This window comes from Stegostoma tigrinum, chromosome 23 (assembly GCF_030684315.1).
Source record: "Stegostoma tigrinum isolate sSteTig4 chromosome 23, sSteTig4.hap1, whole genome shotgun sequence".
Taxonomy (NCBI): Eukaryota; Metazoa; Chordata; class Chondrichthyes; order Orectolobiformes; family Stegostomatidae; genus Stegostoma; species Stegostoma tigrinum.
The window spans coordinates 10,660,806-10,949,163 of NC_081376.1; the positions used below are offsets into that span (position 1 = coordinate 10,660,806).

Here is a 288,358-nt window from a genome sequence, read left to right on the forward strand (position 1 = left end):
GTGGGGGAAGGGGTAAAGTGTTTATCAGACAGGAGCTTATCAAAGGAATCCATTGACAAGTTCCCAAAGCAAATAAATCAGCCATTCTTTCATCTTCTTATGTTTTCACGGACATCTTTCTTTGAAAGATTTGGCTAAGCCTCAAGATGTTTTGTCTTCCAGAACCACTGTTGACTGGTATTTCCCAAGAAATGTTAATTTAGTAACAGTATCATTCCATTTGTGTTTTATTTTTCTTGACTGCATGAAATGTGCAGTTTTTTCAAAAAATAATCTTGCCCCTGTTGTTTCAGACATTGGACATTGAAGAATGGAGAGGTATTATATTGCGAGCAGCGACTTACAAATAATTTCTTAGGTTTGAACTACCTCAATAGATGCTAGTAAATTGGACAGCCGTGCACCCTTTCACATTCTGCTTTCAAAGTTTGGATATTTTCAAGCATTTTCCGTTGACCCAGTCCGAATGATTATACCTAAGTCTCCATAAGTGAGGGAACAAAAATGGACATGTCTTTCACTTTGCTGTTGGGAATTCTGGCCTCTGCATTGTCATGAACTTTCCACAGGGCTACGTATCTGCACCCATCTTGTCAATAAGTATGTGACAAATTACTCGCACTTCATTCACTCATCCAATGGATCCACTGCAGCAAGATTTCATTGGCAGCACCTCCCAAACTCATAACCTGCAGTGCCTAAAAGGACAAGGTCAGTGTTAAGCTAGTATCACCTTTAGGTTCTCCTCTAAGTCACATGCATCATCTCAGCTCAGACCACTGCATTGCAATTTCTTCATTGTCCTTCAATTTCTTCATTGTCCTTCAATTTCTTCATTGTCATTGGACCAAAATGAAAGCTGCCACCCAGGTGGATAGAGTTGTTAAGAAGGCGTACGGTGTGTTGGCTTTCATTAATAGAGGGATTGAGTTCAAGAGCCATGAAGTTATGCTCCAGCTATACAAAACCCTGGTTCGGCCACATCTGGAGTAACGTGTGCAGTTCTGGTCGCCTCATTACAGGAAAGATGTGGAGGCACTGAAAAAGGTGCAGAGGAGATTTCCCAGAATGTTGCTTGAAATGGAGGGAAGGTTTACGAGGAAAGCTGGAGAGAGCTTGGGTTTTTCTCTTTAGAATGATGAAGGATGAGAGGTGATTTGATAGAGGTGTACAAAATTATCAGAGGTATAGAGAGAGTGGATAGCCAGAGACTTTTTCCTAGGGTGGAGGTTGATATTACGAGGGGGCAGAGTTTTAAAGTGAGTGGAGATAGATAAAGGGGAAACATCAGAGTAGGTTCTTTACTCAGAGAGTGGTTGGGGCGTGGAATACATTGCCGGAGAGGGTAGTGGAGTAGGCCTCACACTCTGCTACTGCACCCACCTCCCACCAATGCTCATACTTTACCATTCTCATTATTGCCTGCAACAATTAATATGGTACATATGAAGGGCATTTAAGCATCTATTTGATAGGCATATGGATGATAGTTTAAGGTAGGAGAGGAGGTTAGATAGACCTTAGGTTTAGGGTAAAAGTTCAGCACAACATAGTGGGCCAAACAACACACTGGAACAACATTCCCCCACACAGGCTTCAACAGTTCAAGAAGAAGTTTCAAACCTAGCTTCTCAGGGGCAACTACCGAAGAGCAATAAATTCCAGCTTTGCTAGCAACATTAACAGTTACTAAACTGATTTCAGAGTCAGAATATATGATGTTAGGCAGAATCTTCTCAGGCCCTGAATAAAATGGGCGATAGCGAGAAATCTGGGAAACTTACACAAGAAGCTTAGTGAAGTCTTTCTCAACTCTGAGAGTGACAAGTCATTCTTTCCAACTAAATTCTGGATGTCAAGGTTAGATGCTTGCCAGTGAGCAGAGACAGATCTTTTAATGGGGATTAATGCACATTATTACCCTCATTATTTCTTAATCTTGCCTCATTATTAAGCACCATCCTCATCTATCACCTGCTGGATACAGACCATGTGCCAAGAAATCCCAGCATGAGAATCTGAGAGGCTGACATCAGCTCACGGCTTACAATTCCTGAATTACATTTGGACACCGAGCACCAACGTCCATGGGGAAGCAATCACTCACGTCCCAAAATACTGACTAATAAATTTCACAGCAGAGTCCTCTCCTGCCTGAGGCTGAGCAGGTGCCCAGTCTCCAACACACCTCCAAATGCCAGTTGCCTGACATGATTCTCCCTCGATGAGCTCCAGAGAGGAGGCAGTGATGTGTTCACCAGCATGCATCTCCAGTTCCATTCATGGTGTCCATTACTGAGTTGATACAAGGGCAGGGGACAGTCTTCCTGGGCTTCCTATGAGTTCTCTTCCTCAGCAGCAGAGGATGGCATGTCTTGTAAGGTTGGCCTGTTGATGGTGGATACCTTGGGTATATTGCTGGTGCCTGCGGGAGATAATAGAGAGAAAGCATTGCGATCAAAGGCGAAAAGTTTTTAATACGACAGTCACAATGGGTGTAATGGGGGAGTAGCACACCAATGACCATGCTTGTTACTCGGTTGCAGGGATATATCAGTATCCGAACCCTCGTAGGAGAAATCCCGGTCTTCACCAGCAAGGGGAAGCATCCTATCCTTGTAAAGGTTCAGCAAACTGTTTTCTAGAATGAGAGAAAGGGATTGATTGAGCGAGATGGAAGTGGGTGGCACGGCTGTTAGAGCTGGGCAAAGATGGTGAGGTGTCCCAAGTGAATGAGTAGGTAGTGCAGAGGGAATGCCGGGTTCATGATATGAGGGGGTGTTTGGGGTGAGGAGTGAGAGAGGAAAAATGTTGCAGGCAATAGTGAGAATGGTAAAGTATGAGCATTGGTGGGAGGTGGGTGCAGTAGCAGAGTGTGAGGTAAGCAAGGAGCAGATGGTAGCACTTTTCCTGGCACAGTGGAGAGGGTTGTTGATCTTCTTGCTGCAATGCCGAGTGTCAACCTCACTCTGACACCTCCCAACAAACTGGCGAGGGCTGACGTTGTAGCCTCCTTTGCCAGTCCCAGTGCCAGCAGGATACCAGTGCCATGCAGGAGAGGACTCTGTTGTGAAATTTATTAGTCAGTATTTTGGGATGTGAGTGATTGCTGCCCCATGGACATTGGTGCTCAGTGTCCAAATGTAATTCAGGAATTGGAAGCCATGAGCTGATGTCAGCCTCTCAGATTCTCATGTTAGGAATTTTTGGCACATGGTCTCTATGCAGAGGGTAATAGACAAAGACGGTGTTTAAAAATGAGGCAAGATAAAGAAATAATGAGAGTGATAATGGGCATTAATCTCCATTAAAAGTCTTCCTCTGCTCACTCGCAAGTATCTAACCTTGACATCCAGAATTTAATTGCTAGTCCCACCAACCAGGACCCTCAGGTCCCTGTCTGCAGAGCAGAGTACAAAATTCCCCTTCTCAGCCATGCCCAAGTGCGAAAACCTGTAACTGTACAGGTAACAAAGTGTGAAGCTGTGTGAACACAGCAGGCCAAGCAGCATGTCAGGAGCACAAAAGCTGACGTTTTGGGCCTAGACCCTTCATCAGAGAGCCACAAAAGCTGAGTTTCGGGCCTAGACCCTTCATCAGTGAGCCACAAAACTGATGTGTTGGCCGAGACCCTTCATCACAGAACCTGATGTTTCAGGTTTAGACCCTTCAGCAGAGAGCCATTATCACTGTACGGGGTAGCTCTGAACTGCCAGAGCTTGACCAGATGCACCTTGGCCTTTTAAAGGTAGCACCACTGCCAGGGATCTCCTGGCAGTGGTGAGTACTTTTGGCGACAGAGGGTGGAAGACTCAGCCAAGAGAGGTGCTGTAAGAATGCAGTGGGTTGAGGAGAAAACTTGTGAGGCTTCACAGAGAGAAGCCTTCGGTAAAACTTAATGAAAATGATAAAATTCAATGAGATTCATCTCATTGTCCCTGTGCACAGGAGAACCAAGCCAGAGCCAACCAAAAACAAAAACAAAAGCAATAATAATCCAATTCAGGGTCATGGGTTCGAAGTTTAGCGTCCTTCTTCCAATGCCCATTCATCTTGAGCTTTGCTAGAAATGGAATATGGGTCAAGGAGGTGATGATGCCAGTATGTTCTGGGAGGCTGCTGAATACAATTCCCCATTAGGCTGAAGGCTGATCATCACACTGCAAGCATATGTCACAAAGAAGTTATTCTTTTTATTTGCAACTGACGTGTCGCTAGTTAAATTTTGGTTACATGTCTGATTAAAACTCACGGAAGGAGAGGGCTCCAAGTTCGGTCAACCGTTTCGTCCTCATATGACCCTTTTAAAAACCTGTGACATTACAGCGGATACTCGGAATCCTCAGGCATGCCTGCCCCTTATTAAAAATGCATCACTTCACATTCTGCAACAGAATATTTGCTTTGCTCCCACACATGCTGTTATGATGTCATGTTCCCAGAAGAGATGAGTAATTGTGCGATGCTTCATTAAGCGATAACTTCTGTTTTTGTCAAGAATGTGCTCGACAATAAACAGCGTTGTACTGATTAAAACCTCGAGTTCCTATCCAAAAACACACTGGGTGCTGTTGTATTTAAAGAATTAGATGGTGATGCTTGTTTCGACAACTGTTGCCTGTGCTAATGTTAAAGCGACTCCGATTGGGGGTGACGGTGATCTACTGCATTCTATAATTCACAGGAGATGCTCAAATACCGAGTTGGATAATCAGTAGGCTCCAACAACACCATCATATTACCATAGGCAGCTGAACACTCAGTTTCTCCCCAGCACGTCTACAAATGCTCATGGAAAATGTTTCCAACGACTATGGAAACAGTATTACAATGAGCTCCATTCCTGTAACGGATTGTGCAGCTTAATGCAGCTTTAATGCGCTGCTGAGTTTTAACATTAATGGTGATGATTATTGCATTATGGTACGGTCTTATGCTTCAAATCACAGCCGTGAATGAAGGATCATATGGTTAAACTGGTCAGTTTCTTGGACTCGACTATGCTTATGGCAATAAGCGTAAAGAAAAATGCACTTCTCATCAGGTCTCATATGTTTAAATAACAAAATAACAAGGAACGAGATTATAAAAGAGAATGACAAAACGAGCAGTACAAATTGTGCATTTTGCATACTCTTGTCACAGCAATTAATGTCAGGCCATTGCATTTTTCCAAACATACTTCCACCTTTTGAGGTGTCACTGAAAGAAATCGAACATCCTTTATTTCCTCTCTGCGTTTTTGTATCTAAGGTTTCTGATAACTAGCGCATTGCAAGCTGCCACAGAACGTGCTTACCCATATGGAGAGTATATTCTGAGCTAGAGGTGTGTTCCTTTTCAACCTGATGTGTGCGGAAACCCATCACTATAATTAAACAATCCTCTTAGCTAAACTGCTTGGGAAAAAAAACCTCATGCATGTATCCCTTTTGTACTTGACACCGAGTGCACTCCTTCCTCATAAGCCCAAACCACTGAAATGCAGATTATATTCAAGGTGGAAGGACTTGCATTTATGTAGCGCCCTTCCCGGCATTGGAAAGAGCTGCACGAACGATGAGTCCCACAAGGTGCTTTGTTTTGTGAACTTTACTCACAGTTAGAAGGCCACCAGAAGAAGGGCAGGTTGATTTTAATTGATCGGATCAGTTGAATGTTGGCCAGGAGCTGGGAGAATTCCACACTCTACTCCACAAACATGCCATGGAATCTTTGACATCCTTCTGAATGTGTCAACAGAGCTCAGTCCAATCTCTATTTGAGTGACAACACCATTCTCGATTCAAAGCTCACATTTCAGACTCAGATTCAGGAATACACAGAGAATTCTATATGTGCTCCAACTATGAGTACAAAAATATTTACACATTACTTTTCAACTTCCTCATTTCTCCCCTTTATAATCACCTTGCTGGCCAGTCACAACTAATATTCATCAAATGGAGATTTAAAGTCACTAAAAAGACTACAAATCTCAAAGTCGGCAGTTGAGTCCTTCTCAATGATTATAAAAATGTTATAATGTCTCTGAGCTTGTTGTTTTCCTCCATTTAGAGTACAAACACCTTCAGGAGCACAAAAGAAGTTTCTAAACCATGCAGGATGCCCTTCTTCCATTGATCTTTTATCCCACCCCTTCAATCATTTCCTTTTCCATAGATGCACATAGGACCCTGTTGAGCGCTTTATGAAAGATTTCTCCAAGACCCACCCTGCTCTATCAGACCATTATATGTAGAAGCAATATTAGGCCATTTGGCCCATCGACTTTGCTCTGCCATTCGATCAGGACTGATGTATTTTTCAAACCCACTCTCCTGCCTTCTCCCCATAATCCTGATCCCATTACTAATCAAGAATCTATCTGAATGAATGTTGGTCCTGTCCAATTCCAGAATGGGGCCTCATTAACATACAGGGGATCAGGTGGAGGCAGAAAATGCAACCTGGGAATCACAATGATGGTGAGGTCTTTGTTGGTTTATTATTAGGTTTGATGAGAATTTGGATTTATTACTGTCACATGTGCCTACTAACAGTGACAAGTTCTGTTTTGCATGCAGTAGAGGCAGACCATACCATACAAAATGCATAAGGATGACCGAGCAAGGAATACAATGTTATGGCTGTAGAGCGGGCGCACAAAGATCTAGGTCAACATTACATTTGAACTTTGAGAGGTCCTTTCAGAAGTCGAATAACAATCTGATGCCGTAGGAGAATCTCAGGTCGAAGTTTTCATATATTTCACAAGGGGCATCCAATCTTCACTTCAAAACCGGCTTATGATTTGTTTAGGTCTATGCCAAAGGTTAGGTCTCTATCAAAGTGACAGTGGAGCAATCGTCAATGTAGATGCGGTACTGAGGAAACTGAACCCATTTTTAGATCCATCTTTTAGCTTTATCTCCAAGTATAAGTTGGCTCCATGGTGGCACCTACAACCATTGGAGGATCAGAACAGCAAGTCAAATGTTTGTATTTTGGGTGTTTTCACTGAGTTTACATCAATATTTCCCCTTTACTGTCAGATTCAATGGCACAAGTCCGCCCAGTATACTTCTTGTGTACAAATACTCACAACTTTTCTTCTTACAAATCTACTTTTTAACTGGTGCCTGATAGTAATTATTGTTGCATTGTGACATTGTCACAGGACTAGCAATCCAGAAACCAGGCTAACGCTCTGGGGATACCACCATGAATCCCATCATGGCAGATGGTGAAATGTGAATTATGAAAAATCTGAAATTAAAAGCTCTCCTAATGGTGACCATCACTATCCATTGTTGTAAAAAAAAACAAGTTCACTCATGTCCTTTCGGGAAGGAAACTGCTGTCGTGACCTGGTCTGGTTGCACATGTGACTCCAGACACACAGCAAAATGGCTGATCCTTAACTGGCTAGCAAACCCAGGCGGTTCAAGGGTCAACTAGGGATGGATTCAGCCAATGATGCCCAAATCCCACGAACGGATTTTTCTTTAAAAATGAAGTCCTGCCTAACTTTTATAATCTGGAAATCTTCATATACAAGCAGAAATGGCTACCTGCTCATGGGCAACTAGCAAAATGCAATTATTGCTAGTCCAGCCAGTGACCCCATTTCCCAAAAGTGAATTTTAAAAATGTACTTATTCTCTGTTAGACAGGTTTCTGTTACCCAGAATTGTACCTGCTGTTCACCTCTGTGTTCTCTCAAAGATGGTAATGTGCTGCCTAGAATAACCAGCACCTTATAAAATGACAGTGGCTGAGATATGATTACGGTATCCTAGCAACCCCTAGCAACCTAATACGTAATCCCCATGGTCATTCTTCGAACATGAGCCTGTTCATTGGAATGGGTTTACGTGGTCATAAAAAAAACTCCAGAGAGCCCAGTGGCCTCACACAACATTCAAACAATTACTAGCAAGATGGAAATAGGATTGTGAAGCTTGGCTGATCTTTCTCCCCACCAATGGCACCGAGACCATTTGCAATTGCTCTGTTTCTGGCAAAGGTGGCATCAGCCAATTCAACCAAACCATGATACCGTACAGTACATTGATGAAAATCTGAACTGCTTCCAATCATTTCTACGTGCCCCAGCCTCTCAAAAGAGTTTTTCCTCGTTTTCACTTTGCTTGATCTGTCCTGTTACCAAGAGCAGGTTTAGTCCACTGCTTAACCATGTTAGCTTTGCTTGCCTGATTGCATGCTAATCCTTAGGTCAAAACATTGCTTGTTGATGCATCACATTGAGGGTATTACATTTGGGCTAACAATGCCACACTGCAGCCTCACAGTGCCAGGGACCCGAGTTCGATTCTCACCTCGGGTGACTGTCTGTGTGGAGTTTCCACATTCTCCCCGTGTCTGCATGGGTTTCCTCCGGGTGCTCCGGTTTCCTCCCACAGTTCAAAGATGTGCATGCTTGGTGGATCGGCCACGCTAAATTGCCCATAGTGTGCAGGGGTGTGTGGGTTGTAGGGGGATGGGTCTGTGTGTGACTCTTCAAGGGGCGGTGTGGGCTTGTTGGGCTGAAGGGCCTGTTTCCACACTGTAGGGAATCTAATCTAATCTAATCTGAATTGCAATACTGTCATTGCAACTTTGAACTGGGATTCCACCTACCATTTGAGAAGATCCCATGAAAGAATGGCAGAGAGAGCTCTGGAACACAATCACTAGTTAATTATCCTCTGAAAGATAGTGCCTCCAATTGTGCAGTCCTCCTCACTCTCTGAGAATATCAGATTTTTGTGCTCTGGAGCAAGATTTAAACCCCTAACCTTCTGACATGGAAGCAAATGTGCAAACATACATACTTACATTCACCTTTTTGACTCTGAGGTAACTCTGAAACCTGTTGTAAAAAATAAACTGGCAGGATGAGCTATTCCTCATCCTGGAAAATGATTGCCTCTATGCTCAGGGAAGCACAACTGAAATTCATTTGATTAGAATGCCAGCAATTGTGAATTTTGACATATATCCTTCCATTTCATTCTGGGAGACATTGCAAACCAGGCCCTCAATTTATTTTCTCATAAAGACATATCCTGCTCCTCTAGTGCTTCATTGAGTTAATACATTGATCTGTGAGGTACTGAACTGCGCACACAATAATTTGCTTCCCAATCCAAGCTGAATTTATTGGCCTCAGTTAGGGCAGGATAACTGGCCCATGACCTCTGGATGAGAGAGGGGGAAAACAGTCCAGGATTTGCACTTCTCATCACAGATCATTTAGGATTGCACATACTTGTCGATGTTAGGTATGGATAGTTCATTTTGTGCTATGATTTCCCCATTGCTGTCGATTATTATCTCATTTTACACACAGTGAAGGCCAAATAAGTCATCTTATTGGAGTGCACTGTCAGTACAGGTGGAAATAGCTGAGCATCAGTCAGTACCTTCGGGCAAGAGTGAAGAAATGTATATCACACCTCTCACAACCTCAAGATATTCAAAGAACTTTGCAGCTTTCAACTTTGTTTTCAAGGCAGGCACAAAAGAGAACATCGGAAGACACAATTTTAAAATGTTATTAGAACAATTTCCTTCTCAAATAAGTCAAGCAGAATTCACTTTCTGATGTCTGTTTAATGACAGAGCAACCATCTTATCATTTGCTTAGCTAATAGCAGATCCACCCCTTTCAATTACAAGCTTCCATTTGTGAACACACAGCAGTCTGTGTCCAAATGATCTTAATTCATCTTTTGCTGAACTATTAATAGATGGCCTAATGGTCGTGAGCAGGTTTTCTACAGAACTCTGCCAGACTACTTATACTGCAATTTCTGTACAGAACCTCCCACTTGGTCACATTAACAAAATAATTAAAAGTTTACATGTTATTGAGATTTTTAAAAACAGTTTTAAAGACTGCAGTCCCATGAGAATTTTTAGAATTACAGTAATTCATGATATTATGAAAGTTTATATAGTTCATTAACTTGTCAGTCACTGTATTATTCCACAACCAAATAAAAGAATTATAATGTATGTAGGACTAAGTTGAGGAAGAGTGGATGAAGGCTCAGAGGGTGTATCAACCCCAGCATGAACCAGATGGGCCAAATAGCCTGCTATAGACTCTGTAATTTCATCTATGGAACAATATAAAGGAGGCTTCAGTGCAAGCATTCATTAGGTAAGTATTAATTAGGGCTTTCTGGGCTACAGATTTGGGATCATAATGCAGGCCTTATATTATAGGGATAAGTACCTTTGAACTTCCCCAATACTACGTGTGTGGTGTAACTCTACTCTACTTTTCCTAGTAGTACCTGTGTCACGACAATGCCAGCAACAGTCACTGGCAGCATGTTGCAAGTGGCTGCACAGTAACCTCAGCCATTGTATAACAGCATATTATAAGCTTCAAGCTTAAAAATGTAAAGGTTTCACCTTAATAAAAACTACTAAACTGGCTTCCTACTTCACTGTCATTGATGCTAAAATGTTCATTGATTGTCTGAACATCCCTGCCTTATGCCCTTGAGATCTGAGCACATTGATTCACATACTCATTCTGTCTGTCTTCGATACTCAGATTATGACTCATTCTACTACTTCATATTTCAACTTCATTTTCTGTGGCAACCCACAGCATGAGGCAGGTCATCATCACCTTCGTAAAGACAACTAGGGTCAGGCAATAAAGACTTGCCCAGCTGGTGATGCCCACATCCCACAAGCCAATAAAAAAATATAAATTATAGTAAACAAAGAAAAAAGGTTTGAAGTATTTTGTTACAGACATTAGAAAGGAATTCAAACTGCATTCTTTCTTTTATCTCAGCAATATCCTTAGAGACATCAACACTCCAGTGAAGACCTGCTGCCATCTCTACTCCAAGGCTGGCACAGCCACATCCATTCCTTCCTGGAAATTTCTGCAAATTCACTTTTACTTCAGCTGATAACTTTTCCCTGAGATACCTGAACAAGTTGCAATCTGAACTCCCTGTTACCTTTACTTCAGTGCAAACACGAGCTTCCCAAACCCAGGTTCAAGCAGTCTATCTCTGGCATGGATCCATTGATTAGGTGACTTTTACATTTTTATGCCTCTTTATAGTCTGTTGCTGGACAAGAGTGCAGCTTTTTTATCTCTATTTTTAAATTTGCTGAGCTGCTAACTCCCAATTCTTCACTGCAAGGTTGTAAAACACCATTAAAATGCATTCAGACATACATGTCTCTCAATTACCCAGTACCAAGCACACGGAACTCAACTCTAATAAAAAAAATGAGAATAAAATGACGACAACCCTTCTTAACACATAAAATGTAAGTTAAACTTAAAATTATATATGGTTTCCAACATAATAAAAATAATCATTGATGAATTTAAACTTGGTAATCTGGTGCAGTTTTAATCATGCAACTACAAATCACAACATATTTTAATCAGACCAATTCATCCTCCATCTGTGAGTTATCCAATTCTAAATAATTGAAATTACTTTAAAAGTTAATATAGAATCATTAATTAGTTGTATCGGTGTACAATATTCAGTTCCTTTGTAAGTTTAAAAAATACCTTTTAAGGGGCCAACTTCTACTTGGAAAAAGAACATGGTTCTGAAATCTTCCTCAAAGAGACAATTAGCAAAAACACAATCATGAATGATAGCACACAGCCAGTTTTGTTGGTGGAGCCTGTTTCATAATGCATAATCTATGAACCATAATGCTTTTTAAACTAGTGTCATAAATCCCAGAGACTCAATCTTTGTTGGTCATAATTTGCATTTTAAATTGTGGTTTGGCCAATTTCAGGTGAATTACACTGGAAAGAGCAATGACTTGAGCTCAAACCCTATTCTGACAGTCAGTGCAGTACTCAGCTAAGGTCATTATCTCAGGCTAAGCTGAGGGAGTGCTGCAATAAATGGGGTGATGAGACTTTGAATAAAGACCCCATTTTCCTTTTGATTTTTCTATTATGTTGTGGCCCATATATATCCCTCAACCAATGTAGGCAGGTGGGGCTAGTTTAGCTTGGAATGTGGTTGGCACGGACTGGTTGGACTGAAGGGTGTGATTCCACGCTGTACGACGCTGTGACTATGACTCGAAAACCTCAGCAACAAAAAGAAAACCATCTGGTCATCATACTGCTGTTCCTGGGAGCTACTCGTGTTTACACATTACAACAATGGCTACACTTCAAAATTGTTTCATTGGCTGCAAAGCACTTGGGACATCTCAAAGTCATGAAAGGCACTACATAAATGTGCCTGCTTTCTTTTTCCTCTTCCTTTATTCTACCTTCACTTGTATTTTGTTCAATCTTGGTTGTGTCCCATGCTATTGCCCTTGGACCTTCAACTATCTTGCCTGGCTACATCCATTCCAATCATTAAAATGTTGTAGAATTCTCAGAGAGTGGAAGTAGGCCATTCAGCCCATTGAGTCCATGTCATCTGACCCAGACCCCTACCTCTGCATTTCCCATGGCTAACCTACCCATTCCTATACAATTTAGTATGGCCAATCCACCTAAACTGCATATGATTGGACTGTGGCAAGAAATCAGTGCACCTAGCAGAAACCCATAGAGAATATGCAAACTCCACACGGACAGTCACCCGAGGGTGGAATCAAACGCGGGTCCCCAGTGCTATGAGGTAGTAGTGTTAACCACTGAGCCACTATGCCGACTAGGCTGTGCAATATATCATTGGCCTGTCTTTAATGGAAAGGCAAGGCAGTAAGCAGAGATCTGACCTTATACTTCAAGTTCATGCCTACAAACCTTGACAAATTTCATGTGTTTAGTTTGATCAACCATTGCCCCACAACTCAGTCCCTTGGCAATGCTGAGTAGCAAGCTGTGTGACAGCAGCTGTGGTTTTCTCCTCAAACCACTGGTAACCGGTATGTCGAGAAAGTGACACGGGTTACAGTGTTAAAAGCACCACGTTAATACAAATTGTTGCATAGCTCATGATCAAACAGTCTTTGCTAGCTCCTTTAAAAGTTTCTTTTCGGGGATATAAATTAAAGGGAAGGGAACAGAAAATAAGTAAATTTGTACCAATGAAAACTTCTCTGACTGTTGCACAGGAGATTCCTTCACTATCGAAATGTCAGAAATAATTTAGTTTGAATCAGCAATGAAAATTTATCTTTGTATGTATTGAGATTAACTATCAAACTGCATTGAGGGTTGTCTCAAAGCAGCTCTTTGTTAACATTTAGTTGCAGCCATTAGGTTGCTCAGGATTAATTCACAATGTGGATGAATATTCCAAAGACGATGACTAATGCTCAGTACAAGAAATGATAAAAAGGATACTAGCTCTGGGAACCAGATCCTGGAAGGATGCTGTGTGGAGTAGCCAGAAGCATGCAATGGGACATTAAAAAGATTGCTAATGATCTAACCACAGCAATCAACAGCTGCTCTCAACTAGGGGAAGGAATTCGCTTTGAATTGTTATTCTTTCTGAGTAGATGAAATGAAAATTAGTAATATAAATTAAATATGCAGTCATGTTCACTGTTCCGTACCTTGTTTGGAAGTGCAAATCTGATCGGAAACACTGAATAAATCAGATCATTCATGTTCCTGTTTGTAGGAACTGCAAATTCAGTCCAGTCAGCCTAAACGTGGGATTTGTCACTGATGTTGCTCGTTTCAAATACTCGGGCTGCAAAGCCACTGTCAGTGAAGGTTGTGCTAAATCAGCAACGTTAGGCAATAACTGTCCCCAATAATGTTTAACAGCCCTGCATTACCACAAATTGATTTAACTGAATTTGGTCCTCAGCGTTGACACCATGAATCATGCAGCATAGAAGGAGCCATTCTGCCCACTGTGCCTGTGCTGGCTCTTTGAAGCAGCACCTTATCCCATTCCCCTTTGTTCAACCCAGAGCCCCACAATGTATTGTCTTTTACAATTATTTATCCGATTTCCTTTTGAAGGTTACCCTTTTATATGTCAAAAATATTCTTTATTCATAAAAATATCTTTTATACATAATATAGTCACTGAAACACTTCAGTTCTGTACAGTAGCATATGAAGAAACAAACATATTGGAGATTGACTCTATCCAGCAAACAAACCCAAGGTATTTTTTTTACTTGTAAAAGATTATATATACATACATTTGAGGCACTGGGAGGGTCCAAAGACTGACCTAACGCCCATTTAACTTCATTCGGAAGGCCTCAGACAGTGGTCTTTCCCCGCTGCACCTTGGCAGCAGCTGCCCCAAGCTTTAGTATGTCCATCAGCACATAGTCCTGGGCATTGGAATGGACCAGGCTGCAATATTCAGTCGAGGCCAACTGCTCGCTCCGGAAGACCAACAAGTTTCGGGCAGAGCAAAGAGTGTCTTTCACCAAGGTGATGATCCTGCAGGTGCAATCGATGGTTGCCTCAATGTCCATCCCAGGAAACAGCCCGTAGAACACAGAGTTCCACATCACAGAGCTGCTCGGGATAAAGCTCCCACAAAAACCACTGCAATTACCTTCCTTTGCAAAAGCACATTGCAGAAGGAGATGAACACGGCATCTCCAGCTTCTGCAGTTCCCATTATCTCTTGCAGAAGTAGATGTCTGACCTCCCACTGCTACTTTGAGGGCAGTGTGCAATTGTGCAGAGAGTCTAGGCATACATTAAGTGTCTACAATTAGATTGACTTCTGCCACACTTTCAGGCAGTGCATTACAGATCATCGTAACTAACTGCGTGGTAGAAATTTTCCTGATCTCCTTCCATCGGAGCTATTTTTTCTCTAAGCAAATGCCTCACTCAGTTTTACAGTGAGCTAACAGTGAGCCAGTGGGGTTTGCTTAATGGCGAGGTTTCATGTCTTATTCCTGGCCTGCACTGAGTTCTTTAATCTTAGCTGGGCTGGTAGAATAACCCTTGTCATTGGCAGAGTTTTACAAGAATGGTTCCAGGAATGGGGCACTTCAGTTATCAGGGAAGATTGAGAGACTGGGTTCCTTGGTGAAGAGATTCAACAAAAGTTTTCAAAATTGTGAGAGGCCGAGAGAGAGTGGATAGGGAGAAATTGTTCCCACTTGTAAAAGGATCAAGAATCAGAGGGATAACAAAGTGTGAAGCTGGGTGAACACAGCAGGCCAAGCAGCATCTCAGGACCACAAAAGCTGACGTTTCGGGCCGAGACCCTTCATCAGAGAGGGAGATGGGATGAGGGTTCTGGAATAAATAGGGACAGGGGGGAGGCGGGCAGAAGATGGAGAGAAAAGAAGATAGGTAGAGAGGAGAGTGTAGGTGAGGAGGTAGGGAAGGGATAGGTCAGCCCAGGGAAGATGGGCAGGTCAAGGAGGCCTAGAATACACCACCTCCCACCCACCCTCCTGCAAAAATTCCATCCCCTATTCCTAATTCCTCCGCCTCTGCCGCATCTGCTCCCAGGATGAGGCATTCCACTCCCGCACATCCCAGATGTCCATGTTCTTCCAGGACCACAACTTACCCCCCACAGTGGTCGAGAACGCATTTCCCGCAACACATCCCTCACACCCAGCCCCCGCCACAACCGCCCCCAGGGGATCCCCTCGTTCTCATATACCACCCCACCAACCTCCAGATACAACGCATCATCCTCCGACACTTCCGCCATCTACAATCCGACCCCACCACCCAAGACATTTTTCCATCCCCACCCTTGTCTGCCTTCCAGAGAGACCACTCTCTCTGCGACTCCCTTGTCCGCTCCACACTCCCCTCCAACCCCACCACACCCGGCACCTTCCCCCGCAACCGCAGGAAATGCTACACTTGCCCCCACTCCTCCTTCCTCACCCCTATCCCAGGCCCCAAGATGACCTTCCATATCAAGCAGATGTTCACCTGCACATCTGCCAATGTGGTATATTGTATCCATTGTACCCGGTGTGGCTTCCTCTACATTGGGGATACCAATCTGAGGCTTGGGGACCGCTTTGCGGAACACCTTCGCTCGGTTCGCAACAAACAACTGCACCTCCCAGTTGTGAACCATTTTAACTCCCCCTCCCATTCTTTAGATGACATGTCCATCATGGGCCTCCTGCAGTGCCACAAGGATGCCACCCGAAGGTTGCAGGAACAGCAACTCATATTCCACTTGAGAACCCTGCAGCCCAATGGTATCAATGTGGACTTCACCAGCTTCAAAATCTCCCCTCCCCCCACTGCATCCCAAAACCAGCTCAGTTCGTCCCCTCCCCCCACTGCATCCCATAATCAGCCCAGCCTGTCTCCGCTTCCCTAACTTGCTCTTCCTCTCACTCATCCCTTCCTCCCACCTCAAGCCGCACCTCCATTTCCTACCTACCACCTCATCCTGCCTCCTTGACCTGTGTGTCTTTCCTGGACTGACCTATCCCCTCCCTCCCTCCTCACCTACACTCTCCTCTCTACCTATCTTCTTTTCTCTCCATCTTCGGTCCGCCTCCCCCTCTCTCCCTATTTATTCCAGTTCCCACTCCCCAGCCCCCTCTCTGATGAAGGGTCTAGGCCCGAAACGTCAGCTTTTGTGCTCCTGAGATGCTGCTTGGCCTGCTGTGTTCATCCAGCTCCACACTTTGTTATCTTGGATTCTCCAGCATCTGCAGTTCCCATTATCACATCAAGAATCAGAGGGGATACTTCTAAAGTGTTTAGCAAATGTGTGGTAAGGAAAATCATTTTCAAACATAAGCAGTTAAGGTCTAGAATGCACTGCCTGAGAGTGTGGTGGAGGCAGCATCAGGTGAAGTGTTCATGAAGATAGTTGGATACATACGATAAGCAGGGTTGCATGGAAAAGGCAGGAGATTGGCACTAAGTTAACGTGCATGGAGAGCTACGGCAGATAGTCTGCACTGTAACAGTCCTATTGCTGGTGTACGTTTAAAATAAGAAATTGCAGGTAAGCATCAAAGTTCAAGACCCTATGCCTCACGTCAATGAGGTAAATGCAAAATACTTCAGCAAACCTGGGGACTCTCACCCAAATCTAACAACAAAACAACTTTAAAAATATCACCTCTTACTTCCAAATCTCTCCAGGGTCTCCTCCTTACCTACCTGTGTAGCCTCCTCCAGCCCTCTCATATACAGACGTCCCTGCACTCCCCCAATTCTACCTCCTACACGTCCCTGATTTCTGAATCTCTTTGGAGGGTCAGCATGGATCTGATGGACCAAATGGCCTGCTTCAACTCTGTAGGGATTCTATAATTTTTTTAATGATTCTATAACCAAACCATTGGCAGTCATTCAGCAGATTCCAACCCTCATTTCTAGGATTTTCTCCTTTAATCTGAACTCCCCTCACCTCTCTTTCTTCTCTTAAGTCTCTCCTTCCAATTGATCTCTCTGATCAAGCTTTCGGTTGACCGTACTAATAATGTTGTGTAAATATTTGGTCATTTTTGCCTCTGTGAAATGTCATGGACATCGCAAACATGCTGTACAGATGTAATTTGCTAATGTTGTTGAGCAAGGGGCGACAAAAGGGAGACGTTATATGCTCACCGGATGCGGCTAAGCAGTGCATGGAGCCATTATTACTTCTTGCAACATTTTGGTCCGGTTTTAAATTTAGCATAAATTCTATAAAGACTTATAGAAAAGCCTGCCATGTCCAAATTCCTCCTCAACAACCCGGCAGAATGAAGAGGACACCACCAATGAAAGTTTTTGATTCAGATCCTCTCTGACAAGGAGCAGGAACAGCTAGAAATTGTGACCCATATTGATATTAATGACATTGGTAGAAAGATCCTGCAGCCTAAGCTTAAGAGGTTAAGAAGGAAACTAATAAATAAGGCCTCAAGTGAGACTTTCTCTGGATATCGAGTTAATTGAGTGTTTTGAACAGGAGGACAGAGCAGATGTGACACATGGATGGAAAGAAGTTGCGGAAGGGAGGGCTTTAGATTTCTCAGAAATCAGGACTAATTCCGGACAAGGCAGGACCTGTACAGTTCAAAGCAGGTGGCACCACAATTCAATTGGAGCAAACATGTTTGCCCAGCTACTGCTGTAGGAAAGGGCTTACAATAATTAGTCATTGTCTTCAGAATCAGGAATTAGCATTGGGAAGGAAAGACGAGGCAATATAGATTGGAAGCGAAATCAGAAACAACTGGAAAAAGCGAGTTTTGAGAAGATTTGTAGCTCAGGTTGAGGTGCTGAATGTGAGTTTGCTCGCTGAGCTGGAAGGTTAGTTTTCAGACATTTCGTCACCATCCTACGTAACATCATCAGTGAGCCTCCGACCCAAGGAAACCTAACCAGATAAATAGAAAGCGGGACATAACACCAGCGCTTCGTCGGAGGCTCACTGATGATGTTACCTAGAATGGTGACGAAACGTCTGAAAACTAACCTTCCAGCTCAGCGAGCAAACTCACATCCACAACTGGAAAAACTCAACAGGTCTGACAGTATCTGTGGAGAGAGGAACAGAGTTAACACTTGGAGTCCAATTCTGAACAAATGTCATATTGGACCCAAAGTGTTAACTCTGTTTTTTTCCCCACAGATATCGCCAGACCTGCTGGATTTCTCCTGCACTTACTCTTTCTATTTCAGATTTCCATGATCTGCAGAAATATGCTTTTCTTAAAAGACTGGGAGGGCACAATAGAACTGAAGTAAGAAATAAGAAGGGTTATGAGGGTGCCATGATAAAAGGGATTGTAAAAAGGTCTAATTTAGTTTGTCACATATGTATGTGAATGCATGAAATGTGCTAAATAAGGTTGCTGATGCATAGCCACATGGGAATATGATGTGGTGGTATTAAGGGACCTGGCTTGCAAAGGAGCTAGACTGAGTATTAAGTATTCCTGGATTGAAGAAGTTCTACAGATTTTGTCGGCAGTCATAATGCTCCTAAATTTAGATCAAAATCTCTGGGATCAGGTCCCATGGTAAGGTTGTCTGCCCGCAAAAAGTGCATTAGTAATGTGGTTAAACAGGTTGATTGCCAGCCAGTAAATCCTCCCAATGATCCTGATAGCAGGCAGTTACGGTGGGAGGACTTCCTGGTCAGCAACCCTGCAGAAAGGAAAGGCAGTGATAATGGAGACTGCAGATGCTGGAGGATCCAAGATAATGAAAAGTGAGGCTGGATGAACACAGCAGGCCCAGCAGCATCTCAGGAGCACAAAAGCTGGTGTTTCGGGCCTAGACCCTTCATCAGAGAGGGGGATCTACTAACCTCATCCCACCTCCTTGACCTGTCCGTCTTCCCTGGACTGACCTATCCCCTCCCTACCTCCTCACCTATACTCTCCTCTCCACCTATCTTCTTTTCTCTCCATCTTCAGTCCACCTCCCCCTCTCTCCCTATTTATTCCAGAACCCTCACCCCATCCCCCTCGCTGATGAAGGGTCTAGGCCCGAAACATCAGCTTTTGTGCTCCTGAGATGCTGCTGGGCCTGCTGTGTTCATCCAGCCTCACATTTTATTATCTTAGAAAGGAAAGGCAAACTGCTTTTGTACTTCACCAATACGTACAGACTAATGCAATAGAAGTCCCTAGTCCAACCCTTAGAAATCAGAACAGGAGAAATGACAGATAGACAAGATGTTCAGGAAAGATAGGGAAGGAAAGGAAGAGGAAAGACTAGCAGTGTTGAAAAAAAAAGAATGTTACAGTGTCAAAGAGAGGGGATATCCTTGAGAGATCGAGGAAAGAATCTATTTGGTTGGTGCAAAGAAGAAACAGTCATGCCACCCTGACAATACCATGTATGTTCTCTTGGCGACCAGCTAGTGGGAAAGAAGTGCAGGAAGATATTTGCAAGGAAATTACAGAAAAATGATAAAGCCTAACATACTAGGTAATATACAGGATTGGAGAGTTGTGAGCATTACATTCCTGTTCAAAAAATGGTGCAGGAATAGTAGTGCAAATGGTGTAAAAATCAGGAGATAATGGCCTGGTCATGTTATTGCTAGACTATTAATCTAGAGACCCAGGTAATGTCCTGGGAAGCCAGTTTCAATTCCCTTCATGGGAGATGGTGAAATTTGAATTCAATAAAAAAAATCTCTATTTTAGAGTCTAATGATGTTTGTGAAACCATTGTCAATTGTTAGGGAAAAAAATCCATTTGGTTCACTAATGTCCTTTAGGGAAGGAAACTTCTGCTCTTACCTGACCTGGCCTACATGTGACCCCAGACCCACGGCAATGTGGCTAATTTCCAACTGTCCTCTGGGTAATAAGGAATGGTCAATCAATGCTGGCCAGTAATGCCCACATTCTAGGACTGAATAAAAAAAACGCAAAAACCTCATGCCAGTCAGTTTAACCTTGGTATCAGGAAAGTCCTTAGAAACTGTGATATTAACGACCATTTAAACAAATGTGAATTCATGAATGGAGAACAAATCATGCTTGACTAACTTGATTGAATCTTTTAATGAGGTAAGAGAGAGGTTTATGTGGTTAATGAGGTAAATGTGGACTTGCCAATGGAGTTCAATAATGGACACTTAAAAGACTTACTACCAAATGTGAACCACATAAAATAAAAGGGAGAGTGGCACCATGGTGACAAAGTTGGCTGGGTGACAGGAAATGTGGTAGTGATGCACAGTTGTCTTTCAAAACAGAAGGAGGTATACAGTGGTATAAAGGGCTGGTACCAGGACCCTGACTTTTCATGATCTATGTTAAGAGTATAGACTTGTGCGCATAGAATTTAATTTCAAATACAGCAGTTGACATGAAATATTTTGAACTGTCAAGACAGTGACAGATTTCAGAATGACTTCAGCAGACTGATGGAAGAGGCAACAAGTGTGGATTGAGGAAGTGGTTAATAGGACATAAGTGGCCCAAGGTTTTAGGAAAAGATATAAGAATACTGGAAGTTATGATTAGGAATTCTAAAACTTTGGTTGCTCTCAACTAGAATTCATTATTGTCTCCAATTCTGGACACTCCCTTTAGGTAGGATCTAGAGAGTATGTAGATAAGACTAACAAGAATGGTTCCAGAGATGAGAAACTTCAGTTACATGGGCAGGTTAGAGAATGTGGGACTGTTCTCAGAGAAAACGAGAGAAGAATTGACAGAGGCGTTCAAAATTTTGTGAGGACTGTAGACAGTTTAGACAGGGAAAGACTGTTGTTCCTTTCACTGAAAGGGTTAAGAACCAAGAATGTTGGCTTCAGTTGAATGACAAAGGAACAATTGGAGGCATGAGGAAAAATTTAGTTATGCAACACATGGTTACAATCTGGAATGCAGTGCTAGAGGGTGTGTTGGATACTGATGCAATTGAGGCTTCCAAAAGGGAATTGGATGAGCAAATGTAGAGAAAAGATTTGCAGGACCATGGGAATGGTGTGAGAGCAATGGGACCGAGTTGCTCAGGCAAAGACCTGGCATTAGGTTTAGGATTGACATAACAGGCTGAAAGGCCACCGTCTGTGTTGTACCCATTCAAAGTAGATGTAACCTGATGTAAAAGCAAAGTAAGAAAATCTAATTTTGCCCTTTCGGCTTAAAAATGGAAATCAGCATGTCATAGTTGGATTATTTCCTTCAGGGATGGGATGAGTTAGCAAGTTTTTTCATAATTCTTTTAGATCTTGAAACTGCCTTTCGCTCCAACAAAAGCCGATCGAGGAAAAACTATGCTTGCATTTATATAGCTACTTCCACAATTTCATGATATTCCACATGCACTTTGCAGCCACAGCTAAGGAAGCATTGTTTTGATTTCCAGCCGTGAAGTCCAGAGGAAACTCTGCAAACAATATTTGCACAGCAAGGTCCCACAGCAATGTAACAATGACAACAGAATCTGTTCTTGTGATATTGGTTGAGGGATAAATAATGGCCAGGACAATGGAGGGAACTGTACTGCTCTCTTTATGTAACATACCATGGGACCTTTTAAGTTTATTTCAGAAGGCAGACAAGAGGACATGTTGTAAAGCCAAACTAAAAACTGAAAATACTGCATGTCTTGCAGATTTGCCAGAGGAAAAACAGTTAATAGCAGAATTTAATGGCCTCTCCAGGTGTTGTGCTGTAGGGGAGGAGAAGTGGGGGTGGAAGGTAACAGGTGAAGATCCCATTACGTACCCACATTCACGCTGATTAAGGCTGTGGTAGAAAGGGCTATAGATGACTTTTTTAATATAATTAACCTTACTTTTCTATTCAACCTGTTCAGAGATGTTACTACATACCTCTGAAGCAGGTGGAACTTGAACATGGGCCTCTCAGTCCAGGGTTAGGGACCTACCACTGCATTACAAGAGGGTCCTGTGGATGGCCTTCACACCCTTGTAACAACTCAGTACCATAAGTGTGGCATGAAGGGCCTCATCTCAATGTGTTTTAACACTGTGACATGTAAATAGGTACATCCTGTAGGGAATACAATAACTAAACACTGCTGGCAGTCAATAGAGCTGTCAAACACTGAATTACTGGTAGCTGCCAGTGGGTGGGGGTTATGACCCCCCCAACCCTATCATGACTGAGGGTCGCTTAATTTGGAGCAGTTTCTATTAAAGGGTTGACACTGGGCTCATTTCAGCCGTCCCTTTCACAGTGAGTGAGACCCTCTTCACCTCCATTGAATCCAACCGTCTTTCTTTCTCTCTCTCTCTCTTCTCTCTCTGTCTCCAAGATGCTGGCAGATCTGCTGAATTATATCTAGCATTTTCTGTTCCATTATTAAGGCACATGTCTTCTTTGTTTAACATTTCATCCAACAGTCACTTCAATGTGGTAGATATCCCACCATTTCCTCACTATTGTAAATCTGAAGTAAAAGTGGCTCTGCAACACCAAGATTTATGCAATTTGAAATCAGTACCGTCCTCTCGATTATTGGACTTTCCAAAAACAAGGAATAGGGAGATCTGAGTGCTGCCATGCATCAATAATAAGTCAACTTTATGATAGGAGCAGGCCATGAGCATTCTTCCTCAATTACTTTGAGATGAAGGCACTGGCCATTAAATTGGCCATGGCTATGTTTGTATTCCTTTGAGTACTGAAGATTAAAGGACGATTTGAGCTATTTAAGATGATTAAAGCGGTTGATAGGTTTGATACAGGGAACTATTTCCTCTGGTAGGGCGGTTCAGAACAAGGGATTGCAACCTTAAAATTAGAACTAGTCCTTTCGTGGGGAGATGTCAAGAAGCACTAAAAAGGTAGCAGAAATCAGGAACTGTCTCACTCCGAAAACTGATGAGGCTGGAGGCTAATGGAAAACTTCAAAACTAAGATGGATAGCTTTTTGTTGAGTTAAGAGGAGACCAGAAGATAAGTCCATTGTGGGTAAATAGTCTAAAAGTATTATCCAGCTACAATCTAAATGAATGACAAAATAGGCTCAAGGGACTGAATGGCCTCCTCCTTATGTTTTTACTTTCCTAAATTCCTTGCAGGTGCTCTGGCACCATCAGAATTACCTCACATAATAACTGACTACGAGCCAAGTTGACTTCAGAGCCCAGGGCAACCCTGCTTCTGGGCTGCTATTTGATCTCATTGGGTCGCGTTGCAGATAGGGGACACTTTCTGAGATTCCCATTCCTGCTCATTATTCAGTAGCACCTGCTAAAGGTGATAGTGCATTGACATTGAGTGACAGTCAGAGGCAGATGTGTCTGTGATAACCTCTATCATCCCAACCAGACTGCTAGCATTCTCTGTTACAACCTGCCCCTGGAATAATACCGATTTGGTCCTGGTGCTTATAGTGATTATTACCCATTGCACCACATTCCAGCACTGGGCAACCGAGATGGGGAAATATAAGGAAAATAAAACTTTGACCTAACCTGATACTCCTGTCAATCTAATTATTGATCCACGTCAGACTGCTGTTTGAATTGTCGCTTGGTTGCAACTTCCATGCCTGGATGCAGTGAACTACACAGACTGAGAGTTCCAGTATCAGTGTGCATACACAGGTGCACCTGCATATAGCCCTTCATTGTCAGAGGTTACTGGAACTGGGGATAAATGGAAACCATCAGGCTTAAATGGAATGATAGTTTCAAGGCCATTTCATTCATACACTGTAAAGAAAGAATGGTAGAAATGCTCACATTTATATATCAGGTGTCACAGAACATTTGAAAATACTTTAAAGCCCATTTAATAGTGCGGAAGTGGAGTCACTGTTATAATGTGGGAAGATGGCAATCAATTCGGGCACATTATGACTGGGTAATCTGTTTTAATAACGTTGGTTGTTGGGAAAGTATTAGTCAAGGCACCAAGTGAAGTTTCGGCTATGTGCCATGGAATCCTTTACATATATCGGTGATGGCAAATGGGACCTTAGCTAATATCTCATCTGAAAGCCAACACACTGCTACCACTCCGTCAGCACTGCATTGAAACGTCAACCTTAATTACTCACTCAAGGCATTACAGTGGAACTTTAACACACAAGCAATTGGCTCAGGTGCAAGAGTGCTATCAGGTGCACCTACATAAAACTACTTTAGTGATATAATTCATTCTACAATTCCTTAATCATTGTGACTTTGAGCAAGCTTCATCAAGTACAGAATATCCCCAAATTGACCACAAGAAGCCTATATCTCATTATAATAAGCCACAAATTGCCTGGGTATGCCTCTCTGATGAAGGGTCTAGGCCCAAAACGTCAGCTTTTGTGCTCCTGAGATGCTGCTTGGCCTGCTATGTTCATCCAGCCTCACATTTTGTTGTCTTGGATTCTCCAGCATCTGCAGTTCCCATTATCTCTGATATGGTAAATGTTACATTTGTGCTCTTCGCAGATGAATTTCAAGAGAGATTGGTGTATGGGAGCCTAATGCTCTATAGGAACCATGCAATTCCTGCATTGCATGTATTTGACAACAGCATGTACCAAAAGTTTCAAAATGTGCCATTCATTGGCATTCACCTCAAGATTCTTTTCTTAATGTGCTGAGGAATTTATCCAAGTCAAATTCATTATGATTCTGCGACTCATGGGTTTATCCCTGTTACTGCCTATTGTTCGCCTCCATCCATCATATGTACAAGGCGTTGTCTTAATCTCCAACAATCAAAAGATCAACTTTGCACTTTAGGAATTTATAGAAGGCATACTGGTGGTCCCTATTGCCCCTCACCCACCCCACAACTATTTACCTGGTCTTTTGTTTAACAATGAATGGAGCCTGAGTAGCATGACCTGCTGTACCTTCATCAGAGACTGATGACAGACACATAGTACAGTGTCAGGCCACAAAGAAAGCAAAGAGAGAGATAAAAATGAAAATATAAACATTATGAATTTGGTTTCCACCTTATTCCTGCCTTAAGTGCTGTACGTGAAAATCCCTTCAGGATGTTTTGACTCACTTCCACTGAGTCTTCAACCCTCTGCTAAGTCAGCAAAAAGCTGAAGCAGACTCAAGGCTAGGAGTTAACACATCTTGAGGGAATTCTGTCCTCAACACTTTAAATAGAAGTGTGTGCTTCCCCAGTGCTCTCGAACAATGGGAATCGAATTTCCCCTACTTTCTCCTTTCTAGCACCCATTCTCCACTTTAGTTGCTCTGTGTGTGTGTGTGTGTGTGTGTGTGTGTGTGTGTGTGTGTGTGTGTGTGTGCGTGTGTGGTTTTCCTTTTCTCATAGTTATCTTGGGAGCAGTACAAAGAGTTGAAGTGATGATCAGCCCTGAATTCTCATAGACACATGGATGCTTACAGCACAGAAAACAACCATTCAGCCCATCACATCCATGCCAGTCAATATTGATTTGATTACATTAATCCTATTTTTCATCTCTTGGCTCATTGCCCTGAAGGCTATGGTAATGCAAGTGAATATCTAAATACCGCTTTTTCTAATTCATAAGTCTATCTCTCTGTGGTAGCTGCTTTGAGCTGTACATTAGTGATCAACTTGATGTTAAATAAACCCATGCACAATGTAAAATACTTGGAATTCATAACCTTTCAGAGGTAATTAGTTGTATTACCATCTTGATATTTGTTGAACTTGACTGTTGGACGTAATGTATAACACATCTGTTTATGGTCTATTAAAAACGAGTCAAGTGACATTCAGCATACATTTTTTAATATATATTTCCGTGTTTATTACATTTTTTTCAGTAGCAGAAACATTTCTGGCAGAATTTCCCTGTAAACAATTTATTTGACGATATCCCGTTGTACTTAAGTATCAACAGGATGTTTTATTTTAAATGACTGCTCTGTTAAGAGAATGTGGACCCCCTGGTCCTGTCTGAAAGCTTCCACCACGAAATATTGAATTTTCAATAGTAAGGAATAGGGACACGACTCCTTCCCGAGCATAATGTGATTCAGATCTAATTTCTTTCATTTAGTGTTAACGTTGTGGGTTTAGGGAGCAGAGATGCGAAGATTACCAGCAATATATTTTATGATTGTGCGGACAATTCAAAGGCTGTAATTTTTAAAGAGGGTAATTTTTAAAGAATGTGTTCTGGTCATGGTCCCCGCTGACTGATTTTCTTTGAAGGCCAGGAAACTAGAAATGAACCGAACAAGTGTAGTGCCATTTCCCCATTAGTGCACGTACTAGAGTGAAAGCTGCCTGCAATAAAACACAGGCATGGAATTTCCTTGTAATCAACTGTAGATTATTTCTCTGCAAAGCTGCCGTAAATATGTCACAAACACCTTTAATATCCTTCTGTGGCTGCCATACGGCAAGACTGCCGTCTGCTAGCTTGACTAAACAGTACCAAACCAGCAAAAATCATCGGATTATCGCATCCTAACCGGACTCAGTCTGAGAGTGCAAAAAAAAGGATGACGTGGCACCTGGCCGCGTTACATTTCTCTCATTTTTTTTGAGATGTCAGCTATCAGCCTGTTTACAGCATAAGGCTCAAGTCCCACTCCATGTGGACAGGAAAAACGAGGCGGGCTCTCCTCTGCCGAACTGCGGGGGTGCTGCACTCCTAAAGGTGCAGACTTTCAGATGCCAATTTTAAAGCAGGACCTGTTCGCATTCTCAAGTGGTTGCACCATGTATATGTCTAATATTTATCTTTCAATTAACGTCATTAAAAAATGATCTAGCCATTATCACGTTGTTGTTTGAGGGAAGATAATAAAATGTGAGGCTGGATGAACACAGCAGGCCAAGCAGCATCTCAGGAGCACAAAAGCTGACGTTTCGGGCCTGGACCCTTCATCAGAGAGGGGGATGGGGTGAAGGTCTGGAATAAATAGGGAGAGAGGGGGAGGCGGACCGAAGATGGAGAGTAAAGAAGATGGGTGGAGAGAGTATAGGGCTGTGGTACCTGGTTTGCTTCAGGACATGGTCGAGCAGTTTCAAGGCCGAAGAGATTACAAGAGAGTTGCAATGGGAGAGAGTTGTTTGAGGGAGCTCACTTTATACAGATTGGTTGCCGCAGTACATCAGGGACTGCAGTTTAGCAGTACTTCAATAACTGTTGGTCGTGAAATAGGGACTATGATATGTAAATATTTCCTTTATTTTCTCGGGGCTTAGAAAGGGGACTAGAGGCCAGAGTTCCTTCTAATTATTTCCAATAAGGCCATTGCGTGTGGGTTGATTTATATTTACCCCACCCCTTTCACTGATTTACCGCATAGCAAAGCATTTTACAGCCAAGAAAATGCAATTGAGGTGTAGTCAGAGACATAGTAGGAACTGCAGATGCTGGAGAATCTGAGAATACAAGGTGTGGAGCTGGATAAACACAGCAGGCCAAGCAGCATCAGAGGAGCAGGAAAGCTGACGTTTCGGTCCAAGAACATTTCTGAAGATGGTCTAGGCCCGGAACATCATCCTTCCCGCTCCTCTGATGCTGCTTGGCCTGCTGTGTTCAGCCAGCTCTACACCTTGTTATCTGAGGTGTAGCTACTGTTGTTACATAGAAAATGTAACAGTCAGTTTATGGACACCAATGTCCAGCAAACAGCATCTGACAACGGCCAGACAATATGTTTTCACGTGCTGACTGAAGGGTAGATATTGGCAAGAGCACCACTGCTCCTTGTCAAAACATGCCACAAAATGTTGTTGTATCCGCCTGGTAGGGCAAGTGGAGTCTCAGGTTGATGTCTCATCTGAAAGACAGCACATCTGATAATTCTGCACTCCCATCAACATTGGCGTATGTGCTTTCATTTTATGTTTGCATACGAAATCTACAAACCTGTGACTCAGTCCTGAAGAAAGGTCACTGGACCCAAATCATTAACTTTGATTTCTCTCCACAGATGCTGCTGGACCTGCTGAGCTTTTCCAACAATTTCTAATTTCCACAATTCTTTTGTTTTTTTTATTGTGACTCTGAGGTCTATATGTCCATCAAGCCCAGAGACCCTTCACTAGTAAGTTCAACAGTTAACCATTCTAACAAAGTCATGGTTTGAGTTCATACTGGTACTAGACAGTCAGTGCAGGATGGAATCTCAATCCAGTAAATGACTGCACCTTCGACAATGAAGATCAATAAAGGAGCTGAGACTGGCAAAAAAATGTAGTAATTTAAAAAGTGACATTTCATAACTTTTCCCACAATTATTGAGGGAGGGGCAGTTATCTTTATGCACCACACTAAAAGTCATGCATGAACGCAACAAGTATCCCTACAAAGCATGCCCCAAGATTATTGACCACATACAACCTCATTAGTAAGTGACCCTGACTAAAAACAGTAAAAGCTAGAAAGCTGGTATATTTTATGCTACACACGTATAAAAATAGCCTTCCTGCTTAATAAATAATCAATGGATTTTAGGTCTGTAATCAGATTTGTTTTCCAACATTGACTAACTGATCAAGTTTTCCTCTCAAACTTCATGACATCATCTGAATCATGCAACGATATCAGTTACTATATATATTACCCTGCAATTTTATACGACAATTGGCTTGACATCACAGGATTTGAAAACCCCAATCTATTTCCTACTCATTGATTTGACAATAATGTATCTTATCACGTGTCAACCTTGGCTCAGTGGCAGCGTTCTTGCCACTGAGTCAGAAGGTCATGGATCTAAGCCGCACTCCAGAGACTTAACCACATAACTTAGGCTGACACTTCAGTTCAATAATGGGAGAGTGTTGTTCCACTAGAAGTGCTGCTTTTTTAGACAAGATGTCAAATCAAGGCCCCTCTCCCTCAATGAGGGTTGTGGTATGGTGCTGGAATGGTTATGTCAGAGCTCAAACTCCACCAGGAAAATTTTGGAATTTAAATGGGGTTTAAGAGAATCTGGAAAGAAAAAGAAACTGGTTTTATTTGAAATGGTCACAAAGTTGATAGATTATCATTAAAACCAAACGGTTTCATTATTATTCTGACCCAGCCTGGCCTGAATAAGACAACAGATATTGTATGACCCACATTATATAACTCTCCACTCTCTGAAGTAGCAGTCAGTTTGATCAAACTGGTAGCTCAAGAATAAGACTTTATTCAGATTGCTTAGGGACACCCACACTCTGACAATGACTTTTTTAAAAACTAAATCAGAAGAATCCAATGGCACTATTCCAGGAAGAGCAGACGACTAATATTTGTGTCCTGACCAGTGTTTCTTCCCCAACACACATTAACTATAGTAGCTAATTGTGTAATTTGTCAAGTTGCTGTTTGTGTGAGCTTTCTATGTGCAAACTAGTTACTACATTTCCTACATTGCAATGGTCATGACACTTCAAAGGTATTTAATTGCGCTTAAAGCATTCTGAGGTTCTGAAAGATATTGTATTAGTGCAAACCTTTTAATGTCACATTTTGCAGTATTATACATGGTCTTGCAGTTTATGAGGTCAAAGCATGCCAAGCATACTTAACTGAATTTTTATTGTACTGTAGTTAAGCTTATTTTCTTATTGACACCTTTTACGACTGCAAACTTTGAGCATAGATCTACCAGTTTGGTCTTCACTTATGCTGACAGGAATAGGACTTCCACACGGTGGTGGTCTCAGATGGATTAGCACTGTGTCAGCTTTTGTCTTAAACAAGGAACTAGCACAATGAAGCAAAGACCTCTGTACATTGTAACATTGCATGAGTGTCATGGCATCTTGGCCCATCATATTTACTTGCGTAATTACGAGTCTTTGGGTCAACTCCGACATAAACCTCTGCTCGATGTGACTCAACTGTCCTGCTACACACTCTTGAAACTCTGTTACAGATATGATGCTTAGTATCAGGGGATTCTACCTCCTATGCACCCAAAGCTTTTTTTAAGTGTTTGACATGCTTCGTGCTTGTTGCAGTATGGGACAGGTGGGAGCAGGATGTCAACTGAATCAAACCAAGGGACAAAACGTAGGGACTTTAAAAAAAAAACTAGGGTGATAGTGGCTGCTTAGAAACAATGATTAGAGTCAGGAATGAATTCCATTAAACGTATAGTCTCTGTAGCATGAAATAAGTAGCCACATTGTAAGATAAACAGCATTTTTCTCATTAGCCAACAGCTTTAGAACGGCAACAAATAAATACTGACAGGGATGAGGGTGTGATTGCATCATTGCTTTTTTTATTTTCAAAATGTTATCAAAAGTTACTTTAATTTCGCCTTCTTGTCACATTTGATTCTGATCTCATTTTCCTTCATTGCTTTACTTCCCCTGTAATGAAGCATTTGCAAAGTTCCTGTTGTCCTCACCTTTGTTTAATAGGAGTTTGATAATTAAGTTATTCAAATGGGACAATTACCTTGTATAAGATTTTCTTCAAATCAGAGTTTGAAAGAAGGCTGGGAATTAAGTTGTGTTCTTCGCCTCTTGGCTTTGTAATTCAACTTTCTAACAATCAGTGTGAGAACTTTATAGAAAATCAATTTGGCTGATGTAATATGATTACAAACGCGATTTTTTTGTTGTTTGCTGCAAATGACTTTCTTTGCAGTATGGGTTAATTTGGTCCAAAACCTCCTTCTAGCTAAGACAGAACTACAATCAAACCAACCACGCACATACCAGGGTTAGCTGGTATTGTACACAGACCCCGCTTTCATAAGCTAAATCCCATTTGGATGCTGAAGTATTTGCTCATATTAAATTTCACGTAAGTGATATTGCAAGATCCTATGACATTCACATCCCTCAGGGGACCCCTTCAATCACCTCCCCCAGCCTGTTCAACACAACCATTTTGTTTATACATTACTGCCCTTGCATAAAAAATGCTGAATGGAGCTTTTCCTCCCCCTCTCCTTTTATTGACTGCTTGGCTTATTTGCATAAATGCAATTAAATCATTTCCACTGGTCCCCTTTCTGAGCAGAATATAGCTTCTATTGAAAAGTGAATGTGAAAGAAAAAACAAACCAAGCTTTTAACGTGCATTTGATGTGCTTTAGAAAACTCATTTGGGCTAAAGCGGCAGCTTCTGTGATTAGCATTAACCTTACTGCGGTGACGGTTATTACCGAAGGAGGTTACAGAGGGTGGCGCGGGTTAAGTTGTGTTCACATCGACAGTGTCACACTGGCGACTTAACTTGGACTTCAATCACTTTGGCTGAGAGGAGGTCGAGAACTCGATTATCTTTTAACTGTTCGTGACTTTTCTGATCCGGCTGCTACCTTGTGGGTATCTGAGTCTATGTGTGTATGTGTCAGTGAATGTGTGCTTGAGCGTGTGTGTGAATCTCTGTGTTGAGTCCGTGAGTGGGTGGGTCAGTGCCTGAGTAGTTCTGTATGTGAGCCGGAGTGTGTGTGGGTCTGTCTATATGTGTGTCTGTGAATCTGTGTGCATGGGTCTGTGTATAGTGGGTGGGTATGTATGTGTGCATGGATGGGTGAGTCTGTGTGAGTGTGTATGGGTGTCTGTGAGTCTCTAGGTGAAGCTGGGTTATGTATACGTGGATCTGTGTTTGTGTGTGTGTGTGTGTGTGTGTGTGAGTCAGTGGTGTGGGTGTCTATGAGTCTGTGTGTGTGTGTCTTGATGAGTGAGTATGTGTCAGTGAGTCTGTGTGTGGTCGGGAGTGTGTCTGTGTGTATCCGTGAGTCTGTGTGTACACTTTCTCAGGTGATCTCGGAGTTGCATCAGGAAAGCCACCAGTACAAATTTCCCCGGCCACCTCCTCCAGTAACAAGTTGCTTCTTATTGAAGTTCTGCCGGGTTCTCTCTCGAACCCCAACCCTCCTATCACCTCTCGTGTTAAGGTCGGTTCCGTTCATTCAAGTCACAGCAAGGCGAGTGAGCTAGGCCAGGTTAAAAAAAGTCATCGATACCTGGGCAGTGGAGTGAGACTTACATCTAGAAGTCAAATGATTGGAGTAATGTGCAGCCCTGACAATCAATGCTGTATACCATCATTTCGATTTTAATCTATCATGTTTTGCGCCTCTGTTACAGTTGCTTACCTGGCTCGTATATTACTTACAGCAGTTGGGACATCATAATCTCCATGTTGCCTAGCGATAGTGCGTGAGGTTGAAAAGGGGTGATAGCTGTCCCAAATGCTTGTTCGGGCTGCTGAGATTGTACCCCCCACCCCCCCCCCCCCCACCCCCGCTCATTCCTGCGCTACCTGTGCTACTCGACCAAGGTCACCTGAGACCTTTACCGACAGATGTCTCCGCTGGATGTTTTAGGTCTTGCTTGAAAGAGCCGAGAAAACCCAAGGGGTCCCGCCTAGGAGGCATTTAACACCTTATCAAATCCGTCCTCTGTGACTGAATCATAATCAAAATCGCATCGAAGATTGAGGCGCGTCCAAATTGTATTTCAGGGAGCAGTTGAACAAAATGAATAACTGTAAGGTTTTTTTTTATATACAGTATTCCGAAATTAACGAAGAAGTCGGGGACGCTACTGAGGGAGACGCTAACAGCGAAGTCTTCCCGTCTCATTGGCTTTAAAATGACTTTTCGCTGAACTGTGTGTATTCATGTATCCGCTTCGATTCCAGCGGAGCTCCGTGTATTCACACACACACACACACACACACAGACACACACAGACATTGATAATAAAATGTGAGGCTGGATGAACACAGCAGGCCAAGCAGCATCTCAGGAGCACAAAAGCTGACGTTTCGGGCCTAGACCCTTCATCAGAGAGCTGATGAAGGGTCTAGGCCCGAAACGTCAGCTTTTGTGCTCCTGAGATGCTGCTTGGCCTGCTGTGTTCATCCAGCCTCACATTTTATTATCTTGGAATCTCCAGCATCTGCAGTTCCCATTATCTCTCACACACAGACATTGCTCCACTTTCTACCCATTGGAAACAAGTTTACTTGCTCTGTAAATTAAGATGAATAATCCTAACGAGGCACATTTCCACTGAATCCACGCAGTGTCGGCATGCTTTAGTGTTAATCCTTTGCTGCAGATGCTAGTGTGCAGCATTTTCTTCCTCGCCCCGTACCTGACGGCAACAATAAAAATGTTCCCGCACCTCCGCCCCGCTCTCCATACACCTCTTCCCCACCTATTCACACTCAGCCCAGTGACTGTGTTTAACTCAGCGGACTGCGGGTAGTCCTTAGCAAACAGGAGATAGATCGTCCTCGTTTAAGCGAACAAGCGGTAAAAACAAGGCAAACACTGCAGATGCTGGAAATCTACAACAGAAACATTTTCTTTAAAAAAATAAACAGTTCTGATAGTTGTGGAGCGAGAAATTGTTTCTTTCCCCCTTTCACTAAACAGCTGGTTTTGCTTGGAAGAGGACAAGGCACTACGCTGGTCAGATGAACACTAAGAGACCATCCCTTTAACTCAGTTCATTTGTATTTTCGTTCGCAGTTTTTTTTAGAGAGACCAGTACTTCCCGGATAAGCCCACGAAATGTTCTTTCGAAGGTGGGGGTTACAAGGAAATGCGAACTGAAAGTGCTGGAGAAACTCAGCCGGTCTGGCAGCATCGGGGAGAGAAACAGAGATTAACATATCATCTCAGTTCCACTCCACAGACCTGCTGAGTTTCTCCAGTCATTCCTGTTTTTTTAAAAATTTCACATACCCCGCATCCGCAGTGATTTGCGTTTATCTCAAAAGATTTATTCATGTTAGGGTATCATTCATTTCAGCTTCCAACTCCCGCTGATTTTCACTGCCCCCAGAAAACTGGCGCCACAGCCTGTTCAGTGTCAGTTGTGAGTTGGGGAGGGGAGGGCTTGTTCTCCTTTGTAGGAGTTCACGCTCGTGTTTCACTGTTTTCAAGGACTTTTTGCGTGGTGATGGGGAGAGCACAAATTCTCTTCAGCCAAAACTCTCCGGGACTGAAGTATTCTTTTGGACGATTAGGATATTTTACATATAAAGAAAATAAAACTCTGGGGGTTTAAACTATCTGAGACGGTGTATGGGAACTTGCAGTTTCTAGCTGGTGACGATCTGTAGAGCCAACAACTCCCTTTTAAAGTGACTCTGTTAGGACAGCAGTTTTGAAGCGGGGTTTGATCCCAAACAAGGGTCCGGCGTTAGGTGATTATGAGGGTGACTACAATTTCTATTATTTTGTTGCAATGTGTCTTTGTTGCTTCCAGACTGAATGGGAATGTAAGAAAGTGGAACATTTCAGACTAAACTCCCCGATAGAAGACGAATTCGCTCATTATGCTTCAGAAATCTTTAATAATTCCTAATACCTTTTTTAAAAAAAGACTCAATTCGCTTTTCACCCAATGTGTCAAAGCTCTTTACAGTTAGTAAATTTCATGGGAAGTGTACTCACTGTCGTTGTGTAGTTAGCTGCTTAGAACTGGCACTCCAATCAGACAAAGTATTAAAACACTCAGGATTTGGTTACTAACCTACCTTTGAGCATCGCAGCGAGACACATGACATGGCGGAAAACTGTTTTGGAGCCGACAGTCCCTGCATTACGTTCATTCATCTGGCGCTTAAAATCTCGCCGCGTTTCCCGGGGACCATTTTGGCGGTGCAGAGTAACCCCAGTTGCGTCGATTAACGATTGGAGGCGTCTTAATAGTCAGGGCAGTTTCCTTTTTGTTTCCCCAAACCATAAGCTTTTATTCTGCTTATTTTACAGAAGATTTTGCTTGATTTGGTTTTGCAACGTGGCTCAGGGACGGTGCATGCGGATAGCGCACTGAGAGTTTACAGATGTTCATACAGCTGCCATTGTTATGAGTTTACATCGCCAGAGAAACACTGACTATTCTGTAACAGACTGGACGCACGCAGGCTCCGATTTAAAGAGGTTTATTGCAAAAAATGGAAAAAAAAAACACAAATACAGGAGCAAATAAATATTGGTTCATTTTTTATTACAGATTAATCTATACCGCCACAGTCACTCGATGCGTGCTGCTCTCTCTTCCTGGTTGCTGCTGTCTACATCAAGATATTTATTGCAAATTCCCTCATTTGTGATTTTGCGAGGGATTCACTAAACAAAAAGAAGCTGAAACCTTTCATCACTTGCCACAGCCCAAAGCAAACTATCAACATACAATTCGCACCAAAAGTTTGGGTCCATATTTGCTGTTCTTTTATACTTGCAGACAAAACATTCAGTCCTGTCCTCCTGCCCGCCAAACCGATTTTCATTCAGATCAGCCAACTGGTCCCTGGTCTGTCTAGTATAAATGATACCTAGGCTCCTTAGTAAAAGCAGAATTGTTACAATGTGTAAATAATTTTAATGGATAGTGTTGACTTGTAAGTAGAAAATCTGTGATCATACTAAAGACATCTGCAAAACAAATGAATTAATTGTTTTGAAATACTACATTGTTTTAAATGTTAAAATGTGTTTTGTTCAGTATTTCCTGATTTTTGTTCTCGCTTATTTGAAAAGCAGGTGGCGTTTACCCAAACAGTCTGTGATGAAACAACCAGCTCTGTGCCGGGATTCCTCCTCCAGCTTCTGCTTGTCCTATATTGTCTAGGATCCCCTGTGGAGCCAGTGAACAGATGCGCCGAATAGCTCCTCCGGGGAACAGTCAATTATTTAATTATACAAGGCTGCATTCATTAAGGGCGCGGGATCTGTACGCCGGAGTCTGGACAGGACACAAGAGTTCAGCATCAGCTCCTGGGTCGACTGTGTGAGCTGAAGGACTGTCTGTGATAACAAAGGCCCGGTTTACCTTGAACTTCCTCCCCACGCGTTGAGGCACCACCAGGGAGATGAAATCCCCCAACTATGTTAATACTGTTTCTACCGTTCTGCTTCATTCACGCTCTCTGAAACTCACACTGTCACACGCACACAGTACATTCATTACTTAACCCAAGTTTAGATCTTTTTGTCATCATACTTGTACCTTTTACCGGGAATGTTCGTCATCCCAGCGGATCCCTATATTATTACACTAATATATATTACAAGATATATATGTTCAGTCCCTACATAAACCATATTTTAAGTTGCTACAGTTTGACAGTTGTGAGGAGCCTCATTTTCACTTCCACTATTATCGCTACATAAATTTGATATCTGGGTGTCAAACATTAATGCTCGAAGATTTTAAATCTAGTCATCACAAAATGGTCTTTCGAACAGTGCTTGTATTTCCGTCTGTATTCACATATAGATTCGAACATTCAATAAAATGGCAATAAAAACTGATTATAAACATCCCTGTTCATCATCTCAATGAAATCCATGTATATTTTCTCAGTGCCTATAAAGTGAGCTCGGTCATTTTGGGTCTGAAGTAGCGGGACGCTCCACGATGCCAGCCACAAGTTCTCTGTTTGAATAGAAATCGCGGAGCGACAAGCATTTGTCCGTTTAATTCTAGTTGGTCATTGTCACAGAGTGCTCAGTTTCTTCCCCGGTAACACTCATAACTTCCCGGCTCTACATTCTTTAAATTTATACAAGTGAAAGCCATATTTTTGTTTTGTTTGGAGCTCTGAAAAATGAACTGGTGGTATCGCAAACGACATTGCTAGCCAGCGTTTTCCTGCTGGCTGCAAAACGCGGAGTGGAAAAATGACGGGTCAGCCGATTTTAGCACTAAGTGTCTGGTGAAACACTATGTCCCCATTTGGACATTCTTGGGAGTGGATCGGAAAAGGCTGGAAGTATAGCGGAACAGAAAGAAAGAGACACTAAAAATGATAAGCATAAATTACCACATGGCAATAAACCGGGATGTGTGCTCAAGTTTTCAGACGACTCAAATCTACATTTCCTACAACTGAGAACGGGCAGGGACCCTGTGCCTTCACACGGGAAAACATTTGAAGATAGATAAAGCCCTGCAAAATAGAGATGGTTTCAAAAGCGCTCATTTTGTGCAAGGGCTACTCTTCAAACTAACAACAATCAGGCCTAATTTAAAACTAGATTTAATGTCCATTTTTCACGCACTTCAGGAGGCGGATGTTAGTACCTGGAACGAAAACAGAAGTTGCTGGAAAAGCTGAGTAGGTCTGGCAGCGGCAGTGAAGTGAAATCAGAGTGAACATTTCGAATCCGGTGACCCGTCCTCTGATTTTTCTTCACAAGATGCTGCCAGGCCTGCTGAGCTTTTCCAGTAACTTCTGTTTCTGTTCCTGATTTACATCATCCGCAGTTCTTTCGGTTTTTAGCTGGCAAGCGGAAGCCTTCTAATTGCAACCAATGTTTGATAATGTTTCACAAACTGACCGCTAGGTAATGGGACATGTGGGGAGAAGGTAATTGTGGGGGTTGGCGGAGGGGGGGGGGGGGGAGATCGCAGTAAATGGACCATGTAGAAGTGTTTTTCTCTAAAGGGAAACAACGTTTGAGGGAATTTATTGCTGCCGTCAGTGCTTCCCACACGGGGGGATAACCCCAGTCCGTGCTTATTTGAATTACTCCATAGACCCGAAACACTGTTGTAGACGCGGGGCTTGATAGCAATCGCTCCTGCCATCCTATCAGGGGGCCAACACCCCAGCGAACGGAGCACCCTCCTGCTTTGTAATTGCAGTGCCGAATATGTTTGACCGTGTTCTACATCAAGTTGGACAGTCAGGGAAAATTCAGAGCCAGTCAAGGCATCTCCCTCACCGACGCTGTGCTCACTACTCATTTCTGTTTCTGTCGGGTGGTAAAGGGTCATTCCTTTAAGTATTTCGAAAGGGTTTCTGAATCTATTTATCATATTGCAGTCTAACTTACAAACTCGCTTCATGCCTGAATGAAACTATTTTTACGACCTATAGTTATGGATCTAGATCTCAGCTGGAGGCCCCTTCGCTATTTTCATTTTTACTTTCGATTTATTTAGGTCGCGCTGTCACACAAACGCACCAGTCAATACACACGGCCCTTGCACGCTCTCTCATAGCGCCTACCTTTTGCTGGGACGAGTCCCCGTTTACTGCGCTCCCGAGGCAACCACTCGCGCGCTCAAACGGCCTCTTCAGCTCCCAGTTAGAAAATTAAAATTCACCATTTTATTTCGGCGGTCGTCACGTTCCCAATGCCGAAAAGTGCCGCTGTCTTCAGCAGCATTAGTGTGTGGCCTACAGAGGGAAAGAGAGAGAGGTTTTTAACCGCGCGACAGCGGTCACCTCGCTTCTAGTGCTCACACCGAACAGCTACACTCTGTGAGTATTCGCGGATAGAAACGACTGCTTTAATATCGTCACATTCGGATCACTCCCTAAAACAGCTGGCCACAAAAATCTCATATTCTGCAAATGATTCTGGTTTCTGAAAGGTATGAAGGAAGCTGTCAGCGATTTCATAACTCAAATAGACCAGCCTTGTCATACTTATGCAAATTGGGAATCGCAATTATTACAAACGTTATAATGATTTACTGAAAACTGACTCTGATTTTGGGTGTTTATGGAATTCCTCTTCTGAACTGTTTTATTTCGCGAGGTGAAAAGCGTGCAAATAAGAGCGGATCCTAATATAGTGTTTGCTTTCCATTTGGCGCTGAATTCTCAATCACCGCTGGTGAGTGGGTCTGTCGTTCGTCTCTGTGTGTGTGTGTGTGTGTGTGTGTCTGTGTTGGCGGGGGTGGGGGATAGTGCTTCGCCAGATCATGAAGCCCCGCTTCCCATCCTTTCCTCTCCCGCAGGACAGCCAACTCTGCCTCGGCGTCCTTTCTGTTCTCATCTGTCTGCCGTTCCCTCCAGTTGATTAACAAAACGCCCAAACTGGAACTCTATTCCTAATTCCCCAGACGTCAGTGTCAATCAGCTTTGAGATATAAATGTAGCTGCGGGTGACCTCTCCCTCCAGTAAATCCGCGGGGGGAGGGAGAGAGACAGACAGAACTCAGGGTTCAAAGACCGAAAAATATTCTGGTAACATTCTCTCAAGCTGCATTGGGCTAGCCTTTCCCTAGGAATATCACTGAGAAAAAAAACAAAGCAATCTAAAGATATCTATCAATGTGTCTAAACCAGAGAAGTGGCTCAGCGCTGATACAGTATAAAACATCAAACTGGTCCCGTATGTATCTTGAATACAGACAGGCGATCGATTTGATGACGGGGGGTTATAAAGGAACGCGTAGGCTGTCTGCTCAAAGCATATTATAGCTGTTTAATTCGCCCCGACGTCCCCTACTTTATGAAAAAAAGCCAGAAAAAAAACTCCTTTTCCCTTTCCAGTTATGAACAAAGTCGGCACTTACCCTTTTTTTGCCAATAAGAAAAGGAGCGGGGAGCGAGAGGGGCTGGGAGATTAGCTTGATCTGTCTTGCTCGTGTGTTCATGTTGAGATTGAAAAATAAATCTCCACGATGCCCTTGAGAAACGTATCAGCAAATTCTCCATTGCAACGACTCGCTCAAGCTGAAAAACAACAAGCTAGTAACATTGAAGGAATTTGCTTATACAGTACTGTGTAGCCGGCCTATTCAAAGGAGAGGTCATATTTAATCTGACCAGAACACGTTTGATGGCTGCAGACAATAGAAGCAAAATTCCCGGAGCCCCCACCCCCACATACACATTTTCCTTCTCTCTCTCCGCCCTTCCCCCTCCCTACCTTTCAGTGCCAACAAACAAAAGACGACGATATCTTTGTTGAGATAAATAAGATTTCCCAGATGTATTTATATATACACACACAGATATATATATATATATATAAATCTCGCCTTTTGCTAAGTAGGAATCGGTTCGTGTGAAAAAAAAGCTGAAAATATATGACGGTTCAAATCATGTCCTCGACCCTCCTGATCCTTGCTTTCGTGAGGGAGGGTTTGGAGACGGCTGAACAGCGCTCAGAAAATTTCACACAAAACACCCAGTCTCAGGCAATCACCTCCCACTCTTAAAGCGGGGACGCCCAAAACAAATCCGGGGGGTCCCGCTGCTCCACTTTATAATTCTAATCCGCCACCCCCCCACCCCCACATCACCCACCCAACCCCAAATTCTCGCGTCGGTTGACCATAAGTGTCCATTTGCCATCAGATTCGATTCGGCGCTGCCACATTCCCCCACGTTCAGAAATAAATGTTGTGCAATCAAAAATGAAACTTCTGGTTTCTGGCGAGGCAGCCGGTGCAGATGGCGGGGGATGGGAGAGGGGATTATCACTCCGGGTGTCGTGGTGTTCTGAGATTAGATCTTTTTTACCTCCTGCACTGATTTAGCGCAGAAGCGGAACACTGCTGTTGGCGTTATTCCTGGATAAACGAGGGTGGGGCGGATGGGGGTTTAAACAACTGAACCCGAGGGGATTAACGTGGATCAGGAGGGAAGTAACGTGAGGATCGGTCTTGCCTGAAGCGGCAGGCCCTACCAAGCTGTAGGTGTGTGTCCAGACTCTGAAAAACCGCGGAGACTAGAGAGCCCGAGGCCGGGTAAAATGTAGGGAGATATTCAGAGAGGCATCACTCACCAGGTTTGACGACTGGTTCCTCTCAGTTACTCCGTGTGTGTGTGTGTGTGTGTGTGTGTGTGTTGGTGGGGGGGAGGGTGGTGGAGAGAGTGATGGACCAGCTTTAATAAACCAAGGACAAAGAAGGGCCGCTTCCCTCGGGGCCTACCCCCTCCTACATCCTTCCACCCCTCCCCCCCACCACCAACTCCCGCTAAACCCATATTCATTCAGTTATGTTGATTTAGCCAAAAACCCGTCCGCCAAATGATTCCAAACAGCCTCTCTATTACTATGCAACCACGGCCTCCGGCCAGTGCGAGCGGGAGGGGACGGGGGACACGTCTGTTTGTGATTCGTGTCATTTTTCACCTTGTAGTGGGGGGCTGACAATAGAGGATCCACTGAGTTACCAGCCTGTGACAGATTGCCGTCTCTATTCCTGTTTGCTTTTCGGTTTTGCAGTGTCGGTTTGATGGAAACAAGGACACTCGTCAAAGGCGGTTTAGCTCAGAGATCATTCCACATTAGATGCGACAAAAAATACTAGATTGAAGCTAGTCTGCCCGCCTTTGAACAAAGTACGGAGCGTATGGACCACCTGAACCCTCTACATATATTGTATAGAGTGGATATATATATATACCTCCACTGTCAGATAGAAATCCTGACCCCAAAGAATCAGCCATTTGCCTCCTTAGCAATATCAGTCGCTCGGCTGACAATATTAAGCAGAGATTAGTCAGAGGTTTAAGTAATTAGAAATAGTATTTTTTTGCTTTTTGGGGGATTCACATTAAACTGGACAGGGCGAGAAATGAAATTGCAAGAGTTTGAAGATTGAAAGAGAAGGACTGTGATGTATGTGTGTGTGTGTGTAAGAAAAAGCGTCGCTTGAAGGAAAAAGGAATGTTGTTTTCAGAGCGCATTTGCGAAGCCACCCTTCCCCCGGGGGAAGGATGGGTGGGGGTACTTTTGGGGAAGCAGACTGCGTTGATTGGGGTGAAGCGGTGCTCCAGAGCCGCCTGGGAGTGACACCAGAGGTCCCCGGGGCAGAGGGAGGGAGAGAGATAAAGCAGCAGTCCCCTCACCCGGCTCCATTTCTACCGCAGATCCCACTGCTCCGATCTGGAGTTTTGCGTAAGAAAAACCCAAACAAAAACATGAAAGGGGAATTTTCCAAAACAAAAACCCTCACCAGTTTATTCCTTTCTAATCGCGGTTGCGTTTCGCTGTTAAACTTTCCTCTTGCCTGTACATGTGTGCCACGAATTTACAGCGCTCGCGTCCCAGTAAGTAACTCGCTGTTGTTTTGCGATCGTTGTTGCTATGTTTCAGCAATCTGCAGAGAATTGCAGCCAGATATCTGACTGTGTGCAGTCTCCATTCGGCTCGGGTGATCACTGCAGCAGGCTTATTAACTGGCTCAGACTGTATGCGAGAAAGCTCAGAATTTCCAGGTCCGAGGAAACAAACAGTGTTTCTCTTTAAACAAAAAAGACGTTATTTGTGTGTGCTGAAAATACTGCGTGTAAAGCTCCCTGACGCGAAACCTACACGCGTTGTGCAAGCTTTCCTAGTCCATTGCAAATCCAACATCCTTTTTTTTAAACCAAAAAAAAATTCTTGGCGCAGATCGCTTTGTTAGACGTGAGAGTTGGGCTGCCTGTTTCTAACAGTTATGCTTCACCCTCCTCCGCTCCCCCCACCACCCCCCCACCCCCACCCCGCCCCCGTCTAGCTTTTGCTGAGTTTGGAGCTGAGCCAATACTCACTGCAGCTTGACTGTGCTTTGTGAAAAGCTGCAACAAAAGTTACATTCGACGCTCCTTCCTTCAGCTCGGAACAATGTTTAAAGCCGGACAGTTTTCAGAGGGGTGGGGTTGGGGGGTTGCTGTTATAGAAAGCATATATTTGCAGACCGATGCTGACCCTCGATCCCCGCGGTCTGTCATAAAGATTGAAACGGCCGAGTTTGGGGTGAACTATAATGTTGGGCAATGCTCCTTCGGAGAAACAGGGTGTATGTCTTGCAATGTCTCTGCCCAGCCTTTTATTCGCCAATAACTTCCTCTTAAAACAAACTCGTCACAACCTGAGGAAATTTAGCAATCACTTTTTAATTCAAAAGCTTGAACAAAAAAACGGGAGCCGACCCATTCCTCGTAAAGCCTCCCTCAGGCTACGGCGGGGAACACTTTCGGATTTAAAAAAAACTGCCCGGTCCCGGCCAAGAACGATGTGAATATTTGAGTTTAACCCCCCTCTCCAGCTGGTGCAATCTGGACGCATTGAAGTCTGAATGCAGGGAGCAGTTACTAGCGAGGCAAAAAGCTTAGTTGATTTTCAAAATACAGGAAAGTGAATAATGATTTTTTTTAAGCGTTTGCAGCCACTACCCTTCTATATGACCAGTGATCAGCGAATTCACAATTACCACCTTATGTATGAGTCCCTGCTTTTTATTCGCCTGTACAGAGAGAGAGAGAGAGATTTGTTTCTCAACTGCAGGCTGTCAAATTTCAGGTCAGTTTGACAAGTTTAAATCAACCAATCTTAATGGTCGGAGCCTCTGTAATTAGAATGCTTAGAGCTCAAATTAAAACAGCAGCAAGTACAAGGATTTGGTCAGGTCAGTTGGAACAAAGCAGACCCGGGCACAATGTGCTTATTAAGAGTTCAGCATTAACCTATCAAAGATAGTTGCAATGAATTGAAAGCAGCATTCGCTCAGAACAGTATTAACATACTCTGTGCTTTATTAATCGCGTCTAAACTATTGGAAATCGGTCAGGAATTCTAACATTTTCTTTATTAAATAAAGAGTCAAGTTGGCGAAACTTGCTACAAGTTCGTGATGAACATTTCTACTCGTCCCCTCCCAGCTCGGGGAACCAAGTGATGTACACACCTCCTTATTTTGTGATCACTCACAATCCTCCTTCCCCTTCAACTCTTGTCAAATATTCTCCAAGGAGTTTCAAATGAAAAACTCGACCACTTGTGTCCTCTGCCTCTGTCCTTTTGTAATATGGGTCACTGGGTTTGATTCGCGCTCTGGGACAGTCTAAAAGAAATGTTCTAAACGCGGAGCTGAAGGCTAGCTAAGCGTTCCAGATCTTTACCAAGTCCCAGAACGCTTTAAAAGTCAATTTTCGATTTGCCTGACGACTTCATAATCATTAAATTATTCAAAACGCACCTTTTCTTTTCTCACAAACATTTGGCATGATTAAAGCATTAAGCAGAAACACTGCATTCATTCTGTCCCCAATTTCAAATGGGCGTCCCAACTACTGTCAGCTTTTGCGTTATATTAGAACACTGCTACCGTCTAATCAGTATTAGTCTCTACTTGTATGCTCAGTATTAGCGTTTTCATACCATGCAGGCAGATCCTGATCATCCTCGGCCACCAGACATCTTTAAATCCTATTATATCAGAGGTAGTTCTAATAAGGTCCCTAGTCTCGACTAATTATGGAAAGCCTCAATTCTAGCGTCAGTGTTAACAGGGTAGGAGAATCCTGTTTATTCCCACTTTCTGTTGATGAGCGGAGAGAGTTTTATGACGACACTGCAGGATTGATATTCCAAAACAAAAATCTTTGCAATCGGTGTTCGACAGTGGTATTTAATAGGTTACCCTGAAATCTGAAATCGCCAGGTTTCAGGTCAAGACTAATCCCCAATTTTTCTTTTTGCACATTTTTGTATTGTTATTCAGATGAAAGTAGTATACTTAAATAATAAGCCGATTTACCTTCGAATCTGTGCGTCAAAATCAGACTTGATATTTCATATAAGCATTAACAGCATCAATTCCTATTATTTACACAATAACTGTCAATACAATTCTTATTTTACTGGGAATGCTATAGACTTTATGCCCAGCTACTGGTTCAAATCAGGGTAGAGGTTAATCGTATCAGTATCTTCCATAGAAACTGTTTATTTTCCCTTCCGCCTCCCTCACTGTGACAATCTCTGATTACTTTTGCTGTCTAAGTAAATTAGTTATCGACTTAACAAAAAAACCTAAATGTAGAAAATCGACTATATTATGGTCAAAATTGCGACCTGGTTACTTACAGCAGATTTAATAAACGAAATAAAGAGAAAGCAGTGATTGGGTGACAATATGTAGACAATATGTAACAACGACCAGGCAGCAATACTAAGCTCTTTTTGTAAAATATCTACAATTGAATGTGGAGCCCCTCTCCAATAAAAATAATAATATATCGACTCCTAAATGTGTATTTTTTTCTTGCCCTGAATATTTGTTCAGCTGCAAGCCAGTTCAAATAGTGATTACGCGCGCTCAGGGTAACACAAGTTAGGAGTCTATATTTACTGGAACTACGCGGTATCCTTTCCCTTAAATCAAGAGGAAAATATGCAACCATTTTTTAAAAAATCAAAAGAAAGGTTAATTAATCAAATCCACAAGAAACAAAAATATACGCGTTCCACATACTTGCATGGTGACTTGAATTCTGAACACATTCAATTTTCCTTTTATGGGATTAATTTAAATATAGATCGATTTCCGTGACATCAAAAGAGCTAGGATCACCTCGGGTCAGAGATGTCAGTGCTACACTGCCCTTCACTATGTGTTGATATTAAGTACAATTAAATGGATCACCAGGTAACTGGACTTAATGTGGGTAAATTGTACTAGCGCTGGAGGGGCCGAGGAATACGTACAGGATTGTTAAGTTTTTTGAGCCAATGTCACCGTGTCGTAATTACTGACCACATTTGTCTGCAGAGTGAGTTGTGGGCTTTATATTAGGAATCACACTCTCCCCCTTATATACTGTATACATTTTTAAGAAATGGTATGCTGCATTTTGGAGTGTCCTTATGCAGACATCCAGCAGGACTGCGAGGTGGGGGTTGGGATAGACATACCAGACCTAGATGTACTTCAGGAAACGCTACTCTGTTTAGAAGAAAAATGCTGAATTGGTTCTCCCGGAAAGTCGCGAATTTTTTAAAACATATAAAGAGAAAGGTGTTCGAGGCGGTGATTTGCGAACGATACAAGTCTCAAAGACTTAAAACGAATCCTCAGACAAGTAAAGCGAGCAAAAAGAAAGTGACTAAAATCGCCCTTCCTACTTCTGTGCCGTATGATCGAACGTGATCTCTTGCTTTATTCTCTTTTTTCACATTTAGCAGGCCGTTCAATTAATCTGTCTCCCTGCTCTCTTTTTATTCTCCCACTCCGTGAAATACCCAGGGCCGCTTCATACCGTCCCCTGTCTCGTCACATCTCTCTCTCTCTCTGCTTCTCTCTCTGGCTTGCTCCCCCGATTCCATTCTCTCCTCACTCCGTTTTCACTAACCCGACATGATTCATTCTCAGGGATAGCTGATGTCGGGCGGTCATTGCTAAACAGATGAGGCACAGTTTTGTACCAGCATGCAAAGTTCTTTTTATTCTTGATAATAAATCATACGGTCGCAGACAGAGACAGCGTGGAGGAAATAATATACTCAAGAAAATGGGTTTGCTTTTTTTTGTCACGTTGAAACTTTACCACTCCGTTTCAAACTCCTTGCATTATATGTCAGTGTAACGCGGCCTTGGAAGACAATTCTGTTTTAAGATTTTTTTGTGTCGGGGGGCAAATTGTTCGATGATTTCAAGGGAAGATTTTGTTTAAAAGTTGTTTTTGGCATTAGCTGTTTAAGTAAACCGCTGCCTGAGTCGGATCTTTCGTCTATTTTATGGGACGATTCGTTCCTCGGTCTGTCTTCAAGTCTGTGGATGAGTCTGGAGTTCGAGCAAGATACCTCGACGCCTGGGGAATACCTTGTGGCTGCAGTCACTGCCGAATGAGACCGAGTTGCGCCCTTTTCCCGCCAACAAGCGACTCCGTCAATTTCGAGTCAGTTTCAGCATCTCCTATGGCTGCCCTCAGAAACTGAGCGATGTTCTCTTAGCCCCACAGCTGCTGGCTAAAGTGTCAGATAAAAACACACCAACACTAAATCTGGATGAAATGATCACAGGGGCTCGAACCCACTGGGGGACAATCTGCAATTTGTTATATTTCGAGGTGGAAGTCTAGAGACTTTTAAAGTAACAAGGATACAAAAGGAGATCCTGTGCTCTGAATACAAAATGCTTACAGTGAGTGAATAAGGTTTTCGCTTGCATGTTCTAACAAGCCCTATAACTCAAGTCAGGATTTGCACTCGGGGCAGGCACTGTAAAAAGCTGGTGTTGTCCAGCACTCGCTGTCAATTAACAATGATGGGAACCCGGGGGCTCTGAGGGAGCTTGTTTGCTTTCCGATTTCAGAAGCAGGCTCGCGTTTCCCATGATGGAGCGGACCATGTGGCGTGAAATCTGCTTTTAGCCAGGTCGCCCTGATCAGGCTGCACTGCAGATCCTTGGGCGCTTGTGTTCAACCTTAGAGAGCATCGCCCCCCACCCCTCCACCCCACTATCCTGTCAGCTCAACTTTAAAACAAAATGTTTCCGAATCTGTCCATCCCCGGCTGTCGAGAACGATGCTTCTCTTGAGTCGAAGTTGATTTATGATCCTTCAACAGAGAGGGGGAGAAAGGTGCGCTCGGGGCACGACAGCTGCTTCGTCGCTATCTCAACTCGGAGAAAGAAAGTCAACGTGTAGACGAGGAAAAGAGGCTTCGGACCCCAACACTGGTAACTTGCAACAACCTGATCTCACTCTTTTAGACTTATCATTAGAGAATCTGATGGGGCTGTGTGTGTCATTGTATGGCGGTGAATATAGTGGAATTGGATTTATTTATCTAACGAGGAGTTGTTGGGTGACCTGTGTCAGCGATAGGCCCACAGGATTGAGAATTCAAAGGTTTGTACTAAATCCAGCTGCAATGCCCTAGCAGGCCCTGGGATTCAGGAGGGGTGTGCAGGATCCCTGCAAGCCTGTTGCTTATATCTCGAGTCTCGCTCTCTGACTAATGCCGCAGTCCGTTTCTTTTTATTAGAACATGGTGTTTGCGTTCGGATGAGTTACCGAGGCGCTCAAATACCAACCCCACCCCCCACCCCCACTATCTCTCTCCACAAACCCAATCAGGCCGGATTGGGGGAAATTCCACCCAGATCTCCGATTCGCTCTCAGTTTGTCGTTTTTATGCAAGCGTTAAAATGAAATGCGGATGCTAAGCTGTTTGCAGATTCCTGTGGGCATTGAATTCTGTAAAGGGCTTCATCATTGTATAGAAATGTCATTAAAAGTTGTGAGAGGAAGGGAAAATTCCATGAAGAAAATGACAGCGTTCTACATGGAGAAACTTACGATATATTTGCTCTGAGTGGCTTTAATAGGACACATAGTTTATGTTATTGGCAATCAGAACCCGACCATTCTGAGTAACGTGATGTACAGTATATGGGACAGTTGGTAGAATTTGTGCTGAGGGTGTTTTAAGAAACTTTGTATAAACTCGCTTGTATAAAAGCATTTGTGAGAATACGGGGGCAATGTGTTTCGAAAAAGTCAGTTTAAGATTTTTTTTCTTTTTGGCACATTGCTGGCTCGCAAAAAAAACCCCGAGGAAGCTAGCTTCATACTTTAGCCAATGACTGTGAAACACGACTACCGATTTTTGCAGTGAATTCACACATTGATCCCGGGGCTGTTGCCCAGTTCCTGCAAAGTCCAGTTTAATGTCGTGGCGGAAATGAACGTTCTCATCCCGAAGAGACCCTGTTTAGCTTTATTCTCTTGATGATGCTCCCACCCCCACCTACCTTTTTTGCACAAAAAAAGGTTCTGCAAATCCGGATTTAAATTGGAATTATGCAAATAATTGCCTGCTCTATGCCAAAGACAATTCGCTGCACAAACACAGAAAGCGGCCCACATGCAGCTATCAGCGAGGTATTTTCTTTACTAAAAGAAGTGGCTAAATACTGGCTCCTCTCGGCCCCTGACTTAATGGTGCTCAGGCGACAGAGGGATATAAAGCAGCATGAATTTTTCTGGCTTATTGTTTATCTGACTTCACTAGCACGGCCCTAAACACAAAGGTGATCCAACAAAGCAGACTAGCAGCCGTGACTTGTACACGGTTTTGGAAATGACTGATGGGCTCAATTTCCTCAATGCTGCCGTAAGGCGGAGAGACACTGATCTTGGCTCCACTCTACTGCCAGAATTGTAGTGCTACTGACTAAAGAACGATGCAACTCTAGCCCCACTTTTGATATCTGCGCCCGCTTCAGAACGCTAAACCGCTTTGGGTCAGAATTCCCTTGGAGACACTACTACATCGGCGGACCTTCTAAGATCTACCTGTATTTATAATGAATGAATTATGTCATTGTAACTGGAGGCGGGGGGGTGGGGGGGCAAGTGTACTCCAAGTTTACATTTCCCTTCCAAATATAGTTCGCCATCTTTTTATTAAACGGTTGAAAATGCGTTTTTGGAAAATAAGGTCTCATCGCATGACCAACCTTGCAATCGAGATGCTGAATGCAATTCTGTATTTTTTAATGTAGCTTTCAGGCTGTCAGAGATAAGGTAGCATATATCAGCAAAGGGCTTCCCTATAAAACTGGCTTGAGTGTTAAGGACGTGCGGAGCGCAATTTCCGTGTAAATATTCTACAGTAAGAACACTGGAGAGACTCAGCAGGTCTGGCAGCCTCTGTGGAGAAAAGAGTCAACGTTTGGAGTCCGGTTCGATTTCTTCAGCTCTGATTCTGAAAAAGAGTTATGTCAAGGCTCGAAACATGACGGCTTCTCTCCCCCCAGATACTGCTGAGTTTCTCCAGCCTTCTTTTCTGTTTGTTTCAGATTTTCAGCAATCCGCGGTATTTTGGTTTGATTCGAGTGATTTCTATATAGCTTTACTGCAGGCAAGGGGCGCAGGTATGTTTAAAGCGTCTTTCGAGAGAAGAGGCGATGGATGTGCTGTTGGAACCAGGACAAATCTGCAAATGGGGAATGTTTGCCATTTTTACTGTGGTCAGGGGAGATCCTGTCTTCCTGCCCATTCTCTCGCCCGGGGAAACAGATAGAACACGGCAGGGAGCACAGCCACGTGTTTTTTTTTGTATAGCTCAAGACAGCGGCATCCTGGAAGACTCAGTGGGCTACGTTAGCGCACATTTCTGTAAACAGACACAAGCGGTTTAAAGGTGCATCTGGTCTGTAGCCCAGAGCTGGGACCAGCAACAGTTGAGGAAAAGTTTGTTTAATCTGTATGTCTAGCCTGGCCACCTCTTCCGAGGTTACAGCAAAACGCCTAGACCGAGAGAATTGTGTCAAAGGCTGATCTGTTGACCGTTGGATCATTTCATTATCTCCGAGTTTCGTTTTGTTGCTTTCAAAAAAAAGGACAGCTGAAAACACGCCTCGTTTTGTCAATCCCTCTACCCCCCACCGTAGTTAAATGTGAAAGGACATACAGTACACAATGACATCCATATCTGCAGATACCAAAACCAGTTCTCTCCGGTTGCTCTGCAGGCTGGAGATAGGAGATTTCTGAGGATCGCTGTGCACAAGTATATGTGCAAGCCTACGCCCACCCCCCCCAACCCCCCTTCAGTTGGGCGACAAAAGTTTGTCAAAAGTGCCAAACAAGACTGTTCTGCAAATCCCGGGCTGCCACATTGCAAGGATATGCGGAGTTTGGTGATGAATGGGGAACGACATTAAATCGCGTCGGGTTAGATTTATCTTAGCAACCAAACACGCACGTTCTATTTATAATTCATGTTTTTTTAAATTTAGCTGCCGGCGTCCCTCTCCCCAAAATGCTGAAAGACGCAAGGAGGCGGTCAGTGTGTTAATTCAGATCGATTGTATAGGTCCCAGACGGTGATAAATAGGTGGCTTAAAAAGAAACAGCAACGCCCTGATATAATTTACTGTGGTCAGCTCAGTGAGATTTATTGTCACAGACGCAGCTCCGATCACGGGCTTCGTGATGAACTGTTTGCATTGCAAATATCCGGGAAAATTAACTGATGGAAATCAATGAGCGGAGCGCACACAAAGAGAAAACATTACTTTTACCTCAGCCAATATACACAGTGCAGAGCAGTCATTATCAACTGCATTCCAAGGTTCCTGAATGTATGTCCACAGAGTTCCCCCACCCCCTTCCCCCGCGCTCTCTCACACCGACACAATTGCAGTGCATCTCAGCGCAAAGTTCACGGGGAATTTGCTTCTGATCTACCCGTTTCATAATTAAAAAAAAACAATTTCTGAATTAAACGGCTGCCTTTTGCAAGCAGAAATGCAAACTCCAGTACGAAGTAGCTCACTGGCAGTGTGTGCCTACTGCAGATCCTTATTCTAAATCCTTTTGCAGACCTGGCCAACTCTATAGTCCCTGTAGATTACAATCAGAGACATTAGCAAACGCTATGCTGATTGACACATGGGGGACCTTTTGTTGAACACCAAGGACGGTGAGCTTCTTTGAAATACTCTTTGATCTTTGAAAGTCTAACCACATCCATTTTCGCCTCCATTTTCAGGTTTAAATACCGAGGCACAGATTGCACTCAACGTGTCGTTCTCCCCGGGTGACACGGTTTACTTTTTAGGCGCTACTAAACGAGCGTCTCCAATTCAGATTCGAGGTACTCGATTGAATCAGTTGAGAGTGGGGGAGGGGCGTGGTGTCTTCACTTACTGCGATTTTCAACAGCACCAATTTAAATCTCTTATACCTTCCTCCCGAAATTTAAAAAAGATACGGCACTGGAGTTGTGAACTTGTCCTTCAGAACCACCGCATTTTCTGCAAATTATTTACGTTTTGAGCAGCAAAGGAAAACAAAAAAGAGAGAGGTTTCATGAGACCATCTTTTTTGAATAAAGCAAATATCTTTGGTGGAAGAAAAATACAACGCAGGAACCCCTGGCAAAACCGCTGCAAAAATACAACGCCCCCACACCAAATAAAACATAGGACACTGCAATAAACAGACTGATTCCCAATGAAATGTTTTCCATAGTTCTTAATAACTGCAGCCAATGTCTTTGGACAATATAGTGGGCTTCAGTTCATCTCCTTGTGGATAATATCCTGAGTTACTGGTTATGTTTGCCCGAGGTTTTTTTTCCCAAAACAAACGCCCATATGACCTTCACATTAGAGTGCAAGTCCACATTACTTCATCTGCACACTTGCCCTGACTCATTGCAAGGACTGTAGTAAAGTTTGAAAATCACTTGATTTTTTTTCCAGGGGTGCGGAGGGAAGCAGTAGTGTTACGTCACGCCATGATTTTAATGCAATTTGTCCAAGTAAAAATGTTACCTACTTTGTGACCGTTTCAACTCCGATTTTAAAACTGCAATGTTGGTTTTGCATCGTCAGCCTTGCCGTTTCCATGTGAAGTGGAGAGGAATTGTGGCGGGGCGGTGGGGGGTGAGAGCATCAATCCAATCGTTGATGATCTACACCCGGTCTTTCGGGGACTACCACACTGTCTTACAGTGGCATGCTCAAAGGGACGCCAGTTACATTGGTGACTTCAATACCTACTTTGTCCGTGAAAATCTCACGGTGATAGTTAGCCAACTTATGACCAACGCCTGGCAATGACATCAATAAATAGACTTCGACCGACGGAGTAAAGTGTCCCCCCCCCCCCCCGAACAAGAATAATCGACACTTAAGCTTTTCATAGTGGGAACCAGACCTGAGCGAGACCCTTTACGAACGCGAAGCTAGCTTTGGAACCGCACAGGGAGGGAGGCCTTTGGCATGGGGGAGGGAAGAATAGAGCTCCTCTTGTAACTGCTGACCCTTCACTCGCCTCCTGGGAAACCTCCATTTTTAAAAAATCTAACGCTTCAAACAGCCGCGTTGCAATCTGAAAAAAATACAAAATCCCCTCAAACAGCACTAATCCCCTTTAAAAAAAGTGTTTTTCCAATATCTCCGCCCCCAAGTAAATCACTAAATTTTGACTTTGGGCGCAGTCTGTTTTCCAGCACTTTCTATCCTCTCAACCTTATGTTATGCGGAATCATTGCCAAGCAACGATTTCAAACTGCAAGCAGGGCGTGTTTTTCTTTGGGGGGTACTCACACGCACACACAAAAACAGTCTATATCGAAAAGCCAAAGCTATTTGTGGTATGCGACACGTACGTATAAGGAATGTATTGTGTAAACTAGGAGGTGGGGGAGAAAGTCTACGAGCTGGGATTTTTCCACCCCCCCCTCCCCAAAAAAGATGTGAGTCGCTTGCAAACGCCAGCTCCCTGCCACGTGCTGTTAATATCAACCAGGGAATGTATTTGGTAACGGACTGTAGCTCGCTGGTAAATACTACTCGGCACGGCGTTTAGCAAATCACATTTTTTCAAAAAAAGTCAAGGGCGAACTCCAAACTAAATCGCTGCCTGATAAACATACAGGACAATAAATATAGTGAGGTAACCTTGCAGTTTGCCCTTCATTCCTCAACATGGCTCCCACCTGACTGACCAAATAATCTCACTGCATTCAACCGGACGGCTCTTGCACTACTTGATAGCTGCACACAGGATACACTGAAGTTTTCAAATAATACATTCCCAACCGAATCTCTTGTCGACTGAAAGCAACCGCTGTCCCCAAAGACGCGTGCACGTTACTAACCAGGCGATTTATGATTGTACATACCTAATCAGATTACAGCTTCTGTTGCATCCGCGTGTTTAAAACAATGACTCACACAGACTGTGGAGAAAAAAAGGAACAAGACGGTGGGGGGGGGGGTGGGGGCAGGGTGAGAGAGAAATCACACGGCGTGCTAAACGTAACCAATTGGTTTTAGTATCCTTGGCGCACACACACACACACACGAACTGCATTTAATTACAAGCGGGTTCCTAGTATTTTTAAAAAAAACACCTTTTTTCCCCATTACGAGTGGGCGGGTGAAGGGGGGGACAATTTGGAAGGGAACTGTCACTCATTCCTGTTGCATTGATCATTCAAGTCTTCTGCTTTCGCCAGTCACCCCGTTTTAATTGTCCCTCCCCAGTCCCCCAATCTCTCTCTCTCTCTGGGTGTCTCTAGGCTGTTGTCCCTCTCTCGCTTTCTTTCTCAGTCCTGTCGCCAATTTGAGACAAACAGAATGTTGACGACGCGTCCAGAAGTTGCTTTTTCTCTCTCTGGCGAGGCGCGATCGTGCCTGGGAGATATTCAGATGAGTTCTTTCCACACACACATTCAGACGGCGGTTCCCCTGGCGCTGGGGGAGCTCATTACTATTTTAGTCCCTCTCCTTGTGTTGTGGAACTGGGGCAACTTGAAACCGCAGGAGGATGGCGGTGGATGGGGGTGGGGGCTGGGGATGAGCATGGGACAAAACACACGGCCCAGGCATTGTGGATGGGGGGAGCTTGAAACCTCTCGCCAGCTTCTGATTACTATTTTGATCATTCACCAGAGGAGTGAGGGGGGAGCCTGGAAACGGTGCCACTTGGAGCCCTATTGTAATCGTTCACTGGCGGACAAAGGATCGCCTTGAAACCTCCTGCACGCTCTAATTGGTTTTTCGGGGACGTCGCGAGAGGGGGAGCTGGTTCCGGGCCAATCAGAGGCGTGTTTACAAGAGATGATGGACAGATGTTCCAGCCAATGGCAGGCGTATTGACACGGGCTGATTGACAAGGGGGCAGGCGTAGGACAAACAATGTGGATTTCATTGCAAAAAGAGAGTTTGGGAGACTGGCAGGAATTGAAAGAGGGTTTTTTTTGTATGTTGTGTATTTTGTTTTCTGCATGGCGATCCCACAATCTCCTTTCACCTAAAACTTGGACTTAAAACAAAACTGGGGGTGGGGTGGGGGACTTCTGCTTAGCAGTCTGCATCGTCCAAAGACGTGAGTAAAGTTTTACGTCTCTGCTTCCCCTCCTTTCTCTAAACTATTGCACAGTCAAGCGTGTTTGTAAAGATGTGAAGTAATGGGAAGGCGCGCAAACCATTATTCCAGGCATTCGCACAAGTTTTGATTGGGAACTCAGATTCACTTGGACCCTAGGCGTTTCTGGAACAGAGGTCGGATTGTTTGTTTGATGTCTGGCGTTAAACTCGTGCTGTTTTCCTTTCCCGCTTAAGTAACGCCGAGTGAGACCATCGGAGCAAATGTGCCATTCTTGTAGAAATAAGTCCGACGTTTTCGCTGAAGGCAAGTGAAATGTAGTCAAACGTGGAAGCGTAGCAAGGCTCGGAGTTATCTGAAAGTAAAATAAGTTCTATTTTATCAAAAGTGGAGAGGGGGTGTTGGCTGGTGGTTGCAGTTGATGTTAAGCTTTGATCAACTGACTGTGTTTAATTAAAATCAGGATTTAAACCATGCCATGAAGTACAGACTAAAGCTGGGAAACTAAAGCCAGCTTCCTAAAGGATTCAGTTGGCGGAGAGTTCTCCATACCTTTTTTTAAAAAAGAAACCACTCATATCCAAACATGGTTTTGGTTAATGTGTCTGCTTCTAGCTTTTTTTTGCGGGGTAGGGAGAAGAATAACTTTCTCGGCTAACCTTCGAGTTGCAGGCATTTTACTGCCTTCGACATCTGTGTGTTTCTGCACCGTACATCGGGCGACATCAGTCATTTGTAAGTGAACTTGGGATTTTTAGAAACTCACATTGGAAACGCAGCAATGCGCTTTGAGAAGGGAACACAGTCAATCGGGGACGAGACGTGGGAATTGGAGTTGTTGAGCTCAACGACGAGGGGATAAATGTTATTTATTTTTGAAATGAGCTGTCTTACAAACAACTGCAGTGAGCAGATACATAATCTCTCTAGAGCTACGCTGTTTCTGCATTTACCTGTTAGTGACATTTTTAAAAAAGTTAACATGTGAAGCCTAAATTTGTTAAAAATGTTTCAAAAACATGTGCAAGGCTATCATTTTGAATGATTACCTTTAGCTGCTGAATGTGATTACTTCTGGTTTTTATGTGGAGAACAGCTTGTGTTTACTCGGATTTTTTTTCTACACGACCATCAATAGCAGTCAGATATACCGACACTCGAAGCATTTATTCGGGGGCTATAAAGTTAAAATAAAGGCGGGACGATTAGTCGCAGCAAAAAAAATCATTTCTCTGTTTTCTTTAATGCTGGAGACTGGGGGGTGCGTTCTGGGGGGAGTAGCGAACACGATACAATTTCCTACAGAAGCATTTTAAAAGCGATTCATGTTGGGGTTGTACAGTGAGAGGTGAAGCTGGGTTTCGTTTCGAGAACAAAATAGATGTTTGCACCAAGAGGAGGCCTTTGGACAGACCGTGTGGTAGCAACGTGAGGCTAAATTTAAATTTCAGTTAATTCTTGAGAGAGAAGATCGACAAAGGGGCAATGTTTTGTGCTAGTTTCTGTCCTTAAACTAATAACAGCGATGCTTTCTTATGAATCAGAGTTGAGTGGCCGTTCGCGGTGAAGAGTTAGTATTTTTACTGAGTAATATTTCGGCTCTCTTTCTGTACAGATGCCGTTCAAAATGCCTCGGATGAATCCTGACCACGCGCTTGGAGAGCCTGGCGCTGTAGCCTGAATTTTAACGTTGGAGGGGGGGACGGTTAGTTCCGAAACCAAGTTTGGGGAGGATTCCGATTATGGATGGCAGAGACTTTGGCCTCCACCGTACAGTCCACGTCCCGTCGCCCTTGCTTACCGGCCTGGGTATGGAGGCTCCCAGGGTGGGCGCTCAGGCCGGCAGAATCGGCCCGTCCGCCGGCCACATGAGCTCGGCGCTCGGCACTCACCTGCCGCCGGCCAAGTACCTCTCGTCCCCGGTCTCAGTGCACGGCCATTCGGGTAAGACAGCCGTTACCAATTCTCTCTTCATCGTACTGCTAGACTTTCTTTTTTTTTGGTTTTTCTCTATCTCTTAAAATCGATTTGTTGTTGGAAATCTGTTTGTAACCCAATGATTTTTCAAAACCACGAGAGTTTGCGAAGTGCAATGTAGCCTATCTAACTGGGGGGAGGGGGAGAACTGGCAAGAGTAGAGGATTGTATGGGTTCTAAAAGTTTGCTGGAAAGTTCAGCAAACTACAATGCTTTTATATGCAATGAGCCCGGTTGGTATGTAGACTGTGTTAATACTGAAACCAAATAATCTTTAACAATGAAACTGAGGGTCGGTTAAACTTCCATTATCCAAGTCTTGTTGAGTGTAATCCGCTGTTTCTGATTCTCCCTGTCTCAAATGTTACGAACATCCCGAGTTGATTTTTCCCCCTCCCAACATGGCTCGGAGTTTCTGGTGGCTATGTAGAAGCGACACAAAGCGGAAAACACCCCGCTCCCTCGCTCTTCTGTTTCCTTTATTATGAGCCGAGAGGTTTTCAGGTAATACTGTGCCTGACGTTAGTGGGAAGCTTCAGGTCAAAGGAGCGGTGGGCGATGAACCTTAAGCTCCATTCAGCAGCGGCCGCACAGACACACACAGGGTGGGTGTTTATGAACAGCTTTTTGGGGACTGTTGTCTCTGCAGGATTTTATTTTAAAGGACCCAACCTCTTGAACAGGCGAGAAGTGGGGTGTCCCCTTGTTCCTATATTTAAAGTACTACTGGCTAGGAAGTGGCACTGAGCGTTTTATTCCTGAGGCGGTGACTAGTTCTCTCTCACTACCCTCAGTGCGTATGATCTGGCTCGTGTTCTTCTTTCTATCACACGCACGAAAAATGCATTTTGAAAGCGCAGAGAGAAAACCAGCAGGGGAAAATAGTTTTTAAAAAAGTATATTGCCGCTGACAGAGACAGTTTCAGTCAGATACAGCAGTTACAGGAGGGAGGAACTTGAACGCAATGTCGTTAGTAAATTCAAGTAAATATCCCGTCGGTTTTCTACTTGTGTGAATTGTCCCTTACAACGCTGGTCTTTTCGTATGTAAATCTGCTCGCATTCACGGCTAATAAATGCAAGCAGCATTCTCAACACTGCAGGCAGCGATGTTCGTCCTGAGTTTCGTCTGGTATTCGTGCATGGCAGGGTTAGGGTGTTGAGAGTGGGCGCCCTGGGTTTGAGGAAACGGAGATAACAAGGTGTGGAGCTGGATGAACACAGCAGGCCAAGCAGCATTAGAGGAGCAGGAAAGCTGACGTTTCGGGTCTAGACCCTTCATCAGAAATTTGCAACAGCATTGCAGAGACTGCAAATGTCAGTGAAACCGGGCACAGTGTACGAACCGAAATCCCTGACATTGCAAAGCAGAGTAAAAGCCGTCGGTTGTGGAGGTTCGGTTTGGGCGAGGGGTGTTTGAGATAAGGGTGCACTCCAGCTATGGTGAAATGAATTGTAAACCTTTCTGAAGATACTGGGCCTCACTGCCTCCCCCACCGCACGTCCGATATTCACACTTGTTCGTGTTAATTACAATAGTGCAGATTCACCTTTGTAGGAACATCGATGAAAAAAATAACCCCAGCGTCAACCCGCATTGCCTGGAGGCACCTCTATACTATATACAGCAACATGCCTGGTCGGCAATTTCGAGCTTCACAGCATCAGAGACATAAACGCCTTGAAAGTGAATGCTTGCTTAATGTATTTTAGGATCAGGCCCAGCTTCACTTCTGCCCATTTTGCTGAGCTGACACCGTCCCATTTTCGGACTCTCTCGCTCGAGCACTTTTTCAAGTAGTCGCTGGCGCTCCTGAGCTGTGTTCAAAGTTGCAGCCCTGCCTCTGTGTTTGTGGCCCGATCTGTTCGAACAGATTGTCAGCCGTTTACAGCTCCTTCTGTGGCGTTAGGTTAATAAACACACATACACACACAAAAAGGATCGGGTTTTAGCTAGCGGCCCTCGCTTCACTGCGTTTTGCTCTGACCCAGTTGTATGTATTTGCCTTCTGCAGTGTTGCCTGAGTGTTGGGTTTTCACTTCAAACCCCACAGGCCAAGCCTAAAGCTTTTGCATTTGCAGGTTCCCTGATTAACAACTTTCCCCAAAGTGCTTCTCATTCGAAAGGTGGCCGTATGAAAAAAGCTGCTGAACGCCTCGCGTTGGAGTCTCCTGTTTAACGGGGTTGGTTTTTTTTGGAGGGGCGCGGAATTTCGGCTGTTTAGTTTGAGCCAACCTGAGGTTCGCTGATGTGTGTGAGAGATACAGTAGGAGTTGAGATTTCAAACTCTGTGTTGTTCATAGCCAGAGCTGAAACCTTTCTGAACCTTCACTGCTTAAATTTACTCAAAATGTTAAAACAGGTTAGTTATTCAGTAAAGCTTACTGAAAGATAGCGACTACTAGTTAGTGTTTTAACATTAAGTGTACATTTGGAATATTAGTTGCCTTATAGAAATGCAAGGGAGACCGATGTATACTGTGTTTTTAAAAGAAACATACAGTTTGATTTTCAAGCTTTGATGGTTACTACGAACAGCTTTTGTTATCCATATGCTCCATCGCATTACCTTAATGGATTTTTAAATATTAAATTTTGGGCAGCGGTTTTAAGTTACAATTAAAGACTTCGGCAGATTTGCCTTGTGAAGGTGGTTGGGCGTTGAAATTAGAAAAAAAAAGAGAACTCGCTCGTATTTCTTGTCAACAGCACCAGCTGAGGGAGGACAGACTTGTAGCGCTAACTCCCAGCTCACAAACAGTGATTGATTCGCTCCAAATATACGTGGGGGTGATCCGTGAAATAACTGAATCAGTGGACTAAGACTTATTAACGGGACCTGCTGTGTACAACGAAACAGAAGGGGTCCAACCCCACTTAGGAGATTGCGGGAAATGTGAGAGTTTCATGTGAATCACTTTGGTGGGTCCTTTGATTGTGTTTCTAGGGCGTTGAGAACATTGAAACTTAAATTCGGCTGCAGCCGGTTTCGAAGAAAGTGTCGTCATTTTTTGCTTTGAAAGGGACATTTTAACGTTCAGGAGAGGCTAACTCAGGGGACGGAGTAGGTCGCCCCTGGAAATCTTGATGTTATATCGCTCACATTCTCCTACCCCTCTCCCTCGCTAGTGGCCTTGAACACCCTAGTATTTATAACACAGTCTTCAGTCAAACATTCACAGTGGCCTTTCATCTGAACCAACACAGCCTTGACGAGGAAGGGGAGTTGGTATCAAAGCCCGTTGCTTAGGACTATTTTGGCTTTCGTGTTCAGCGTTCGGCTCTAGTCCTGTTTAAAAACAAACATTAACCCGTGTCCCTTTGACCAGTTCCATTTCTCCTCCTGAACACCGGGAGACTATAATCTGATCATCCCGTGTTTAAACCCTCCGTCTGGGACATTATAGAGAGCCTGTTGTATGTTTGGCTGGAGTAGGACAGCAGGGGAGTGTATCCGGGCTGTGGTGCCGGCGTTTTGGGGTGAAATGTTCGACCAAAGCTGCGACTCTATGCGTGAATACAAGCAGTAGTTTACGATCTGTCAGAGGGACTGATTGAAGAGAGGCCGGGGCGGCTGCTGCTCACACACTCTCTGCTTTCTCCCAGACCAGGGCACCCTTTAATACGGTCGCAATTTGTAATTGTAACTGCTCGGGACACGTTAACGAGAGCGGGGTGTTGGGGGGTGGGTTTGTAAACGGGGCGACCTCCCACCACCCCCAACACACACACGCACACACACACAAACAGAGCCATACACACACATAAGGAACTCTCCTCTCGCTTGCTTCAACGGAGCGGCGTGCGACTGGCTTGTCTGTGCTTTATCCGGACACCGACAGTGTGTCGCGACTTCGATCACCGTCTTCAACTCAGCACGGACTGTTCCTTTGCCTGAAAGGGAAAAAAAATACACATTGGGAGGATGGAGTGGGGTGGGGTGGGGGGTTGGTAGTGGTGTTTGAGGTCAGAGAAATGAGTTAGAATGACTGCAGATGATAGTTCGAACTATGGTTTAACGCTAGGTTTAACCCTGTGCGAGTCATCAAACTGGAAAAGATATGCTTAATTAGAAAAGGTAGAGATTGATTGATAGAGACGGAGAGAGAGATGGACATACAGAGGTAGAAACAGAGATAGACAGTAGATAGATAGATGTCTCATTGCCTTCTGAGCTCTAAACTTCAAAGTTTCTGCCGTATTGAACAAATATTTTGGCGAGTTGCGGGCGGTTTGACTCTCGGATACCGTGTCGATCCCCCGAATATCCCAATCAGCAACTTCATGAGGCCGAAAGGCTCTGCCGGGGTCTTCGGTGATGGTTTGGGGTGAAGCCGGGCAGTCGCCTCAGAGTAAACACAGTCCTTGGAGTGGGGTTTCCTGTGTGTGTGTGTGTGTGTGTGTGTGTGTGTGTGTGTGTGTGTGTGTGTGTGTGTAACCCGGGCAGAGAGTCTCTCGGCCTCCCAACTTTGGGGGGGGACAAGTACGAATGACCCACAAGGAGGGAGTTGGGAGACTTTGTGAGGAGAGCTATGACCCGATTCTGAGCAGCGTGTCGTGGGTAGGAGTGGAATCCTCAACACGCACAAGAAAACACAAAACGGCTGTTTCAGGTTGTAAAGCGACCTGGAAACCCAGACACTAAGCAGGCGGCTCCGCTCTCTCTCAGAACTGAACGCCAGCCTCTCTTGCCCTCCAGTATCCGACTCCCAACAATCTGAACGTGCGTGCTTTCTGTTGCAGTATCAATACACCGACATTAAGTTGTTTTAATTTAAAAGAATCCACGTTTACATTTATTCTCCTTCCTTCGCCTGGAGATTCAGTCTAGACTTTTACTCAGACGGTCAGTAAGTAGATGTAATAATGGCTTTGAGAAACAGCCCCCACCCGGTTAATGAGTCCCCCATTCACTAGAATAAATTCTAACAAAGAGAGACTGGCACAGGAATACTGGCATGTGTTGGATGACCCATCCTCAAATTTACGCTAAACTGAACCCTTTGGCAGATTATAATTGAACGCCAATTGCTTGCCTCAAAATAATCTGTAAAATACTTCCTTTTGTTTACTCCAAGTCTGTATTTTGCGGGGGAGAGTGTAACGTGTTGGTTCAACCTAAATAATCCAGACTAAGGTATTCTGCACCCCCTTTCCCAAAAGGCCCGTTTTATTTTTGCCTGCTTGTGACGGGTGTGTGTGTGCATGTGACACTTGCACAGAAAAGTTTCTTTTCGCCCTGGAGGTTTTGTTTTAAACGTATAAAATAGGTACACCGTCAGTAACCCATCCAGAATAAAACCCCGAGAATTTGTCAATTTCTCCCCCCCTGTGTGTTTCCCTTAAGTGCCTCACTGCCCGTGAACCGTGCTCATTTCTAGTTGGGGGTGGCAGACTCTGCAGGTGACAGCTCTTTCAGAGAGGAGTCTAAGGGAGACTTTGGTGTCAACTACAGTTGCAGAACCCCCAAAAAATTGTTAAGATCTAAATTAGACTTTCTTTTTAGATTCCTTCGGAAAGGTTGAGCAACGCAAGTGAAGCAAGATAAAAGAAAGATTTGCCTTCCTCGGCTGGTTTCCCAAGTTTGGGAGAGCGATAAAGCCGGATGATTGTAGTCCTGGGAGGCCTCGGGGCGTGTGGGGGGGGGGGGGGGGGAGGCGGTGGTGGGAGGACGGCACTGACTTGGTTTTAAGATCCATGGGGCACGGGAAGAAAGGGAAAATAAAACACCCAGAACAAATCCCAGCATTTAGCTCACTCAGAGCTGCACCTAAAACGTTTATATTCCTTTTAAACAAAAATCTGATTGTCTTTTTGGCCAGACCGACCGCTCTTGGGCATTTGCAAACTACATCAAAGATAACTTCCCTTAAACTCTTGTGGCTGCGGGGCAACCAGTAAATCGCCCTCCTTTTCAGAGAGCCGGCATGCAGCTGACGGGGCGGAAGGCCTGCGTTATTTAATCCCAGCAGCAATCCCTTAGGCCTGTGACATTTCAGGGTCTTCCCCTGGGGGAGGTGGGTGAGCTGGAAAACTCATCAGAGTGAACAGCATATTTACTCATAACAACCCTGCTTCCCCCCGCCCCAAAAACAAGGATAAACCTTGTCCCTATGAGAGTGAGGTACCAGCAATAACAGCAACACGGTGCAGAGTGAGTGCGGAAGTAGTTCTAGATTTACGTTCCCTCTTTAGCTCAGAAACGTGAAGGAAATTGCCCTTGTTTTGGGAGATTTAATTTCCAGTCAGTCCTCCGACCAGCTTATTGTCCACACTGTGTGAATAATTAACCAGGAAAGATAAGAATTGACAGAGAACTTTGTTCACCTCTTCCCTTATATTTTCTTGTATTTTGGGAATACTATCACATCTGGATGGTCCCCGGCGAACACTGGGGTTTTGTAACAGAAACCACATCAGAACAAATCTCCGCCTGTGTCTACGAAAATGGAGTATGTTCCAAGAAGTGTTTTGTCCTAAAGATTCCAAGAATCTCTTTCTTTCGCATAGATTCGGGAGTCCATGTCATACCCTAGCTCCAGAAGCGTTCACCCCTTGCTCCCTGCACTGGACTTCCATCTGCAAGGACGGCCAGGTGACTAGCACTATAGAGAAAGGAAGCGGGTAGATTTACAGGCATTGACAAGCTCCTTGTGTTGGACCTCATCCACCCTCCAAAACAAAACCCAAAACTCTGCCAAACCCCACCCCAAACTTCTCACCGTCTTAAAAAGGTTTCTGTGAAAGGACCGTGCCTTTGGGTCCAATGTTGTCTTTTTCTTTAAAATTCCTGAATGTGATGTGGATGTCACTGGCTGGACCAGCATGTATTGTCTGTCTCTAGCACTTATTTTTAATTTCAATAGCATGCTTTATGCACAACATATATCTCTCTACATATACATAATCACCAACCTCATTCGGATCAGTACAGTAGCATTATAAGGAAACAAACAAACATTGGGGTTTGACTCTATCCAAACAAACCAAAGGCATCTCTTGTACAAAATTGTATTTAGGTACATATGAGGCACTGGGAGGGCCCGATAACTGAAGGGACTCATTTAACTTCAGCAGGAAGGCCTCAGACGGTGGTCTTTCCCCACTGTACCTTAGTTGCAGCTGCCCCAAGCTATAGTGCGTCCCTCAGCACGTAGTCCCGCATGTTCCCTAGTTATCCTGGTGAAAGTGGCGATGAGCTGCCTTCCTGAACTTTGGCCGCCCTTCGGTTACAGTTAGAGAGGGGAGTGCAGTGATTTTGAAGCAAATCGATCGCAAGCCGGTCCGAGCCGTACTAAAAGACGCTACAGTCAAGGCTGATGGTTGCCCTGTTGATTTTCGTGTTGGTTCAAAGTTTAGCAACAATGACAGTGCCAGGATTTGCCCCTGTGAGGGGCTTTGGGCATGCTGTGGCTCCGGACTGAGCTGGATGTGGATTAGCAGCGGGAGTTTGGTGACCCTTTGCACGCTCTGACAAAGTGCCAGTGGGAGAGAAATTGTATGTCAGGTCTTGTTAAATATTCATCTCCTTTAACAGCGGTGTTTCTATGGAGACCCATTACTGTGTACAGTACGAGAAGACCATGTAACATTATCATTCGTAATGGGAGAGGGGTAGCGGAGGTGGCGGGGGGGGGGGGGGGAGGAGGGGCGGGAAACTGGGACAGTAAGAAAGAATGTGGAGAGATCACTAATAGCAGAGACAGGTGAGGTACATTTGGTCCCCAACTCTAAACCAAAGAGATTAACGTTGGATACAATGACCCAGCCTCTAGATTATATTAAAGAAAAATACATCTAGACATTGCAGTGGGGGAGCGCGCTTTCAATAGGGTTTTACACAGGTGCATTGAGTCACATTCTACACTATTTGCAACCTCATTGAATGGAATAGAGACATTTTTGTGTGTTCCGATCTGTATGGGCTGCTTCAAAAAAATAAGCCCAATCTCACTCCTGTCTCCTCTTTCTCGCTGTTGGTCAGTTGCTGCCAACCCCATTATTATGGCCAGGCTTCACTCGTGCTGGCTTGGCCTTTTTTTCTGGGGTGATGCTGGTTAAACTCAGCCGCCAATCGGCTCGCAGCCCGTCCTACTGTCCACCCAATGTTTTTTCATCACGTCGAAGTTTTCATTCAACTTTCCGCTTGGGCCCCAGACAGGAATTTCTTCCAATGTGTGGAAGGTCTAAAATAAACACCACAACTGAAGGGAAGGAGTGTGTGTGCGGGTATGTGTTTATGTGTGGGAGTCTGTGTGTGTCTGCATGTGTGTGTATGGGAGTCTGCATGTGTGTGTATGGGAGTTTGCATGTGTGTGTGGGAGTCTGTGTGTGTCTACATGTGTGTTTGTGGGAGTCTGTGTGTGTGGGAGTCTGTGTGGATCTGCGAATGTGTGTGGGGCGAGCATATGTGTGGGTGATGGGAGTTTGGTTTCTGTATGTTTTGAACATATGGACACAAATTTAGCACTCACCGTGTGTTTCACCAGATCTGAATAGCCCTCTCCCAGTCTTAGGGAGATGGTGGTGTGTGTTGGAGTCAAAAGGGGACAGGTTTTGGCAGTAGTAAGGGTGTGTGTGTGTGTGTGTGTGTGTGTGTGTGTGTGTGTGTGTGTGTGTGTGTGTGTGTGTGTGTGTGTGTAGGTGAGCAGTGGCAGCCTTGATTGTAGACAGTGAGGTATGCTAACTGATCTGTTTGTACGCATTCTCGTAGTTTGGGCTGCCTTTTACATTAGCTACCCGCAATATCAGTTAAAGCAATACACGTCGGTCTCTGAAATGTCCAACTCTGATCGCCTTCCCAGGCTTGCAAACGACTTTGTACAGACATTTTCTTTGAAAGCAAGGTTCCTACTTTGGTTTTGCCAAAATAAAGCCCTTCCGTTTGAAATTTGACTTTTCATCCTGGGACCATATTTTAACACCCGTTTCAAGTCTGACATTGACGCTGTATTCAGCCATTTAAAACTCCACGGAATTATTGAAGTTCGTGCTGTAAGCAGAGCAGTTGTTTAAAGGGCTTCACTTTCATTTGATCTCCCTTTCATCTACTGTCTTGTGGCTGTGGGGATGGGGTGTGGAAGGCGCCTGAGCCCTTCTCGCATTTGTCAATGCTGTAAAATGCAAATGTTATAATTTTTTAAAAATTGCATTAGAAAATGCCATCTCTGGCGCAAACTGCAAACCTTCCGCAGCTTCGCCAGTGACCTATTACTTTTTTAAAAAAAAATGTTGTTTCGCCGATTGCAAATGAAGGTGTCTTGGTGCTGTGAGGAACGGCTGGTTTACCAGTTGGCTGTGTGGGAAACATACTTGTGGGTTTAGCAGCCTGGAGGAACACACCGTTTCTGAGCGCACGGAATCGTTTGCTCGCTATTGCCCTTTATAAAGACAGGGCAGGTGTATCTGGGTGTTTAGGTGGTAGGGGGAAGGACGTGCGTTTAAGTAATACAGCTTGCAGCTGTAAAGTGCTTCTTGTGGTTAGCGCACTGCAGAGGAAGGAGAAGCGACGGAACAGACGCGGCCTGTTTGTCCCAGTTATGGTCCTGCCGTCATTGACAAAGTGGATCTCCCATACAGCCGGGCCCAACAAGCCTACAATGTGACCACATTTCTCTCCACTCCTGGTAAAACTGACCTCATCCTGATACATCGACATCCTGTTTTTTGTTCTGTTTTTGCTGGGAGAGAGGGGTGTTCGGGGTAACATTTTAATGATTAGTTTCCCCCCCCCCCCCCACTCCATTCATCACCTTTGGGATAAGTCAACATTTCTGAGCGAATAAGGAAGCACATTATAACTCAGTAAAGTCCGAGAACCTAGGGATTCATAGAACACAAGATCCACTGTTTACTTCGTAGTTCCTGTTCTAACCCCACTGCTGAACCTGTCCTTGTGAAGAATTTAAAAATTGCCTCTTTTCCTTAAAGGCCAGAACGAATATTTTTGCTGAGCCCATGCTAACAGCGCAGTATTGAAAGGAACCGGATGATATGGTAACACTGATGGGAGATGGAAGCTTTTCTCTCTGGGACTATATATGAGATGAAGTCTAGATGTGTATTTAAGAGCATTTTGGCAACTGTAGAATTTTATAATTTTATGTACATGCAATAATCATGTCAAGAGGGAATAAAACAAGTCTTTCCAATCTGTACAGGGTGTACACTTCCACAGCAGGTCCTCTTGGAGCTTTTATCTTATCAGTTCAAATGATTGAGTCAGGCTGACTGCAGGCGGCTCTCCCTTCGGTCCAGACTCACTTTTAGAGAGACACAAGGCAGATTCCAGCCTGACAGCCCCCGTCACTTCATTACAGTCCACAGCCCCCTGCGCTCAAATCCCTCGTTGCAATTTCTTTAAGCCTCTCTGTTCCACTATCCCTCCCCCCACTCCTTGCCTCCAACACAGCACCACTATCGTCCCCACCCCCTCTTCAAATCCTTTGACCGGAGTTACAGAGAGAGGAGAAACTATGAATAATGTATAAATCTGTTTGAAATGCGTGCCAATCCATAACTTGGAAAGGCAAAAACGCTGAGGGTTCTTCTTTTCTGGGCTTTTATTAGCTCAGAGTCAGCAGATTGCCTTATCTCTTTGGTGCATTGCTTTGGAGAGGGGAGAGTGACCCATCTGTCTGCATACTTTGAAAATGGTAGGTCATTTAAGTAGATGAGGGTTTTTTTTAATCAGAGGAATGGAACGGGGAGGGGCATTTGTAGATCCAATGCCTCTAAGTCCACATTTTAACTGTCAACACACATTAAATAGGAATCAATGCACTATCTGTTCACCTCAGCCTAGTGCAGTATCACTGTGTATTTTTAACCCATTTCAGATCAAATGCAATGAAAACCATGGTAATACCCTATCTCTCAACCTGACGTTACATTTAGAAATAAGTCACAGGGTCGATCGATAGAAGACACATTGGATGTTCTTTTTCCTTTAATGTACCATTTACGTCAGATCGACCTAAAAACCACAGCTTGTCTTCATGTTTCCATGTCCAGGGTTTTTCATGTTATGGAGATACTGCTGATGTCAAACTAAATGTTAATAACTTGGAATATTCCTTAATTTCACTTGAGTATACTTGGCAAAAAGATCATATTTCATTGGTTCATTTATGCAGGCAAAGTCTAGGCAAAAAAAAATCAGCTGTATAATTAGTTTCAGTTCAATTCTAGTGGGAGCTGTAAGTCTCTGAATGTAAGACTGGAGTTACATTGCCACTGCAATCCTATTCAGGTGCACATAAATCGAAGTCTGGTCTTCACCTGGCTCCAATATAATGTTAGTACATACTACGAAGAAGCTTAGAAATTGCCCGACAGGTCTATGTGTACTCCTAACACGACAATCCAGATTGAGCTGAAGTTAAAATGCATCTGATATGAACTCAAAAGTAGTACAGTAAAGGCTCACCATTTGTGAGGTAATGTTCTTGATAAAACTCACAGGCAGTGAATTCACAAGCAATGGATATATTTTGTAATATGAGTCAGTTGGACAGATTCCAAACAACCAAAAATTGACGTGTACAATTTATATTAGAAGATAAAACAACTAAAGTAATGTTTATGATACGTACATATGAAGATGTCCTACTGGTTAAATTGTTTAATAGCATAAATATATTAAAATGGCCACAGTCACTTTTATTCTAAAGCTCTCCAGCTGAATGTGATGATTGTAACAACAATGCGAACCAACATGTAAACACTTCAGTAGGCCAAAAGGCAGATGACACACACACAGTATGCACTTTCTCTTTCTGGAAGCACAGTACAGTATGTTATGGGCAGCATTATGTTATTAGTTGTTTTATTTTCATTTAGGATTTTTTTTCACTTTTTGACATTTTCCCTATGTTTGCTTCTACCTTTTTCTGAAAACTGTAGATCAGAAAACTTTGAGCCCATAATGGGCAAAATGGTGTGCATGATGTTTTGCGCAGACAAGTAAATTCACAAATGACAAATAATGGGGCTTGCTGTATAAGTGAATTCCTACAGGAGTTCTGGTACCACTTGGGTTTAGGTGCTGGGTCAGGATAGGCTAGGACCAGATCTCCTGGCCATTGCTGCCTTTTCAAGTCAGTGCACATCTTAAACTGCTTGACATTGAGATAAGTGACAGCTGAAGTGCCTTCTACATGAAACTTGTATGAAATGCAAAGTGTAAGAGATTGATTAGCATTGTTTGAGATTCAAGTTTTGTGTTTAAACCAACATTACTGTTGGATCACTGAATTAGCACAGATTATAACTTACTTAAAAAAAACTTTAAAAAAAATTCTCAAACAAGACCAACATTAATGACTCCACCCAACTTACCTTTGAGAAGGTGAAGATGAGCTGGTTTCTTGCACTATTGCATCCATGTGGTGATTGTGCTGTTAGGAGGAGAGTTCAGGGATTTTAACCCCATGTTAATAAGTAGCGGTAAATGGCTAAATCAGAATGACGTATGACTTAGAGGTTGTCTTTGCCTGTCTAGGTGGTGGTTTTGGTGATGTTGCAGAAGCTTAGTCAAAATTTAGAAGTATTAAAATTGAAGATAGGTTATATTTTATGATCACAATATACTTTAATGTGAAATCTAGGCACCAGCACTAAGAGTTGTGAAACACTTCAGTCTCAACCTAAATATGGTTCGGGCTTGGGAGTAAAGAATGGAGCAACGGCCATCAAGGAAAAAGACCCTACAAAAGCTTTTAGTCTTTGGGCAACCTTTTTTGGAAGGTAGTAATTTGAAAGTGAAGACTGACGTGTTTTATTAGCAGTTAGTGGGGTGTGTCTGTCAGCAGCAAAGTGTCTGTGACATCTCTCTAACACCCTATGACTCTAACATCCCATGACATAAAAGCAATCAGAAATTTCCAGAAAAAAAACCTCTTCAGTCTCAGGTGACAATGAAATTCATTGCTATGAATTTCTTTCTAACTTTGTCTGTCATGATATTTTGCAAGTAGATAAGTTAGATCTATTATCTTGATACAAAGCAGAAAATGGTTACAAATCCCTAAAATTGAGATAAAGTGTGGCAACATTACTGGGATTGTAGAGGCTGCTGTTTGTGAAATCTAACTGCTTCAGATCAGCATTTCATGAAAAATTCTATCATATTAGAAATTACATACAAATCATTAGAGGTAAACAGATTGACCTAAAAGTTTCCAAATCATTTTGGGATACGAACTAGTTAAATCTGGCTGTCTTTGTTGATGTTAATTGCTGGAAAGCCATTATTGAAAATCCAGGGTTTCCATAGTGCAATATTTTTGCTTAAATTTAATTGTGACTAACCACTCACCCTGATAAGATTTGTACTTGCTAACCTTTGGTAGCTGAAGTAAACTATTCCTACCTTCACCATGAAATACAAAAAGATTCCTTGAAATTGGCCTGATTATGTCTCTGAGCAATGAGATTTTCTGTGCTGCAAGCTGTGTGCAAATGTTTCAAAAGGAGAATAGTGATAAAAGCCCCATCCCTTCCTTCTAGGTGCGAATGCCTGTTTAGTACTGATTCTGTGGAACAGAAGGTATAAACTTCTTCAGTGCTGAATTCCCTAGGGATAATAAGAGATTCAGTACCGGGGTAGTTCATCTTTCAACTTACTGTTGCTTTTGTATATAATATTTCCACGCAATGCCACAATAAAAGACTTTCTTCTTACATCTGAATCATCCAGGCAGTGAAACTGTTTTCCCCAATTGTTTAAACCTCAAAATTTCACTTATTTTTTGGTTAGCCCTGTGCAGTTTGATAGTTGTGGGGTGTGATAATCTCGTTTCCTCACAGGATTAATATTCAACATGTGTACAATCCGGAATGAGGACTCACATATGCAAAATGACACTTTGATGGTCCCAGAAGTAGCTTAAAAAGTGGAATTATTGCTTCAGCGGAGGCTGTGCACATTATAGGATCTGCTGTCCCTGAGCAGTATCAGTGCGTCCTAGATATTCTTTCAATCAAGCAAAAGGCCACGATATACTACTTTGTACCTACGTTTGTAGGCACTACCCTCCAATTTGTTTGCATTTTACTGAACTGAAAAAGTCTCCAAATCGAAAACCAAGACTTTTGGCCGCAAGAATTTTTATTTCTTTGTGGGTGAAGACTGCCTGGACATGTTTTGACAGGAGGGTGTTTGAGAGAACTGGTAAAGTATTAATTGCTTTGGTCCATGGTGGGGCCCAGATTGCATATTAACATCTTTTCAGAATGATCTGCTTGTGTGCTAGACTGGGATTTCTGTCCCTTATTAGCCCAGCCATGGACTCAGTTCCTTTTCAGTGTTTGCCTGATGTTATAGCTTTAAAAGGCAATCTCTTTCTTGGCAAAGGTTTAATTGCCTCATCTTGAGTTTTCTGTAACCCCTGGGAGATTACACAATACACAGCAGCACTAGATACAAAATGTTTTTAATGGCTGTGCTAACTCCACTGAATGGTTCCTAACATTTCACAGAGCCTGAATCTGTTTCTCATCACTGAGTGTACACAAGATTGTGCAAGTCAGCCTTAATGCTAAACATTATACTGGAGAATAGAAATGTGTGTTTCTGTTTGTTTGCATGTTTATGCCAAGTCTCTATGTGTATGTCTGTTTGTGTGTGTCAATGTGACTGAGTGTCTGTATCTTTTTGAAACTGTGTGTGACTGTGTGAGTAGGTATTGCTGAGAGGGAGAGAGAGAGAAAGAGAGAGAGTGTGTGTTTGTGTGTGTGTGTGTGTGTGTGTGTGTGTGTGTGTGTGTGTGTGTGTGTGTGTGTGTGTGTGTGTGTGTGTGTGTGTGTGTGTGAGTAAATTTGCATCCATTTACTTAGAAAGAGCACCAAATGATAGGCTAGATTCAAGAAAAGGAAATCTATTTCCTAATGTTTGGTTGGATTTTAGACATATGAAGACTGGTGTCTTGTTTCATCTATAATAACATATTTTGATATTTTCCAGTGCGCTTTAAAGCACAAAAAATCCATTCAATGGAAGCATGCAATGCTCAAATTCTGCTTTGTCAGGTCTATTATTTAAAGTCTGTGATATTTCATGAGTTTGATCACTTTGAAATGGAATGAGTATGGAATTTAAGTGGTTACCGTGTGCATTCAAAAGTCCTATGTTCCCCACCAGCAGTTCCTCAGACAATAAATATCTGAGGTTTTGAACAGAATGTGGGTCTTTATAGTTTGTGAACTACAATGGATATTTACCAAGATGGAGGTTTTTGGAAGGGCTCAGGCCAACCTGGAATGCGCCACATAAAATATTGGCAACTGTGGAGGAGTATTATTATAGAAATGGATACTCATCTAATGAGTTTGTCCTTGAGGTGGTCTGGACACTATACTATGTTGCCTATGAACTTTATCCAATGGCACAGTCAGATGGAGGCCAGGGCGCTACATGGCAACAACACAGCAGACAGTGATGTTTATTTCTATTACACACACACTCGCACATACAGATACACAGACATACACAGGCACACACACCACACACACACAGACAAACACTCACACACACACTCTCACACACATGCACATACAGATGTACACTCATACACATACTCTCTCTTACACACACACACACACACACACACACACACATTCTCAGATACAGACACACACACACACACATACACACACACATTCTCAGATACAGACACACACACACACACACACACACACAGTCACTCACTCACTCCAAATTCTGAGGCTTGTTGGCACTTGTACTTACATCAAAGTATTCACTACAGCAAAAATTCTAGATTTAATCAGTAATGGATTGGTATTCGATTACAAAAATAATTGGTTGCCACGGCCCTAATAAAGATTTATAGGGTACCCCAAAAGAATAAAGTTGGTGGCCTAACAGAAGGTAACAATGATTTATTGCACAGTTCAGCTGAGGCCAATAAATCTGTATCTGTTATTCTAATGAAAGCTGTGACCTTTATCCCCTTGGTGAAAAATTCTTTAACTTTTTAAACATGGCATCAATTACCAAATTATGTTTCAGCTGGAATTCTGAGAATGCAAAATGGTGACTGCTTTAGGAACTGGGGCAATATTAGACTTTACAAGATGGCTGCCTTTTCATTCTCTCTCCCCTTGTCCTCTCTCACTATTTCTAATGACCATTTATTCGGAAAAAAAAGGTTACAAATGAAATGTCCTGTGCTCCAATGGAGTTTACTAATTTGACTGTTAATACAACAGCCTCACTACAATCTTTAAAAATTTAAATGTTTTTGCAATTTCTTTCAAGGTCACCAATGACCTCAAGCATATTTAATAATAATGGCAGATCATCTATTCCATGAATGACTAATGCTAGTCATAGCTTTTTCCTACTTTTAGTGTGTTTGGACAACCAATGAACTTATGTAAAACTCCTTGAATCAGAAAGAATGTGATCTTTGATGTTAAGAATGGCATTAGCTGATCTACTACCGAAATCCTCATCCATATTTCCTCCTTAACTTGACTATTCCAGTATACCCTCAACCTCTCATACTCTCTCCTGTTTTACTTCAACTCAGGTCATAAACCTGCTCTCCATGTCTTAAGTATACCAAGTCTTGTTCACCCATCGACACTGGCTCCATTTGTCTTCCAATCACCAGGTCAGATGGCCTTTACCTTTGACATTGTGCATTGACAGGGGGTGGCTGACCATAGACGGTGGCAAAGCTGAGGACAGTTCCAGCCCTTATCTTCACCCACTTCAGGGTCTGGCAAGAGGGTTCCTTAAGTCCCAGTATCTGAGACCCAGCCCTCAAGGGAGCTAGCTGTTCTTGGAATGATGAGTCCAATAGAATTGCTGTGCTAAGGTCGGTGAGTGGGATGGGGGTTTCTTGCACGAAGCAGCACTGAGGCCTTTGATTTCTGTTCCTGCTCCTCAAACCCCAAGTCAATAACTCCACCAGGTTCAATCAGGGAATCTGTTATGTAGTCCAATAAGAAATTGGTAAAGATTCTGAACTGCATCTTTACTGAACCATTCTCTTCGAAATATAGTGTTGGGCCTTACTTGGTATTATTCACTATGGTTTCTATGCCGCTGATTTGTCCATTCTGGTCAAACAAGCCACTGCCTTTAAATGGAAAGAAGGATCAGCATTGAGTTCACAAACTGCTGAATTTAGTCACCTGTGACCGGTGGATTAATCTGCCACAAGTGCTGGTCTTCAGCCGAAAGGGTGAGCTACAGTATTCTGGACAGCTTCACTCCAGCAGGATCACACTGGAGAAGGCTAACTGCTCAGAATGGATACTTCTTCATATCAGGCTGTCAGTTTTAAACAGTTCCTTCTCAGTAGTACAGGGCATTGAAATGCAGCAACAGCGCACAATTTCAATGAATGTGTAGAGAATAAAGAGGAACTGCATCCAGAAAAGTGCAGCTGTGCACAGCTCTTCATTACCTACCAGTTCTCCAGATAAACTGAAGTTACAATTCCTCTACATTGGGGAAACCAAGTGGAGACTTGGTGACCACTTTGCAGAACACCTCTGCTCGGTTCGCAACAAACAACTGCACCTCCCAGTCGCGAAACATTTCAACTCCCCCTCCCATTCCTCAGATGACATGTCCATCATGGGCCTCCTGCAGTGCCAAAATGATGCCACCCGAAGGTTGCAGGAACAGCAACTCATATTCCGCTTGGGAACCCTGCAGCCCAATGTTATCAATGTGGACTTCACAAGCTTCTAAATCTCCCCTTTCCCCACTGCATCCCAAAACCAGCCCAGTTCTTACCCTCCCCCCACTGCATCACAAAACTGGCCCAGCTCGTCCCCTCCCCCAACTGCATCCCAAAACCAGCCCAGCCTGTCTCTGCTTCCCTAACCTGTTCTTCCTCTCACCCATCCCTTCTTCCCACCTCAAGCCGCACCTCCATTTCCAACCTACCACCTCATCCCGCCTCCTTGACCTGTCCGTCTTCCCTGGACTGACCTACCCCCCTCCCTATCTCCTCACCTATACTCTCCTCTCTACCTATTTATTCCAGTTCCCTCTCCCCATCCCCCTCTCTGAAGAAGGTTCTAGGCCGGAAATGTCAGCTTTTGTGCTCCTGAGATGCCGCTTGTTCATCCAGCTCCACACTTTGTTATCTTGGATTCTCTAGCATCTGCAGTTCCCATTATCACTGAAGTTACAATTGTTACCTGCAGTTTACACTTCATCAATAGCTCATTCAACTGTTTCCAATCTCATTACCTTGATACGTAACGACATCACCTTTAGTGTCGTAAGAAGTCCCAATGTGCCACATGCACCATTATGAGACAAAAAGTGACACAAACCTACAAAAGAAGGAAGGGTTAGAGATATAGGGTGCAAATTCCAAACACTGATACTGAGGAGGCTAACAAACTGAGTGAAGCTTACAGAGCATTTGGACATCTGCTGATATGTCAAGATACATCAAGATCTGGGCAATTCAAAAGATAAATTTTGCAAATTAAATATCAAATAGTTCAACTGTTTTGTAACTGGGTTTAAAATGTATAATTCCCTTCCTAAGTTGTACCTATCCCCCATGCTCTGCAGCATTTAAAGACAGCAGCCCACCACCACCTTCCCAAGCGAAATTAGGGTAATGGGTAATAAATGCTGGCCCCACCATATCCAAAGAAGAAATAATAAGTATTCTTTTTTCATTTTAATGTCAGTTTCTCTTTGATGTTTGCCTTAAAGTGTTTGCTTATATTTCCACAGGACGTGTGCCCACTTGAGTGGGCATTCTTGTATATTATCCCCCCCTTGCCAACGATCCCAATCCCAAATGTGCTGAGGCTAATTGTAACACACCTTCCACAATCTGGCTGAGACCAGCTGGCTCAGCACAGACTGGGCCTTAAATTGTGTTTACCTGCTATACAGCATAAACTTGCTGAGCCTTCACAAAGCTGTAATATCAATGCTTATAACCATCCCTGGAATTAATTATTCCAGGTCCTAAATCCCTCTTCCTCTGTCGTCTTTTTGAGTACAAGGCCAAATACTTTCAATTAATGCTTGCTGCAGATGAGTGAGACAACTAAAACCAACTCACCTTCAGAAATGTTTGCAGCTATATCATATTTAAAGGCACCAATATTTTAATGTTATTTTCAGTATGTATCCTGGGTGAAGCTTTCTACAAAATTTTCCATGTAAAGTATATAGCAGAAATTTCCCTGAAACATGGCTACGAGAGAGAGAGAGAAGTGTGATGATTGTACATTGTCTGATTTGAATTTTAAAGTTTGCACATATCAGCAACAACGTGCATTTACATTGTGCCTTTAACATCTTAAAATATTCCAAGAGACTTCAAAGGAAGGTGAGCAAACTAAGTTCGACCCTAAGGAGAAACTAGGATCGGCGATCGAAAGACAGGTTTAAGGAGTGTCTGAAGAGAGGAGAGAGTGAGGTAGAGTGATTTAGATCAAGAATTACAGAGCTTTAAGTCAGGCATGGAAGTTAGGCAATGAAAATCAGGATGGTCACTAACCTCTCACAGCCTCTGTTAATGCTACAGTATGGACATAGGAACACTTGAACATAGGAACATACAAATTAGGGAGAGAACTAGGGTCCAGGTGTTCAAGCCTGCTGTGCACAGTGAATCTGCTTGCATTCCAAATGCCACCTTCCCATCCATCCCCAGTAACCTGCAATTGCCTTGCTGAACAAGAATCTATCTACTTCCGCTTTAAGAAAATTCAATGAGACTAGCTTCCAAAGTTGCACAACCCTCTGAGAGGAAACAAGTTCCCTCATCTGAGTCCTAAAAGGATGGCCTCCTATTTTAAGACCATTTCCCTGGTTCTGGACTTACTCACAAGAGTGAGTATCCGCCCTACCAAGGATCTTATAGCCTTCAATCATGTCACACCTTGCTGTTCCGAACATCGGTGGAAACAAGGTCAGCCTGATCAATTGTTTGTCATAAACCAACCTGCTCATTCCAGGTATCAATTTAGTAAACTCCTCTGAATTGCCTCCAACATATCTGCTTCAATGCTTAAATAAAAAGACCGAAGCTGTACAGTATTTAATGTGGTTTCACCAATGCCACACACGACAGTGCTGTCCTTACTTTAATGTTCAATACTTCTCATTACAAAGGCTGGTATCCCATTAGCTTTCCTGATTAATTACTTTTCTCATTTACTAACTTTTGTTATGTATACACAAAACAAAATCTAGATCTCCCTGCATCTCAGAATTAGACAGTCTTCTTCATTTAAGCAATACAGTATCCTTTTATTCTTCCTGATAAAGTGAACACTTTTCCCACATGATAATCCATTTGTCAGATTTTACCCACTCACTTAACCTATCTATATAATTCTGCATCCTCGCTGTGTCACCTTGACAGTACTTATTCCTACCTAAAATTTGTGTCATCTGTAAAATTAGCCACCATGTCTCTGTTCCCTCATTTAAATCATTGTTATTTGTATAACCACACAGGGACTGGTATCCTGTCACCAAGTCACCCTTTATTTACATGTGCACAGTGCATGGGCTCTGACCAACCAACTCAGAGCCAGTCCCCAGAATGAGGTGCTTTGCAGACAGTCCTGTTTGTATCTGTCAGCCAGGGCTCCCTGATTGGCCCAGGTTAACATCCCCAATCAAGGATCCAATGTGATCCATCTGACCCTCGTTCCAATCACTACAGTGATAAATTGTAAAAGAAACTTAAAGGGACATCACAGAGTCCTGTGGGACTCCACATGTTCCCAGTCTAAAGTGATGTGAAGTATATGAGATAGTGGTATATTGTATGTCACTGCACACCTTGTAGGGTTACACTGCTAAAGCTTGATTACATAAAGGGAAAGAAAGAACATGCAGACTACCTTTCACATCCTCAAGACATCTGAAAGAGCTTTACAGCCAATGAATTGCTTTTGAATTGAAGACAGTGTTGTTATGTAAGCAAATATCTCAGCCAATTTGTGTAAATGAGCTAAAAGATCAGTCAATCTGCTTTAGTGTTGTTATATTGATGAGGACACATGGAGACCACAGTGCATTTCTTTGAGTGAGTTTTTTTTATCAAGTGAATAGGAAACCAGGAGCACAATTTAATGTTTCATTAAACGTCTCAGGATAATGTACATCTGATAATCAATGTCGTCAGTACTACCCTGTGTAGATTAGCTATTGTAGACATCGTAACAAAATACCTTTGAAATGAATTTTCCAATTTGCAGAATGAGCAACATGTCCAAGTTTTCTGTCCTTGTAATAGTACAGTGGCCAGATCCTATTCCATTTTGCTCCCCAATCTGATGTGTTCGGCAACATACCATTGTGTTGACATCATGTCCTGCACAGAACAAATGTTTCCATTGCCACATGGACAATATAGCTGATCTCATAATTGAAGAAATGTGCTTTTGGGACTATCCCAGATCCTGGCATCAAAACCAATAGAAGCAAGTTGTAAGGAACCAAATGCCATCTGTAAACTTGAAGATTCACAATGATATGGTCAAGTGGAAACAGATTACAGCGTTCCTCGTCCTGCTATATTGTTTTCCATTTCAACTGTATTTTCCTTCATGAAACAAAGTGAATAGGAGTTAAATGGAAATTTGGATTCAATAAAATGATCACTGACATGGCTTCCTCATTTAGCATGGTATGAAGAACAGGTAAACTCATTGGCAATATCAAAGAGAATTATGCGTCAGGATGACACACCTCTGAATAAATATTCCCTCAACACTATTGCAACTGATTGTTATTGCAGTTATGAACCCATGTGAGAGGGACTGCAGACATTAAGAAAACAGCCGTATGAAAATTAAACAACTTACCACAGAAACGTAGAAACTAAGAGCTGGATCAGGCCATTTGGCCCTTCAAACATCCTCTGCCATTCATGATGATCACGGCTGATCATCCAACTCCATAACCTGTTCCTGCATTTCCCCATATCCTATATGGCATTCGTGAAGGCAGTGATTTTCTGTTCCCTCACACAAGAGTGTTTGGAGTGTCAATGAACCTGAGAGATGTCCTTTCCAGCCTGAGTTAATGCGTGGTAATCAGGAGTGGGAGCCCTGATCCATCAAACCGTCCATGAAACTACCCTGGCCCACACCATCCAGAAACACTTTTCTACTTTAAGCAATCCCTGAGCTTGCGCACTTGGAATTCTGTTTCTTTAATTTCCAACAAAGAACAACAGCAGCAAATACATGGGGACACCACCACTTGCAAGTTATTTCCAAGCTATTGACAATCCTCTCAAGGAAATATATTGCCATTCCTTCACTGTCACCAGGTCAAAATCTTGGAACTCCCTTCCTAACAGTGTTGTTGATACATCTTCCCAGGAACTAGTCTTCAACTACTCATTAGATCATGCGACCAGAAGACATGGGAGCAGAAGTTTGCCTGTCCAGTTTGCTTCACATTCAATGAGATCATGGCTGATCTAATAATCCTTAACTGCACTTTCCTGCCTTCCCCTTTAGCCCCTGATTTCCCTTATTGATTAAAAAGCCTGTCTCTCTCAGCTTAGAATTTGATCAACGACCCAGCCACTACAGCCATCTGCAGTGAAGAATTCCTTCGATTCACAACATCCAAGAGAGTAAATGCTTCATTATCTTGGTCCTAAATTTACACCTTTTTATTCTGAGATTACACCCTCTAGTCCTAGACTGTCCCGCAAGGGGAAACAACATTTTGTCATCTACATTGTCAAGTCGTCGAAGAATCTTATAAGAATCACCTCTCATTCTTCTATATTCCAATAAATATTGGCACAATCAACTCAACTTCTCCTCATAAGACAGTCCCTCCGTATCTGGTATCAGCCTAGTGAACCTTCTCTGAACTGTCTTCAATGTCAGTCAGATTAGGGGACCCAGAACTATTCACAGTGCTCCATCTGTGGTCAGACTAGTGCCTCCTGCAGTCTTTAGTTTTATACCCCATCCCTTTTAAAATAGAGGCCAATATTCTACTTGCCTCCTCCGATAAACGCAGTATCTAGATGCTAGCTTTTTGAGATTCATGGATGAGGACTCCCACATTACTTTGTTTAGCTTTCTGCAGGATTGGAGATGGTGGGCGGGGGGCTACAATCTAATTTCTTGCAATATTCTAAGCACTGGGGAAGAATCTGAGTGAGGAGGCGTATTCACACAGTAGATACGGTAGAGGCATTCAAACTTGGAAGGATTGCTGCCTAATGACACAGGCTCAGCACACAACATCTACCAAATGCTTTTGTTTTTGTATGTGGATGTTATTGTCTGAGATCCAAATCTAATCTAAAAGCCCCAGCTTTTAACATGATCAAGTAGATTGTTTAAGAATATCTATTTGTGGTTTGCTGGCTTGATTCCCCTAAAGATGGAACCAACTGATGACTGGCTGTAGAAGTACCCTGGGGATTTGGTGCAGTCTTGGAGTATGTCACCAAAGACAATCATTGGAGAATCCCTTGCATCAAATGTACTCTAGGCATCTCAGACTGGGTGCACCAGAGCAAATTAACCATGGAGGAGATTTCTTGAAAGAAGTGCTGTGGAGGAAGGTGCGGGGGTGTAATTTTGACTCAATGGCAGTGTGAGTCTGAAATCCCATGAAGAGGTTACCTGCAATGGCACAAGAACACAACTATTAATTCTTCAAAATGCTGAGGCCAGAGGAATGGATTGATATTGGGAAGCAAGCCTGCCAGGTAGAATTGTGCTGATACTTTTAAAGAGAAACTGGATAATTGGATGAGGGAGAAAGCAGTTGGTGATGTTGATAGGGTTACAGGAAATAAGATGGAAGAAGGAGTGTAATCACTAGCATGGATTATTTGGGCCAAATGGCCTCCTTATGTGTTTTAAATGCTGTCAAATGATTCCCAAGGCATGGGCCTCAGTGGTTGATGGCATGACCACCAATGGCGCTGGCAAGTGAGAAGATGTTGTACCAAGTCAACTGAATTGAGAGTTTAGGAGTAGAGGAAGTTACAACAGGTGATATAGAGTGTAGGGTTACAGAGGTGAAGAGATGTGCTACTGCATATGTATGTAAATACACTGGAGGCAAATTTTAAATATGATGCATTGAAGGATGGGGAGCCAATGTGCGGCAGTGCGAAAAGGAGGTATGGGCAAATAGACTTGGTGTGATGTAGAATACATGTAGTATGTTGCATGAGTTGCAATAGAGCATTGGAAATAAATGTACGAGTTTAGACATAGAGATTTGAGTTAACTTTTCAGAGATGAGTGGGAAAATTGGTCTGTTGGGGGGCTGTTTGAAAATGAGAGCTGGAAGCTTAGTTCAAGGATTCTGGAAAAATCCATGAATCAGCTCCTGAGAATTACTGTAGCTTTTCCAACTCCACCGTCATGGTGCAGACTCCCACAGTTATCTGGTAGCTAAAGTGAGGTGGACGTAGCAGTGAAACACTACAAGCTGATTCAGAGGCACCAGTCTATGGAATCTGACACAAGTCACCGTAAGAGATGTTTTAATGCAGGGAAGACTACCAAAAAAAGAACTGTAATATCTTGTCAGGTAGCATCATTCTACAGACAGGCTTGAGATTCCAAGTAAGTAAGGTAACTACATGATGTGAAGAATTGTGAGCTGACAAGGACTGGTACTAAAGCAGTAGGCTTGCTTGACAAAGCTTCAGCTTTGTGACCCGCTGCAATCCCCTCCTCCCACCTCCTCCAAAATTAAATTTCATAGATGAATGTTGTGCTCAAGTATTAATCAAAATTCTAAATTTTAATTATAATTTTATTCTACATCAAAAAGGAAAATATTATCATACTGATTATAAATTCTCATTGTTCTGCAGAACATAAAACTGGAAGAAATGCATATTATAATGTGTTATGTGGCTCATGTGATGTAATCCTATTTTATCTTGCAACAGTTACTAGATGATTTATGTGCAATTTACACAATCAGTAATCATTACAATAGTGTGGGCTTGATTGGGTTGCATTCTTTGAAATTATTTATTGGTTAGCAGTTTTAGAAAAGACCTATGGATGTACAAATTTGTGAAACGGTCACATAAACAGAATGAGGAATATATTATGAAATGTTGGGAAATACTGCAATGTAAATTAATTCTACATGTAAATGTCAGTATATGTAGATGTATACGAGTGGATCTTTATCTTTCATTCCCACTGCTGAGGCCTGTTGTTTGCTTATGCAGTTTCATGAATAGTTCATTAAGTTTCTTTTGCCACCGCCCACCTGCATGAAATTTTCCCACTCTAGGTGACCACATCGTTTGCGTAGTGGTTGCACCAGCCCAGCTGTGGTGGCACTCACACAATCTTCTAAGAAGAGTTAATTAAGAAAATATAGAGTAGATGCAAGGACGTGCTATGAATATAAAACAGCATCATCCCCTGTCACATCAGTAAAATCTCAGCCTGCGTTAAGTGATTGCCTCTCCATCAATGGTGTGTAAATACCGGGCTATAGTTTAGTTGTGGCTGACTATTCCTTTTCTGGCTGCCTGTTATATTTGGCCATATTTAGCATCATCTTTTATTTTTTTACTGCGGTTCTGCTCTTCAGATGCCTGTTATGGTAACAGAGTTCAGTTTAACATCAAAAGGTACGTGTGTAAAATCCTTGAGTGACAAGGAGAGTGGGGCCATTCTTAGCAAAGGAACAAAGTGATATGGTTTTTCATTATATATCATTCTCCAAACTGAAAATTGACTGAATCTCCTTGGCACCGCAAGACATATTATATTAAATGTGTATGCCTGCCTGGGGTTCCAAAACTGCAATAAGAAATAAATTGGTCCAGCTAAATATTGGTTAATGTCTTAAGATTATGATTCATCAAATCCCAGGACAGTACTTCTGGCTATATACATGTGACACACCACACAAATATACATGTTAAATATAGGACTGGACTGCCCACACCCTTCGAACAGTAAGAGTAGGTGCATAGCATTTACCTGAAGTGACTAGTATTATTTGTACATGTAATTACATGGTATCTGGAGCAGTTATTTGATCTGCATGTGAAAAATGTATGAGCTGTTTCCCTGGAACATTCCAGAACACAGCAGCTGGAAAGAATGAGCTTGCAGATTTCTGCAGACTTTATACTGCTTCACTGAAGAGCACTACGAATTGCAATGTTCTTCAAACAGTCCATAACTTAATTTCATCTCTTTAGATGCATGTAAAGTACAGGTTGGAGTTTGCTAATTGGACAACAAATGGCAGATATGTTGTTTATTAAAGTCAAAAGGTTAAATGCAGATGCACAGTAAAGGCTAAGGATGTCTCTGTAATTAACAACCTATCATGGTACAATTATAAGTGTTTATTAAAGGTGTCACTGTAACTTGCTAATCATGATATTGCAGAACAGCTTTTTAAATGTTCATCTTCTCTCACCTTAACCACCAAAAAAAACATGCGTGAAAGGAAAAGAAAGCTTATTTATGGTGTCTGAATCCATTTCCTGTTGACTGTGGAACAGACTAGCATTAACATGTTCAGCTTGAAAAACAGATGGGCCTGGGCTTTAGCCCTAGGGCCGCTTGAGACTTGAATGTGCCTTGAGTCTGGTCAATATTCCTCCAAGCCACTAGGTGGCAGGCCCTTTAGACAACAGTGGTACCTCCCAGGTGGTCTGGAGAGTGCAGGGAAGAGTCAGTGGGAAAATGAGGTGGCGGAAAGGGAGAAGGATGTTTAAAAATTGATGCCTGTCTTCACAGCAAACTTGTAACATCTTCGTTCCACTCTTTGCTTGGTGGAGCAAGGGAAGTTTTGATGATGTTGCTTAATGTATGTATTAAAACTTTATTTAAAATTTACTTCTGTTTTTCCAAAGCCACCCCACAGTGAAAATTAAGATAGCCGGAATGCATTAGGGCCTTGAAGGAATCTCATAACCATTTTTCCTAGGCTTAATGATGCCCAGCAGGAATTTGTGAATCATTAGAACAAAACTTTTGAAAACAAAATTACATGTTAAAACAGACACCAACCTTTATTATGTTGTACAAGTTGGCACCCAGATGTTTAATGCGTTAGAATATATTCATTTAGTTCCACCGTACTGCATGAATTCAGCGTGAACATTAATACAGTAACAGTAATGGATGAGATGCACTCTTAATGAGCCCTATGATGCCAAGATTAACTGATGGATACTTGGAGTAGTTGACAATGAATTTGAATTTTTCTCGTGTCCTCGAGCAGGGCTTTCGTTTTTTTTTACAATGAAGCTGAACTTTTATTTTTGGTTGACAGTAGTTTGGAACTTGCCTGGTTTCTGAAAATTGGCAAATGTTTAACGAAACCTGAAACAAAGCACATAAATTGAAATAAGGATGGGCGAGGAAGAGGCCAGAAAGAAATCCAGCCGATATTGTCAGGCTGGCTAGGGAATTTAAGATCTATAAAGTTTTGACTAACGGTTGTTTTTCCAGAATCTGTTTCCATTCCAGTCATATAGTCCTCATTGTTTCCTACAAGACTCTAGGGATAGAATGGAACCAAATCAATTGTCTTTAAAACAGGCCCATTTTTAATGCTTCATATACAGTATAAATATGTGACTCCTATATCCATTGATATATTTGAAGTTGTTACAGCAGCTAATATTTATTTTTATTGCCTATAGTTCCTGATTTCTTCTTTGTCTGCCCCTATTCTGATAGTCTGTGTTGTAAGGGAAAGAGCTAGCGTCATTAAATTGATAACTAATAAACAGGAGTTGGGCTAATGCAAAAAGAATGATTTTTGCTCTCATTTGTGATAATAAATGTTCACAGCACTTTTAACCCGTTTGGAATAAAGCACAATGAGAGTCGCTTTGTTGGCAAGTTTTACCATTTCTGAACAGATGCATTGCTCCCACCAGTGTAGACAGTGCCAGGATTGAACTGTGGAGTTCACGTCAGAAAATTACATATCTCCTGTTTTCCCTTTAAACAGCTTAAGAGCTTTTACATTAATGAACCTTGTATTGTGGTTAAAATCCTACCAAGAAATTATATAGTGTTAAAAAATAAATCAGGTGTGCACTGCATGATGACTTTTTTATTGTATATTCAAGAGGAAGATTGTAAAGGATCCATTTGCAGAAAAGATTTTTGCGTGAGAGCGGCTGCAGTTTCTTTTTTAAACCCTCCCTGGCGGTAAAGCAATACAAACGTGATTGGTGAATCAACAACAACCTGCATTTATATATCGCCTCTAGCACAGGCAAAACATCCCAAGGGGTTTTACAGGAGATTAGCAACATTTGAAGCTACGAATTGGTATGTTACAGCAGATGAAATCAAGTTTAGTCAAAGAGTTAATTCTTAAGGGTATTTTGAAGGCAGAGAAGGGAATCAGTGGGAATCAGTGCATCCAATTGATGTAATTTCATCGCTGGAATTTGATGAGAGTGAGGTGGAGCTGGATATCCATTCTCTCCTTAAGTATGCACACTTATGCACATTTTAATTTTAATAAATCTCTGCAGTCTTACGTCCTTTTCCATAGTACATTGGATGGGGCTCCAGTGCCAGTAAATTACCCACCAACTGGCTCCTTGTCATCAGCATGCAACAGACAAGAGTTCTGTTTAAGGCAAGGCGGTTGCAATATCTGCAGCTCAGAAACTGATGAATCATGGGTGTGGAGCGCAATGAGCAACCACAGTGCAACAAAGTGAACTATGAAGGGGGTTCTACAGGAGTTGCTGCTGCACCAATTAAGTCAGATTTATGCGTGTGCCTGTTTTACACAAGAACTGACCAGGAGTGAGAGAAGCCTGGTACACAAAAAAAAACACCAGACCCTGCTAATGAATGGGGTTTAATAGCTGTTTTACGTTTGGTTTTTGCACAGACCCTGGCCTCTTGCAATAATGTGCATAATCAAGAACTGGCGCGGATTTTAGATGTTGGCTTTGTTGTCGTAATAGATTACAATATAGTTACTATTTAAGACAGATGCAGTTATGTTGCAGTGTGAAATCCTTAATGTGCAAGTTCAGTCAGAATGCTTATTGAAAATGAATTCATCTCAATTTCACTAGGGTAGAATCACAGAACTTGAAGTGCACCAAAAATAATTTATTGAGTCAATTATTTTAATCAGGAGCATCTTTTGATTATCAATGCTGCATTTTCCACTCTTCAAATGTTCTCCTCTCCAATTTTTCCTGGGTGGGGGCCACTAGCTCAAGGCATCAATGTCTCTTGTCATCCGTTCTGGCTCAGGTCACCTAACTCAGTCCTTGATTTCTGATTGAAGCTGAGAGCAGCCTCGTCTCTTTGTTAACAAAGTCGCCAGTCTTTAAGTGGAAGATCTGACCAAGTGAATTCTGGCAGGTCGTTCTGTCATGGCTGAGCTTGATTCTACTGTCATGGGTCTGTTGATAGCACTCTTATCTCCTGTATAGAAGGACGTAGGCTCAAGTTCCACTCCAGGCCAATATTTACCCCCCAACTAGAATTTTTAAAAATGTTTGTATGATAATTATCACATTGCTGCTTTGTGGGAGCTTGCTGTGTTTACAATGGCTTCTGTGCTTCTTCTACAAAAGTACCTCACTGGCTGCAATCTGCTTTGTGACAATCTGAGGTCAAGAAAGGTGCTAGTAAATGCAAGTTCTTTTAATCACTTTGTAACAATGGGCACGAATGTAAGAAAAGCTATTTCTTTTGCGGAGCTTTTTAAATTATAAATTGATATGCAACAACTTAAATGACTTGAACAAATGAACTCATTCCTAATCTGATCCTTATAAGAAAGAAATGAAAAAAAATCATTGTGTAGTTTTACCTTTGAGATTGTTCTAGAAGGGAGCCCAGCTCAGGCTGGCATACTGAAAGGTACCCGACCTCTCTTTCAACTGTCACATACATCCATAACTCTGATTTACAATGCCCATTAAAATATGGTACAATTTAATAACGTAAACAAGCCCACACTGGCTCATGCTTTACATTATGTTCCTGACTGCAGCACAGGATTTGAATGTTGGCATTTTCTTCAAAATAGGATGAATCCTGGCAAAGCCTTACCTGGGGCAGTTTGTTAGATGATGGAACACATTGGGGAACAAAAGGCATTTGAGTCCATCTAATTTTGAAATCAATGGTGGTGTCTGCAGCGCGTAATCACAATGAAAATGACCATAGATATATTTCAAACTGCAGCCTCTCTAGATTTCCACTGAACTGTCGCTATAAACAACCTCGTGTCCTTGCTTTCAAGGTTGTTTTCAAGCTGTAATTTAGCCCTGGCAACACTTGTCTAGGTGCAGGATGCACAATGTCAGCACATTGCAGGATATTCTCTGAGTGAAGGCGAATGTGACACTTCGAGACTGAGTTTTTTAATAGCATCATGTATTTGGATATGTGTTTGTGCGTATGTGTACATTTGTGTGTACCTGCATTTACTTAAGTGAACTCATTCGTTAGTTTGTTTTCTGTAAGCACAGAAACAGTAAATTGTAGTCTATAAAATGTCAATGGCTCAATAATTCTCATTTTCTTTCATCCAGAAATGAATCTACAAGATTAGATTGTGTTAATCAGAAACCTTCCACATAACCCTAGGACAACAACCCCAATCTGCCTTGCGATGGTGCCATGTAAAATGTAAAGCAAGGAAAGCAAAGTATTTATAGCGCAGAGCGAAGCCGTTTAGCGTGATTCATCTGTGCCAGTGTTAATGTCACACACAAGTCTCCACATACTCTACATGCTGTCACCCTCTCAATTTATCCGTCTATTCCCTTCACCCTTGTGCATTTATCTAGTTTCTCTTAACCACGTCAATACTATTCACTTCAACTATTCAACACAGTAGTTCCACATTCTAATCACTCTCTGTGTGAAGGTGTTTCTCCTGAATTCCCTATTGGATTAATTGAAGGCTATGTCACCTTTGTTGTCCTTGGTTGTGGACTTCTGTCAAGTTGATAAAGTCCCTCAGTGTTGCTGAACAGGGATATAGAATCAGACAGCATGGAAACAGACCCTTTGGTCCAATTCGTCTGCGTAGACCAGATAGCCAAATCTGACCTAGCCCCATTTGCCAGGATTTGGCCCATATGCCTCTAAATCCTCCCTATTCATGTACCCATTGAGAAGCCTTTTAAATGTTGTAATTGCATCAGCTTGAACCACTTCCTCTGGCAGCTCATTCCATACACTCACCACCCTCTGTGTGGACAAAGTTACCATGTAGGTTTTGTGAAAATGGAGAATCGGTAATGGGAAACTGAATGGGATCAGCCATATAATGACTGTGGCTAGAAGACCAGGTCAGAGACTAGAGATACTGCAACAAGTAACTCATCTCCTGCCTCCCCAAAGCCTGTTCCACTTTCTATGCTGCACAGCCAGGAATGTGACAGAATACTCCCTGTTTGTCTGTATGAGTGAGGTCCAACATCACTCAAGAAGCTCGACCCTTTCCAAGCCAAAACCTTCTGTGTGATCAGCACCTCCATCTAGTACTTTAAATATCCACTGCCTCCACCAACCACATGGCTGTAGCATGTAAGATATTAGAAGATACAGTGCAGCAACCTGTTGAGGCTTCTTCACAAACTCCTCCCATGTCTGTGATCTACAATGCTGAGAAGGATAGGGCAGCAGGCACAGGTGGACTCCCAATACTTGTGGGTGCCATTCCCTGACACATGCTATCCTGGCTTAGGAATAGATTGTCATTCATTCATGGTTACCAGATCAAACTCCTGGATCTCCCTCCCTGACTGCACTGGAAGGAAGTCCATTACCACTAACAAGAGAACTAGAATGGGCAGTAAATGGTGACTTTGCCAGCATTGAATAAAAATTGATATTATGGAGTTATTCGATAAAAGATTTATAAGAACAAAGGTCTAGGATCGTGTAGATGGAAGGACATGCTGTTTACAGTGGTTGAAGGATCTGAAACAAAGCAATATGGACATGATTCAATATGAGTGCTTGAGCAGAGGAGAAACTGTGTAACTTAAGATTGTGATGTTGAAAAATATACCACCAGATAGTTATTGTATCAGAGACTGTATCAATATTTAAACATATCTGAGATAGATGACGGAAGGAAAATAACTTAGAGGTACAAGAACCAAGCAATCATGGTGTACTGTTAATTTTGAAAAGGATAAACACTCATACACTGAATGGCCAAGTTTTATCTTGTACGGTACTTTCCATGTAATGATGCTAAGGCTAGAAAGCTAACACGGTGGGGGGGGCCTCAATAGACGTCTGGTTGCCTGTGGTCCCACTGATTTGTTTCACTCACGTGGTGCCTAATGACTGAGACTATACAGTTATCTTCCAGCTTTGTGTGTGTTAGACGTGATTGGTAAGTTTCACGTTTCTGAAGTGTACCAGTTATTGGGCAAGGACAATTCGGACACTTAGAATAAAACAAGGTAAATATTTGAGGATGGAAATAGAAGCTGTTACTAGGTGTGTGTAGTTTAGATGCTCCTGACCTCCTATCATTTTGTAACCATCAGCAGCAGAAATATTTGGATCAGCACTGTTTATTTTGTTTCTTAATCTTAATGTTTCTCGACCCAAGTAATTGCTCACGAATGTTTGTAAAACAGAATTTTGTTTGCAATTAAGATTTTCATTTTTTCCATTGCCCCTAATTGCTGAGGGTGTGTACACCCTCGCCTGAAATTGAACTGTGTGGCCTCTGAAGGTCCTCAGGATGTGCATTCTGGCCTGGTATGGTCGCAGTAATGCTACAGTTAGTGTCTCTGCTCAGTGGAGTGGGCAAGAGGAGTGGGGGGGGGGGCAGGAGGAGAAAGAAAAGAGTGAAAAAAACCCAAGCAGCATTCCTGTCTCCAATCACAGTCTAATGGGCCATGCCAGAAGTTGCAATGGAGAGAGCCTGACTCACTATGCTTGGTCTCAGCAAATAATCCGGAGGTTTCTTGGAGAATGTACCAAAATTCATTTGTGAACTTATCTAACTGTGATTATTTGCCTGCTTCTGGTTGTAAAGTAATTTGGAATGGCCTCTGGTTAAGAAAGGTGCTATGCAAGTGCCAGCTGTTGTTTTTAAGTCTTCTTCCCACAGTCCAGTTCGCTGGATTCAGCTAATTTCTGACTAATTCTGCACCACAAATACATGGGTTTGGTTAAAGCTCATATTGGCTAGACCAGCTGCTCTGCAACACAGAGTGGCAGCAACAGGATGACTTCAATTCCCCCATCAGCTAAGGTTACCATGAAGGGCTCTCCTTGTCAAACTCTCCCCCCACCTGAGGCATGGTGACCCTCAGATTAAACCACCAACAGATGCCTTTCTCTATTGAGAGAGCAGCCCTTTGGTCTGGTAAGAGAATGGTAACTGTAACTTTACCTTACATGATGCCCACTGTGCAAACTTGGCAGCTGTTTGGAATTGTTTGGTTCCAGTGAGGGACTCTGCTGTTTAGTTGAATACATGTGGTGGCATTACTTCGTGTCGTGACCTGGTGCGAACATATTGTCCCAAATATGCGTGCCCTGTACCAGTGTGCACTTCCTTTATTCCAGTTCGCATGAGATCAGCATGATGATTTAAAGCTGGGTAGATAGTATCTGTGTGAGCCATCACTGAAAGGCCTGTCACACGCTGTAAAAAGATCTGCCAGGTACGCTTTGCATCTACACAATGACTTATCACTCTCAAACTTTTTCATAGATTATTACAGTTTTCATTTTCATTTCCATTTCAAAGACCCCCCCTCCTGGCCATTCCTATTTCCATGTCACAGGTTTAATTCTGAAATGAGCTATTATGTTTCAGTTCTAGTAATTAAGATCCAAAGCTGATGGATGATATTATTTCAATCAGTCAAAATACGCAGTCCATATTTTCTCGAGGCATTTCTTCATTTCATTTTCCTACTGTACCAAGCTCTCTACAGAATGCAGTTTTATATATAGTTTCTTCTTCGTATGTACAGAAGAGAATCTGAATTATTGCGTCTTTGAATTCCTTGATATTTAGGAAATGCTGAAAACTACATGCATGCTATAAGGCAACTGACTGTGTATACACTGCACAAAACATCTAAGGGCTTGTTCTCCAGGTTAGTTGCACCGTGTTAAAATAAAATAAATAACTGTTGGAGAACTGAAATAAAAAACAGAAATTCCTGGAAAAACTCAGCAAATCTAGCAGTGTCTGTGAGGAAAAAAATCAGAGTTAATATTCAAGTCCGGTGATTCTTCATCATGACATTATGGCATCTGTGCACTGTGTATGGGACTTCTTGTTTACATTGTATTCCCTGAACAGCTCTTAACATTGAAACCAATGATATAGACATTGCAAGAGGAGCGCCCACGATTTCTGTTTTTCTGAAGGTACAGCAACATAGAGCCCTTAGTACAACACTGGTCTCATAAAAAGAAAGACTTACTCATATCAGGGGTGGCATGATGATTGGGCGGTTAGCGCAGCTGCCTCACAGGGCCAGGGACCCAGGTTGGATTCCAGCCCTGGGTCACTGTGTGACGTTTGCACATTCTCCCCTTGCCTGCATAGGTTTCCTCCCACAGTCCAAAGATCTGCAGGTTAGATGTTCTAGCCTTGCTGAATTGCCTTTAGTGTCCAGGGAGGTGTGGGCTAGGTGGATTAGCCATGGAGATGGGTTTGGGTGGGAGGCTTTTCAGAGGGTCAGTGTGGACTGGATGTGCCAAATGGCCTGCTTCCACCCAGTAGGGATCCTGTGATTCAGAGTTTTTTGTAAACTCAGAATGTACTTTACAGCCAATGAAGTGCTTTTGAAGCTGTCGCTGTTATGTTCTGATGAGGGAAATGTGGCAGCCCGTTTGTGCTCAGCAAGCCCCCACAAATGCCAGTATGATCACAGCCAGATTTAGTCACGCTGTTCAAGGGACTCATATAGACCAGTGCACCGGTGATGACTTTCCGCACTGTCAGTGTTGTGGGACATCCACCTCAGAAGGGCCTGGGTTTAATGTCTTGTGCCAAAAGCAGCACCTCTGACACTGCAGCACTCCCAAGTCCTTAAAAAGCCTTTTCATTTGGTTTGAAACATTTCTCCCTCCTTTCCAGCTCCAGTTAAAATGAATGACCCAGAATGGATGGCAGTTACATACAGTAGATTTATTACATTTCCATTGATTTCTCAGAGTCAGGATTGTTGCTGCAGTTGCCATCTTCCCATTATATTCTTGTGAAACAACCAAATTTAAATTTAGACCATGAAGTTATTCATATTAAACAAGCATAGGTCTCAAGGTATAAGAATATCTGCAGGAATATTAAAGGCCTCACGAACACTATGTTATTGCTGCTTTGACTTGTAGGAATGTCCTTAAAAAAGAATTTGGTTAATCTGGATCCACAGCTGTTTTTGGAATGAAAATGGAATGAAAATGTTGCCCAGCAGCTTTTAAATTCTTGTAAAACCCATGCAGTAAGATGCATCGAGCCAGTTATGGGGAAATAATTTTCCCAGTGTCACTGTTCATCCTGGCTATCCCACAGCATTCAGCATCAATGTGTCTGTATTTGGACATGTTGAGTTAAGTTACTAGGATGTTGCCAGGTTTCGCAGATTTGAGCTATAGAGAGAGGTTGAAAAAGCTGGGGACATTTTCCCTGGAGCATCAGAGGCTGAGCGGGAATGTTACAGAAGGACTTATAAAATCATGAGGGGCACAGATAGGGTAAATAGGCAAAATCTTTTTACTCAGGGTGGGGGAGTCAAAAACTAGAGGGCACAGGTTTAAGGTAAGACTTAAAAGAGACCTAAGGGGCAACTTTTTCACGCAGAGGGTGGTGCATGTAAGGCTGAGCTGCCAGAGGAAGTGGTGGAGGCTGGTACAATTACAGCATTTACAAGGCATCAGGATGGGTATATGAATAGGAAGGGTTTAAAGGGATACGGGTTAAATGCTAGCAAATGGGACTAGATTTATCTAGGATATTTGGTCTGCATGGATGAGTTGGACTGAAGGAACTGTTTCCGTGCTGTACATTTGTATGACTCTATGATTCTAAGTTAAATGCTGACAAGAGGGGGAAAAAGAGGAGTTAGCAGTCATTGTCTTCAAACTTAAAAGGGAGTTTTCAGTCAGACACCAGTCCACCCCATCCGATTCTGAAAGCAATATGTTTTAAAAAGAGTTGTTTTCTTAGTCATAAATTGCCTAAGTGTCGAGTTATTACCTTTATCATTGAATTTTAAATCCAGACGGGGGAATAATCTCAATTTTCCAAACAGAGTCCAGAAAAAGCAACCAGGAGAGAAATTGCTGAGGCGAAACACGTGATTTTACAATTACGCTTGCAAGCTTCTCTTTTTTTTAAGAAATGTAAGAGCGAACCTGCGTCACTACGAAAGAGTATTTTTCAAGAGTCAAACTTGGAGAGAACGCTTCCCCTCTTTAAGGCCACTCGCTCAGTTTCCACAAGATACAACTCGCATAGTCAGCAAAGGAATTGCAGAACTGATACCAAAGATCAGGAAAGGTCCATTTGGGCCTGTGCTGAGCTTGCAACTACCTCGGGCCTGGCTATTAGCAACTGGAAGCTGGGAGGAGCTAACCTAGCCATACCTATTGCCCTGACCATTCGGTAAGCCTCGGCTTGTCAGCTGAGAACTGGGCCAGACCTGCCTGTGATGCCGTTCCTGGTCAATTAGCCCACTGACATTTTTTTTAACCCCAAAAATATGCTTTATTCTTAACGTTAGTGGAAGTTTTTGTCTTGATTTTGTGATTTCAGAAAGTGTATTTGGATTCAGTTTGTCTCCATGCAGCATGTTCCACTCAGAGGCATCTCAATACAGCTGTAATACTCTTTGTATTTACAATATACTTGCCGAGTCAGGTGCACAGCCTGAGGGCAAAACATTTAGATTAGCCTATGATGGGAATCTTTTGAAAAAAAAATTCCAGAGACTTGTTGGTGCCTGTGCAAACTTCTCACGTCTGTGAGCCACCACCTCAAAAAATCATTTGAGGAGTGCTCTAAACCTGTACGTTTCAACTGGCTGGTTGGTTGCTTTTGTGCAGTGTCCTTGTCAACTTCATGCTGTGGTTTGAGTCCATTTATCCCAGTTCAGAAATAGCTGGCCATCCAATATCAAATCAGAGCCCACAATTTTGTTCCTTGTTCCTTATCGCTCTTGAAATGCCATGAGAAGATTGCGCTTGATTATCCAGCGATAAGTATTAGTAATTATTGTATTTTGTGATATTTAATACTGTAAATGTCTGTCTGGTACTTGCTTTAGCAGATGTTCTCACAAATCATTAGGTACAGTCACTTAATTATAATCCTGGAATAGAAAACAGTGCTCCTTTCCTCATGGTCTCTGGGTCATTCAGCGCTACTTAAACACAGCCTGTCAAGCACCACAAACATGGAAGCAACATATAAACACAGCTACAGCAATTTTGTGCTTACAGACCATTGTTCTTTTTTTATATTTCTATACAAAGTCCGTCATTGGCTGCCTTAGTTTCCCCCACTTAACTTTATTGTTTCCAGCAGGTCAGATTAATCTCTTGTGAGTTTGAAATTGAATGTGTGGCAGTTCTGTCGGACGCGTTACAAAATTATATTTGATTACACACTGTCCTTCAGCAGCCTGCCTGCCTGCCTGGAATACTAATGCCCAGGGAGGATTCTGGTGAATTCCAATGATGTCACCTTCACACAGCAATTTGCCTATTACTTCAGGCCCTTTGCAATTGTCCAGCCAAGTGGAATCATCCCACAGAGAAGGCAGGTGGCCAACTCTGACTGTTGGATAAAAGCCTGTCAAATAAAAAAGGATAGCACCCAGTACAGACTCCACTCAGGCCTGTTGCCACCCTGAACTCTCGACCCAGCCCTGACCTCCCTATTCAACCTCCTTTGCCTCTAGGTGCATTGCCTTACAATTGATCACTAACCACCTCTGCCCAAGTCTCCAGGCGATTTTCTTTTGCAGGAATGCAGACCCATCTTCCACTTCATAATGTCTGCAGGCTTGAGACCTAGGGGGAAATAGTCATGCAATGCTGCAAATCAGGTCCTTTATTTGGGTGTATCATTGCTGGGGAGAGCCAGGGGTGAAATATGTTCTGGTGAGGGAAGTGGAAGGAAAGTTCTCCATATTATTCTTCATTTTTTTTTATTTGTGGGATATGTTTTTCACTGACTGGGCCAGAATTTATCATCCATCTCTCATCCCTCTGGAGAAAGTGGTAGTGAGCTGTAGTCTTTGAGGTGTAGGGACACCCGAACCGTGCTGTTAGGAAGGTAGTTCCAGGATTTTGACCCAGTAACAGTGAAGGAACGGTGATATATTTCCAAGTCAGGATGGTGAGTGGCTTGGAGGTGAAATTGCAGGAGGAGGTGTTCCTATGCATCTGCAGCCTTTGTCCTTCTAGGTGGAAGTGGTCAGGGGTTTGGAAGGGGCTTTTGAGAGCTTGGGTGAGTTCTTGTGGATGGTATACATGACTGCCATTGTATGTCCGTTTTAAGGGGAGTGTACGTCGAAGGTAGCAGCTGGGTGCTGCTGTATCCTGGATGCAGTTGAGCTTTCTAACTGTTGTTGAAGCTGCACTCATCCAGACAATTGGGGATTATACCATCACACTTCTGACATATACCTTGTAGATGATGGACTAGCTTTGGAAAGTCAGGAGATGAGCTATTTGCTGCAGTATTCCCACCCGCTGAACTGCTCTGGTAGCCATTGTATTTGTGTGGTGAACAGTTCAGTTTCTGGCTAATGGTAACCCCAAGGATGTGGGAGGGGTGTTCAGTGATGATAATAACATTGAAGAGATGTGTTTGGATTCTCTCTTATTGGAGATGATTACTGCCTAGCACTTGTGTGGCGTGAATGTTACCTGCCATATATCAGTCCAAGCCTGGATATTGTCCAGGTCTTTCTGTCATTGAACATGGATTGCTTCAGTATCTGAGGTGTTGTGAGTGGTGTAATCATCAGCAAATTACCCCACATCTGGCCTTATGATGGAAGGGAAATTATTGATGAAGATAGTTGAGCTGAGATCACTAATCTGGGGAACTCCTACTGCGATGTCGAGGAGCGGACATGATTGACCTCCAGCAACTGCAGTGACCTTCCTTAGTGCCAGGTGTAAACCCTACCAGGGAGAGTCTCCCCCAGACCCTCCGGCGGGAGGTTTTTTTTTGCCCACACCTGACCACTTTATCAGAATTGCAAAGGGTGAACAGAGCCACAATGTCTTTTGCTTTTGGTCTTTTGTGGTTTGCTGTGGGAACGGTGGGAAAAGCAGCCAGAATTTCTGAAGACAACAAGGTGTAGAGCTGGATGAAACAGAAAGCCGAGCAGGAAAGCTGACATTTTGGGACGAGACCCGAAACGTCAGCTTTCCTGCTCCTAAGATGCTGCTTGGCCTGCAGTGTTCATCCAGCTCTACACTTTGTTGTCTCAGATTCTCCAGCATCTGCAGTTCCTATTATCTCTGAAAGAATTTCTGAAGAATCCTTTGAAAAAAGATACATTCTTTTAAAGTGGAGCGATGTTGCTATCACAGTGCAGTTCTGTGTCTAAATCAGTGCTGAACTGTGCCTCTGGTACGAATACAGTTTATGTACTGGTCATCCCAAAATGACTTTGAAAGGTAATCACCAGCTGACTTTTGAATTTGTGACAAAACACAATGTAAATGAGGCAAAACTGAAGGAATAAAATGAATTGTCTAAAGTGTGAGCAAGTATTTTACACCACTCCTGAAAACACACCTCTTTTAAGTGGCGATGTTAGTACAGGGTTGTAAACCATAAATGTCTGTTTGGAAGCAAATTAGCCAACACAATAGACATTTGAAAATCACAAAACCTTCCAGACACAGCATTATTGCAGCAGATCATTGGTCCACCATTATCTTGATAGAGTGGGGCCTCTGTTAACTCTCAGGCCTCCAGTCTTTCATGACGAGATGATCACCAGATAAGTTCCAACCAAGAAGCCCCTTCAAGTCATTTGATCAAATCTTTTACCCCCTTCCCCCATTATTTTCCACTTACAGCAGCTGAACTCAGTTATCTGCATGGCCTCATTCTGTGGTGTTTCATTTCAGTGAAAATCTCCTGCATTATGTCATGAGGGTTATTTTAAACTGGGCATGTAGTTTTAGCAGAGTGCCCACATGCATCTAGCCCATCTTTCAAAATGCTAATTCTTTTCAATAGCTGTATTCGACACCGGCTACTCACATGTTGCTCAGATCCATGCAGTGGAGTCTGTGGAGGGTACCCGACAGAGGTGGAACCACGCAGGCGCAATCGGCGACACTTCAGTCATATAGCGTGAATGAAATTAATGGAAATCTTGACTGACATGGGTCTGAAAGGTTATCGGGGCAGGCAAGAAAGTGTTGAGGCCGCAAGCTAATCAGCCATGGTCACATTGAATTGTGGAGCGGGATTGAGGGGCTGAATAGACCTCCTAATTTATATGCAATGGTCAGGTTTCTTAACTATCCCATTTACATGTCAAGTAGCAGCACTATAGTGTCAATACAACCAGTGTAAATACGTGAAAATCAGACCTGCAGTGCTCTGTGTAGTTTAGTGCAAATAGATTAACAGCCTTCTGCTTTATAATGCTTGTCACTGCAAACCATAATTTCAGTCAGCACAAGAGAGAAAAAGTGTCCCCAGAACAAATATGGTTTTCATTAACCAGGCAGAGTCCCCTTTTGATTCTCAAAGGTGTTAGCTTGACTGATGAATAAGGGTGAAGGTATTGATTTTATAATAGAATTTCAGAGCGACTCCCAAGATTTTAGAGCGCTGGCACTGAATCATGAAAAAAATAAATCTTTTAATTAAAAAATAGAGCCCTTGTGATAAGTGTGGAAATAATGTGGTGCTGCATTTTCTACTTTTGTTGCTACGTTTCCGGCCTCTGCCTGATACAGACCAGCCCTCCCTCTAGCAATCAGCTGTCTTGCACAATACTTAGCTGACAAGGAACATCTGGACTTCTTTTGTAGCAGGGGGTAAAGGGTAAAAAAAACACACATCTTTCTCAAACCTAGAGGCCAAGAACTTCCTGTGATTGTCACATGGCCTGATTGGAAAAACGTCCTTTCTTTAAAGGAAAATGTCTAAATAGTGGCGTGCCTGCTTCAACCTAGTCCTGACTCAACTGCAGCATTTATTAATGTAGTTTGAGTGATGCAGCAGTTTTGCTTCCACATCCAGAGGGCAGCGAGACACATGACAATGCAAAAGCCTTAACTTCACCAGCTCGCCTTTGGCATCTTTTATGCAAAGGTGGCTCCTTGGCTAGCACTCGCATCTCTGAGCTGTAAGCTTTTGGATTGAAGCTACACTCAGGAGACTTGAGCAGAGAGTCAAGGCTAATACTGCAGCATGGTACTGAGCATGTGCTGCACCCGTGGGGGGTGCAGGACTGGCATCAGAGACTGGGAGACCCCAAGAGAGAATAGAGTTTGTTTTTAATTAAGAGGGGCCCGCTGGGAATGTGTTGAAGAGTTCCTGCCTTGTTTTTGTGGGCAGAGTTCAGTTGGTGTGAGTGCTGTTAGGGTTTACGTGTGGATTTTGTGACACTGTGAGGTGATTGCCAACTCTGTTATCGCTGCCTTGATTAAATCGAATATTACATGTCTCAGTTTGGCTCTTTATTAAATCAGCGCTTTGGTTCACAGTCACAAAAGCAAAATGCTGCGGATGCTGGAAACACAAATTAATGTCCAAAGGTGCTGGAAGGATCCAGCAGGCTGGGCAGCATCTGTGGAGGCAAACAGAGTAAACACTTAAGGTCAGTGATCACTCGGTGACCTGAAATATTAAATCTGTTTTCCCTCTACAGATACTGCCTGATGTGCTGAGTACATACAGCATTTTCTGGCCTTAATTTGTTTCACAGATTTTAGATTTAATTGGTCATTCTGTTCATTGCTGAATTTTCTGGATGCTTTTGTCAACAGATGGGTGCGATATTTACTCACAGAACACACATCGTCTTGTTGTAAGTGAAAGAGTTTGGGATATTCCGAAAGGGCACAATAAAGTACTTTATGAAGGCACCCCATTTTTATTAGCAAATCATCAAATGAAGACATTTGCATCTGTCCATAAATTGCTGGAAAAGCTCAGCAGGTCTGGCAGCATCTGTGAAGAGAAATCAGTTAACTTTTTGGGTCCGGTGACCCTTCCTCATCACTGGCTCACAGTGATACTGGAGTAAGTGAAGATTTTAAACTAAAAAGTTACCAGTCATACTTTAGACCATAACACTCTAACATGATCAATGTGGTCAGAAAACTGAATTGTCAAGGTGAAGAGTGTTCAAAGCAGGAAAAAAAGTGATAAAAGCAGGACAAAAAGTGACATGCTGTTGCATATCTGTCATTTCATAATAAAACCTCGTTGTCGTTGGAAGGGCCACCTAGTGACATTGCCGGTTTAGGTACAAGCCATAAGTAAGCGCAGTGCTGATTTTGAAACGAAATATTTGAATCAGATTTGTAGAGACGGATTGAATGTGCTATGTTTTGACATATCTTGAGGGTGTGAAAGGTTCTGCATTAAATGCAGGTTCTTTCTTTTCATCCTGGCACTATATAGACCAGTATTAGACATGTTGTAGGTACCAGTCCCTTTTTACAATACCTCCCAGTGCCACTGCCTTGCCAACATTGGCAAGGAGTGGAAAGAACAAAAAGCAGCCATCTGTTTCTCAATGTTCCTCATTCCAAACTAATTAAAGCAATTTCAGTCTGGCCTCTTTTAAAGCATAGTTTGCAATACTAATTCAAACCATAAGCCAGTGATAACATAGAAGAATTAGGATTGAGAAAATGTACAAGGATTGGGACGTTTTTAGTTTTTAATGTTTGGATATTAAACAGGATGTTAAACCATATTAATATGAGATTAGTACTGAGTATCCAACATCTGCAGTGGGACTTGCTTAAATCACAGCTGCAGAATATTGCATATTGGCAGCAATGAGTGAAAGTGACTTCTGACTGAATGCCCTTCATTTTTAATACATAACCGCAACACTTAAGGCCACTCTGTATATTTATAGGCACACAGTATTGCTTCTCAGTATACTTTTTTTGTAGTGAGGTGTTGGAGATTGATAAGAACTGGTTTGCAGCTGGATTCTGCCACTATGGGTACTTGGCTCATATTAACCATAAAGTACGATGTAACTTTTGAAAATTGATGCGTAGAATAGTCTTTCCAAAATCCAAAAACCTCACCTTGCTGGTGATTACATTCTGTTGGACGAATCTCCTCTCTCTTGCTCTTAAGCAACTGGGGTTGGCCACATCAGCTTCCATACTCACTTTCCCATGCCACCAAATCTAAATTGATCTTAGCCCTTCCATGATTAAAGTCAGCTGATTGAAAAATGCCCCCCTGCAGCAACCATCTCTTCACATCTTATAATGACAACAGTAGAAACTGAATTGTGTCAATCAGACAAAAGAAAGTTTCCCAGGTATCGAGCATTCTGAGACGTGTCTAGCTGATGAGTGTTGGACTATTGAAGAGTGCCTGTTGCCTTATCACTTTCCTGTCCAACAGAGGGCCAAGTTGCGCAGAGCTGCGCATCGTAGAATCCCTACAGTGTTGAAGCAGGCTATTCGGCCCATCGAGTCCACACTGATCCTCTGAAGAGCATCCAACCCAGACCCAAACCTCCCACCCACCCTATTCTTGTAACTCTGCATTTACCCTGGTTAAAACACCTAGCCTGCACATCCCTGAAAACTATGGGCAAGTTAGCACGGCCAATCCACTTAACTTGCACATCATTGTATTGTGGGAGGAAACTGGAGCACCCGGCAGAAACCCGCACAGGAAGAATGTCCAAACTCCACACAGTCAGTCACCCAAGGGTGGAGTTGTACCTGGGTCCATTGGTACTAATCACCGAGTCACTGTGCTGCCCAGAGCAATCACGTGGCCTGTGAAGAGCTGGATACCTTGAACCCAATGGCACCAGGGAAACGATTTGAAGAAACAAAAGGGCACCTTTAGCTCTCTTCTGCTTTCAGAGTTGTCCTTTGGGGAAACAGAGCAGTCAAGTTGGGCCTAATCAGCTGTCGCACGCGGCAGCCCAATTCCTCTTGGTTTTTGGAGGCGAGGCGAGGCGAGGTGCTGCACTACAAGGGCTCCGTTCACATCTCCAAACTGCTCCATAGACTCGAATGCACCCATCTGAGTAGGCAGCCAGCATTTTAACACGACGGATGGAATTTCATTTCCTGAGGGTAGGTTAAGGTGGGGGAAGAGGACTTCAAATGAGGTGGGGGGATGCTGCTGGGACTGTGCAATGAAGTCTGTTTGCTTTTTGGGAGGGGAGAGAGCATTGCAGCTGAGCTCTGTCCTCATTTGCACTTTGCTGGCGCCAGTCACAATGTAGCAATCAGGAGCAGGGGTACCTGGATGAAACTCCTCTTTCCAGCCAAAGACTAAGATTCTAATGAGTGCTCCAGCTGCAGCCTCATTCTAAGCATTAAAGCACAGGAATAAATGATGTTGTGTGCACAACAGGGTACAGGGGCTGTTGAACTGCAGAAGTGCACACTCTGCCAGGTGATTTGTATGTTGCTCAATTTTATGTTTTTGGAGAAAACTGGCTGAGTTTGTGTAGAATTACAACTTTGTGCTAAGAGATGTCACTCCCATATCCACTGGTCAAACTGGTCTTCTGCACATAATTATACTTCTTTCTGAATGTTGTCAGGCAGGGCAGAGGAAGTTGAAGGAAGGCACATTACTCAGCTTCTGCAGGGGAAGTTGAGCAAAAATTGGCAATTAGGAAATATTTCTTGACTTCCTCCCCTAACACCCATGTGTTTCCTCAGGCTAAAGGCTGTGTTAGGGTAACTGAGCTAACACAGCCTTCACTGCTTTTAATAAATTCATGTTTTTGCGGATTCATTAAAAGAGGTGAACGCCTTGTTATTATGTACAAAACACTGACCCCTTACTGTGAGCAATCCTGCTGTGTGGTAATGTGTGTATCTGCGTGTGAACTCTATCCTCAAATAATTTCTTGCTTGTCCAGTCTGTTGCAAAACAGAAACGGTTCTCCTTTGCGTGAAGCTAAATCTGTGATTTAATTGCTAAGAAATCTACACATATGGTGGTGGGGGATTCAGACCAGGAATTCAAACTCAGTGGAGTTATGTTAAGCCATTATAGCTCCCTGGTTAGCCCTGGGTAAAGTATTGTGACCATATCTGTGCACTATAGTTTAAGGAGTGTGTCAAAGCCTAAGAAAGACTACAAAGGAGATTTACCAAATAGTGCCAGGGCTGAGGGGCTCCAGTTCTGCAGAAAGACAAGTGAAGTTGGGATTGTTCTTCCTAGAGCAGGGTGAGCTAAGGTTGAAGGTGTCCAGAAAACGATGAGGAGTTCTGATGGAGTTAATAAGAAGAAACTGTTTCTACTGGCAGGCACGTCAGTTACTAGAGGATGGAAATTTAAGATAATTAACCAAGAAATAACAAGGAGAAACTGGAAATAACTTCTCGTTTACATGGTGAATTGTTAAATTTGCTGCCTAAAAGGGTACTGCAGGCAGATTTAACAGGAACGTACAGAAAAGAATTACTCAGAAAAGGGAATATTTGCCGGACAGTAGGAAGTGAGGTTAAGTGGCTCACTGTTGCAAAGAGTTAGCACGGGCCTGTTTGGCCAATGGGCTTCCATGGGTCTGCAAACTGAGGTCAATTCCTCACTTACTCCAAATTCACAGGCCGCAGTTACTGCTTTACACTTCCAAGCAGCACCTTGGGCTGTAAAGGGAAGTGAAATCAACTGTGATCCTGTTACCCACAGACCCTCTGCCCAAGGCCACACCTGTGATGTCTGGACCAACACTTGTTGTCACACCTGAGGTGGAGAATGGTTACCTGTGCAAGAGAGGCAGTTAGCAACCACAAAGTGATCTGGCATCTTCAAGGAGAAGCCAGAAAGAAACATCTGAGAGGGGACAATCCATAGATATTCAGAGAGGAACACACACAAATGATGGGCCGAAAACCAAAAACCGAGATTGCCCCGCACTCACGATGCCTGGAACATCATGACGACCAGATGGTTTCTACTCCCATGAGATACGGGAACAGAGGTGGGCCCATCGAGCCTGCTGCTCCAGTCAGTGAGATCCCCATAGACATATCCCATTCTAGGTTCCTGCCATAAACCCATGTGGCTTTGTGGTTAAGTTGAAAAGTAGACAAAATAAATGCATCACCAGAAATGAGGGGTAGGAAGGCATGGTGGACAATCTGGAAAATTCTTTACTGACCTTTGCAAGTGATCAAAAGTAGCCCAGGAACCTGCATTAACCTTGCACAGCCATATCCAGCCACTTGATTTACAAAAGAAATGACGTGCCCCAGCTGGATCCTCGTTCACTTCCTGTTGAGGTCACTGTATAAACAACAAGCTTGTTAGTATAAATGAAGGGTGAGTTGTTTTTTAGCCAGCTGTTTTTCTGCTCCTTTTCTCACTTTCTAACCCAAAACTAACGGTCTCCTATTTCTACATATTAACAAGTTCATCCCCATCAGCCAATGAAACCTTGTGGTGCTTAGAGACATCTGTGAGATGTCTGCAAACAGGCAACTTTTGGTCTCTCCAAAGGTTTCTCTCCTCAGAGAAACATTTGCTCTCAAACATTTAATTTTGAAAGGTTGCTATTTTTACTATTGAGGAGTTGGCACTGGTAGTCCTAACATGCCAGAGACAGCTGATGAATTATGTTATATTGTTAGAGTATGAGGCCTGGGAAAGTCTCCATTAGCCCCTTTTTGGTGGAAAATCAAAATGTGTAAAAGCTTGAGTTAAACCAAGCATTTTAGAAACGTCCCTGTAAACGGGATGACTCTCGTTTTCCTGGTTGTATCATCTCTGGCACATACTTATAAAATTCGATATAAAATAGAATGCTTTCTACCTATAACCCTATTCTTTAATCTGGGTTCAACCCAGAATGAGCCCGCTCTCAAGCATGGCATCACGACTTCACACAAATGAATTTTACTTCCTACACACACACACACACACACACACACACACACACACACACACACTGTTTTGGGTTTATATGTGGCATTGAAAGAAAGCTGACTTCACCTCCATATTGTCTTTGGAAACGGTGATGCCGATATCAAACTTCCAGCGTCACAATTCTCATTTCAAAATGTGTTCTTGGGGAAAGTAAATATTGCTGTCGGCAACAGCATTTGTCACCCACCTCTAGTTGTTTCAGGTTTAATTTGCCAGGCCACTTCAGGCCAGTCAGCGGTTGTGGGTCTGGAGTCACGTCTTGACCGGATCAGGTGGAGAGCTGGAAGTTTCCTTTCAGAAAGGACACTTGGTGATCCAGGTTTTCCCATCTGGGGGGGCTGCCACTTTTCTCACCTCCTGGGAACACCATCAATCAGGCCGGTGATAAATTGATGCCTTTCGTTGGCTGTGACTGGTGATGGATTGGGAACGTCTACAATGGGCAACCTGGAACATGATTCCTTTTTCTAAATTTCATATTATACTTATTCATAAAAGATATTTTTATGTAGATGCGTAGTCACAAATGCAATTTGGTTCTGCGCAGTAGCAAATGAAGGAAACAAGCAAAACTTTATCCAAACAAACCAAAGGCATCTCTTACTTGAACCAAATTATATTTACATACATTTGATGCATGAGGAGGGTCCAATAACTGGATGGAACCCCACTTAACTTCGGCAGGAAGACCTCAGACCATGGTCTTTCCCCGGTGCGCCTTGCCAGAAACTGCCCCAGGCTTCAGTCTATCCCTCATACATAGTCCTGGACCTTGGAATGTGCCAACATAATTCCTGTTGTGTCAGGAAAGGTCAGAGTCTTCCGAGTGCCAGTCGCCCAATTGTTTGTTTTTGTGGAGGGGTAAATCCTGCCCTCTGATAGGAGGCTGTCTTCCCTTGAGGGCATTAGCAAACCAGTTGGGGTTCTCCACAAAAATTATCAGTGAAAGGTCACTTTTGTTGCTGTGCAACGAATTGTGCAAATGTATTTCAAACTCAAGGCTCCAGCTAAGGTTGGAGTGAGTCAGAAAATGTTCGCAGTGGAATTCAGGTTATTTAGGACGAAATCAGGTAAAGATCGGTAAGATTATGTCATTTAATATGGAGGCACAGATTTTCAATAGAAGGCAGCAGTTGAGGGAAAAAGCATGAGGTTTTATTTGGCACTTCTCCTTGTGAAGTGTTAGCATTTCTTGCCGTTGTCGTCAGTACCTTTTAAACACAAGCCACTTTTGTTTTTAAACTGCTCTAATAGTTTGAACAGATTGCTTCTAAGTTCCAAGCTGCTGTCTAATTAACATAAAATGAATTCTGAGCTTTTCTTCATGCATTTTGTGCATCACCTAACACGGTCCTTTAGTAAACAACCACAGTCGTACTGGCCTAATATTTAACTCTGATAACCGGGCCTAATTAAACAACACTAGACAACTGTGGTTTTTACACAAACAGTGGTCTGTCTTAGCTTTTAGCCCTGCATACAAATGCTGTGAATTCTCCTTGTTGATAGGAAGGCTTTTTGTGTTTATTGTGACTGCCTGTTGATATCAAAGAAAGAAAGTAATTGCATTTATGTAGCACTTAGCAGAATAATAGATACAATAACTATTACTCATTAACTGTTCCAATATAGTAACATCCCATAAACATACTATTGGCAACAGCCAACTCAATAAAACACATTGTCTCACATGCAGTTCTCCAATTCAGGAGGAAAGAACATCAAAAGACAATTCTGAGAGAGAGAGAGAATTCCAGCCTTCACCTGTAGCAAAGAAAGATATGGCAGCCTTTCACAACTCCAGCAGATTTTGCTCCCAAAAATCCAAGAAACTAAAATACTTGGTTCTGTGGATGGGAGCTTGACCCCATCCATTCAGGCTGCATGTATCATTGCAACTTTAAAGAAAAACACCCAAGGCTTCACAAGTTATTTATCTTCTCATAGACTGCTTGGTTCCTCTGCCTTAAAACCTCGCTTCAAAAAAAAGGACAAAATAACCGTTTAAAGCCATCGCATTATCGTAGCAGTGAATGGAGGATAGTTATCTGAGATCCTTGTAAAATGAGCATGCATGCAACAGGGCAGAAATCTGAAAGGTACAATCAGGCTGCTAGCCTGTTACCCTCTCTAAGATACCTCACATGCTTTGTGTTGCAAAATAAAATAAAAACTGTACTGTGCATTTAATTGAATGGGCTGCACGTAACAAAAAAGTTAGAATATTGATAATTAGACTGCATATGCGGTGTAAATAAAATCAGTTCCAGTCTCTTATAGCAGCACAATCGCTGAGCACAATTGGCAAGAATTAGTCAAACAGTTCCACTTTGGCTGCGAATAGTGGTGTCATTGTCGGCATCATTTAAGACAAGGTCCTCATTACTGACTGGAGTCCCCTAATACTGCAGTCAGGGCTTGAAATGTCCCGGTTTAAACATGTCAGTTTTGCACACCTCATTTGTGGAATTTATTAACTGAGCCACTTGGGGAAGCTGCGATCACTGTTCTGAGAATTGGTAAATGTAAAACAAGCAGAATTGTCAGTCTAAGGACTGCAGTGTTCATTAGGCATCACTTCTAAAAGGGAAGGGAGTGGGTATAGAAATTGTCCGATAGTTGCAACATAGTGCTCTTTATGTTAAAGAAACAGTTTCCAATTCAGTAATTGCTCGGCCATCGCTGGCCTCGACTAATCTGTTGCTGAAATCCTCATCCATTCCTTCATTATCTGTGGAGTAATGCATTCCTGGCTGACCTCCCACATTTCACCCTCCTTGAAATTGTTAACCACAATTCTGTTGCTGGTTATTACTTACGTCCAGTCCCATTCACCAGTCACCCAGTCAAGCAACATCCTGATTTTAACATTCTAAGCATTGTTTTCAAATTGCCTTATAACCTTGCATCTCCCAATCTCCCTTCAGCCCCACAATTCTCCAAGGTGCCTGTACTCCTCGAATTATGACAACTTCAAAATCTTGGATTTTTAATTATTCCACTGTTATGCCATCAGTTGCCTAGGCTTTAAGCACAGAAATCCCTACCTAAACCTCTCCTCATCTCTCATTTTTCCTTCTTTTATATCACCTGTCTCTCTGACTGAGCTTTTGTGTGTTTGCCATAATACCTTATTACAGCTTGGTGTCAGATGGTGCTATACGTCGCACCTGCAAAGCAGTCTTTGAAAGTTTTATCCCATATATGGCACTATATAAATACAAATCACTATTGTTTGTTGTTGTTATGCCTGTGAAGGAGATTGGAGAAAAGTTAAACTACATGAACAAACTAGAGGCGTGCTTGGTCACTTCAATAGGATACGACCCTCATAGTGTAAATTTTATCAAGAACCAAATGTGTCCGATCTAAAGCCGTGCTTTTTGTAGGACAGTGCGGAATCCCTAACAATTCAAACGGTGTTCAATTTTTGGGGGAAGTTGTGTGATTTGCCTGTTGAGGTCATATGAAGAAGAGGTGCAAGCTGCCCCAATGCACTGTTACTGGAATGCACATCCCGACTTAGTGCTGTGGTGGGGTTTCCAGGTTTATTTCCCATTAACATTGAACCTGTGATTGAGAGTGACAGTGTTTAAGGAGACAGTCAGTCTGCAAGTGAAACATTTTGTACTGTTGATTTTAACATTGCTTTTCATATCTGAGTTCTTGCTGTGAAGCAGTGACCTTCGGCTCATCCAGAACGTTGTGTGCATAGCAAATTTTTTTTCCCTTTTGAGGGGGAAAGCTTGTTTTCCTACATTACTGACTTCATAGGAACTTGCTCATCTCAGCCATTGACACTGACCTGTCATCTGTAATCTGGCATTTGTAGCCCCGGTTAAATTGTCTACTGCAGGGAAACCTTTTCAGTCAAGGAGTTTAAATAAGAAATCATAAAGTAATTTCTTTAACACCTCAGGAGATCCTCAACCATTTTATAAACCAAAAAGTGCTTTTGAAGTTTTTGTAACTGATGTAATACAGGGGAGAAAAAAAAACAGGCAAATTGTATACAAGCTGCAAGGTCCTCATTGTAGTGGTTCTGATGAAGGGTCACCAGATCCAAAATGCTAACTCTGCTTTTTTTTCCACTGATGCTGCCAGACCTTCTGAGTTTCTCCAGTGATTTCTGTGTTTGTAGCATATAAATGGTGTTACATTCTTGGTGATGTTGGTTGAATGATAAATACCAACTCATATCCCAAGGTGACTCCCCCCCCCCCCCCCCGGCAGTTCTAATGATGCTAGAAGGCAGCACCTCACGCAGCAGAGTACCCCCTGTACTGCTTAGATTTTATACACAAGTCCTTGAGCAGAGCTCTAACCAACAACCTTCTGATTCCAAAGCAAGGGCGCTACCACTGAATCAAGGCTTGTACTTGTGTGTGGTCTGTCTGTAGCAGATGGCTCCTTGTACATTTTCTTTTTCAACTGATCAACAAGGGCTTAGCTGCATGATGGTTCCCATATATCAGTGTAAACTGTATATTACGGTAATGTTCGACAACAGAAAAAGTTTAGATTCTGACTACGTTGTGCTTCAGCATGCAGCTTTGCCGCTGGCAGTTGTGGATTCTTCAAATCTTCCCCTTACCGTTTCATTAAATGTGAGGCATCTTGTTCATTGCTGCTGATTTGTGGTTTACACTGGAAAAAGGATGGAATTGCAGAGCTCACCTCCCTGATGCTCCTCGAACAATCCCAGAATCTGAACAAATAAAGACGCAGTTTGTGACTTACTCCATTACCCATAAGCGTGTGATGACCATGTAACCAGAAACAAGCTGAGAAGGAAGGCATCTCACTTGGCCTCAACAATGAGGGGCAAGAAAAATTTAGATTTTATAAATACAGATTACTGTGGGTTGTTTGTCATATAGTATTTTTTCTTTTCAATTTCCCAATTAAAAACGATTGCAGTTCCCCTAGGTGTTTAAGTATATGTGTATGAATGAACACAGTGTCTGATGTGACAGGTTTCTCAGAACTTACATTGGTGATTGGAATATTTGGGACAGAACTTGATCTCCCTAGCATTGTAACTGTGTCATCACTCCGTGACATATCCTTGCCACGAACACTTTCAAGTCACGGTCCAGCACACGCTGTGAAGCCGGTGTTGGATTTAAGGACAGTGATGGGAACTGGCACTGTTTTTAAGTTCAGCCTCATTTCAATCCATTAGCTCAGATGGTGGTTTTGAAAAGACATTGCAAAGGTGGGAGGTTTAATGCTGCAAAAATCTATCGTAACAGTAAATGTTATGCTGCTTGCTTTTGCTGTGTTTTGAATTGAATCGAGTGTATGTAGGGCAATTTTTACTTTAAAATATATTGTAGAATGGTTAATACTGTGGACAATAAAAAAAAAGCAGATCCTGACTGTACTGTCTCTCACCCCCTTCCCCTCCCTCTCCCCACATCAGGTGATGCCTACCCCGGTGGCTCAACTCCTTTTCTTGGGGGTTTCGTCGCCAGTGGCCTAGGGACCTCGACTGCACCTCATGGAACCCCTGCTCCTTTGCCCTCTGACCCTTCCTTCCGTGGACCCACCCCCACAAATATCCAGATGGCACAGCTCTGGGTCGCGCACCCTCCTGAAGGTAATAAAACAAAACAATCATTCTCAACCGCACTCACTACTTGGGGTTTTACAGGGCAATACTAAGTCTGCTGGCAGCTAGGATCAGCAAAAGGTTTAGGGATCAGCCATTACATGTGTTGCAAAGTTTTTTTTAGTTGGAATGAAGTAGGAAAGCAGTAATATCGCAGGAACTTGGATGTAAGTTCTCCCACTCAGTTCATCTGGAAACAGTTGTTGCTTGACAGGCCACAGCTGTTTGTAACTCTGTTTACTCACTAACACACAATCGCCTACTGTTATCCAATCGCCTGGTAAATGAAGTGACGTTGTTGGTTTTGCAATCCTGGTGTTCCGTTAGCTGGCAGGGAGGGGTGTGTGTGTGTGGACAGCAAACTGTGATGCTTCCAACCGTCTCAAATGTGACTTTAGTTCGATGTTTGTGATCGTATTCTCATTTTCTTTCTATTGCTGCTGAGAGAAGGAACCCGAGAAGCTGGGATTGTTCTCCTTTGAGCAGAGAAGGTTACGGGGTGAATTAAGTGAAGCGTTCAAAAGTGTGGGAAGGTTTTGGGAATTCAATTTCATGTCTTTGGGAAAAATGTTAGCGAGTTGGAGTGTAGGGGAAGAGATGATTTGATGTACATTGCAATTATTGTTATCACCTGAGGTGCACTGTATGAAAGGGTTGTTACCCATTCTCTGAACACAATGAACTGGGGTTCACCCTCGATTCTGAGGGAAGGAGGGTGACAAAAGGATTTGGGTGGCACCTTTCAAAGAGGGATTCTATAAAGACTAGAAAAGGGTAGCGGGCGGAAGGTAACGGAGAGCTGTGGCGAAAGAACATGGATGTAGAGTAAACTGAACCGTCTGTTATAAAGAGTCAACAAAAGTGGACTGGGTTGAATGGCCTTACTCAGCAATGTGAAATTCTCTGAAAAGACAAAGAAATAGGAAGAGGCTGCATCTGATAAACTTATTGGGATTAGAATCCGAACCCTGAAAAAGGTAGAATTAGTAGTTTTCTGCAGTTTTCCAAACAGAACTAGAGAAAAACTTTCCCATAACAAAACCTGAATTGAGTGCACAGCTCTACCACTACGGGCATCCATGGAAAGGAAGACTGGTTGAGAATGGAACTAAGTCAGCATCACCATTATCCCAGTTTGGCTGTTTTCCCCAATATTACTATTGTTGCCAGCTTTAAAGGACTTGTCCCCCAGCCAGCCTCCAGTACATTAGAGGCGACTCGTCGTTTCATGTTTCCTTTCCCATTATAAAGCATTGACCGCCTATTAAGGGCTGTTCTGAAGTCTCCAGGAATTCAAGATTAATCCACTCACTGCTATGAGTGATGCAGGAGAAAAACCACAGGGACATTTAAAACATTTATTTTAATAATTTCCTTTGGACGCAGTGGTTTATCAGTTCAAATATTGGAGTTGACGTAAAGACTTTGATGGGGTTGGGTGGTTGGAGGTGAGACATCCGGTGATGACACCTCTTGGAATGTCTCCAGCCAGACCTGGTGAACTTGTCATTTCTGCTTATGACTGTGCAAAGATCCACTGGATTGCTCTGATCCCACTTCCCAGGCAGGATTGTTATAAATATGTGATTATACCTGTTAATCAACCCTACCATTGTTATGTGGAGGAGTAGGAGGAGGAGGCTGCTAATTTAAGCTGTGATTTGCTCTGCATGATGTAACCTATGTGTGTCTTTAAATGCATGTTTTCTAAAGATTACCACATATTGTGGAACACTTTTTAATATGGTGTGCATGCAGTGAATGGTAAAAGCCGCTGGAAGGCCTCCTGGCCGTGATCTATGCAAAATCCTGTTGCAGTAATTGGCACAATATACTTCCATAATTTCATTGTTCTCTTGTGCCAGTGCATTACCAGGCATCTGGTTTTTAATCTATCACCTTGGCCAAGCTGTTAGTCACTCTGTGCCAATGTCCCCATCTCCTTGGGTTCAGCATGGATTCCTTTTGTCCCAACATATTTCTGTGAACAGACCTGCAACACTTTACGTCAGGGGAGCTGCAGAAATGCAAGTTGTTGTAGTTTTGGGAATTCTGTTGGGAGAGAAAGAGAATGAACAGTCAGCTCATCTGAGTACTTCACTGATCAGCACAATTCAGACATTCCATTTGAAGCAGATCGATTGCGCCCAGCGACGAAACTCAACCCCAGAAGCAAAGTAAAACTTTTCATTCAGTTCATTTCCATTAGGTTGTTGCTGACTCATTTAGGCCTTCATTGCTCCCAAATCCATCCGTCTTTCCCTGCTCTAAGCCTGATGTTTCTGCTTCCTAGGCTATTTCAGTTCAAGCGATTGGAGTAGCATTGAGACAAGTGTCAGCAGGAGAACAGATCTATAAGGATGCACATCTAATATGATAAATCTGATTTACGGTTCAGTTTACATAAAATGAAAAACGTTATTGCTCACCATATGTCCTGACAGTCACAGAAGGCTCCTAGTATCTAGCGAGCACAGGTTGGTGCTACCTCTTCGATACCAATCGGGCACGGACAATGTCACTGAAGAGAGGCGTAGAGTGGAAGGCCCACCAGAAAGCTCACCCTCCCCTGCACCAGACCTCTGAAGATCAGAAGGAGAGATTTCAAATTTAGGACATTCAAGTCCAATGGCTCATGACTTCATTCCTAAAAACTTGATGTCCTTCTCGCTGGTAAATGACTTGGATTTGGAACGTACTGCCAAAGAAACCTTTGCACACACCAGTGCCAATGTTACATTAGTGATGGAGGGAGTAGGTGCTAAATCCAGTAGATGGGAGCCAGTCAAACATTCTGTCCTGGATGGTATTGAGTAGCTGGGGGTTATTGCATCTACAACTGGTGAGGGGAAAAAACAAAGCAATCCCATCGCACTATAGATTTGTGCCTTGTCAGTCAAAGACATAGATATTGGAGAGTCAGGAGGTTACCACTGTGCAGAAATCCTAGCCTCTGATCTCACCAAATAATAGGCACGGAGAAAATGATTCTTGCATTGGTTGGGAGACAAACTCTCAGGACTGCAATCACTAATAAATCCAGTAAGACATTCAGGAGAAACTTCCTTATCTGAAGAGTCAAAGTCATTGTACAGGTTTGGCTGAGGTGCATAGTATGGATGCACTTCAGAAGAAGCAAGATAAATTCACAGAGGCCAAAGAATATGCTGATACAGTGAGACAGAGAGGTGAGAGGAGGTTTGTGACCCATCGGACCAACTTTCCTGTTTTTGTGAAAGATTTTGTTTAAATCACTGCATGGGTGCAAAATTTAACTCAGCGTCACACACAGCTCCCACCACCCCCCCCCCCCCCCCCCCCAACCTCCAAATACCCTTGATAAGGCAGCGTTTGTCACCTTTCGTACCTCAGAGTGCACAGGCAGGATCTGCACTGCTTTGGCAGAAACCTGTCCCTTTGTGGCCAAGGCTGAATTTAAGTGCCACCGGATCACTTATTTATACAAAAAAATCTGACTGTGAATCCGCCACACCAGCCAATCTGATCAGGGATGGAACAGGTTGAGAAAGAGATGAGATGAGTCACTGGTGGATTAATTAAACCATTTTAATCACTGCAAAGGTCTTGTTTTTGCAGCATAAGATCCATGTCCTCGAGCCAGCCCAGTCTTTCCCTGCTTTGTTGAGTTTACCATAAAACCTAGGTGTGGTTGGCAGACAGTGAATCAGACTTAATTCAGGCCAGGCTTTCTGTTCTTTGGCAGTGACTCATGCACTTATTGTAACGAATCTCTGTTCAAATACAAGCCATCTATCTGTGAAGCAATCTGAAATGGAATTAACCCCTTCATGCATGCACTGCAGAGTGCAGGATCCCACTTGAGTTGCTGTGTTCATGGTTCCACCAATCTTGTTGTATTTAAGTACTGAGCAGAAATTCTGGATACTCCTGGTTTATGATGTTGTTAGTGTTACCGCAACAACATGCTGATTTTTTTTGCTGGATTACTATTAATAACATTATAAAACAAATTATGGTTTATACCAGTGATTTTAAATTTAGTAGGTGGTTGCTTAATTATACATTTGGGTAATTAGACCTCCATTGATTCTGAACCTCTGATTCTTACTTCTGAAGAGAGAGTATTTGAAAGGAGCAGGATTACTGAACCTGACCAGGTCTGCTGAGGGACTTGTGTCAGGCTGTAATTTAGGATTTCTGGGGCTGTACTCGATTACACAATCAGATGATTAGTATATTCAGAAAACAGAGCTCTTTGACTGGTTTCCGGTGAGTCACTATGAGCCCAGTTATCGTGGTGCTTGCACTTGCCTTTTGGCTATCTGGGGCCTATTTTACAGTGCACCAGAGGCAGGATGGTGCCAGATGAACAAACCTAGAAACAGAGCTTGCATCTGTGCTTTTCATTAACTTGGCAGTCTCCATTTACATTGGCTGAAAACTCAGCTAACTACACCAAGTGGGGCTCGCTCAATCTGAATCTAATATATTCCTGTGAACATATTAAAGACTGCTTGTTACATTTTATAGTGGAAACTATCTGAGGAACACAGTAGTGCCCTGGCATAGACCTGAATTTTATTTAATGACTTACTGAAAAAATATGATGCGAGACTGAAAGGATACCAGCTTCTTTTCCATTGCACAGCTCATTTCCCAGAGATACTGACTCATTCTGGAGTATGTTTTCATCAAGAGCTTCCCTTATCCAATAGCTCATCCATGCTGGCAATGTCAATATATCTGTGCCCCTGTGGTGGCAGCCCAGCTCGACCTGATTTGGTCATTGCCTGCCTTTCAGAGTGTTGTTCCAGCAGAAAGCAATGGGCAGTTATCAGGAAACCACATCCTCTGTGAGACACACATCTTCCTTGTCCATTTTTACCTTGAAGTGGGCTCTGATGCAATCAACTACATTGTTCGCATTGTGCCACTTCTCAAAATTGGACGGGACTTCCCTCACTTAGTTCCACCCTTCTTCACCACGTCATCCCCAATTTCACACATAACCACTCCAATCCTGTATCAGATGGCCTTCCTTTCCTAAAGCTCAGTTCATCCAAATGTCTGCTATCCATTTCATAACATTTTACAAAGTCACCATTACCCATCACACTCTATGCTCCCTACATTGGCTCCTAGCCCACAGCAACAACTTAAACACCTACAGGTGCAAAGGTTCAAGTCCTTTCGCAGACTTTCTGTCTCTTATCGACAGCCGTACAAACCTCTGAGTGTTCTGCATTCTCTTGTCTCTGGTATGCCACCCTTTACTCTCTCTGCAACCATTTGGCACTTTTTGCCACCCCAGGATGTTCTAAAAATGCTTCACAGCCAGTGGCATGGTCTTCCAAACCTGCAGCCTGTACTTCTTAGAAGGACAAGGACAGGGTATATATGGGAACATCACCGATTGCATGTTTCTCGCGATCCTGAACTAAGCCACTGTTCCTTCACTGCCTCTGCGTCATTCTGTTGAAACTGTCTCCTGCATAATGATGTGGGTGTACCTATCCCCAAAGGGCCACGGACAGCTACCTCTACTTTCTTCAGGGCAAATAGGAATGGGTAATAAATGCTAGCCAGTGATGCCCACTACACGTGAACAAATAAATAGAATTGTATAAAGTGCAGCAACCGAATTGAGTACAGCAGAAATTCCACCAGTAAATCATTTATTAATTGCTACCTCATTGCTTTCAGGGATGTTGGTTGAGTGATAAATATTACTCAATTTCTAGGAGAATTCTCCTGCTGTTCTTCACAGAGTGTAACTTGATGCTTTACACCCAACCTGGCAGAGCCTTGATTTGAAGGCTCATCAGAAAGTGGTGCCTCCAACAATGCTGCACTTTCCCAGAGCTGCAACAATGTTTCAAACTAGCTTGTGCGCTTCTGTTTCAACTGGACTTAAAAGTCATGAGGTTGTACCTCGGAACTGAGTTGCTCCCCACTGATTCATGTGTGGTGGTCGATTGGCCAATGGCTTCTGTTTCCCATTTAGCTTGACTTGTTGCCATGTTTCTGCTACCCACTTCCATCTACAGCTCTGTGGAGCAATGCACGGTGGAGGAGAGGAGAGACAGACCCAACATGGGGAATATTCCCAAGAGGGTTTGTTTTTTGTTCACAGCGGGTATTGTTCATAGGAAAAGCTGGTGTCAATGACCCATGACATGTCAAGGCTGAGGGCACTGCAGAAAGCCAGCTACACTTTTTTGAGGAGGTCACTGATGACATTCTTTTACACTTATTGTAAGTTGACTCCTTTACTGATCCAGTACCCTCAGTTGCTACACTGACGTAAAACAATATAAAAGCAGCCTTTAATCTAGACATTCTGCTCCCTCCCTTTAAACGTTCCACACTGAGTTGCCAATGAAGTATGGAAATAGGGGCAGTAACTCCAAGTCCGTATGGAATATGGACTGTCAGCACTTTAAAATTATAAGCAGGACATTGTACAATCAGGGCATAATGAGCTCCATGCCTTGTTTATTTTCTATCTTGCAAGAACAGGGCAGAGCCCCAGGGAAAGGTGAATCTGCTGCTGAATGTGTTTGCTTTATATTGGTGAATGCCAGTCATGGTGAAAGCAGTGGGCACCTGGTTCCCACATCAAATCAAAACCACCTAATATCAACAATTCAGTACTGAGGTAAGTTCCACCTCCTCCTGCCCTACCCCTCACTGAAACACTACACCAGTGTTTCGGCTTCTTATCTTTAAAGCCGTGAATCTTCAAAGGGATCCAGTGTTGCAGAAGGGCTATTCAACCTCTTAAACCTCTTCCCCATTTCAAAATGCCTCACTAACTTCACAGAGTTTTATGAAGAGATGACAAAGAAGATTGATGAAGGTAGAGCAGTAGACGTTGTCTATCTGGACTTCAGCAAGGTGCTCAATAAGGTTCCACGTGGTTGATTGGTAAACATTGCTACATCGTGTGGAATACAGGGGATGCAAAATTGACTTGATGGTAGGAAACGGAGGCTGGTAATGGAGGGCTGTTTTTCAGACTGAAGACTGGTGACCTGTGCTGTTTCACAGGGATCAGTACTGGGTCGACTGCTTTTCATAATTTACACAAATGATCTGGATGTGAAGATATAGAAGGTACAGTTTGTAAGTTTGCAGATGATACCAAAATCAGCAGGTTAGTGGATAGTGAAGAAGGTTATCTCAGAGTACAAGAGGACCTTGATCTGATGGGCCTTTGGGGAATGGAGTGAGAGATGAAGTTTTATTTAGATAAACGTGAGGTGTTGCATTTTAGTACGGCAAACCAGGGCAGGACTTAATCAGTTAATGGTAGGGGCCTGGAGAGTGTTGCCGAACAAAGAGATCTAGGGGTGCAGGTGCATATTTCCTTGAAAGTATAGTTGCAGGTGGACGGGACGGTGAAGAAAGCATTTGGCACGTTTACCTTCATTGGTTAGTGCATTCAGTATAAGAGTTGGGAGGTCATGTTGCAGCTTAAAGAACATTGGTGAGGCCACTTTTAGAATATGGAATTCAATTCTTGTCTCTCTGCTGTAGGAAAGATGTTGTTAAGCCTGAAAGGGTTCAGGATGCTGCTAGGGTTGGAGGGTTTGAGCTATAAGGAGAGGCTGAATAGGGTGGGGCTATTTTCCCTGGAGCGTCAGAGGCTGAGGGGTAACATTATAGAAGTCTGTAAAATCATGAACAGCATGGATAAGGTGAATAACTAAGGTCTTTTTCCTCAGGTAGGTGAGTCATGCTAGAGGGTATAGGTTCGAGGGGAGAGGGGAATGTTTTAAAACGGGCCTGAGGGGCATGTTTTTCATGCAGAGGGTGGTGTACATATGGAACGAGCCGCTAGAGGAAGTGAGGGAATCTGATACAATTGCTACTTTTAAAATGCATCTGGATAGGTACATGAGCAGAGAGGGTTTAGAGGGATATGGGCCAAATACTGGCAAATGGGACTACATCAGTTTAGTGTATCTGGTCAGCGTGGCTGAGATGGACCGAAGGATCTGTTTCTGTGCTGTATAACTCTATCAGAGATAGTAGGAACTGCAGATGCTGGAGAATCTGAGACAATAAGGTGTAGAGGTGGATGAACACAGCAGGCCATGCAGCATCAGAGGAGCAGGAAAGCTGACATTTCGGGCCAAGACCCTTTTTCAGAAATGGGGGAGGGGAAGGGGGCTCTGAAATAAATACAGAGACAGGAGGAGGTGGATAGAAGATGGATAGAAGAGAAGATAGATGGAGAGGAGACAGTCAGGTCAAAGAAGTGGGGATGGAGCCAGTGAAGGTGAGTGTAGGTGAGGAGTTGGGGAGGGGATAGGTCAGTCCAGGGAGGACGGACAGGTCAAGGGGGCGGGATGAGGTTAGTAGGTAGGAGATGGGGGTGGGGCTTGAGATGGGAGGAAGGACAGGTTAGGGAGGCGGGGATGAGCTGGGCTGGTTTTGGGATGGTTTGGGGGAGAGTGATTTTGAAGCTTGTGGAATCCACATTGATACCATTGGGCTGCAGGGTTCCCAAGCGGAATATGAGTTGCTGTTCCTGCAACCTTTTGGTGGCATCATTGTGGCACTGCAGGAGGCCCACGATGGACATGTCGTCTGAGGAATGAGAGGGGGAGTTGAAATTGTTTGCAACTGGGAGGTGCAGTTGTTTAGAGTGAACTGAGTGCAGGTGTTCTGCAAAGTGGTCCTGAAGCCTCCGCTTGGTTTCCCGATGTAGAGGAGGCCTCAATGGGAACAGTATACCACATTAGCAGATGTGGAAAGTCTTGTTGGGGTCTGGGTCAGGGGAGAGGGGAGAGGTGTAGCACTTCCTGCAGTTGCAGGGAAAAGTGCCGGGGGTGGTGGGGCTGGAAGTGAGTTTGAAACGGACAAGGGAATCACGGAGAGAGTGGTCCCTCCAGAAAGCAGATCAGGGTGGGGAGGGAAAAATGTCTTGGGTGGCGAGGTTGGATTGCAGATGGCAGAAGTGTCGGAGGATGATGCGTTGGATCTAGAGGTTGGTGGGGTGGTACTTGAGGACGAGGGGGATTCTGTTTTTGTTGTTATTACGGGGAGGGGTTGTGAGGACTTCACCAGCTTCAAAATCTCCCCTCCCCTTACCGCATCCCAAAACCAGCCCAGCTCATCCCCACCTCCCTAACCTGTCCTTCCTCCCAACTATTCCCTCCTCCCACCTCAAGCCCCACCCCCATCTCTTACCTACTAACCTTATTCTGCCCCCTTGACCTGTCCATCCTCTCTGCTCTGACCTATCTCCCCCCTACCTCCCCACATACACTCACCTTTACTGGCTCCATCGCCGCCTCTTTGACTTGTCTGGCTCCTCTCCGCCTATCTTCTCCTCTATCCATCTTCTATCCGCCTCCCCCTCTCTTCATGCTTATTTCAGAACACCCTTCCCCTCCCCCATTTCTGAAGAAGGGTCTAGGCCCAAAATGTCAGCCTTCCTGCTCCTCTGATGCTGCTTGGCCTGCTGTGTTCATCCAGCTCCACAACCTGTATAACTCTATGACTGATCTTCATCTTGACTTCATTTTCCTCACTGATTCCATATCCCCCTAATGCTGGAGTGCACAGCAATCAAACAGTATCAGCTTTGAAATATTCAATTAACTCCCTGCAAGTTGGGGGAAGAGAATTCCAGGTTTTGTGTTTTTTTTTGGAGAGAATTGTTTTCAGACCTCAAATGGTGAATGGCCTGATTCTCATTTTAAAATTGTGTCCCTTTTTCTACATACCTTCACCAATGATTTTCTTCATCTACTCCATAAAATCCTTTTAATTGGATTCTTAAATGTGAATCTGAAAAACATTCCAATTGAGCTGCTGATTGAAATTGTTTTAAACATTTGCAGTAATGTTGTTGGGTTAATTATCAGTGGTTCTTGCTCTTGGCTCTTTCCAATGAATCTTCTTAAGCTAATGGCGTTCAGCCATGCGGATTTGAATCTAGTTAGCGTCTAAAGTAAAAGAAAATACAATGTTTTCACCTTTCAAACATAGTGCTTTCAATGAGACTTGGATTCCAGAATAAGTTGACTTTAGAGTCACATTAACTCAGAGCGTCACCCTCTGAAAGAGTGCCCCCTATTGCTGAGTTAGTGGCACTTCTGTTTCTAACCAATAAATGGCAGTTGCTTCATCCTCAAGATCATAGCATGACAATCCAGTGCTGGAAACTGCTTGCAACAACAGGGAGGCTATCTTTAACATGTTGACAAAACTTGAAATGTGCACGAGATTAAAATATGATTCCGCTGCTGTTAGCAACGAAGCACCCTCCTCATGGGGAGTGATGTCAGGTGAGACTTGAGAGGCAGCAGTTCTTAATTCCCTCTCCCCCCCACAACCCCATACTGTCTGGCCTACAGATTGAGGCAGCCTGAGGGGAGAGAAGGAGAGGGAGTTTACAGGATGCTTTGAGGAGACACATGTCCTGCTTTCCCTGAACGTTTCAAGGTTTCACTGCCCCTATTAAAGTTTCAATTGAACCTTTAATCCATTCTGAGTTGGGGAGAGGTTGTTTCACAGATGGCTCACTAAACACAAGGTTGACATAAATGCTGTTCCTCCAAAGGTAAACACTGGGAGAAGGAAATTGGGTTTTAATCCTGAGTTTAAAATTGCCCCTTTGGGATCAAAATGATTGTTCTCGAGCTCAGCAAAGCAGATAACTGGAGGACGAATCTGAGACGAGCTGAATTTATAATCAGTGCAGTCTTTGATTCTTTGGGAAATCAGGTGGGCTGGAACTAGCTTTAACCCCTTACCAGCAGGATGTTGTGCCTGTGACCTTTGACCCTTTCCCACTAATGGCAGCCAAAACTGATTTACCATTGAAAATAGCGGCCTGCCTAAATACAGCAGGGTTTCAACAAAATTAAAGCACCTATTTCCGGTTGAACCAACGGGTGAGAAAGTAAATCCAGTTTTTAACAAAAGAATTGCAGGTGCTTCCTATTTTTATTATTTGTTTCCATTCAAGTGGAATTCCCAGCAAATAACTGACCGGGAGTTTTAACAATTGCTTTATATATAATAGTAATGCTACTACTGACAGAATAAACGTAAATGCGTTTTTTAAAAAAATTGGATTTACTTTTTGCAAGTGTGATCACCTTAATATCTAAAGGACGGGGCAAAAAAATCAGAACAATGTGTTTAGGTTTGACTGTGTTGGGTTATCAGATTAACAGCTAGGTACCCGTTGGTATGTGACCTGTCACTCCATCACCCCTGGATTGTGGAGCTGGAAATCATTCCAGGTTCCTGCTTCTGATAGTTATCCGGCCATTTCTGCTAGAAAGAAGTCAGGCGTATTATCAGGGCCATATGCAGCTCCCATTGTTACCTCCTGCTCCATTTGGAAACCCACAGGTGACAAGGTATAAGCCTGAGAGGAGGGAGGGCATTTTTCCCCCCGTGAACTTTTATTCATCATCAGAACCGAACGCTGGATCCAATTAGACATAACAAATGTAATTTATTTTCTTTAGATTTTTCCTCCAACTCAATCGGATTAAAATGTCACAGATTCTCTTGTGGCCTCCATTGTGTTATAGTATCTTGTTCAAACAGTAGCCGAGGCAATTGTGTGAAGCTAAAAATAACCAATTATTCTGATCATGTGATTGGCAATTTTTTTCGTAAAGGAAGCAGTTCATTATAGTATGAAATAATAGGGGCAGCTTGTTCCTTTTAGTAGACTCCCAGTTGTGGATATTTTTTGGAAAAGTATAATGTTTTGGCAAGGTTTTTATCGCAATTTCTCTGCTGCAAATACGCTGCCCTTCCTTTTTTCCCCATTGGGTCTCCGTGTGTTGTGCATAGCTCCCAGGAGAGTTGAAGGGCTACTTTGAAGTCCCGCACAGTGGGACTGGTGAAATAGCAGCCTGTGGACTGACTCACTCTCCATTCAGGCTTCGGACCAAAACAGTTGCCAGGGATAAGGAAGAGATAATGGGAACTGCAGATGCTGGAGATTCCAAGATAATAAAATGTGAGGCTGGATGAACACAGCAGGCCAAGCAGCATCTCAGGAGCACAAAAGCTGACGTTTCGGGCCTAGACCCTTCATCAGACCTCTCTGATGAAGGGTCTAGGCCCGAAACGTCAGCTTTTGTGCTCCTGAGATGCTGCTTGGCCTGCTGTGTTCATCTAGCCTCACATTTTATTAGCCAGGGATAAGGAACTCCAGTTAGGCATCAAGACAGGAGAAAATGGAATTGTTCTCCTCAGGCCAGATAAAAGGGGATTTACGTGGGCAAAATGAGGGGTCTTACCACAAGTAAGCAGAAAAACCTTTCTATTGGTAACCAGCAGATTTAGTAATTGGCAAAAGCACCAACAGTGAGAATTTCTTAATTTTTCTCAACAAGTCATTACGATCTGTAAAGTGTCGTCTGATAAGGTGATGCCAGCAGATTCAAAAGTAGTTTTCAAAAGCGAGTGGAAGAATTACTTGCATACAGCTACTTAGAGTTTACAACAGTGAAACAGACCATTCAGTCCAATTGCCTTGTGCTGGCCACCTCTCACTCCAGTTCATCAACCCTATCAACATACCCTTGTATACCTTTGTCCCTTATTTAGCTTCCCCTTCAATGCATCTATGCTATTTGCTTCACCCGCGCCATGTGTGAACGCATGCACTGAGAGGCAATTGTTTTCCAGGGAGATGAAGAAAGAACATGGGCACTGGGACTAATTTGCAAAGCTCAGGCACTGGCATGATGAGCTGAATGGTCTCTTTCTGTGATTCTAAAAGACAGCTGTTGTTGACCCCAAAAAAACTACTTGGGTAAGACTGTGCAGCAGGTGACAAGTGCAGCCTCCCTTGATAGATGAGCGGAAAGAAATTGCCAGGGACAGATGACACACTGGTCAACGCCTGTATTTGCAAAGCACTCTCCCAGATGATCAGGCCTCTTTAAATTAGTATTTAATCGGGGGAGCTTTAAAATCATTAGCAGAACTGCAGACCCCGTAGTTACCTTCCTGCGCTGCTGATTTGTGTGACATGGTATAGCACAATGTGAAACATCTGGCACGCTATGATTTACAACCTGCACTTGGGGAATCAAGCTAATGTCATGAGAGAAATGGATTTTCTTTTCCAGGGAAGTTTTATGTGGCCACTGGCTGCTACATTATCTCCTTTCACGGAATACTTGGGCATATGCTAATTTGTAAGGATATTTCCTTTATTAACAGGAGAGTGAATAAGCCTGCCCTAAGTGGTTGTGAGGGATATCTCAGTAAGCAGATGTGACATATTTGATGCCTGTTACAACTTTGCTGTACAGAGAACCTCGTATTTGCCTGGGGGCTGGGTTACTGTTATGCAAGAGTTAAAAGAACCTGCCAACTCTCTGACACCATCTCCTACCGCCCCCTTGGTCATGACCCCACCCCCGAGCACCAAACCATCATCTCCAACACCATTCATGACTTCATCACCTCAGGGGACCTCCACCCACAGCCTCCAACCTCAATGTTCCCCAACCCCGCACGGCCCGTTTCTATCTCCTTCCCAAAATCCACAAACCTGCCTGCCCTGGTCGACCCATTGTCTCAGCCTGTTCCTGCCCCACCGAACTCATCTCCACCTATCTCTACTCCATTTTCTCCTCTTTGGTCCAGGAACTCCCTACCTATATCCGTGACTCCACCCGCGCCCTCAACCTCCTCCAGAACTTCCAATTCCCTGGCCCCCAACACCTCATTTTCACCATGGACGTCCAGTCCTTATACACCTGTATTCCGCATGCAGATGGCCTCTAGGCCCTCCGCTTCTTCCTGTCCCGCAGGCCCGAGCAGTCCCCCTCCACCGACACCCTCATCCGCCTAGCCGAACTCGTCCTCACCCTCAACAACTTCTCTTTTGATTCCTCCCACTTCCTACAGACAAAGGGGGTGGCCATGGGCATCCGCATGCGCCCCCAGCTATGCCTGCCTCTTTGTAGGCTACGTGGAACAGTCCCTCTTCTGCACCTACACAGGCCCCAAACCCCATCTCTTCCTCCGTTACATTGATGACTGTATTGGTGCTGCCTCTTGCTCCCCAGAGGAGCTCAAACAGTTCATGCACTTCACCAACACCTTCCACCCCAACCTCAAGTTCACCTGGGCCATCTCCAACACATCCCTCACCTTCCTGGACCTCTCAGTCTCCATCTCAGGCAACCAGCTTGTAACTGATGTCCATTTCAAGCCCACTGACTCTCACAGCTACCTAGAACACTCCTCCTCCCACCCACCCTCCTGCAAAAATTCCATCCCCTCTTCCCAATTCCTCCGCCTCTGCCGCATCTGCTCCCACGATAAGACATTCCACTCCCGCACATCCCAGATGCCCAAGTTCTTGAAGGACCGCAACTTGCCCCCCACAGTGGTCGAGAATGCCCTTGACCGCGTCTCCCGCATTTCCCGCAACACATCCCTCGCACCCTGCCCCCACCACAACCGCCCAAAGAGGATCCCCCTCGTTCTCACACACCACCCCACCAACCTCCGGATACAACGCATCATCCTCCGACACTTCCGCCATCTACAATCCGACCCCACCACCCAAGACATTTTTCCATCCCCACCCTTGTCTGCTTTCCAGAGAGACCACTCTCTCCGTGACTCCCTTGTTCGCTCCACACTGCCCTCCAACCCCACCATACCCGGCACCTTCCCCTGCAACTGCAGGAAGTGCTACACTTGCCCCCACACCTCCTCCCTCACCCCTATCCCAGGCCCCAAGATGACTTTCCATATTAAGCAGATGTTCACCTGCACATCTGCCAATGTGGTATACTGTATCCATTGCACCCGGTGTGGCTTCCTCTACATTGGGGAAACCAAGCGGAGGCTTGGGGACTGCTTTGCAGAACACCTTCGCTCGGTTCGCAATAAACAACTGCACCTCCCAGTCGCAAACCATTTCAACTCCCCCTCCCATTCTTTAGATGACATGTCCATCATGGGCCTCCTGCAGTGCCACAATGATGCCACCTGAAGGTTGCAGGAACAGCAACTCATATTCCGCTTGGGAACCCTGCAGCCCAATGGTATCAGTGTAGACTTCACCAGCTTCAAAATCTCCCCTTCCCCCACTGCATCCCAAAACCAGCCCAGTTCGTCCCCTCCCCCCACTGCATCACACAACCAGCCCAGCTCTTCCCCTCCCCCCACTGCATCCCAAAACCAGCCCAGCCTGTCTCTGCCTCCCTAACCTGTTCTTCCTCTCACCCATCCCTTCCTCCCACCTCAAGCCGCACCTCCATTTCCTACCTACTAACCTCATCCCACCTCCTTGACCTGTCCGTCTTCCCTGGACTGACCTAACCCCTCCCTACCTCCCCACCTATACTCTCCTCTCCACCTATCTTCTTTACTCTCCATCTTCGGTCCGCCTCCCCCTCTCTCCCTATTTATTTCAGAACCCTCTCCCCATCCCCCTTTTCTGATGAAGGGTCTAGGCCCGAAACGTCAGCATTTGTGCTCCTGAGATGCTGCTTGGTCTGCTGTGATCATCCAGCTCCACACTTTGTTATCTTGGATTCTCCAGCATCTGCAGTTCCCATTGTCTCTGACAGAGCAGAGCACTCATGGTGGGGAGCTTTTAATTGGGTGTATATGCATAATATTAGACCACACAGTCCTGAATGAACCTCAAGTTAAACTTGCTGCATGTTTGTTTTTGTACTTAAAAGAAAAACTTGGGCTCATCTTGGAGTCTCAGTTTGTGGAATTATTTTCTCTGTTGCAGCTCGGGTAATGGAAAGTGTGATGTGTTGGAGAATATCATGGTTCTGAGCGTGCACTTGATAGAGAACAGTTTTCAGGGTGAAGCAGGGTGCAGCTCTTAAACTCATGCACCATGTATTTACTCCTATCACTTTTGCCACAAAGTACACCATCCTTTTCTGAGTGGGACAGCTACTTATACCCCTGCCCTACTTTCTTTTGTCCATGGATCAACCATCCACTTACTTGCCGACCGAACATTGTCTTTACTTGATACAGATTATGACATCCTACTTGCTCTAAACTCAGCTGCAGTTTCATTTGTTCTGAATATTGAATGAAGACATTTGAAGCTCATTCACAGAACACTGTAACAAAGGAGACCATCGGCACATTGTGTCGGACCTGGTGTTTTGAAAGAGCTGTCCGTTCCCTATGAACATAAGGCCGCACATTTTTCCGAAACCTCTTTGCAAGTTCTGAGGGAGGTTGCTACTTGCACCTTTTCAGGCAGGGCTTTCTGGGTTGTAAAAAAAAATCCCCTCCTCATCTTTCTCTGCCCGGATTGCCAGTTCTCTTAAATCTGTGAACCTCTGGCTACCCATCCTTCTGTCAGTGTAAGATATTTCTCCCTATTTGCTCTTACCAAAGTCCCATGTAATTTTGACCCACTGTACTAAATCTACATTGAATTTGCCCTGTCCTAAGGGAAGAAAAATCTTGTCACCCACCTCATCTCACTTGCCTGGTACTGTCCCAGTAAGCCTCTTCCTTCCCCTTTCCAAGGTTTTGACATCCTCCCTAAAGTGTGTTGCCCAGAATTGGATGCAGTACCTTTGGTTGAGGCCTAACCATCAGATTTATAAAATTCTGAGACTCTCCAGCGACTTATGCTTCTCAGAGCCAGAACCCCCTGAGGCGTTCTACAGCTTCGTGCTGCAAGTTGGCTGCATTCAGCTGTCAACCTTGCTTGGCACGTGGAATCTTTTGAGTGAGCACTGGCAAGCTTCTGTCAAGTGTGGAGTTATTAATGTGCGTGGTGAGGCTAGTAGTTGCTTAATCTGTTACTCAAACAGTTTCATCTTTGAAAGGCAAAAGAAGGTCAGCAAAAACACAACTTGCTTCAGCTCTTGTTCATGAGGAAGCGTTGGTTTTCTTTGAACTAAGAAGGTAGATTTTTCAGCTAACTGCTGGGTTTCTGTTGACTCTTGGGGACATAGGAACAGGCGTAGACCATTCAGCCTGTCAGAGCCTGTTCTACCAATCACCGAGATCATGGCTGATCTGTGGCCAATCTCCATATACCGGCCTCTGGAATACCTTTGCTTGACAAAAGTTTATTGATTTCAGATTTAAAATTAACAACTTGTGGAAGAAAGTTGCAAACGTCCACCACTCTGAGTACAAAAGTGCTTCCTACCATCTCCCTGGAATGGTTTGGCCCTTGTACTCAGAACTGTACCCCCCCCACCCATCCCTTTCTAGAACCCCAACCAATTGAAAAAGCTTATCTTTATATATCCTGTCTTCCTCGCACCTATCTTTGGAGATGGGCTGATATCAAACATTTTCTCTGACCTTTGCCTGACTCGTCTAAACTTGGTGACCTGACCTTTGAATGTTTAGCCCCTTCTTGTACCCCACCCACCCATCTTCATCTGGCATCCACTACCGATATTGGCACAGTCTATTGGCAGCTTTGACAAAGTGTCTAATTTATATTAACGAACAGCGTCCATGTTAATTTGATTGCCATGTGCACGTGAAGAGAACAATTTGCAAATTATCTGCTTCATTGATTCAAGTTTCTCCCCCTTCCCCCAGCCCCAAACCCTTCAATTAAGCAGCTTTTGGAAGCCACTATATCCAATTATTCTACGACAGCAAACATTCTAAACAGTTATATTTTCAGAGGGTTGACTCAGTGGTTAACATTGGTGCCTCATAGCACCAGGGGCCCGGGTTCAATTCTGAGGCAACTCTCTGTGTGGAGTTTGCACATTCTCCCTGTGCCTGCATGGGTTTCCTCCAGGTTCTCCAGTTTCCTCCCACAGTGCAAAGATGTTCAGGTTAGGTAGATTGGACGTGGGAAATTGTCCATAGTATCCAGGGATGTGCAGGCTAGGTGGATTGGCCATGGGAAGTGTAGGGTTATAGGGATAGTGGGGTGAGTCTGGATGGAATGCTGTTTGGAGGATCAGTGTAGACTTGACGGGCCAAGTGGCCTGTTTCCACACTGTAGGGTTTCTATGATTCTTGCTTTTTATTGCTTTATCCAATGGCTTTCCATCACGACGTAATTTTAAAATGAAGTGATTACCACCCCCCAAAAAATTCAAACATTTCTGCATTGTTTTGTTTCGAATTAATGAACAAAATCTTTTGTTTCACCGCACAAACACAATTTAGTGGTGAAAATATTTCAGTCATCACAACTTCCCGAAACAGTCCCAGTCGAAACATTTCGAGCACATATCCTTCAGTGGTGCAGTACTGATGGAGTGCCCCAAGGCTGTGTTTTCAATGAGATGTTAAACCGAGACTTTGCATGTCCTCTTGGATGGATGTAGAAGGTTTGGAGCAGTATTTGAAAGTACACTTGAGGCGGTTCTCCCCAGTATCCTAGCCAATATTTATTCTTCAACCAATGTCATGAAATGAGATGACCTCATCAATATCAAATTGTTATGTGTGGGAGTTTTGGTGAATGCAAAATAGCTGCCATGCTATGTTACAACAGTAACTAGACTTCCAAAGTACTTCATAGGCTACAAAGCACTTTGCAATATCCTGAGACTGTGCAAGATGCAACATAAGTTGAATTCATTTTCTTCCCTTTACTATTAAAAAAGGATTTGACCAGGAATTTAATGTGCTTTTGAAGGTATTTGTGCAAGTGTACCATCTGATGTGAGAGTAAAGTGTTGCCCTTCACTTTTGCAGGTTACTCGCACCTGTCCAGTGGTCTTTACCCTCCTTATATTCCACTTGGGCATTTGGAACACCCAAGCAGCGGCAGTCCAATTCTAGCTCAACTCAGCCAGCACAGCCTGTTCGAGTCTCAGAAAGGTCAGTGCCTATTCTCTGTTGACCCACCCACTCCATTCTTTGCCTCTTTGGTCTATTGAGCTAATCTCATATTGGGAAACTAAAGCCTTGGTGCTTTAATTCTGGATTGCTCTGGAATGACAGAATAATGGAGCCCAACCACTTGCTCAATGCAACCAATCCCATTCTGGTCCCATAACGCAATAAACAGTATCTTTCATGGCTGGTTAATTATTTTGGTTGAGCAGACAGTCACATGGAAATTATGTCAGTATTTTAAGAAGCTTTGGTCCACCTAGCAATGGACTAACTACAGTAGATTAATAAAATGACAGACACCTGGAATGCTTATTCATAGTGAGGGATAAAAGCTGACTTTCACTCAAGGAATGCAGACTGGAAGAGGTGGCAGTCCTGATATTGAAACGCTGCACGTCATGGGTTATGTTGCTGTTAGGCAGATCTTCCAGTTGTAGATTTAATTGGAAGGGTCAAGCAAATAAGTGACAGACCAGTCCTGTAAACCCAAAGACCTTTTCCATTTAGAGATAGTAAATATACGAAGAAGCATATCAACCCAATTGAATCCCTTTTACAAGGAATTATTTAACTACACGCTTAGAATGGAAGTGAAGAATGTAAAGTTGCAAGCCAAAAACTTTACACATAATCAAATGGGTCATAATGTCCAGTTCTTTGGTGACCTTTGAAATCTTGTCAATGTAAGCAGCCAGGGTTGAATGATATGGGTTGCAATGTCAGATTGATAACCTGGGGAGCCTATTTGCTGATCTTGGGGAATAGGAGTCAGGGAAATTGAACAGAGCATTGATGTTTTGGAAAACAGACCTCTGATTGTTTCACAGTAGGAGCACATGCCACGATCCGTTAAGGTTTCTTGCTCTGGGATGTTTCAATTTGCCTTTACAGAACCTGACTTCATGGCAAACTGTACTGTAAATGACGTGCAAATCCATCTAGAATTGCATCATTCCCTTTGCTGTGAAATATTCGCTTTGAGATATCTTCTCATCTGCACTTTAGTTTCCAAATTAAGACACTAATGCACCCAATATTAGTTTGTATTCACTAAACATATTTTCTTTTCCCATTTTGCTACTGAATCAAAATGCACATTTTTCAGACAGTAATACTGAGGAGCAAGAAAAACAAATTGGATGAACACGTAAAAATAATTAAATGGTAAAGACAAAGCAGATGGGTCAGTTACAGAGAGAGAATGATTGGTTAACATTTTGACTGGCCCCCTTGAGATTAATTTATCTCGCTCATAAATCTGCTGTGGATTTCCAGTACTTTCAGTTTCCACTCCAAATTAATGTATGTTGTGCAGATCTCCTTAGGTGACGTTTTTAAAATGATATCATTTATATTGCCCAAATGTTGAAGGAATGGATAATTGAAGCAGTTCTTTTTGTGCTATTAGGACTTGAATCTTACAGGGTTGAGAATATGCCTGGTGGCAGGGAGTAAGTGCACGTAGCAATCATTGTGCTGGAATGGGTAGGCCTAAGGCCTGACCAGAATTGGACCTCTATTAACTTAGACCAACAGACAGAGGACACCTACTGTGCATCCCCAAGTATTTTGGCGACAAAGATGTAACCAATTTTGGGCCAAAACTAGGCTGACAGCTGACCTTGGATAAGGCCTAATAGGAGTAACTGGGCTTTGATGTCTGTAGATTTGTAGTCATTGCCCTTCCTGGTTCCTCAGGAAAAGGTTGACATTCGAAAAAAGACAAATTGACTTTTCATTCACGGCTGAAAGACCTCCTGTCTTACCTGCTAACAAATCCAGGAAGGGGATTGTTTGATAATGCTAGACCTCTGATTTACAGATACAATGGGCCTAACACACATTTTAGGTGGCTATTAAGGTACTGAAAACCGATAGACCCCCATGAACTGAAGTGAGATTAAGTCCTAAACAGAGCACACTATCCAAATTGGCATGGCTGCTAACCAGTTTCAGTCCCAATAAATGGGTGCCACTCACAGATCAGTTTGTACCCTTTATGTCTTGATCACAATGTCTGCAAACAGCAGGAAGAGTGATTGGGGTCTCAACGCAAGCCATTGGAGTACATCTGCAGACTTCAATCAAGTATGATTTTTTTATCTGTAATTGACTGCACTTCTCTTCCCAAAGCCTCAAAATTGACAGGAGATTTATTAGAAACCTAACTGATAGTATGAAAGCAAATCTACCACATCAATCACTGACTTAGTGTTGGTGATGCAGCTTGAGGACACAAGGTCTCCTTGGCTAGTCATTTGTTACAGTATATCCCAGGATAAAGGACTGCACTAAATCTGAGCTTTCCTGGTAAATCTGACAAGCTGGGAAATAGATACCCAGCTATTTGTATGCCACTGTACTGAAGCACAGGTGCTGGGTCTAACAAGAGATCCACATTAAGCTTGAGGTAGCTGCATCCCATATTTTAAGTATCCTTTAGCTGGGGGAGTGGAATCATCCGGGAGTAAGCCTGATTGCCGAGCTGCGATAAGAAGTGAAATTTGCAAAGTGGGATTGTCTCTATCGTATTGAGTAGCTCAGCTGAATATGAATGGAATTCTTCCAAATTAGTACAACCCCTAGCAAATGTTAGGTGAGTGAGGATTTGAATTTCTAGCCCTGGGTGTGTGACCCCCACTAGGTTGCCTCTACTCTTTTTTTTCCTCTTGTGTTGGAACTCAACAGTTTTAAAAGAATGAAAATTGATCAATGCTACATCGTGCACATGATCAGGAGGTGATATTTCATTATGTTGTGGTACTTTGCTCAGAGCCACTGTCCCCGTTTTGGACATTTTCCTCTCTCAGAGTAATCTGGTTCGCTTCAATGGCCAAGTCTGATTGGCTTTTAGCCAGAAAGTAGCAGGTAGGAATTATGAACTTGGGGTCAGCTGCAATCCTGTGGGATGCCAAAAATATCCCTCAGGCTGACCAGCAATCCCCAGGCTGGCAGAATATCGATGAGGGTTTCCAATTTTGGGTAGCCACTTTGGTTTTGAGGGGAAGCCTAATCTTTGGTCTCATCTTTGATCTGATCTTTAGTCTTCTTTCCAGCTGGACAGGCAGCTGAGTGTCACTGACCCAAAGTGACACAGGGTCCTAGTTTGCATTTTCAAAGGGATGACTCCGACAGATGATGCTGCCACCTATTGCTAGGCCCCTATTGCGTTATCAGTAGGACAGCAGGAATGGGTGTTAAGTCATTCCCCACCATCTCGGGGGCAGGAGGGCTTAATATTTCACCAAGGATACCAAATGCAGCAAGTTTACAAGTCCCCTTATAATGGTCTCCCCCTGTTGCCAAGTTACCAAAGGTGCTCATTTGCAGAGACCACCTGGTATCTCACCAGAAGCCAGAAGGACCACACACCGTCCCTCTCACTCCTGCTAAATTCAGTATGGTTTTCCAACTGTCAGGAATTGGATACAGGCATCCCTGACTAATTATAGCGGCCCTCTCCCAAACGGTCATGACCATCCGGTAAGTTCTGGTAAATTCCGTCCCACGTTCCTGCTTTGTGACTGTTTAGTCAGAAGTCCGCCATGAAAGGCCTTACAGCTGAAAGCCCCTGACCCATCCAGCACCAACACACCAAGAGAAGGCTTAAAGAACACTGCTGACATTTGACAATGCGTTGACATGCGTTCCTCTGTTTGTTTTCATTCCAGAAGGATATTACTTACACAGCCACGCAGGACAATCAGCCCTTCATGGTGCTGCGCACCCGCAAACCGCCCTCTCCAGGACAACATCCAATCAGGGGTCAGGCTCAATCCTGAGAGAAAAGGAAATGTGTCATCTGCAGAAAAGCACGAAAGAGTCGGAGAGGTATGCAGCGAAAGACTCAAAAGAGAAAGTATACAGGACTGAGGTGAACATAAACATAGCTAAAAAGGAGAAGTCCAGGGAGGAATCTCGGCCCAGGAGTGTGGTGGACCTCACACAAGATGGAAGGACAGATAATGATAGGAGGATCCACCTTCTCGACAAGGCTGCCAAGGCCAGTGAACATCACTCTATGGTTCTTACCAATCACTCTCCGAACCGGGGAACTGGGAATGGAGAGCCAAAGTCAAAGAATCCTCTGCAGACCCTGTCTCTCAGTAATTGTAACAGTGGCTCCAGCTCCTCACTGAGACTCCCCAGCACTGAACAGGACAGATGCTCCAAAGACTCTGCCAAGCATGACGAGAATATGCGACCTCTGCTGCACGCCCACACAGAAAAGACGCGCAAGTGTGACACTGTGGTGACCTCGGTTGGCACTTTGCACGTTTCCTGCGGCTGTCCGTCACCCCACTCCTCTCAAACAGCACGGATGCCGTCTTCGAGCACATTCCCTCCTCTTCCTGTCCATTCCAGCATCTACACAATCTACCCCACTGCCAGGGAGCCGGGAAAGGAACATAAAGTTATTGCACCTACCTTTGTGCCTTCGGTTGGGTTTTATGAGAACAGAAACGGGCCCATTCAGATCGCTTCTCAGGCCAGAGACAATAAGAGTGACAAGTGTAAAGACAAGGATATGAGCAGAGCGGCTAGTGATAGAGCAGGCAGTTTGCAGTGCCCCTCAGAAAGGACGCTGGTGGACTCCTCCCGGTTAGTGGTGACACAGGACCTGCCTGCACACACCGAGAGTAAGAGGGTAGACAATGTGCGGGAGGAAGGGTCGGTGATTAGGTCCAACTCTTCAGCAATAAAGAGGCCAGTGACCTCCGAGCTGTTGCTGAGCAAGCCAGGCCTCAGTATTTCGGAAACCAGGGACCTGCATTCGAGCGGCGCCCCGTCGAAAGACTCGGCGAGGTCAAACTTTGAGGTCGAACACAGAAGCCACGAGCGTGAGCGAGCGCAGAGGGCCGGCTTGAAGGATTCCCCGAAGGTTTTCAATGGGGTGGACGTCACCAGGCTGCACTTGGAGCAGTCCCAGCTGAAGCGCTCGTGCACCCCGGAGCCAAAATGGAAGCCATTCGAGATGGCCACCTACGCCACCACTCAGATGGCGGCGCTGGCCGCCCAGCACGGCCACAGCAGCAGAGCGGATGAGGAACAGAAGAAAACCTTCCTGGACCCCGTGGGCCTGCAGAGGTCGGCCGTGGCAGGCACGCCCAGCGAGGTCTCGGCCATGCAGAGCCTCATCAAGTACAGTGGCAGCTTCGCCAAAGAGACCGCGGGCCGGCCCGGAAGCGGCAAGAAGAGCCCATTCGGTGGACTCGGCAATGTGAAGACGGACTCCGGTCTGCACGGCACGCCAAAGCTGCAGCACCTACCCATTCAGCAGCTCAGCAAACAGCTGAAGAAAGATCCAGAGAGGCCAGAGAGCGCCAAATCAATGCAGGGCGAGGTGGAGGTGAGGCATCCACCTGTGGGCATTGCGGTGGCAGTGGCCAGGCAGAAAGACAACAGCAGCAAACCGGGAGCTGGCGTGATTGACAGGGATCGCTCGCTGTCTATGAACAACATGAAAGGTAAGATGATGAACACAGTGGCTTCGACAGCCACTCATTCGGGTGATCTCTCTGTTCCTGTGCTAATTGTTGAATGCGTTAGAGCGTTTGAGCTACAGTGCCGAGGATGACCATGGAGGTGTGTGGGGCGGAATTTCCATGTTGCCTCCTCCTTCTCAGTCTCAGTGAGACTAGGCACAGCCAAGGTGACGATCCCCAGTCCCAGTTGGACATGACCCTGCCATGAGTGAGAATTCTGGTGGTTCCAAGGATCTTGTCCAGGCCCAGCAAAGGAAAAGCTCATCCACGAGTATATTTGAGATCATCCCCAACCATTGAGTCCCTCAAGGACTGCAGGGTGCAGTTGACGCTGAGAATTGTTTATGTTAATGAGGTTCTTCTCCTGTTTCACTGTTTTGTCTCGATTAATTGTGTTGCACTTATAAAAGGGGCACAGTGTTCGCTGTTTGCCCAATGATAATTTTAGGAGAAATGGAAGTAAACACCACTGTCACTAAAATTTGCGATTTATTTTTCCTGAAATCTTTTATATTCAATCACAAATAACTCATGTGTCACCTTTAGTAGAGTGAGGCATTTCAAAGCAATGTTAGAAACCAAAATTTGAGACTGAGCTGCTTCAGGAAATCCCAGGCCAGATGCTTGAAAATTTTGCAAAAGGAGTTGAAGTTAAGGAGTGTCTGAAGGGAGGAAAATGAAATAGAGAGGTAGTGAGGTGTGGATAAAGTATTAAAGAGACGTGGGACCTAAGCAACTATCGGCCCAGCTGCCAATGTTAGAGCAATTAAACTGCAGATATTCAAAAGACAGGGATTAGATATCAGATATCTCAAAGGATTTTGGGTTTGGAGATTTCAGAAATAGGGAGGGGTGAGGCCATGGAGGGATTTGAAACAAGGATGCTAATTTTGCAATCAAGAGATCCATTGGGTCCCAGTCAAACGCGAGTCACCTTTCACAGACGTGATAGGTGCAGAGGCCTTAGGGTGAGTTAGGACAAGGGCAGCAAAATTTTGGATGATCTGAGGTTGGTGGGCGGAGTGTGTGAAACCAGCCAAGAGTGCCTTCGAATAGTGAAGTCCAGAGGTAATGAACGCATGGAAGAGTTCAACAGCAGATGAGCTGAGGAGGAGCGAAGTCAGGCAATGTTACAAAGGTAGAATTACATGGCCTTGAAGTTGGCAAAGATATGTGGACAGAAACCCATCTTGGAGTCAAATACTGATACCAACAGTTGTGAACAGACTGGTTAACCTCCAAGTATTGCCAGGGAGAAGTTTGGTCTCAGTAACTAGGAAACAAAAGTTTGGAGCAGGGAACGTAATTAAGGGCTTTATTTTTCCTGAGACTTAATTGGAGAAAATTTCTGCTTATTCAGTACTGGAAATCAGATAAGTAGTTGGATAATTTTGCAAGAGTGGATGGTCCAAGAGAGATGGTGGTCAGGTTGAGCTGGATGGTGTTGGCATCTGTGTCAGTTTGAACTTGTGCTTTTGGAGCATAGGGCCAGATTGTGGATGGGAACCAGGAAGGGGATAGATCATAGGGCGGGCACCAGTGGTAATGGTGCAAATGCAAGAGAAGTCATTGCAAATGATTCTCTGACAAATAAATTGGAATGTAACCAGGTGAGAGCAGTCACACGCAGCTTCAGAGCCGAGAGGTATTGCAGAAGGCTGCTATTGATGATCATAGCAGGCCGCACGCAGCTCGAGAAGGATAAGGAAGGAAAGGTTACCTTTGTTACAGTCACGTGGGATGCCGTTTGTGACTTTGAGAAGTGCCCTGCTGTGTCAGGGGTGGAAACCTGAAAATACAGAGGCTGTGGGGATGATGGACTCAGATTTGAGATGCACCAGGGGTTTGGAAAGGAAAGGAAGGTTGATGTTTTGCATGGGCGGAAGGGTCAAGGGTTGTTCTCATCAAAGAGATGGTCAATGACGGCAGATCGAAAGGTGAGACAGACAGCACCAGAAGAAAGAGAACGGTTTACAATATCAGCCGATGTGCACACAAGGTTGGGTGCCAACAGGTTGGAGTGGATCAAGTTAAGCCAGCATAAAGTGGATCTCAAGACAGATTGAGTTTGAAGTTGGCATTAGGGGAGACTAGGAGAAGGTATGAGGGAGACTAGGAGAAGGTATGAGGGAGACTAGGGGAAGATGTGAGGGAGACTAGGGGAAGATATGAGGGAGACTAGGGGAAGATATGAGGGAGACTAGGGACAAGATATGAGGGAGACTTGGGACAAGATATGAAGGAGACTTGGGACAAGATATGAGGGAGACTAGGGGAAGATATGAGGGAGACTCGGGGAGACATGAGGGACACTCGGGAAAGATGAGGGAGACTAGGAGAGACATGAGGGACACTCGGGGAAGATATGAGGGAGACTAGGGGGAGACATGAGGGAGACTAGGGGAAGATATGAGGGAGATTAGGGGAGACATGAGGGACACTGGGGGACGATGTGATGGGGACTAGGATAGATATGAGGGACACTAGGGGAAGATATAAGGGAGACAAGAGGAAGGCTGCAAGAACTTTTAAAGGAAATTGGGTCTGACTGTATTTGGGGGAGAGGAGGTAGAGAAGTCAGTGCAAAGGCCACTGATCAGGTGGTCTTGATTTTGGTGACTAATACATCCACAAGCTGCTCACATGGATTGGTGGAAGGGAGAGGGGTTTAAAAAAGAAGCAGACTAATTTTTGCAATCCAGGGTGATCCTGGAATACTGAACAATTTGAGCAGATGAGAACAGAATCCAGCAGTAGGTTAAGTGATCCAGTGATAGTGAAACCCTGTTGTCTGCCATTTCCATTATTGTCTATGACTTTTGAACTTGAGGGCACAAAGTTCAGGGTCAAACCAGGAAGAGTGAGCAGTTTGAGGAAGAAGGAATGATTTCTTGAGAGCTGGGCTGTCATTTGGAGGTGAGGGTGCAGTTGAGCCAAGCAGTGGCTGCAGAAATATTGCAGACAAATGAAGTGCCAAATGCTAAATAGTTTGGGTGTTGCAAATGCAGTTGTAAGTGAGTTTGAGAAATGGCATTTTTCAAGGATGGACACGGGACTGAAAGTGGAAAGAATTGTCAGTGGAGGAATAGTGATTGGAAATGGCCTGGTCTGTCATTGACACATTGGTAAGACCACATGAGACAGTACTGCCAATGATGTGTCCCGTGAATATGGATTGGGGGACTTACATGGAAGGACAGATTTAAGGAGGACAGTAGGGCAGAGAAGTCAAGAGGACAGAGAACACAATAAGCGGAGATGGAAGTTACAAATCACTGGGGATGGTTGAGGGAAGAAATCTCAATGGTAATGTTTTTTGATGTGGAAGCTTTGGAAAGAGTGCAGAGGAGATTTACTAGGATGTTGCCTGGTATGGAGGGAAGGTCTTACGAGGAAAGGCTGAGGGACTTGAGGCTGTTTTCATTAGAGAGAAGAAGGTTGAGAGGTGACTTAATTGAAACATATAAAATAATCAGAGGGTTAGATAGGGTGGATAGGGAGAGCCTTTTTCCTAGGATGGTGACAGCGAGCACAAGGGGGCACAGCTTTAAATTGAGGGGTGAAAGAGAAAGGACAGATGTCAGAGGTAGTTTCTTTACTCAGAGAGTAGTAAGGGAATGGAACGCTTTGCCTGCAATGGTAGTAGATTCGCCAACTTCAGGTACATTTAAGTTGTCATTGGATAAGCATATGGACGTACATGGAATAGTGTAGGTTAGATGGGTTTCAGATCGGTATGACAGGTCGGCACAACATCGAGGGCCGAAGGGCCTGTACTGTGCTGTAATGTTCGATGTTCTATGTTCTCTGTTATTGTACTTTGGAGACCTATATCGAATGATGATTTTGAAAGAGAGGTGACGGGGCTGATCTGGTGATCAATGTCACCATGGCTATCTTTGCTGACCAGCGACAGACAGACGATGTAGTTAGGCAGGTGGTCTTATTAGACCCCTCAGCCAGGTTTCTGATCAGATCTTGATGTTGATTCAGCTATTCCCAGGGGCAAGCACCATGCTCACAAGTGAACAGAGAAAGGAGTGATAAGAGGTCGAGTCCATAGAGTCAGCAAAGGTGAGTTGGAGAGGAAGAAGACTGGCACGATTAGCCTAGAGCCAGTTAGATAGATCAGTGGGATGAGACAATTAGGATTGCTGCTTGTAATGAACCAGAATGCTAAGAGGGGCACAGAGGGAGGCAGTGGGCTTACCTAATGATGTTTAGCATGGCACGGTGGCAGGAGAGCAGGATCGAGTCCTGAAGGTTTGGGGTCATATAGTGGAAAGGCAGGGTAACGAAACCAAAGAAGTGGAAGGAAGCACTGCAGTGGCCCAGGAGAGCCAAAGAGAGAAATGGAAATAGATTGTCGGGCTGAAATCCAAAACAGCAGCCCAAACCCACCCAGGAAGGGAGTGGAGGAAAGCTCAAGTTATAGAAACCTGGTTACATTAGAATTCTGATACGTAAAAACCTGATAGGAAAATGAAAGGGGTCCAGAGTCAAACCTGGAGATCATATGGTGAGATAACAATGATATAGATTAGGCAGAGCTTCAATAAACTGACACCAGTGAGCGACTTGAGGTCCAGTTGATATTTTTATACATCAGAGTGATTTTTAACGGGTCTCCACTTAAAAGGCTGGTTAACAGAATTCAGGCTTATGGAATAGGAAGATCAGCGTTACCTTGGATAAAACATTAGCAGAAAGCAGCAAGATGTGGTAAATGGGTGTTTCTGCATCTAGAGTTGGGAACACTGGAGTCTCCCAGGGATCAGCGCTATTGTGAATTAAAAATTATGTGAATACAGCATAAAGTTTCAAGATGTGCCAGTGGCAACAAACTGTGAAGTTGATATCCACCAGGAATGGGGGACATTTGACTACAAGGTGAGGTTGGAAAAGCTGGGTTTGTTCTCCTTAGAGCAGGGAGGTGATAATGTCACACTGGAACTGACAGAATTGATTACCAAAAGTGGGCCTCCGTTTTCAGTTTGTAATCGTTTCAGTCGACCAGCCGAGAGCAGCCAGGTTTGTGATGTGTATTATGAGTAGGAACGACATTGTCACCTCAATCTTGCAGAAAATATAAAGTAAGATCTTGAGCTGCAGGATGACGTTGCTTTACCCGAGGCAGAAGCAACTGGATCACCTTTAAATTTCTCTATTTATTGAAGCCTCTTTAATACAATCATAATGCTCTATATAATGGCACGTATAAAACTCAAAGAGGCCATGCACATTGTACACTGAAATGGCTGCTTGTTCAGTTGTAGTAAAATGTGTTTTTGATGTTTACCTTGAACTCATTAGCCAGCGGAGTGTAGCTTTTTGTTTGCGCTGAGCTATAGGAGTTCCCTTTTCTCTTTCATTTATGGGCTGGGGGAAAAAGAATAAAGCAACGCTGCACCATTCAACCCAGTGTGTCTGTGCGCCAGTCACGTGACCCGCTCCTGTCTATCATCAACAATATGATGTGTTTTTAATGTACAAATTGATTGGTGACACAGTGGGAGAGAATAAAGGAGAACACTTCCCTCTCTTTTGCGTGTCCTTGTATAAAAATTCTTTAGGCTAGACATCATGTGGCCTGTCGTTGAAATCTTTGTCTGTGAAGTAGTTTCTCTGGCTGTTGCCAAGGTCCAACAGTCCGCAGTAGGCAATGGCAACACAGGGAGCTGTTTGTAAAGCATTTCAATGATGAGGATACAGGCAGCTAACATTAAATGTAATTTACTGAGCAGAACTAAAAGCTGCAAACAAGAACGGAATTCTAATCGGCCTTCCAGGCTGTTGCCAGGCGACAAGACAAGCCTTTGAGGGAAAAGTATTAATTTTGTTTTATCCCGCGCAATGGAGAGCCTGGTGATATTCTTAGCCCATTAGTGATAAGGGAAGGTTCTGGACTTAGTGAGCTTTAAAGGAAAGTAAAAGCACAGTTTAGATGACAAATCTGCAGTATTGTATGAGTGAAATGCTAATATGAAAACCATGGTTGCCTAGACACAGCCCTAAGCCTTTCCACTGAGCATGGTAGGTAAATAGCATCTACATACTCTTTGCCCTACTTTCCTATAAGACAAGGCTTCTATTCATGGATAACAACAGCAGCTTTCAGTATGTTATAGAATTATCTCATTCTGCAACCACCTGTAGAGGGGAGGGAAGAGGGAAATTAAAATGGATTATTTTAATAAATGCTGTGACTGCTTTCATATCTACACCGTTAACATTCTTATTATTCCATCATAAGAAGGCAAAATTGTCAAGTTGATGAAGTGGGGCTTCTGTTAGTTGGGTAACTTCAGTCATTGCGCTCACACCCACAAAATATTATTCATTAAATCAAATCACTCCAAAGGTCTAAACACACATTTTTGCCGTTCTGGAGCTCCGTGAACATTCACTTTGACTGAATAAATGAGTTATACACAAATTGAATTTTCAAATGCAGCACTACAAGGGTTGGTCTTCAGTGAAAGCAGGGTTGTTATTAACAGTACTGGAATGGAGAATGACTAAAGTAAGTGAAATATAGTACATTCTTCCCTGCTTCTATAGTCACAAAGCAAGGAACAGAACGTGACAACAAGCACAGTACATGTAAGTGCACAAAATGAGCGGCTAGAAGAGATTAGCTTGGTTGGTCATGTTGGTGACAGTGAGAGAGCATTGCAGCAATGCCTTTCCTGGTCCCTGCAAAGCATGGAATCTGTCAGGAGAGAGGCTACAGAAACTGGGGACCAGTACCGAGGCCAGTAACATTCTGGTAAATTCCTGTCTGACCTCCCAAGGAAATCAAAAGCTACTGTAGTTTGTTGTGGATCTGGGTGGTCCTGCAAACGTGTGGGGCTTAATGTTTATGCTCGTCCTGGCCTGGAAGCTGAGATGGGCAGGCCCTAAAAATAGCACAGCGTTCCTGTGCACCAGTTCCCTGGCTCCAGGCTGCCCCAGGCCATTTTAGCAATGGTATGGCCTCCAGCTTCGAGAGCTCCCCCACCCTGACATCCTTAATTAGCTGCTCTCTGGTCTGGACACTGAGGTGGGGTGGATTACAATGAGTGACTGTTTCCCACACAGTGCAGAGCCACATTCCACCCTGATAGTGGGGTGCACACCAAACGTGGGAGAAATTCTCCTGATATTTTTTCTGTTTTTTTTCTGTCCATTGTGGGTAAACAAAACTGTTATGGTGCAGAGGTTTGGTTCAGTTAAATCATACAGAGACTACAGAAATTAGCCTTTCTTTCAAGAAAAAACAGGAGAGACTCTTAGGCACCGTAATTATTTTTCAGGCTCTCTGAAACATCAACTTGGAGTTTATTTGAACTGCTGTTGCGCTTAAGCAGCAGAAATATTTTTCTTTCACTGGCTGGTCCCAGGTTTTTATTTTTCATGGAAGATTTCCATGTCTTTTCTGCACCTTGTGTTACCTCTGACCCACTGAAATAATGCTACGGCAAACAATTGATTAACCCTGAAGTAGCTCTCAACATTAATTCCATCCAAGCGTCAACCTATCCATCAAAACCTAACTTAGCATCATTAAAGAAGACTCTTCAGAGTTGAATTAACAATCTGAAATATTATGGGGCCCGGACTGATGGAATTATTAATGTAGCAGTCAGGACAAAACCAAACTGGCATTTTAACAATACCATCGAATGCATTTATATAGCTACTTTTAACGAAGTGATTCATTCACATGCAGTCGGAGCAGTAGGGCTTAAGGAGGCCTTCGAAGAGGATCAGGGCTGTGGCTTAGAATGGAGATTAGCTGGGTGGAAGGATAACTAGTGAAAGGTGTCTACTGACAGTGAAAGAGATTGCGTGCAGTGGGCCAGCCCTTGGCAGTACAGAAGGTATGAGAAAGGTGAACGCAGTTGTTCAGAGCTGACTTGTAACATGTCAATCCTGCTCCAAAACTCAATACAATCACAGCTAGACTCCAGTTTCAATTCCGCTTTCTTGCTTGATTCCCCTTTCGTTTGATTCCCTGAGAGACCAAAAATCCGTCCCGACTCATTCTTAAGTAATTAACAAAGGAATACCCACAACTTTCAGAGGTGGAGAATTCCAGAAGATTCACAGCCCTTTGAGTGAAACATTTTCCCCTCATCTTCATCCTAAATGATTGTCCCCTTATCCTGACACCTCGTGCCTGTGTTTTACATTTCCTGACCACCAGAGACAGCCCCCTCATGTCTATCAAGCCCTTTCAGAAGCTTGTGGGTGTCAATGACATCACCTGTCATCCTTGGAAACTGTGGGGAAATAGAGACCCAGTTTACTCAAGCTCTCATCGCCAGAGAGCTGCCATACCACAGGGACTCACTCAGGGAGCCTTCACTGTATTGCCTACAATACTGTAAGACTAAAATGGATTGAAGAGTTTTAGTACAGCCCCTATGGTCATAGAGGGAGTTAAACTGCGGGTGACTAGGTAAAGAGAAAGATGTGAGGTTAGCAGGAGATTGTGAGAGTTAGGGGACATTCAGAATTAGTTAGGGATAATTTTTCTTCTGCGCTGTGACGTGTCATTTATATTCAGTGGATTCAGTCATCTAGAAGGAGCAGATACCCAATTGTACAGAGGAATAGAAGCCAGTGTGGTAATATGTGGAGAGTTAGTCTCTGGACAGTGGTTCAAAGGAAAAGCTTTTTAATGAATAATGTAATTTGGGATGGCATCTAGGTCCAACTGTACAGAGATCATGGACAAAGGCAGCGCTGAGCCAGTCGCAGCAGAAATGTGTTCAGTTCAGCCTGTGATGTTGATGGAGAGTGAGCTGACCAGAGGCATGGGATTTGCACTGAACCTACAGTCAGTCATAATGCAGTTATGAGTGAGATGTGTGAGGGTGGCTCAAGCATTTTCTGCCCTGTTCGGAATCAGTTAGCCCCTGTTGGTAACCTGACACCAACTGAGGACAGGGTCATGTTTAGCTCCGTCACTGCACCCTAACCATGTGTACAAAAACCCCCTGCTTTTTTTCACCTTGTCTAGGCTAAGATCTGATTGGCAGGATATCAGAGCAGTCCCATACACAGACTGGAGTTCATGTATCCTGACAAGAAGGGATAAGGGAAGTTGTTGGTCACTCACAATAACTTCACCCCCGAGGACTGTTCTGTGTTTTGTGACTAAAAGCAGTAAGGCTGTAGTGGACGGGAGGGATACAGTATAAGGGGTGGCCATTATCAGAAACACTGGGCTCGATTGTACATACATATAGTGGCCAGGTATATTTTCAGCATGGGTATTATAAAATATGCGAGGTACCCTACTGACCCTGTTATGCACAGCTCATCCCCACTCCCAACATTCGCTGCATGCAGTAAACCAGTGGAGATCAGTCAGTCTTCTCAACTAATCTGTTGGTTAGACTCATATGCTGGCCACATTTTGGCTCATAACTCTTGACAGCAGGACTTCTTCCTATTGAACAGCAGTAATCCCAACCTCAGCCAATTTAAGAGTTAGTAGGAACTGCAGATTCTGGAGAATCTGAGGTCACAAGGTGTAGAGCTGGATGAACACAGCAGGCCAAGCAGCATCAGAGGAGCAGGAAATCTGACGTTTCAGACCTAGACCCTTCTTCAGAGAAAAAAAATAAATAATTTTTTCCCCTTGAAGAAAGGTCTAGACCCGAAATGTCAGCCTTCCTGCTCCTCTGATGCTGCTTGGCCTGCTGTGTTCATCCAGCTCTACACCTTGTGATCTCAGCCAATTTAACCCCCTCCCAGCCTGCAGGGACGACCTAGCCAACATAGAAAGGTAAGCAGACCAGCCTATGTGAAAGGTGCCCCCTACCAAATAAAGACCCTTCTCAACATACCCTGGATACTCAAGTCTGAGGCTGAACCCACTGTGGCTTCCTAACATAGCAACTTACCTGAATACCTGCAGTGTCAGGCAATGGATTTTTATGATTCAAATTCAGATTGAATCAGATCAAATTCAGATTAAATTGAATCATAAACGATAAAGGAAACAAGCAACGTAGGGAGCAGTGAGAAATCTCTCAATGGTTTTAGTAGAAAGGAGACCAATTCTGAGTGGCAGCGTAAAAATAACGGGTGAGAGATGTGTTTCATAGAGCAGATGCCCAGTGGGCACTGAAGCCAAGAGACTTCTGTTGTGTAACTAGCTGTGATTGGCAAAAAGGCTGACGTACAAGAAAATGGTTTCCTCAAAGAAGGGAGCACATGACGGGAGACCTGTAGCCCTCTGTGGAGGTAATAGAGAAGTTTCTCAAGACTGAGGAGAGTTTACTGAGAAAATAAACTGCCATGGATTATTTTCCTCCAGGCATTGAATCTGTGACACCTGGGCACAAGTTTAAGACAATAATAAAAGAATTGTTGGCGAATTTAAGGGAAAACAGGCCGTACACATGGGATGCTAGGAATGGCAAACGCCCTGCCCAGCTATTGGTCAGGCAGAGTCTATGAATACCCCTTGAAGGTACGTTAAACGTGATGCAAAATTATTTTTACCATAGTTTTCAAAAAGGGACTTCATAGAATCGAGGGGCGTGATTTTTCTGACCCTGAAGATGACGAGAAGGGCAAATAATTGAGAAGGTTGGCTCTGGAGGGGTAGCCATGCTGCATCTTTTCAGCAGTTGAGTTCAGAGACCTCCTTAACCTGCTGGCAATAAGGACCCTAGATTAGCAACTAGTTGAAGGCCTCAACCCACCAATGGCCTTCTCAGAAGGTTGGAATTTTGACTGTTTTCCCAAACCTGGGCAATGTGGTAACTGCCTGCTGGCTTAGTGAGTGGGTGGGGTGGTGGGGGTGGGGGGGAAAGGGTCTCCATTTGCCCCAATATGGCCACTGAAAGCCACCCTCTGTATGTTTGCCTCCAACACCCAAGATGCCCCTCTTCCTAACCCATCCTTACTATCTCAGCAGTGCAGGTCTTCATGGCTCCTCAGATTGAGCCTTCATCAATGCTCCTCAATCTTCCTGAGACTGCCAGGCTTGGATTGGCCAGCAGAGTGGAGGTTTTTTTTCCCATCCTTATTGCATGAAAAGCTGTCTGGACGTCACTTAAGCATCTGATTGATTCTCGATCCAGTCAACTCTCTCGCTGGTGAAGGTGGGCGGTCGGTCTCCCCTGAAGTCACCCTGTCCCTGCACAGTGCACAGGGCAGGAAACCACGGCTATAGAATGGCCACAGCACTGACGAAGACCATTCACCCACTGTTATTGTCCTTACCGTCCTAGGGATCAACTCACCAAATGCCATTGACCACCTTCTCCCTACGGCCCTCTTCCCTTTTCGGAGTATAATCCAAGTCCTTCTCAAAAGTCACGATTGAACCTGCTTCCACTGCACTCTCATGCAGTACGTTCCAACTGTCACCCACTGTATATAAAAATGCTTTCGCTTGTGTTGACATTCTTCCTTTTTCCGACTCCCTTAAATCTGTGTCCTCCAGTTTTTTATCCTTCCACCAGTGGGAACAGTTCCTCCCTATCTACACTGTCCAGGCTTCTCATCAGTTGGAGCACCTCTCTCAATCAAATTGTATCATTATGTGATCGGAATAAATTTGCAGCACAATGGGTAAAGGTGTTAGGGTGGGATTAGCTGATCTACCCTTGCGGAGAATAGGTTTGGTCACAAGGGGGGCTGAATGAGCTCCGTTCTGTGCTCTAACCATTCTGTGGTTGTGGTATTTAAAAGGAATTGGGCTGGAGGTAGAGAAAGAAATATCATAAGGTAAGAGGGAGTGAAGAAGTGAATGGGACAGTGCGGATAGTTCACGCTGAGCCTGTTACATTGCCGTACTGTGCTATGATTCTGCATTGTGGTTTATGACATTTAAGATGACATAGGATGTTTCACTCCACATTTATTTATTTAAATTGGTTTAATTGGGAGACGTCAGAGATTCTTGGGTGGACCTGCTTTTGGTGGTGTCCTGGTATGTTACTGGGACTTAACAGTAACGTAGTGTTAATCAGTTGAGTAACTGGATCTTCAAGTGGAATCTGCTTATTTTCACTGCTGTCTTGGTGGATTGGGCACAGAGTTCAGGACTGGCATTACCCTTTGATGAGAGTCATGTACAAAGAGTGTTCTGTGGTAGCTGTGATTTTGGTTGAGCTTTAAGACCCAAGAGGTTTGTGAGAGGGTATGATGCGCCTATCGTCAATTTAAATTGGAGGAATTAGATTTTAATCAGCATTATATGAAGTTCTTTTCCAACATATCCAGAGGATGTTTGAAAACGTCTGCCGCATGTCACTGAGATTATGACATTCTTTTGAAGTCCAACGTTTGGCGTCTTTCTTGCTTTCAGGACCTGGGCGCACCGACGAAGAGCGAAGTGATGATCGCCATCGCCATCGCGAGGAACGTCTCATCGCCCGTGAGCAGGAGAAGCTGTTGAGGTGAGTTAGCCAGAATCATGGAGGGGGTTCTCAATGCCTGGTTTCAGCACTTTCCCTAGAAACAGTGCCCCTGGATGTTTGGCTCAGCCAGGTGGGTACAGCCAAGACATAACTGAGTCAGGGGGCCTGACTATTGGCAAACACCAATAGAAGACCCACCACAAGTTTCTCAAGGGCACAAACACTCCCTGTAGATTTTCTGGCTGATATTGTGATATTAATAGAGTAATAGTTCTTTTTTATATTATGCAGCTTTTCTAAATGTGACACCTCACCATGACCCGTATCCCACCTTATTCAGTTGACAATGCCCCAATTATGTAACCTCCATATTACACTCGGCTTGAATCAGGCATTGATGGAGAATGGTCCCTTCTTCAAGACTTAGGCACAAAATGCAGTAGTTATCTAGTCCTGAGAGAGCCATGCACTGTTGGAGAGGTTTTTTTTCAAATGAGACTTTAAATCCAAGGCTTAATGTCAGCTTGGGTTGCCCTTTTGAAGAACGGAAGGGCATCAGGAGCCCAGGCCAAGTCTTCTTTCTTGACCAGCATCACCAAGTTGTTTATCATCCTTCCTCTTGTGGCATCTTTCTGTGCAGAAGATTGAGTATGCTTTAGAAAGGCCTCATTGGCTGGGAAGCACCAAGCTTAAATGTCGTATAAGTATAAGCTCTAACTCTCATTCATCTCAAGTAATGTTACAGAATATCAACTCATCACACTTTACATAAAAGGAAGTGACTTTGGAGAAGTAAATCTCACAAATTGGTTGAGTTGATGTAATGTCTTGTAGGAATTATAGAGTGACCAGCCCAACAATGACCTCAGTCTAAAGTAACAATCTTTTTTCCCTTAAAAGTAACAATCAGGCCCTTTCACTGCCTTGGAAAAGTGTTGTGCTAAATGAAAAGTGCTCTCATTAATTCTGTTACTCGAAGATCTACAAGTGTTATTATGTTTAAGTGATCCAAGACAAACAGTTTGAAAAAGCTACGATATGCACACTGGAGGGATTATTCTTATTACACTTCCCACTGCCTCCCTGGAGGGAATGTTTCTCCTTCGTTATTTTCTTTTGACTTGTTGTCCATCCTGCGTGTGTCTGCTCCCATAAAGACTCTGGGGACAAGGACGAGACACAACAACGTCTTGGTCTACACCAGCCGCAGTCAATGAGACAGGCTAGGGTTGAGCAGAATTGCAAGGATACAGCTGCACTATCTGAAGCTGGCACAGGTTCAAGATGGCAGAGCTGCTACAGAAGCACAAAGGGCCCTTTTATCGGATTTTTGTTATTTAATCCCAACTTACAGCAGTTGTTATTTCTTCTCCCCCTATCTGTCAGTTGAATTACCGTTTGAAACTTATGTTTTTAGATATCCTTTTACATTAACTTCCCCTTTTAAGCTCCTTTTAATAAAAGCGTTTTATGATGTGGTATGAAAAGTTGCAGAAATCCTGACGTATTTTCGTACATGCCGTGGACAGGAACCTAAAAGGGTTAAGGCTTGTTTGTAAATATAGCGAGCGTTGGATAAATAGTCTGGTGCTAGATTGCTCACTTTTATTGCTACCCTTTTGTTCCACTGATTCCTTTCCAGTTTCATGTTTAAGAATATGAGGCAAAGACTTGCATTTGTGCAGCACCTTTCAGAACCTCAGGGCATTCCGAAGTGCTTTTCAGCCAATTAAGTAACATTTGAAGTGCAGCTATTGGTGTAATAGAGGAAACATGACAGCGAATCAGCTTCCACCAAACTGTCTCCAACAGTAGTGTGATAGTGATCAGGTAACCTCTGCCTCTGATGTTGCTTAAGGACTAGATATGGGTTGGGACACTTCTTCCTTGAATCCTAGGGATCTTTCTGAGGGGGCGGCGAAAGTGTCAGTTTCAATGCCTCACTTTAAAGACAGGCAGAGTAGCACTCCTTCAATACTGCACTGGAGTATCAGCTTGGATTTTGTACACAGGTTTTCTTGAGCGTGTCTTAAACCCTCAGCTTTCTGAATCAGAGGTGAGGCTGCTGTCCAAACCTGCCACTTTACACGGGCACATCTGCATGTTTCGTGTTTTGAATTGGTCACTCCTTGTCACCCAGTCTTTGGCCATGGCATTGTTGGTTGGAGCCCGGTTGGGACTGGGTACTTGGTGGTAATCACTTGCTGTGAGTGAATTCATGCTGTTTCACAGCAGGAAAATCACAACTGGGCACTGTGCATTGTGGAAACCTTGTCAGAACAGGCGTGTCGTATTACGTTATCTGCTCCCACCAGCAGCTGGAGAGTATAAATAGGATGAATGAGGAATGCTGATAGGATACAGATTATCTGTGTCTGTGACATTTAACAATAGCGAGTGCACAGCAACGTTTTGAACATGGAATTCACTTCACAATGACCATTAATCTGTCAGTAACTTCCCGCTCCGTGCAATTATTGGAATTGTTCATTTGGAAGTTTTCAAACCAAAGACTGATGAATGTTTTTGTGAAATATGAGGTGCATTTGAGTTCAGTGGCATTGAGTACACAAGTGAAAATGGCCTCCATATTTTGCAAATATTGTGAAGTCTTTTTGAAGCTCGCAAATTGTAAAGAGCCTGCTTTGCGATGCTAGAAAGCTTCCCTGCAACATGAGGTCATTGGGAGTTGGTGCACAACTGCTGTCAGTGCCACTTCAAGATTTGGCTCACGTGGAAATCAGCATTTCTTGCAATAGGGAAGGCAGCTCCCTAATTGTGCACATATGTCTGTGTGAATATGTATATGTGCATATGTGTTTGTGTGCTTGTGTGTCTTTGCCTCTGTGTGTGCACCTGTTTATGCATGTCTGTATGTGTGTGTGCATGCGTGTGTGCATTTGTCCATGACTGTACCTTTGGTTGCATCTCTGTGCATGAGTATCCACACACGCATCTGTGTGCGTGTGTGTGAATGTGTGTTTGTGTCCTATGCGTGTGTGTGTGTGTGTGTGTGCGCGCGCATGCGCGCGCACGGGCAAGCAGTGGGAGACCCCGTCTACCAGAGCAACCAAATTCCCTCGAAACTTATTCCCAATTATCACCAGGCACATCAAGGGGGAACTGCTTGGGGTGGAAGTGAGGGTGTGGCTGTGGGATCCATCTGAGCAATTACACCTCTAACTTGGCTGTGCAGTTTAAGAGTCTTTCTGTTCCTCCCTCTTGTGTCATCCCAATATGTGTCTTCTGTGTATCTTCTTGTTTCCGATATTTAGTTTCTGTTTGCTGCCCCTCCCCAGCATATATCCTTGCAGCTTTGAGTAAAGGGGATAGGGACAGTGCCAGATCTGGCGACTGGGCATGTTCCATTCTGTTAGTTAATTGACAACATTCCAATCTTGACCTTGTTCCTGATGGAACCTGAATCCTGCAGCTCCAGTTCTCTCGGTTGTGCCTGCTCCATCTTATAGAAAAATAGCTTTTAGCTTTCACTTAGAAACACAGGACAATGGAAGTGGGCATGTCAGGGGATTTGCCTTTAGAGAGGAAAGATCTGTTTTTTTAAAAGATACCTTTTTATGGCTTTCTTTTCATTTGTCTGTGTTGAAAGGTTTCTGAAACAACTAACTAGAGACCTGGTATTGGCAGATCTCCTGTGAACTTGTTTGCTTGTCTTTTGTTAGTGGAATGCAGAGTGAGCATGTGCAGGGAGACAGGCCCTATTCACTCCTTTCCACTGAGGTGCAGAACTGTTATACAGTTAAGTGATTTATACTTTCCTGTCCTTCTGCCTCCACAGATAAGTTGAAGATGAAAGCTAAAGATGTTTGTTCTACAAAGTGCTTTCAAATTTCACTCTCCCAGCTCCCTCACAGTACTTACAAAAAAAACTTAGATGCATTTACATAAAAGATAACAGGCCTGCGAATCCAAGTATTTCCATTTTAAACCATAGAAATTTGTGAGTTGCTGCAAAGGTCAGGACATTTTAGAAGTCTGTCCCTCGACATCCTGTTTTCTCTCCCGCTGTTTCTTGAACGGAACAGCGAGAGCACTCATGAGTGTTTGGTTATGGGAGCTGACCTGCTGTCCCCAAATTTAGTCTTTGCATTTTTAATCTTCACTTCGCGTCAGACAAGGCATTTGGACACATTGCGGTCAAGCAAGCAGTCAAGGAAGATAACATCCTTCATTACCTAACCCTGTCCACAACATGCTCTGTTCCTATCCCCCTCCAGTGAGCTGCCATTGATTTTCTTTAAAGAGGCTCAGACATACCTTGGACTGTGATAAAGAAAATCAGAAGGCCCTACCTCTGCATTCCAGCCCATGTATTACAGTACACAGTGCTTCAGGTTCTCTGCCTATCTCCCTTCCTCTCCACCCAGACCACTGAGAAAATATTTTCCTTGAGATATGGCTCAATTATAACTCTTAGTCTGGTTGTGCTTGAATGAAAGGTATTCAAATTCCTCTAATATATACCAGAGCAACAAGTCAATGTCGGACTAATATCTGACATGCCCTGCAGTCAGCTTTATAATAGTCATGACAGGTTCACAGATCTCCGGGATGATATTAATGTCCAGAAGCAGCTCCCTCTGCATCCTCTCCCCTCGGCTACAGAAAACCACCTCAGCAGTATAATGTGTGTATGTTTTCCAAATGAAAGCGCAAGGATTATAAGCAGAATACGTCATGATTGTTTTGCTGCTGATGGATTTTTCTAAATTTCCTCTGGGATTTTTGATCATAACTCATTCATCACCTTGTCAGTCGAAAATTTATTCAATCAGCGTCTCTCAGTAATTAAAGCATTGCCATCTTAGGACCTCTGTGCATCTTGCTTTTGCAGGAAATTGTACACGTACATAGGCGTTCTAACAGAATGCAGCAGTTTATTTCTTTGCGTGAAACTGTTTAATCTTAAATTGGCTGTTTTTCTTCTCCAAATGCAGAGAGAGTAAGGAGTTGGCAGATTTTGCCCGGTTACATCCTCCAGGCTGCAGCACTGGTAGTCTGAACTCTAACCTGATGGTCATGGGAGGGCCAGCTCTGGCTGGAGCTGGTCGCTGGTCTGCTGATCCCACCTCACACTTAGCGTCTCATCCCTGGCTTCCTCGGACTGGAAGTCCCTCCATGTGGCTGACAGGTCATCCATACGGTCAGTACAACTGTGGAAATGGAACTGTCACAAATTCTGTTGCGGATTGAAACATTGGAGTAGGACTTAACCTACAGTGTGCAGCATAGGAACAGGCCATTCAGCCCAATGTGCCCACCCTTACCCTCTGCTGGTACATCCTTCATCATCTAACCCTGTCCACAACATGCTCTGTTGCTATCCCCCCTCGTTTACTTCTCTTTGAAGGCGTCTCTGACAGGTGCCTCAGATAATCCAACATCCACTTGCTCATCACTCCTTGGATTAAGATGTTCCCCCTCTGTTTGTTATAGGATTTATTTGTGATGATTAGATATTCATGACTCCCTCATTGTCATACACCCTGCAAGCAGAAACCCCTTCTCAACGCCTACTCCTTTGAAGCCCTTTGTAAGTTTAAAGGTATCTTTGAAGGCGAGAGAGACTCAGTCTGTTCTTTCTCTCTTCAGTCTGTGTGAACAGTGTGAAACGGCTGACAGAAAGTTGGAAGCTCCCATGTCCCATTTTTCCTTTCAGTGGCCAAGATCAGGCTCCAAATTGCCGATTTTACATTGTCCTAAATAAATTACAGTTGACCTCTAAATGCTGCCTTCATGATCAGTATAACCTCCTGTGAATGTGCAGATTGGAGACGGAACTTGGATATGAAAGGTATATATTAGAGCAATTGAACAAGTGTATACACTGGAACGAAAAAAACAAATTTCCAACCAGCCTGTTCAGAACTTCTGAACAGGTGTGACTTGAACCTGGTCCTCCTGGCTCATAAGTGGGACATTACCACTGCTCCACAAGAGACCCGTAAATATGTACAGATACTTTACAGCTGCTATGAGTGAGAACTGAAACAGAAGCTTTACTCTCAGTTTCTGAGATAACAAGGTGTAGAGCTGGATGAACACAGCAGGCCAAGCAGCATCAGAGGAGCAGGAAAGCTGAGGTTTCGAGCCCGGACCCTTCTTCATTTCTCTGAAGAAGGGTCTATGCCTGAAATGTCAGCTTTCCTGCTCCTCTGATGCTGCTTGGCCTGCTGTGTTCATCCAGCTCTACACCTTGTTATCTCAGATTCTCCAGCACCTGCAGTTCCTACTATCTCTCACTCTTGGTTACTATTGTGATTGTTCTTGACTTCCCTCACTCACTCACACATAGTTGATTCATGGTATCAGCAGTGCTGGAACTATGAGCCTGGATCTTTGGAGCTTCAGTAGCTCAGTCAGTAGCATATCAGACTTTTAACCTGAGGGTCGATGGTCCAAGTCCCATGGCTGTGTGCTGTTTTGAGCTCAGTTTGCTGTCAATGACAATTAAACATTTTGATGACTTCCCTACCTCTGAGGCAGGAGGCCTAGGTTCAAGCCCACCTTGCTTCAAAGGTGTTTACTAACATCTCCAAGCTGGTTAATTAGAAAATATTTGTTGGCCTGACAGTTAGATCTGGAACGTTCACCCACATTCCTAATACTTTTTAGCACATTATCCCAGCTTTCCCGATCCTGATGGTGGAAGCTGTCGGTAATTTCCCCAGACACAGCCTCTGAACTGCCTGAATCCACGAGCAGACAGCTCATTGCTGAGCAGTCTCACTGGACTAGGCAACTCTCCTGGCAGCTGAGGGACCACCTCAGCACAGAAACACTCTCAAATAAGTATCATTAACAGTTCAGGGGAGACCGAAGGGCCAGAGGCAGAATCCCTTCAGCGGATCACTGGGGCTGAAGGTAGGAAAACAATGCAAATACCCCCTATATCTCTTCGTTCTTCATCCAATGCTGTGTTCACTCAGAGCACCAGATTATATCTAAGGCAGAGAGTTCTTGAAGGATCTAGCTGGGCCAGGTAAAGAGTCTCGTCAGTGATTAGGCATGGATGATAGATGCTGGTTCAACCAATGACACCCACATCCTGTGAATGAACTGACTGCACCTCTTAGAATCTCTACAGAGTGGAAGAAGGCCATTTGGCCCATCGAGCCCTTACTGACTGTCCAAACAGCATCCCACCCAGACCCATCTTCCTACCCTGTTCCTGAAACCCTGCATTTCCCCTCTAGCTAATCCACCTAGCCTGCACATCCCTCAACAAAATGGGAAGTTTAGCACAGGCAGTCCACCCAACCTGCACATCTTTGGAGTGTGTGAGGAAACCAGAGCACCTGGAAGAAACTCCCAGACAGACAGAGGGGGAATGTGCAAACTCCACACAGACAGTTGCCAGAGGATGGAATTGAATCCAGGTCCCTGGCGCTGTGAGGCAGCAGTGCTAACCGCTGAGCCACTATGCACTGTTCAGCCAAGTGTTCATAAAATCCTTGTGGAGGGATCATTTTCCATTTATAGTTGAACTGAACTTGATGTTCACTGGTGAGAGTAGCTATGTGCAATTCCACTGCAAATACATGACACCCTTCACAACCAACGCTGTCCTCGCCAGCCAACGCTGTCCTCGCCAGCCAACGCTGTCCTCGCCAGCCAACGCTGTCCTCGCCAGCCAACGCTGTCCTCGCCAGCCAACGCTGTCCTCGCCAGCCAACGCTGTCCTCCCCAGCCAACGCTACCCTCACTACCCTGTCTTCACACTGAAACTTCCTAGTTCCTGGCCACGTTCCTTGTTGAGCCTGTTTTCAGCTCAGTGAATCAGAACCTTGTTTTTCTCTTCGCTATCCGTGATTCCATTTGATAACACTTCAATAAGTGTTACTTTATCATTAGTCACACTTTAGTAATTGGAATGAGACATGATTATTTCAGACCGTCTTCACATCCATTTTGTTCTGTTGCTTCCTGCAGGTCTGACTCATCCGTCTTTACACCAGGGAATGCCCCCTGGCTTTCACCCCAGTATTCCCGGCTCAATCCCCTCAACGTACCAGTTTGCAAGAGACCCGCAGTCTGGCCAGCTGGTGGTGATCCCGACGGAGCATTTACCACACTTTGGTATGTTAGAAAAGAATGGGCCAGACTGTCCCTGTCTGTGTGTATTAACCTGCAGTGTCCTAGCTCCCTCTTGGAGGGTGAGGTTAAAAACGATCTCAAGTGACGGCTGATTGATGCACTAACTGTTGGTATTGGCCAGTTCAGACAGTGACACGTTACTGCAAGCCTCAGCTGACTATGCAGCACCTGAATTGGGCAGCTAGAGTATGAAAGTACTACTGTAGCTGTGAGCAAGAGGTAGATGGCCCTGCTGCAGTTGTTGGGGAAGCTTTGAGTATTGGAATGGAGCCGTCAGACCGTGCTGCCTGACGGCCAGGGTTAAGAGCACACACTAGGTCAGTGTCCACTGCCTTTGGGTTGGAGAGGGCCCAGGGGATGCTGCTGAAACCCAGTGATCAGAGAGCTGTTCAGTTGAGGATGGTGATGATTCATTTAGCCCCTGTGCCTACATGAGAGCACCAGATGATCTGCTGACAACTTTGTGTGGGCTTTGACTCTCACTCAGTTGTCCATAGGCCAACCAGCTGCTGTCCAGCTTGGGAGGGAGGGGAGGAGAGAATGGTATCTTCAGGATGGAATTGGTTCTAAAACCAAACAAAGAACAGCAGATGCTGGGAACCTGAAACAGAACAGAAATTGCTGGAGAAACTCAGCAGGTCCGACGGCACCTGTGGAGGGAAAGCAGAGTTAACATTTTAGTGACTCTTCTTCAGAACAGTGTTCAGGATTGTGAAGAAGGATCCCTTGACTCTGCTATCTCCCCATGGAATCTGCCAGGCCCGTTGAGTTTCACCAGCGATTTCTGTTTTTGGTTTGAAAGCAGCAGGCCTGCTTCTGGGAAGTCAGGACGCAAGTGACCTCACTGCAGGCAAACGGGATAATCCTGCAGCTGGTCAGATCCTCCAGAATTCCAGGGAGCTGCCACCGACAGCTTGGGACCTGGAGCATTCCAATGTGGTTGTGGGATTGGAGCTTTTCCCACTGGCCTGTGAGGGCAGTGTATTCTGAGCTGGAAAATGGACCAGTGATGTGTTCGACTGAAGTTCCAGCCCTCAGTCCAGGAGTAGGTTTTCAAAGTAGACAAGCACGCTGCTGATTGTTTGGGTATTTGCTAGCTTCCCTCTGCTCTCTGCCTTTGAGAATACCAAATTGTGTGTGCCCCCGCAAAGCTTGACGGTCTTTCGTTGACCTGTCCCTGTCGGATGTAGAGTGTGTACAGTGGGTGCGGTGTTTCATTCTGGTGCTGATGGTGTGTATTTCTGCAGCAGAGTTAATGGAGCGGCCACTGTGGCCTTCGATGTACCCGCCGACAGGAAGCTCCCTGCAGCATGCTCACCAACTCCAGTTACTATCACAACAGCAGCTCCTGCGGCAGCATGAGCTCTACATGCTGCAACAACAGGCGGCCCATGCCATGGAGATCCAACGCAATGCACAGCTCGTGGTGAGTTCACTCCGTAACCCCTCCACCTCCTCACTCCTTCACTGACCCACTCAGCTGGCTCGCAGCTTCTTCAATAACAGGAGTATCAGAGCATCTGTTGCTGCTGCCTGCGTCCTCCAGGCACACACAAAGGCACAAACACACAGACATACATATTAATACGCAGGAACACACAGTCATGCATACAGACACACACACACACATGCAGACACATACGCACATGGACAGGCATACATACAAATACATACGTACACACACACACACACACACACACACACACACACACACACACGCAGAAAGACAAACAAACACACTCAGCACACAGACACAGGCACATACAGAGACACATACGCTCCCCCCACCCCCACCAATTCCTTCCTGCAGACACAAATGAAGGAGCTGCAGGGTAAAATTTTAGAAGTTTTCGGATCAGTGTTCCCTCCAAAATATCCGTAATAATCAACAAGGTTAGCAGACCTGGAGGGTCGGCTGGTCAGCCTTGGGGACTGTTATCAGAGCCCATCTTAAGCCACAGGATTTTAAAAGTGGTTCAGATCAGTAAGGCAGGCAGTTGGAATTTGAGTGTCCAAGTACCAGAATTCCATCCCCAAACCTCTCCATGTTTCCCTCTGCCTTTAAGATGCTCCTTAGGCTGAGTCTCAGTGCCAGATACTGTTGTGAAGAGCCTTTAACCACGTGAAACCTGCTTTGTAAACGCGCATTGTTGTTGAAATTCAGACTGAGCCACCGACGTGATAGCCCACGGACCGCTGGAAGAATCCATTACGGGGGCAAAGGTTTCAACTTCATTGTTGCCTGGGCTGCATTAGCCCTGCAGGGGTTGTGCTGTTTGCCTGTCAGAGATGTGGCACAAGCAACCTGGCACAGGCTATTGCCATCATTTTGCCAAGGAATGGGAAAGTGAAGGTTATTGGTAATGGCAGGACCTCACAGGTTCGTTGCTTCATGAAAGTGAAGCATGAAAGCTGGCAGAAGGTGAAAAGGGAGGCAGTGATGGCAGGGCTTGTGGCAAAACTGTTCTTTTCTTCTGTTCAATCTATCCACTCAGACATTTGTGAAGTTCAGGCCCTAACTGAGTTCGGAGTTGTTGCACACAGCATCCGAAATTCTCATAGAGTGCTGAAGGGATTAAGCTGTGGGTGGAGAGGGAGGCCATTCAGCCCTTTGAAAATGTTCTGCCATTCAGTGAGATTGTGGCTGAGCTGATGATCTCCAGCTCCACCTTCCTGCCTTTTCCCCCACAACCCTTGTTTACCTTCCTGATTGAAAATCCACCTGCATCGACAGATTTGCTGCAATTCCTCAGAGGTTCATGTTTATTAAATGAAAGCATGTGCTTCATGTTTCACAACCACTAGATGTTCCAAACACTTTATAGCTAATTTTTGAAGTGTTTTAAGGCATTGGAAAGCTGTGAGATAATTCAAGCCCAGCAGAGTATCCCAAACAGGAATGTGATAATAATCACAGCGGGCCAAGCAGCATCTTAGGAGCAGGAAAGCTGACGTTTTGGGCCTAGACCCTTTATCAGGTCTAGGCCCGAAATGTCAGCTTTCCTGCTGTGAAGCTGCTGCTTGGCCTGCTGCGTTCATCCAGCTCCATACCTTGTTATCTCAGATTCTCCAGCATCGGCAGTTCCGATTATCTCTGATGTTATTTGTGATAATAATCACTGGAGCTGAATGATCATTTTAGATCATGACACCAGCGAGAGCGCCCAGATTGCTCCTGGAGTAATGCTGTGGAAACACTCTCTCAGTATCAGACCAGATTGTCAGCCTAGAGTTTGTGTTTAGCTTCCTGGATTACGACCTGAACCCCTGAATTTCAGCTTTTGAGTTGAACTCCCTGTGTGTAATCCTCCTCAGAGACCCGCTTTACTCACTCCCCCATAATTGTTGCAAAATCAGCAGCACCAGAGGATCATTGGACATAGTTTGACACGTGATGGTGCTGCTTTTGTTATTAATAATTTTGGACTGCTCCATTTTCCCTGCATCATCTCAGCTGTTGGATTAAAATAATTCTGATTGGAATTTGCTGAGAGTGTTGCTATCAATGCCCTGCCAATTGGCATACTGTCTATCGCTAACTGCGGGTGCTGGTGTGCTGCACTTAGAGTCATAGAGATACACAGCACTCGTCAGTCCAACTCGTCAATGCCGATCAGATATCCGAAGTTAATCTAGTCCCATTTGTCAGCATTTGGCCCATGTCCATCTGAACCCATCGTACACATATACCCATCCTGATTCCTTTTAAATGTTGTTATTGTGCCAGCTTCCACCACTTTCCCTGCCAGCTCATACCATACATCCACTACCCTCTGCATGAAAAAGTTGCCCCTTAGATCCCTTTTAAGTCTTTCCCCATCTCACCTTAAACCTATGCCCTCTAGTTTTGGCCTCCTCCACCCCAGGGAAAAGACCTTGTCTATTTACCCTATCCATGTCCCTCATGATTTTATAAACCTCTATAGGGTCACCCGTCAGCTTCGACACTCCCAGGACATAGCCCTAGTCTATTCAGCCTCTCCCTATAGCTCAAACCCTCCAACCCCGACAACATCCTTGTCAACCTTTTCTGAATCCCTTCAAGTTTCACAACATCCTTCCTATAGCAGGAAGATCAGAATTGCACGCACTGTCCCAAAAGTGGCCTAACCAATGTCCTGTACAGCTGCAACTTGACCTCCCAACTCCTGTACTCTTCGAAAGGGGTCACAGTAGACTTTCTGGATGTGACAAATGCTGCACAGTCACAGTTTAGGTAGCAAGGTGTAAACCTGAAATATTCACACATGTGAAAGGACACTGATGTTTTCCCTGTTTATAAGCACTACCAGCGTGCAAGTGCCCCCGATAGAATTTCTTTTTTATAATTCATTCACAGGATGAAGGCATCTCTGGCTGGGCAGCATTTACTGCCCATCCCTAATTGCCCAGAGGGCAGTTAAAAGTCAACCACATTGCTGTGGGACTGGAGTCACATATAGGCCAGACCAGGTAAGGATGGCAGTTTCCTTCCCTAAACGACATTAGTGATCCAGATGGGTTTATCCTGACATTCGGCTATGGATTCATGGTCATCATTGTTGCCATGTAGAGTTCAGACATCTCTGTACTTTTGGAAAGAGGTTATTATAGGATTTTGTTTGGTGATCCTGTGCCTGTTTGCCAGCCCTGGTCCCAAAATGGCTGACATCGGTGTCCAGAACACTTGTACAATCCCCGTTGCTGTTTCCTTGTGAGCAACGTCTGACCAGGTACAAACCGGGGTAAGTGTTCACCGTGTGCTGTCCTTTTGTGTTTCTGACAGGAAAGACTGAAAGCGAACGAGCAGAGAAACGAGATGGAAGACAAAGTGTGCAAGAGAAGCTCTGAGGGAAGCAAGCACAGCCTCGTGACCTCCTCGACGGGGATTTTACAGAAACGGCTCTCGTCGCATTCGCCGGTGCCGTCCACGTCCTATCACAAGACAAGCACACCCCCTCCCTCATCACATACCTCATCACCCAGGATAAAACTGAAAACTGACGTGAGAGCCGAGATGGAGGATCCGTTACCCCCACGGCCTTACCGTTCGCCGTCTCCGGCCTCCCATCCGCCCAGCCCTCCACACGACTCACCACCACCGGCCCCAGCCCTACCCCAGAAAGTGGAGGCATCTGAAGAGTCTGAGAAGAAAGGCTTGGAGAAAGATTCTTCTGCCCCTTTTCAAGCCCTGTTTCCTGGTAAGGCTTTGCACCACAGCGGTGAGATTTACAGCTGCACACAGTAGCAGTGAAATCATTGCGGTGCTGAACGGCAGGGAGGAAACCTGAAACTGAACCAGACCACTGCACACACGATATCAGTCAGCCTACCCATCGTATTGAGTAATATGAGCTTTCTACAAATTTCTAAACTGCCAGTCGAAGGTATAATTTTATCCAGACTAGGTCTAACTTCGATTTTGCTCGAGACCTTCTACTCCCTAATGTTGACCCTGCCTCCTTTCACCAAGTCTTAGTTTCGGTAAGTTGCCACCATAAGCTGGTGATCAAGTACCTGGGCAGCCTGAAGCAGCTCTGTTCCCATTACATGTGAACATTGCTTCTGAAATGCTCTTGTTCAGTTGACATCGTCAAGGTCCCTGTCCTCCATTTCAAGGAGGGCTTGGGGGGCGGTGCAGTGGTGTGGTATCTCTATTTGAATAAATGATTGTTCCTTTTCCTGTATTTTAAGGACTTACATTCTTACTGCTACATTACCTTTCCTGATCAGTCATCATGAAAACCAGATGTGATCCTAGCTAATGTCTGATCCTGTTTGACATGATAAATGATATGAGATACAAACCAGGGGAAAGCGCTTTAAGATCATACAGGGTCTCTCCATTGTTTGCAGAATTTTAGAATGTGTTTTTATTTCTAAGATCACTAACATGTTGTAGTTGGCTTCAGAAACTGTAGGACAGCTCTAGGTATTCATGTATAAAGTGTGCTCCTTGTAAGGGATGTAGTCCAACAGCTTTGTTGGATCCTTTACCAGAGAAGCCAGGATTTATCTGATTTGGCAAATTGCTTCACTTACAGGCTAACAGCTGTTTCTCTCCATATTTAACAGAGATTCCTCAAGGATATTCTTATCGCTCCCTTCCAACTTCTTTTGGCAGCCATTACCCCTACCTCCTGCAGCCTACTGCTGCATCTGATGCTGATGGTTTGGCATCTGATGTACCACTGCCAGAAGCCTCTGAGCCCAGGCCCTGCTCTATTGCTCCATCCTCACCTGACGTCAAGCCAATACACTTGCACCCCCCAGCAGTGCAAGAGGACTTGCGGCCCAGCATAGCTGCAGAGCCGATGGAGATCAAAGTGCAGTGTGAAGATCTGATCAATCTTGAGAACAGCAAGGGCCTGTGTGATCAACACCTCGAAGGGCAGAGCAAACCTGGGCCGTTTGGTGGAGAAATGACCAACGAGCCAACTGACCTGACCACAGAACACAAAGCCTCACCTCCCATAGAGAGCCAGGAAGGCCACCAAAACTGTCAGTCACCTTACCAGACAATAGCTTGCACTCCTGATGAGGAAGTAAAAGTTGAACAGGCCAGCTCTCCCCTCGGTGACTATGAGCCTACAAAGACAAATTCTGAGGTGGAGAGTTCACAAACCGAGGAATTGCCAGAGCACACTGATCACTGTTTTAAAACTGAGCAAGCAGATACGGAGAGCAACGTTGAAGATACGTTACATGCCACACCTTTGAATACAGCAGAGCAGTTTGAGCTGCATTTTCAGATCCCCGAGAATCACCCACCGGAGATAAAGCTGGATGATCCAATGGCTGGCATGAATGCTCTGGTAGCCGCTGTTGAGCTTCCCCAAGCATGCTCCTTACCAGTTGAGACAGCCATGCCCAGTGTCCTCACCATGCCTTCTGACTTCAGTACAGCAGAAAGCTCCTCCCTCATTGGCATTGCGCTGCTCAGTGAGATTGCTGAACTCGAACTGGAACGTCGCAGATCAAGTGGCGGCAATAAACGTAAGTGACCTTTTCTGTCTTCGCTTGTTCACCCCTGACCCCAGGAGTTCCTGCTCATCCAGGTACCTAAGTATGTTAATGTTGAGTAATAGAAAATGAAGTGAGAACTCTCAGGCCAGGTATAGAACAACTGACTGCAGCTTGCGTGTCTCTCTACTGTGTCTGGACAACATAGAAACTAGATGCAGGAGTAGGCCATTCGGCCTTTCGACCCTACTCCGCCATTGAATGTGATCATAGCTGACCATTCAACTCAGCCCCCTGTTCCTGCTTTCTCCCCATTTTGCTTCCTTTTCCCTGAAGAACTAAATCTAACTCCATCTCGAAAACATTCAATGTTTAGGCTTTAACCTCTTTCTGAAGCAGAGACCTCCTCAGGCTCAGCCCACTCTCTGGGTGAAGACATTTCTCCTCAACTCAGTTGTAAATGGTCTACCCCAAATCCGTAGACTGTGACTCCTGGTTTTAGACTTCCCGGTCATCGGGAACATCCTTCCTGTATTTACCTTGTCTAGTCTAGTAAGGTGTTTATAAGTTTCTAACAGACATCCCCCGCAAGGCCTCATTCATGTCTTAGCCCCAACCTCAGTAGACACCCCTCCTCTCACACCCCTACTTCTGCAGTTTTGTGACTATTGCCATCCCTCACAGCAGGCCTGCTGTATTTTTTTGTTCTACAGCATGATAGACAACATAATGCCACACTGCTTGCTTTCCACACAATCTCCTACAGTCACCATAGTGGAAGGATTTTAATCACATCTGTACAGATTTGCACTGGAAACCAGTTTCTAGAGGCAAACGGTTAAAATCTTGGAAAATCCTTTTTTGCTGGAATTCCAAGTGAAAATAAGATTAAGAGAACAGTACGGAATCTTACAATAAGAATACAAAGGATTACGTTTGAGGTCAACCATTGTATGTTCAAAAGACCTTGCAATCAAAAATACTTTGCACACAAGAGCCGTTTTTCCATTCTGATATGTGATGTAATCAATTCTGATAGAAATGTTTACATTTGATCTCATTTCAATGGGGTGGGATGATAGAGAATTAAAATCTAGTTAGAATGATTGAATTCCAGATCGAAAGGCTTCTACTGTTTCTGCTGATTGGAAGCTTGTGAGGGAAAAGGAGAGCGGTCAGTCTGAAACTCGGATTTTCCTATATTTGGTCTCCTGGATGAAACCAATTGCTATGCGCTCCCCACCCCCCCCCCCCATGCTTTGATTGGCAGTGGGGGAGAAACCACAAGGTTGGCCAAGCTGGGAACTCAAATCCGTTACACTGAGGAGAGGCGTCATTGGGTTGGAGATAAAAGCACGGTATTCCAACCAGGGAGTTTAGCCTTGCATCTGGTTAATGCTGTGCCTGATCCAAGGACTCCTTGACCAGAAGTCGGAAAGAAAATCCACTGCCAGAATTAATTAGCATGAAGATACGCCAAAAGAAACATAAATAGAAAGTTCTTCTTTTCCATGCATCCATCCAAATCCACATAAGTTTGGCCACCAAGTTGTTGTTGCAAAGTTTGAAGCCAATTATGGACATTCTGGCGACCTTCAAAAACGAAACCTTTGAAACCACATGTTGGTTTGTGGAAATTTTTTTGTGACATTTTTACAAAGGAAGTAAATGGTTTGAGGACTGTTTGGCTTCCTATAAATGGATTCTTACTGCCCAGTACGCACATCAGCTTTTCAAAATTGCTTTGCTAAGGCTCATTGATGCAGTGACCTTTTTGTCGTGTGAACTGTATTTTGGAAAATAACCCACCTTCCTGAACAATTACTGGTGCAGAGAAGCAGATCCAGAAGGCCACTATTTAGCTGGAGAGAGTTCAGAAACGATTTACCAGGATGTTGCTGGGTATGGAAGGTTTGAGTTACAAGGAGACGATGGATAGGCTGCGACTTTTTCTCCAGAGCGTAGAAAGTTGAAAAGCGACCTTATGGAAACACAATAAGGGGTATAGGTAGGTGTTAATGGTAGTTGTCTTTTCCCTAGGAGGGGGGATTTTAAGACCAGGGGGCATATTTTTAAGATGAGGGGAGAGAGATTTAAAAAAGACCTGAGAGGCACATTTTTTTAGGCAGAGGGTGGTTCTCATGTGGAATGAACTTACTGAGGAAGTGGTGGATGTGGGCACAGTTACAGTGTTTAAAAGACATTTGGGTAAGTACATGCACAGGAAAGGTTTGGAGCAATATGGGCCAGGAGCAGGCAGGTGGGACTAGTTTAGTTTGGGATTATGTTCTGAGTGGACTGGTTGGACGAAAGGGTCAGTTTCCGTGCTGTGTGACTAAATGACTATGAGTATGAGTCTATGAGGCCTAGAGCTATGCGTGCTCATAGGCCCCAAAGTCAGGTACTGCTTCTAAATATCACACGTTGATTAAGAGGACAAGATGATCTATTTTGTCCCCTCCCATTTCTGTAACCTTTCTCCCATATTCCCTTTGTAAGTAACATCATGAGAAGGCTAATGTAGTCCCTGTAGTCCCAGAGGACCATAGGGGCTGCACTGTTATTAGAGAGTGATGACTGGTGATGGTTTAACCCAAAGGCCACTGCACTTCAGGGTCTGGGGTGCGATTGAGAAGGTAGCACCTTCATACTGATCATAGGAATTGAACAGGAATTAACCCTGTGTTGTTGGCATCACTCTGTATTACAAGCCAGTCATCCAACCAACTGAGCTAAACAACCCCCTATGAGGAGACTATTAGAGAGCGAAAAAAATCTTACTCCAAATGAACATTTTGCCTTCTCTTGAAGTGTCCTTTTGCACTGTTTGGATTTCTTACATGAAGACAACATTTTGAATACATTGGAAGCCCTTTTGCATAAATCCCTGACAGTTGACACACAGTGGCACAAGTAAAATGGTGCCTGATGAGTCATGGACCCGTTTGTTTTTGTCACATGTACAGTTGACATTTCTTTAGAATAGACAGGGAGAGTTCAGAAAAGCTGACTGCGTTTCAGCTGTGTGATGTTACTAAACATTTGAATGACGGTGAAGGTATGAACATGCAAATATTATCATCTGTCGGCAGGGTTTAGTTTTAATGGAGTCCAGGTATTCTGAAGTTACATTTCTGCGACCGGTTCGTGGAGAGAGATCTGATTGGAGCATTGAAGCCAAAAAAAATCCTGCTGTCACACTGAAAAACATACTGAGTTATAAACTTGATATAAACCATGCCCTGTTTTAGATCCTTACAGTAAGTTCATTATGGTACTATTTCCAGTTAACTGAAAGTTTATTTAACTTATTTTTAGCCTGTAGGCTTCACAGGGTGTGGTTAATATTTATTATCACTACCAGTCACGAGTTCCCTGAATTTTAATAGCTTGCTTGAGGGGGACAGTTAACCCTCAGCCACATTACTGCAGAGTCACACCTAGGTCCAACCAGGAAGGGAGAACAAATTTTCTACCCTAAAATTCCTCAATGAACCAGCTTATTTTTTTTTATCAGTGATTCAACTGCTTACTACTTAATTTCAGCTGTTAATTTATCAGGGGTGGCAATGGCCTGGTATTATCACTGGACTGTTAATCCAGAGACACAGGTAATGTTCTGGGAAAATAAAATGTGAGGCTGGATGAACACAGCAGGCCAAGCAGCATCTCAGGAGCACAAAAGCTGACGTTTCGGGCCTAGACCCTTCATCAGAGAGGGGGATGGGGGGAGGGAACTGGAATAAATAGGGAGAGAGGGGGAGGCGGACCGAAGATGGAGAGTAAAGAAGATAGGTGGAGAGGGTGTAGGTGGGGAGGTAGGGAGGGGATAGGTCAGTCCAGGGAAGACGGACAGGTCAAGGAGGTGGGATGAGGTTAGTAGGTAGCTGGGGGTGCGGCTTGGGGTGGGAGGAAGGGATGGGTGAGAGGAAGAACCGGTTAGGGAGGCAGAGACAGGTTGGACTGGTTTTGGGATGCAGTGGGTAGAGGGGAAGAGCTGGGCTGGTTGTGTGGTGCAGTGGGGGGAGGGGATGAACTGGGCTGGTTGACTGTATCGGCGCCGCCTCTTGCTCCCCAGAGGAGCTCGAACAGTTCATCCACTTCACCAACACCTTCCACCCCAACCTTCAGTTCACCTGGGCCATCTCCAGCACATCCCTCACCTTCCTGGACCTCTCAGTCTCCATCTCAGGCAATCAGCTTGTAACTGATGTCCATTACAAGCCCACCGACTCCCACAGCTACCTAGAATACACCTCCTCCCACCCACCCTCCTGCAAAAATTCCATCCCCTATTCCCAATTCCTCCGCCTCCGCCGCATCTGCTCCCACGATAAGACATTCCACTCCCGCACATCCCAGATGTCCAAGTTCTTTAAGGACCGCAACTTCCCCCCCACGGTGATTGAGAACGCCCTTGACCGTGTCTCCCGCATTTCCCGCGACACATCCCTCACACCCCGCCCCCGCCACAACCGCCCCAAGAGGATCCCCCTCGTTCTCACACACCACCCTACCAACCTCCGGATACAACGCATTATCCTCCGACACTTCCGCCATTTACAATCCGACCCCACCACCCAAGACATTTTTCCATCCCCACCCCTGTCTGCTTTCCGGAGAGACCACTCTCTCCGTGACTCCCTTGTTCGCTCCACACTGCCCTCCAACCCCACCACACCCGGCACCTTCCCCTGCAACCGCAGGAAATGCTACACTTGTCCCCACACCTCCTCCCTCACCCCCATCCCAGGCCCCAAGATGACATTCCACATTAAGCAGAGGTTCACCTGCACATCTGCCAATGTGGTATACTGCATCCACTGTACCCGGTGCGGCTTTCTCTACATTGGGGAAACCAAGCGGAGGCTTGGGGACCGCTTTGCAGAACACCTCCGCTCAGTTCGCAACAAACAACTGCACCTCCCAGTCGCAAACCATTTCCACTCCCCCTCCCATTCTCTTGATGACATGTCCATCATGGGCCTCCTGCACTGCCACAATGATGCCACCCGAAGGTTGCAGGAACAGCAACTCATATTCCGCCTGGGAACCCTGCAGCCATATGGTATCAATGTGGACTTCACCAGTTTCAAAATCTCCCCTTCCCCCACTGCATCCCTCAACCAGCCCAGTTCATCCCCTCCCCCCACTGCACCACACAACCAGCCCAGCTCTTCCCCTCTACCCACTGCATCCCAAAACCAGTCCAACCTGTCTCTGCCTCCCTAACCGGTTCTTCCTCTCACCCATCCCTTCCTCCCACCCCAAGCCGCACCCCCAGCTACCTACTAACCTCATCCCACCTCCTTGACCTGTCCGTCTTCCCTGGACTGACCTATCCCCTCCCTACCTCCCCACCTACACCCTCTCCACCTATCTTCTTTACTCTCCATCTTCGGTCCGCCTCCCCCTCTCTCCCTATTTATTCCAGTTCCCTCCCCCCATCCCCCTCTCTGATGAAGGGTCTAGGCCCGAAACGTCAGCTTTTGTGCCCCTGAGATGCTGCTTGGCCTGCTGTGTTCATCCAGCCTCACATTTTATTATCTTGGAATCTCCAGCATCTGCAGTTCCCATTATCTCTAATGTTCTGGGAACCTAGTTTCGAATCCCGCTGCAGCAGATGGTGGGATTTGAATTTGATTAAAAACCTGGAATAAAGAGCCTTAAGACTCATAAGGTCATCATCTGAGGTTGAAGCATGAATCCATTGCCAATTGTTGGAAAAAGCCTTCTAGTTCAGTAATGTCCTTTAGGGAAGGAAACTGCCATAACTGCCTTATCTTGTTTGGCCTGTATGTGACTCCAGACCACAGTAATGTGGTTGATTCTTAGGGCTGCCTTCAGGACAACGAGGGATGGGCAGTAAATGCTGCCTGGGCAGCAACACCCTCATCTCGAGAATGTTTGTTTTTTTTTAAAATGTTGAACCCTAGTTTTAAACTTAATCCAAATTCCCATAATGCCAAGTTAGAATTTCAAACCCCAGTGTCCAGATTATCAACCGAAACCTATTGATCATCCCATTTGTAACACAGCCCATACTGACCAGAAAAGATACAGGAGAGAAACATGTGTGTTTTTTTTATCAATTTTTGATGACTCTATCCATAACCAGGGAAGAAGAGATTTTTTAAAATTTGCATTTTATTTGAAGGGCTGGAAGGTGGAGGGAGCCATTTGGATTTGGAAAGCCTCCTTGTTGCCAGCACCCAGGCTCTCATGATGGACTCCATGCCTTCGATGAGCACTGAGATATTTGAAGATACAAAGAGTGGACCGGTGACAATCAGGCTCCCTCGAGAACTAAATCCAAACAAGAGGTACAGCTGGATGCAGAAGAAGGATGAACCTGTGAGTGAATTTAAAATTAAAAAGAAGAATTGCATTGGGTTACTTATCATAAAGAAAAACATCAATATTGTCCAGCCTAGATCATGAAAGATTTATGCAGTTATGTACCACTTATCATAATACAGCCGACAATAGCCTTGTATCACAGTAAATGTCTGTAACTTGTTACTTGGAAAACATGCAGCCAATTGGCTCCCATTAATAAGATGTAATCATGACCCGATGATCCATTTTGTTTGTTGGTCAAATGATCAGCATTTGCCAGCACCAATCCTCTTAGAAATAGAGATGCGAGTTCTTCAACTAGGTGAGTTCTATACATTACATTTTACCTGAAAGATGGCTTATGATTATGCAGCACTCAGTCAGGACTGCACCAGAGTGCCAGTCTGGATTCTGTGGTCAAGTATCCAAAGTGGGACTTGAACCTGCAGACTTCTTACTTCAAGACTAGGACACTACCACTGAGGCACAGCGATTAAAATGTCTGACTGAAATCATGTCCCATTCCATGTGCACTCTACCTGAAGGTGCGCCTATGCCTCCTTGTCTGCTGATGTACATCCTGAGCTGTTGCCCCAGAGTTTTTGTCAGTGGTAGTTTGCTATTACTTGTCTAGACTGGGGAAAGAAACAGACCCTAAAGCTTTCTCAGACAGGCCTGGAATTCTAGCCATCTAACTATCTGAGCCTTGTTGGCCGGCACGGTGGCTCAGTGGTTGGCACAGCAGCCTCACAGCACCAGGGACCCAGGTTCAATTCCAGCCTCAGGCGACTGTCAGAGTGGAGTTCGCACATTCTCCCCGTGTCTGCTTGTGTTTCCTCCGGGTACCCTGGTTTCCTCCCACAGTCCAAAGATGTGCAGGCTAGGTGGATTGGCCACGCTAAATTGCCCATAGTGTTCAGGGGTGTGTGGATTATAGGGGGATGAGTCTGGGTGGGATGCTTCAAGGGCAGTGTGGACTTGTTAGGCTGAAGGGCCTGTTCCCACACTGGAGGGAATCTAATCTAACTGGCATCCAATTCTATTTAAATGCTTCAGTTTAATAATGGAAGATGGCTATTCATTTATTCCATTTTGATGTTTATACTGGTAAATCAAAAGTGATTTTTGGTTTATCTTTGGTTAAATCAGAAAGAAATGCTAAAAAGTACATGTAAGTACAGAACTTCCCTACTTTGAAAAAAAGATTAAATTATATACTAGTAGTGTTTATAACATTTACGTGACGTTAACGGTAATTGATGGAGATAGGCCAAGGAGTCCACCGTCAATTTAAACAACTGTTATAATTTTTTATTACAAAGTATTTATTGCAAACGTGAATATAAATCACTGACCTAATTGCACCATAAAGTTATTGAATGGGGAGAGAAGTTTAAAGGTGTCCTTCAGGACCATGTCAGTTTAAATCTATGGAGGCACTGAAAGTGAATTCCACATCAAACAGTTGTATCCTGCTGGCTGCTTTCAAGATATTCTCTGAAGCGCTGTGCTTTCAAACTTTTAGATGTTCTCCATTAAATCTGCCATTGAGGGGATGGATGCCATGGAGTTGGATTACAGGATGAAGCTGGCAGAACTACAGAGGAGATACAAGGAGAAACAAAGGGAACTGGCCAAGCTCCAGAAGAGGAGAGACTCAGAGTAAGTGATTTAGCTTCAAAGGCAGCCCATTGAATGGTCTGCAAATCAAAAGGCAAGCTGGTACAGTCATACTATTCAGTGAGTAAAAACTTCACAACTATTAAATAATTCTGGAACTCCGAGACTTTAGCAACTACATCTCAGTTATAACGAGAAGAAAAGTCTAGCAGGATAGGCCATACCCCAAACCTTGAGCCATTGTTTCTGAAAGATAATGCAGTTTAACACTGTCAAAAATCAGCAGGGGTTAGCCCAGTCTACCTGCTCTGGGCAAAAAAATCCAACAGTGGCCCCACTAGGAAGGTTACTTTGCATTCTATAAATGGGGATAGGCATCACATTGACTCACTTAGTCAAAGCCAGGCCGCTCAAAAGTTCTCTACTACTAACAAGTTTAGTTGATAAATCACATTTAAAATAACCCATATTGTATCTCCGTAGAGAAAAACGGGATGAGAAAAGTAGGAGTTTGTCGCGGAGAGGACCTGGAAGGCCGCGAAAGAGAAAGCATGGCTCAAGTGCTCCGTCACCGCATGTTGATAGAGGGCGAAGTGACAGCAAGAGTGGGAAGTAAGTTATTGCGTGGAGAGACTTGGTTCATTGTTGGTTAGCTGTGGCTCGGCTAGCGTTATCTGAACAAGCCCCAGGCAACCTGTAGAGCCCGGTGGTTGGGGGGTGGGGGTTGGTGTTCAGCCTTTCCAACCTCCCCCAAGCATACATTAGCACCCAACACCATTTCCCGGCAGCCGGTCACTTCTAGTTATCTCTGTAAAACTCAAATAAATGATCAGGCTGGTGTAGGGGAAGGGGTTACACAAGGTAGGAAAGCAAGCTGGAAGCCAATACTCAACTGACTGAGGCTTAGGTACTTGAGGAGCAGCCTGCAAAAAGGTCACGCCTCTCCGCACAGGTTTGTTTCATTTCAATGAACTAGCATGCCAGCTGCAGAGGTTTCTTTTGTTTCTGCACTCTTCTGGCATGCTTTCGGCTTGGCTTTGACCCCTCGCCCTGCTTTTCAATCTCCAGGCATGGGAAAGGTTTCTCGCTGTCCGATGAGATGGAGATGGCCGAGGGTGCCAGGAAGAAGGTGAGGACGGCGGCCCAGGATGAAGACGATGAGGTGGAAAGCGTGAGTGTGAAAGTGAAAGGGAGAAGTCGCATGTGGGATGAGCAAGATGCATCTTCAAGCTTTTCACACGAGGTGAGCCAATTGCAACAAAGTTCCTTCAGAAGTGTTCCGCTGACCTGCCCTTCATTCTGACGAACCATTGCGAGGTTGTTTCTCCATCTTGAGAACCATCTATCACGATCATATCTCAACACTATAACCCTTTTAATGGCTTGGCTAAAAGTACCAATGAATTAATAAGGTATTAAAATGACTAAATTATCTGTACATTTCTCATGTTCCCCTCAATCGAACTAGGTGGGAGTACCTGATGTAATTGGCGGCCCAGGCATGAAGTGAGAGATTCTTATCAGTCAGTTATTTTCAGAAATAAATATTTTCTAGGAACATCAGATCAAGAGTCCATCCAAAACATAAACCTGGACTCAAGCTGACGTTGTCTGAAGCTGGCCCGCACTGACATTACCAGTCTCACCATTATTCATCAATTGTATTCATTATTTCAGTATCCTGAACTTTATCAACTCAAGGGTACATTTCTCCTCAAAATAGGGTCATTTTAACATGTGGTGTTGAGAAAAAGCTTCCTCTACATTGGGGAAACCAAGCGGAGGCTTGGGGACCGCTTTGCAGAACACCTCCGCTCAGTTCGCAACTGCATCCACTGTACCCGGTGCGGCTTCCTCTACATTGGGGAAACCAAGCGGAGGCTTGGGGACCGCTTTGCAGAACACCTCCGCTCAGTTCGCAACAAACAACTGCACCTCCCAGTCGCAAACCATTTCCACTCCCCCTCCCATTCTCTTGATGACATGTCCATCATGGGCCTCCTGCAGTGCCACAATGATGCCACCCGAAGGTTGCAGGAACAGCAACTCATATTCCGCCTGGGAACCCTGCAGCCATATGGTATCAATGTGGACTTCACCAGTTTCAAAATCTCCCCTTCCCCTACTGCATCCCTAAACCAGCCCAGTTCATCCCCTCCCCCCACTGCACCACACAACCAGCCCAGCTCTTCCCCCCCACCCACTGCATCCCAAAACCAATCCAACCTGTCTCTGCCTCCCTAACCGGCTCTTCCTCTCACCCATCCCTTCCTCCCACCCCAAGCCGCACCCCCAGCTACCTACTAACCTCATCCCACCTCCTTGACCTGTCCGTCTTCCCTGGACTGACCTATCCCCTCCCTACCTCCCCACCTACACCCTCTCCACCTATCTTCTTTACTCTCCATCTTCGGTCCGCCTCCCCCTCTCTCCCTATTTATTCCAGTTCCCTCCCCCCATCCCCCTCTCTGATGAAGGGTCTAGGCCCGAAACGTCAGCTTTTGTGCTCCTGAGATGCTGCTTGGCCTGCTGTGTTCATCCAGCCTCACATTTTATTATCTTGGAATCTCCAGCATCTGCAGTTCCCATTATCTCATCATCAAATTAGCTGTTTACTGGACAATTATCCTGATGACTGACTATTGACACTCACATTCACACACACAGACACTCACATTCACACACAGACACTCACATTCTCACACACACACACAGACACTCACATTCACACACAGACACTCACATTCACACAGACGCATTCACACACAGACACACACATTCACTCACACACACACACACATTCACACACAGACACTCACATTCATACACACACACTCTCATTCACACACACACACACACACTCACAGACACTCACATTCACACACAAACAGACACACTCACGCACATTCACACACAGACACTCACATTCACACACAGACTCACATTCACACACACACACACACACACACACACACACACAGACAGACACTCAGTCACACACACACACACACACCCACACATTCAGACACACACACACACACACACACACAGACACTCACATTCACAGACACACACACATTCACACAGACACTCTCACACACAGACGCTCACACACACACACACACAGACACACACACTCACATTCACACACACACACACACACACACACACACATTCACACACACTCACAGACACACACACTCACATTCACACACAGACACTCACATTCACACACACACACACACACACACACTCACACTCACACTCACATTCACACACAGGCACACATTCACACAGACGCACACACACACATTCACTCACAGACAATCACATTCATGCAGACACACACAGATGCTCACACACACACAGACACACATTCACTCTCAAACACACACACATTCACACACAGACACTCACATTCATACACACACTCTCATTCACACTCACAGACACACACACAGACACTCACATTCACAAACACACACACACACAGACACTCACGCTCACGCACATTCACACTCAGACACTCACATTCAAACACAGACTCACATTCACACACACAGACACTCACAGTCACACACACACATTCAGACACTCACATTCACACACAGACACTCACATTCACACACACAGACACTCACATTCACAGACACACACACATTCACACACACACATTCACACACACACACTCACATTCACACAGACACTCTCACACACAGACGCTCACACACACACACACAGACGCTCCCACAGACACACACACACACATTCACACACATTCACAGACACACACACAGACACTCACATTCACACACACATTCACACACAGACACTCACATTCACACACAGACACACATTCACACAGACACACACACACACACACACACAGACACACAGACACACACATTCACTCACAGACACTCACATTCACACACAGACACTCACATTCTCACACACACACACAGACACTCACATTCACACACAGACACACACACACACAGACACAAACATTCACTCACAGACACTCACATTCACGCAGACACACACACAGATGCTCACACAGACACACACATTCACTCTCACACAAACACGCTCACACACAGACACTCACATTCATACACACAGACACACTCGTACACCCACACTCATATACACACACACACTCATACACTCACACACACACACAGACACTCACACTCACGCACATTCACACACAGACACTCACATTCACACACAGACTCACAGACACACACACACAGACACTGACATTCACACACACAGATACTCACATTCACAGACACACACATTCACACACAGACACTCACATTCACACAGACATTCTCACAGATGCTCTCACACAGACACAGACACACAGACACAGTCACACACAGTCACACACACTCACATTCACACACACACACACACACACACACACAGACACTCACATTCACACACACATTCACACACAGACACTCACATTCACACACAGACACTCACGTTCTCAGACACTCACATTCACACACAGTCACTCACATTCACGCAGACACTCACACACACACACACACACACACACACATTCATACACACACTCTCATTCACACACACACACACACACACACACACACACACACTCACAGACACACACACAGACACTCACATTCACGCGCACACACACACACACACAGACACTCACATTCACACAGACTCACATTCACAGACACACACACACACATTCAGACACACACACACAGACACTCACATTCACAGACACAGACACACACACACAGACACTCACATTCACAGACACTCACATTCACACAGACACTCTCACACACACACACAGACACACATACACACAGACACACACACACATACACACAGACACTCACACAGACACACACACACACACACAAACACACACACACACACACACACACACACACACACACACACACACACACACACACACACACGCATACACAGGGGAAAGGTACAATGACAGAAGGAAACAATCTGGGAAGACTGATTGGTCATCTTTGTCCACAGGCTATGTTGTGTTGGTTCTTGCTAATCTGAAAGTTTCTTTCTGGCTTCCCTTTCCCAATGCATCTACTAGTTTGCAAAAGGGACGGGGTAACTGGTTCCCTTGTAAAATGTCTGATTTGTCAATGAAATTTCACAACTTATATTAACTGCTAAAGGAAAGATTAATTAGTTTGCCTCAGGTTTAAAGTGAGTTTCACTTCCGAGTTTCTGGTGCAGCTTAAAACCCTTCTCACTGTCTTGTTTCCACTCATTCAACAACCAGTCATACCAGTTGGTAGGTAAAATCCTTTTCTCAACTAATCACCAGTCCATAGACCAATTAATTATTTTTGCCACCCAGGTACATCAGTTCACAAATGCATGGATGCAGTTCATCTGCAGCTCATTCAGTTATGGCTTGTTCAAACAATGCTGCAAGATACTTAGGTAACTTGCCTTTGAAAACATGTAACCACCCTTTAAAAACACTTCTTTAAAGCAGTCCCAACTCATTTCAGTCCACAACTGTTAAAAACATAAAAATAAAAAGACACGGTCCCTACACAAGAAACCAAGAATAATCTAGGGGTTACTAAAATGGATTAAATTAAGGTAATTTACATTAACAGAGACAATGTACCAGAGAAACTCAAGAAACCAAAGTCAAGCAAATAAACCCAGGACCTAAAGGGAAAACCCATTTGATTAATTTATTATGATTTTTGAGACTGTAACTTGTAATGTCGATAAATAGCCAACAGTAGATGTAATATGTTCAGATTTCCAAAGGAATTTTTGCTACAAGCTTTGCTTCTGATTCAGTTAATTTTTTAAAAAATGAATGGGTGTTTTTTTTTAAGCAGTTCCATATATGCTGTTTCTATAGTGGTGTTCATTGGTTCTGTACTGGATGTGCAGGCCCAACAGTGCAATGAATTGGCATGAAAGTGATGAAGAACCCTTGGGATCTTGGAGCCTGGGGAGTGGATAGGGTAGAGTGAAAACCTGAAATACATAAAAATCCCCAGAAAACTGAGATGGTTCTTTTAAAATGTTCACCCTGGCAATTACTGCTGCCTTGATCACTTCCAGTCTGTTTCCAAGGTGGGGGTGAGCATGATTTTATCCCAATCCTCATTTCCTTAGTGTCCTCGTGACCAAAAGGCACTCCTTATGAAGGTGAGACATGCCAATTTGGGAAAATTTGCTTACTCACGCTATGCTGAGTCAATCTTTGCTGCTCCAAGTTATACAATCACAAGGGAATCTATGAGGTTCTGCTTCTTCTGCCAGTGCATCTCCTCCCCCAGTGATGCTGACGATGCCGTTTTGTATTTAAGTGACACTGACCTCTGATCTCCTGTTACTTTAAACCCAACAGAGCCACGGCCAGATTAAGTTCAAGAAGAAGAGAAAGGTCAGTGAACAGGACCAGCTGGCGACCAAGCTACACCAAACCCTCTCGCTAACTAAATTAAAGTCACCCTTTAAGTTTGCAGATGGTTCAACAGGGAAGCAGAAATGTAGCGTCATGGACAACTGCAGGCACCTGGGCTCCCATAAAGACTTTCTGGGGAAAGATGGAAGGAAGGCACTACATAAAGCCATCGCCAGCTCACCGAGCATGCTCCCTTCCAAAGAAAGCAAAAGCAAAATGGCAGCCAAAGGCAGGAAGTTGGAGTCATGTTCAAAGTTGAAGGGTAGGCTGAAGACGTCCCATTCTCCGGCAAGATCAGAGGTCAGCAGTTACTCCTACAGTAAGTCACACTTTTTCTCCTTCAAGGAAGCAAGTAAAAACAATTCGAAATGAATTCTGTTATTGCCTGGGATGGGTTAGATTACTGAATGTGGAAACACACAGCCGGAGCATTCAGGACCTTACTAGTTGAGTGGAAGGTAGCCTGCATGTTTATTTGAAGTCCACTACCTCATTTCCCATCAGCCCATGTTTGCAGGGTTTCAGGTGAAGTTGGATGGAGAGAGTTTGTGGTTTAAAATGTAACCTGCGAGGGGGTGGAACTGCCACTGCGTTTAGACAATACTGAAAACAGTTTATTTGTTGATATGTGGTTTTGGGGATTCATGTTGTGTATGATTTTCGTGTTGATAAATGTCAATGCTGGAAGATGGAAACACCAGCACCCAGTACGACACTTCAAAGTTCTATCTGTGGCCAGATACAGATAAAGGTTTCCCCTCACCCCGACCCTGACTCAGCAACGGGGCCAATTAGAAGTAACTCTTTCAGTGAAGCTGCTGTTGCAGATCATCCAGCTCTTAACAGCACTGCCTCACTTCCATTTCCTCGAAAATAGGGTTTGGAAAATTGGGTGCTTTCCATTTTGACAGATGAACAGGTTAAAAATCCACCCAGCCGTTGGGGGTGGGGTCATCTCAGCAGCTCTTTTCATCTTTCCTTTATCTAAGCACTTACAGTGAGCTACTGACTAGAGCCCCCTTTCTGGGATATTTGCTGGACCTCTTTTTTAACATTACAATTGAATGATCTGATGTTTAACTTTAAATTGCTCGAAGTGACTTAGCTAAATCCCCCGGACATTATCAAAAAGGTAAAGCTGCTGCAGTGTAATATGTCGTGAATTTTGAACCATCTCTTATTGTCTTGGCTGCATTGCTTGAGAAGGTCCCACTGTGGGAACTTAGCATGAGAAAAGCGGTTAAAAGTAAATGATGCATTGTGGTCCAGGTTAGCAAAGATTGATTGTTCTTAGTGAGCGAATGCTTTGTTCATTATGGGAGTGGGCAAGGAAGGCTGCTAGGTTTGATCACTCCTGTTTAGCCTCTGTTGATCTCAGTGGGGCGTTGGGAGAGTGGTTAATGTTTGGCTTTAGTTTCCCGGTGTTGGAGAGGAGGACAGGTTAAATGAACTCAGGGCCCACTTCTCATTGCTCTATGGGGTAATGTCCACCTTAATAGTACATGTGGAGTGGATTGGTCACAGGTGGGATGCACCTCACAGTGGAAGAGCCGCGGCACAGTTGCATGTTCTGAGCTCACAGGAAAAGGACAATGATTTTGGGATGGGAGGCCATCAGATATTACCGAAACATTACCCTGTCCACATCAGGAAAGGGGTAAGCAGAGAATAAGACTAAAAGGAACAAGCTGTCTGTTCTGAGGGTATTTGTTAGTCAAAGCTTATTGGTAAATTTAACCTGCAGCAAGCAGTTCAGGAGTCGGTTTTGCTTGTTTGGCTGAGAGCTGGTTTGTAATGCAGGGTGATGCCAACAGCATGAGTTCAGTTCCCAATCTGCTGATGTTACCATGAAAAATCCTCCTCCTCAACCTCTCCCTTTCCCTGAGGCATGATGATCTTCACATTAAACCATCACCAGTCAGCCCTGCAGTCTGATAGGACTGTGGCAACTTTACCTTTACTTCAAAGTTTTAGATATACAATTGTTATTTCTAATTCTTAGTTTTTGAACAAGTTAACAGATAAGCAGGCTAGAAGATGTAGATTTCACATAAAAAAAAGATTGTAACGTCAGATTTACTGACTTAGTCAGCTTCTGCCCATTATATAACAACAGTTTGCATTTAGAAAGTATCTCGAATGTAGTAAAACGTCCCAAGATGCCTTACAGAAGCATTATCAAACAGAATTTGACACTTACCCACATAAGGCAATATTAAGACAAGTGGTCAAAATTTGGACAGACAGCTGAGTGTCAATGGAGAGTTTAATGGGGGCAGAGAGAGTTCAGGAAGCAAATATACTTTCTGATGGAGTTCTAAAACTTGGAGCTGAGAGGGCACAGCTATCAATAATAGATTATTGAAAATTGGTGATGCACGAAAAACCAAAATGAGAGGAGTGCAGGCATCTCAGAAGATTATGGAGGAGATTAAAGAGATGGGGAGTAGGTTATGGGGGTTATTTAAAAATGAATGCGAATTTTCAAATAGATATTGTAGCCAATAATGTACCCTTTCTTGGAGGACATTGGTCACCCGACTGTCTGCAATTCCATTTTTGAGCATTTGGCATCTTGAGGAAGCCTGGTCACTTGACTTTTATGTTTCTTTTCACGATACTGTGGCATGCTGATGCTTTGAGGAGTGACACTGAGTGCTACCTTTTACCACTGCAGATACTGACACAGAGGATGAGGAGGAGCTGGTAAAGGATGAATGGCCGCTGCAGTCCACCTCAAGTATGTCTGAGCGATCAGGCTCCAAGCCGAAGGCACCTGCTCTCTATGGCATAATATCAAAGAAAAGCAAGGCTTCACTGGGCACAAAGCAGGCCAAAAGACTAGCGTCTGCCACTGGGACTATGCGATCGCAACGAGCGACTGACAAGAAAAATCTGAAGCACTTTGCCTTGCTATTGGAGGAAGCCGAGGGTGGATCTTCCTTCAGTGACAGTTCGGAGGACTCATTCAATCAAGGTTAATAGAAGTAAACCTCAGGTGTTGAGAGCAAATGATGGTGCAAAGTAGTGGCCATCTGGAATTTGGCAGGTGTAGGCTGCCCTTTTCTAACTGTTGTATTAAATATTGGCTCTTTTGGAGCCTGCGTCTAATTGGCTAATTCCTAAGACCTCTCTTCCTAACCCCCACCCCCTCACACCTTGGGATTGGCCTCTGGAGAGGTTTCAATGAACCACTGGAATTGTAAATTGAATACTCTGTGTGTGTGTGTGTGTTTTCCCAATGTTTGTACTGCAATGTGCTGCCGAAGCTTAATTAAACATGTTCATTTCTTTTTTAACTAAATGAGCGTGCTTTGTCTCTCTTGCTTTGCATTTGCTTTTAATTTTTTTTTAAATATGTAGTCTTCTTCTAATAGATGAAAGGGCATTTCACTTCATTCCCACTTGCAATAGAACTCTCTATTATTCAGATATCCCTTTCATGTCGGAATGTTTATAGGAAGTGCAATGATGTTGGTTATCTGTCTTTATTTCTTAGAAGCTTGCTGGTATTGCTCCTCTAGTCTCTAATATGTCCTTGAATGTCCAATAATTTCACCATCCTTTTTTTTCGTTTCTAGATTTTCTGTTTTCTAGTTCAAACTATTTCAAAAGCCACAAAAGAAAAGATATGTGTGGGAAACATCACAGCTTGAATAGTCTCCTCAGGAACTGATTGGCATTTTCTACTTCATTTACTGAAGCACTCAGCAAACTTAGAATGAGGAGCAGAATAATATGTGACAGTGGGAAGGGAATCATATGCAGGAGTACTTATTGGTTTGGTAATGGTTGAAATCCAATAACGAGTCTAATTAGTATCAAAATGTAATTGGCATTGAGGTTTATTGAGCCAACATGAAGCATAAAAAATATTTAATATTGGTTTGTGTTAAGAATATGTGGGACTGAGTGTAGTACAATTTTTCCAATTGTTGAAATAATGATCTGAAATCCTGCTGCAAATTGTCACCATCCATTCTATTCAAACCTCTGGAGACACCAATGTTTTTCGAGCGCTGGTTTCCCAGATACTTTCAAATGACTGACATAGCTGACTGGTCTTTGATTGCCAAAAAAGTGCCACTTAATGCTTCTTCCTTAAGCATGTTAAATCCTATGTAAATGCAAGCCTGTTACTAACTTTCAAAAGTAAATTGGGACTTCCGAATGTTGTTCACAATTTAATGGTTCAGTTCTATTCTTGGGTGATGGTATATATTAGTGCAACTGTCTCACCAGTTGTAAAACTATGTAACTGTTTGAAAGCTTGATGACTGCCTTATCCCATCTGGACAGGTTGAAAGTTTATATGTACTGTTTTTTTTCAACAAAAAAAATGTGTACAAAATAATTTAAAGAAATGAACTTCTACAATCTGTATGAATACCTTAAAAGTTCTGTTATGTTTTTTTTTAATAGTGTTGTACTATAAAAACCTGGGGTGGAATTCCTGTTTTTTTAAACTCAAATGGTAGGTGTAAAATAATTATTGCCCACTTTGTACCAACATATTGTGCCTCCCATCACTGGTCTGTTCCAGAACACAGACATTCCAACTCGATACAGGGAGGAGTTTGTTGAAACTTTTTTTGTTTGCTTTCAGAGGCAAGCCCCTTTTATGTCACAAGGCAAATCCAATTTACTGTGAACGAGAGGGTATTCAACAAGGTGCACTTTTTGTCTCAAGGCTGTTGTTGAAAACACCAAAATTCACAGAATTGGACTTGCATTAGGACTAGGTGGAGACATAACAGCAAGCAACCACGTGAAACCTGTAGAAGGGTGGTATTCATTGCCAGAAACAGTTCTGCTTTTTTTTTGAAATGGCAATGGTCAGCAATACTAGCTAAACATCTGAACAAGGCTGAGCAAAAGCTTGGGATCTACTGTGTTGCTTTCCTACGGTGAAAGATAACAGGTTATCTTTAAGTAATCAAAATAATAATCCTAACAATACTGGGAGTATCACTCCGAGGTAAAGGTGGGGCTATTTTAAAATGATAATTATCAGCAAGTAATAGTAGGCTAAGGAAAGAAAGTTTCTTAAAGGCCCGAGTCAAATCTTTTGCTCATCCAGTTCTGTGAGGTTGACAGAACCTGAATCTTTTTGTTATCTTTTTGATATAATATTTGGAATATAAACTATTGATGAATCTTCATGGGGGAAGCATTGCCAATTATAAATAATCCAGTGGTCTTGCCTTCATCCCTGCTCCCGGTTGCAGTCCAGGGTGCCACAAAATCCATTGACACCTGGTTGTATTCACATTTTGCACATGCCAACAAAATCGATGGACTCGTTAGAAAGTGACCTTGTTGTGGTAAAGGAATTGATCATTTCTGGTGGTTCTGTCTTGGGAGAATAGTCCACTATACATTGGGGTTGGGCAGGGTGGAGTCAGTGGATCGATTTAAAGAGTTTAACCTGCTCTGTTCAAATAAGACACGATATTTGCCAACTCGAGAGCACAGGAAGTAACTGAGTAGGTTCACTGGATTCTCGTATAATTGGCAATGGTACATTGAAAGTGAAGTTGCTTTTCTTGGAATTTTTGATATGTTGCCTACAAAAGATCAGCAAAGGTTTGCCCTGGTATTGTTGATAAGGGGCAAGATCTGTTACTAATTGCCTTAAGGGATATTTGGGTAATAGGGTTCTTTATGGCTGTCCCCTAATGTCCAGTACTAAAACAATAACCTGGCTTTTCTAGAATGCTCGCTTTCTCCTTGCAGCTGCTTGACACCCCTTCACCTTTGACCCCTATCCATGATGCTTGAATGTCTATCGGTATCTTGCATTGCTCTCATGCTGCACTAAGAAGCAAAGTGATTGGCTGGGAGTAGGGCAGACACCACGCAGTGGGGTCACTTTCCATGGCAGCAGAACCTTGCATTGTTATGTAGGTAGGAAAACCACTTTTCTTCATGTAATTTTTGAACTCTTGACCACTGTCCTTGCCATATTTCTTGTTTTTCTTTTAATAAATTGTACCTGTAACATGGTTAAATTTAAATGTTTTGGGGAGAAAACAAAGATCCCATTATACTGTTGCAATTAAAGATGTTGTTATGTGATAAAATAGATAAAATTGTTACCATGACAACAAAGGACCCAAAACTGTTCGAAGTCTGCCTACACACAGCCTGCTTTGTACACAGTAGGCTCGCTTGCTTTTACAAATAAGCTGTGAATTGATTTTCTGAGTACTAATTGCTCAGATGCAATCTTTCTTTAACATACTTACATTGCTCGATATCTCCTCAAATAACAAAAGGTGCTGCTAACAATCGGCTTTCTTACTTTACTTATCCCTAACCAATCTTGCACTGTTCTGTAGAGGTGCACACTGTTTGTAACATTTTGAAGCAAAGCCACCAAAACATAAAATTAACGTTAACAAGTAAATTCTGATTGAGACTGGCGCAAATATTTTAATCTATTGCTTTAAAAAAGTCAAATAAAAGAAATTTAATGTTGGTGTATCCACTTGACAGTACGTTTGACTGTAAAGTATTTGTAAATTTAACCCTTGGACTTTGAGCCCATCTTCTGGCTTCTAACAGTCAAAGGATTAAATAAGATTCACAGGATGGAAATTTCTTTACACTTAGCTATTTTAGAGCATTTATTTGTTTGTAATTATGAACTGTGCAGCTTGTTTGTTAGAAATGTGGGTTGGAGGAGTGGAGAATGTTGGCTAATATATGCAAATAGACTTGTTTACGAGGTCTCTGCAGTGAAGAAAAGTGCTGAGGTTGAAAGGAGGTTACCATACACTCTGAACATCAGTTTCTATCATCTCTGAGTGAGGAATGGTTCATCTTTTCACACACTCAACATCTTGTTGCTTTCAGTATTCCCATTCATTTTTAATTGCGAATCAAGTTGCCTGTTAATGGATCGGAAATTCGAGTCCTTTGCTCTCAAATAATCTGAAGAGCTTCAAATTTATCACCCCTTTCTTAATGTTGTAGGGCCAAATAGTTTGTACTCTGGTCTTTCAAGGATTTATAACCATTTACAAAACCAAAAGGAAATCAAAGCACAAATGTGGGTCATTCTCCAGTGTTTTCAACCCAGACTGTTAATGCACAGGTTGTCATTATTGCCAGTAACTGGGTGCTTTTTTCAATGTAGATTACACCTCTGAAGAAGAGGATTATAGGAATGATTGCAGTGATGCTCTTTCCTCGCCAGTCCTGGATGAGAGTGGTCTTGGCCTACTAGCCAGGTTTGCAGCCAGTGCCCTGCCAAGTCCTGTTATGACTCCGCCATTATCAGTTGTCCAGCTTGAGGCCAAGCAGAAAGCCAAGAAGAAGGAAGAAAGGCAGAACTTGATGGGTGAGTACATCTTATTTGTTGTAAATTGACTGACCATCTGGTTACTTGAGAGGTTAGCTTTGCCACATTGTAAAATTAGGCTGACTAGTTAAGTCTACTTTCTTTGGTTAATGTAAGCTCTGTGGATTCTGGTCGTAATTCCAACTTGTTCACAAACCACGAGAGCAGATCAAATCCAAAGTGAAGCCTTTTGCTTGCTTGTTAGGAATATGAAGCAACTTGCAGAAACTCAACTCGGCTGGAGTTGCTTTTTGTTTTGTGACTGTTTTATAAGGATGAAGCATTGGAACAGCTCAAAGAAGGACCCGTTAACAAAGTTATCCATGGAATGCCATGTGAGATATGGCGTACCAGGGCGGCCTGCTTCTTTGCATCAGTCTGTGCCATGTGCTGATGAATTAATGAACTTTCACCCTATTTGTGGATGTGCCAAGGGCTGGTAGATGTTCCTACTCTTGAAAACTAGTGAAGGATTAAACTGGAGCCTTGGCATGTCCATGAGCTTTTATTTACAGAGACGTGCTTTAGAAACGTATAACTTTTAAGAGTTTCAGGCTTGGTTTTTGCTCCCTTGTGAAAGTTACAAAATTTCACATTCACTATAGCTGCTGAGGGAAAATGTCAACAAAAGGTGGGATCCTCTTTCTAAAGGGGCAGCTTGGGGATGGAGATTATTTAACTACTCCTGGATACAAATTGGAGGCACCCACAATGACTACCTAGTGCTGAGCTGTTAGAATGTCTGCCTCAGTTGCCCTGGTCTTTTTGTTTAGCTGTGTTGTTAAATATTAGGCCTTCTACTCTAGCCCTAACCCTAAATTCATACTCTCCTCCTCCTCCCCCGCCTTTCTCATTCACCCCACCCCTACCCCTGCACCATCACCCATTCCTCATGCCAACCCATTCCACTCCCCCCTCAGCCATTGCAATGATCCCCATGCCAATCCACGCCGCAACTCACGATCTCTTGTACCCTCCATGACAACTTAATGCCCAGCCCCGAGTTCCTGATGATAGATTTTAAGCCAACTTAATACGAATTTATGCCCACGCACTCATCACCCTTTGTTCTTGCACCCTCCGTACCCAGCTCACCCAGTCTACTATGGGACAACCCCCATCGAGCTATTTTTTAAAAAAAATTGCATCTAGCTGTCTATTCCAGCTGTTGCTAGAATTGAAGAAAACCATTAATGAAAGCATATTGAAACCTTTGAGAGCCTGTCAGTTCTTAATCCTGGATCAGAAACCAGGCTTGTACTCCTAAGGAGATAGCAAAGACTGTAGATACTGGAAGTCAGAGTCGATAGAATGTGGAGCTGGAGGAGTACTGCAGGTCAGACAGCATGTGAAGAGCAGGAAAGTCGATGGTTCATGTTGACACCCTTCGTCAGGAGCCCTGATGAAGGGTTATGACCCGACACATTGACTTTTCTGCTCCTCAGATGCTGTCTGACCTGCTGTGCTCCTCCAGCTCCACATTTTCTCGATTTATACTCATAATTCCGCATCAAAGACAGCTAGTCCTTTAATAACCTCTTTGAGTTCCAATCAAACTGTGAATTTAAGATTCTTTACTGAGCTAATGATAGAACCATGGAAACCAGCCAAGCATTAATAATAACATGATGACCTTGAGGTAGTGTGATCAAGCAGATATTGTAACTGTGAATTCAAATGTTTCCAACCCTCACTGACACAGGCAGCCTACTTTTTGCTTAATTTGAAAGGGCTGGGTATTTAGCTCATTCTTCAAAAGATTTTACAATTACTCAAAAGACTTGTAACTGTCACACTGCAGGTCAAGGCCTTTCATAGAACCTGCTTGAATTCAGCATTGAGTTCATGACATAAACAGGGCTGGGAAATCTGAATCTTGGTCTGACCTGCCATTTGTAAAGATCCCTGGAGTGTCCATAACTCTGTAAATGTCCAGACATCAGTTTGCTCCTACATATATGTATAGGATCAGGAGTGAATCCCCATTAAATGCACATTCACCTCCACACAGTTAACAATAGAGAGTAGCTTTATTCAGCTTTCCTACATTAAAGGTATCAAGCTTCTCAGTATCAAGCAACTAACTTACTGAATGTAAATGCTGCCCATTGACAAAGGCTGCTTGAAACTCTGTAATTGAGACAACCTAAAGGGAATCTTGTCAGAATATATGGGATACTTCCCTTTAGTGGGTAAGGCACTGAATTCAAGAGCAAGGATAGAACAATATAAGGCACTGGTCAGGCCACAACTAGAATTGTGTGTACAGTTCTGGTCACCACATTACAGGGAGGGCAGAATTGTTCCAGAGACAATTTAGAGAAGATTCACGTGAATATCACCAGGTCTTGGAAATTACCACTGTATGGTAAGATTGAATAGGCTAGCATCATTTCCTTTAGGCCAGAGGGGAGTGTTCATCGAGCAGTATAACATAGTGAGGAGGCTGGATAGAGTGCATTGGGAAAACCGGTTTGCCCTGATAGAGGCCAGTTTCCAGGGACCATATGTTTAAAGTGATTGTTGAACATGAAGAAAAGCCTTTCTCACCCAGAGGGTGGTAGGTGTTTGGAACACACAACCCAGTTTAGCAACTAATTGAAACCTTCAAATCAATTACCTGTCTTTGTACCTGAAATGCTCTAACCTGCAAGGATACAATCTAGGTGTTGGAAAGTGGGGTTACAATGGCCAGCTAGTTTAGTCAGCTAATGCAGACCCTGTGGGCTGAGTTGCCTCTTTCTGTGCCACAGCATTTTCCAGAACTCTGTAACTAGTGAAGTTTTTAGCAATGAAAGACGAGATTTAATATAAATGAAATTTTGAAAATGGTACACCCCGATATATCACTTTAAAATTCTTCACTGCATTTTTTTTTAACGGTCTGTAATGCACCTGGGATGTTTGAGTAGTTGCAGCATTCCTTGTTGTTATGTAATAAGAATCCGTAATCCTGGCATGTTTCTTTATCAATGCACAGGCACAGAATTTGAATACACAGACTCCGAGAGTGATGTCAAAATCAAACAGAAACCGGCTGTTTTACCACGACTGAAGAAGTCACTTCCGGAGCAAGGGAGCAGCATGAGTCTGGTCAACGAGCAGCAAAGCCAGGACAAGCTGAGGGGAGCTGACAAGGTGAGAAAGGCCAAGAAGCCAAAGGAGAAGTCTCCCCGCGAGTTCACCTTTGACTTTGGCCCGGAAGCCAGCGACGACGACCTGTGGAACCGACGAAGGAGCGAGAGGATTTTTCTCAACGATGCCAGCGCTTCTGCCGTCCTGACCCCAACAGCCGCTCCCAGCGTGGCCCCAGGTGCCAAAACCAGCCGCTGCCTCAAGAACTCAGCGGTCAGCCCAAAGAAAGAGGCGAACAGAGGAAAGGACAAGGTACACTGAGACCCTTCCGCTCCAGGGAAATGTTTCGGTTCACACCTTTTCCTTCCACAGCCACCCACCTGCGCCCCCCACCCCAACCCACCCACCACTTGCCCTCTCCCAGAACCTGCTTGGTTGAAGTTAGTGAGTGCAGAGGGAGCAGTGAACAAGATGGCAGCGTGGTTAGACATGTGGTGAGTAGCAGGGCTATTGTCTGCAGTTCAGGACCACACTGTTTGCAAACCCACGTGCTGTTCGGAAATGAAAGGAACATCTGGCATGACTGGGTAATGTCAGTCTAGTCTTATCAGATTCCAAGGTCAGGAATTTCTTGAGGATTCCAGAGTCTTGTTGCCGAACGACATGGGAGTCGGAAGACCACAGTGTGGGAAACATTCTCTCTTTAAGCGATGAGATGGCAGCTTGCTGCCCGAATAGGAAGGGGACAGGCTGGCTAACTGGGATGCTCCAGAGTGGCCTTTCAGTTTGAAGGTTGCTGGAGGGTGCCTGTGGCAGCAAAGTGAGAGGGTGGGCATCTGAAATGTTGGCTCTCTTCTCTCCAGCTTTTGCATTATTTTTAGCCAGGACCAATGCCCTGAAATGGGCCTTGACAGTCCTTCATATCAAACAGCCGGCTGTCTGCTGCATGAGAGATATATCGCCCTGCCACATGCTCTGACCCCTTCTCATCCTAACTCCAGGTAGAAGGCCTCAGGCCGAAATGGAGCTGGGGAAGTGATGCCCTCCTGTCCCCCCATCCACGGTCCAGCTGCGGTAAAGATCAGGTTAATAACTCGGCACTTGCAAAAAGATTCTGAAGCAGACATTTACTGTCTTGGACCTGCTTCTCACACTTGGAAAAGGACACCAAATCATTTGCCGATGAGATGGGGCAGGGTCCCATCTGCCTAAGTGTTGATCCCACTTTCATCTAGGCCTTTCTAGAACGGACACAGACATCTCAAACAGACCTTAGGCCATCTGGTTATGTAAATCTGGCAACTAATGCCTTTTAAAGAATGCTTTTTCAAACTTGCTAATGAGCCAGGCAGGCACTGGGCCTACCCAGTTCAGGATTTGTCAGTGTACCCCAGCAACAGGTGAGGAAATTTAAGAAAATATGTTTATCCCAGGGCTACAGGAGTCACAATTGCTCCCTGCCCTTTGGATTATCCCCTGTTCCTCCCCTCACGGGATTTAAGTGAGGCTCACTATCTGACTCCAATCAGGCAGCCTGCCAGTGGGAGATTTTCCATTGAAGATAAAGTACAGTCAGTGTGTCACATCAATTCCTATTGGGTGATTTTCTGGCCCTTCGGCAAGCTACACCAAAGCTAGGAGGTCGCACAGTTGGTAATTGCCCTACATCTGAGCCAGAAGCTCTGGGTTCGGGTTCTGCTTCCTGGCCAGGGAGGTGGGTTAAATAGCTCAAGGATCCGCATATCCCTGCGACAGGCAGCGAGGGAGAAACACCTGGTCAGGCTTCCCTCATGTGGACTGTTCTTCCCCCCTACATCCCCTGAAGCTGTAAACCTGTTCCAGGATAAACAAGGGACTGAGAGCAGAGATAACAAGGTCTAGAGCTGGATGGACACAGCAGGCCAAGCAGCATCAGAGGAGCAGGAAGGCTGACGCTCCGGGCCTAGACCCTTCTTCAGAAAGCATGTACTTTGCCCATCTCATGCACCTTGAGATGCATGAAGCCTTCTTATTTGGAACAGGTCCATTACACCATAAAAAAAGTTACACATGTATGGGTTTTGGCTATTCTCCCCACTTTGTATGGGATTGCACTGAGAAGATGAGAACTTGGAGAAAGATACCTGAAGTGGTGGACCTTACGATGGTGGGGAGTTTATTGATTCGCTGCTGTGTTTTTGATTTTCAGAGAAAGAAAGGGAAGGAGCCACTGTCTCCAGGCTTCCCTTCACCCCAGATACCGAGTAACCTGTCCGAACCCAGGGCCAACCTCCTGCACAGTGCGAGCCCCTGCAAAAAGAACAAAGTAAAAGTGAAAGCAAAGGATGGAAAAAAGGAGGTAACGCTGTTGTAGAGTACATGTTGGACTGTATTATGGGATTTGATCACATTCATAGCTCTGACAAAGAGGCATATTGAACCTTGCTGAAACAGACAAGATTAATAAGGGATGTGATAATGGGAACTGCAGAAGCTGAAGAATCCAAGATAATAAAATGTGAGGCTGGATGAACACAGCAGGCCCAGCAGCATCTCAGGAGCACAAAAGCCTCACATTTTATTATCTACAATTAATAAGGGACTTGACAGCGTAAATGCATCCCCTTTGTGAGAGACTCTAGGAGCGGAAAGCATTATCTCAGAGTAAGGGGTCACAAATTTAAGACATAGTTAAGGAGGAATTTCTTCGCTGAGAGTGGTGAGTCTGCAGAATTTTTTACTACAAAGGAGTGTCAAGGCTAAATTGTTAAGTACATTCAAGGCTGAGAAGAAACGATTTTTAATCAGGAAGGGAATCGAGGGTTATAGGGAAAAGACAGGAAAGTGAAGTTGAAGATTATCAGATCAGCCGTGAAGTCATTGAATGGCAGAGCAGAATCGATGGGCTGAATAGCCTACTTCTGCTGCCATGCATTTAGGGACTTACATTGAAACGTCAGCTTTGTGTGTCAGTCTGTCCGCAAATGCTGAGCTTCTTCAGCATTTTCACTTTTTATTTCAGTTTTTCGGATCCCCAGCGTTCTGTTTTACGTGAGCGTTCACAATTTTTAGCTCATTTGAGAGTGCTGGCAGCTAGAAATGTCTGGATAAGTTTTCTGCTGGAGGAACCTCACGTTGAAACATGTAACGCCGTTGTACAGCATAGGATAAAACACTGAATTTAAAGACCAATCAGCTCAACTTGCCAATACTATCTGCTCCCAGCTCTCACCCTACTGGTCTAACATTCTGCTCCTTTCTCTCTTGTGTGTTTATGTAGATTGGCCGTAAATGTACTTTTTTTGTGTGTTTCATTTTGAGATTGGCGGCAGCCTATTTAAAATCGAGCAAGTGCAGACTGAACAACTGATTGGATGTGAGGGATCTAAATATGGTCACCTGATCTTTGCCTATCGGAGAACATACGGCATTTTATGCTTCCAATTGTACGGAATTATTCAGCTTATGAAAGCGCTTTCTTAAAAACTACTAGTATCTATAAAACACTTTCAGGTCCACCAGATGTCTCAAACTGTTTTACAGCAAATGTACCAATTTGAGCTTCAGACAGAGATAGGTGGTAGTTAGTTGTGCACAGCAAGATCCCACAAACAGTTATATGATTCTGACAGGAGAATTTGTTGTTTTTGTGATGTTGTTTGAGGGCTAAGTATTGGCCCAGGACACTGGGGAGAACAAACCTGCTCTTCTTTGACATAGTACCATGGATTTTGACTGTTGACCTGAGAAGCGAAAATGGGTAACCTTGGTTGAAGAACTCGTTCCAAAGACAGTACCACAACCCCTCAGTTCTCTCCCCTGACCACTGTGCTGAAGTCCTTGGATGCACAAGTATCAGCTCAGAGTGGGGAAAGTTGCAGCTGACATCCTAGTGTAAGGGAAATCAGTGCACACCCCACACTGACAACATGCCTGTTCACTTTTGTAGAGTAGACCTCCTTCAGGTAGTAGCAGGACACTTACGGATTCTCTTGCAGTTTTAAAGTAGCACCCAAAATAAGTGCTCAGCTTGTTTCTAATACTGCACTTCATTCTGTTCCTTTTTTTATCAGCATAGCTGGATGGCTCAGTAGCACTGCTGCCTTGCAGCACCAAGGAGTTGCACATTCTCCCTGTATCTGCTCTGGTTTCCTCACTCGGTCCAAAGATGTGCAGGTTAGGTGGATTGGCTGTGGGAAATGCAGGGTTACAGGGATAGAGTGGGGGCTGTGGGTCTGGATGCGATGTCCTTTGGAGGGTCAGTGTGGGCTCAATGGGCTGAATGGCCTGCTTCCACACTGTAAGGATTCTATGATTCTCTAGTTTTTGAAGTATAGTTACTGCTGCGATGGAGGAAACTAAACAACAACTAAATTCCACTTGTCAACAATGTGATAACGACCAGAGAGTATGCTCTTTAGGTGTTGATTGAGGGATAAGCATTGACCAACTACTCTTCGGAGTTGATGCTGTGGGTCTTTAACTTGGTGCAGAAAGATTTTAAATGTAGTTCAATGATTCCTCATGAACTTTATGTCCAAATGCAAATTTATTACTCAAAACTTCAAGGATATGATAACAGTTACAATAGTTTCATGGTTTCTTACACAGTTAAAGTGCTCCTGAGCCCAGTCCTTTAACAAGCCTGTCCCTGATATAGAGATAGTAAGAACAGCCGATGCTGGAATCAGAGATGAAACAGAATGGAGCTGGATGAACACAGCAGGCCAAGCAGCATCAGAGGAGCAGGAAAGCTGATGTTTCGGGTCGGGACCCTTCTTCAGGAATGGGGAGGGGTAAGGGAGCTATAAATAGAGAGAGAAGGGGTGGGCCTGGAAAAGGTAAATGGGATGGTGATAGGTGAGTGCAGGTAGGCAGTGGTCAGGATTGGTCAGTCAGGTGGGAGTGGCGGATATGTGGGAGAGAAGATGGACAGGCTGTGTCAGGCCAAGGAATGGGGGGATGAGAGGGAGGGCTGGATGTGAGATGAGACCCATTTTGGAAGCTCCTTGGCCTACACTGCCTGTCACCCACCTTTCTGCAAGAATGCGATCCCCCACTCCCAATTCCTCTGCCTCCGCCGTGCCTCCTCCCAAGATGGGGTGTTCCACTCCCAGACATCCCAGATATCCACCGATTTCAAGGACTATAACGTTTCCCCCTGCCTAGTGATCGAAAATACCCTCAATCACATCTCTTGCACTTCCTCCACTTCTATCCTCACATCGCCTCCCCACAACAAAAACAAAGACTCCCTCTTGTCCTCACAAACTCCCCACCAACCTCCACATTCAACATATCATTCTCTGCCATGTCCATCACCTACAATCCAACCCCACAACCAAGGATATATTTCCCTCCCCACCCCTATCTGCCTCCCGGAGGGACTGCTCACTCTACGACTCCCTCGTCCACTCCACACTCCCCACTAGCCCCATCACCCTTGACACCTTTCCCTGCAACCATAGGAAGTGCTACACCTGCCTGTACACCTCCCCGCTCACCTCCATTCAAGGCACAAAACAAACCTCCCACATCAGACAGAGGTTTACCTGCACATCCGGTAATGTGGTCTATTGTATCCGTTACTCCCGAAGTGGCCTCCTTTACATCAGTGAGACCAAGTGTAGACTCAGGGACTGCTTTGTAGAGCACCTGCTCTCTGTTTGTGACAAACAACAACACCTTCCAGCCTAAAACCATTTTATCTCCTCCTCCCACTCCCTGGGTGACATGTCCATCCTGAGCCTTCTCCACTGACACCACCCACAAACTGTAGGAATAGCATCTCATATTCCGCCTCGGGACCCTGTAGCCCAATGGTCTCAATGTGGACTTTACTAGCTTCAAAATGTCCCCACGCCCCCGCCTCATCCCTCTCATTTCCCCACTCCTCGACCTGACACAACCTGCCCGTCTTCTCTCCTGCCTATCCGCTCCTCCCACCTCACTGACCAATCCCCAGCACTGCCTACTTTCACTCACCTATCACCATCCCACCTACCTTCCCCAGCCCCACCCCTCCTCTCTCTATTTATTTCCCAGCTCCTTTCCCCGCCCCCATTTCTGAAGAAGGGTCTAGGCCCGAAATGTCAGCTTTCTTGCTCCTCTGATGCTGCTTGGGCTGCTGTGTTCATCCAGCTCTACACCTTGTTATCTCAGATTCTCCAGCGTCGGCAGTTCCCACTATCTCTGAATCAAATAGTTCAGCGATGCTGCTTAAGTATTTCCATTGTTCTGGCCAATACCTGAGACTCTCACCTCACATGGGATGAAGCCAGTATGCCTTTTATAGTTTCAGCCTCCATTGTTGTGGCCACTATCTGATGTTAACACAAATTCTGATAATGGAGATGTGATTAGCTACAGGATTCATGCAAATTACAACAACCCATCCGCTGCAACAGGAGGCCTTCTCAAACCAGCCGCAAGTGTATCACACTCCCTATTCTGGTTCCTGACCAACAAATATTTGTGTATTTGCCTACATTCAAATATTAGCTTGGACTTTATGGAAAGTATTGTCATCTCTGACCCAACACGTCAAAGGCTCAAATTCCACCCCAGTGACTCAGCCTTGGCTTCAGTGCTGTGTGGAGGGAGTGGTGTACAGTTAGTGATAAGGCTTTTTTTGTTTGATGAAACCATTGAATAGAGACCCTGTTGCTCTCTTATTAGCGTGTAATCTAGTCTTTCCTGGCCAATATTTATCCCACCTTACTGCAGCTAATTGTCCAGTTTTTTGATGTCATTGCTGCTTGTCAATATTTTCTTGGCACGCAGAAACACACACTGCAGTGAAATTGCATTGTTGCACGGACACCTGGGGACAAAAAAAATTGAGAACCCCCTCATCTACAGAGAGGCGGCCGCGCACAGAAATCAACAAAATTTCTGGAGAGGCAGTGGCCTCGTGCTGTTAATGCTGGACTGTTAATCCAGAAACTCAGCTGATATTCTCGGTATTTAGGTTCAAATCCCACCACGGCAGATGGTAGAATTTGAATTCATTAACAATCTGGAATTAAGAGTCTAATGATGACCATGTATCCATTGTCAATTGTCTGACAAAAGACTAATCCCCTCTAGGGAAGGAAACTGCCATCCTTAACTGGTCTAAACTATATGTGACTCCAGACTCCAATGTGGGTGACTCTCAAGTACCCCCTGGGCAGTTAGGGAGAGGCAATTAATGCTGGCCCAGCCAGCGATGCCTGTATCCCATGAATGAATAAAAAAAAAGGCGGAGACTCCAAACCGAGGGAGGAGTCAGACCCTGGGCCATGGGGGAAACAGGGCTGAGGGCGAATTGTACCCAGGGCCAAGGGGGAAACAGGGCTGAGGGCGATTTGTGCCCAGGGCCAAGGAAGGCTGAGGGGCGAGTTAAGGCCAAGGCTTGAGAGGTGGTGTCAATCTATACCCAGCAGTGCTGGAGCATCACTCCAGCACTGTGCCTTCAGAATAGTGGGAAATATTTAGTTAGATCCATTTAACAATGACACATAGCTGGTGAAGAAAGACCTCGGTGCTTACAGCAGTATTTGCCTTGTCTCTCCAGCAGGCACGCTCCAAGGGTGGTGCTGTCAGTAAGCTCATGGAGAGTATGGCGGCAGATGAGGATTTTGAGCAGAATCAAGACAGTAGCTTCTCCGAAGATGAAAACCTACCTTTGAGCATGCTCATTGAGCGGCCTTCGACACCAGGTTAGTTGACCGTAGGGGTTAAATGCTCAGTGTTATGGATCCCAGCTGCGCTCCCCACTCGCCCGTATTCATGGATCACCAACCAAGGCTCAGCTGGAATTGACAGGAATCTGGTTTCTGGCTGGGCTGTACCGAAACTGTAGAAACGGTAGAACCTCTGATTGTTTTTTTAAAACAAGATCGCTTTCCTTATTTTGTGAGGTGTGTTAGATAAGACAGCCTCGTTAAGATGAATTCCTGTCATCAGCAAAACAAAATTAGCCTACTTTGCGCCATATCTGATTGGGCACTTGACAAAAGAAAACAATCCCAAGAAAGCAGCCCCCAGAGAATTGGCCGCTATTAATACTGTACTTAGATATCTATCAAATTACTCTTTTAACAAATATTTCTGTTTGAATATACAAGTCCAACTAACAGGATGTCTGCTAACGGCTCATAAAAATCCACCATTTTAAAATTGAAACTAGAACCTTTAAATTCAGTAAAAAGTGAAGTTAATGGCAGTCAATCATCACTTTGTATTGTAACTTTAGGTGGTAATTACAGCTACTATTGTCTAATTTAGCTGCCCAAGTGAATTGGGTTGTTTAACACATGATTGTTTTCATTAACAAATGATTTTGTTTACTCCTGTGACCTGGCTCAGCTATTGAGTGATTTCTATTGAGGAGTATCCCTTTATGTAGCCTCACCCTGTCCCATGTCTGTTATTCCTCCTGAGTTCATCCTACACCCTTGCATTTTGACAGGTGGTCAAGTCATAGTTGTGACACTTAAAAACTGTTTCACATAATGGACTGATTCATCCTCAGTGATAACAATGACATTTTCCTTGCCCCTTTTTCTGGTACTTTACAAGATGAGTTATTGCCAATTAATTAAATGCATATTTTTTTTAATTTACAAATAGCCTCACAGGAAATTAAAATTCTCTTTGCTTAGAACAACTGGCTTTAAAAAAAGTGTGTTTTCTTCAATCCGTTTACATCAAATTTCACAGAAGCGACACAGGTCATTTGGACAAACTCATCTCTGCCAGCATTTGTATTCCACTCAAGAAACCTTTCATCATCTCATCCAATTCTTCTGTTTATGTTTTCCCCCTCCCTTATTTTTCAGGCTTCCCCTTAAGTGTGCCTGTGTTTTGCTTTATTCTTTATTTCATTATCCCAATGGTTCAGCAGGTTTGCAGCCTGCCTGAATCAGCAAAGTCATTAGCAGTTGATATCCTATCATTGTTTTCCGCACCATCTGATTGTCCCCACAGAGAAAAACACCATACATGTCTAGAGATAGTAGGAACTGATGATGCTGGAGAATCTGAAATAACAAGGTGTAGAGCTGGATGAACACAGCAGGCCAAGTAGCATCAGAGGAACAGGAAAGCTAATGTTTCAGGTCTAGACCCTTTTTCGGAAGAAAGGTCCAGACCCAAAACGTCAGCGTTCATGCTCCTCTGATGCTGCTTGGCTGCTGTGTTCGTCCAGCTCTACGCCTTGTTATCCCGTAAATGCCTAGGGTTTGTTTGGGATTTACCTAGATGAATGGAAACTAACATTCACACCACACAAGAGGTGGGCAATGACCACCTCCAATAAGAGAGAACCTAATCATCACGCCTTGAAATTCAATAGCATAACCATCACTGAATTTGCCCTCTCCCCACCCCATCTTCTAGACAGAAGTATATTGAAATCATCTCCACTTGCCCAAATGAATGTGCCTCCAACAACACTCAGAAGATTGACACCGTTTGGGACAAAGCAGTTTACTGGATTGTTATCCCGTCCAGCACCTTCCACATTCACTCCCTTCACACCACTGCACATTGACAGCAGTGTGTACAATCTACAAGACACACTGAATCACTCACCTGGGTTCCTTTGACAGCACCTTCTAAATTCTCAACTTCTATCGGCTAGAAGGACAAGGGAAAGCCAACACCTACAACTTCCCCTCCAGACCACACACCATCCCAACTTGGAACTGCATCGCTGTTCCTTCACTGTTACTGGGTCAAAATCCTAGCACCCACTTCGTAAGAGCACTATGGGTGTCCTACAGCACTGCAGTGGTTCATGAAAGCAGCTTGATAACGCCTCCTCCAGTACAATCCAAGATGGACAAAAATGGTCAGCAACACCTGTATTCTGTGAATGAATTGAAGAAAAATTTGCAGATATCTGAACCAGGCTGCAAGCCTCACCTCTCCCTAGCTCTTTCAATTCTGGCGTCTTGCTCCAGCTCAGCTGTCATCACTGCACTATTGTCCCTTCAGTGGTCAACACCTGAACCTCCCTAAACTTCCTCATGTCTCCATCACTCTCTCCACACTTACGATGCTCCTTAAAACTTGCTTGCTGACAACGTTTTTGAATATCTCATTGCATTTGCTGGGTGTGAACTTGGTTGGATAAAGTTCGTGTGAAGCTGCTTGGGGTGTTCCGACAGGGGAAAGCTGCTCCAGTGGCTGGTTGTAGTCCTGGTGGTTGTCAGGATTGTATTCCACTGGGGACAGGGCAGAGCTTCACAGCCAAGGCATTACTTAGAGATTGCTATCTTCACCCACAGCTCTTCGCTCGTGCGTGATTGACAAAGATGAGCTGAAGGATGGCCTTCGGGTGCTGATTCCAATGGATGACAAGCTGCTGTACGCTGGATATGTGAAAACTGTCCACTCTCCAGATATGTAAGTTGTCAGCGAGAAGAGAGGATTGATGTGCTCATTGCTTAAAGGTGTGGTGCGCAATCTCCCAGCTGCCCCGATTCTTGCCTGAAAATGGGAGTCTGACCTTTGAAGGTCAGAGTTTAGTGGGTAGTGTGGCAGTAACCCCCCCTCCAAGCCACCTCTTCACCATCCAACATCTACCTCAGACAATTTTGTCAGATCCTGAGGCTTCTGGCATGTTTGCAACCAGCCAAACACATCTGCAGCTGACTGATTAAATGAGTGATTTGAATACAGTTCATGGTGCTGGCTTCAAGTTGGAAAATATTACTCATTCCCCCACTTTCTGACTTTTTTAATGAATTCAGATCCATTCAATTCAGGCACAGAATGAATGCCATAGAGACAGAGAGAGAGAGAGCTCACCCGAAACAGAAGATTGATGTTGCAAATATTGTGAATATTGATTGTGCATAGGTGCATGCCCTGACTGTTATTAAGAGCTGAATACTAATTGGGAAATGGTTAGGTTACATGTATGAGAACCAGCTGGGTAGGAGTGCACCACAGGGGCTGGGGCACATTATTTCCCCTTCCAATTCAATTTTAATTTAGACTATCTCTTTTCTCAAGTCTTTGTTTTTTTTAATTACTTTTGGATTGCCACTGATAGGCAGTGCTTGCAAGGTGTTATTTGAATCGGTGAAGGTGGAGATTTGCTGGTTAGAATCATAGAATCCCTACATTCGGCCCAACAAGTCCACACTGACCCTTGGAGCATCCCACCCAGACCCATCCCCCTATAACCCACCCAGACCCATTCCCTTATAACCCACCCCTGAACACTACGGGCAATTTAGCATGGCCATTCCACCTAGCCTGCACATCTCTGGAGTGTGGGAGGAAACCGGTGCACCCAGAGCAAACCCACGCAGACACGAGGAGAACGTTCGAACTCCACACTGACAGTTGCCCGAGGCTGGAATCGAACCCGGGTCCCTGGTGCTATGAGGCTGCAGTGCTAACCACTGTTTGTTTGTTCAGCGCCTATGACTGGGCATCCCTGCAGAGGGAGCATCCACCAGAGGTCATTGTGGTCAGTAAAGGCTGGAGTGCATTATCTCCCCTTCTCCTTTTACCCTCCACCCAAACCCCAGATCAGTTTCAGTTTGATAAGTTTCCTCTCGTGATTTGATTGTTGTGCCTGGGGTTTTCCAGCCAATCTCCTGCTTCCCACAGTGACAGAAAGATTAACAGCATGGGGGTTGGTGCCCCCTGGTGGGTGAGGATTAGGGTCCAACCAATAGCTACCCTGGGAAGATGGTTCTCCTCGTCACCCGAGGCATATACTAATTTTCTGGTTGTGCTTGTCTGAGACCAGGGAGGGATCCTTCTTGTCAATTCCTATCGTGCACTGCACTGGGATGTTCTCTGACTGGTGTGGGTCAATCCTCTAGATTTGAGGTTGCCGGTGTGGGTGCCAACTACCCCCCAGTTGGACAGGAAGCCCATTTTGTGCCAACTAACAGCTCCTGTACACACATCTACATCTCAGCTTTAATCCGTTCCTCCCTTGGAGGCAGGTCAGTGAGCCAAAAGCAGCCTTGGTTTAACATCATCTCAGTAGATGGCACAGTGACAGTGCACCACTCCCTCAGCAGCACAGGTTGTACACTGAGGTCCCAGGGAGGGGGGGGGGGGGGGGGGGAGTCTTGACCCCATGGCTGTCTAAAACCTTGCTGAAAAGACGCAACTCCCCTCTTCTCCAGGGCCGTGAGGGTAAAGATCCTGCCGTGTCTGTTCCTGGTGCCTGAGGCCATTAAGTAAATACTCTCTTTGTTTTCGCTGAGAGAAGCCATTTCTATTTTCACCACGCACATCTGAGCGATGGAAAAAAGTTAAAGAACTGGCCTTGGGGTGAAACGGCTCAGTGATTAGCACTGCTGCCTCACAGCACCAGGGACCTGGGTTCAATTCCAGCCTCAAGTGACTGTCTGTGTGGAGTTTGAACATTCTCCCTGTGTCTGTATGGGTTTCCTCCAGGTTCTCCAGTTTCCTCCCACTGTCCAAAGATAGGCAGGTGAGTTGACCGTGCTAAATTGTCCATAGTATCTAGGGATGTGAGGGCTTGGTGGATTAGTAATGGAAAATGTGGGGTTAGGGTAGGAAAGACTGTGGGTGTGGCTGGGATACTCTTCAGGGGGTCAGTTTGAACTCTGGGCTGAATGGCCTCATGCCACACTGGAGGGATTCCATGATTTTATGTCGTTAATGAAGTTGGAAGCGCATACTCACTGTGTATTGTATCTTCCTAATTTAAATAGCTGCTTTATACTGAAATAATTATGAAACCATGTTGTGATCATTTCCCTGATGTGCACTAGAACTGAACTCAGGACAGACAATGTCCTTCTGTAATAGATCCAAAACAAATTAATACTTTTCATATTCTTGTCAATGCAAATGATGAATGTCCAACCTCAAGACTTAATTTCAAATCACTTTGTTTTAAGTGGGTCTGAGGCACTGAGCCTGTTCAGATCAGAGTTAGCCTGTGCCAGAAAAGCAACACTTTTCCAGATGAAGGTATTGGCCACACCTCAGTGGGCAGGACTCTTCACCTCTGAGTCAAAAGCTCATGTCTTATTGCGTTACCAGGGCCGTTGCTGCAGTTCTGTGCTGAGACAGCGCTGCACTGGTGGAGGTGATCTCTCCCAGGTTAGCTGCTAAATAGAAGCCTGGATGGCTTCAGGTCTTGGATGGATATTAAAAATCCTATGCCTAGGGAGTCCCAGTCAATATTTATCTCTCAAGCAACATCACGTAACACTGCAGTTTCTGGGACTTTGCCATGCCTAAACTGGCTATTGATTGTTTCTCTAGAAGAGTGGCAGCACTTCAGTTCACACTCCATTGACTGCAGAGCACCTTGGGATACCCTGAGATTATGAAGGATGCTATATAAATGCCTTCTTTACAATGTTTAAGGTAGAAGATGGAATCTTCTACTCTCGAGATGCAGTGGGAAAGTGGTAGGGAGAAGGGATAATTGGGCTGTCTCTTCCATCTGACATCGCCGCCACCCACCCAACCCCCTCTCTGCCACCTCCACCGCCACCATCACCCTCTTGTCACAACGCAAGTTAAGTTCTGGATAGGAAGACTTGTGATAGACCTTCCCAACTGACTGCCAATAATTGATCAATTAACAATGACCAGAGGGCCTCCTGCGGCCAGGCCCACAATTAATTGAGCTCCAAGTTGAGACAGGAAAGAGTCAGCCTACTCAGCAACTGAGGGCAAGCTCTCAGTTTTGGGACGAGCTGGGGCGAAAGGGGGTAGTTCCCTCAATCTGACCAGCTCCACCCCCCCCACCTCCAGCCCTACCTCTCTTGCTTCCAATCCTCCATCTCGGGGTCTGGAAAATGGTGCCTTGGTGACAGGTGTTATGGTGCTGCCAAGTTGTGGAGACATCAGGCACTGATTGGATGGCAGCCCCAGACAGGCTTCATGTTCCAGCATCTGGACAAAATGGATTATGAGGTCAGCCATGATCTCATTGAAGGGCAGAGCAGCTTTGATAGGCTGAATGATCGACCTCTGCTGTAGGGTCTTTGGATTTGGAATTCCGGCAGAACCCCCATTACCCCAGCAACTACTTGATTGACAGAGAATCCCTTGGGATTTCTGAACCCAGGTATTTCTCTACATAAAATGTTCCTGTTTTGGGACTTGATTCAAGAACAGGAAACTTCCATCCAAACTGTGGAGGGATAAATGATCCCTTTTGGTACATTTTCCTTTTGTGTAAAACTGAAGTGACCTAAATATGAAATCCATGCTTCTGCAGTCCTGCAACTCGGACCATTTCATCCTCACCAGACGTGTAACTGCAAAGCCGCTCTGTTGCTATCAGGAAAAGCGCTGCAGCAACTCGGGTCATCACCTTCAGGAGACAAGGGCCGGAGGGGCAAACTTTGCTGGGCATGTGTGGGTCTGTCTTTGCCTTTATCTGTGTGTATGAATTTTGTTTGTACAAGGAGATAAAGATTCATTGTGGGAAAAATGTCTCGTGCAACAAAGTTAACATTTCTCCTTGTGTGCGTCACCACTTTTCTGGCATTTACCAAAGGACGGGTAAAGTCAAAGACTCAGAAAATAACACGTCAGGGGCAACATACAAAATATCTTTCATATTATTTAAATACAGAAAATGTGACTTTATTGGATTTAAACAAAAGGGGAAAATACAATGTTTTGCAATGTGAATAACAAGTAACTTGCTGATGATAGAACAGTGACAAGCCCTGGGGCTTCATCTGGGCCTAATCTCTCTCTCTGTTAATTATTGGTGCTCAGGTTCCCAGTTACAGTCCAATGATGTGCCAGTTAGGGGTGGATTGGCAATACTGAAATTGTCCCATCCAGGGATATGCAGGCCAGTTGGATTAGCCATGGGAAATCCCAAGTTACAGGGATAGGGTAGGACAGTACAGACCCGATGGGCCAAACGGTATCTTTCTGCAATGTGGGGATTCTGTGATTCTGAGACGAACTGTGAATTATCTTTTTAAACAAGATTTTAAATTGCTGCTACCAATCTGCACATGGATCTGACATTAAGAAATTTAATGGAGAAGTAGCAAGGATTAGAAGATTGATCTATTTAAATAACCTGGCACTTCCTAAAGTAGTTAAAAAAATTCTATTCTAGATATCGTGTAGTTGTAGAGGGAGAGAGAGGAAACCGTCCTCACATCTACTCCTTGGAGCAGCTCCTACAGGAAGCGGTGAGAGGCTTATTAACCTTTACAGATTGGCAATAATGTTTGTTTTTAGATGTGCATGCTGTTACCACCTTTGGTGAGCTTTTCTTCAGTCTTGGTTGTATAAGCAGCGAAATTAAAACACTCATTGTAAAACAGACAGGGAACAAGCGGCTGGATTAAAATGGCCCGAAACTCCTCATTGTGCCCAGTGTCCTAGTCACAGCTTTAAATTATCTCTCCATGCACTTTAAGTGTCTGAGTGCAAAAGCAAGAACCTCTTTCTGCAGATACTCCTCATGGTACCATTGGTTTATCTGTTATCAGGATATTATCTGTTAATCAATTTCCCCTATCATCTTGCCTTTTGACACAAATCATTAAAAGGAATGGCATATTTGATTTCAGAAATTTGTTCGTATTTCTGGTGCTCTGTAAGTGTAGTGACACTGTTTAAATTACACCCTCAATTGACTATTTAAAGCTTTGTAACATCAGGGAGACTGAGCTCCAGTTGGCAGAGATATCTCGCCGGGTGGTTTCCTTGTTTGTGGAGGCTGAAAATTGAAATAACTGCACAGAGGCTGGTAACCCGTACCAAGTCACCCTGAGTCACCCGTGCATTATACGTGACCCAGCCAGCTCAGTACCAGCTTCTAAAGTGAGCAGAACCTCTGATACCCATGTTTATGTCTGTCAGCCAGGACTCCCTGTTTGGGCCAGGTTAACAGTGGGCCATTCGGGAAACTCATACTCTTTGAGATCCAGAGATGGTAGGAACTGCAGATGCTGGAGATTTTCTGATGAAGGGTCTGAGCCCGAAATGTCAGCCTTCCCTGCTCCTCTGATGCTGCTTGGCCTGTTGTGTTCATCCAGCTCTGCACCTTCTATGAGATCCACCTGGCTGACTTTTTCATTCCAGTCACGACAGAAAAGTTAGTAGTCAGAGCTGGCCACCCATTCTGGAAACAGCACTGCCTGTCTTGTACAGATGCACAGGCGCCAAGCTGTGCTAGACCAGCCATTCCTCAGTTGCCGAGTGAGTGAGATTTATTCCGTAAGATGTGTTGCGCCCCCCCCCCCCCCCCCCTGCCCCAGCACTTGACGATTTACTTTGGGAAGAATCTTCAGCCTCAAATTTTGTGGGTTGGGTGGACAGGCACGTCTTGGTGGGGAACATGTGTGGATGGCATGGCCGGACAGCTAGGCAGGCCTTTCCTTGGTATCTCCTGGGCGGCACTTGGGAAATCGGCCCCTGCCGGCATCCCCCACGCCCCACAAAAGGAATCAGCTGGACCAAACAAAGAGCAGCCATGACAACATGTCCCACCGCTGCTTAGAAGGCAGGAGCCCTGCGGCCTACGGCAAGTCAGAAAACAACAAAGTTTCTGGAAGGAATACAGGTCTGAGATGCCCGTCAGGGACGTCAAAAGGGGCGCCACTACCTGTGGTCACCCATTTTTTTACTTTAACCCCTCCCGCCCCACATCCCCATCCCCTAAAAACCCTAGCTAGCCACCGAGTACCTGCCTTGAGGTTTATCATGCGGCCTGGTCACATGGAGCTTAAATTGCTGCTGTCTGTCAATGATAAAATGGCCCTTAATAAGGCCGTAACATATTTCAATGGGCTGTCTGTCCGTCCCCCCGCCCCGGGGGAGGGCGGTGGGGGGGAGAGTGGGGCGGGTATGAGGGGTCTGTTTGATTACTGTCCTGCTGTTGTTAAACATTTCTGTTTGGGGCCTGGGGGCGTGGAGAGTGGGATGTGGAGCCGAACCAATCTGATTTTTCTCAATTCTACAGCAACCACCCCCTACCACCCTACCCCACCAACCCCACCCTACCCTGGCCTCTATCACTGGATACATTCAAATGCTCCTCTTCCATACTACGACATTTTCAATAAACAATTCAGCAATGGCCCAGGGATATTGCCTTCCTGTTGATATCACCATTTAGTTTGTCAAGATTGATTTGATCTGAGATTCAAACGTAGCTTTAATTTTAGATCTCGTTCTCTCCTAATATCCTTTTGAAGCAGATCATTGACGTTAAGCCATCCTCTGTGAGGTTGTTACCTGAAGGAACCCGAATTGCTGCCTACTGGAGCCAACAGTACCGCTGCCTGTACCCAGGAACTGTTGTCCGAGGTACCTGTCTCTCTCTCTCTCTCTTTCTGTCTGATTCTGTAACCCAGGGGCCCTATCTCCGCGAGTTGTCACTCATGAAGTCATTTTACTCAGTGACATCCGGACCTCCCAAGTCAGAAGTGAGAAAATGAGAGTTTAGTGCTGATTCAGCTCCCGACAGGGTTAGCCTTGAAGTGCATTGATCACAGTGTCTTCTGTGCACAGAAAGCAGACTGATCTTTCCTTTCAAACTTGAAACAAAGATCTCTCTAGTTACTTTCTACATTTATGATGAACAGAATGTTTTGATCCCCAAAGATTTTTTGCAAGAATTTGAAATGACATCTTCTGAGAAGCAGGGGAGGGGATGGGACGTTGCGGGAGGGGAGGGGACATGGAGGGAAAGAGGTGGGGAAGTGGATGAGAGGGGAAAGAAAATGGAGAATTGTGACATAGGGGATGGGATGGGGAGGAGAGTTGGAGGAAACAGGAGAGGGGGGGGGAAGCTGGAGAAGAGGGATTATAGAGCAGCAGTAGAGGGAAAGAAGGTAGAAGATTGGGAAGGTAAGGGAGAGGAGGAGAGATAGAGCAGGAAAGGTGGATGGGTGAGGCAGAAACAAGGAAGGTGGAGGATAGGGTAGAGGAAGTAGAAGGGGGAATAAGTGGAGGAGAGAGGAGGGGAGGAGTTGCATGGGGGTGGGGCTGTCAACGGTGGAACATGAAAAATACTCAGTATGGGGAAATATTGTTCTGTTGGGCCCAATCCAGTTAACAACTTTGGGTTTGGTCAGTTGTGGAGTTAATCCAGTGAGTATCTGATCCACACACACCCAGATACAGACGCTTTCCTGTGCTCTGTTATTTAATATCTGTTTGGTCAATGCAGTCAGCCCCAGCACTCCTGGACCTGTCAGGCCAAGTGGGGATCAACTTGAGAGCTGATCACAGGCCATTATAAAGTATAACCATGTAACAATGAGTGAAGCAAGACAATACATTTATCTAGAGACTTGCACAACCTCAGGACTTGAAGTGTGCTCACTGTTGTACATTGACAGGCAATTTTCATGCAGCATGATCCCACAACACAATGAGATCACGAGGGAAGAAAACAAAATTGTTGTTTCTCCATGATATTTTTCATAAGATAAGCATTAGCCAAGATACCAGGGAGAATTTCCTTGCTGTTTGAAATAGCAGATGGTTTATGTCCAAGCAAGATGACCAAAAGGGCTTCTGTTCAATATTTAATCTGAAAGACAAATCATACCTTGGCTTGATCAGTGAATGACGAAAGCTAACAACTCAGGGTCTCATTCGTGAAGGACCATTTGAGTGAGATATTGGATCAACCTGGTTTGATGAAGCAGCCAGGCCTGCCTGTATTCAATGGGATAACTATCATTAGAACCACCCACAAGCCCTAACCCTACATACGCACCAACTCCCCACCATGCCAGGCGACATCCTGGAGGTCACCATTAACCAGAAACTCTCTACTGAACCAACTACACAAATCTGTGGCTCTAAGAACTCTCCTCGAATCTCCCCAAAGCCTGCCCACCATTTACAAAGCACAAGTCTGGCGTATGATGCCATGTTGTCTGTTGGATTATATTATGTGTTTCTGAATTGTCCCAGTGATAGATGGCCAATGGTTACCTTTTATGTCTCCCTCCTTTTTTTTTGAATAAGGGCATTGCATTAGCCTTTTTACAATCCCCTGGGATCCTTTTCCAGAGTCAAAAGATTCTTGTAAAATTATGACCAGTGATTCCACTATCTCTGTAGTTACTTCCTTAAAATACATGAACAGCAACACTTCATGAAGGTAAAACATCTTCTCGAGAGCAATTAGAGATTGGCAATAAATGCTGGCCTCATCAGCAATGCCCACATCCCTTAATAAAAAAGAATCTATTGAGATTCTGCAAAAATTAGCATTCAATTTAATCCCACTGTGTTCAGCACTTGCTGAACCTGTCAGATCATTTACATGGGTTATGATAAATCCCACTTTTGAAGTGGTCCTCTTTTAAGGAGTTTTCCCTTTTGCTTTTTTTCCCCCTTAGTTGCTGTATAACCCTTTGCTCCAATCTATTGATTGGAATAAATCAGTATTAAGGAACTTGCTGTTAAGTAGAGTAACCAATATTGTTAAGTGATTTCTAAAACTGACAGGAAGGTCTTTGAAGCTTGTAACTTTTTCAAGTGTTTGGGCCGTTTGCTTTCAGGGCACATTTATCAGTGTGCTCTTGTATGTGAGACAGAAATTTATCATGGTGCACTGACATTGTGATAACTGCTATTCTCTAATTATTGCCATAAATCTGCTTCTCTCAGCTCCCTTTATAGTGGGAACATCAACATTAGCAGCTCACAGCACAGAAGGGAACCAGGAAAGAAAAACACTTTTTTTTTAACCTTACGGCTGCCAAAAGCATTTTTGGCAACCTTCCTCTATTCAATGGAGGGCTTAGGAATGTGATGAAAGTAGATTTCTGTGCTGTAAAGAAAATGCCCTCAGATCTCACTCTCCATTCTGTCTCGGGAGATTCTCTAGATGGGGCCTAATCATATCTGGAGAGAGGTGGGAGGTATCCAAGGCAACATAATACAGTGAATATTTAAACCTCAGCCAGAATTATGCTATTATTATTAATCCATTAGAAAGGCAGAAAGAATAAAACTCCAACTGAGCTTTGATTTTTTTTAAAGAGGATTATCCCCGCAACCATTTCAAGATGAGATGGCTGTAGGCCTGGATTTTTGCCAGGACTGGATAACTAGGAGCCTTTTTAAAATAGTGGGCTGGTCCTAATACCAAGATTCCTGAGCCTCTCCCTCAGGTTTCTGATTTTCACTTCTGAGGGAGCAGATTGGAATACATTGTGAGCCCACACACTGCATTCTTAACCTGGTCACCTCCATCATGGAGATAAGTTTAATCTAGGCCTCTGCAATTTTCAATGAACGGGGCATGGTTTACAGCATCTCAGGGGGTCATGGGCCATAGTCAGTATGATGGAATATATAAAAATCCCAAATGGCCTTCTCATGGCAGCATATGCCAAGGTATGCCCTCCAATTCTGCCCTCATGCCAGGCTGTGTCACCTTTATTCATCCACATTCTTGAAGTAATTAATGCTAGGGCAACAGTAAGGTGTGTAAAACAAAGATATTTTAAAAGTCATTCATTGCTTCAAGCACTTTGTTAAAGGAACTCCTTTTTACTATCGGAGAATAAAATGTCAATGATCAAGCCACCTTAAGTAGCTGAAACTGAAAGCATTTGAAACCTTAATCTCATGTAAATTCATCTTGACATTTCAATAGAACATTCACAGCAATATTCCACCCAAGTGGAAACATTAACTGTTGGTTGCTCTCTGGAACCACTTAAAATTGCAGCTTACCCCAGATAATACTCCCAGCATCCTACTAAGTTGCAGGACCGTAAGGCCCAGGTTTGATTCCAGTTGTGGTGATTTAGTTATTCTCTGTGGGAGGGTTAGGCACACTGGTCACCATGCAATTGGAATTCGGTATCAGTTGGTAGAGAAGGGGGCAGTTGACCAGGGCTCTGGACATGAGGATTGAAGGTGGAGAATATCATCAAGCCAATCTGTGATGGCCTCTGAAGTCAAGTATCATGTTGACACACTCTGCTTAAGCTTGCATCAATAATTCATCCTTAAGTTCCTGAATTCCTTTTCAAAACCTCTGCATGTCTCTTTGCAACACTCCTCAAAACCTATCTCTTTATACCCCTTTCCTAATATTCTCTCATGTTTAGTAATGCTCCCAAGAGATGTATTGGGACGGTTTGCTCCTTTGAAGCCCCCATAATAAATATAAGTTATCATTCTAGATATGATGGTGATAGTAGTTGAAAACCAGCGTCTCCACTGGGGAAGATGGGAAGGGGATTCTGTGGGGAACATTACGTTATGCAACTAATTTGTGATTGCAACCCAACTTCCTGTTTGTGAGAAAAATACAACATCCAATCACCCAAACTACAATATTGGCTTTGCTTCAACCCTCTAAAGGCCAGATCGTTGTCCTGAGTGAAAAATCTCAGTGGGATTGATGTTTTATTTTTCTGCAAGATCTCATGCTAACCCATGAGATTCTAAGATAACAAAGTGTAGAGCTGGATGAACACAGCAGGCCAAGCAGCATCTTAGGAGCACAAAAGCTGACATTTCATCAAGGCCTAGGCTCAAAATGTCAGCTTTTGTGCTCCTAAGATGCTGCTTGGCCTGCTGTGTTCATCCAGCTGTACTCGTTGTTATCTCGGATTCTCCAGCGTCTGCAGTTCCCATTTTCTCTATCCATGAGATTCTAAAGCGGTTTATACAGTTGCTTGCTGGAAGCTGGAAGTTATGAGGAGTTCTGCAGGACAATAATAACCTTAACATTCTGGCTTGTATTTTCATCCTCGTGGCATGTTGCAAAAGTTGAGAACACTCCTGGAAATCTGAGAGCCCAGATCTTCCATGTCAACGCCATTTTCCCACACGATCCGCATTTCATTGATGTTACTAATAGAACATAGAACAGTTGATCTCTGTCTTGACCATACTTAACAAGTAGAAACTCTACAGCAAACTGGGTAGACCATAAGACATAGGAGTGGAAGTGAGGCTATTTGGCCCATCAAGTCCACTCTGCCATTTAAATCATGGCTGATGGGCATTTCAACACCACTTCCCTACACTCTCCCTGTAGACCTTGATTCCTCTGAGATCAAGAATTTGTTGATCTCTGCCTTGAAGGCATCCAACGACCTGGCCTCCACTGCACTCTGTGGCAATGAATTTCACGAGCCCATCACTCTCTGGCTGAAGAAATGTCGTCTCATTTCAGTTTTAAATTTACCCCTCTAATTTTAAGTCTGTGCCCACGGTCCTAGTCTCCCCGCCTAACGGAAACAACTTCCTAGCGTCCATCCCTTCTAAACCATACATTATCTTGTAAGTTTCTATTAGATCTCCCCTCAACCTTCTAAACTCTAATGAGTACAATCCCAGGATCTTTAGCCGTTCATCATACGTTAAACCTACCATTCCAGGGATCATCCGTGTGAATCTCCACTGGACACACTCCAGGGCTACTATGTCCTTCCTGAGGTGTGGGGCCCAAAATTGGGCACAGTATTCTAAATGGGGCCTAACTAGAGCCTTATAAAGCCTCAGAAGCACATTGCTGCTTTTATATAGAGAGTAGTGGGTAGACAGTCCCAAAGATTCACTTCTCTCTGAGCAATTAAATCTCTCCTCTTAGTGAGATCACTTCTCATTCTTCTAGACTCCAGAGAGTAGGTGTCCAGCCTTTCTTCATAGGGCAACTCATCCAGCCCAGGAGTTAGTTTAATGAGCCTTTGTTTGTATTCCGTCCATGGCAATTAAATCCTTCCTTAGATTAAAGCGATTACAACTGTGCACAATGCTCTCAGATATGGTCTCATGCATAAGGTTCTATATGAATATTTTACTCTATACTAATACTCTCTTGTAGTAAATGCAAATGTACATTTGGCTTCTGAAAACATAGGAGACAGACGGTGGTGATAGAGGGTTGCTTTTCAGACTGGAGGCCTGTGAACATCGGTATGCCGCAGGGATCAGTACTGGGTCCACTGCTTTTCATCATTAGTATAAATGATTTGGATGTGAACACAGGAGGTATGGTTAGTACGTTTGCAGATAACACCAAACTTGGAGGTGTAGTGGACAGCAAAGAAGGTTACCTCAGAGTACCGTGGAACCTTGATCAGATGAGCCAGTGGGCTGACGAGTGGCAGCTGGAGTTTGATTTAAATAAATGTGCGGTGCTGCAGTTTGGTAAGACAAATCAGGGCAGAACTGATACACTTAATGGTAAAGTCCTGGGGAGTTTTGCTGAACAAAAAGACCTTGGAATGCAGGTTCATAGTTTCTTGAAAATGGAGTCACAAGTAGACCAGGTACTGAAGGCAGCGTTTGGTATACTTGCCTTATTGTCAGTGCATTGAGTATAGGAATTGGGAGGTCATGTTGCGGCTGTACAGGACATTGGTTAGGCCACATTTGGAGTATTGCATTCAGTTCTGGTCTCCTTGCCATAGGAAATATATTGTTGAACTTGAAAGGGTTTAGAAAAGATTTAGAAGGACGTTGCCACGATTGGAGGGTTTGTGCTATAAGGGAGAGGTTGAATAGGCCGGAGCCATTTTTCCTTGGAGTGTCAGAGGCTGAGGGATGACCTTATAGAAGTTTATAAAATCATGAGAGGCATGGTTAGGGTGAATAGTCAAGGTCTTTTCCCCACGGTGGGGGAGGCCAAAAGTAGAGGGCATAGATGTAAGGTGTGAAGGGGATGATGTAAAAGGGACTTAAGGGGCAACATTTTCACACAGAGGGTAGTGTATGGAATGAGCTGCCAGAGGAAGTGGTGGAGGTTGGTACAATTACAACATTTAAAAAGCATCTGGATGGGAACATAAATAGGAAGGGTTTAGAGGGGTATGGGCCAAATGCTGGTAAATGGGACTAGATTAACTTAGGATATCTGGTTGGCATGATTATGTTGGACCGAAGAATTTGTTTCCATGCCGTACATCCCTATGACTCTATAATTACTTGCTGCGTCTTAGCTTTCAGTAATTTACGAACAAGAACACCCAAGTCCTTTTGTAGTTTCAACACTTCCCAGCCTCACACCGTTTAAGGAACGCTCTGTATTTCTTATCTGTCCTGCAAGACTGGATAACCTCACATTTCTCCAAATTCCATCAGCCATTTTTTTGACCACTTGTTTACCCTCTCCAAAACCTCTTGAGGTGACTTTTCACCTTATTCATGACTGACCTCCACCTAGTTTTATGTCACCTGCCAACCTGTAAATATTGGCTTTAATCCCCAAACCGAAAATATTGATATAAATTGCAAATACCCGGGACCCAAGTACTGAAGCTTGTGTTAGCCCACTAGTTAGCCTGCCAACCTGACACTTACCTATTTATTCCTGTCCTGTTTTCTATGTGTTAATTAGCTTTCAATCCATGCCAGTGCGTTTCCTCTAATCTCACGTTGCTCTAGTTTTGTTTACTACTCTCTTATGGGGACTTTGAGAGCCTTCTAAAAAGAATCTAAATCTACCAGTACTCCATTATTTGTTCTGCTGTTATGTTTGCAAAAGCTCCAACAGTTTTTTAAAGATTATTTCCCTTTCATAAATCCAGACTGACTCTGTCCAATGCTACCATTACTTTCAATGTACCAACCTCCAAGAAACCTCATGACGTATCTCAGATCCACTTACAGGACGCTCTTGCACTTCAGTATTACACCAGTAACTCTGATTGCAATGATGCAGTAAGGACACTGGTGCACCCAGGGACGGACTCACCCAGCTCATGGGGCTGGACTAGGCGCCATCTTCTGCCTTTTCACTTCCTGCCATCACCTTCACTCACTATGAGCCTTTCTGGATGCACTCAGCTTGAGATACCAGGCTCACAGTACTGCTGTATTGTGTTTGTCAGTAACCGCGTGCACAAAGCCAGGAAGCTGGCACCATAAGTCCAGGGCAGCCTCTGATACCAGTCCAGCCACTTGGACACGGTCAGTCAGCCCCTGAGACAGAATTCTGTCTGCATGAGGGATGGGGATTGGAATGTCAGACATCCCAGCTTGCCACCCTCTCAATTCTTTTTGCCCTTTTGGGGGGTTGTTGGTCTCCTGGAATGAAAGAAAGGGCAGGTATTGTGAGAGGTGAAAGTGGACAGCACAGCTAGCTACTGTCGGTGAGAGTGTGGAGGCATCGCGAGATGGCAGCGCAGAGGTCAGGAAGGGTTAAACTGGGATCAGCGACAGTGAGTGGGAGATACTGAGAGGGGTAGAGCATGAGCAGTGGTTGGGAGAGGAGCACAGCAGCAGAGGTAGAGCGAGTGTGAGGTAGCAGACAGAAGACGCGGGCACTCTGGCAGAGTGGAGGAGAACATTGACCGTTTTCCTACAGCACTGGGCATTCCTCCTAGACAGTCAAACTGCACTGACCAAGTGGCAACAACCTTGGATCAGACTGGCATGGTCTGGTCTTGTGGCCTCCACCACTGGTCCTGGGGAAAGGGGGCGTTCTGCCTGTGCACCATCCTGTCCAGCAGGAGCTCCAGGTCCATGCCTACCAATCGAGACTTTGTCCTGGACATGACAGACAGCAGAAAATCAGATGTTAGCATCCATGAAGAGCAACTCTGTGCTGATAGTTCATGTCCAGGTGCACAACAGGCTTTCACAGATGGCACCAGTGATGGCAATACCAGTCAGCTTTGGGATATTCCGACAATGGTAAGTTGTTCTGTAAATGGCCCATCGTCAGATTGGGTTAGAATGAAATGAGAGGGGCACCATAGCGGTGAGGGTAGGTAGTTAATGAAGTGGGTTTGGTAAGATACGGAGAGAGATCCCTTGGATCTTTGGTAGAAGCCTCTCACTTAGCCACAAAAACATAAGATTCAGCCCAGTACATTTGTTTAGTTTTTTTCGTGCCATTTCCTTTTTCCCCATTTTTAATATCCTGACTCTGCTTGTATTGGATTCATGTTTGTTTTTGCTATTTTTTTTTCCTTATACATATGTATAGCAGCTTTTATGCTCTGTTTTCATGTTTCTTGCTAATTTATTCTCATTTACCATTTAACTTTTCTATTTTTAATGGTCCTGATTTTGCAGAAGCCTAAAATCTACCCAGTCTTTTGGCTCAACATTTTTCTTTTTGGTGATTTTATAATCCTTTTCTTTTGATCTAATGAAATGCTTGATTCCTTCTGTAAGCCACAGTGAAAACATTTTCCTTACTGGGATTTTTGTGCTTTAAAGGAATGTATTTTTGTTGTAAACTATGTATTTGTTCTTTAAGTATTACCATTGCCTATTTAACATCAAATCTTCTAATGCAGTTATCCAATCTGCCATATTTGCTCCCTCATAACTTCATTGTTTCTTTGTGTTTAAATTGAAGAGTCTAATTTCTGAATGAACTACATCACTTTATGTTATAAATGCTATCATTCTTAAGATAGTGACTATGAATGATAGTCACTATTTCCCAACAAGATTACTAATTTTGTTGGACAGTACTAGATCTAAATAGTGCATTATACCTGATGTTTCGGGCCTAGACCCTTCATCAGCTCTCTGATGAAGGGCCTAGGCCTGAAACGTCAGCTTTTGTGCTCCTGAGATGCTGCTTGGCCTGCTGTGTTCATCCAGCTTCACACTTTGTTATCTTGGATTCTCCAGCATCTGCAGTTCCTATTATCTCTGAGTGCATTATACCTAATTGCTTCTTAAACATAAACAAAAACAGAAGTTGCGGGAAAAGCTCAGCAGGTCTGGCAGCATCTGTGGAGACAAATCAGAGTTAACGTTTCGGGTCAAGTACCCTTTCCTTAGAACTGATGGTAGCTGGGGATTTTTTGAAAAAAGTTTTGGAACTGGTATGGATTCTGCTACTGTAATATTCTGCTTTAGTGACTGAATTTTGAGTTCGACTTTACAATTTACAACATTCACAGCACTTTCAGTTTTTGCTTCTCTGACATTCCTTTTTTAGAAATCCACCTTGCATACATTCAAAGGATTCATCCTCCATAACAGTACTATTAATTAATCTGTTTGTAGACTGAGATCCTCCATGATGACCTTATCACTTTTATTACAAGCATCTGATTCATACTTTGATTTATATTATAGGCCACAAAACAACAGCGATAAACAACTCCCACTGAAGTTTTCTGCCATTTGCTGTTTCTTAGTTCCATCCAAGCTGATTCTACAGATTGAACTTTATAACTAAGGCCTTCCCTCAGTACAATACTAATGCACTCTTTTATTAACATAGCCACCTCCCCACCTTCTTCCCAGTTACCTCTTCTTCCTAAATATCACATACCCTTAGATATCCAGGTCCCAGCTTTGCTTTGTCTCTGCAATGGCTATCAGGTCATGCATGTCAGTTTCTATTTGAGCTGACAGTTCACCTGTTTTGTTGTGAATGCTGGAGGCATTCAGACACAGAGCTCAGAATTCAGTTGTTACAATTCTTTTGTAAACTCGGGCCCTATCACAGAGGACACTGACTATAATCATTACCCCTTTCTGCCATACTTTAATTATCAGTGCTTTTATTGTTACCTTGACCTGTTGCCTTAAATTTTCTATTGAGTTTAAAGCATCTCAACTTTGCTAGAATACTGACCCCAATACAGTTTAGGTGATTTTCATCACAACAGTACAATCTCCACTTTTCCATGTACTGGTGTCAATGCCCCACAAACTGGAACCCACTTCTCCCATTCCAGTTCTGAGGAAGGGGCACTGGACCCAAAATGTTAACTCCGACTTTTCTTCACAGATTCTGCCAGACCTCCTGTGCTTTTCCAGCAACTTCTGTTTTTGTTCCTGATTTACAGCGTCTGCAGTTTTCTCGTTTTAATTTAGTATTTCTCCCACACCAGTCTTTGAGCCACAAGTTCATCTCTCTAATCTGATTTGCCCTGTCCTAATTTGAATGTGTCTTAGATAGTAATCCAGAGTTCATTACCTTTGAAGTTCGGCTTCTTAATTTGGTGCCAGCCCTGCATGCTGACTGTGCAAAACCGTTTTCCTACTCTTACCCACGTAGTTGGAACCAAAATGTACTCCCGAAAATTATGCCCTTCCCCTTCCACTGCAAGTTCCTCTCCAGCTCTGAGCAGTTGTCCTAAACTGTGGTAACCAGATTCTGTTCTCAGCTAAGGAGAACAGTGTCCATCTCCCTGATTATACTGTCCAATAATATATTTCTTTTAATCCTCCCACTTCTAAGGCTTCCTGTACTGTGATGTTATGGTCAATCAACTCCTTCACACCACGGCCCTCACTCTCATCCTTATAAGCTGCACAAACCTCAGACCTTTTGGAGAATTGCAAGTGTTAGGCAAGTGCAGCTCCTCCTCTGCAACTTTCTCAATCCCCTTACCTGTTTCAACATGCAGTCACACTCTCCTGTACCTGACCACCAAGCCAGTCAGACAAAGCCAGCTGAAGGCATCTGTCAACCTGCACTGAAACTCCCCAAGCTGCAGACGTTTAAAAGCAGATGTGCTTGCTTTTGCTGCAAAATCCAGGAGACCCTACATACTGAAATCCTGTCTTCCAAAGAGTATTATTACAAATAAGTGAGCTCTGCTAAAGCATAGAAAGCAGCTTAAGATGGATAACTTATTACCTAATTACCACTACTCTCAGAGAATTTCTATATCTCTTTTTGTGCATCACATCTTTTATGCATCAACATACCCCTTTTAAACAGTAATGTATAGTTAGTTCCTAAATGTAAACAAAATAAAATTAAATTCAGAAAGAGATAGACCTAAAGATCACTTCACTTGCCCAGATCCTGGCTTCACAGCCCTTGTAGATCTCTACCCCTGCAGAATAATGCCAATGCAGTTCTATCAGGTGTACAGTTTTAATGTTGTTACCAGACACATGGTATAAGCCAAATATCCACAGATGCTCATTACATTGAACCAACTGGCTCATGTAGGTACAAAAGTTAGAATTTATTTGCACCTTTCTTAAACAAATATTTAGCAGCCAACTAATGAGTCAGAAAGAAATTTATATAGCACCTTTCACAGCATCAAGATGTCCCCACATGCTTTGCAGGCAATGCAGCACTTCTACAGTGCAGTCTCTATTGGAACACAAGGAGAATGGCTGCCAATTTACAGACAGCAATTTCCTGTAAACTGTAATGCTGTAATGACCAGAGAATGTACATTTCAGTGTTGGGCGAGGGAATAAATATCAGTCAGGACTCAAGGCAGAGCTCCCTTTTTAAAAAAATACTGCCATAGGATCTATTACATTTACTTAAGAGAACAGGTAATGTCTCAATTTGATATCCTGTTCAAAAGACGGTACCGCTGGCAGTGCAGCATCATCCAAGGTGATGTGCTCAAGTCCATTTGTCAGATATATCACCCGGGAGGATAATATTGCATCCTTTCATGTAGCCCAAGTTTTATTTTGAGTGAAACTATCCTCCAATTGATGCAGTATATTTTCTGGTTTGTTTTCTACAATGATATTAACACATTATATCCAACTGCCCACATATTCCCCTCCAGCCACATCCCAAATCTCCGGTCCTTCCCTTAGCTTTGCTCCTAACCCTCTTACCCCTTCTGCTTCTCCCCTGGCTTTAGGGAGCCCGGACCCTGATGAAGATGAGGACCTGATAACAGTGGAGTTTGATGATGGTGATACTGGACGCATTCCTCTTTCACACATACGCCTTCTGCCTCCAGATTATAAGATTCAATGTACGTAAAACCCATGGTCTCAAATCCAGCTGTACCTGTTCATTTTCAGACATTTGACAGCTGCCTTTTCTTAAAATGGCTTGAAGTGGGGGTTTAAGCAGTGGTTTCCCAGCCTCTCAATGAGATAAACCGGTGTGGGGTTTGTGTTGCACTACAAAGGGAGCTGTAGCCACTAACCCAAAGTAGGTTGGCTTAATTTGACTTCAAGCATTGAGATAAACTCTACTGGGGACATGAACAAGATCTACAACTTTATTGGTACTTTGTTTTTCTCTCACCTGTACTTTTTTCACCTCCTCTGTCCTCTCTGCCCTACAATCCCTCAGGTCATTTAGACACTTAGAAAGGGCAGGGGGGTCCAGGAAGCGAATGATTGTTCCCTTCTGCTTGTGACCATCTTGTGTTCCTCACTGCCAATGGGAGAGACCTTGGCTGACAATGGAACTAACAGTTTGTAACTGTGTTGTTTAGATTCAAGCGGCAGATATCCCTAAGACTGGAACACAGTCTGCTGGAGCGCTCCCTCCAGACAGGAGCGCTGGCCTCGTGTACATCTTTAAATTTCCTCCAGTCGTTGAAATCTTTCGCTGATCCATGTAGCACAAAAGTTAAAAGTGGCCTATGTCTGTCAGTGTCTGATTCAGAGACTGGCTTCTTCTTCACAGGTGCAGAGCCATCCCCAGCTCTGCTGGTGCCCAACACCAAGCGGCAAAGCAGGAAGTCCAGCAAGGATGCCGTGGACAGCAAAGAGGCTGGTGCCCAGGGCACTGACAACAGCACAGCGAAAAGTAAAGGCCGAGGGAGGAAAACATCCACCGCCAAAGGGAAAGCTGGTAGGTCGATCATCAGTGAGACTTCCCTCGCAGTGCAACTTGGCCAGTAGGAAGGAAGCGATGGAGGACTTCCTCAAACAGAGGGTTGTGGAAATCTGCCACTTCCTCAGGAGGCAAGGCTACAGCTGAAAACCTCCAACATTGAGTTTTGTAGCTTCCTGTGACATCGGTTACCGAGTCACGGAGAGTCTGAGAAATGGATCTGCAACAATCGAATTGAATCGAATCGAAGACAGGCACAGGCTCAAGGGCCAAATGCCCTACTCCTGTTCCCGTGTTCCTAACCCTTCTTAATGCAGATTACAGTTTTCATTCGGCCACTAATTCTGCCAGGGGACAGGTTCGGAGGTTAGTCACTTTTGTAATGTAGAAGCCACAATTTGTGCACAGCAAGAGCCCACAATTAACTAAGCAATAATTATCAAACGTATTTCCTTTTTTGTGTGTGAAGTTGCTCAGCATAAATATTGGCCATGTTGCAGGGAAGTTGTCTGGAGCCACGAGAACCTGTCCAGTGGTCTGAGAGGGTCTGGCTTGAGCAAATTATTGGAAGAGGATGTAAAATAATCGAGAATTCCTTTCTCCTTTCCTTTTACGTTAATTTAGGAACTGACTCGGTCTCAGAGCAGATGGAGGTTCCCGGGTCGGCAGAGGGCCAGACTGACATGGAGGGCCAGAGTAAGCAAGCTGTAAAAGCGACGAGAAAGTGCCTCCCAAAAAGGAGTGGGGTGGGAGCTGCGGCCAAGGCCCCCAGTGAGAGGAAAAAGAAGGTGGCAAAGGTGAAGCTTGTCCCGAAACAAAGCGCGCAACAGCCAGCCACTTTCCCAGCTCCGGTCTTCGGGAACACCCTGGGCCTGGAAACGTACGGTGAACTGTCGGATCCATTTTCCACCTCCGAGGGCATGGGAGCGAAGGCGAAGAAGGGGAAGAAAGCGGAGGAAGAGGCCCAGGAGTTTGGGAACAGCGGGAAAGGACTGAGGAAGCAACTGGAGGCAGAGATTCTCGTCAAGTTGGACCACGAAGGGGTCATGTCACCCAAAACGAAGAAGACCAAAGCCATGATGATGGAAGATCAAAACCTGACAGGAAAGGTGGACAGCAAGGTCATGCTCAACGTGAGCTACCCTGCAGCAGCTGGGGGCTGTGAGGTGAAGCAGAAACCGTCAAAAAGTAAGGCTGCCAAGAAGGAACCTAATGCAGGTGCTGCATTTTCTGGGGGGACTTTTGGCAGCACCGAGCCCAAAGCCAAGACGAAGAACAAAGAGAAGGAAGATGGCAATAGCAGTGCAAGCAGCAGCAGCAGTCCCGAATCCGAGGGGGAGGAAGATCGGCAGAACGACGACAGAGAAGCTCCGCGGAATAGCAGCACCGCGAGTTCCAGGGCCTCATCGCCAGTCTCCTCATCGTCGTCGTCCCAGTCTTCCTCCTCCAGCTCCTCGTCCTCATCCTCTTCCTCGTCCAGCTCATCTTCTTCGTCCTCCACGACCGATGAAGACTCGTCCTGCAGCTCTGATGAGGAGGAGGCCGACTTCCAGCCTGCCTCTCCGCCCGGCCCGTCATCAGGGCAACAGGTGCGCCTGCCCCCTGAGCCCCGACCCCAGCAGCAAGCCCGACGGCAGAAGCAGAAACAGCAGCCCAGTAAGAGCAAGAGCAAACCCAAGAAACGAGAAGGTGTCCACCTGCCAACCACCAAGGAGCTGGCCAAACGGCAGCGGCTGCCATCAGTGGAGAACAGGCCCAAAATCGCCGCCTTCCTTCCTGCCAGACAGCTTTGGAAATGGTTCGGCAAACCCACCCAGGTAAATAGAGTCATACAGCTCAGAAACAGACCCTTCGGGCCAGCTAGCCCATGCTGTTCTGTGCACATTTCCTGATCTAAACCAGCCCCACCTGCTTGTGTTTGACCCACATCGCTCCAAACTTTCCTATTCGTGTCCCTAACGAAATGTCATTTAAACATTACAACTGTACCCGCGTCTGCCACTTCCTCTGGTGGTTCATTCCGTGCATGACCCACCCTCTGTGTGAGAACGTTGCCCTTCAGGCCCATTTTAAATCTTTCTCTTCTCATCCTAAAATTATGCCCTCTAGTTTTGAACTCCCCTAAGCTAGGGAAAAGACCTTTGCTATTCACCTTATCTCTGCCCCTCCTGACTTTATAAATCTCTGTAAGGTCCACCCCTCACCCTCCTACACTCCAGGGGAAAAAACGTCCCAGCCTTCCACATAACTCAAACTCTGCAGTCCTGGTAACATCCTTATAACCCTCTCCAATTTCATAGTATCCTTCCTATAGCAGATACCTACAGATATTAAAAGAAGGTGGGTACCATAACCTACCCACCTCTAGCTCGAAGTGAAGCAGCAAACCACGGTGATTTTAAATGAAGTATTTCCAGTACCCACAGTGGTTTTGTTTAACAGGTTAATTTATCAATAAGCTCTTGAAGTCCCATGTTGCTCAGAGTACTTCCAAGTTTTGGATGAATTGGGACAGGATTCAGTAACTTTTTTTAATGCTGAAGAAACTTCTAGAAAACATTTACCTGACATTAGGCCACAGGACAAAAATTCTATTTTTTTTTAAAGCAGATGGATAATTTTGCTAATAATATATGATAATAAATAAGGGGTAGGCCATTTAGAACAGAGTTGAGGAAAAACTTCTTCACCCAAAGAGTGGTGGATATATGGAATGCTCTGCCCCAGAAGGCAGTGGAGGCCAACTCTCTGGATACTTTCAAGAAAGAGATGGATAGAGCTCTTTAAGATAGTGGAATCAAGGATTATGGGGATAAGGCAGGAACAAGGTACTGATTGTGGATGATCAGCCATGATCATAATGAATGGTGGTGCTGGCTCAAAGGGCCGAATAGCCTACTCCTGCACCTATTGTCTATTGTCTATCACCCACCGCAGAAACAGGTTTCCCATTTAACATGGAAGTAAAGAGGATTTATTTTTCACGGAGGGTTATGGGTCTTTGGAATTTTTTTTCCCAGAGAATGGTGGTGGGGGCGCAGCAGGCATAGAATGCTTTTACAGTGGAAGGAGATGGATTCTTGATGATTCGAGCTTCTCGGGATGGATGGGAATGTGGAGTAGAGAACACAAATTGGCCGTGGTCTTTCTCAGTGGCACAGCAAGTTACAGGACCCACTTGTTCTAATCCTTTTCCTAATTCATATCCTTGTATATCAACAGAAAACAAAATGAAAACTAAAATAAAACCACCTCTGAATGATCATGTTTTCCTCCTTTTTCAGACCTGACTTTTGTCGATAAAATCATCTTTAAAACAAAGTTTAACTTACGTAGAATTAAGCCAGATTTTTCAGCTTTTGATTCTTGTAATTGGAAATATAATTTTATATAGCAGCACAGATAGAATAATTTATCATTGCAGCAATATAAAAAAAGATGAAAATCAAAACCATCTAAACATGGTCAAACCAAGGCATTTATCGAAAACTATTTGAGCTAAACTGCTCAAACAAATTTATTCAATCCTCAGTGATTATTTTTAGTTAAAATAATAATATGAAACTGCAAAGTGCAGCACTGGAGAGGCGATGGCCTCTGGTGTTATCACTGGACTGTTAATCCAGAGACCCAGGCTACATTCTGGGGACCTGGGTTTGAATCCTGCCACAGCAGATGGTGGAATTGGAATTCAATTTTAAAAACCTGTCATGAAGAGTCTAGTGGTGACCATGAATCCATTGTCGATTGTTGGGGGAAAAAAATCATCCGGTTCACTAATGTCCTTCAGGGAAGGAAACTGCCTTCCTTACCTGGTCTGGCCTACATGTGACTCCAGACCCACAGTAATGTGGCTGACTCTTACAGATGGGCAATAAATGCTGGCCTAGTGGGTGACACCCTCATCCCATGAATGAATTACAAAACATAGTGTGCTAAAAGCCATTAATCACAGCAGTAATTTTCTCGCACTTGGCTTTTCTTTAAGACAGAGTTAACAAACAAGTCTTTTGAGGCACTGGAGCTGAGGGTTACAAACTCCTGAATTAGGGACTGAGTGGATCCTGGTAGGTTTAGGGAGATGCGGGTTGCGGGGGGTACTGGTTTAGGAATAGAGTACACTTGCAGAGGAGGGGCTGTTGGAGTGAGGGTGTGGATTTGAAGGAATTGGAAGTCAGATTGAATGTAGAGCTTGAAGAGAATCACAGAGCTTTTATCTGACTGCAAATAACTGAAGATGTCAACATCCCAGAAACAGCATTGTAGACAAGCCTGGCAGAACTCGTGTGTATTGGCCACTGCATTGTTGACAGGAGCAGCAGGATAGACTCGGACCCTATCTAGGAAAACCATGTTGGTACAGCAATTGCCAGAAGATTGTACATGTGTACAGTTTACAAACACAGTCCAAAGCTGGTGATGCATTTGCCCAAGACACATTTTACCCAAGCACAAACCCAGGAAAGAGCCAAGTCCAGGTTTCCTGCAGAATAGTGTTATAGCCTTGAATTCAAGGTGGCTATAATCTGTCCCACAAATGTAACGAATTTGGAAGCAATTTACAATTTAATACATATTACAATAATTGGCAAAAGAACAAGAAGCTAATTTTATATTTTTTAACGGTAAATCGTTGTGAACTGGAAGCAGATTTATTGTTAACATTAGAAGAGGCGTCTGATAAATGCATTAACATGATTATGGGGAGTAAGTAGAACACTGGGGAATAACTGGATCTCAAACAGTCAACTCAGACAAGACCAGTTGGCCTCATTCAGTGCTTTAAGCTGTCACCTTGTGTCATGTTTCAGCAGATCAGAGGCTGCAAGGTTTCAGAAATCTGTGTTGAGTTGTCCCTACGTTGGCCAGTCGGAGTGTCCACGTGGATACAGTGTATGCTTTGCAATGAGAGCACTTCTGCTAAGTATCCCCACAATTAGCATGGCTAATGTTACAACTAATAAAAAGTTGCTGAAGGAGTTCAGTGTATAAGCGGGGTGAAAAGCCCCAGACTGCCTCTCACTGACTGGGAAAGCCTTCCATTTCGATTCCACCAGTAAAGCAATAAAGTGCTAAGACCTGGCCTTTCCAAATCACAGCAGTTTTCTCAGCAACTTCAAATAAACTTGGGAGGGATAAAATCTCAGCCGTAGTTTAGAGAACTCATTGACTTTATTTTTTAAAAAGGATTATGGTTTATTTTTGAAGAACTTGAATTGGAGTGGCAGCTGCTCAGAGAATCTCAGTCTAACTATCTGCACTGTCCATAGAGAGCCTGCTTTAGTCTTATAGCGACAAAAGATGGAGCTACTTATTAACTCAGTTCTCTTCAGCCAGTCCAGTATTCACAGCATCATTCTGTGACAAGCATCCGTTGTCATTAATAACAAAGTCTGAAAGGAAGGACTGCAGAAAGACTTTGACGTATTTGGATTTACAATATTTAAAGTGCAGTGTTTGAAAAACTACTTGCTGTAACATGTACAGCTCACTAGTGAGCCCCACCTGCACTTTAATGAACACAAGAGGCTGTCCTACTTAAGTAATCCTTACAATTCACATTTGTGTATTATCTTCGATCAATGACTATGTGCTATTGTTGCACTGTCCACCGTTTGTGGGCAATGATTAACTTACTCATCTTCCTGCAGAGGAGAGGAATGAAGGGCAAAGCAAAGAAGCTCTTCTACAAAGCGATTGTCAGAGGCAAAGAAATCATTCGCCTTGGGGACTGTGCTGTCTTTCTGTCTGCCGGCCGCCCCAACCTCCCATATATTGGTAGAATTCAAAGCATGTGGGAGTCCTGGGGTAACAACATGGTGGTGCGAGTCAAATGGTTCTACCACCCAGAAGAGACCAACCTGGGCAAAAAACTCAACGATGGCAAGGTGGGTGTCAAAAGCAATCTTTGTCTATTTCAGACATGGATCTTTAACACAATCATACCTCTGAGAGTAGCTCAGATATTTCCTGGTCATGTACTCTCCTGGCTAATGAACAGAATCCAAAGGTTTGAATGAATATTTCAAATCACAAGCAACCCATTTCTTTTTGTTGATTATATTCTGACTTCCAAAGTTCAGATTAGCAGTGTTGGGGGTTGGTATCTGACTGTTACTTGTAACATTTCCACTCATCTTTTGGTTTCGCTTGTCAAACCTCATTCCTGTTTGGAACCTATAATCAGGCAAGTATGTAGCTCTTTAATCGGCTATAAAGCCTTAGGATGGTAACCACCAGCTAATTGATTCCTGTTTTATAGGGTTCTGCTTGCTCACCCCTCCTGATAGCAACTACTCTCCTGGACTGTGGTTCTGCATGAAACCGCTCAATCCCAGTTGGCTTCCAGCATCATGCATAATTGGCCACTAACTATTATTCATCAGTGACCAATGGCAATATGTGTTGGTCTTTGCTTTCTGTGTCAGAGACCATTGACAAGCATTATAAATCAGATCTTCCTCCAACATCCAGATATCCATCTCCAGCACAGAACACTGGATAGCAATTCTGAAAGTGCTGATGCCACTTGTGGTGTCCTTACTGTCCCAGGATTGGCACCAGCTGAACTTCACTCACACACACAGTTTCATAGTCTGTACGATTTATCTATTCACTGAGTTAACTCCCCAGCTACTGGGAGAGCCTCATGTTTACTGACTAAACTAGAATGTCATTAAAACATACAGGTCTGGAAATCTGTATGGACAACCCTCATTTTTCAGACTCTGAGCAGGGTTCTCGACAAGAGCACCATAATGCCACACTGGAAGCATGCCAACAATCATATTGACAAATAAGACACATTCTGAACCTCCTTTATATGCGTAAATAAGGAGACTAGCAATTGACTGAAGACCCCTTTGCAAAGACTGGTTTCCCCTACAGAGTGAGCAGCAGCAGTGTGACTTTTCTATGCTCCGTCTTTGAGCTATTTCATAGAATAGAATCCCTACAGTGTGGAAGCAGGCCATTCAGCCCATCGAGCCAACACCGACCCTCTGTAGAGCATCCCACCGAGACCCACCCCATCTCTGTAATCCTGCATTTAGCACGGCCAATCCTCCTAGCCTGCACATCTTTGGACTGTGGGAAGAAACCGGAACTCTCAGAGGAAACCCACGCAGACATGGAGAGAATGTGCAGACTCCACACAGAGAGTCACCCCCAGGGGCAGAATTGTACCCGGGCCCCTGGCGCTGTGAGGCAGCAATGTCAACCTGTGAACCAGCATGCCACCCCAGGGGAGCTGCTCTGGCTCTATAGCGGCAGGCTGCAAGGGCCAGTATCCCGTGAGCCTCTGGCCCCACAGGGCACTGATCATTTCTCCTTTTCCCTCAAAACTTGCATTCCCAAATCCCCGGGCAATTTCGTGTCACGCAGTTTGGAATGACGTTAGATCAAGTTCGATGAATTGTTATTGCAGTTCTCTTCAGGTGCAAACCCCTTTGCTTCAGACAAAAGTGGTGCAATTTGAAATGTTCGGACCAGATGTAGAAAAGTCTGAGTCAGCTTTTGATTTTTATTTCAGTTGGTCTTGTGTACGCAAACTCTGTTGCACACACTCGTGTGTGTATATAATATATATGTATGTATGTGGTATGAAAGCGAAATACTGATCAGTTGTCTATGTTTGTGGAACAGTCTGTTCATAGCCAGCATGGGTACAATGGAGTAAAAATGGCTGCCTCCCGCTCGGTATGATTCTATGATGTTGTTCCTCCTCTTGCCCCCTCAGCGTGCTTTGTACCAATCCTCGCACATAGACGAAAACGATGTCCAGACCATCTCCCACAAGTGCCAGGTGGTCAACCTTGACCAGTACGAGCTGATGGCCAAGACCAAGAAATACCAAGACAGTGAGGACTTGTACCACTTGGCTGGAACCTATGAGCCAACCACAGGCATGATCTTCAACACGGATGGTGTGCCCATCATTTGTTAAAGAATCTAGGAAGGACTGAGTGGCAACAAGAATCCGAGGCCTTTCCGGGAAAATCAAGTAAAGAGGGAATGAAGCATTGGAACTTCCCAAGAGAAAAAGTAGTGGCAACCATGGCTTTCCCTCTTCCAGTCCGTAGGTTATTTTTCTGTTGCCAGAACGGGCCTTCAGCGGTGCAGGGAAAGTTAACTGATCTGTGTTCGCAACCAGCAAGACTCCCCGCAGACAGGTTTATGCACTTAATAGGAGCGAATAGGATGATGTCATTTTCCTGTCTAGTTGGACTGTTTTTTGGGTCACCAGGACTATGCTCCCATGGTGGGCAGCCAATGCCTGCTGATTGACATCACATTTGAATACAAGAAGGTCAAAGGCCTCAGTTCTGCTTAAGGCTGAACGGCATCATCTGTGTTTTTTTCAAGCATGTTGACAAAAGAGAAACAAGTTTTAGGACAGTTACTATATTATTGTATTTTTCTACAGCACAGAATGATTACTTCCTTCTCAGCTTCACTTGCTTCAGCTGGGGGCAGGGAAGCACTTTTACGTACATTTGTCAGAATGGTCTGCTCACGTCCTGTATCAAATAGCTGAATGGAGTCTTTTCTAATGGCTGTGGAATATGACCTATCAGAGATATGAGAGAGTTAAGCTCTATTAATAGCTCGTGAGACCAATGAACTCTTCCAGGGATGGACAGTTGTAAATTCACAGTGAACTCGAACAGTATTTTGCCAAGGTGACAACTAAGCAAGGAGACAATAGTGTTGATGGAGAGCACTTATTTCACTGCCGAATGCCTTCTAAGGAGAGGTGATCACCGACAATCGAGAGTGAGGAGAGAGATTTTCACATTGTATTTGTGTACATAGATACTTATATGTGTTGTATAGACAATTACAACTAACCTTTGAATGCCACTCGCAGTTCACTCCATATTGGTATTAACTGCAGAGATTCATGTAGGGCCTCTTTTGCAGGGAAAATATGCGAACCACTTGCACTTGAATCCACGTCAGTGGAATTACAGTATACTTCATGTATTGGGAGCCTAGTGCACTATGGGAATATGTCCTCCTTGAGCATCTCGCTAGCCACATTCCCACAGTGCACTGCACCACTGAGCATCCTTAGTGGAGACAGCCGACCTTTGTGCCCAGAAGTGTTCAAACTACATCAAATCCCCCCACCAAAAGGGTTATTTGTGGCTCAGAATCGATTGAAAGTTAGAACGTGTCTAAAGCTAAATATTGTAGGAGCTTATGTTGAGTGACATCAACAACCATAAAACACACACTGGTGCCTAAGACCGTTAATCACAGTCACTTCATCTTTTGCCGTTACAAAATTGAGGCAATGCCTTGATTTTCAGTGGGATGCACAGCTAAGATCATTCTGGCAACAAAAGCAAACTGTGGGACGAGTTTTTGACACTAGTCACTTCTGACCAGCCCCTTAATTAAAAAAGAAAGCAAATTATTTTGCCATTCTTTTCAGTGCCCTGCTGCAAAGTGGTCTGAAATATTCACCCCAAAACTTGTTAATTTTCATTGTGATGTTATCTTACTGCAAAAGCTATATGGTTTGTTCTTTTTAATTATACACAAGGTATTGGAAATAGCAGTGGGCCTGACTGTGGGTCTGTAAAAAAGCAAAACTTACTTTCACCTGACACAAAAAAAACCAAACTGTCTCTGAGCTTTCAGAACGTGAGGAGTTCTCAGTCACATTATGAGACAGACTGCTTCCTTAAAATGTAACGCACACTTGTTGCTATAGCAACCAATTCTTATGGTACAACTATCATTTTGTTTCATCACCTTTTAATTAACCTGTAGATTCCCAAGGAACTGCAAATACAATTTTAATTAACACTGTGAAAGACAGTCTAGTTTTACATGGCCAGTGTTTGGTAATTTATTGCAGCTCTTCAGATAGCTTGTGCAACTTCTATTTTTTTAAATTTGAATTCATCAGTGTTTTGTGGGTTTTGTAAATGAAAAGCATGTTGGGTAGCAGAAATAAAACAAATTTTCACCGGAATTTCACTTTGAATTGGTGAAATAATTAGTGAAATTATTTTCAGGCATAATTCCAAAATAGAGGAAGAAGGGCTGGGAACGAGAACATTTTAGCCAGAGGTATGATGTCACTGACGCTGAATGAATATAGGACTGCTGAACCAATACAATACTGCCTGCTTTGGTCTCCCTCCAAAATTGAATTTACCCCAGTGTCTCATTGAAGTGTTTACTGGGGCCCACAATGCATCATGGTAACCTGTTTCATTGTTAGACAACTAGCAGGTTTAAATTGAAGTCCTTCAGTGTCCAAGTATAAATCTGTTGTAAGACATAATGCACTGAAAGTTATGTATTTTGTCATGCAGCCAGCAAAACCTTTTGAGGAATTTAATGTTCTGACGGTGAAACATATTGGAATGACTCTGTTTAACGGTTACTGGGCTGTGAAGTTGGGTTGTTTTGTATGTATTAGTTGGGTGTCTGACTCGTGTAATCCTGGGCTAGTGTCCTCTGGAAGAAATTGCCCCAAATGTTTGTGCATGCTCAACACAGGTACAAAGAACTGTAGTTATCAGAAAACTGAAAAAAATGCAAATTACATTCAGTCTGTGTCTGAACAAAACCACAGGCCATATTTTAAGCTGTAATCTCTACATCAGTTGCTGAATCTCCAGCATTTACTGGTTATCTCTCTATTGCCTGCTTCACCCAATCATATTGGAGTTTTTACTTTGATAACCAACACTTCCTTTTAATGATAGACCCAAACTCATAAATTTGTCCTTTTCAGATTCCGCCAGGATGACAAATAACGTAAAGCTAAGGGATTGGCCATTCTGATAAAATTATCACTTCACTCCTGGCATTGTCTGTCTCAAGCCTGTAGCAACAGATCACACGGCACAGAGGAAGATTTGCACAATACCCTTTGTGACATTACAGCTCCTGTTGAAAAATAAATGGAAGCTTAGAATAGAGTTCATAACAGAATCAGGAATCCACAATCAGTGGATAGAGTTGATACATTATGAATAATTCCTTGATTTTGAAGCTCTTGTAATTATATATTTTTTAAAATAAAGGATTCTAAAAAAAGGTCTTACAATCAGTGAGACTTTAATGGATAAGAATTTTGCAGAACTTTTTGTTTTCCTTTTTAATTTGCGTTCTTTCTCATTAGTATTCCTGCTGTTCATGTGCTTCCTTGTGGGCACTTGCCCAGATAGTTTCCTATAAGTGACAGGAGAATTCAACGAAGTTTACTTCATGATGTTGACATCAAGGCTCATCTCAGCACAGGCCAGGACATATCCCTCTTAGGCACCAGGCCAAAAACTGTTGGAACTTGTCACTTTTTTGTGAGTGGCATACTTACGCATCAGGAAGCTGGCACCTTAACAGCTGCAGGCAACTGCTAAACCAGAAGCAGGCAACCGTTCTAGCAGTACCACCTGTTGGCATTGAACACAGCTTCATTCTAAACACTACCCCCACCCATCAGCTGGAGTGTTTCAATTTAAACCACCATTGTCTCCAACATTGTCTCAGAGCCGTGTTTTTTGGTCAAAGTGTATGTTCCATAACTGACTCTTACTACAATAAGGACACTGCAGATTACCATCTGGGAAAGGTGGCTCCAAATCACCAAACAAAAGGGTCAATTTATAATCTGCCACCTTGTCAGAAAAAAACACTATTTTTAGAAATATGTTAAGAATAAAGAATAAGCTAAATATTTTGTTCTACAATGGCATCATAATTTTGAAGATCATTTTGCTAAGGTTAAACAAAAAGGTTTGAATTTCCACGTTTCTTTAGACTGCTGGACGTACCCTTTGTTACTTTATCCACTAACGAGATGAGGCTGTCACTCGCTGGGAGGCATTTATTGCTGAACAGTTATAACTGTACGGTTTAGGGTTGATTGGCAATTTCTCTGAGACAAGTGACCACATTTTCCAAAATGTCTCACTAGCTCTCAGGCACTTTGGGGCGTGGGTGAGAAATCGAGGATTTTTCAAAAATAAGAATTTTTATCAGACTTGGAGATATCAGAATGAAGGCATTTCCCCACTGGATCTGACCTGAGAGATACCTGCAGTTCATTAAGGGGAAATAACAGACCTTAGCTGAATGCAAAACTTGTGATGTCGGCACACGTTTTTTTTTCCCAAGGTAAAATATGATGAGTTATCCAAATGCAACTATAGCCTCTTACTACCACTGATTTCTAGCATTGTATACAGACATTAACAGGAACATAGTTCAAAATGACACTTTAAACCCTTCTATAACCAGCTCCTGCTATAATGTGGAGGATTGTACCAATATTGTTAAAGAGCCACTATCTCCTTTCCCCCTTTCAAATAAAAACTCCTCACTTGTAAAAGTGCAATACTGTTGACTGACTGGATTCTCTAAAGTAGCTGCTAGTGGAAGATTAAAGATTTTTTGTAATTTTGATTACCATGAAAATAGAAAAACAAAGAGCAGGCAGGAGGCTGGTCCACCTTGAGTCCTTGCTCCATGAACTTCCTTTAACAGTCAGTGTGTTCTGTTATGTGTAAAACAGTTTTAAAAATAATACAATAGTTAAAAGGGGTTTAAAAAATTATTTTGGAAATTTAAAAAAAGGCATCAAAACATTTTGTAAATGAGCTGTTGGGGGTGGGGGGGATCATGTTTTGATTCTGTATAAACATTTAATCTTGCGTGTGTAAGGGGAAACACTGATAGTGTATAAAACTCACTTATGTGGAACTTTTTATTGATACTTCAGAGTTTTACAAAATGTTCCTTTTGAAGCATTTTAGTAACTCAGATTTTTATACTTTATTCATCAATAAACTGAATATTAAAAAAAACCATTCGATCCTTGTGTGTTTGAATCCTGAAGTGCTTTTATTCAGCAGCGAGGCTGGGAGGAAATTGATCCTGCATGTCTTAGGTAATTAACTTTTACTTGATGCAATTAGGTTAAAAAAAACCCAGCAGGTAAGATATAGTCTGACAGCTTTTGACCGCGTTAATTTGAGAAGGCTAGTGGGTGCTTTAAAAAATGAGCAAAGTCAGGTAAACAGACTAAACTAGGGAAAATAAAGCTGTCTGTCCTAGAATTGTAGGCTTATCCATGTAGATGTTGGAGGGATGTGTATCCTGGCATATTCCTACTGCTCTGTCTTGAGCTGAATCAATTACTAGCGGCAGATATATTTTCAGTAGCAGATGGCAAATGAAATAAAATGGATCAGAATGGCCCTTAACCCTTCTGTGCTATCCAATAGCTGGAATGGCCATGCTTCAATTTTTCACCTTGTTCCACTGAATCCCTTGCCCACAAACACACATTGCTGTCCATCTTGGAAAAGATGTGAGGCCTCGACATTTCCTCCTCTGCAGGTTTGCTCTAGTGCAGCTGGGAAGAGGTGAGTCCGGCCGATTGTTTCTTCAGCCTCTTGTTTTAGGATTGGCACCTCTGGTTGTACGTATTCCTGAAGGCGTCACCCTGGGAACGGTCTAGACTTCAACCACACAGTTGTCTACTGCGATGCCCGACTTAACCACAAAGTGAGATTCCAACCGTAACCCGACTTTTATCTCCTCCATAGTATTGCCTGCCTCCATCCCTACCTCACCTCAGCCATTGCTATAATGCCCATTCATGCCTCTGATGCCCAGACATCATTATTCTCATCATTTCCTCACAATTGCTGCCCTCCCTAAGCTTAAGCATGTCCAAATCTTTGCTGTCCATGTCCTAATTCCCTTCCCATTTGCCATTTACCCAGCACCATGACATTTGCTGACCTATATTGTCTCCTGTCTGTGCAACGCCTCGATTTTAGAATTCTAATGTCTGTTTCTTTTCCCTCAGCTGTCCTCCTCCTCCCTATCTTTGAAACTTCCTCTGGCCTGATTGAGTTCCTTGAATTTTCATACCTCTACAAATGCTACAGGCCTGAGCCTGGAATTTCTTGTTTAAACCTCTGAATTTCACTTTCCTCCTTCCCACATATTTGTCATCTGACATAATATTCCTGTAGTTTCTAATTTTTATAGTAATATGACAGGAGTCCTATTCAAACAGCGATGGTGCTGCACAAATGTTTTTGGAATATAAATTTAAGAAATGTACCTTTTACATCTGGTTAAGGAAGTCCTGTAAAGGCTCTTGTCTACAATGTACTGGACTGTTTAACAGTATTTGCGCATTTGCCTATGGGTTAGTATGCTATAACAATCCATATGCATTTGTTGTTGACTTTTGTCTGCTCTGTTCATCTGTTTTCTGCATCCTGCTCAGAGAATCCAGTTTAGGATCGATATTAATCATTAATGTCTTTTGTGTTCAAGGTCTGCCATGCCCTTTATGGTCCAAACAGACAGACTGTAGAGTGAGGCGCTGGGGATGGTTGGCAGGAACAGGGTGTTGTTCGAGGGACTGAGTGGGCCAGGAGTGGCATTTTAAGACAGTTGAGTTGGAAGAAATCCTCAGACGGTAAAATGGAGCGGGTAGATTTCCAACAAGGTTTTTCAGTCACATGTGTCTTAAGTTGCCAACTCTGGTCAGACATATTCCAGGTCATTGTCCAACAACCTGTTTTGAGGGAGGGTCACTCAACCTGAAATGTTAACTCTGGTTTCTCTCCACTGATGCTGTCTGGCCTGGTGAGCCTTTCCAACGATTTCTACTTTTGTTTCTGATTTACAGCATCTGCAGTTCGTTTGATTTTAAACCTTTTTTTTAATCTCCAATAAGAAGTAGATGTAAATCAGGCTCGCTGCTGCCGAAAGGAATCCGACATCATTAACGACCTATCATGCCTCAGTAATGATCTCCTACAACCTCGTCCGTTCAGGCAGAAGATATAGAAACCTGAACACATGCACGAGCAGGTTCAGGAACAGCTTCTTCCCTGCCGTTATCAGACTGTTGAATGGACTCTAGCCGAATATAGTGTAACCTGTATACCCCTAAGTCTTTTTGATCTTGTCTATCCTTTGCTTGCTGTGATCTGCCTTTACCACTCATAAACAAAGCTTTTCACTGTATTTCACTTCATGTGACAATAAAATCAATCAAAATCAAATATTCAAAGAAAATGGAAGGAAAGAGCACACATCTGTCCATCTACCCCTCAGTGATTTGTTTTCTCCCTTGGATTGCCTTTAATTCCTGGAGACTCCAGATCCATCCCAGAGGGATGGCAACCTGGTGTGTATGCCTTTTGGACAGGCCTGGCCTCTTTGAGGAGCCTACTTACTGATAAGTTTCTCATGACAGCTGTCACCAGTGCTCTGTGAGCCAAACTGATGTAAGATTTAGGCTGAGATGGATAACGGCAGCTGATCAAAGTGCAAAGGCCCATCAACTAGAGGTTATCAGCTCCTGAGCTGATGAAAAGTGCGACAGGAGCCGTCAAAATGTCAGGCATCCCTGAGTCCAAGCCTCTGGACCATGAAGGACATCTTCCTGCCAGAGACTAAGTTGTGTCTGTCTCCTTCCATTTCACTGCAGTTTTACACCGGGTCAGCCCCAGGGAGAGATCAGTTCACTGCTGTCTCCTCACAGAAATTCCCTGGCAGGCTAAGCATTCCTGGCCTTTCCTATTTATTTCCTGCTTTCAATGGTCATATCCCAAAGCTGATGATCGCTCCTGGCCAACTTTCAGTGCATTGCAATCAAGGTATTCCCATGCTGCCTCAATGCTAGATATTCCCCTCGTGGCCTGACAACAAGACTGGCTGAAGTGTCACTTAACAGAGATGCGCAAAATCATCCAGGAGTTTTGATGGAGTGAACAAGGGGAAGGTGTTTTCAGTAGCTGAGGGGTCAGTAACTGGAGAATAGTGTTTTAATACATTTGACACAAACAGCAGAAGTAATTCAATGATAATTTTTAAAATATGTACATCAGGTTTTATTGAGTTCTTCCACTTTTAGCAAACTTAATCAATTGCACAAAGACTGGCCAAAGAATAAAGTGGGTTCTTTAATTGAAGGTAGGATTGTAGACATGGTAACTGGAAGGTTATTTTAACACACTGGAACCACTAACCTGAAACTTTGTTCAGTTTACAAAGTCATGTGTTTATTTATCGCTTCCTGCTTCGTGATGGACAGCAGTTTAAGACACAAAAACAGAAGTTGCTGGAAAAGTTCAGCAGGGCTGGCAGCATCTGTGGAGAGAAATCAGAGTTAGTCAGGTCAAGTGACCCTTCCTTTGTTAACTCTGATTTCTCTCCACAGATGCTGCCAGACCTGCTGAACTTTTCCAGCAACTTCTGTTTTTGTTTCTGATTTACAGCATCTGCAGTTTGTTAGGGTTTTTGTTTTAAAGCACTTTAAGATATGATTTCCAATCTGGATTACACAGCTAGAAAAGGTGGTGAAGTCAGATTGAATGATGACTTTCTAAAGGGAACTGGATAAATATTTGGATAAATAGAAGATGTACAGAGCTGTAGGGAATGAGGAGAACTATGAATAACATACATCTGCCAAATAGCCAGTAGGACCTGAACAGCTGCCTTCTGAATTCTATTTCTCCACCCCATCCCAGAGATAAGATGTATTTAAACAATGGTTGATAATATTCTCCTTAACAGTTAAAGCTAATCCACAGACCCAGGAAATCCTTGCTGCCAATCATTCCCATTCATATCCCTAACTAAAATTACAGGCTGAGACCTTCCAATCCTACTGCCTTCCTGCTCAAGAAAACAGCTTATGGTCAAGCCCATTGAGCAGGCAGCCTGGTCAAAGTGGGGTGGGGGTGGTACCGCTCAGTTTAAGTGAGCCCTCTTCCCTCTTGCTTGGTTGCCACCTGGGAGAGCTGGGGGAAGAGAGTCTGCTGTTTTTCTCCACTATAGCAGGGCCCCCATTATCACTTCCTGGCACATTAAGCAAACAACAAAGATCTTTGGGTAGGAATTGGTAACCCAAGCAGTAGGGACTGGGGAGGTAAAGCTAATTGTGGGCATTCTATTTCCATTCAGGTAACATAAAAGTAGCACAGACCAGGAAACATACCCTGGACTTGGGAGTATTTCGGACTAATACTAAAGTCCATCAATTGATGGGAAATGAATAGCAGGAGTAAATATAGAAACACCGAGGAATGCATACCCAAACCATGGAATATGGAACTGCTGCTATCTATTAGGCCTTCCAGAAACAAGACCTTTCAATATCATATTTAGCAGTGAATAGAGCCGGGGCTGCCAGTTTCAGCAGGCTGAAGTTTTTATATAGCATTCCTTGTGGGACAAGAGGAACGTGAATGTCCACCAAGTCAAACCCCACATCAACTCCACAAAACCACCAAACATTACCCCCTCAATCAAGACTTGAGGCTGCTAATCCCAGCCTAATCAATTAGATGCCCCATCGCAGCCAGCAGCAAGCACCAACCTGTTCCATGCTGCCCACTCTGCCTTCGAGCCTCAATCTTCCTACCTTCTCCCCTTGATTCCCTCCCCACTCTTCAGCAAGCTTCAATCCCACCCAGTTACTTGGGACTGTCCCCGGCAGCTGCCTCCTCTAGCTGACTTTCCTACTGTTGCTGTTGGTTAGGATGTGGAAACATGGAATGACATGAAATCCTGCTGTCAAATTCGGCAGCAAACCACTCCTCCACCACCCCTCCACACACACACACACACACACACATGCACACAGAGACAGACACAGACACACACACAGACACACACACACACACACATGCACACAGAGACAGACACAGACACACACACACACACACACACACACACACATATGCGCACAGCAGTTCTCAGGATTTCTACATTTGTCTCCCTTCATTGCTGCGCTCCCTTCACCAAAAATCTCTGGACCTATTCATCTTTTAACTATGTTGTCAGTTGAGTCATTGGGAGATGCTAGTGAATCAACACTTTATTAAATCTGCACAAAACTTTCTTCATAACTTTTGCTTCTCTGTAATAATCTATAGCTTCAAGTAATGAAATTCTACAATAAATCCATGGAACATGTAGAATTCATAAATCTGTCAAACCTCCCATTTATGGCTATTTGGATATCTTGATTGTTTTATTGTTTAATATCGTATACAAAATATTCCATCTTTTCAGTATAAACTAAAAGCCAACCTTGCAATGTGAATCTTGTAGGTCACTTACCTTGAATCACTTAATTCTATGTGACATGAAGCAGATGCCTGCAGAAACAAATTAACAAATTGAGATTAAAACAGCAGAATGATGACTAAATAGTGACAAAGAAAAGATAAAAAAAAGAATTTACGCAGCTCCTCCCATGAGTTCAGAACTCCCTGAAGCACTGCACAATAAAGTGAGTATTCATGAAATGCATTTGCTATTCCAGTATCGGAAACACAGCGGCCAAAGTGTGTGCAGCAATTGCCCAAGTTGATAATGCCCATTTAATCTGTTAGTCGAGAGATTTATAATCAGCTGCAGGGTTTTGGTTGGCTCAGATGTCTGGGTAGATAGTTTGCACTGCAGAGCGATACCAACAGCATGGGTTCAATTCCTGCAAAAGGCTGAGGTGATGCCCCTCCTTTCCTCAACCTCTCCCTGCTCCACCCAAGGTGTAGTTTCTCTCAGGTTAAACTGTCACCACTCATCCCTCTCTCTAATAAGAGTGTAGTCCTATGACCTGGCATGGCTATGGCAATTTTACCTTTTATATATTGACCAGGTCACAGGAATAACGCTTCAGTTTGTCTTTGAAATAGAGCCATGGGATCTTTCACTTCCATTAACAGAGTCAAAAGGATTAAGAAAAAAAAGGTCTCAATTGAATATAATCGCCCAAAGGAGATACCCGCTCCAAAGGTGCAGCACTTCAGTGTCAGTCTGGATGTTCAGTTTTAGCAGTGGGACCTGAACCCACAACAATGCGACTGCTGAGCCACAGTAAACATCTGTATGACAGCTATACTTTCCAAACCTTCAGGAAAATCAATAACCAGTTATGTAGTCTGGGGCCATCATTGAAATGCCTTGTTAAGTTACTGCTTCCTACACAATGCCCAGCACATAAACCAGTCATGTAAAATATACCTTTCAGCCAGTGCCCATCTTGTTTAAACATTTCTTCGCTGCTGTCTCTGCAGTGGTAAAAACCAGCAGCAGGAGTGGGCCATTTGGCCCTTCAAGGCCTCTCTACCATTTTTAAGGTCATGGCTGATCTTTTCGTGGCCTCAGCTCCACTTACCCACCCCCTCACCATATGCCTTAACTCCTTTACTGTTCAAAAAATTATCTATCTCAGGTTTAAAAACACTCAATGAGGAAGTTTCAGTTACTTGACTGGGCCGGGAATTCCACAGATTCACAACCCTTTGGGTGAAGAAGTTCCTCCTCAGTTCAGACCTAAATCTGGTCCCCCTTATTTTGAGGCTGTGCCACCTAATTCTAGCTTCACCCACCAGTGGAAACAACCTCCCTGCTTCTATCTTGTCTATTCCCTTCATAATTTTGTAAATGTCTATAAGATCCCCCTCATTCTTCTAAATCCCAATGAACATAATCCCAGTCTAATCTGTCTGTCTTCATAAGCCAACCTTCTCAACTCTGGAATCAATCTAGTGAATCTCCCCTCCTATGCCAGTATATTCTTTCTCAGTTTGTATCCTCCTAGGTAGTGAGACACAGCAGGAGGTCAGGGAGCTCTGATTTGCTACAGACAGGGTTAGTCTTTAAAGGAACAACTTCAGGAGACACAATGGCAAGTGCTTTCCATTGGAAGACAGATAGGGCATGGCCTGACGTGGATGGCTGCTGGTCCCTGCATCAGTCTGGGACCTCCATCTCCTGCCCTTCCCCATTCATCACAGCAGCATTCACTGGGAGGCTCATGTCCATCATTTTCTTCAGGTCCTCAGGCTGGCTCGCTCATGCCATCCCTAATTAGAGAATGCATCCCCCCTCCAGAGGCAGCTTGTTAATTGCCCTGCAGAGATCATGCCTGCTGCTCCATCATGCAGACCTCTGTGATCCCCGGACCTGGGAATCATCCTGATGGTTGGGATTCATGCACCGGAATTGAACCTCAGACACACGTTCCATCTTCTTTCTTTTACAACAAGCCTGATTTGACAGGCACAGCAGGATACTGTGTGCTGGACTGGTGCTGTGGAACAATGAAGGAGTGTAAACTGTTTACAATGGCAGGATGCCTGTCCCCCAGGAGCTTTGGAACTCATGAAATGATAATGGCAAAAAAGTGACACGTGGTTCTTGAAGATCTCAAGAACGTTGGCTCAATGGTTGACACTACTGCCTGACAGCACCGGGCCCTGATTCCAAGCTTGGATGACTGTCTGTGAGAAGTTTCCACATTCTCCCTGCATCTACGTTGGTTTTAGTTTCCTCCCACAGTTCGGAGATGTGATGGTAAGTGGGGAGAATGGTTCTGGGCAGGATACTGTTCAGCAGGTCGATGTATCTATCTACACTGTCAGGATTCTATAAATTCCACCCATCCCAAGTTGACATCAGTTCAAGTGGCATTTGTATAATTAGTTGCTGAAGGCCAGTATCCAGATCACCATTGTCTCCTGTATTTTGAGCAGATAGAAGCAATTGATGGGCCCTAATTAGATGCTGCTTCTAGGAGCCATGATAGCCATGATTCACCAAATGTCCACCTGGTGTGCTGTCAAATTCTACAATTTTAATGAAATGAAACAAAATAGCAAGTGAGGGATCTGTGCCAATTTCCTGATCTCTCACTAGGCTGATCCAGTGCTGCCCACAAGATCTGCTCACAGACAATTCGAGCCGCAGTCACCTTAGCTTCAAAAGCTGGGATTTAAAAGTCAGCAGAAGGACCAGGAGTGCAGGGAAGGTGAAATTCCTCGACACAGTGAAGGCAGGAAGATGAATCTGGGAGAAACACACATATCTGGATAGCAACTGGGCAATCTCTTTAATGGAGGTTTATTTCTCCTTGCTTCTTTTACGATGCCCAGCAAAAATTTCTGAAATTCTTTCCTCTTGATTCGATTCCCTGATTTAAAATAGTTTCAGAAATGGTTTTGGTCAATTTCACGCAGTCATAATGATACAGCAATGGTCAACATCTAGATGCCACTCTTCCATTCAGGACAGTGTGAGAGCAAGCACCTCATTCAGTCTACCATCAGCATTGAGACAACCCCTTCCAGCTGACCCCTCTCCTGTCCCCTGTCCCTACATCGTCGTACCAGGCACCACTGCAAGATAGCCCCTGAAACCACAAATATACATCAAAATAGTAAGACATGGCCTGCAGTCAAAGAACTGTCAGTGAGTATCCAGGAGTAGCACTCCAAAATGAGCATCTTCCAGGCAAAAAGGTGCAAAATTTAGCATAGTAAAATAAGCCAAAGAGGTAGTCACAGAATTAAACCACAGGATGTAGCGGGGGAGGGGAGGGGGGCAATGAAAAGTCACGATATAATCATACTTCTGGCATTTACTGGCATACACATTTCAAAATATTCACATTGCAGTCTTTCCCAACATCTCATAATGTATTCCTTATGCTATTTGTGCAATAGTTCTGAAAACTTGTACATCTCATAATCTTTGAACCCTATAATAATATCAAACAACACAATTTCATTGAGACCATAGTATTGTAATGATTATTGATTACGTAATAGAATCTTATAAAATTGCTTAAGTTAGTTTAATTTTCAATGACTCATTCAATTTATGTGCATGAATAATTGAGAAACTGATAAATATTTTGCTTTTGCAATCGTACATCATTTCTGCAATGACTCAAGACTAGTTAGGCTATCCACTTTGTCATTAGAACACGAAGTTACACAAGATGTTGACCTGAAGGAATTTGTATATTGTTAAACTGAAGGCATAGAAAGTTAAATCTAAAATTCTAATGATGAACACATAGCATTCCATCATGTGAACCATAAAGAAAAACTAAAATGTGCATTTTATCTGGTAGATCTCCTGTGAAAAATGGAGAACTATGAGAAGGTACGATCAATATCATAAATATCCTCCACTTTTGTATTCAAGGCATATCTTGATAGGCATATGAATATGAGTTGAACACAGGGATAGATACCACCCATGGGCCCAAAATAGAGGGTCTAAATAAGGATTAGGAATCAGCGTAAGCTTGGTGGGCTGAAGGGTCTGTTCCTCTGCTGTATTGCATTGTATTAAAATACATTTGTAAATATAAAAGCAGAATATTTATTTTCGAAAGGCACTTGGAGATGGGATTGCATAAGGCTGAATATTCACCTAGAAACAGAGCTGTTATAAACTGAGTCCTCTCCAATTTTTAGCACCTTCTCAACAACTCTCTTATTGGGCTTTACAGATTGACCAATGCTCATATCTCAATGGGAATTCATTCCATGAAAGCATAAGCTCGGCCAAGCAAAAATTCTGAAATCAGGTGGGAATCTCACAAAACGTCAGTTGAATATAAATCATTTGTTAGCAGTTGGTGTGGTTGAGGCAAATAACATACACACTGGGGGGAAGCTAGATAAATGCACACAGTGCAAGGATTGGAAGGATAGTTGATCGGATAAGAAGAAGGCAAATGCCTGTAGTTACCTGGAAAGGGAATGCATGAAAACTTGTACAGGACTTTTTTGGTGAAAGTGTCCTTTGTCTATGTTGTAAAATGCTACGAGATGCTACACAATGCTGAGGTAGAATTCACATCAAAAATAGAGAAAGCTGGACAGAGCAAAACAGTGAGCCAGTTAGCCTTCAGAGAGACAAAATGCTGTTGCTATACTGGGTCACTCATCGCCTGCACTGATGAATGAGAGATGGACAGGCCTTAGATCAGAAAAATGCAAGGGAGACCAGGGAGGAGAAAACCCCAAAGAAACACAGGATGTCACTGGCAAGGACCTCGACTGGTTTAAACACTCCAAATAGTTTGGGCTGTTGAATCAGATTGTTATATGCTGGGATTTGTCTGGATGGCTGGGTTGCAATGTTGAGTTATAGTGACAGTGTGGGTTCAATTCCTGTCCCAGCTGAAGGCCCCACCTTCTCAATGTCACTGAAGGGTTGGTGACCCTCAGGTCTCTCTTAAATGACAGAGCAGCCTCTGGGACTGTGCTGACTTTCACACACTTTGTTAAGATGTGAGTTTCCTGTGGGCAGCATTAGATAATTGAGTAACTTCCCTTACAATCAGCCTGGGAGTTCTCACTTCTGGAAGTGATTGGGATTGATTTTTTGTACATATATTATTTGTAACTCCACTCCCTAGCTACTGATTCCATTTCCCTTCTTGGCAACAGTCTGAGATCAAGCCGGGCTGTTTGTAAACGGAGTACATGTTGAGATTCTGACCTCTCAGATATGCGATCACCAAGGTCAACTATTTTTGCCTGGCTTCATCCTATTGTCTGCTCACCTGCTGCTGAAACTTTAGCCATGTCTTTGTAACTGTTCCAGGGCACTCCTGGCTGGTCTTTCCACCTCCAGCTTGAAGTCACTCAAAACTCTTCTGTCTGTATCTTAACTCATGGCAAGTCCTGTTCCTCTATCACCCTTGGGCTTGCTGTGATGTACTTTAATTCCCAGGTACACTTGGAGTTTTAAACTTTTATGTTTTTCTTTGACTTTTGCTGCTGATCCATTATATTAACATTAGTCAAAGTTACTGCTACCACATACCATTGAAGTCTTCAACAGAAATACTCTGACCTTTAATAAACAGAATCAGTTTATTACCTGGCACTTATATCACAACTGAGATACATGGTCATCTCTTGTGATGTTTGACCTAAGAGTCACCACACATATCTTTCTTTATTTTCAAATCAACCTTTTCAGAGGTTTTACTATGAGGTGAAAGTTGAACCCAGGTCCCCAGGCTCAGAGGAGGGACACTGCCACTGCACCACAAGAATCTTCACGTACACACTTGTTTTTTTTCATCTTTTATGCAGAAGTGCTCTTACATACAACAGAATGTTTTTTTTCTATCAAGTCACCCTTTTCTTTCCCCCATCAATTAACCCGTGTTTTGCAATTGAATAGACATTCAAAGCCCATTAAGGGTACTGCAGACCACCAAAGGTGAAGGAGAGGGAGGGAGAGAATGAAGGTGTTAAATAAAAATGGAGTTGGAAGGGGCACGTGCTCTTGTTGCTACATTGATTGTAGTATTTATGCCTGAAACACAATGGTTAGCTACTCGGATTAGCTCCTCCCAGGATCAGCCTAAGGGGCGAGGCTTGTCATGCAGTGTCAGTTAACCTTTACAGATATGGGTTGTTTCGTACAGAATGCACTCCTCCACCCTCTGCCTAGTTTATCTCCTTTAATACACTCCCTAAAACCACTATTTTGATCATCTGACATACTGTCTCTTTACTTGGCTCAGAGGCATATTTTGTTCAAAATGCTGCTACTGCAATTTTTCAATTCTAACCTTGTTCTTTCTTTCCATCTTGTTCTTAAGATTCTGTATCTCGGCACTTGTACCTGAGAAGGCTCCTTGCCTGGCAATTTTACACACTTCTCACTGGACTCCTGTACTTTTCTGTTTGAGCAAACATGACAGTAAAATCAAAATCAAAATCAAATCAAATTCAGTTGTAGGAGTTAATGCTTTGTAAATTAAAAATTGTTGTCATTCTTGTTGTAACACTCCTCTGTTCTTTGATTTTGCTGAAGAAATCACTATGCCTTTATTAGATGTTTTAGGGAAGTTTCAGGCATGTGTTTTTTTCGTTTAGAGACACTATTTGAATAGACTCTGTAGATTGTTTGCTGCAGCACACTGTTTAAGTGGCCTGTTTGTCCAGTGACTATACTTTGCTTCCTTTGAAATAGACTGCTTGCTACAATTTCTTCCAGGAATCTATAATACCTTAAGTCCCAGTCCCATCACCAACACATTTATTGACAGGGTGGAATCAATACTCACTTTGGTTACTATGGTAACTTAAATCTTTAGCCGAGAAGGTCTGCAAAAAGAAATGCAAAAGCCACTGCATGCAAGTTGAAGTGTGCTTCGTATGTGGAAATCATGCCACCGTACATGTTCCTCCATCTCTCCCTAATTCACCAAAAAGACACTACACAATAACGCCAAGTGGATAAGATCAGACCTTTTTTTTTAAATGAAGAAATATTTTATGATATGGAACATGATTTCTGTAAGGAGGGTGGGAGCAGAGTCAATAGTAACTCATAGAAAAGAGTTGGAGCTCTATCTGAAAAGGGGAGGTGTTGGCCTAGTGGCATTATCACTAACCTATTAACTCTGAGACCCAAGTAATGTTCTGGAGACCTGGGTTCAAATCCTGCCATGGCAGATGGTGGGATTTGAATTCAGTTGAAATATATCTTTACTTAAGATTCTAATGATGACCACAAGTTCAAGGTTGATTGTTGGAAAAACCCCTCTGGTTCATTAATGCCCTTTAGAGAAGGAAACTGCAATTCTTACCTGGACTGGCCTACATGTGACTCCAGACCCACAGCAGTGTGGTTGACTGTTAACTGTCCTCTGTGCAATTAGGGATGGGCAATAAATGCTGCCTAGCCAGTGACACCCTTATCCCATGACTGAATATAAAAAAAACTTGCAGGGGTGTAGGAAAAAAAATGTTTGACAAATTGGCTAGATCCTTCAAAGAACTGCTGTGGACATGATAGATTGTTTGGCCCCCTCTGATGTTGTGAGAGTTTCACTAGATGATATTAAATTAACATGAAAATGTTCACATCAGTGGAACTTTGTTTGCCAGTACAGACATAGGATTAATCAAAATCTCCAAGGACCTGTATTTAAAGAAGAGGACCAACATATCATTTGTATTGTGAACAAGTTATGCCAAGAAATGATCATAATGACTTAATTGGCTAGCCCCTGTTAAATAATGGTGCCAAATGCATCCACTATCGGGGACGTGAGCCACTGTGAACTGAGGGGTTAGCTGTGTGCGTGTAAACTATCCACATCAAAATGAAAGCAAATAGATATTGTGCCTGTTTTAACAGGGCTAATGGGATGAAATTGTTGGTAGTTTTATTCCCTTAAATTGAAAAATTAAGGGTGATCTAATTGATATGCTGCTATCCTTAACTTCCCTGGTTAACTGTGGACGGCTTATCTTTCTCTGTCACTGTGATTTATCTTTGTTGTGAGTCATTAACTATTTACATAAACGTCTGTTGTTCTTCAATCCTTTTTTCTGCTAAACCTCTTTCACAATTCACATCGGCCAACTGTACCGTTAACCTTATGTAATTACCTTTATTTTAAATTTAGCACATTTGTTTTGATTGACGTTTCTCACTCTCGAGCTGAATACTAAATTTCACCATGTTATGATTGCTTTTCACCAGGGGATCTTTTATTCTGAAATCATTTATTAATCCTGCCTGACTACACACTATCAAATACAAAATACTCTGATTCCTGGTTGAACACACAAAATACATGGATAGACTCTACAAATTCTTCCCCGTGGTTGTCTCTGCCAATTTGGCTTTCTCAATCTACATAAAGATTGAAGTCATCCATGTTGAGGTTGGTTGTCTCGCGAGCTGGTTTGTTGTTCCACAGATGTTTCATTACCCTGCTGGGTAACATCTTCAGTGCAGCCTCTGTGTTTTCCCGCCTGGTATTTAAACTCTGGGGTCCATTGGGGTTGACTACCTCATTTGCGGTTTTCCTTCATAGTGGAGTGTATATAGGGTCAAGTTCTATGTGTTTATTGATGGCTTTCTTCATGGAGTACCAGGCTTCTAGGAATTCTCGTGCCTGTCTCTGCTTAGCCTGTCCCGGGATCTTGGTGTTGTCCCAGTCGAAGTGGTGGTTCTCCTTATCCATAACAAAAACAGGAAGGAAACTAACAACAAGAGTACATGAGCACCAACTGGCTACAAGAAGACACGACCAAAACACACTCATCTCAATCCACATGGACAAGGGGAACCACCATTTCGGCTGGGACAACACCAAGATCCTGGGATAAGCTAAGCACAGACAGGCACGAGAATTCCTAGAAGCCTGGCACTCCACGAAGAAAGCCATCAATAAACACACAGAATTCATCCCCATTTACACTACAAAGGAAAACCGGAAGTGAGGCAATCCAGCTCAATGGGCTCTAGAGTTTAAAAACCAGATGGGAAAACACACTGATGCTTCATTAGAGGCTGCACTAATGATGTTACCCAGCAGGGTAATGAAATGTCTGTGGAACAACAAACCAGCTCGGCGAGCCAACCAACCTCAACACCCATAACCTGAGCTACAGATCTAGTCTAAAACCTTGAGTCACCTGTGATTAACACGCCACCTTTTTACATGCCCTCATTATGACCTGATTTATTTACTATCCTTCATAACAACTACTGTCAGGGAGCCTGTAGATTATTCCCCTTGTTATTCCTTACCTCCACTCATATGGATCCTGCATCTTCTAACCATAGATCATTTCTTGCTATCATACCTTGTCCACTTCATAATTAAGTTACCCCACAGCTTTTCCTTTCCTCCTTGTCCTTTTGAAAATACAAATATTCTTGAGTATTTAGTTGTCAGATTTGATTTCCTTATAGCCATGTCTCTGTAAGGGCTATAATATCATTCCCACTAACCTCTATTTGTCCTATTAAATTATTTATTTTATTCTGGATACTCTGAGCACTTAAATAAAGAACGATTAATTGTGTCTGTTTACAATATTTTCTCCTTCGACCCTATTTGTTGCTTCTTTTTATGCATGTACACTTTGTCCAGAGTATCCTTATCAAAATAGTTGCATTGCACATAATGTCATTTTGCTTTGTAAGCTGACACAGCTCCTTTCTTGAACCCAGCTCCACTCTACTTAGTTCAAAGGCCCTTTGTAAAGAGATATGATCCTGGAATGCCTTGTTGGGGGCAGGGGTGTTAGGTGCTCTTCAGGAGTAATCAAGGACCCTGTGCGAGCTGTAATGGAGAGGTAAAGTTCCCTTTCGGGGAGGTAAGGTATTTTTTGGCATTGTTAAATGTAGACATGAATACGAGTAAAAGTGAATAAACCCATTAGAACTATAAAACTCATTGGAATTTGACAGAACATGACATGTAAATATTTGAAAACAAAGCTGTGAGCATTTTTGCTTTAAAAAAATCTATCCAGCTATTTCACTCTGCCTGTTGACATAAGCCTAGGGCTACCATAAGACCATAAGACCATAAGACATAGGAGTGGAAGTAAGGCCATTCAGCCCATCAAGTCCACTCCACCATTTAAAGCATGGCTGATGGGCATTTCAACTCCACTTCCCTGCACTCTCCCCATAGCCCTTGACTCCTTGTGAGATCAAGAATTTGTCGATCTCTGCCTTGAAGTCATCCAACGTCCTGGCCTCCACTGCACTCCGTGGCAATGAATTCCACAAGCCCACCACTCTCTGGCTGAAGAAATGTCGTCTCATTTCCGTTTTAAACTCACCGCCTCTAATTCTAAGGCTGTGCCCACAGGTCCTAGTCTCCCCGCCTAACAGAAACAACTTCCTACCGTCCACCCCTTCTAAGCCATACATTATCTTGTAAGTTTTTATTAGATCTCCCCTCAACCTTCTAAACTCCAATGAGTACAATCCCAGGATCCTTAGCCATTCATCATACATTAAACCTACCATTCCAGGGATCATCCGTGTGAATCTCCACTAGACATGCTCCAGGGCTAGTATGTCCTTCCTGAGGTGTGGGGCCCAAAATTAGACACAGTATTCTAAATGGGGCCTAACTAGAGCTTTATAAAACCTCAGAGGCACATCGCTGCTTTTATATTACAACCCTCTTGAGATAAACGACAACATTACATTCGCTTTCTTAATCACAGACTCTACCTGCAAGTTAATTTTTAGAGAATCCTGGACCAACCCTCCCAGATCCCTTTGTACTTCTGCTTTACGAATTTTCTCACCATTTAGAAAATAGTCCATGCCTGTATTCTTTTTTCCAAAGTGCAAAACCTCACATTTACTCACATTGAATTTCATCAGCCATTTCCTGGACCACTCTCCTAAACTGTCTAAATCTTTCTGCAGCTTCCCCACCTCCTCAGTACGACTTGCCTGTCCACCTATCTTCGTATCATTGGCAAACTTTGCCAGAATGCCCCCAGTCCCTTCATCCGGATCATTAATATACAAGGTGAACAGCTGCGGCCCCAATACTAAACCCTGCGGGATACCACTCGTCACCAGTTGCCATTCCGAAAAAAAGCCTTTTATCCCAACTCTCTGCCTTCTGTCAGACAGCCAATCCTCAATCCAAGCCAGTAGCTCACCTCGAACACCATGGGCCCTCACCTTGCTCAGCAGTCTCCCATGAGGCACCTTATCAAAGGCCTTTTGGAAGTCTAGATAGATAACATCTACTGGTTTTCCCTAGTCTAACATACTTGTTACCTCTTCAAAGAATTCTAACAGATTTGTCAGGCACAACCTCCCCTTACTAAATCCATGCTGACTTGTTCTAATCTGACCCTGTACTTCCAGGAATTTAGAAATCGCATCCTTGACAATGGATTCTAGAATTTTACCAAATACCGAGGTTAGGCTATCACTTCAGGGTTAGTCCTGCCTGAGTAATTTCACAACCTTTTCTCAGTTCATAGTCTGGTTGGCAGTGCCAAGTGGTTACAGACTATAGATACAATGAAGCCCAGATCATGTTTTATAAGGAAATAAAAGATATTAAATAGAATGAATGAATTTTCATCAATTAGAATTTTTTGGAATTGGAAACTAAGCAATAGACATTTAATATTTGCAAGGCCTCTTCGGTCTGCGTTGGGTGAGCTGGAGAAGAGAAAAAGGTGGTGAGCGGGAGTACAGTGGGCTGATATGCCTGTAGGCAGAGAACATGGTCCTTGAATAAAATACCATTACTAGACTACTACTATTAAATGTATTCAAATATTGCATTACTTTTCCAAAATCTACCTATGATGAAGAGCATACTCACAAATATTTTTGATTTCAGCTTCTTCAATACAATTGGCTACACTTGCTATTTAAATTACAGCATGTTTGCAGCCAGCTTTCAGCACTGATACTTGTTTTTACATATCATTGACCTTCATTTAGGACTTTTTAGGGAGTCAATGAAAGGCAGATGAAGTTGCTGACCACCGTTGTTGGTTGTCAAGTTTGGTATGTCAGAACGCAGTGAGCCAGTTTTTTGCTATCTAAACTATGAGTCAGATGTTGGGCAGATGGTAAGGGTGTGGTCAATGTCACTCACACATGTTATTTATGTGTAAATGGTGCACATTCAGGCATGAGTGCAGTTAGCTCAGATATGCCACTCTCCATAAACTTTGTAAAAATAGTGTCAAACTGTTTGGCTAATCGGTGAATGCACAAAGTTGTTCTTGTGTCCAATTTTTTAAAAATTACAGATTCTGATTCCTTCAGATTTTCATTGTTGTTGGAGATTATAATGTTTCTTTTTTTGTTTTCTGTCTCTTCTTTGAACTGTCCTTTTCTCTTGTTATTCTTTTTCTGTACCTAATTTCAATTTGAATTCACATACTCGAATTTACACATTCTGCTCAGTCCTATCATTCTTAATATCTCCTTCATATAGAGAAGTGTAGCACAGATACAGACACATCGGTCCAACTCGTCCATGCTCATCTCATTGCCTATATAAATACAGTCCCATTTGCCAGTATTTGGCCCATGTTTCCCTAAACCCTTTTTATTCGTATACCCATCCAGACGCTTTTTAAATGTTGTAATTGTACCAGCCTCCACCACTTACTTTGGCATCTCATTCCATATATGCACTACCTTCTGTGTGAAAATGTTGCCCCTTAGGTCCCTTTTAAATCTTTTCCCTCTCACCTTAAACCACCTAGTTTTGAAACCTCCCACCCCAGGGAAAAGATGTTGTTTATTTACCCGATCCATGCCCTTCATGATTTTGTAAACTTCTATAAAGTCACCCCTGAGCCACTGAAACTCCAGGGAAAACAGACCCAGTCTATTCAGCTTCTCCTTGTAGCCCAAACTCTCCAACCCTGGCAACATCCTTGTAAATCTTTTCTGAACCCTCTCAAGTTTTACAACATCCATCCTATATCTGGGAGACCAGACTTGAACACAGTATTCCAAAAGTGGCCTAAGCAATGCCCTGTACAGCTGCAACATGACCTCCCAACTCCTATACTCAAAGCACTGACCAATAAAGGCAAGCATACCTGGTCTACCAGAGCCTCCACTTTTAAGAAGCTATGAACTTGCACTCTAAGGTCTCTTTGTTCAACAACACTCCCTCCTAACCTTTGAGTATATAAGTCCTGCCCTGATTTGCCCTTCCAAAATGCATTACCTTACATTTATCTGAATTAAACTCTACCTGCCACTCCTCAGCCCATTGGCCCATTGGAAGATTACAATATTATAATTACATAATTATAATTACATCCTATTGTACTCTGAGGTAACCTTCTCCACTGATCACTATGCCTCCAGTTTTGGTGTCATCTGTACACTTACTAACCATACCTCCAACGTTCACATCCACATCATATACATAAATCCTTCATACTAATTAAAAATGTACACAGTTACTTGCGCCATTAGCTCAGGTTATTAGCTCAAACATTCAGCAACTTAACAAATGGAAAACTTAAAATAGTAAAAATGGAAGAACAATTCTAACTAACATCAGAACTTCTGTGCCAGGAAAATCTGTCACAAAGCAGGCTTGTATGGGTGGGGAGGGGACTCTTTTTGAATCCTGAAAGAATAATGAAACGTAAGGATTCAATCCTTAGCAATACAAGCCCTTCATGAAATGGTTTTTTTTTAACCACTGTTGAAATCAACCTAAACACTGCATGGCTCTGAATATTCTTCTAAAGTGTAAATTCTAGAAGACACTGTAAAGTTGAAGGATTTTCACATTGGCTGTAATGTTGAATGTTAAAAAGAAAAGTTTGTTACTTCTTTTCATTTTTCTAATGTGTCTTAGCTTTAGGAACAGAACTAAAAGACTCCCCACCTGGAACAGATAGCAGCCAACATAGTGAAACCCACAGAGAGGTAGGAAACAGCTGTTGTCTCTCAACAGCTAACACAGGAAATGTTCTATTCTCCTAATGCTACGTAATGTTGCAGGCATCAAAAGATACTGAGCGTTCAGGCATTCAGTCACTCTATATATACTTTTGAATGCTTACTATACCCACACTGCATGGTGTTTATATCCAGCTGTGTCTTATAATTACAGCTGCTGCCTTTTCATTTTGAACACTTCGATGAATTGACAATTAGAATTGACCTTTAAAATAACATTTTAATACTCAATATCTTGAGATTAATAACGGAGGCCGTGACCAATTCTTACCACTTTATAGATGCATCTGCTTATAATGCCCCAAGCCACCCTCTCTTTACATGCATGTAGTAATATTAGAATTGCAATCATCAGATATTCTTCTACAGCATTGTTTGCACATTTGAACTCCATTGTGCTGTGTTCTGGAAGATAACATTGCAATTCATACCCATCGTTCCTCATGCAGAGAGTTAATTGCCTTCATCAAGTCATCATGGGGAGACTGTGAACAGTGAGGGGAAGGCAGCGTCTCAGTCAGTCAGGCTATCCCTGCATAACATCAAATAATAAAAATAAGTTGTCTTTGTTCCATAATTGAATGTAGAATAGAGCCCCAAAGTGCTTCACAACAGCATTGTCAGCCAATAGTTGATGCTAAGCCAGAGTAGGAGGCAGTGGAACAGCTGATCTAAAACTTAGTCAAAAAGGTAAATTATTCCTCATCAATTGCCCTTCAATTCAAGGACGATGTCTACTCAGGGTCACAATTTTCTTAGGTGACTTCACATGAGCTAACAAGCCAATTGTAAACCCACATATCTGTGGGTACTTGGGTGCTGGGGTGCAGGAATAGTTCCTGTTTCTTTCTTTCTCTGTCATGTCGTGACCACAGATCATAATCCTGTGTAATCCATAGATATATCAAGCATTTGCTTCCAACATGTCTTTCATTTACAAGAAAACTTCTGCAATCAAACAGATGAGGGTGAATGCAACTCCAGAAGCTGTGTGGAGGCAGAGATAGCCTGGAATGTCAACCCTGATGGGGTGTCAAAGAAGCTTCAAAGGGATGGACTTATAAAGGGAGAAATGCAATACAAAGTGAATTATAATCTTCCAGGAAATATCTCAGATTGGGACCATCATGGGAGAAAAGACATCAGTCTGGGTGAGAGACATTTTCTGTCTTTTCCTTTCAAGAGTGCACTGCGAGTTGGTACACCCTGGTTGTGATGATCCTGGAACCCAGTAATCTGGACACAGGGGGCTAGCCTAGCTGATTTTATTGATTCCACTGTTCGGAAATGGAACTGGATATGTGAAGTTTTTCATACTGTTTCTTTGATGCTTTTGGGATTACTATCTTTGTATGGGCTGCTTCAGGGCTGATACACCAATCTTTTTCCTCTTGGCGCTAATGCTTCTTCATGTCTTTGTGTTGGGTGGATGTTCATCGCCAATAAAATATGTAGGTCAGCCTAAAAGGGAAGTGAGAAGCGAAGAGGTCAAAGAGATTTAGGGATTGAATTTTTACCTTAAACCCAGACAGTTAAAACCAATGGTGCACCAATGGCTACAAAGAATGGGAGGAATTCAGATAGCCTGGAGGTATATGGTGCTGGAGGAAGTTATGGAGCTGAGGAAGGCTGAAGACAGAGATTTTTGAACACAGCAACAAAAATTTAGACGGTGATGCTTTGTTGGACCAGGAGCTAATGTAAGTTAAAGAGAACAGGCATGATGGGTATTAGTGAACAACACCGAGCGTAAACTTATTGGAGGTTAAAGCCACCCTTGAGGTAGACAGACCAGAGATGCCAACTACTGTCTCCAGTCTGCACTGAGCAAATTTTACCTCAGAGCTGGTTTCGGGAAGGGAAAGATAGCTAGTAACTTTGTTCTTGATCACCATTTGGTGACCAATAGGTGAGGAGATGGTCAGGGCCTTTGTGTTGCCTCTTGAAGTTGAATAGCCTACACAACATCACAAATGCTTTGATAATTATCATCATTTGAACAAGGTAACTGAAGAAGACTGGCAGATAAACAACTTACAAGCTAACAGGAGGAGAGACACAAAAGTGTAAAATCAAGAGAGACAAGATTTCAAACGGAATTCATTGAGAGACACTGCAAGAACTACAATGTTAAAACAGGGCGGGAATTTGCTACCATTTATATTGAAGGAGTTATTGTGGAATGACAGCTTGCTGCATTTTATTAAAATTAATTTATTCAAAGAAACTTATAGCATATGGAAAAGGGTGAATGTGAGAAAAGCAAAGCAATAGATGAGGAAAATGAACCATATGCATTAGCACCCACATCACTCACTTGGAATAAAGCACTCAGTGCTCATCACTCAGTACTCCACATGTGCCCTCCATGTGTCACAAAGAAAGATGGTGCCTGGAAATTGGGGAATGCAGTATTTATTCCCCTACCCTTGGTTCTCCGCCTTGAAACCTGGACCCTGACCACAGCTGTTGATTTCTGGCCTCCACCATGTTTATAGGCCATGGTCCTCACTCCCCAGCCATAATCTCCAAACTCCATCCCTTGACCCCAATCACCAGCCATGACCTCTAATCACTGACCTTGACCTACAATCACTGACCATGATCTCTGATCTCCGACCCTGAGCCACAATCACTGACCATGACCGCTGATCACTGACCCTGACCTTCGATCTCTGACCCTGACTCACAATCACTGATCCTGACCCCAAACACCGACCCTGACCTCTATCACTGACCGACAACAAAGTGGCTCAATGGTTAGCACTGCTGCCCTACAGCACCAAGGACCTGGTTTCCAATCTCAGGCAACTGTCTGTGTGGAGTCTACACGTTCTCCCTGTGTCTGCGTGGGTTTCCACCGCGTGCTCCGGTTTCCTCCCACAGTCCAAAGACGTGCTGGCAGGTGAATTGGCCTTGCTAAATTGGCCATTGTGTTTAGGAATGTGTAGGTTAGGTGCATTAGCCACAGGAAATGCAGGATTACAGGGATAAGGTAGGGGAATGGGTCTGGATGGGATGCTCTTCAGATTTGTTGGGCTGAATGTCCTGATTCCATACTGTGGGGGTTCAATGATGATCACAGACCCCAACCTTTGACCACTAACTCTGACCTCAGATCACTCATTCTGATTCCAATCTTAGAACCTGACCTTGACACCAAAATACAGACCCTGACCAACAACCTTGACGTAACATCTTCAAATAGAGTAGTGTAAAGACTGGAAATCACACACTGGTGTCATGTTACATCAATGTTACATCACTCGGTTTAAATTGTTTTACTCTTCTTCAAGTTAGATACTTTGAGATGTGTTTCTGAGTAAGAAGTACTCTAAAATTAAAATCTCTGTGTATTGGTGCTTAACAAAGAGTATAGTTGTACCAGTCCATTGTTCTACATGTCCATTTGTTATAATAAATTATTTCAAGACAAGGAAATGAAAATAATGAGTAAAACTGATTAATTAAACTAATGTTTGAAATCTTGGCACAAAAACAGAAGTTGCTAGAAAAGCTCAGCAGGTCTGGCAGCATCTATGAAGAAAAAAAGTCAGAGTTAACGTTTCAGGTCCAGTGACCCTTCCTAAGAATTGAACCTAGTTCTGAGCTTTACCAGCAACTTCTGTTTTTGTTCCTGATTTAAAGCATCTGCAGCTCTTTCGGTTTTTATTTGAAATCTTGCCATTGTATGGTTGGGAGTAGTGAAGCACATCCAACTGTAAAGGTATGGAAGAGGCTCACTGGTCATCTTCGTCTCTCAGTCTGTGTTGATTACCACTAACTTGTTTTCAATAATGCAAGATAACAAGGCGTAGAGGCATAGGAGGAGGAAGGCTGATGTTTTGGGTCTAGACCCTTTCATCAGAAAAATCAGTCAGCCTTCCAGCTCCAATGATGCTGCTTGCCCTGCTGTGTTCATCCAGCTCCACACCTTGTTATCTTGGATTCTCCAGCATCTGCAGTTCCTATTATCTTTGAATAATGCAAACTTGGCACAGCACTCTGAGGAAGAATTTCACAGATAAGCCAGCTGTTTAGATGCAAGTTGTTGTTGTGTTTGTACATAGCCCCTTTAAGTTAGTAATGAGGAGGATGTGGAATATAGTAATAGGAATGCAATGGTTCAAAATGGCAGCCCAGCGTCATCTTCCTCAGGACAGTTAGAGGTGAGCAATAAATGCTGGTCCAGCCTGCAGCATCCACACCCACAAATGAAAGTAAAACAACTCAGAGTGCTCCACAGGAAGGCTAGCAAGCAGAATTTGAACTTGGGCTACATGGTAGGTGTTTGCATATCTAACAGGTCAGTGATGATGTGTCCAGAGTGTGGGTGAAAAGAGGTAGTGTATTTATCACCACTGTGCTTGTTGGCTTCTCATTTTCAACCAACACAGAGGATTCCCTGACATTTGGGCAACTCGCAGTCTCGCCTAGACTTGTTTCCTGGACAGGGAAGTCCTCTTCCACTGCTAGGTAATAAGACAACACGAGAAACCACAGTTTTGCAGGATAAACCAACTTGACTGATGGAAAGAAGGGGCGCTATTGGCTGTCTCTATTTGTGGGAGGAGTTATCATACCCAACTCATCAACCATCAGCCTCCTCATGCTATGTCCAAAACTGGAAGATATTAAACAGTAGCTACCATCTCAGATCTCAATCTTAGACTTACATTTAATGATTGACATAATGTGCGAAAGTACTCAATACTAATATAGTGAACATGATGTCAATTATTACAATTAAGTCTAAGATTGAAATGAGATGTGATGTATTGCATTTGCCAGCATTAAAAATATGACACTCGAGGCTGTTGATAGTTTTTACATACCTTAGCTCCACAATTGCCAGTAATCTGCCACATGCATCACAACATCTGTAGCTACTATGTCCAAATTGAGTAAGATTATAGAACCCTAGCAACATACCTGAGAATACTCAACTGTGAGTCTCCCAAGCCTACATGCTCAGTGTATCACTTTACAGATGGAATACAGCTGAACAATATCCACTTTTCTTGACTGCTACACATCCCCAGTGTCTATTAGCAGGACAAGGTCACTAAGTCAGAGACCCTAACGTGTGCTAACTCCATCTGTGCAGAATTATCATAACATCTATGCTGGCTTGGCCATGTTTATTTAGGTATATAACTACCATATTACTTAATATCTTCCATATCATGAACTGGTCATTGTGTCACAATCATCACTCATATCTCCATTACAGAGGCAAGTGCAAGAGAGTTACAGAGTTGGTGGACATTCACACTGAAAGACTGGACCTCTGGAGGCTGACTGTTTGAAAAGGCTTTGAGAAACTGAGCTGGATGACAAGAGAGCCCAGAGAAAACAGAGGCCAGTAAAGCATCTACCTTCTCTGTCCATTGTCCACCCAGGTAGCAAATGCAGCAGGAAGTGCCACATTGGGGTTCCTGAGACATATCAGTCAATGCTTAACATAAAGATGATCACCACAGCACAAACATCATTTTATGGACAGTGGGCACATCATGGTCAAACAGCCAGGTCTTCCAGATCATCTTAAAGGTAACATGGTCTCATGATCTTATAAGGGTCGAGAAGAAAAGTTGAAAGTATTGTGGGCTTGGGGGGAGGGAAAGTTTTAAAGCTTAGTGTCTTGCTGTTCGATGATGGATTGAGTAAATTAGGGAAACTCAAAAGCCCAGAGTTAGAGGAGCACAGATACTTCAGGTGGTTGTAGGTCAGTGGAGATAACAGATCAGAATGAGTGATACCATAGAGAGATGGAAAAGTATGAATAATAATGTTAAAGTTAAGATATTGGTTAACTTGGAGCTATTAGGTCAGCGTGTGTAAGGCTCCAGTGAATAGATAGGTCTTACAGCATATTCAGATATAGATGAGTTAAAGTTTGCGGAGAGTGGAGACTATAATATCTGAAGGCATTACCAGCAATGATGGAGGAAAGGGAATGAGAAATGCACAAGCACTCGGAATTGGAGGCATTCAGATACTTTGGAGTGCTGTGCAATTGGACCAGCTACAAGTCCATGGAGGGGGTTTGAATACAAGAATGAGAATTTTATGTCTGAGACATCAGTTACCAGGAAACAGTATAGGTCGGTGACAGGATGACAATGCATGAACGAAATTCTGATTGTAGGTACGAAAAGATAACCAGCTTCTATAGCAATATTGATGACGCACATTCCCATCCATAACTTGTACACATTGCATTGATGCAAACAACAATAATAGCCCTTCTTATTTAGGCTGATGTTTGCAATGGCTATGACAAAGTAAATTGAACTGAACATTGCACTACAGTTTTCATCCAAAGCAGTTAACTCCATAGTCAACAAGCTTAGCAAATAGATCACTGTCCAGGTTCACACAGGAAGAATTGTCACTTACTCACAATATTGAAGAATATCTATTGTCTGACAGAAGAATTTCGGTATGAATTACCAGCTTCAGGAGAAAGTAGAAGACATTCGGAAATGGGGATTATTTTGTTTCATCTTGTTTGTCATGAAGGACTTCTCTCCGGAAGCCAGAAGTCTGAAGAAAAGTTTCAACTAAAGGGCAACACAGCAGATTAGCAGCCAGCACTACAGCCTCACAGCACCAGGGACTAGGGTTGGATTCCACCCTCAGGCATCTCTCTATGCGGACTTTGCACATTCTTCCTGCAACTGTGTGCATTTTGTCCAGGTGCTCAGGTTTCCTCCCACAGTCCAAAGGTGTGCAGGATAGGTGAATTAGCCATGGCAAATTCAGGGTTACAGGGAGAGAGGGATGGAGTGGGTCTGTATGGATTGCTCTTCAGAATGGCCTGTTTCCACACTGTAGTGATTCTATGACTGACACTTCCTGGCAATGTTTGTTCATTCTGCCTTCTTTCACCGTAGGACGTCCATTCACTTTCCTGTATTCAAAAATAAAATCAAGCTGTCGTTCGATTCAGCTGACAAAAATATCAATTTAGGAGATTTGTATTTTAAATACCATTCTGGGTTATTCCAATGTGGTTGGGTTTGTGTTCAGGAGTGTAACTGACTTTCCAGAAACACAGGACAATAATAATGAGCCTTCCTTTCAAAACCAATCATATCTAAACCTCAGAAATACAGAATTAGGGAACACAGAAATTCTATTTCTCTGTGTTATCATATGGATATTCTTGACAAATTAGTGGATTGATAAAATTAATTATGGATGTCATCCTTGTGTATCAGTAACAGATCCAGCAGGAATTTTGTCACAGTTTTGCTGGATAAATCATCAAGAATTACTGAGAGTTTCACCATATAAGCCATATGTACAGTGAGAAAAGAAATTCATATTCTTTGGAAGTCTTATTGCCTCAGATTAATACTTTGTTATCTCTGGCCAGTTGATGGATTCACTGACCTTGTTGTAAGGCGAAGGTGCATTTTAATTTGGGTTATTCTTGTGAATGTGTAGTAAAATGGGGAAACAAAGGTTTCTTTTGTTTTCTTTTGGAAGTATAATGTCCTACTTCAAAGGTACTTGCTAGTTTGGTGGACTAATGCACTGGTTATTGTAGAACACAGTCTTGCAGAATGTGGGGAGGACCCTGGTTCTGATCTTCAGCCTCTACTTAGTAATCGGTCCACGGTTAGGTGCTGTAAATGGTCTAAAGCCCGTAGCCTACGCATTGAGGTTTTTGATTCATGGACCCCATGCTCATCTTTACAAGGATCCAATCGCAAACAAAAACAGAAACACTTCTTACAATGGTGCAGTGCCTTTCATGATTGCAAGATGCCCAAAGCACTTCACAATCTTTTTTTTAAGTGCAGTCACTGATAAAATATTGAAAATATTGCAGCCAATTTGTATACAGCACGTTCCCACAAACATTAAAGTGACGATGTCGAAATAATCCATTTTAATTGTTGGTTGAGGGATAAACATTGACCAGGAGCTCAGGGACAACTCCCCTGCTGTTTTCAAAATGGAAGTTTTGACTTCCACCTGAGACCATTGGCAGGGTCTCAGTTTAACTTCTAACGGGAGAGGCAGCACCCCTGACAGTGTAGCACTCCCTCAGCACTGCTTTGGACAGTCAATATGGCTTATGTTTTTGCACTGTTGGACTGGGAAGATTAACAATGTGGAATCAGAGATGGAATAGTGACTGGAAACAAGATGAGGAGGAAACGCCAGCCAGAGACCATTTTTGTACTCAGGAGCCTCCCGATCTCTGTTCAGACCTGGGAGATTTTGAAAAGGGAGTGAGCAATCTGGCGGATATTCTAATTGGGCCAGCTCTGCCCATCCCTGAGCTGGAAACCCTGAGTGAAGCTATAAACCTTCTAGAGACAACAAAACTGCAGATGCTGGAATCCAAGGTAGACAAACAGGAGACTGGAAGAACACAACAAGCCAGGCAGCATCTGGAGGAAAGGAGTAGTCAACATTTCAGGTACTACACTTCTTCAGGATTGAATGTGGGGGTAGGGGGAGCTGCAGATAAAGAGGGGAGAGGAGTGGAGGTGGAAAGGTGATGATAGGTAGACACTGATAGTAGGTATGACCTGGCTGGTCGATGGGAGGGATGAATCTGATTGGTGGCTGGAAGGGAGTGTCAGAAGGTGGAATTGAAGGGAGGAGGTGAGGCTGGAAAGGAAGCTGGGGGTTGGGTAGGAAGATTATTTGAAATTGGAGAACACAATATTGAGTCCTTCGGGATGCAGGGTGCCCAGGTGGAAGATAAGGTGCTGCTCCTCAAATTTGCATTCTGAGTCACTGTGACACTGGAGGAGGCTGAGGACGGATATGTTGGAGGGGGAGTGGGGGACGGGGAGTTGAAATAGGTAGTGACCAGAAGGGTAGGTTGGCCATTAAGGGCCAGGTAAAGATGCTCGGCAAAATAGTCACCTAGTCTAAGTTTGGTCTCACCGACGTAGAGAAGACCACACTAGGATGGAGGAGATGTAAGTGAAATTCTGTCTCATTTGGAAGGGCTGTTTAAGGTTTAAGGAGGTGGGGGAGGTGTTGCGTGGGTGGGTGTTACATCTTTTATGGTTACAGGGGAAGGAACAGGGTTTGGGAGTGTTGGTGAGGAATGTGGCGTGAACTAAGGAGGGGCGAAGGGAATGGTCCTTGTGGAAGGCAGAGGGGGGTGGGGAGTGGAAGATGTTCTGGGGGGTGTGGTCTAATTGGAGTTGGTGAAGTGTTTAAGGATGATACATTCGATGCAGAAGCTGGTGGGGTGGAAAGTGATGACAATGGACTCCCTATCTTTATCATGTTTGACAAAGGGGGAGGGTGGTTAAGAGCTGTGCGGATGGGAATGGAGAAGGTGCAGTGGAGAGATGTCTGGATGACAGAAGGGGGGAAAGTGCATTGTTTGGAAAAGACGGACATCTGGGATGTTTGGGAGTGGAACATTTCCTTGTCAGAGCAGATGTGACTGAGACGGAGGAATTGGGAAAACTGGATGGAGTTTTTGCAGGATACAGGCTGGGAGAAGGTGTAGTCTAAGTAGCCATAGGAGTCTGTGGGTTTATAGTAAATGTTGGTCCATAAACTGTTGCCAGAAATGGAAACGGAGGGGTCAAGGAAGGGGAGGGAGTTGTCTTAGCTAGACTAAGTGAACTTGATGGTGGGATGGGAGTTGTTAGTGAAGTCGATGAACTGCCCCATTTCAGCCTTAGTGCAGGACTGCGACGATGCAGTCGTTGATGTAACGGCATAACAGTTCCGGTGCACATACTGAAGAGAAACTGTTTGCCATTACCTGCAAACAGACAGGCACAGCTGGGGCCCATGCAAGTGCCCATGGCAGCTCCCTGGAGAAAGTGGGAAGAAGTGGAGGAAAAGTAATTGAGGTGAGGACTAGTTCAGAGAGGCGGAGAAGGGTGTTGGTTGGGGTGGGGGTATGGGGGAATACCTGGAAGGGCCAGTTGGTAACAAAGAAACTGACAGCTTGTTGGCCATCCTGGTGGGGTCTGGAGTATATAGGGATTGAACATCCATAGTAAAGATAAAGTTCTGGGGGCAAGGGACCTGGAAGTTACCAAAGAGGTGGAAGGCATGGTTTGTGTCCCCTGTGTAGGTGGAGAGTGCTTAGGCCAAGGGGGAGAGAATGGAGTCGAGGTAGGAAGAGATGAGTTCGGTGGGGGAGGAGCATGCGGAGATGATGGGTTGGCCAGGGTAGCTGGGCTTATGGGTCCAGAGCTGAGCAGTGCGGGGCTGGGGGACTATAAGGCTGGACACGGTGGAGGTGGAAGTGATGAGATCATGGAGAGTGTGGGAGATGGTGGCCTGATGGGCCATAGTGGGGTCATGGTCAAGGGGGAGGTAGGATGTGGTGATGGAGAGCTGACGTTCAGCTCTGCAATGTAGAAGATCCTCCAGATTATCACCACTCCACCTTTGTCAGCAGGTTTGACAGAGAAACAGGGATTGGTGCAGAGAGAGTGAAGCGCTGCATGTTTGGAAGGGGAGAGGTTGGAGTGGGTGGGGGGGTGGGATGTGGGGAGGTTTGAGAAATTGAGGCAGTCAATGTCACATTGGCAATTAGTAATGAAGAGGTCCAGGGCAGGTAAGGGGCCGGCAGGAGGTATCCAAGAGGAGGAGGAAGGTTGGAGGTGGGAGAAGGGGTCCCCAAGGGCTGTTGGGAGTCTTTATCAAAGAAGAACGCAGGCAAAGGCGACGGAAGAAGTGCTCAATCTTGTGGCTCATTGAGGTGGAAGTGGAGGAGCATTAACGTGAGCCATTTACTGAGGACAGACAGTTTGTCCTCATAAAGTTAGAGGTCAGGGGGAATGGTGAATATGCAGCAAGGTTCATGGGTGAGGTTTTTGGGGTGTCTCAAGGAGGCTGAAGGAGGGGAGGGGTGAAGGGTATTAGCATATGGTGGGGGAGGGTTGTACGTGGTGTGGTGGGGGAAACTAGTTGTGGGAGGGGAAGGAGGATAAGACGGTAGTGGGCTGGGGAGTAGAATAGAGGATTGGATGGTGGAAGGATGTAGGAGAGATGAGGTAGAGACCTACTATCAATGTCCACCTATCACCACCAATCTGCTACCCCCTTGCCCCATCACCTTTTATCTGCAGCTCCCCCGACCCCCACATCCAGTCCCAAAGAAGGGTAATACCTGAAATGTTGACCGCTCCTTTCCTCCAGATGCTGCCTGGCCTGCTGTGTTCTTCCAGCCTCATGTTTGTCTACCTATAAAACATCGAACTCAGCATAGCTTGCTGATCTCACTGGGGCTTTGGTGCGGCTTACATTTGAAAAACACACCCATAGGATAGCCAGGAAAGTCCCATTTTCAATCTTATTTCCAAGCTCCAAATACATTTTAAAAATGTCCAAAACAAAATGTTGTATCAAATGTGTATGAAAACACCAAGGAAATGAAGATGTGTCTAAATGAACATAGCGCTTCCTGAGAAACTACCTGCCAGCTGCATTAACGGGAAGCTGTAACTGAATCCTCCAATCTTATTGACTGTGATCATACTGACAATAGGCAATGAGCAGGTAGGATAAGCCCAAGTCAATCTACCTGTACTCGAAGTCTGCTTTGCAGTCCGATTGAAACAGCACTTCTCATTTGTTTAATGCAACTGAGATTGTCATGCATCTGACAGGACATGAGCACCTTCAAGCATGAAGAGCACCTTTAATGCTAGCGACATGACAAATGTGAAATACTGACGAGACTAAAAATCAGACTTGTCTCACACCAGCCTCTGTGACTTTTACAATGTGGGCACCAAGAAAAGGACCCTCTTCTATTGGTGCTGAGTTATCGTTAACTGCAATTAGTGCTGAGGCACTTGGCCCTGCTCACATTCTACCTATTCTAAACATTATCTCAAAGCAGCTTTACAAGCTCCACCAGGCCGAGCGTGTCGGTTCAGTTGAAGCTTGAATCTTATGTCTGTGGTCATGTTAGTCATGTATTTTTACTTACATGATCAGGTTGTAAATGACAGAGTGAGACCCTAGAAAGAGGGAATATGTTTGACATCAGCCACCCAGCACCATAGACACTCCTGTAGACAGCACTCTGAATCAGATGGTTCTGGGTTCACTCCCACTCCAGAAACTTAAGCACCCACTCAATGTAGATAGTTCAATGCAGTGCTGAGGAATGATGCACCGTTGTCAGTGCTGTCTTTCAGATGAGTCACTCAGTTCAGGTTCTTCCTGGCCCTTCAGTTGGCCATCAAAAATCCCTGAAGAAAAGTAGGCAAGACATCCCCAGTGCTAATAGATGTGCTCCAGCCAACACCATTTAAACCAATTGTTTGGTCAGTCTTTTCTTTGGTGTTTGTGGGATTTTGCTCTGTGCAGTCACTAGGTTTCCGAACAGTTGTATGATTATGCCATCCCGATATTCCAGCACAGCAGAAGTAATCCATTGCTTGTGAAGTGTTTTAGGTCATGCAAGGTGCCATATAAAAATCACATTGCTCCTGCATTTATTTCATAATCTTCTCCTAGGGCCTTAATTTTGCCGCAGCAGGATATTTAACTGCCATTGGTTCAATTTGCTCTTGCACATTTGCTTTCGACATTTTGTGATTCACAAGCTGCTGAAATGCAAGATGTGAAAGGTGCGGTGAGGGAGACAGAGAATCCGAACAAGGCAACTACCTGCCTAACCCCTTAACCAGTCAGGGTGAAGTTAACTGTGCAAGGTCTGAAAAGCGAGTATAAGGCAGATTGGGTGAATTGTTGCATGATTCTTTGTCAATGGCTGCACACTGTTTGGAACTTGAGCTCGTGGAGTCCTTTCTGGCCCCCGTTTACAGCAGAGATAATACAGCAGCACTAAAGCATGCTACCCAATAAGGAAGCGTGTGATCTTAGCAAATACTCACTCTGCCTGCTTCCCCTGGGCAAGAAGGAATGAAATTAAATGATCTCACTTTGCATTGAGAGCCCCAGCAATGTACTTTCTGCAACAACGCAGTGCAAACCGTGGGGTGTTGCAAATATGTTGAGTTCCAGCCTGGAAGGAGATAATACGTGGTAATTCATGGTCATGATCATCTTTACAACCACTGGCAGTACAGTCCTCACTCTCAGGTTATAGCTGTGGCTGTGGCAGCTCACAAGTTTCAGTGATTTTGCTTTTAATCAGGCACAGATATCTCAAACATTGTTGGTCACCGAAGAGCAGACAGGAGAATTGCTCCCTGAACACTCTGGGTGGATAGCTTCCAGCAGATATCCTTTCTCCCCCACTCCTCCTCCTACTTTCAGCAGTTTGCCCTAATCTGTGTGACCTCTGTTCATTCTCCCAGTTATGCTTAATTCCAAACAGAATGCTCATTAAGTGCTCTTGAGTCTAAACACCCGCTATTGGTTTATGCAAAGCCTTGAACTCCAGAAAAGCTACTTCAGCACCTACCACACTCTCCCTATAAACTTTTGAAACTTTAAACTACAAAGAAAGGATAGGAAATGTGTGGAATTGTGGCAACAGCTGGAAAAAATGAACCAAAAGCAGTAGATAGTCCCTTTTAAATAATGATAGTAGGGGACTCTTCCTGCTGCTTGACTTGTGTTCAGCTGTGCAAGATGAAAAGGCAGCATTAGCTAGAACTTTAATGTCTAAAATCTCTGCATCAGTTTTAAATCAATGCTGCTTTCAGCCCTGATCAGGCCTCCCTGCATATTTCCAGCCAATGTAACTTTGTATGTACCAAAATCTTTCACTAAAATGGCAATTAGCACCGTGCACAACAAAGTTATGTTAGTGAGGATTTTCTTCCCTAACTGCATTGTGGATCAATGTACAGCAGGAGGTCTGTAGCGGTTCAGCTCACCACCTCTTTCCCAAGGACAACTCGGGATGGGCAATAAATGCTGGCCAGCCAGCGACACCCACATCCCACAAATGAATAGAACAAAAAGGCTATGAGCATTAATTTGGAAGTGTATCTTCTCTCATTAATGTAGAGTGAGATGTTAATATTTGAATGTGTAATTAGCAAGATACATGAGTATTGATGTCAGAGTGACTCCGAAGAGAGATGGGACTGCAACATAGACCTTGTGCTATTTCTAAGTGCAGATAATTCATTGAATAGTGAGTTAACAGTTTCCTTTAAAAGACCTTAGATTCCAGTGACCTCTCTTAAGACATACAGAACACTCTGACTTCTTCAAGGTTAGCACCACAGTCATGGGTGTTACCAAACTCAATGTTGGTCCCAACATGATTCAACATTCTGTGAGTTCAGTTCACATTTCCTGAGCAAATACAGCAACTCCGTACCATTTGGTGCATTTGAATTATTGAGTCAGACAGAGAGAGACGTTGTTTTGGAGAAGTTAACAGGGGCATAACTTGAACACCATTTTGTGGAATTCTCAGCTTAACAATGCTTGACATTGCCACTGCATTCCCTTCATCGTCGCCTTCACAGTAAAATCTGGCCCATTGCCTTTGCATTTACATTTTTCCTTGTCTATCAGTGAGGAATTCTTCCCTTCCCCCACAGTCTGAGAGCAGCTAAATCTAATCTCCAAATAATAATGAATTAAAGTTATTGTAACAAAGAATAACAAGTCCCAGAGTAATACAATCGGACGTTTTACTGACGTGCATGATGACTTTCAAAGTTTATGATGTCATCTGAATTGCTTGATTGAATTACTGTCTGGAAGCATGCCCTCAATACCTATAATCTTATATTTATTCAAGGCAACTGAAACTAAAGAACAACATTCTATGTAGGCTTACAATTCCACAGTGAAATATCAGACTCTGGATTTTAAGGTGATCAATTTCGTGGTGTTTCATGTTACATATGAGATAGCGAAACTCTGTCAAGATGTATAAGGGCCAGGAACAACCTTAAAATTGGTTTTGCCTCTGTTATGAAATTCATGATTCTCATTATTCCTGAGAGATCCAGAACTGGAGTTAACCCTGAGAAGGATTTCAGCAATGATGTGGAGATACCAGTGTTGGACTGGGGTGGGCAAGGTCAGAAATCATATGACACCAGGCTATCGTCCAACAGGGTCATTTGAAAACACAAGCTTTCATAGCCTTGCTCCTTCTTCAGGTGTTAGTGACGTGGTATCACACACAGAATTTTAAAGTATTAGATCAAAGGGCCACACCACTGATGAGGATGTAATAAACAAACCTAAGATACTGTTAAATCTTTAATCAGTTAGAAGGTTTTAATTGACTAATATGTGTAAGTAAATCCTCAAATTCCTTACAAGTCACTGCCCTGAGAGAACTAAAGGCTTTTTCAGTAACATTAAAGGAGGTCTGAAAGCAGTGGCAAGGAGCAGAAACCTGGAGCTGTACTTTTCAGTCAAAATAATATATAGTGTGTCTTATCATTTCTAGTCTGTCTTCAAGTGAGAGATAAAATCACCAGGACTTCAGATCCCTTTATCAGGTGACTTTATCCCCGCAGACAACAGTTTGGGTTCTTAATAGATAGACTGCTCAAGGGGAAGGCAAGGTCAAGAACTCAGGGCTGAGCTTCTTTATCCCACTGTTCATGACATAATAAGATGATAAACTAGAGTACATGATTTTCAGACGTATACCATGAGATACTGTTACATTATTGATCTACAGTTCCATGAACTCTATCACCTCATGCTAGTCAGTCTACTCCACATGCTTCTGGTCATAACATTCAGACAGCTGGACCTCAGGCCTCCATGTTTTTGTCTCTCCCAATCTCCTTAACTCCGCCCACACTGTGCTATTTATGGCCAGTGAGCAGCAGCTCTGTGATATCAATGTAAGGTTGCTCCAGGATCCTAGTATTTTTTTAACACAACATAATTGTTGTCATTTTTGAGGTAATCATTAAACAGCAGTTACACAGAAGTTGTCTACAGGCTGACAATTTGGTTGAAAAGGAAGAAAAGTCACAATTCAAATAGGAAGACTCTTACACGGAGAAGAGGAGCATTCAAACCTACAGCCTAAAGAGGAGGCTGTGAAAGTCCATAAGACCACATAAAAGTCAAAGTTTAGAATAAAAGATGCAAAAGATTTTGCTGAACTCTGTTGAATTAGGTCACAGTTGAAATATAGTATTCCCTTTGTCCAACCAATTGAAGCCAGGATGTGAAAATGATGGAAAGGTTGATGTATCATTCACTAGAATGTTGCCATGCCAGCTTAACTTCAGCCAACTGAAGAAAGGATTATTTCAGGACCATGACAGAGCCATAGTTTACCGGGCAGCAGTGATCCCCTCATGCCTATGTGCTCCAGAGATTTGGACAACATGCAATAGGCTCATCGAAGCACTGGAGAAGATCCACCTGCAATGTCTTCACAAGTGCCATCAAATCTAGTGGCATGAAAGCGTCATCATAGTGTAGCATCCTATCTGAAACAAACGGGTCCAGCACTGAGACAATAATCACTCAACATCAGCTCCACAGCAGTATATGTGACTTGTATATCTGACATCAGTTTCTCTATCACAGATTCATAGTTTTGGAGTAGTACAACATGGAAGCTGACCCTTCTTTCCAACTCATACTTGCCGAATAGATATCCTAAATTACTCTAGTACCATTTACTGCATTTGACCCAATTCCCTCTAAACTCTTCTGTTCATGTATCAATCCATTTGTCTTTTAAATGTTTTGAATATACCAGTCTCCACCACTTTCTCTGGCAACAAACTCCATACATGCACCACCCTCTGCGTGAAAAGGTTGTCCCTCACGTCCTTTTATATATTACCCCTCTCACCTTAAATCTATGTCCTCTAGTTCTGAAATCCCCTTACCAGGAAAAAGACCTCGGCTATTCACTCTAAACATGCCCCTTGTAATTTTATCAACTCCTCAGCCTCCGTCGCTCCAGGGAAAATAGCCCCAGCCTATACAGCCTCTCAATTGCTCTGTGCAGGGCTTAGTCATGTGGACAGCATAGTGGCTCAGTGGTTAGCCCTGCTGTCTCATAGATCATAGATCATAGATCATAGAATTATACAGCACGGAAACAGGCCTTTTGGTCCAATCACAGCACCAGGGGCCTGGTTTCAATTCCATCCTCGGTCAACTGTCTGTGTGGAGTATGCACGTTCTCCCTGTGTTTTCATGGGTTTGCTCCAGGTGCTCTGGTTTCCTCCTACAGTCCAAATGTATGTTGGTTAGTGGAGTGGCCGTGCTAAATTGTCTGTAAAGTCCAGGGATGTGGGTTAGCCATGATAAATGTGTGGTTATGAGGATAGGATAGGGTCTGAGTGTGATGCTCTTCAGAGGGTTGATGCAGACCTGATGGGCTGATTGGCCTCTTTCCACAGTAAGGATTCCATGATTCCATAGGTGGAGGACAGTGGAAACGCCTCAAGCAATGCTCTCAAAGTACCCCGACTACATCAACGATTCTGCCAATGCATGACAGTCCCCAGTTTGTGACTGAACAAAATGGAGGAAGTTTATGCAGGAGGGCATCAAACACATAACGATATTTCATCAAGAACATACAGACACAAAGTTAAAGTATTGTAGAGCACGCTATGTAAATCTCTTGCAACTCCTCTGCCCAGTTTATCAAGCACCACCAGCCCTGCATCAGGCAGAGTCTGGAGATCACATATTTGGATTTATCAACCGTATCAGAATTCATTGAACTAGAGTGGAACCCAATCATCTTTGACCCTGTATGGACTGCTTCAGAAAAGAAACTGTGATGGAATAGATACAGTTATAAAGTGAGACTTGCAAAGTTGATTCAGGCTGAGAGGTTAAGGGGTGGCTTAATAAACATCTTTAAGATTATAGCAAACAGGGATGGATTGTTCTCACGGCCTGGTGGGACAGTAACAAAAATGAAAATATTTAACATAAACACAAAATGCCATGGAACAGCTGGTTGGAAAAATTGTTTTGCACACATGCTAGTTAGAATACCAAAATGCTTCACCATGACCTGTTAGTGAAGCACATTCTCTTTAGTCTACATCCAGAATAAATGTTACCATATTCCTATCAGACCATGGGGCTGGTCTCTCATTACAGAGAGAGACACAACCAGTGCTGGCTTAGCCTGAGGGTCACCACGCTTCAGGTTAGGGGAGATTTTTTTTAAATTAACATGTTCAGGTTTACAAAATCATGAGCAAGTTGGATAGGATTGATAAGGAGAAGCTATTCCTGTTAACAAAGGAGAAAATAATGAAGGGGCATTGATGTGGAAAAGAAGCATAGGTATTGTAAGGGAAACCTTTTTCACACAGCGAGTAAATAGATTTTGGCATGCACTGCCAGGAAAAGTGGTACAGGCAGTTTCAATTGAGGTTATTGAATGATTGTTTGCATAGAAATGGTGTGCAGGAATATGGAGCAAAGGTAGGAGACTGGCACTAGACAACAGAACAGGTGCACACACAATGGGCCATTGGGCTCCTCCTGTACTGTAACTAGTCTTAATGAACAAAGGTGTTTATTGTAATGGGCACATTGACCAATGTGTGAAAGTAACATAGGAAGTGTTTTTGTAAACATAGTATATCGTTCTTCACGTAAAACAGTTTGATAGGGAAGCAGGTCAATGCAGCTTTAAGCATAAATAACTGATAAAGAACAATGGGGATGTTGACAGAATGTATCTAAAGGTTGGCGTATCTGTGGACAGCTATGAAACTGGGTAGGGAAACTATCCTTCACTTGGTCTCTGACATTGATAAACGTGGGCTTCTCTCCATGGTTTGAACAAATAGGCATCAAAATACTAATAAGTAGCTTGTACTGGACAGAAACCTCTATGGATCAGTGAGGCCTTGCCTAAAAAGGATCTTAGTTTCACTCTTTGATGAAAGGTAAAGAAGACCCTCAGTTGCAGAATGTGAACAGGAGGATTCCCAAGAGTTGATCAATGTTGACTTTGGTCTAATACTTCTGAGTAGTCTCTGAGATTCACAAATAAGGCACAAAGAATTAAAGAAAAGAGTTGTCCATGCATGCCAGCCATCCAGCTCAACCTGCTCTTTGCCTCTTGTCAAGGCTGTGTGTTTTTGCTGTGTAGCTACATGTTAGATCCCAATTTATAATCTGATTAAACTCAATTTACCTACCATATTAGCCGCCAGTCAGTCCTTTATTTGAGAATTACTAGGACGGCTCACCCATCCTTGTGTCAACTAGGGAGGATGAAGATAACATTCCACATTTCCTTTCTGTTGCTATTAAAGTGAAACTGCTTGCCTAGTCTGCTCTGGGGATGTACATTGCACATGTTAGAATAGCCATTCATTATTCTTTGTCCATGTCATATAGGAAAAGGAAGTAGTAGCAATTTACCTCATTGAAGAGAAAAGGTCATTTGCACCATGCTTCTTAAAGGATCCTTGAGATGTGAGATCACACAGGACTTGGGAATAGACTTTCATCTTCTCAGCCTTGATGGTAACCCAACAGGGAGAAAGAAATAGGCTTTCTAGAACCCTTGCTGATTTTCATTATTTACCCAATCATGAGTACTGCGTAAAATATGTAACACGGCCATCATGCATTTTAATTAGGTAAAATGAAAGAAATAATATGCATTTTAAAATCTGCAGTTTGAAGATTTTAAAAGTCTCATTCTTGTTTTCAAATTCTACCATATTGTCACCTTTCCTATCTCTGTATCTTTCTCCAGTTCTAGCCCTCTCAGACGGCTACACTTCTGTAAACCTATCCTGAGCATCGCCCAGTTTAATTGCTCTACCATTGGTGGCCATGCCTTCAGTGGTCAAAACCACAAACAGTAGGTGTCTCTCCCAAACCTTTCTGATTTCTACCTCTTGTTTCTTCCTGCCTCTCTGCTTCTCTGACTCTCTCTGCCTCTTCGCCACACCCTCTAACTTTCTCTGCCTCACAGACTCTCTGCCTTTCCAATGCCCTATCCTTTTTCTCCCTTGCACTGTCTGCCTCTCTCTGACTCTCATTCTTCCTCTAAGACCAGATCATTTTTTTTTAATGATGTCACTCGTGGGATAAATATTGGCTGCAACACTCGGGCAAACTCTTTAAATTAATACTTGGAGCTTGGATTTCTCATCCTAAAACAGGCACTTTCAATACAGTCTCAACAGAGGGGCATCAGGGTGGCTCTTCCTGCTCAAATACCTTTAAATCTCCGAACTAAGACTGTGAGGGTGCTACCACTGAGTGAGCACTGATCCCTAATGTTTGATGGAAGAACCTTACAGGCACAGTTTCAGCAGTGGTGGGAGTTATGAGGGTTAAGAAGGTTTAAATGATTTGTCCAATGTTGTTCTTCAGACTTCAGTTAAACCAGGATGTGAGGTGAGCCTGTCCTATCAGGTACTATCTTGATTGCTGGTGGCTGGGGAACTGAGGCTGAGGTGTGTCCAGTGTTATCTGCCTATGGGCGGCTCTCTAATCTCGGTTCGCTTCTGTCTTCTGGGACGTAGAGTTAAGGAGGAGTCTCAGAATGATTTCACATTTCTTTCTGCAAAGAAATCCCAATCAACCTTATGTCATTTCAGTGCATCATCGTACATTGCAATGTACCACAAACAAATTACTTGCAGCAAGCATTCAAAAGACTGCTGATTATTATTTTGAAGAGGGTGGGGAAAAAGAAAGGCTAACTATCATTCACAGGCGTAATGAAAGTCTTCAGAAGAATTGTAGGGGAGCGTCTGGAACGTTTAGCTCAGTGCCAGTACAACATTGTTTTCGTTCATTCCTCCACTCCCTGCTAAGTTAATAATAATTGGCCTTTAAAAGGAATGTAAAGGAGTAACAGATATTTCAATAAGCAATCTATAAACTCAACCAAATCCAAACAACTGCAACAGCATTGCACATTAGGGTTTCAGCTGGATGGAATACTTCTTCAAAGTGATTTATTCTGTTCAGCAGACGGGAAAATAACCAGATCAGTTCTTCCAGTTCATCATGTGTGGACAATGCTTGGAAGAATCACTGTGAGGAGAAATCAAGCCCAGACTGTTCCTATGTCCCACCTCTAGGAACAATTCCTTCCAAAGGTTTATCTGCTTTTTGAGTGGCATGCAGGGTTAGGGAATGCTCCATGTGTAGTATTCATTACCAGCAACAGCTCTGCTCCTGTGGATCTCGTCTCTGAAGCCGAACTGAGTTTCACTGTTGTAAGCAGAGCCACTGAATACAAATAGTTAGTAGCGACTGGTCATATTCATTCTCTGTTTTTCTCGTGTCTGGGTTAGCACACTGGAAATGAAGCCCCATTATTTCCAGAAAGATCACACAGCAAAATTTTTTTTAAAAATGTGCAGAATTCCCCAAATCGCCTGATTTTCAGTCCGGGGATGACAAAAAGTGTGGAACAGGTTTCTGTTCTTAACAAGAATTATATTTTTGTTAATTCATTCATGGGACTTTGATGTCTTTGGCCAGGCAGCATTTATTGCTCATTCCTAATTGCCCAAAGAGCAGTTAACCATCAACTACATTGCTCTTTCCTCAAAAGTCCCCAAATTAAGCAAACAGCATAAAACACAGTCTTCTACCTGTTATATTTATGTGGCCGGAATTGTGGTGGGCTGTTAGGTTTGTAATTCCTTGAATTTAGAAGACTAAGGGACAACACAATCCAAGAATACAGAACTGTTACAATGCAGAAGGAGATTGTTCGGCCCATCCTGCTTGTGCTGGCTTTCTGAATGAGGAATTAACTTAGTTCCACTCTCCTGCCTTCTCCTCGGATATTTTCCATTCCAAGTAAGTCTTTTTCTTCCAAATGTTTCCATCGAATCCACTGCCACCACACTCGCAGGCAGTGTATTCAGCCCCTGACTAATTGCTGCCTGAAAACAGATTTTTCTCATGTCATATAGACTTCTTTTCCCAATCACCTTAAATGTTTCTCCACATGTTGGCGATCTTTTCACAAATGGGAGCAGTTTCTCTCAGCCTGTTCTGTCTGGATCCCTCATGGTTTTGAATGGCTCTGGCAAATCTCCTTTCAGTTGAGATGCATTGGCATGGTTAAAGGATTTGATAGGTATGTTAAACAGTGATAGAGAGAAATGACTTCCAATGGTGGAAAGTTCAAAAGGGTCCACCAGAGCGTTAAGAATCCAGCTCTGCTTTTCAGGCACATCAGGCAGTACACAGTGAAATATGGAGGTCTCTAATTCAGGAAGCTTTTGAGGGTGGGATCAATTGGAAAATTAAAATCTGATCTTGATAAACCTTTGAGTGCTGGAATTATCGAAGGTTGTCAGTAGATGGAGTTGATATAAAAGAACGGTGGAACAGGCTTTAGGGGCTGGATGGCCTCTTCCTGGTCCTTGGAGAAGGAACTCCAGTCCAGTAACAGAATGGATTTATCGCACCGCCATCTATATCCCCTCCCATCCTTCTGTGGCAACTGTAAAGAGGTCAGCTAGGATATGAGTTCCCTCGTTGAGGCTGTTAATCTGGTCCAAACAGGGAGCCCTGACTGACAGATATAAACAGGAATGTCAGGGGTTCTGCTTACCCTAAGAGTTGGCTCTGAACTAACTGGGTCACTGTCATATGCTATGCACATGTAACTAAAGGGTGACTTGGTGACAGGATACTGGCCTCTGTCGAACTTCTTCACCTTCCCATTCATTCTCAGAAATGCAGCAATGAGCAAGAGAACAGTGCAGGAACACAATGAGAGCGCAATACAAGAATGAAATCATTTTATTTGCTTAACCTGTTCTGAAGTTCTCACTACTTGTGCGTGTCTTTCCCTTCAAGAGTAAAGTTGAACACCAGCTAAGGTTGGTGCTACTCGACCCTAAATCTCAGCGGGAGTTTTGCTTCGTGAACTGAGAGACATTGCCAGGTGAGAATTGCTGTTAACGTAAGGTGTCTCAGTCAGCTGGCCAAATGGGGAACTCATAAGCACAGCCCAGTTAGAGGGGCCTCCAGCCTGCTGTGTTGTGTCTGTTTCCTTGAGCTCCAGAGACAGTTAAGGATAGAGAAAATCAATGCAATCTGGATGTAACACGTGTTGTGCCGCTGTAGAAGCGAGTGTATATTTTAAAATTAAATCCTCTGTACCTATCAGTCACCTGGCTTTCAGGGGCTCCTAATAAGGTTATAAAGCATACTCCCTCCCCCACCCTATTCCCTCTGCTCAACTGTGGGGGGCTATGTAAATGACACGGGATGTGATTAGTTGCACTCTTCACAGTGAACCAAATATGGGAAAGCTACCGAAAGGTAAACAATCTGAGATTACATAGATTAAAAAAAATCAATCAGAGTCCATTAAACTGTGTAATATACTCCAGGAGTTTTGATGACTTTATAAACTATTCGAATTTCCTTTGAGAGTTTATCCAAATGCCTCCAGTGTGTTATTGAAAGAAAAGCTTGTGCTGACATAGCGACTTTCCCAGCCACAGGATATTAAAACACTTATCAAGCGAGAGAGGTGCATTTCAAAGTCACTGCTGCAGTGTAGGAAACATGGCCACCAATGTGCAGCAAACAGTCCAAAACAGCAACGAGATAGAAAATCAGTCTGACAAATAAATATTGGGCAGGACGCTGAGGGAAATCTTGCTCTTCTTCAAAAAGTAGCAAAAGGATCGTTTACATTGAGTAGAGACAGAAGACAGAGCCTCAATTAATCAGCTACGTCTGAGAAACAGCACCTCTGACAGTGCAGCATTCCCTCATGAGTAGCACAAAGCAGATTAGATTTAGTGTTCAAATCGGCAGAAGTGAGCATGCTACCAACTGAGTTACACCTGAGTGACCAGTACCTAGTGAGGATAGGCCGCAATCCAGACAGGGAGAAAAATGAACACAAATGATAAGTAATTAGATTTGTTACTAAGGAGCGGAGGTAACTTTGTCCAGGAGAGCTATCACACTAAGGCCTCGCCCATACACATAGCATGAATAGCTCTGCCCGCACTGATTAAGTCAGGAATAAACTAGGACATGGCAGCCGTTTGCTTCTGGCTGTCATTGCTTCACAGCAGAAGCGTGTGTGTTTGTGGATTTGACTGTGTGTGGATTTAGTACCATTCTGTGCTTGAGAAACTGTGACAAGCTGTCTAACATCATGTGCATTGGAGTGTGTACTTCCTGTCATCGCTTGAGGACCATTCATCAAAAAATTGTTTTAATCCATACAAAACACTAGCGGTTATTTCATAGCTTTTCACCTGCAGAAGGTCCGCCAGATTTATTACAGCATGAATTCCAGAGCCAGCTATAATGCTATCATTGAATTTGATTGCCTGTGCTGGAGGCCAGCAAAAATGTACAGCTTGTGCACGCTGAATTCTTTGTATTTTTCAGCGACATCATTTCTCAGACTTTATCATGTTTCTGAGGTTCTGCGGCTATAGTTTATAGATCCAATAGCAGACTCGTGTTGTTTTCTGCTCAGCTCAGGTAGAGTATAACCTGCGATTAAACAAAACGCGGACAATACATTTGCATAGTATGACATGAAGTGTTCAGACCATTCGACTCTGCTGTTCCAGCATTGGTGCTTCTCCTTATACGCTACCCCATCGCCTGCCGTGGCTCAAGCTCTATCTCTAAATCACAAGGCTCCAGATTCAAATCCCACTCTAGGAGTCCAGGAGCGGAGCACAAAGCTCAAGACTGGCATTCTGGTGTAGTACTGAGCAAGTGTAAGGTGTTAAACCAAAGCCCCACGTGCCTGCTTCAGAGGATGCCAATGATTGCACCGTTTCTCCAGAAGATCAGGGGAGTTATCCCTCACGCCCTGGCCAATATTTATCTCTCTGTCGTCATTGCAGAAACTCAGTTATCTGGTCATTATCACAATGCTGCTTGTTTGAGATTACTGTGTATAAATTGGCTGCTATGTTTCCTACATTGCAAGAGGGACATGGCTTCAAAGGGGCATGATTAATTTTAACCTTCTTTGAGACATCTGGTGCTTGTAAAAATCACTATGCAAATTACAGTATTTAAAATTTCTTTAACCCTATCATCATATCCTGCTTTTTCCTCCCCTTTCATGTGTTGGGATGGTTTCCCTTAATTGCATCTGTGATAATCAGCTCACTCCTCCCTGTGATAGTAAGTGTCAAACTCTGTGGTTAAAGTAATTTTCCCTGAATTTCCTATTGAACATGTTTCATTGGATATTGAAATACTTATTGGAATAACTGCACAGAGGCGGGTATCCATCCCCAAGTCACCCTTTATTTACACATGGACAGTCCTTGACACTAAATCAGCTTCTTCAGAGCAGCTCCCAGTCTGAACAAAATGTCTGACCCTCCTGTTTATATCTGTTAGCCAGGGGTCCCTGTTTGGAGCAGATTAACAGCCCCAATCAGGGAATTCATATTCTAAGACATCTACCTGGCTGATCACATTACAGTCACTACACTTGTAAGATAGACAATAAATCTATAAGAAGCTGCTGGTTCCTGTTAGCTGGCTACATCTAAAGCCCTCTGGTACCTCGGCCAACTGAAGACATGTGACTCACGTGTGTGCCAAGACACTGGCTGAAAGCAGGTTGCTCTGAAAGGGTTCCCAATCCTCACCTGATATCCACACATGCATGTTCCGAAAGGAGAACAATACACAGCTGCTTTCTGCTTCCTTAGCTGAAGGGGGCTGAGACCAAAAGTATTAACAATTGGCACCACACTGATTGAAGATCAATTAACTCGATTTACCCAGCATTTCAGTTCCACACCAGGTCATGGATTTTTCAATTCAGTCATTGCCTAAGTTGACCAACTTGTTACTTTAATGGTGCCATTGAGGTCATATTCCTCACAGAAGAATGGCAGCCCTCAAAATCAATTGAATGTCCATTAACAGTAGCATGGAGATTTTAAAGTATATCCAAAGGTGTTCCCTAGCAGTGTTATCCAACAAGATTTGTCTCTTAGTCACATCAGGAGATAACAGGACAAATGACTACAGCTTGGTCAAAGGGCCAGGCTTTAAATCAGCAAAGTGTTACGGCAAGGAATGAGGCCATTCAGCCCATTGTACCCCACACCACTACTTTACTTTAAATGAGCATCATTACCTAGTGCCAATCTCCCTTCCTCTAGCCCCAGGCCCTCGCCTCTATTTATTTCCAAGTTCCCTTACCCCTTCCCAGTCCTGATGAAGGGCCCTAAATGTTGACTTTCCCTCTCCTCTGATGTTACTGTGTTCCTCTAGCTCCACACCACAATGACTCTGACTCCCAGCATGTGCAGTTCTTGCTTTCGCTTTATCTGGTTCACTCATGTCCTTTAGGGAAGGAAACTGCTGTCCTTACCTGGTCTGGCCTACATGTGGCTTCTGACCCACAGCAATGTGGTTGACTTTTAACAGCCCTCTGGGCAATTAGGGATGGGCAGTAATGCTGGCCCAGCCTGTGGCATGAAAGAATAAAAAAAATTCCTCGGGGTTGAGAATAAGTGAGAAGTCTCATGCACACCTTAAAATGTTTGAAATTTGATCCTTGATCTGTGCTGAGTTTGCTCATATCAGTCAAAGCAGCTTTGGGTGGATTAGAATGCATTTTTGTGATTAAAGGGCAAGCTTTCTTCCATCAGGGCAGACAATGAATGGAATCTAGAGTGGGGCTTGCCTTTGACCAGCCCAGCATTAAACTGAACTCCAGACCTACAGTGGGGAGTGGCTACATCGCACGAGGAGAGGGAAGTAGAGAAAGGGGGAAAATAAGAGAAAATTAGGATTCAGATCTGGAATAATAACGGGAAGCGAACAGTGTGACCACTGACCAAAGTGAAAATGAAATTCGAAGGAACAGTCTGGGCCAAATCCCCAGTGGTCAGCAGCCTTTCAGAAAAAAAGGGTTGCCATGGTGACTGTGAATTTTGAGTCTGTCCATCTCCGCAACTGTTACACCATCTGCCTTTTCCCAGAAACTAACCGTTTCTGTTGTGTAATCTTGTGATAAAACAAGGTGTACAACATGAAGCAATTTATTTGAAAGTACACACTTAGGATCCGCCAAGCCATTCTCATCTACACTCTTTTTAATTCCAGCACCTACTGAACATCTATCAAACCTCATGCATGTTCTGCAACTGGATTGAATTTGGTGTAACAGTAAACAAGTTTTTTTTTGTTGTTTACAATCCTGTATAGCAGCTTCAAGCTGGGAGTAGTAATAAGCAGAGTATACTTTATTGTGTTCAGCTGAGCTTGTGGTTTTAAAACAATTTATGAAGAGAAATTGTTTGTGGGGAATGTGGGTGATAAAATCCCACTCATCCTCTTTGAAGTTAAGAGCTTATTTTTATGGAGTCTGTTGCCTTTTTTTAAAAAAAATCTGATTACGTCTATTTGCACTTCCTGTTAATTTTCCTTTGATCAAATGCAAGCCAGAAGCATCCAATCATAAGTCCTATAAATACAGGTTAATGTGCAGTGCAGATGTTATGTGCATTACCAGAAGAATCTGAATTCTCTGCTTAAGTGGTGTGTTTATTTTTCACTTCATGTACTGAAGTGTGGCTCTTGAGATAAAAGATTACAATTTCATTAAGTTGAAAATTGGTGAAAGCAACAATTAAGTAGAACCTTGCCATCTGATTGTGTTTGCTGTAAACACAGCTTTGCAGATTCATATAGGGTTCAGAAATTCACTCAGAGACAGAGCTGGTTCAGGAATATAAATCTCCATACAGTATAGTCTGAGGGCCATGCATGGAGACGTGACTAATTTGGTAGGAATGGAAATGATTTGGAAATTGCCTGGTCAGCAGCACTGCAAATGACTGGAATTGATTTGAACATAAAGTTTGAACTTTCTAAGGCAGGCCTTTGAGACAGATATTAACTTTCTCCCATTCTGGAGTAGTAGGCCTTGAGATGACTAAATAGCCCATTGTTGAATCCGATCACCATGCCCCACTTGCGTGTCTGAAGAGGCAGGTGGTGAGATACTCCAGGTCTTCACACACTGTATAGAAAATGATGGTCTAGCAGTATTATCACTGGACTAGTAATCCGAGACCCCAGTCATGTTCCGGAAACACAGGTTTAATTCCTGCCATGGCAGACAATGGAATTTGAATTCATAAATATCCAAAATTAAAAGTCTAATGATGACCATGAATGAGGAGAAAAACGCATCTGGTTCATTAATGTCCTTGAGGGAAGGAAAATGCCATCTTTACCTAGTCTGCCCTAGATGTAACTCCAAACCCAATGTAGTTGACCCTCAACTGCCCTCTGGGCAATTAGGGATGGGCAACAAATGCTGGCCTGGACAGTGGCTATCACATCTTGTGAATGAATAATGAAAAAACTTTTTGATCTTTGCACTCGGTCTCCCCCTGAACCTATTAAAGTTGTTCGAGCTGCTTAGCCGTTCGCTCCTTCTCCATGTTTGGAGCTCTCTTGGGTGAAAGATTCCGATGAATCAGGTGGATGGTGCATCCTTTTCAGCGAGGCTTTGATGATGGTGTTGAAGCTTTTTCTCTGTCCGCATAGTAACCGCGGGCTGTGGTGGAGCCTGGAGTGGAGAGATTATTTTGAAAGTCTTCTGTTTGCTGTCTTCCTCACTGCCATACAATGCCCCACAGAAAGGGTTAGAAGAGGCAGCTGGTCCAACAGCATCAGAGATAGGCAGATCCAAAATTGATGGTCACTGGTGCAATCTTTTGTTCCCCTGAAGGGGCTGAAAGCAGGACCAAGTTCCGCTCTGGTGGGGATGGGGAGCCTGGTGGTGCCATCTTGCATACCAAAGCTCAGGAGATGCCAGTCAGACAAAGGGCGGCATTTCACAGCCTTGGCAGCATCACCTCTAGTGGCTGCCATTGTTATGGTTGAATTCTTGGATGAAGGCAACTTTGAAGACCAAGGTTGGTTTCTGAGAGCAAGATGAAGCCAGTTAGTCAAAGCCCAGTGATCATCGGAGGGTCATGGTTGATCAGCACAGCACTGCACCCACAGGGACACTCGTTGTCATGGTAGGTTTCAAAAGAGTGAGGCCATCCCTCCTTGGAATTCTGTTGGAAAGCTGCTAAGGTTTACCAGCTGTCTCCCAGTACAGATGTACAGATTTGCTTTATTACTGTCATGTGTACAGAGGTACAGTGATGAATGTTGTTTTACATGCATTACAGGCAGTTCGGACCATACGAATGCATCAGGATGACAGAACAGAGGGCAGGATGCAGTGTTATAGCCATAGAGAAGGTGCAGAAAGAGATCAACGTTAACATTAAAGAGGCCCATGCAAAAGTCCGATAACAACAGGGAAGAAGCTGTCCTTGAATCCGTTTGTATGTGTATTCAAATTTTTGTATCTTCTGCCAGACAGAAGAGGTTGGAAGAGGATATAACCGGGGTGGGAGGGGTTTTTAATTGTGCTGATTATTTTCCCAAGACAGCTGGAAGTATAAATGGAGTCAATGGATGAAAGGCTGGTTTGTGTGATGGGGTGGGCAATGTTCATGACTCTCTGTAGTTTCTTTTGGTCTTGGGAAAAGCAATTGCCATACCATGCCATAATGTATACAGATAGGATGTTTTGTATGGTACATCAATAAAAATTGGTAAGAATTTTTATGGACATGTCAAATTTCCTCAGCCTCTGGAGGAAGTAGAGACATTGATAACAAGGTGTAGACTGTCTAGTTTCTCTCTGATGTAGGGGGGAGATTAGGAAATTGAACGTAAATGAGGTGAGAGTAGGTACTAATGAGATGGTAATGCATGCAAATAGACTTATTGCTGCACACTGTTTAACTTATTTTTCTGATCAACCTGTTTAAAGATGTTATTACATACCTCTGGAGGTGGCACTTAAAACCAGCCCTCCCTGTCCAAGGGTAGGGACACTACTGCTGCACCACAAGAGGGCAGTTTCAGTTATAGAGATGGACATCAACAAATCTATTGAGGAAAGGTGAAAGGATGTGCATAAAGCCCACCCATCATCGAGTTTCCATGACTTGGTCCCTTTGTACTCTTTCTTGCTTTCCGTTCTAAACTCATCTTTGACTTCTTCTCCTCTGCTTCTTTTCCTGCTTTTCCCAGCTCTCCTTTAATATGTAGGGAGCAGGGAACTGTTGCCACAGCACACATCACTAATGGCCCATTGGTGTGGATTGCAGGGAACATATGAATCTCAATCCCTCTCCAATCATGGAGTTTGATTCAGATAAGTGTGAGGTGCTGCTTGTAATCAGAGCAGGATTTATATAATTAATGGTAAGGTCATGGGAGGCATTGCCAAAAAAAAAGAGACCTTGGAGTGCAGGTTCATAGTTCCTTCAAAGTGGAGTCACAGGTAGACAGGACAGTGAAAGTGGCGTTTGGTATGCTTGCCTTTATTGTTCAGTGCATTGAGTGCAGGAGTTAGGAGGTCATGTTGCGGCTGTACAGGACACTGGTTAGACCGCTTTTGGAACACTGGAATTTTGATCTCCCTGCCATAGGAAGGATGTTGTGAAAGTTGAAAGGGTTTGAAAAGATTTACAAGGATGTTGCCAGGGTTGGAGGGTTTGAGCTATAGGGAGAGGCTGAAGAGGCTGGGGCTAATTTTCTTGGAGCATCAGAGACTGAAGTGACCCTAGAGGTTTATAAAATCGTAAGGAGCATGGATAGACTGAATACCCACGGTCCTAAACCCAGGGGAGGGGAGTTCAAAACTAGAGGGCATCGACTTAAGGTGAAAGAGGATAGATATGAAAGGGAGCTAAAGGGCAACTTTTTCATGCAGAGGGCGGTGCATGTATGGAACGAACTGCCAGTGAAAGTGGTGGAAGCTGGTACAATAACAACATTTAAAAGGCATCTGAATGGGTACATGAATAGGAAGGGTTTAGAAGAATATGGGCCAAATGCTGGCAAATGGGAGTAGTTTAACTTCAGATATCTCGTTGGCATGGACAAGTTGAGCTGAAGGGTTTGTTTCCATGCTGTACATTTCTAGAACTCTATGACACTAGCAGTCCCCTGTGCCCTGTTTCCATAATGTTCTATATTCCGTTACCTTCTCACCATCCCTTCGAAACACTCCTCATTGAATCTCACCACTCCCTTTGAAATACCGGCTCCACTGGCGTAGCCTAGCTTTCTTCTCATTCCGTCACCAATAACCAAACTCTTAACACTCTGACCATCCTCTTCCCCCTCCAGCGTCTACACACTCTCCATAAAGGAAAGTGAAAAGTAGCCAGAAATATCTTTATCTCCAGTTGTTTCTCTCAGCCCTCTACATGACCTCACCCACAGTAAACATTCCCACGGGGGTGGGGGGCTGCATGTAACACCCAGCCCAAGCTTACAGAGGGCTGCACCATCTTAAAAAAAAACCCATAAAAAATATAGCTGACCAAATTTTGCTTTCTTCAAAATTATTTGAAGAAACCAAGCAGGAGCAAAAGGCTTAATTCTTAAAGTAAAGATGCCAGGGATGGGTACGCTGCAGAATAGTGTCAATGCATCATGAGGCATGACAATAAACAGCACACACTCAGACTACACAATGTCTGCCACTAATAAGAATGGTTGTTGGTTTGGAGGCCAATTGTTTCAGTCTCAAGATATCTCTACAGGAGTTCCCCAGGGTACTGTCATAGCGCAAACAGTTTTCAGCAGTTTCACCAATGACCTTCCCTCCATCATAAGATTGAACAAAGGAATGTTTTTTTCTAATGATCAGTGTCATTGGCAATTCTTCAGATACTGAAACACCATGCTCACATGCAGCCAGACGTGGACAACTTCCAAGCGTGGGTTAATAAGTGACAACTAACATCCATTCCATATGGTTGAGTGTTAGACAGTAACCATCCCCAACTTGAGATAATCAAACCACCTTCCATTGACATTTAATGGTATTACCATCATTGAATTACACACCATCATTGTAGCAAAGATCATCAAAAAAATACTGTAGCTACAAGAGCAGATTACAGACTGGGAATTCCACAGCAACTAACTCACGTGCTGACTCCACAAAACCTTTCTATTATCTACAAAGATCAAGTCAGGAGTGTAATGGAATACTCTCCACTTGTCTGGATGAATGCAGCTCCAATAATACTCAAGAAGCTCAACAACACACAGGATAAAGCAGCCTAGATGATTGGCCACCATCGACCACCATAAACATTGATGTCCTCCACCACCACAGTGGCAGCAGCATCTACTATGGGAAGGAGGCACTGGCTCCCTCCTAGTCACAAACCATCGTGACTTGGAACTACATCACCATCATTGTCATTGAGTCACATTTCCTGGTACCCCTTTCCTGATATCCATATAGATATCCCTACAACACCACGTGGAGTGCAGCTGTTTGAGAAAGTGGCCCATCAGCATTTTCTCAAGAGCAATTAATGATGGACAATAAATGTTGGCATTGCTAGTGAAGCCCACATCTAAAAAGTGAATAAAAAACATGCAATACAAATTGAGCTGACAAAGTCATAGAGTTAGTCAATAGCATCAAGTTCACAGTCAGGCCTCTGGGAGAGGTTCGGGTCTTTGAGTAAATATTTTAACATGACCATTAAAGGCAATTTTATGGATCAGTTCATACGGTATATTGAATTATTCTCATATTTTAATTTTTATTATTAAAAGTAGTATTTTGAGCATTGGGCGGTTTATTTTCAGAAACTATTTTGAGTGATTTATGAGAATCTGCTCACCAGATGGTGCAATCAGTGTGACATGTTTACTTAGACACAACTCGTTATAAATGTAGACACAGGCATTCATCATCGGGGATAAAAATACAAAAGTAACAACAGGAAGTTCATGTAGATGTAAGATTAGTGTGATAATTATCATAAACCACAAAGAATATACATTTTCCAATGCAAAGTTTATAGTAAGGTTCAGGTTGGAGACCGGGTCCTTGGTCTACTGACCTGTAAGGATGATGGAATCCTCACCAGACGAAGTCATGTTCTCAAGTGGGTCATTGCAAGAAATACTCCCTGCCCAGTTTTCTCCTGTCTCTGGGGAAGTTCCCTTAGATGTGGGCACATGATTTGGTAGTGCTGGCAATTTTCCAGGAATGCTTGATCACGTGCTTTATCTGGGGAACCCTCAACTTTGGGATCCAGTCCACCCTGATAAAATCTGATCTTGCCGTCCTCTGATGTCAACACACAGCGCTGCAGCCTTGGCTGCAAGGTCAGGAATTCTGGTTGTCGTTTCATAGTCATCAGGGCTTTGAGACCCTCTGCCATGTCCTTCACCAGTGCCCATGAGCTGAGATTTGTCCATTCAGTCTGAAGATTATGGGCCAGGGTTTTCCTGAGGCCATTTGAACCTTGCCAAAAAAAGCGGAGACCTGGGTCAAAAGCCCTTAGAGCGGAGAACAGTCAGTCATTGTGATTTTTCCCAGAGTGACGAAAAGAGGGTATGTGCCTGGTTCAAATCAAAATGACAAGTGAGCTCACCAAATGTAGAGCTAATCAGAGACCTTCCTGCTTATGTAGCACCAGGCAGCAATAGAAAGTAAGTGAGGAGGAAAGTGCTTCAAAAAATAGAGGAGCTCCTTCTCCATTTCAAACAAGTTTCAATAAAAAAATAGCCTTTGGAGCCAGACCATCAGAGCCTGTTAGTGTCTATGTATGTGTGTTTCTGTGCATATGTATGCATGTGTGAGTCTGTGTGTGTGTGTGTGTGTGTGCGTGTGTGTGTGTGTGTCTGTGTGTGTATGTATATGAGTCTGTATGTGTCTGTGTGTGTATGTATATGAGTGTATATATGTGTGTGTGTGTACATGTGTCTGTGAGGGTGTATGTACATGACTGTGTATGTGTCTGTGTGTGTGAATGTATGAGTATGTATGTATATGAGTGTGTATGTATGTGTGTGTGTATGTATATGAGTGTATGTGTCTGTGTGTGTATGTTTATGAGTGGGTGTATGTGTATGAGTGTGTACATATAATAGTGTGTGTGCGTGCGAATGTGCGTGTATATGTATATGAATGTATATGTGTCTGCGTGTGTGCATGTACATGAGTGTGTATGTGAATGTGAGCCTGTATGTGAATGTGACTGTGCTTATTGCTCTGTGTGTCTGATGTGTCTTTGTAAGCAGAGCCTATAGGGCTGACTCGAGCACTGGCTCCCTACTGTTCCACAGGAACACCATTCACCTTGTGCCCATTACCTCTCCCTAGGGGACAACAGGAAAATGCCAGTCTTATGAGGCCTCCCATGATTTCGTATAAAGAAGATGCAAAGTTGAAGCTTTTCAGCCTGCACCGTCAAGATGAGGACACAAGAATGTAGACTTGAAAAAGGAATAATGGTTTCGACAGAGTGAGAAGAGGGTGCTTTTTCTGGGCTATTGGCATTAAGATATAGCAGGAATAGTTACCTAACATTCTTAATTTTCAGATCTGGCAGTTGGACTCTGATTGGTCAAGGTGTTGCCATGGGAATCCAGCAGAATTTGGCATTCTCCATGACCCCTGCTTTCCTTATGATAAAAACGTAAAATTCCTGTTGCCTACACTAAATAGAGTACTGTGTGTTCACGTCTGTAGGTTCTATCACCTGCAAATACATCACACTGCAAGCCTGATTGATAACTATGAATTAGAATCCGTGTAAATCTTACCATGTCTAAATTTTTTAGCAAACATTGTCCAATAGTAGAATCACACCGAATATAGAGAATGGTATCTTTTTGCTAGGCAAACATAGCCCTAGACTCCAACAAGAATGCCTAGGCCTGAAAGCACAAGCAGATCTGGAACATGCATGTCCTGGAACACCTTATAAGCTGATAGATTTTCATATGCATAAAAAAATGTCTGGTGGCACTGTGCAATTTCAAAGCAAACGATATATATTTATATAAACCCAAGAAGGTACTAGAGCGTCAGACTTAACAAACCTGACTACATCAACAAAATGTACACTGTATTTGATGATGGTTCTACGTTGATATCTATAAACCACAGCAACACTAGGAGACAGAGGCTCTTGTCAGACTTGGGTGAGAATGGCAACCTGAGGCTTCAGACACAAATAGTCCTCACAGCTCACTGCATTAGTACACATGTGGCCTAAGCGAGGCACACAAAACTGCAGTCCATTTAGGCCCTATGTTATCTAAGGCTCACTCTGCATGGCATGAATTGGCCAAGTGGTTCTATTGCAACCATTTCAAATGGGTTTTCAGCCTGCACTGTGGAGAATTCCTTCAATATTGTGAATGGGGTGCTGGAGCCACATAGTGAGAACAGTTGGGTGCTCTTTCAACATTGCTATGACTTACCAATGTACCACTCAAGGAGGCTGTTTTCCCTATATCATGGCAGCCTAGATGTGCCACCAGAGTGTGGATCTGATTTGATCAAACCTATTTACTTAGCAACTCATGCAGTTGAAAGTGCAGGTTCAATGAGACCTTGTGCACCTCTCTAGACCAGCTCTTATGAACATCTTCATTGGTTAGCATGAGAAACGTATCTTTGATAGAATAACCACTAGCCTCCCGTACATTGCGTACTTCTACTACATAGATGACATATTTGTAATAATCAAATCCGCGGCTGCATCAAAGAATTTCTTTACACTGTTTAATAAACTCCACCCTACATTCAAATCTACCTCTCACTGCCCCAACCTTTGAAGTGGAGCAATCAATGAGGTCCCCTTCCTTAAAGTATTTATCTGAGAAATTAGCCAGTGGAACTGGAATGCAGGCAGGCAGTCAACACCCACCTACCCCTGTTCCCACATCCAGGAAGGGCTAACATTCAGCCTTGAACCTGGTGTGTCAGGTTATCATAGAATCGCTATGGTGTGGAAACAGGGCCTTCGGCCCAACAAGTCCACACTGACCCTCAGAGCATCCCACCCAGACCAATCCCCGCAATCTACTCACCCCTGAACACTGTGGGCAATTTAGCATGGCCAATCCAGCTAGCCTGCACATCTTTGGATGGTGGGAGGAAACCGGAGCACCCAAAGGAAACCCACGCAGAAACATGCAAACCCACACAGACGGTCACCCAAGGGTGGAATCGACCCTGGGTCGCTGGCACTCTGAGGCAGCAGTGCTAACAACTGAGCCACCGTGCAACCCTGTTGAACTAATTCATGGGATGTCTGAGCTGTTCTTTACTCTTTCATTTCAATTATCCACCATTAATCCCGATGGGCTTTCAAACATACCCCCTATGTTACCCATTAATCAGTGGCAAAGTACATTAGATAAAAAGAAGCAACAATACTGTGACAATAAAACTCTATTAATTTAGACTGGCCATTCAACTCCTGTTATTGTTACTTCCCTCGCTGTACCTCTTCTTGAAACATTAATTTCCCTTTCTCTGCCATAATTTCTTTTGCCAAATTGGAGATCCAAAGAAATGGTTGTCTTGACTCTCAAAGTGGTGTTCCATGCTGATTTGTAGTTTTTAGTCTGCAGGTCACAGCGAGTGTACAGATATAACTGACTAACTGCATCTCTGACAGATTGATGCCTTCTTGGTGTGATAGGTTAGCAGCTCTTGTGATGTTGTTCCAGTCATGGTCTGATAGTAAACTGAGCATTGGAAGCCAATTAAAATAATGATAAAACATAATTTTTGTCAAAAGGAATTTACCCTAAGTTTTAAAATAAGTCAGTTTTATTAAAAAAATCTTTGAAGCAGTTTTTTTTAATCATGAAAGGACCACAACTTATTGCCTTGCAACAAGAAACAACTTGTTCCCTGCCTTATTGCTATGTGAAATGTACCAGATAAATGTAATTTGTCATGTACAACAAATGCCAATTTGTCACACTAAAGCTTTGTTATATGGGAGTTTGTGAAATGTAGTGTTGACTATATTTTGTTTCCTGAACTTAACTGAAGTCAGTGCTTGTATTTTGAATAGGATACAGATTGCAAACATGCAATGCAAAAATGTGGCCAGTGAAAAAATAAAATTTTATTGCAATTATTAACTGTTAGGATAGTGAAGTAATTCAGAGTCTCTTACACTGGTATACATTATGCAGTCCATATTTTATTGTTCCTTTGGTGTTATTGTGGAACATCCTGGTTGATATGGTAGGAATAAAATCTCCTTGCTAGAACTACAAAACCTACCTTGTAACTACACAGTCTCATACCATAACAATCAAAATAAAGGAATTCCTGTCCATGCGGTTTGCTCATATAACCGGTTTTAACGTCAACATATAACACAAAAGCATTTGAAATTCTTAAGGCTATGGTAGTTTGAACAACAGCTAGCCTCTGAATTTTGACAAAAAGTCATGTGCACCTAAAACAGGCCTTTCTCTAATTTTCATTTTCTGGCTCATTCCTGTATTTTCTGTTACTGGGTTTCAAGTGTTTGTGGCTTTTATATTTGATCCCAGTTGTTCAATCTAACACCTGGTACAGGGCGTGGATCTAATTGGATTTATTTGTTCTGTGTTTGAGTAAACATTTTCTCTGGTTTCCTGTCACAGGTTTTGTGGGACTGCAGGCTAACCAGTTTAGATAAACTACTCACATTCTTGGCTCAAAATGAAGATTAATGGTCATGTGAGGGACCTTTTTTGCCCTGCTCCACTGACACACCAAGTAAACAATGTGAATGAGAGCTCAGGGAATAAACGTGCTGATAGAGGTTTCCACAGCACTGTCCATCCCAAATCTGGACTCAATTGTCTTCTGCGAATGTTAGCGTAAGTCTGGGTAGTCACAAGGGGGAGACCCTTGAATCCGTTATAGATGAAATTAGTTCCTTGTTGTGTTGCCCAAGGACAGTACCTTTTTCTGACTCATCACTTGCGCAAAGCTTCTACTGCACTCCTGGGTGATGGTACAGCAGTAGAAAGGAGATTCCTGTCCAAGGATATTTCTGTAAAGATTCTCGGGAAGCTTCCATTAGGCTCAGCAAATTCTTGTTGCAATACCATTGTAGGAATAGAACATGTGGATTGGAGTTCCAATGGTGGTGGGGACAAGAATGGGTATGGGCAGAGGAGAAAAGTGAACATTCAGAGGCTGGCTAGGGATCAAACATCTCTGGGACAGTTTTCAGTCTTCAAATGACCAGCAGGGGAGGGAGAGTGTGGAAAATACAGCCTTCACCCAATTAGTGAGCTGGTTACGAAACCTGTCCAGAATTGAACAGGATTTTAAAACCCTTTTCTCTGGAGCTAGGCCAAACAGTCCAGTGTCAGTCCAGGTGGCTCAGCGGTTAGCACTGCTGCCTCACAGCACCAGGGACCCGGGTTCGATTCCAGCCTCAGGTGATTGTCTGTGTGGAGTTTGCACATTTTCCCAATGTCAGCTTGGGTTTCCTCAGGAAGCTCCGGTTTCCTCCCACAGTCCAAAGACGTGCAGGTCAGATGGATCAGCCATGAGACATGTGGGGTTACAGGGATTGGATGTGGGTCAGGGTGGGAAGCTCTTCTGAGGGTCAGTACAGATTTGATGGAGTGAATGGCCTCCACCCACATTGTAGGGATTCTAAGCTCACTTTGGGGCAAAGGAAACTGTTTCCAGCTGTGAAATGTGAGGGTTTGATGAGCACCAGTTTGAGAACTGCTCCTTGGCCCCACTGGTGTCCATTGCAGCTTTCTGCCATCCTTATCCTGGCGCTGTTTTGTACTCAGCGAAGTTTCCAATGTGGCTGTCACCTGTCTTTGGTGCTACACCAATCAGGCAATTCCTCTTTCACAGAGAAGCTCAGCCCCTCCAGCTGGGTGAGGAGCTCGCCTCCTTGAAATCACCATGATTACATATCAAAATTGCACAGTGTGAGTGGCACGGTTCAGACACTGGGATGGACACCTGATGACCTGATCTGGCCTTGAAAATCCAGCACAAGGAGTTTCCCCATGTTAGATCTGGGCTTCGTGCTATGTTAGGGGCCCTTATTTATAAAGTCATAGCGTTAAACAATACGGAAGCAATTTTGGTCCTACTTGTCCACGCCAACCAGATACCTTAAATCGAGTTTCATTTGTCAGCATTTGGTCCATAACTCTCTAAACCCTTCCTATTCATATACCCATCCAGATGGCTTTTAAATGTTGTTATTGTACCAGCCTCCACCATTGTCTCTGGCAGCTCATTCCATACATGCACCACCCTCGGCATGAAAAAGTTGCTCCTCAGGTCCTTTTCATATCTTTCCCCTCTCACCTTAAACTTATGCCTTTTGGTTTCAGACTCCCCCACCCTGGGGAAAAGACCTTGTCTATTCACCCTATCCAATGCCCCCCATGATTTTATTAACCTCCAAATGGTCATCCCTCAGCCTCCGATGCTCCAGGAAATTAGCCTCAGGCTATTCAGCCTCTCCCTATAGGTCAAACCCTCCAACCCCAGCATCACTGTTGTAATTGTTTTCTGAACCCTCTCAAATTTAACAACCTTATTTATTGAACTAGGATCTCCCATCTCCCCTCTTGGCACTGCAATGGAATCCATTACAACTTATCATGCTGGAAGGCTCCATTCTGAGAAAAAGTAATATTCTGGGTACATTCAGTTCAAAGGCTGCTATATTTATTTGTTTCAAAATATTATTTGTGAAATTTTGCCCAGAGACTTACTGTAGTTTATTATAATAAGTCACTCAGGACAATTGGGTGGGGTCACTGCAGATGAGTTCAGAGTTTATGGGCAGGATATGAAGATGGGAGCCAGTTAAAGAGGCAGACAGAGAGTTGTAGATTCTATCTGAGTGTGGCAGTTAGCTGTACTGCCACGAAGGCAGAAGAACTACGCTCTGTTTAGCGGACTTGGCAAGAAGACAAGAATAATTGGATGGTTTTCTGTTGCTGGAAATCAGGAAGAAATTTTAGGAATTAGTAGGCAGCTGCTTGCTGGAGTCAGAACTCAGAAAGTGTCCAAAGGTGGTGAGAAATTGGGAAGGTTACTGTCTCTGTGATGGGGGAAGATGTGAGAGGCCCTGATGAAGCCTTTGAACACTAATACTTCAGCACTGATTATAGTAACTCTCAAGCAGAATTTACCAGATGACACTTAGCAAGACTGGAGCTCGGGATAAACCCCAGGGTCAGAACTGGGTCAGTGAAGCTAAGGTGGCTGCGGAGAATGGAGTGGTTTATGAATGAGTTTGGGAGTGCAGTTTCAGAGCCTGATG

The 288,358-nt window shown here is 43.7% G+C and overlaps 1 protein-coding gene and 1 long non-coding RNA gene across 18 annotated transcripts; one reads left to right on the forward strand and one right to left on the reverse strand.

Annotated features, from left to right (window-relative positions):
• Positions 1 to 35,200: 35,200 nt before the first annotated feature.
• On the reverse strand, positions 35,201 to 53,975 carry LOC125462202 (uncharacterized). Of its 6 annotated transcripts, XR_007249621.2 has the most exons (5): positions 53,373 to 53,975; positions 42,497 to 46,694; positions 41,920 to 42,206; positions 39,526 to 39,685; positions 35,201 to 38,398 (listed from the first exon to the last, which is right to left on the reverse strand). It is a non-coding gene; the product is annotated as an uncharacterized LOC125462202 (long non-coding RNA). The 6 variants fall into 6 exon arrangements; XR_009447118.1 differs by lacking the exons at positions 41,920 to 42,206; positions 42,497 to 46,694 and having other exon boundaries at positions 53,373 to 53,435; XR_007249620.2 differs by lacking the exons at positions 42,497 to 46,694; positions 53,373 to 53,975 and having other exon boundaries at positions 41,920 to 42,387.
• Positions 46,557 to 229,009, forward strand: tnrc18 (trinucleotide repeat containing 18). 12 transcript variants are annotated; one of them, XM_048551911.2, is made up of 29 exons: positions 46,557 to 47,406; positions 56,196 to 56,524; positions 109,079 to 109,255; positions 127,928 to 128,053; positions 131,743 to 133,539; positions 145,874 to 145,964; positions 150,884 to 151,089; positions 153,879 to 154,025; positions 155,291 to 155,469; positions 158,809 to 159,223; positions 160,098 to 161,018; positions 167,143 to 167,339; positions 168,850 to 168,986; positions 169,428 to 169,556; positions 170,013 to 170,187; positions 175,351 to 175,726; positions 178,085 to 178,384; positions 182,549 to 182,752; positions 185,733 to 186,139; positions 188,016 to 188,165; positions 193,365 to 193,509; positions 196,084 to 196,201; positions 200,895 to 200,970; positions 202,987 to 203,095; positions 215,242 to 215,436; positions 216,069 to 216,269; positions 216,876 to 218,068; positions 221,903 to 222,139; positions 223,990 to 229,009. In XM_048551911.2, the coding sequence occupies exons 2-29, from the start codon at positions 56,323 to 56,325 to the stop codon at positions 224,194 to 224,196; spliced, it is 8,817 nt and encodes a 2,938-aa protein (XP_048407868.2). In that variant the 5' UTR covers positions 46,557 to 47,406; positions 56,196 to 56,322; the 3' UTR covers positions 224,197 to 229,009. The 12 variants fall into 12 exon arrangements, with proteins under 12 accessions (XP_048407868.2, XP_048407867.2, XP_048407874.2 ...); XM_048551910.2 differs by lacking the exon at positions 46,557 to 47,406 and adding an exon at positions 54,411 to 54,580; XM_048551917.2 differs by lacking the exon at positions 46,557 to 47,406 and adding an exon at positions 54,411 to 54,580 and having other exon boundaries at positions 216,102 to 216,269.
• Positions 229,010 to 288,358: the final 59,349 nt, after the last annotated feature.

What these genes read in the sequence shown, in the direction of transcription:
- tnrc18 (XM_048551911.2), top strand. Translation starts at nt 56,323, where the DNA reads ATGGATGGCAGAGACTTTGGCCTCCACCGTACAGTCCACGTCCCGTCG. An exon ending in AGAAAGGCAGAACTTGATGG is followed by an intron (nt 182,753 to 185,732) that starts GTGAGTACATCT and finishes ATCAATGCACAG; the next exon opens with GCACAGAATTTGAATACACA. An exon ending in CACCGCCAAAGGGAAAGCTG is followed by an intron (nt 216,270 to 216,875) that starts GTAGGTCGATCA and finishes ACGTTAATTTAG; the next exon opens with GAACTGACTCGGTCTCAGAG.